This window comes from Lycorma delicatula, chromosome 3 (genome assembly GCF_047948215.1).
Source record: "Lycorma delicatula isolate Av1 chromosome 3, ASM4794821v1, whole genome shotgun sequence".
Classification (NCBI taxonomy): Eukaryota; Metazoa; Arthropoda; class Insecta; order Hemiptera; family Fulgoridae; genus Lycorma; species Lycorma delicatula.
The window spans coordinates 106,903,825-107,127,395 of record NC_134457.1 but is presented as its reverse complement, the minus strand read 5'-3'; the positions used below and the strand labels follow the sequence as shown (position 1 = coordinate 107,127,395).

At 29.3% G+C, this 223,571-nt stretch overlaps 2 protein-coding genes across 7 annotated transcripts; one reads left to right on the top strand and one right to left on the bottom strand.

Moving 5' to 3' along the window:
- Positions 1–23,515: 23,515 nt before the first annotated feature.
- On the bottom strand, positions 23,516–145,990 carry LOC142321868 (major facilitator superfamily domain-containing protein 12-like). 6 transcript variants are annotated; one of them, XR_012755724.1, is made up of 11 exons: positions 113,261–113,424; positions 71,141–71,287; positions 66,883–67,008; positions 60,506–60,713; positions 59,886–60,003; positions 55,139–55,492; positions 38,406–38,517; positions 37,024–37,174; positions 35,206–35,318; positions 27,673–27,910; positions 23,516–23,754 (listed from the first exon to the last, which is right to left on the bottom strand). XR_012755724.1 is itself a non-coding variant. In XM_075360330.1 (10 exons), exons 2-10 carry the CDS (start codon positions 71,271–71,273, stop codon positions 27,735–27,737), a joined length of 1,491 nt encoding a protein of 496 aa, XP_075216445.1. In that variant the 5' UTR covers positions 71,274–71,287; positions 145,779–145,990; the 3' UTR covers positions 23,516–27,734. The 6 variants fall into 6 exon arrangements, 5 of the variants coding, with proteins under 5 accessions (XP_075216445.1, XP_075216444.1, XP_075216443.1 ...); XM_075360330.1 differs by lacking the exon at positions 113,261–113,424 and adding an exon at positions 145,779–145,990 and having other exon boundaries at positions 23,516–27,910; XM_075360329.1 differs by lacking the exon at positions 113,261–113,424 and adding an exon at positions 128,010–128,176 and having other exon boundaries at positions 23,516–27,910.
- A 360-nt stretch (positions 145,991–146,350) lies between these two features.
- On the top strand, positions 146,351–197,032 carry LOC142321867 (alpha/beta hydrolase domain-containing protein 17B). The gene is made up of 3 exons (XM_075360327.1): positions 146,351–147,162; positions 187,127–187,259; positions 192,442–197,032. The coding sequence occupies exons 1-3, from the start codon at positions 146,507–146,509 to the stop codon at positions 192,523–192,525; spliced, it is 873 nt and encodes a 290-aa protein (XP_075216442.1). The 5' UTR covers positions 146,351–146,506; the 3' UTR covers positions 192,526–197,032.
- The last annotated feature ends 26,539 nt before the right edge of the window (positions 197,033–223,571 follow it).

Below are 223,571 nucleotides of genomic sequence, written 5' to 3'. Positions count from 1 at the left end.
AGAAGAAGAAAAAATAGGTATAAAATAATTGTGCTATTGAAATTTAATATTATACTTATCTCTGATAAGTTGAAGTAGCATATTAGTGTGACTAATCAATAGTTTGATAAATTTTACAAGATACTTAAATTGGTATTTATTATTATGTTAAATCATTGAATAAGTGTTTTGTTTTTATTTTCATTTATATCAGTTTCAAAACATCAACATAACGTACAACATCCATCAGATTCGTCTCTGTGAAACAAAGATTTTGAGCAGTTAATGGAAAAGGTATATTTTGAACCCTGATTCTGGGCTATGTCAATTCTTATATTAAATATTGCACCATCTCAAAAAAAAAAAGTAATTGTACTTATAACAGGTTACTTCACACTATAAATTAGTAACGCCCAATCTCAGACCTACACCCCCCAAAAAAAGGAACGATAACTGGATTACAAGAATCATTTCTGGTTTTTAGACAAGAGTTCTATTTCAGCATAGAACAACAGGCCAAACCAATTAATAGTCACTATAATAAATTAAGACATTGACTGGTCACAAAATCACTAAATTGCTTGAGTAGGCAGAAGCAATCTGTTAAAATATTAGTTTCTCCCAATAACCAAATTTCTCTAACGCATTTTCTATTTTTATTGGTGACTAAAGTATTTTAAAATTATTTTTTGTTGTAATTCTCTTGAGAAATTAGCTTCAGAAGGACAACCATAGTAAAATAATCTGTATAATCTAATTGCACTCATTTAAAATTGTAATAACCGGTCACAAATAGGCAATGTATTTTTCCGTATAAATTCTGTGCACAAATTTTTATTTATGTGTGGATCTGTATAAATGATTTTGGCATATATTTATGACATCATATCCAATCTTGATGAGCCAAAAAATAGCATTGCTCTTATTAAGAACAAATGATTTTCAAACTAAAAAATATTGTAGTTTAAAAACAAAACTTTCAACTACTTTCCCTTTTTGGATTTGAATATACAATGCGTGTTTTTAAAGTAAGATAATTTTAAAATAAAAGTAAAAAATATGAACACATTTACTTGCACATAAAAATTATATCTATTTACTGCTCTTCTACATACAACTCTACACATTTTACATAATTTCACTGGCTCCTTCATTTCCTCTTCAAGAAATTCTGCCACCAGTGACTTAAACCATGCAGTAATACCATTTTTATCTTCAAAATTGTGGTACAAGCCATTATTTAAGGTGAAGAAAAAGAAAATAATCGCTAGGAGTCAGGGCTATATGGTTGATGAATGAAATTTTTCCAGTCTCGTCACTGTCTCAATTGCCATATGTGTCCAAGCATTGTCATGAAAAAACAAAATCTTGCTAAAATTTTGTTTTTTCATGACAATGCTCGTTTGTTTATTTATAGCTTTTCTAAGAATTTTCAACATTTCATAATACGTATTGGCCTTCACAGTAGTTCTGTGATGACTAAGTTTGACAAACAAGACAACCTTTTTTTTTCTCCAAGGGTAGTCTTTAGGATTTGATGTCCATAGGCCCTAGCCTCAGCAGTTTTTCCACTTACTACACACAGAGCTGCTGAACCTTTTACACCATACACATACACTACAAAAATTACAACATATACCCTTACACAGCAACACAACATCATACACTACTTACACTTAACATTCGATGATGATGTGACACCTTACAAAATGCAACCATAACCCAAGGTGGAAACTATTATGTTGATGGGTGGATGGCTCTATGTACTGAGTCTTGAGTGATGGCACCTGGGTGAATCCAGTTGTATTAAGATAGCTCTAGTATGCACACGCTCTGCTGTAGTGGTCATTCAATTACGATACTCATGGGAACCGTATGAAAGTCCCAAACAATAATCCTTCGGTGCCTAACAATGTTATAACAAGAAAATGGTTACCACAACAATCAGTTTTAGATAGCATAAGCATATATCTGCTTTTACAACATTTTTCATTAGTCCTAGCTTGATATTTGTGAGGGGATAAAAATATTTTTTGGGTTCTACTAAAGGCTCGTGAAAAATATTTTTCCCATTCGGATTTAAGTTGTCTCGTTTCTTCCACTCTTTGGTAACATAATGTTTATCCCTAGCTTGGCTGTCCGATTCGCAAAGAAAACACTGTAGTATAGTTTACCTGCACGCCTAACAAAATAGCTATAACTTTCAAATCACCATATATGTTCCAGCTATGTTTTTTATAATTTATTTTTTCAAGAACATCTTTCATCACACTGTATGTCTCTTTCAAATTAATAAATACCATAAGCGATTGGTATCAAAGGATATTTGTTACAATTGTGTAGTAGAACCACTTTTAAACTATACATGAACGAATCTATAAAAAACACCATTCCTCATGTTTATGAACTTGTCCTAGGTGCAACATAAAGTCATCATTATTTGTGCAATAAACCAAATTATTTTCATTAATAAAGAACTGAGAAAGTTCTTTTTGTCGGCGTTGAAAGCCTGAAATTTTTGTATTTTTTAAAAGTAAATTCCAGTCATGCAGTTTGATTCTAATAGTTAGGCTTGATTTTTAAAAAAATTGAAATCCCTAACCAAGTCATTTAATTTATCTTGTGATATAAGATGTGGCTTATTGGAAGAAATCAAAATCATTATTGTCTTCTTTTGTACTGCCCGATTCTTTATCGCTGCTTTCAAAACATACATTCACAAGTGGCTCAGGAACTGGAATAATTTCACTCTGAGGTACAGGCCTGATTGCAGATTGTAATGAAGGATATTTTAGAGTATGTTTAGATTTTTTAGAAATTCCAGGCACAATTTTTAAACAAAAGTAGCAATCAGTTACATGATCCTTTGGTTCATGTCAAACCATAGGTATACCAAATGGCAAAGCCTTCCATGTACCTTTCAGCTATCCTCTTAAACAATTAGTGCATACTATATAAGGAGCCCATGTCGTATCCTGATCACCAATTTTACACTGAAAATACAAATGATATGCTTTTTTAATTAAAGGTGTAATGTTTTTCTATTTAATTTTACAGTAAACTCACCACATACATAACAAAATGCATCCACATCATTTACACAATTTTAAGGCATGACACTGCACTGTTAACAAACTTAAGAAAGCAATAAAACTGAACAAAATTAATTCATTCCTAAATCCATTGCTTAATACAAACAACACAACAGTGCTTTCAGCTACATATTTTGACCAGCACAGAGGTGATTAATCTTGTCCATGACGGCTCACTTTTCAGTATTAGATATGATGTCATAATATGTGATTCTTATATGATTTAATTATTTATCTAATATTGATTATTTATGGCTTGAAAATTATGTTAGCAAAGTTAAACAATAAAAAATGAGCTAACAAAATACAATATAGGAGCTTTAAATGCTAACTATATGTTGAAAAATGAAAAAAAATCCTTTAATTAAATTTACAATTTTAAAAAAAATTATAGGTAATATAAAGATTCTGAACTCATATCAGTTTTCAATATCAAAAAACAGATTAAAATCATGTATCACATGTTAGGAAAAAAAATTATGTTTATCAGTGTTATTGGATGATAGTTCATTGTGTTTTTTTTTTCAGTAGAAATAATTGTTGTTGTAGACTCTTCTCATATTTTGTATACTAATAGGAATAGGTGAGACAAAAACAGAAATACAGTATGTTGCTACATATTTCATTTCTTAATAAAATAATGATCAATATAAATTTTTGAGAAAATGAATTTTCTTTGCTAACGCTTCAAATAATAAAAAAAAACTGCCAATTGTATGTATCATTGTAAAAAGTGCTGTCCAATATATCCAAAAAATTAATAAACAAGGTTGGTAGGTTAGAAAATTTAAAGAGGGAAATAGATTGAATGTAGTTGGAGTAGGAATTAGCGAGGTTTGGTGGGAAGAGGAAAACACCTTTTGGTCAGGTGATTTTAGAGTGATTAACTCAGTGTCAAATAAAGGGCAGGCAGTTGTAGGTTTTGTAATGAACAAGTAGTTAGGGAAGAGAGTAGAGGTTTTCAAAAAACTTAGCAATAGAATCATTGTAAAAGGATAAAATCAAAACCTATATCAACAATGATTGTTAACTTCTATATGCCTAGTACTCATGATGATGATGAGGTAGAGTGTGTATATGAAGAAATTGATGAAACAATTAAACACATAAAAGGAGATGAAAATTTAATAGTAGTTGGAGATTGGAATGCAAGCATTGGAAAAGGCAAGGACGGAAATATTGTGGGGGAATACGATCTGGGCAAAAGGAATGAAAGAGGGGAACAACTTGCTGAGTTTTACAGGAAGTATAATTTAGTAATTGCTAGTACCCAGTTTAAAATTCATAATAGAAGAATACATACATGGGCAAAGCCTGGTAATACTGCGGTTATCAGATAGATTATATCATGGTTAAACAAAGATTTAGAAATCAACTTGACGATTGCATGTTCAGGAGCAGACATTGATAGCAACCATAATTTAGAGATGATGAAATGTAGATTGGGGTTTAAAAACCAAAAGAAAAGGTATGAGAAGAATCGGTGGAATTTAGAAATTCTTAAGGAAGAGGAGGTAAAGAAGAATTTTGAGGATGATATCGCAAGAGGTCTGAGTAAAACTGATATGGTAGAAAATATAGAAGAAGAATGGGAGAATGTTAAAAAGGAAATTCTTAAATCAGCAGAAGTGAGCTTAAGCGTAACAAAGAGAACTGATAGAAAACCTTGGTTATCAGAGGATATATTGCAGTTGATGGATGAACATGAAAAGTATAAGAATGCTGGTGATGAAGAACATATTTAACTTTATAAAATTTGCTTTTGAACACTTCAGAATTGAAATTAAAAAAAGTTTTATTTTTGTAACAATATACAATTACAATTTTTTTATGTAAATACCAATTTTAAGTAATGTTATAAGAAACTAAATACAAATAATGAAAAATCTATAACATTATCAGAAATTGTCCGTAACCAACGTGGCATTGCATGGTATGATTTTAAAAACTTGTTGAAATAAGAATTTTAATATTTGAAATAATGAACTGAATACAGATAATTGCACCGAATTGTTCATATTACTTTTTGTGTTTTGCTAGTAATTAAGAAATAACTTTCTTGTATTTATATAAATCATCATAATAAGTTTTGCCATTCCAGTGGTTAATTAATTACTACTGAATCTCCAAGAAGGAATGTTACACACATGATAAATAATAATAATAATTTTAATTTCACAGAATAAACAGATTACAAGTGAAAATAAAATTATTTACAGTTAAAAAATTCTTAATACATAAGCTTAGTAGACATACAACCAAACAATATAAAATAGAAGTAAAATAATAAAAGTAAACAATTATCACATAATCTTGTGGAACTAGATACCCCCTATAGTAATAACTCTATTGGAGGTTACTATCCAAATATTTTTGGTGAGTAAAATAATAAACTAATCAATTATTGAATAATTGTGTCAAGTGTTGATTTCAAAATTAATTACACGATACAAGTCTTGCAGTACTAAAATTTCAGCTAGTGACAAGATTGTATATACATGCATACAGATTAAATAACACAGAACCATAAATACAATACAAGAATACAGTGATAAAATTGAAAATTAAATTAATCCTAGATAAAATTTAAAGAAAATAAAGTTAATAAAAAGATGAAACTTTTAGAGTCATCATTCCACCCAGAATCACAGACCAGCCAATTAATAAAACTCTCTACATCTTCAGTCGACAACAACCAATCATAAATTGGTGGTGAAAACCTTTTAGTCTTCTATGGATTTATATTCCCTTGGTAAGTGATTAAATATTTTTAAACCTACGAAAGAACATTTAAATAACTCAATTCTTGTCCTAGGAGGAACTACATTATCTTATCCACATTATCGAGTTGTGGTTAGGGGGTTGCAAAATATTCATATATATATATTTTTTTTTTTACTTTTTGGAGGTTGTGGAGCTAAAAAGGTAGAGAATCATTGGTTTAAAGAGGCAATAATAACTCATTAGCTCATTAGGAACTTCTAAAACGAAAGTAAAGAGCATTTTTTTAGTGACCATGTCAAAGCAAAATTTATTATAAATTATTTTTATTAGAAAGTAAATTATATGAAAAATTTTCTAAACCCACAAATTGGAACAAAGTATTCACTCTACAAATAAAATAAGAGAATACTCCAATAAATTTGAATGTGGTATAAACAGGATACAGCTGGATTCATCAGATGGTAGTTGTGCAAATGATAAGCAGACGTTTGTATTCTAGTATTTATTCCAATAAATATAGATTAATAAACCATTTCTTCTAATTTGTATTTAATAATACATTATACACATCACATTCGAAGTGCATAGATTACTACTTCATGGATAAAAAAGAAACTGTGCAGGCATTTGGCTGGATAGATCAAGGGAAACCATGGTAAAACTTTGATAAAAAAATTAACAAAAATATAATAATAATAATAATAAGAGTAAATATTAATTAATAATTCTGTTGATAATAAATACAAAATTTGCTTGTTGCATTAATTAGTTCCTTTTTTGAGCTTAGTGAACACAAAACAAAAAATAAATCTTTGACATCATAGAAGGTGATAAAATGAATTTAAATAAAAGAAAATAAAAGTCTAAAAAGTTAAAAAAAGTCACCACTGTTATGATGTTACCTATCTTAAAAGTGGTCTGGAAACCCCTTAATATGTAGTCAAATAGTTTATTTAGTCTGCATGATGTCACTTTGCATATGTTGCATTTGTCAAATTTAGTGCAATTTTAAATTCCATTCTGTTCCATCATATTTGCAATTACAATAACATGCTATATGTTAAGTTTCCTGTTATGGTTAATATTTTGTTCATTAGTTTTGAACCTGTAATAGGTGATTTACAAAGTTTTATCCTGATGTTAATTATACTGGATTTTAAACAAGAAACTTGGGCATCCCACTATGTTTGCTACCCATGGGTTTAAGGACTTAGATGGTGTTCAAAGGGTGAACTAGAAGCGTTAAGATTTCGAGTTCCAATGGTATGGCAGGAGTCATGAAATCACACCAATGATTGTTACTTCTGTTCGATTGGTGTTCACAGCTTTAATTTGAAGAATAAAAAAAGAATCATCTAACCAAATTTTCCATTTGCTTTACACCCGGTTCCTTATGGTCTACATGTACCAGTGCCAATTCCACCAGAAAATTAACCTGAAATAGATGGTTCCATAAGTGATGATAACATTGAGGAGTACAAACCTGGAGATAGCTGCGCACAAAGAGCTTTATTCACAGTCTGAACTAAACGATTTAGTTTGAGACTTACATCTGATCAAAGAAAATTCAGAATTGCTTGGTTTGATGCATAAAGAGAAGAACCTGCTAGCAGTCAGCACCTCGTTTTCCTGGTTCATGTACAGAAAAAAGGATTTTCTGCCATATTTTTTGGAAGAAGGAGAATTAGTCTTCTGCACTGATGTAGTGGACTCTTAATTGATTTAACATTCCATACAAAAGTACTGATTGGAGAGTGTTCATAGATTCATCCAAAAGAAGCTTCAAAGTTATCTTTCCTCACAATGAGAATACATGTCTGTCAATACCAGTCGGACATTCTGTCCATTTAAAGGAGGATTACAATGATTTGGAATTCATTCTCAATGAAATTAAATGATTATGTGTGTGTTAAGGATCATGTGCGGCAATCTCAAAATAATATCGATGCTCTTACAAGAGCAAGGAGGATACTCAAAGTTTCCTTGTTTTATGTGTGAATGGAGTAGCAAAGACAGAGAAAATTGTTGGATAAGGAAAGATTGATGAAATAGAGCTTTATTAGAACCTGGAACCAAAAATGTGCTCTGAAAAGTTCTCATATACCTGAATAAAGTTCTTCTTCCATCTCTGCATATCAAGCTAAGTTGGATGAAGCAATTTATCAAAGCCTTACCAAAAGAAGGTAAATGTTTTAAATATGTCTGTGACAAATTTCCAGTTTTATCAACCGCCAAACTAAAAGAGGGTGTGTTTACTTGTCCTGACACAGAAAACTTCTTAAAGGTGGTAATTTTGAGAAACAAATGAAAGTTACAGAAAAAAGCCTGTGGAGTCTTTAAAGACATAGTAATCAAGACTCTGGGCAATAAGAAGGATCTGAACTTCAAATCAATAATTGAAAACTTGCTGTAGAAGAACAAAAATTTAGGATGTTCCATGAGCTTGAAGTTTCACTTCCTAAATTCACTTGTGGACTAGGACTACTTTCCTAAAAAGCTGGGTGTCATTAGTGAAGCGATGGTGAGAGATTTCATCAGAACATGAAAGAAATTGAAAGAAGGTATCAAGGAAAATGTATTTCTACGATGATGGCAGACTATTGCTGGATGTTATATGGAGATGAACCCTATAGAGAACATAGAAGGAAAAGTGCAAAGCAAAAGTGTAAGCCACCCAAATAAACTTCGACACATGGAATAAAACTGTAAGTATTTTACATACTTCGTCATTAAGGGTGGGTGAACAAACAGGAGGAGTAGTTTATACTTCATCATTAACAGTAGGTGAAGAGGGAGGAATATTTTCCAAAGGCATGACTTACCTCATAAAAATGAATTAAATAAAAAAATACAAAAAAATTAATTTAAAATGCACTATAATAGAAATTAGGCTTATTTTGTGGCAATTTTCATTACAAATAAAGGGGTCAGTGCCTATCCTGTCAATCTCTTCAACCACTCAACTGTTCTACTATAAGAATGCATAGTATAAGCCATAAAAGTGAATATATTACATTAATTTATTATAAAAAAAGGTTTTATATCTATTTTTGCATCACATTTTCACAATTTTTCAACTTTTTACAAATCTTGAAATTCATGATTTGCAAAAAAGCCCGACGTAATGGAAAAAAAGGAAGGTTATTTTCAGATTCAGCACTAGACAATATATAAGAATCAATTATCAAAAACTAAAAAACACAACTCATCGGCTTGTGTAATAAGAATCCAAAAATAATAATAATTACAATAAAATTACTACATTTATTTTGCAGACATTTACTTTTATCTTAAATTTTATTTTTCTTATTTTCCTTTGGTGTTTAGTGAAGTCTTCTCTTTTTATTACCCAGATGTAGTCACTCTTCTTAGATTCATCCTATCTGCCTTGATAACCTTATTCTATCTGCAATATATCTTGATGGAAACTTTCTTCTTGTTCATAGCTGATGTCACCCAAGTTTAAAGGGAAAAAATCTAAACGAGAATAAAAAAATCAATTTTCAATGATATTCTGCAGCCTAAATTTTTGTGGTTGACTAGGAGTTCATTTATAGGCCACTCATGGTTTTCAGCTGTTTTGTTTCCAAGAAAACCAGTAATGACATCTTTGAATAACTTTCATGCTGCTAGTTCATGATTCAGTTTGCTGTCAAATATATTTTCAAAAATTAATTTTTCTATTTGTGGTCCAATGAATATTCCATCTTTTAATTTGGGTTCACTTAATTGTGAAAAAACCTCAGCTAAATATTTAAAGCAGCCTTTATCTTTATCTAATGCTTTTACAACATTCTTCATTAGGCCTAGTATTACATACAGAAGTGGTAAACTAATATGATCTGCTTCAATAACAGGAGGAATATTGATAACATTTTCCTTTTCTGAGGTAAACTGATTTCTTTTTGGATGGTGGTTCGGTCAAGTGACACTCAAGTCCCAAAGATGAAACCTTACTCCATTAGTAAAAAGGTCCTATGAACTTTATTTTGGGTGTAAAGTCAGGGGACCACACAAGAGCCTGGGCCCCACATATCTGTTGTTATTGTGTTCTAGGCTGCTCACTGCAGGGAAAAATGGCACCCGCTATATGCCATTTCCTATCCCCATGATTTGGAGGGAACCCAAAGATCACTCTTCTGACTGTTATTTCTGTTTAACAAACATTAAAGGGATTACTTCAAAATCAAAACTTACAGTGGTGTACCCTAACTTGCAATCTGCAATGAGATCAGTTCCAAACTATAAAGAATCTACCAAAGCTTGTAGAACATGTGACATTAGATGAAGAGAGCTCAGAGTCTGACGGAAGTAAGGAGGAAAAAAAAATTCTGGTGATACAACTTTTGAAGAAAGCAGTTCATCTGAGCCTCATTTAATGAGATCGTTTAAAATTTTCTTATTTTAAACGATCTCATACAAGATTTAAAGTTATCCATAAAACAGTCTGAAATGCTTGCTTCCTGGTTAAAAGGATGGAATCTTTTTCAAAAGAATAACAAAGATATGTACTTATTGAACTCGTCATTCTGAATTTAGACTATTTTTCTGAGGAAAATGGCTTAGTGTTTTGTAATGACATTTCTTCTCTTATGAAGACACTTTGTAATGAACACAACCCAACAGAATGGCACTAGTTTATTGATTCCTCTAACAGTTTAGAAGTTGTGCTTCTGCATAATGGCAATAAATTCCCATAAGTACCTATGGCTCACTCTGCTAGTATGAAAGAAACACATGAAAATTTTAAATTTGTATTGAAAAACTCCAATATGAAGTGTATGATTGGAATATTTGTGGTGATTTGAAGCTAATTGCACTTATTCTTGGTCTGTAGTTTGGTTACACAAAGTACTGTTGTTTTTTTGTGTGAATGGGATAGTAGTAACAGAAAAAACCATTTCATTAGAAAAAAATTATCTAAACGACAATCATTCATTCCTGAACAGAAAAATGTGAAACATGACCCATTGTGTAATCCTAAAAATGTGTATCTACCTATTTTACATATCAAAATAGGCTTAATGAAGAATTCATCAAGGCCATGGACAATACTCCTGTTCTCATGTACTTAAAACAGAAAAGTTTACTAAAACTAGTGATGCAAAAGTTAACCCACCGGATTGGTCTAGTGGTTAACGCGTCTTCCCAAGTCAGCTGATTTGGAAGTCGAGAGTTACAGCGTTCAAGTCCTAGTAAAGCCAGTTATTTTTACACGGATTTGAATACTAGATCGTGGATACCGGTGTTCTTTGGTGGTTAGGTTTCAATTAACCACACATCTCAGGAATGGTCGAACTGAGAAAGTACAAGACTACACTTCATTTACATTCATACATATCATCCTCATTCATCCTCTGAAGAATTATCTAAACGGTAGTTACCGGAGGCTAAACAGGAAAAAGAAAGAAAAGAAAAGAAAGTGATGCAAAAGTTAAAGAAGGAATATTTGGTGGTCCACAAATATGATCACTAATGCAAGATGAAAAGTTTGAGAAACTATTGAATCCACTGGAGAAAACAGCTTGGCATGCATTCAAAAATGTTACTCAGAGTTTTATGGGAAATTGAAAGGCGGAAAATTAGTGTGATATTGTCAACGATTTTATAACATACAAATTTGGGTTGTAATATGCCCTTAAAAATACACTTCCTGCATTTGCACCTAGATTTCTTCCTGGAAAATTTTGGCACAGTGAGCAACAAGCACAGGGAACAGTTTCATCAGGAGATTTCAGCTATGGAAAAGAGGTATCAAAACAAATGGAATCCTAAGATCTGGATGATTATTGTTGGATCATCAAGAGGGTTGCTCCACGGGCGAAATATAGCAGAAAATTGTCATTTCTTACTTTCTAGGCGAGTTTAATATTTGAATATTGTGTAGTTAAGAATGCAGAAAGTATTAAAATGCTTGAAATTATAAATAACTGTTTTTGAAACATTTTAATTTAGAAAATGATGATGATATTAATACATTTGAAGAGTTATACGGAGGAAATGAATTAGAAAATGGTGTTATAGAGGAAGAAGAGGAAGTTGAGGAGGATGAAATGGGAGAAACAATACTGAGATCTGAATTTAAGAGAGCATTAAAAGATTTAAATGGCAGAAAGGCTCCTGGAATAGACGGAATACCTGTAGAATTACTGCGCAGTGCAGGTGAGGAAGCGATTGATAGATTATACAAACTGGTGTGTAATATTTATGAAAAAGGGGAATTTCCGTCAGACTTCAAAAAAAGTGTTATAGTCATGATACCAAAGAAAGCAGGGGCAGATAAATGTGAAGAATACAGAACAATTAGTTTAACTAGTCATGCATCAAAAATCTTAACTAGAATTCTATACAGAAGAATTGAGAGGAGAGTGGAAGAAGTGTTAGGAGAAGACCAATTTGGTTTCAGGAAAAGTATAGGGACAAGGGAAGCAATTTTAGGCCTCAGATTAATAGTAGAAGGAAGATTAAAGAAAAACAAACCAAAATACTTGGCGTTTATAGACCTAGAAAAGGCATTCGATAACGTAGACTGGAATAAAATGCTCAGCATTTTAAAAAAATTAGGGTTCAAATACAGAGATAGAAGAACAATTGCTAACATGTACAGGAACCAAACAGCAACAGTAACAATTGAAGAACATAAGAAAGAAGCCATAATAAGAAAGGGAGTCCGACAAGGATGTTCCCTGTCTCCGTTACTTTTTAATCTTTACATGGAACTAGCAGTTAATGATGTTAAAGAACAATTTAGATTCGGAGTAACAGTACAAGGTGAAAAGATAAAGATGCTACGATTTGCTGATGATATAGTAATTCTAGCCGAGAGTAAAAAGGATTTAGAAGAAACAATGAATGGCATAGATGAAGTCCTACGCAAGAATTATCGCATGAAAATAAACAAGAACAAAACAAAAGTAATGAAATGTAGTAGAAATAACAAAGATGGACCACTGAATGTGAAAATAGGAGGAGAAAAGATTATGGAGGTAGAAGAATTTTGTTATTTGGGAAGTAGAATTACTAAAAGAATTACTAAAGAAGCAGGAGCGATATAAAATGCCGAATAGCACAAGCTAAACGAGCCTTCAGTAAGAAATATAATTTGTTTACATCAAAAATTAATTTAAATGTCAGGAAAAGATTTTTGAAAGTGTATGTTTGGAGTGTCGCTTTATATGGTAGTGAAACTTGGACAATCGGAGTATCTGAGAAGAAAAGATTAGAAGCTTTTGAAATGTGGTGCTATAGGAGAATGTTAAAAATCAGATGGGTGGATAAAGTGACAAACGAAGAGGTATTGCGGCAAATAGATGAAGAAAGATGCATTTGGAAAAATATAGTTAAAAGAAGAGACAGACTTATAGGCCACATACTAAGGCATCCTGGAATAGTCGCTTTAATATTGGAAGGACAGGTAGAAGGAAAAAATTGTGTAGGCAGGCCACGTTTGGAATATGTAAAACAAATTGTTAGGGATGTAGGATGTAGAGGGTATACTGAAATGAAACGACTAGCACTAGATAGGGAATCTTGGAGAGCTGCATCAAACCAGTCAAATGACTGAAGACAAAAAAAAAAAAAAAATTAATACATTTACAAAGTAAATGAAAAAAAGAAAGCTCAGTGAAAGGAGAAATGAAGAAAAGCTTAATGAAAAACTAAAAGTTATAAAATGCATTTTAAATTTAACATTGCTTTTGTAGGGAACACTTCTTTAAATGTTTAGTATGGACTCAAAAAATTAAATTCCTTAAAATATGAATTAAGATTTTTCCAAGAATATATTTTTTTAAATAAAATGGAAGCTCAGTATCTAATATGGCATTTTTATATGTTGAGAACATATCATATTCATATATTATATAATTATTTTTATTTCTTTACAATTTTAACATTTTAAGTACATTAAATATGTTTAAAATAAAATTTTGAACCGATTTAATTCAGTACTAGTTTTCAATAGGACCAGTGTTAGTCAGCTAGTGAAAGTCAGTAGGAACTATATATGTGTTATATATCATTACTAAGTGGTTGTAGGTGACCCAACATGAGACTGCTCAAAATGACATAGCAATTCTCAAGAGTAAAAAGACTTATGCCTTGTTTACCAGGGGAAGTGAAGTGTGAAGAAGTGGTTTCCTATTGCTTTCTTCACTAAACTGAACGCCCTGTGGAACTAATAATTTGAAAATCCTGTTTAGTTTTTTAAGTATTGTATACAGTAAACCAGTGTTCCTCCTTGTAACACCTTGAACGAGGAAGCACAGGGTCACAAGAGCTTATAAGTCATCCTATTTCTTTAATAATAATAAGGTAATCAACATAACTAGGAATAAAATAACACAACAATTTTCATCAATTTTAATTTAATGAAAAAAAAAAAAAATGAATAACAAAATAAATGGATATGTTTACTAGTGTTTGAAACTTAACAAAATATCACACAAATAATAAATAAAATTTATAAATTAAAACAATATAAACTTTCATATAAAACTATTACATTTAACAAAAAAATGAAAGTAAACAAGCTTTCAAATTTTAACCAATATCATGTAATACTATGAGTTATCTTCCTCTTTTTAAGAAAAAAATAACAAAATTGTAAGGGGCTGTTGACAAATAACACCTTTAAGGCAATTCTTTTTTCAACATAACAAGCTCTATGTTACACAGTGATATATCAACTCCTTTATCTAATGATAAGTAATATTATAACTTTACCCTGTTCTAATAAATGTAAAAATGTCCTTCCTTAAAGTATACTTAAGTCCTGAAGTTACATAACAAACCAGTAACAAGGGTGGTACATTATTTCTGAATGACCTTTGATTAATTAGTAATTAAAATAATGGGATGATTAATCCACTGATACAATGATATGAATTTATATGAGTAACCAAAAAAAAAGTTTAATCTTTTATTGCTTTTCCACTTATTATAATCAATTATTTACTATTACAATCAATTATCAGTCTTAAATTTGATGGTTCATTAAATAAACTATACATGACATGTTTAATACAAGTTTAATATCAGTATAAAGTATTCCTTAAAATAATTAAATATTTGACAACTCACTTTCAAAATAATGGAATTTTTTCTTCCATGGGACCTTTTACAGCACTAATGCACAAGATTTTTTTCAGTTAATTAAATAGCTGTTGTGGGGGTGAGTTGGTGTGTCCTCATTCATGTACCTGGATAGCAAGGTGTGAACTGAATGCCAACATATGCTGTGACTTAGCCCATCAAGAACAATGCAGCAACCGAAGTCACCAATGCAGCAACTCACACCATGCGACAACTTCGACCTAATGAAAGGGCATGAAGACAATCCTTTTGTTTTTCTTTGGATGCACTAATGAAGGAACTCCATGGATCTAGAGAATATTCTGCCGATACATACTATCCCTCCATGGTCCTGGACCAGAGCTAACACCAACGCTGAGCTTTCAGACCAACTAACAAAGCAAGAGAACACTGAGTTATTAAGACAAAGCTCTATAGAAATGATAAAATAAAAATTTATAAATTTTCTTCACATCTACACCAATGGTTCATTTAGGGCTGATAATTGTTTCTCAGGGTCCAGGGTCTACATTCCAGACCTAAATATGCAATATCTGGTCCCTTTTTTGTCTTCATCTAGTCTTGAAACTGAATTAATGGCTATACTTGTGGTGCTGCAGATATGCTGTGATCTGCCTCAGGATGACATGCATTTTGGCTGACTTGAAGAAATCCCTATACACAATCTCTAACTATAAGCCTTCATCTTTTTTCTGCTATATTAAGGAAATACATGACCTGCTTTACAAAACAATCAAAAACATAAGCTTCCATTGGATTCCAGGACACTGTGATGTAGCAGGCACTGAAGTGGCAGATAAATTGGCTGTGATTGCATCAAGCTTGGAACCTAAGCCAGAGAAAATGGAAATAATGACAATAAGTCTGAATGAAGGCAAAGGAATCTTCAAAAAACTTTGGGTGGAAATCCTCCTTTAAGGGCAGAACACTCTATAACATACAGAAAGAACCAAATGATCTAATGGTTTACAAAGGAATGACAAGAAAAGTGCAAACATTTACAGCCAGAATCAGAACAGCCATATAGTATGCAACAATATTTATACATGTTTCATCTGACTGAATTTCCAATATGTGGAAGATGTGGTGATGCTGTGGAAACAATCAAACATATAATCTTCAAATGCAGTTATAGCAAGGATAACCAAGTGAAGCGAGATCTAATTGAATGTCTGAAGGCCTTGGATCAAACTGCAACATGGACTGACATTATTTTAAAGTGCAACAGAAATTCTTTCACAATTTTCTGATATTTATTATACGGGCTCTTTAAAGTATATAAATAATACTCTAAAATATATTAACTAGAATTTTTTTTTTGGGCAAAAACACTTTTGCGTTATCATTGTCTGGATTAAAATAATAACAAGAGACTTGTTCTAAGATATTAAAATATTAGCAAAATATGGTTAAAACTATGATGAAAACAAAGATAATAATACAAATAAAATTGAAACAGAATTTTTATTAGAATTTTTGTTGCTTATATAATATCACACTTATGGGGCTCCAAAACAATTTTTATTTATGGTTGAATATTTTTAATTTTTGAAAGAAATTTCATCAGATAAACAATAGTTTTTAATAGACTACAGTTCACATCAATTTAGGGTGAAAGGCAACTTAATCCCACTTTTTTCTAACTTTCACTCTAAATCAAGGTTTTTCAGACTTCTAAAGATTAGAGTAAAAGTTACCTCACACTTTTTTTTTTTTTGTTTAACCTACAAGACCACTGTTAGGTATTAGTTCAGAAGATGAGATGAATGATTTGTAGCATGTGTGAAAATGCCATGCCTGACTGGGATTTTATCCCGTGACCTCCGGATGAAAGTCCGAGATGCTATCACTCACATCACGAAGGCTGGCAACTTAGCTCAGACTTAGGTAAAGTTTTCCTACTTTATGATAAAATGAAGTTCTAGCCACCGGGTTGGTCTAAACTCGTCATCGCAAATCAGCTGATTTCGAAGTCAAGAGTTCAAATCACAGTAAAGGCAGTTACTTTTATATGGATTTGAATACTTGATCATTGATATCAGTGTTCTTTGGGGGTTGGGTTTCAATTAAACACACATATCATGAATGATTGACCTGAGAATGTACAAAACTACAGTTCATTTACGTCATACGTATCATATAAGTACAAAAATCAACAGACTATACATTCTTATTACCATAACTTATATAAATTGGTGAAAACATTCATCTATCAAATTCAAGAGAGTTAAATACTGTTTTATTAAAAATAATAATAATACATTACATAAAATAATAATAATCTATTACTACTTTTTATTACTATCTATATAATTACTTTAAATGGTAACAGAATGAATAAAAATTAAATTCAATACTAATATTAACATAAATTGAAAAATATTTTTAAATTAAATCTAATACTAAAATATAACATTTACAATAAGTAAATATTTTAAATAGAAGTTAATAATTCTTGTATACAGGATATATTGTTTTGTATATCACATTATTATTATTATTATAAATATAAAAGTTTTTAAAAAATCTTAAAAAATATACATCTTCCTCTTTCCAACACACACACATACACACATGCAATATACCTAAAATAAACAAAAAAAACTATTAAGAAAAAACATCACAACAATGCCACGGATAATAGTAACAGATATTAGAAGTATGAATCACTTTTAAATATGTGCTGTAAAATTCCATTATTACAGAAACATTAATAACCTAAAAATTTACTGTAAAATCATATAATTGACTATATCAATTTTATGTTTGAGAACCTAACTGACACAATTTTGCAATAGCCATCTTACTGAGATTTCTTTCAAAGTTTTCCCAAAACTGATACTATAAATGAATTTATATTTAATTTATTAAATATTTATTTACAATAAATGAAATAAATTTTATTTAAACTATATTAATGGAATTCGCCACAAGACTTAGAAGGCGACTGTACAGGGGACATATAACCTTCTTGACTGAGTACTTTTTTCTAAATGTTATTCCATCATTAAATTTGGTATAACCTTATTTATGCTTTAAAATAACCGACCTTTAAATACTTCCTTAATTAAAGTAAATAGTGGATAGTACTTCCTTTAAAGCCAGTAGAGAGTGAGTTACAAGGATTATTAAATGAAATAATGTTTTACTAAGATGATGAATATTTTATTGGCAAAGACTATTAAGAGGTAACAGGGAAAAAAATTATTTCTTTTAAGCATTTCATAATTGAAATTTGACAAGATAAGTTTTATAATTCATTGCAAATTATCAAAGTTGATTGAACATTTGTTTTGTGACATGAAATATAACAATAGAAAAAGTCTTTCGTCTAGTGTAGTAACCTGCAAGCATGAAGTTAAATAAAACAGTAGCACTGCTTGCTGTAATTTTTTCTACTGAAAGAATAATTTGATAATATATAATTTTTAAAAGAAAAACGATACTAAATCAAATTTCTATTAAATACATAATTATTATTGAAAAAAATGATCTGGTGGTGAATACAATCATGATATGGAAGTCATGACTACATAAGAATTGTCTTGAAGAACTGATACATCTTCTATCTCTTCTTGTCTCAACAGTTTCCATTGATATCTAATGAAAAATGTCAAAGATTCTTTAATGAATTCATGTTCTCCAGCATATCTAAGATTTCAAGTCATTTTATTCTAAAACCTAGAGATGAAATTAATTCTGTTATGGAATAAAAATATGCTCAATAAGTTTGTTACAAGCAAAATATTAAAACATAAGATAAAATACCTTTGTGATCACATCTTGATTATACTTTTATAAATGTGGTGATAATGACACTTTGTTCCAATAAAAAGATAAATTTAATGGCAAAATTGGAATTACTTTAAAGCACGATGAAACACATTCAAATAATAGTAATCTAAAATGTGGAAAAACGTAATGAATTTTATTCAAAAAGGTTGAGAGAGGAACTAAAATTAACTATGTATTACTCTGTACTTTCTACTTCTGAAAATACTTATACTGATCAACTTACACCATATGAAATATTCTTGTCCAAGAATTAATTACTTTAACCAATTAAAGTGATAGATGGAGAAAATTTGTCATGAAATCTCTTTTTCCTACGCTATTTAATGTAAAATATTAGTGTGGAGTAATATTTGTGATGTCAATCACGTCTACTAATTGTACAGTCTATAAACAAAATCAAGCTAAACAAGTTACTTTTCAAGTGCCTATGCCATACTTAATTTTTTAAATTTAGCAGGCTAGCAAATGTAAATTTTTTTCACCTTTATGTGACAAAACTTGTCACGTTTCTAAGAGAATTGAGAATTTTTATCACCTTTATTATGATGGATGGTTGTTTAAAAAACTTCAAGTGCAAAAAAAACAACTCAGTGAATATGTGTCACAGGTTTGAATCCTTGTTAGGCATGGCATTTTCATACACGCTACATATTATTCATCACAAAAAAAAAATATAATGATAGTTCAATATTTGGTATAACTTAGTTAATAAGAAAATAGACAATCAAACCTTTTTTTTTAATAAGTGATAAAAGAAAATCCGGAAACAGGCATAAAAAAACTGTTTAAAATAAATTACTTTTTCTGATGACATGTTAATGTTCATATATATAATATTGTTAACAGATGACTTATGTCATTTAAAAAATGAAGGAGGAGTGTAAATTAAGATTATAGAACTAATAAAAGCTGACTTCTTTAAAGAAAGTCTGTAACAACATGTTATACAATTAGTTGGTATTATTTGAAAATATTAATGTAATCAGTTATGTAAAAATCTGCTGCAGTTTTAGATGTTTTAACAGCTGCTTACAAGGTTAAGAAGTCAGATTCAAACTTACTTAAGTATGAAGTTGTATTCTCAGTGTTTCAGCTGTGGGTGGTGCTGTAATTGGGACAGTATACTTCTTACATAGTAGAACATGGCAGAAGATTTTACCCAGTTATGGAATTATCTTGGTTGATGAGGATGTGCTATTTATGTTGTATTAAGATTTTAATAGCTGAATTTCAGTCTGCCTGATGTAATAATTTATAATGACTGAGAGTTAAATTTAATTCAACATACAAGAGATTCATTAGTGAATAGAAGAGTTTATATAGTTTTTGAATTGTGTGATATATTTGATATCACACTTTTGAATGATAGATCAAAGCAAATAAAAAAGAGTTTTTTTTCTAAGTCTTAATAACTATGATTTTCAACTACTTTGCTAGAACAAATAAAGGATTTTAAAATCATTCCAGCAATTTTTTTTTACATAATATACCAATTAATGTAGTGATGGTAAGGAATGAAAGGAGACATCGTAATTATCAGATTTAAAAGCCTCATTTTTTTGTTTAGCCTCCAGAACCACTGTCAGGATTACTTCAGAGGATGAATGAGGATGATATGTATAGTGTAAATGAAGTGCACTCTTGTATAGTCTCAGGTCAATCATTTCCGAGATGTCTAGTTAATTGAAAGCCAACCACCAAAGAACACCGGTATCCATGATCTAGTATTCAAATCCGTATAAAAGTAACTACCTTTGCTAGGATTGGAACCTTAGAACTCTCGACTTCGAAATAAGCAGATTTGTGAAGACGTGTGCAACACTAGACCAACCCAGTGGGTAGATTTTAAGCCTATACTGAAATTAATGGTATAGGATTAGATGAGAGGGTACATACAAAAATGTTTTAGATACTATAAGATTTTGCATTGTCAGTAAATGTTGATTGAAATTAATTCTGAACAAGATCTGTGAAGTAGTGAGAAATGGGTATTAAACAGGGGGGATTAGTAGTTACCATTCTGGATTACCAAGTTACATGGGAGAAAAATGGCTTGATTGGAACATGAATAAAATGAGTAGAGGAAGTTTCATACATTTTCAGTTGTCAGAAAGATAAAAAAGAACAAGCTAGAAAAGTTAGACTGAAATGAATAAAGAGTACACCAGTATAAAAAATCTTTAATTTTTTGATAAGTTAAAAAAGAATTCAAAATATGGGAGGTAACAATTTCTGAAATATAAATTATATTTGAAAAAAATACAAATATCTATCAGATTTTCTATGAAAAAACTGGATTAGGCATATCAGTATAATACTTAGTACAAATATATTGCGGTACATCCATAGTGTAGAATATTTCTTATAACAGTTTGGACTTAACAATAGAGGGGGACTGAGTGATCATAATGCGAAAACATTTTTTCCCAGGAAACCCTCACCAAAAAAAAAAAAAATATAGAGGGGGAAAGAATACAGCAGTTCTCTGTAAAGCCAAAGCAAAGAACTGGAAATAGATGGTGTACCCACTGATTTTATTAAGATAGTACCTACAGATTTTATAAAATTTTATTTGTTAATTCATTATCACTTTAGAAATAACACATTTACTTTTAAACTTCTCTAAAGATATTATTTCTTCAGTTCATAAAAAAATGGTAGATTTTACATAAATATTATAAAAGGGTTTCATTTAATAAGATGGTCACAAAAATATTTGTCAATATATTACTAGGAACATTAGAAAGTTGGATAATGAAAATAGTATGATTCATATTAGGTTTAGAAAGGGTTACTCAACAACACATAATGCATTTAATTTGGATAATGCTAATAAAGTCAAAATTATATGGCAGTAGTAAAAAAAATCGACTGTATGTTTGTTGATTTTAAGGCCATTTTGACAGAATAATGAAAATATATTACTTTATAAACATTATAATATAGGAGTGATATTCAGATTTGTCCTCCAGTTTTGGAATAATGAAAAAATTGAACTGGTAAATAACTATGCGTTTCTGGGAATAACCATCACATCTTGTTACATCATTTGGAGCACATACAACGGAACCAATGCCATTTCCTAAATTTAGATTGAATAATATGTAAAATAAAGCAGTAATAAAAAATGAAATATTGATTAAAGCTAAACAGAATGTTTAATGTAGAAATGAGAACTGCTAAGGGGATCAGTATAAGATGAATATAAAGATTTGATTTTTTTTTTAATTTCTGAAGATTTTTTTTTTTTATTAAGAATCTTGGTTACAAGATTTATTAATTGTAATTTTCAGACAGGTGAACACTATTGCAATGCGTGCTCTTGCTACATTATAAAATGGATAGGAATTTTGTTTAAATATTATTGAAGCTCAGTGATCAAATTTTATGGAATTAATGCTATAATTTTTTTTTCAATTTTCTTTTTTTCAAGAAGTGGAAAATCAAATGAAGAATTAAACAAGCACAAAAACCAAGGTTATGATATTTAATTTCATTTTAGGACATGTCAAAAGATTAGAATGTAATAATGTTGTAATACATTAAGTTTCAGAAATAAGTAAAAAAAAGAATAAAAAATAAAAATATATTTAAAAAGAATAAGTCATTCTGAACATATAAAAAAATAGGTTTTTACTGATGTTTTTTTAATCTCAAAATAAGATAGTCAAAAAAATAATATTAAAGATCACAGTGACAGACACAGATTCAAAAAGGCAGAAATGTTAATGAAGAAATCTCTAAATTATTATTATCATCAATGAAAATTTTAGATGATAAATCCCCTCAATTACTATTCAATAAATTATCACGACTTACACTTAAAAAAAAACCAAGAAAATAAAAAACTCCATTTACTAAACCTCCATAAATTAATAATAATTTACAAGATAAGACTCCTTAACTTTAATGACCACTTTCTTTCTTTCTTTCAAACAAATCACTGATGGAAGCTACAAAAATTAAAACAAAAAAGAATTAAAAAATATTTGTAAGTAAATATTATTCTATTAAATATTATTTAAGAAGTATGATTGTAAAAATATGAAAAACTGGTAGACTTAGATTGGTGATGTAAATGTAATTTGTTCAAAAATAATTTGTTGATGTAATTGTCATTTGTCCAAAAATATTTGAATATATTAATATCTAATTTTGTTTTCCTTTGTTTTTCTCAAAACATACGCTTAATTAAAAGGTCATACTAACTAATGAAAAAATATTAATTTAATATTTCTTCCCTATTATAATGATATACATTGAACCATGTTTTTTAAAATAACACAGTTGGACAAATAAATTATTTGTTAACAGTAAAAATCTGAATTTTTCATTTGTTAAAACTATTTCTCAATAGTATGAAGAATCTTTATTCTTCAGTGTAATACAAACTATTTTTTTTTTTATTTCATGAAATTTAACTTCAATGAAACTTATAAGCTTGATTTTTCTTACATTTCATATTCAACTTGTTAAAAACAAATTTTACACTAAGATTTAAGACTTAGCAAACTGAAATGCACATAAACTAACTTTATAAGTAAATATATGTACTAATCTGAATAAAAATGTGTATATAATGTTAAATGCCAAATATAAAAAAATATAAAATGATAGTTACTATTTTTTCATTTACATTTTATTGTTTTTTATTTTAATTATAACAATAAATAAGTTCAGCAGTTTTCACAGCATTTAATACAAAAATTAAATGGTATCATTAATCAGTTGTAACATAATCATTTGTAAGAGGTTGGTTTCTGAATAAATATTTTTACAGGGTAGAGGAGTTTCTGAATAATGATAGGTTTTAAATAATGAATATTGACAGATTCTAAATAAGTATATATATTTAAAAAAATACATAACTTTCGCAAGTTTAAAAAAACGTTTTCTAGATTAATGTGGGTGATGTTATAATTGTTTTCTTTTCATTAAATGTTATATTATAATATGAAAAACTGATGATACATAAAAACATATTCCAACAGTTTTATATTATATACAAAAAATAAACACAACAAACGGTCAACAAAATTTGGTCAGCAGTTTATTCTGATTTGAGTTATTCCTAAATAAAAAAAACAAAAAAAAAACAATAATAACATATGATTGTACTTTCCAGCATAAAAAGTTATTTACTAATATTGTAAACAATGAGTACTGTTACAATTTTATCATATTAAGAATCTACTTTCCATAAAAAATAAATATAATGAATATAAAATGTAATGCTTATTACAAGTGATGATATATGTGTTTCATATAAATATAAATTACAATATATTACACATTTTTTTTTTTTAATAATATAGTTTAAATGACTTTCTAATGTGTATAAAAATTTATTTCTAACACTACTGTTTCAATGAAAGTTAAAAAAATATGTTTCAATTAATACTCTTTATTTTATAAACACACTCTTTTTAGTTTCTACCGATAGATTAAATAATTTGAGCATACTTACACATTTCTTTTTTATCTATTTATTTCCTTATGCTCTAAACCATATATTAAATTTTCAATAACAGTTTAGGATGATGATACTTAAGGAAAATACATTAATAAATATGTAAACAACTTATAAAAGAATAAAACAAATACGGCACAAAAAATAAATTCTTAATTATATATTTTATCTTACATCTATATATATAATAAATTCTTTTAATTTTAACAATAAATCACAGTTTTAATTAGAGTATCTTTAGTACAACAAAAATTCTGATTAGATAACAATAAAAAAAATAAATAGAGGTTGATATAACTAGTTTAAAAAAAAAAATGTATCATTATAATTTATGTCTAACATAACTCAGGATTGCAACATTTTAGAAAAAAACATAATGTAAAGAATGACTTGCATGTTTAAGTATTTATTAGTCAATAGATAACTGCAGATAGTCTTTATATTTAAAATTTACTTTAAGCATCGGCAAAATAATCGAGATGGATCAAATTTTTATTAAGGATAGTACAATAATGCGTAAATAATTAACATAAACCTGAATGTTTATCAATTCATAAATTTGGATTTATAATATACATTTGTATCAATGAATAACCGCAAAAGGGGAAATGAAAATTTTCTGGGACAGTTCCAACCATTTCTAACCACCTGCACCATATCTATTCTACAACCTTACAATAATCATCTTTCTTCCTAAAACATATTTTTCCTTATTGTTAAGCTATGTGTGCTGGTAAGAGATATATCTTATGGACTGTAATCAAAATTATTCTAAAATAGTAAGAGAAAGGTAGTATATTATGATTTTTCTGATTGGAAGTCGGACTAGATCTGCCCTGGTCATAAGAAACACTTTAGGGAAGGCTGATGATCTACTTACTTCAGCAAGTACAGATTGATGCCAATTACCACTATTGTTCTTCTGATTTAATTTTTTTTTTTTTATTGATAAATGAATTTTGTAGCAAGCGGAGAAAGCTTGAACGGGATGTGAATCAGAATCTTCTGGAAGAAATAAAGAGAAATCTATATAGTTTCCAGCAAATTGTAAGAATTTAATATTTTTTTCAAAGTTTAAAGAAATTTGTTTATATGGGAATAGTAAGGAAACTGTAAGAGAGTGGAACAGCAACATCAAAGCAAAATACCAAGATGTGTTATCTACCACACAGTTCAAGTTCTAATACTGTTGTAATATCTGCAAATTCTTTTAATACTTTTCATTCTCTGTTCATTTGAATTATTCTTATATTTGTTTTTAATGACATAATTTAATGCAAATTATATAATGTAGCTTTCCTTCCTAATTTTCAGTTATGCTTTAGCACCGTCCTTTATAACTTGTTTTATGTATTTTTTGCTCTTTCAGTATGATATCTACAAAACAGTTTCATATTTAGTTCACTTTTGAAAATTTAAAACATCTTTGGATTTTACAGTTAAAAGTAATTTTATTACCAAGAAACCACTAATAATATGTTCTAAACATACATAAATGCAATAAGAGTCTTAACAAATACAGATAATGCCTTCATAAAGATGAACAAAACCAAGTATGTACATTAGGCACATCCAAAATATGCAACACATTCAAAACACAGAAAAAGGCTAAGTCAATGAATAAAATATTAAATCTGAAAAAATTGCATATTTTTTTAATCATTTAAAAATACATATAAATTCATATTTCAATAATGCTCATCTTTAAATAAAAGACTGAAATGTAGATAAATATATCTATAAAAATAAAACAACACTTATGATAATGAGAATACTTGCAATATGGCCTATAGGCACAAAAAATGTTGATAATGTGATTTATCTAATATAAATTAAAAAAAAAAAAATGATTCTTCAATTGAATTCCTTCGACTCATGCAAAAACTCAATACTGAGTTAGAAAGGAATGTGTAAATAAAAATTTACTATTTACAAATTACTAAGAAGACTTGCTATAAGTTAAGTAATATCTTAATTTTTAAAGTAATTTTATTTCACAAAATTACAATATCACAAAGTAAACAATTTTTGAAGTAAGAAATGTAGGTCAGTTGACATGGTTAAAAAAATATGCAGATGATTATTACTGTTAAAAGTGAAAATTATTTTATTTTAGATGCTTTATTGTTTGATTCAAATATTTTGAAAATATGTAAGTTATTTACTACTTGATAATTACTTTTATAAAAAATTACATTCTGCTGCTAGAATGCTAGACTGTTCAATATATTATATATATGTTTTAGTAAATTTGATTAATCTGGTAATTATATATAATTACTGGTAAATTTAATTAATCGGTCATAACATATAGTTTGTATATGTAATGTTAATTAGTTGAGGTTAGTGAGCATAGGTTATATTTGGTTAGGTTATGCTGGTATACATACAATTCATCAGTAAACAGAATCATCATAATCTTACAAAATAACCTTCGCTCGCTTACCTCGACTAATTAACATCAATGCTTTAATTATTTAAATAACCAACTCAGTAATTACTGCTTATAGTCAAATTGTTATTTTAATATTAAAATGACCGATATATTTAATAAATTGCTTTATATTTATTAAATTCTCCAACATTGGAACATTGGAAGTGATTAATCAAATTAACTAGTAGTTATGCATAATCACTGGATTAATCAAATTTACCATCACACACACACACACACATACACACACAATATAATATTCTTTCAGCCTCTGCAGTACAGAATTAAGAAAAACACTTTAACCTGTAATCTTTTACTACATCAAAGCACTTTTGGGCCTAAGCCCAACCTCAGTGATATTATTTATAATTTCTTAAACTGTTTACATTTACATAATAAATTATTAGTTTTTACATTTTGTAAAAATTGTTAGTTTAAAATAAATGATTTTTAAAAACATTAAAATAGATTTAGAACAAATATTTTTTCAGTCACGAATGAAAAATTGAAAAAAAATGGACTAAAAAAAATGTTTAACCGAAATAAATAAAATATATATATATATATACTTTAAATGCAAGAGATATACTCACTTACTACCAACTAACAGTCATTGAGACAATTGTTTAGGGATTTTTAATAAAAGAAATATTATCATAGAACTGTATGGAAATGAGAATATAGATTAAATTTTGAATGGTTCTAGAAATAGTTCCAAAACACATTTGATACTGTACTTATGTTTATCTTTCTGATTACTACAATGAGAAATAACTGCTTGTTTAGTTCATGCTAAAATAATTTATAATACAATGGACTGAGAAGGATTCAGTTCTTTTAAGAAAATATGTTTTCGGCAAGATGTTTAAACTATTGACTTCAATTCTTTGAGTTAATCAACTGTAAGTATAATAATTTCTTGGAGAGATCAGTTAATAGATAGATATGTTTCAAAAATACAAATAACAATACAAGTTTTTCCCACTAGCTGAGTAATTAGAGCAAATCTAGTGTTTTTGTTGTACTAAACTTAAACTATAACATGTATAAATAAATAAATAAATTAATTTAAATTAATTTATTACTCTTAATGAATGATAATTTTATATCATATGTCAATGCTCATGACTTAATATTCAATCGTAGTTCATATGTCACTATGGACACCATTACTGTCAACTGCAGGTACAGGAGAGACTTCAACAGTAACTGAAGAAGATGGATCACTCTTTTTCAGATCTTCTGAAGTAATAGCAGATGTATCTGGTATAGCATCTGGTTCATTTGTAAAGCCTTCATTTTCATTAGCTACATAATCACCATCTATAAAAAAAATTAATAAACAAATAATTTTGTTAATTAGGAAAGCTTAACCAGATAGATATTATTCTATATGGACAGATGAGGAATATCATAAAAAACTAGTGCTACAGCATAAAAGGTAAACAAATATTGCAAACTGTAAAAATATGTGCCTGGTACTGGGCAAGTAAGCTTCATTTCCTTATAAATTATTGATTGATACTGGCTCAATGACTGACGGAATAATTTATTTTAGATTAAATGAATTTGATTAGTGGATTCTCTTATAACTGCTCTATGATTTATTATTAAATACCAATAAATAAAGTTTCAGTCTATTTAAATTTCTCAAATCAAATTATTTGAATACTACATAAATAAATATAAATTAAATTCTTATACGATGCAGATTATTTTGATTGTATTTCATGAAACAAAAAAAAAAATAAAGAGGAAGTGATTAAAACATGATTTTAACCATAGCTTATTTTATGAATTTCTTTGAAGGATTTCATAAAACGTTATTTTAATAACAGTTGATGTGCATTACAATATGACAAAGCATTTTTTTCATTTTGATTACATTCCATGGGAATTGAATGTATACTGTTTGCTGATATGTTACTATTTGTTTTTATGACAGGGCTATTAAATTTGCATTATTTGTTTTAAATTACAATAAACAATATATAATACTGTATATATTGTTTGCCAAAACTCGAACAGCTGTTCGAAACGACCTCCCTCCTCATATCTCCGACGCCATAGCCGAGAAACGACGACTGAGGAGGAAATATCGAATCACCCTGTCCCCCGCTGATAAGCTGGCCTTTTATAATCAAACGGACAGGGTGAAACAGCTGCTGACAAGCCATCAAGAGGATTCGTGGAACGAATACCTCGCCTCGATCTCCGACGACATGTCCTCGGTGTTCAGGTTGAACAGGAGACTACGAGAAGGGAAGAAGCCTCGCCAACCGGTTGTGGGGCAGTGAGGTTTTCTTGCATATTCGGAGGCGGAGAGGGCCGAGGTTTTCGCCGACGCCTTGGAGGAACAATTTACTCTAAACCCCTCCCGCCCCGAACGACGAGCACACAACCGAGGTGGAGTCCTTTCTTGTAGATTATTTCTCACAGGTGGAGGACGCCCCTCTAGAGATTGACCAAGTCACTGAGGCGGAAGTTTCCGCAGCCATTAAGGCCACAAGCCACGACAAGGCTCCGGGTGTCGACGGGATCAGCGCCCGTGCATTCCGGAACATACCGGCCTCCGTGATTACAACAATTTCGGTGATATTCACGTCCATTTTGTACGTTGGATATTTCCCGAATTGTTGGAAAACAGCCAAAGTCGTATGTTTACACAAACCGGGGAAAAGTTTACTTTTCCCACGGAATTATAGGCCAATCTCCCTGTTACCGGTATTGTCTAAGTTGTTCGAGAGAATTTTCCTCGAAAAACTGAGGCGATATATGGAGGGAGAAGTGCGGCCGGAGCAATTTGGGTTCAGGGAGGGTCACTCAACGACCCTCCAACTGGTAAAAATAATAGATGACCTTGTCGGAGGCCTGAACAGGAAAGCGGTGACTGCAGCCGTTTTTCTGGATGTGGCCAAGGCCTTTGACAAAGTTTGGCATAGCGGGCTACTCTATAAATTAGCGCACTCGGCGATCCCGCACCGCTATGTCAGACTGATGCGGTCATATCTGCTAGACCGACGTTTTGTCGTGCGCGTAGGGGAAACAATTTCCTCTACCAGAGAAATAGCCGCTGGGGTTCCCCAAGGAGCGGTGCTTTCCCCGTTCCTGTACACTTTGTACGTGAACGATATGCCGCTGTCGGAAGGGGTCAAAACGGCCCTTTATGCAGACGACACGGCATATTTCTACGAATCCGCAAATGTGGATTACGCGGTCCGGAGGCTCCAAAGGCAACTGGACTTAGTGGAACCGTGGCTCGATATGTGGAGAATCAGGGTCAACGGTGAAAAATCGGTGGCCGTGATGTTCACATGCAAGACACGCAAACCGGCCAGGCAGCTGGAAATCTCAGGGGAGAAAATCCCTTTTGAGAAAACGGTTAAGTACCTGGGGGTGGTCTTGGACAGGCGGCTTACCTTCGGCGAACATGTAAATTATGCGACCCGGAGGGCTAAGGCCGCCAGAGCCTCGCTATACCCAGTGCTGAACAGTGCCAGTCCGTACCCACTGGCAACTAAGTTACTCATTTTTCGGCTGTACGTGCTGCCGATTCTGACATACGCTTACCCGGCATGGGGGGCATTGTTGAGCTCCTCGCTTCAAAAGAAGATCGAAGTCGTCCAAAACATTGCGTTGCGGACGATATTTGGAGCTCCGTGGTTCGTCAGGAACGCCACTCTCCGATCCGATGCGAGATTGCAATCCGTGTCCGAGGTGGGGGTGGCGCAGACAGTTCGGGAGAGCGGCTGTGTCCGAACACAGTCATCTTCGGGACATCTGCCGAGAGGACCCAACCCCGACAGGTGTAAGGAAGCGGTCTCACGCCGTCCTGGACGAACCACCGTGATGGTGCGGTGCGGGAGCCGAGAATCGACGGACCAGGCTTGGGGGCCTCCATATCGCGTGAGCCACAAACGGAATAGCGCGTCAGTGGCATTTCCGGGGTCGCGAGTGAATGGTTTTCGCGAGTTATACGGTCTCAAGACATCAAAATACGGTAAGTCGTGGTTAAAACAAAAACACGGTCCTCACTTTGTTTTTTTTTTCTTTTTCCTGCGTGTGTTTTGTTTCTCTTGTTTCAGAAACGTGGGTGTGGAACGACTCGTCGTGCCGTCTTGGGAAACGGCCTTTTTTCCTTAATCCTGCCATTCTAAAATAGAATAAAAGTCAAAAATTTTTATTTATTTTTTTATTTTTTATTTTTTCGTGTGTGTGTTCTGTTTCTTTTGTTGTAGATACCAACAGCCACCACAATAAACAAATTATTTCTTCACTGCGGCCACGCGGTCCCCCCAACCACTTCCCGGACACACGTGTGTCTGGAGATTAATAATTATGTGCAGTAAATAATTTCTGTTTACTTCTTATAAGAAAATCGCCGCCCCAAAACCGCGATCGCGAATAGGTATCACCATTTTGTAAGTTCCCTATTACCTTTCCTTTCAAGAACGAAGAAAGAGGGAACGAGCTCAGCAGCCATCAGCCCAGCAGCCACTGACAGCATGGAAGAAGGAAGAAACCTGCACTTTCCCCCGATCAGCCCTTCGGGGCCTCGGGAATTTTAAGGTTAACGATATGTAACTTCGGTTACTACCAATTCTCGGAAAGTGCAGGCCAAAGAAGAATGAAGAGGTCATCGGAAGAAGAAGAGGGAGAAGAAGAAGATGAAGAAGAAGGAAGACCTTCTACTCGCCCCAACATCACGGACTGGAGTCCGGAACAGAGCCCAGCAGAGATGCGTCCTGGAAGGCAGCCATAACAGAAGTGGATGAAGAACTTCTACACAACCTCTCCTTTAAAACTTACAAGTTAAATAAAATAAACCAGCAATTGCGACTCCTCCGGAGTAGGGGTCGCATTGCTCCCTCCTGATAGTTAGTGCCCCATTGTGGCGTATTCCTGCTAGCCTATGAAGCGTTAGCACCGAAAGGACTTCCGAAAGGAAGTGGACGGTCTGAAGGGGAATTACGTCGGGAGGACAGGCTTCATAAGCCTAGCCTTCCGCGGTTGGCCCATAAAATGGGTTCGATAACGCTGGTTTAACAACGGATTGGAATGCAATTAAATCCGTCTTTAAAATATTAAATAATAAACAAAACTTGAAAAATTAGACCCGCCACTTAAAATAAACCTTTTAAAAACACGCCCGATTAGAATCATCCAGCTGCAAGGGACTCTGTCCAGGTTCTGCGATTTGTAGGGAGAAATAAACTCCTGCCAAATTTGCATTCCATTCCATATATTGTTTCCTATTGTTGTTTTTATTTTAGTTTACGTCTATACTGTTTCTTTATGAAGCATGATCATGCCATTGTCACTGTGGAACAGATATTGAAAGGATCACACAATATTGATAAAAGGGAACTGTTTAGCTAAAAGATAAATAGCTGTAAGGGTAATTTAGCTGTAGATAAAAGTACTTAAGTGAATGGTAGTGTAAAATAATCATATAAATTATAATGAACAACTTTATTTTGTTGGTTTTTTTATTAACCCAGTTAATGGCAATGATATCACCTATAATTGGCAATAACTTTTATGTGCCTTTCTTTCTACAGAGGATGAGATGAATGTTTTGTAGCATGTATAAAAAATGCCATGCCTGACCGGGATTCAAACCCAGGACCTCCGGGTGAAAGGCCGAGATGCTACCACTCACTCCACAGAGGCCGGCTTTACATTATAACCTGGATCAGTTCAAGCTAAAGATAAAATTTCAATTTTTAATTCAATATATTTAAGTTTTATAATTGTAATTATATAAATAAAACAGATATTCTATCCAGTTTACACTTAATTAATAACTATTTTACACTAACACTAATTTTATTACACATAAATTGTAACTTACGTTGTTTTACTTACATTTAAAAAACATTAGCTAGGATTAGAAAATGTTAGGGATATTATAATTAAGTGGTTCAGACTCAAGAGTGACCTAATTTTTCTAGTTAGTACTGATTATATTTTCCTTTCATTATTTTATACAGTATTGTCATACTTCACTAAAAAACATTAAATCATATATCAAATATGCAAAACTACCTAAAATAAACTAACTGCATTAAAATACGCAACAAAAGTGAGTCACAGGAGGTAAACATGAGTGCAAAATGGTGATCTGTTAGAGATTTTCAAAAACATGTGAAAAGGATTTTTTTTTACAACCAAAGTATTATGAGTAATCTGAAAGGAAGATTAGGACATGTAGTATATTATAGAAATAAGCACTGGTATTCAACATGAATATTAAGATAAAAATAAGCTGTTGAATCTCGTCTTGCAACTAATGTTAGAACTGCAATTTCACCACCAATATAACACATTTATTAATACCAGAGCTATGTTGTTTACCATTACTAGGATTAAGTAGTTATCACAATTCCGGTTATATTAGTAAAATAAAAGGACAACAATCTTTTTTCAAACGGCACACAAACCTACAGGACAGACCAAACATACAAGGTTTGGTACAGTCTGCACCAGCATACATATTAATATAACAGGTACAATGATGTTATATTAAAAAACAGGTAAAATGATATCTGATACAGCAATAAAAGTTTATTGGTTAATATGATTTTTAAAATGTTGAAAAATAAATTTGGTAAACATTAAAAAACAAAAAAAAAAAAATAGAATAATGAAACAAAAGAAACATTTATTGTGTTTTTCTGATTAAGTATAAACACTAATAGGTGCATGGTGAAGTAAACACTAATGTAGATTAGGTAAAGCTGATAAGTAAATCTCTGATGCTTGCAAATTAATTTATCTATAAATATATGAAAAGAGCTAAACTCACATAAATTAGTGGAATTTCAGAATAGTTAAATGAGAAAGCAAATTAAGAAGAAATATGTCTGCATTTCATGCCATACTTGTAGAAAGGAAGAGTAGGAATGGACATTGAATTACACAATTAAGGCCAGGAAAGCTCTCATGTAGATTAATTAAAAGTGTGAAATCAAATTAGGAGTGCAATCAACAGCATGTAAGAGTGGATCATTTTTTTTATTGTACTAGAACAATCCAATGTATGTCATTCGTAAAATATTGGCTAGCTAATAGTTGAAAACAAACGAACATTGTAGTTGTTTAGTGGTAAAAAAGAGCATAGAATCAACAAAAAAATGAATAGTCATAATGTAGAAACAGTCAGAAGAGAAAAAATGTCACAACTCGTACAAGTACAATTTTGATCTTGGAGGGGGAATAACCACCATTCTTTCTCAAAAAATTTGGTTGTAACATAGCAGTAATGTAATACTATTACACATGCAACTAATCCCCTATTACTCTACTGTACCAGACAACCTCTGTAAACAGTTCTTAGTCTAGCTGGTGTGACTAAAACTAATATAATAAAAGACAGCTTTATTTTTATTATTAATCACGGCTGTTGGTATTGATATAAATTAATTATATAATAATTTCCACTTACCAACAATTTTTTATTATTATGTCTGAGCGCTTTCGGATATTAATCTATCATCGAGAACATTTATATGTTATGCATCATAATCATTTCCTTCATAAATTAGTATATTAAATGAATTTAAAATTTTAAAAACAATAACTATAAATACAACAATTGATCATCAAAATGTAAAAATAATGTCAATGTCTGTCATATCAGTATGAAGTTCTCAATTGTTGTGTTTATTAATAAGAAGCAGCATATTAGTATAACCAAATTAATACTCAAAATTATTTTTTAATATTTGTTTAAATAATACATCATTATCAAATTTAGTTTGTTCATTTATCAAATTTTTATTATTTAAATATATATAATATTTTTCTATAATATTTGTTTTATGAAGGTTATTGAAATATTCAAGGATATTAATAAAATTACCTGGGTTTTAATTCTGATTATTTTCTAAAATATGTCTAGCAAAATTGGATCATACTTTATTTTCCTTATTTATACAATTAATGTGTTCATTAATTCTGATCGCAAAAGATCGGCTTGTCATCCCAATATACTCCAAATCGCAATTTGTGCATTTTAAACTTTATACTCCCTGTTTATCTAAACTAAATTTATTGTTATGTTTTATTATTCTAGTAGGATCTCTGTTATTTATATAGTTAATTATTTTATTATTTGTTGTATAATGCAGTTTTTAATTCAAAAGATTAAATATTTATAGAATGTTTTGTAATTTATATTGTATTCAGTTTTAGTATATTTGTATCCATTATTATTATTTGTTAGTTTTATATTATCTTTTATATAATTTTTTTAAAAATTTTAATACATAATTTAAATCTATTAGGTTTTCATTGGATCCATTAGTTATAGCTATATGTTTAATATTATTTAAAAGAAAGTTGTTTAAATATTTAATATAAAGACAGCTTTACAGAAATATAGTTCCTATAAATCAGGAGAAAATCAGCACATATGGTGTTTGAAGAAGTTTACTACTTGATCAAAAGACAAATCTTTGACAAATTTCTGGATATCAAGCGAAGAACTTACCATTTTTTAAAATGAATATTTTTATAAACAACAGATTAATTTAAAGATATTATATTAAAGATAATTTAAAGATAATACTGCTGCCCACAATTTATGTAAAGTAAAATTTAAAAAATGTACATACGTGTTTTAACACTTTTTCTGAAAGTCAAAATTCCAATTAATGCAATAATAGCTGATCCTCCACATACAAATGCTAAAGAATCTCGATAATGTGTCCGGCAATGTACACAAGCCCTGATGAAAACAAAATTTAATTAATATTTTTACTACATACTTCTGCTAGTAATCATCTATATAAATCTAAGCAATCTTATGATATCTAATATCTCAGTAGTCAAAAAAATCAAAATCAAAACACTACCGGATAAAATTTATAATTCAAATTGAAACAACCAGTGGCAGCTCGCATATAGGCACTGTGGAACTGCAGCACCCCCTATTTCCAATTGGTATTATCAATAATGTTTAATATAATGAGTCCTTTTTTCTTTAATAATTTCTTTATACTTGTACAATATATAATCCTTAAGCTTAATCTTAGTAGCTATCCCCCAGTCTATGAAAAAGATATAAAAATCTTAGCATGGAACTGTGCGCTTCACGGTTCCAGCGGTGTGGTGTTTGGCTGTTGTGTGCATGTGCACATAGGAAACTGTATGCGAGGCTTAGAGGAAGAGAGAGCACTGTCGTTCCTGCAATGCTGACCATGGCGTGCTGTTGGAAGTTAGTATTTTTTACTCCATGCGAGTATGGAACGTTTCTTGTTTGTTCCCTTTTCTAGTTTAGTTGGTGGAAGGAATATGAAAGTGGTTTAGTTGTTCTTTCAGTAGTGATCAGAAGATGGTGGAAAGCATGGGGTCTTTTACTGCCAAATCTGTCCAAAAACATGTTGAAAAGGCAAAACAGAAGGTAACTACTAAAAACAAAGCTTGACTTTTGGGTGCCACGTGATCTGACTCATAAAAATTTACTCAATCGAATTTCTATCTGTGAATCTCTACTGAAACATAACAAAATCGAGCCATTTCTGAAGCAGTTGATCATGAGTGATAAAAAGAGGGTAACCTATGACAATAATGTGTGAAAGAGATTGTGGTTGAAGCAAGGAGAAGCTCCACAGTCCGTGGCAAAGCCCACACTGACGCCCAGGAAGGTTATGCTGTGCATTTGGTGAGGTTGGAAGAGCTTCATCATTGTGAGCTGCTGCCACCATGCAGATCAACAGACTTAAACCTGTACTGTCGACAATTGTGCAATTGCACCAAGAAATTTAAAAGAAATGGCATGAGCTGGTCAACAGAAAGGGTGCATATACCACACTGACAACACCAGACCGCATACATCTTTAATGATGTCAGAAATTGAGAGAACTTGACTGGGAGGTTTTAATGCATCCACTATATAGCGTGGAACTGGCAATGTCACCTTATCATTTGTTTTGGTCTCTGCAGAACTCCCTGAATTAATTAATTAGTTAAGTTAATTTCAAAAGAGGCCTGTGAAAACTACGAGTTTCAATGTTTTGATCAAAAACCACAGAAGTTCTACAGCGACAGGATTATTATTACCATTTAAAAAATGGTGAAAATGTGGTCTCATAATGTTATTTTCCAATAACAATAAATGCATCCTCAATCTTGGCCTCCAACGGCTTGCACTCTTTTTTGCTCCTGCAAATTTCCCATAGTACTTTGCTCCTGCAAAGTACTATGGGGAAATGGTTGTGTATTTGTATATTTATAAAATCACCAAACATAATTAAGTATTAAATATTTACATCTGATGTATTAAATTAATATTAATCCAATCTCTCCCTTTATTTGAAATATGATCACAAATCTTAATATTATAAAATTATTGTTTATAACTAAAACTCAGCATCTAATTTAAATGAGCTATGTAACTAATAAATGTGAACATATCTAACTGTAATACTTACCACGCTTGAATTACCATTATAGCTGTACCATTAGATAATTTGTCTAGAAAACTCATTATACCATATATAAATGCACCATTATCACAGTCTTGGCCTATGTGGTCAGCTGTAACACTAAGGCTGGTAACAAGCATAACAGATCCACCACAACCTGAAATCATAAGTACATATGCTTGCAACTGTTTTTATAATTATCATAATAAAATGATGATAATAAAAATAATACCCACAAAGTAAAAAAAGTTAAAAAAGAAATTTATGCTTAAAAATAATTTTTTACTATAAAAAAAGCCAGAAGTCATAGAATGTTGCAACCATAATAGAAAATTTCAAAATAATCAGAATCGCCAAGAAGAGTTTAATATTGGATATTACCTACTGATTCTTCAGTAAAATCCACCACTTTGTGAGGGTAAAATATAACTGGTATTATGTTGTTAAATAAAAATTTTCCTATACTAATTAAATTTTCCTATACTCTGGAGTCTTATTTGAACAGCCAAATTAAAATTCTCCTTCAGAGAGAATAAATTTAATATTTTTAATTTTATATTCTGCATACTGTATACAAATTTCTTATGGCTGAAAACTTTCTTACAATGTGACTATTTTTTATAAAAAATATTAATCCAAATGTTAGAAAAACCCTCTCTTGCATCAGAAAAATAAATTAAAATCCATATTTATTAATTCTGTTATCCTTCATGATTTGCATTATTAAAGCACATTCTTGCTATGTATGGTTTTGAACTATTTGCTGCTTATCTATATTTTGGATAAACTTAAAAAAATATTATAGATTTTGTTTAGAAATCAAAAAAATATTCTAAGTGCAGATTTGACTAGCATTTGCATGATATCCTTGTTAAAAAAATTTTGTCTACTAGAAAAAGTAAAGTTTAATTATCACATAACACGAAAGAAAACCAGTTTACTTTCTCTTTAACTAATGAAGTTGTTTAATAATCTTTTTAGCTGACAGTCGAATGTTATAATATCCTGAACTGTTGAAATGGCATTTCCCATGGTACATGTGATTAATAAATTCATGATCATATATTCTCTGATTTCACAAAATATTTTTTAAACAAATTAATATAAAAGATTTTATACAAATAATAAAATGGATACTTTTTTATGAGAATATTGAACACAATGAGGAGTTATTTTTGTGCAGTCTTTTCAGTTTTACATCTTTGCTTTTTTTAAACATCTTTTATAACAGCAACAAGAGTCATCCAAAATTGACAGAAATTATACCAAATTATTCATTAAAATGTAATGAATGTTAATAAATACAAAATTAAATTTTTTAGAGTAAATAGAAATACTAAAAAAATATGTAAATCTAGTTAACTTATTGAATAAAGTAACATTCTCACCAAAAAGTGCAGCAACTACATTCACTAAATAATCTTCATATAATTCACCCTTTCCCACATATACCCAAACTGTAGCAATAATTCCTATTAATGCACCAATAACAAAAGCGATCTGAAAATGTATATATATATACATATATAAGCACACAGTAAACAAAAACTACTTTTCAATATTATAAAAACATTCATATGTACAAGTTAATTGAATTCTAATTTCAGGAAAATCCATAAATTATTTTTTATGACATTAAATGGATTTTTTTAACAAAAATTCTTCTCTCCTTCATGTCGTCTATTTCCAACTCTGTGGTCAACTGAAATTATGCATATAATTGTAATAATGCTTTTAAAAGATATTGTTCATTGTAAAAAAATATTAATTGTAACATTACAAAGATTCTTAATTATACTTAAACACTAATTTTTTTAATATAATCTATATGTAAAGTTATAGAATGATGAAATAATTGTAGTACAAAAATTAGGTTACTTTTTAATAGTTTTTACCATAATTACTGGTTTTAAAGTTTACTATTCAAATACTTAAGTTAGTATTAATAATTTAACTACTCTTGCTTAAATATCTATTTAGTGCAGTTTGAACAAGGTTATTATTTTTATTATGAAGTCAATCATTGCTGTCAACTAAACTCTTATGATTTTCTTCCTCTTAATTTTAGTTAACTGCAATGTAATTATGTGCTTTCTTCGAATTTGATGATATCATTGGAATTTCTAATTCATTATTATTATTATTATTATTATTATTATTATTATTATTATTATTATTATTATTATTATTATTATTATTATTATTATTATTATTATTATTATTATTATTATTATTATTATTATTATTATTATTATTATTATTATTATTATTATTATTATTATTATTATTATTATTATTATTATTATTATTATTATTATTATTATTATTATTATTATTATTATTATTATTATTATTATTATTATTATTATTATTATTATTATTATTATTATTATTATTATTATTATTATTATTATTATTATTATTATTATTATTATTATTATTATTATTATTATTATTATTATTATTATTATTATTATTATTATTATTATTATTATTATTATTATTATTATTATTATTATTATTATTATTATTATTATTATTATTATTATTATTATTATTATTATTATTATTATTATTATTATTATTATTATTATTATTATTATTATTATTATTATTATTATTATTATTATTATTATTATTATTATTATTATTATTATTATTATTATTATTATTATTATTATTATTATTATTATTATTATTATTATTATTATTATTATTATTATTATTATTATTATTATTATTATTATTATTATTATTATTATTATTATTATTATTATTATTATTATTATTATTATTATTATTATTATTATTATTATTATTATTATTATTATTATTATTATTATTATTATTATTATTATTATTATTATTATTATTATTATTATTATTATTATTATTATTATTATTATTATTATTATTATTATTATTATTATTATTATTATTATTATTATTATTATTATTATTATTATTATTATTATTATTATTATTATTATTATTATTATTATTATTATTATTATTATTATTATTATTATTATTATTATTATTATTATTATTATTATTATTATTATTATTATTATTATTATTATTATTATTATTATTATTATTATTATTATTATTATTATTATTATTATTATTATTATTATTATTATTATTATTATTATTATTATTATTATTATTATTATTATTATTATTATTATTATTATTATTATTATTATTATTATTATTATTATTATTATTATTATTATTATTATTATTATTATTATTATTATTATTATTATTATTATTATTATTATTATTATTATTATTATTATTATTATTATTATTATTATTATTATTATTATTATTATTATTATTATTATTATTATTATTATTATTATTATTATTATTATTATTATTATTATTATTATTATTATTATTATTATTATTATTATTATTATTATTATTATTATTATTATTATTATTATTATTATTATTATTATTATTATTATTATTATTATTATTATTATTATTATTTTTTTTTTTTTTTACGGGCATCGACTGCTAAGGTCATTAGCCCTCGTCACATTCTTTAAAAGAAATTTTTATCTCCATCAGGATCGTCATATGTAAGGGTGTAAAGGGCCCTTACATTTTATTTAAAAACACAAACTTCACAGTAAACATTAAAACATGAAAGACAAGGACAATCACAAACACTTACGGGGTGTAAAGGGCCCCAATATTAAAATTTGAGATAGGTTCTCAAAAGACCATGAACTTAAAAATATAATTAATCTTCTCAATACCATATCTTTCCTCTTTCTTCTATATGTATATATATATATAACTACCACTTAGAGTATCTTTTTCCACAGCTTTAAACTTCCATTTTACAGACTTTTAAGAAGTCCACTGGCGTGTAAAAATGCAACTATATTTTCTTCATTTCCATTATCCAGATCAGCACTAATATTATTTGTAAAACAGAACCTCTTTCTGAGGTCCTCATATATGGTACACTCTTCTATTAGATGCTTGGTTGTCAGTGTTTTATTGCAAACACCGCACATTGGTCTCACTTCGCCGGTTAACAAATATAAATTTGTTAATCGCGTGTGACCGATTCTAAGTCTGGTCACCGCTACTTGTTCACGGCGAGTCAATTTAAAGTCGCTTTTCCATTTATAAGGAGAAGTTTTAACTGAGTTTAATTTTGTATTTAAACTCCTCCATTCAGCGTTCCACTTGTTTCTTACTATATTTGTTAGACGGTTTTTAATATCTGCCACTCTTACAGGAAATGCATCCAAATCATCGCAGACTGTTGCCTTTCTGGCAGCTTCGTCTGCGATTTCATTACCTGTAATACCAGCATGCCCCGGAGTCCATACAAATACGCATCGCTGTCCTCGTTGTTTTAGAACGTATAAAATGGACAGGATGTTTGCAATTAGGACATCCTTAATGTTCTTGTTCCGAATTGCGACAAGTGCACTTAATGAGTCGGAACATATTAGCACTCTCTCTTCGCAATAGTGTTCAGTGTAGCGAAGAGCTTGCTGAATTGCAGTGAGCTCTGCCGTGTAGACACTGGCCACATCTGGCAGTCTCCAAGAGTGGGCTTCTTCATTTACATATATCGAGCATCCAACACCATGTTCGGTTTTAGAACCGTCAGTGTAAATTCTTATATGTTCTTCGTAACTACTGACGGTTGCTAAAAATTCCTGCTGGATGATCACTGCTGGTTTCTTTTTTATTTCTCCTTGAGAGAGATCCAAACTTGTATTTACCGCTGGCAAGAGCCATGGCGGTATTTCTCTAGTAGAAATTGCTAGTGTCTCTGGTATAGCAATTTCATATTTCCTTCTTAATTCGTGGTACCTAATTCCGGCTGGTCTGGAATAGGTAGCACGACGTTCGTATAATGCAGCCATGGGATGATTCATAAACAATTTATTATTTATATGGGCAGGGAAAGCCCATATATTTGCTGCATATCTTAACAAGAGGATCTCTCTTCTATAATGTAGTGGCATTATTCCGGCTTCAGACATCAGACTAGCCGCCGGACTCGTGCGGAAAGCACCTGTTGCGTATCTTATTCCGCTATTATGAACTACGTCTAACTTTCTTAAGTGCGACTTTCTAGCGGATGAATATACGATACATCCGTAGTCTAGTTTAGATTGAACCAATGCTTTATACAGTCTCAATAATGTCTCTTTTCCTGAGCCCCAATTTAGGTTCGATAAACATTTTATAATGTTTAGGGCTCTTTTGCATCTATCACTCAAGTCCTGTATATGTAATCCCCATGTGAGGGATTTATCCAATACTAGTCCTAAATACCTTACGCTGTCTTTATATTGTATTGTCAGAGCAGGACTTTGATGAGGAATTCTCTTCCTACAAAAGTGTACACAGCACGTTTTTTCTGGTGAGAATTGGAATCCTGTATTCCTTGCAACTTCATTTAGAGCATTGATCGCTCGTTGCAATTTGTACCTCACTATAGCAGTCTTGTTGCTGGCATATACGATTGCCAGATCATCAACATAGACGCTTTTGCTGATTTCTACTGGAATGGCTAATATCAATTTATTAATGGCAATGGTAAACAAGGTACCGCTCAACGGCGAACCTTGCGGTATGCCATTTTCCAAGATTCTTTCACATGAATATTCGTTGTTGACGCGTACTTGGAAGGTACGGTCATTCATGTAGTTGCTGAGCAGTATAGGCAAATTGCCACGAATGCCCCATTCATGTAACTGGAGCATTATACCATGACGCCAGGTCATATCGAAAGCCTTCTGAAGATCAAAGAAGACTCCGACACAATGTTTCCTTGTAATAAAGCTGTTATATATAATGTCCTCTAAGCTGATCATTTGATCAGTGGTAGAATGGTATTGTCGAAAACCTGCTTGATACGATGATATCAGGTTTTCTTTTTCCAAAACCCAGACGAGTCGATTATTAATCATTTTTTCCAATATTTTCCCCATAGCACACGTCAAAGAAATAGGACGGTAGCTATTGGGGTCTGTTAAATTTTTATTTTTCTTTGGTACTGGAACAACATGAGCTTTTTTCCACTGCTGCGGGTACGTTCCATCCCGCCATATTTTATTATAAAGTTCTAATAGTCTACACTTTGCAGTGGTATTCAGCTGCCTGATCATATTATAGTGGATTTCATCCGGACCAGCAGCTGTGTTACCTGATTTTTCCAACGCCTTCGCGAATTCTTCCATTTTAAATGGTACATTATATGAGTAATTATACTCAGTTCCAAAATTTAGTAGACCTTCGTGTTCTTCTTTTTTGGTTCGAAAACCTTCCTCGTAGTTGGCCGTTTTGCTGGCCTTTTCGAAATGATTGGATAACAGCTCTGCAATTTCATATGGAGTATCTTTTATTTCATCTTCATCTTGAAGGCTAGTTATGGGAGTAAAATCATTACGCCCACAAATCGCCTTCACTTTCCTCCAAACATCTGATGCAGTAGTAGTTTTGTCAATGGATGACACGTATTGCTGCCAGGATCGTTTTTTCGAATCTATCATAACACGTTTTGCATACGCCCTGTATTTCTTAAAGGCAACAAGATTTTCTATACTAGGACGCTTCTTAAAGGCATTATACGCCCTTTTCTTTCTTTTTATAGCTTCACTTATTTCATCGTTCCACCATGGAACGGGTTTCTTTGTAAGTTTCCCAGATGTTTTGGGAATATATCTCGATGCCGACTCGATTATTGCATTTGTTATGGCGTCGACATCGTCTCCGATAACTCCGGTTGTTTCTGGGAGCATCGTTCTAGCTGTGAAGCTCGTCCAGTCTGCCTTTTCAAATAACCATCTTTTAGGGATGGGATATATTGCTCTAGTAACATCAGTTACAATTTGCACCGGGAAATGATCGCTTCCATGCAGATCGTCTATAACATGGAAGCTGTACCTCGGTGCTATCGATCCGCTTATGAGTGCAAGATCTATACAGGACGTCGATCCATCTCTGGCATTGAAAAAGGTTCCTGATCCGTCATTTAAAATAATAAGATCAGAATTCATCAGGAACCCTTCCAGTTCTCTTCCACGGGGATCTACTCGATCCGATCCCCAGAGAGAATTATGAGCGTTAAAATCACCCACCAGTAAAACAGGTGGGGGAAGCTCGGAAATTAATCTTTCTATGTCATCCTTATTCCAATCGTAATTCGGTAAGTATATGCTGCACACAGTGATCTTAAGCGGTCGCTTCATTCTAACGGCGACCGCTTGTAGGTTGGTGTTTAGAACAACCGCTTCGGTGGTAGCTCTAGTCGATGTTAATATAGCTACTCCACCTCTAACTCTTACATTTGGCGGTTGATCTCGCCGAAATATATGGAATCCTTTTAATTTAAAATTTTCATTTCGGCGGAAATGCGTTTCTTGCAGACATATACAAATCGGGTCTACGTCATGTACCAAGCGTTGGAGCTCATGGATGTTTGAAAAACATCCATTGATGTTCCATTGTACAATCGACTCGCTAATTTTTAATTTTTAATTAAATTATTGCCTGGGTTTTCCTTTCGGCCATCCCTTTTTCCTTTTCTTCTCCATCCTGCGAACAGCATCGTGTTCGCGGAGAAGGTCGTCGCCTGTAAGGCTTCCGGTCTCCGTATCGGAGACCACCGAAGCCGCCGACGACGACGGGCATGGATCAGCGCCGGTTTCAGGCGCCGATTGAGAGGCGACAACCTGCCCGCTCCCCAACACGGGGGTCGCACCGGTCACCGCCTGTGGGAGGGGGGACACTCGCCCCCCCTGTGTGATTTTTTGTGGCCTCTGAGGCTTAGAGGCCACTTCAGTTACAGGAGGCTTGGGAGCCTCCATAACAGACTCTGTAGGTATCGCCTTTTTCTTTTCATCGAGGATCTCGCTGAGACGGACTTGACATTCAGGTTTATTGTCCGTTTTCTTTTCTGGAGGAGCAACTTTCACTTTTATCGACTTATCTTCAGCAGGCTGTATCACTATCTTTGGCTTAACAAGTTCTTTATTGCCAAGAGGTTTCATCTTGTTTTCGATGATCCTCTCAATCATGTTAGCCAAAGTGGGAGCAAGTTTATTTATAATTTGTACCTCATCTACAGCAATCGGAGCAGGAGCAGGAACAGTAGCCGCAGCCTGAGCATAAGATGTTGCTGCTCTAGGCTTACGGGCGTTAACTATTTTTTTTGCATCGAAGTAGCTGACTTTTTGCAGGGTTTTTACTTCCTGCACAGCTACCTCATCTTTGTAGACAGGACAATTCCTTGATCTACAAGAATGCGCTCCTTTGCAGTTTATGCATGTAGGAGGCTCTTTACATGGCTCTCCCTCATGCACCTCTTCACCGCACACGCATATTTGCGGTCTTTCGCATCTAAGAGCGGTGTGGCCAAAGCGTTGGCACTTGAAGCACCTCATCGGCTGTGGGACAAATGCCCGCACATCCAAACGGTGAATCCCCGCTCTTATCTTTTCTGGCAAAGTAGGCCGGTTGAAAGTAAGGACATGAGAAGCCGAGGGTAAGACCTCACCGTTCCTTCTCATGTTTAACCGACGGCACTCTATTACTCCTTGTGCTGCCAGCTCCTCTACAATCTCTTGCTCCGAACAGTTTAAAAGATCCCGACAGACCACAACACCCCTTGAGGTGTTGAGCGTGCCGTGGGGATCAACGCGTACCGCTAGCTCTCCAATTTTCTTCAGCCCTAAAATCTTCTGAGACTGTATATCATTAACAGTCTCTACATGAAGTCCCGTAAAAGTTTTCCGTATTTCCTTTACAGGGCCTCCAGCACATTTGTTTATCTCTCGAGCGATGAGAAAAGGACTCACCCTCGAGAAATTTCCATCCTCCTTTGTAATGACCAAATATTTAGGTTTCGGTACATTACTACTTTTAAAAAAAGCCTTCTGTAAGCTTTTTCTAGCCTCAATCTCTATCTTCTTACTCTCCGTACTCTTCCTCCGTTTTGCCTCAGGCGAAACGGCTGGTTCTAAACGAGGGTGTTTACGTGCACCCTCTGCCACGTTGGTTTGTTCAGGAAAATTCATGAACAAAAAATCCCTTCTGTAGTAAGGCTAGCCGCCGGGGTACACCCCCACTCCAGGGCTACCAACCCTGGAGGTCCGTTCCGGTACTCCGGTGGAACCGGCATATGTCCTGGCAGAGAGCGGATGCGCAGTCTCTGCACTGACTCCAGGCCCCTACACACCGAAGCTTTCAGGGCTCCCATGCTCCGAACATGGGCACCTTAACTACATGCTTGCCATCGCAGGGGGCATGTGGACGACGAAAGGTCTCCGTTACACCTGCAAATAACTTTGACCGTGGCCGCCACATCGCCAGCTCTAAAGGCGGTATAAATCCATTTCCGTAATCGTTAAAAATGTCATATCTGCAGGTGGCCGTAAAGTCCAGTCCTGTAATTCGGCCTATGGATGTAAATCGACCGAAGAAAGTATATCCGAGAAACAACACTCGGAACCCCGTTAGCCAGCTATATGTAATGTACTTGAGTACAGCTGTTACCGCCCTGGACGTGGAACGTAGATGTTGTGTTCCGGACGTGGGGAATATCTACCTCAGGGCATTATTATTATTATTATTATTATTATTATTATTATTATTATTATTATTATTATTATTATTATTATTATTATTATTATTATTATTATTATTATTATTATTATTATTATTATTATTATTATTATTATTATTATTATTATTATTATTATTATTATTATTATTATTATTATTATTATTATTATTATTATTATTATTATTATTATTATTATTATTATTATTATTATTATTATTATTATTATTATTATTATTATTATTATTATTATTATTATTATTATTATTATTATTATTATTATTATTATTATTATTATTATTATTATTATTATTATTATTATTATTATTATTATTATTATTATTATTATTATTATTATTATTATTATTATTATTATTATTATTATTATTATTAATTATTATTATTATTTATTATTATTATTATTATTATTATTATTATTATTATTATTATTATTATTATTATTATTATTATTATTATTATTATTATTATTATTATTATTATTATTATTATTATTATTATTATTATTATTATTATTATTATTATTATTATTATTATTATTATTATTATTATTATTATTATTATTATTATTATTATTATTATTATTATTATTATTATTATTATTATTATTATTATTATTATTATTATTATTATTATTATTATTATTATTATTATTATTATTATTATTATTATTATTATTATTATTATTATTATTATTATTATTATTATTATTATTATTATTATTATTATTATTATTATTATTATTATTATTATTATTATTATTATTATTATTATTATTATTATTATTATTATTATTATTATTATTATTATTATTATTATTATTATTATTATTATTATTATTATTATTATTATTATTATTATTATTATTATTATTATTATTATTATTATTATTATTATTATTATTATTATTATTATTATTATTATTATTATTATTATTATTATTATTATTATTATTATTATTATTATTATTATTATTATTATTATTATTATTATTATTATTATTATTATTATTATTATTATTATTATTATTATTATTATTATTATTATTATTATTATTATTATTATTATTATTATTATTATTATTATTATTATTATTATTATTATTATTATTATTATTATTATTATTATTATTATTATTATTATTATTATTATTATTATTATTATTATTATTATTATTATTATTATTATTATTATTATTATTATTATTATTATTATTATTATTATTATTATTATTATTATTATTATTATTATTATTATTATTATTATTATTATTATTATTATTATTATTATTATTATTATTATTATTATTATTATTATTATTATTATTATTATTATTATTATTATTATTATTATTATTATTATTATTATTATTATTATTATTATTATTATTATTATTATTATTATTATTATTATTATTATTATTATTATTATTATTATTATTATTATTATTATTATTATTATTATTATTATTATTATTATTATTATTATTATTATTATTATTATTATTATTATTATTATTATTATTATTATTATTATTATTATTATTATTATTATTATTATTATTATTATTATTATTATTATTATTATTATTATTATTATTATTATTATTATTATTATTATTATTATTATTATTATTATTATTATTATTATTATTATTATTATTATTATTATTATTATTATTATTATTATTATTATTATTATTATTATTATTATTATTATTATTATTATTATTATTATTATTATTATTATTATTATTATTATTATTATTATTATTATTATTATTATTATTATTATTATTATTATTATTATTATTATTATTATTATTATTATTATTATTATTATTATTATTATTATTATTATTATTATTATTATTATTATTATTATTATTATTATTATTATTATTATTATTATTATTATTATTATTATTATTATTATTATTATTATTATTATTATTATTATTATTATTATTATTATTATTATTATTATTATTATTATTATTATTATTATTATTATTATTATTATTATTATTATTATTATTATTATTATTATTATTATTATTATTATTATTATTATTATTATTATTATTATTATTATTATTATTATTATTATTATTATTATTATTATTATTATTATTATTATTATTATTTATTATTATTATTATTATTATTATTATTATTATTATTATTATTATTATTATTATTATTATTATTATTATTATTATTATTATTATTATTATTATTATTATTATTATTATTATTATTATTATTATTATTATTATTATTATTATTATTATTATTATTATTATTATTATTATTATTATTATTATTATTATTATTATTATTATTATTATTATTATTATTATTATTATTATTATTATTATTATTATTATTATTATTATTATTATTATTATTATTATTATTATTATTATTATTATTATTATTATTATTATTATTATTATTATTATTATTATTATTATTATTATTATTATTATTATTATTATTATTATTATTATTATTATTATTATTATTATTATTATTATTATTATTATTATTATTATTATTATTATTATTATTATTATTATTATTATTATTATTATTATTATTATTATTATTATTATTATTATTATTATTATTATTATTATTATTATTATTATTATTATTATTATTATTATTATTATTATTATTATTATTATTATTATTATTATTATTATTATTATTATTATTATTATTATTATTATTATTATTATTATTATTATTATTATTATTATTATTATTATTATTATTATTATTATTATTATTATTATTATTATTATTATTATTATTATTATTATTATTATTATTATTATTATTATTATTATTATTATTATTATTATTATTATTATTATTATTATTATTATTATTATTATTATTATTATTATTATTATTATTATTATTATTATTATTATTATTATTATTATTATTATTATTATTATTATTATTATTATTATTATTATTATTATTATTATTATTATTATTATTATTATTATTATTATTATTATTATTATTATTATTATTATTATTATTATTATTATTATTATTATTATTATTATTATTATTATTATTATTATTATTATTATTATTATTATTATTATTATTATTATTATTATTATTATTATTATTATTATTATTATTATTATTATTATTATTATTATTATTTTTTTTTTTTTTTTTTTTTTGAGGTTTTTAGGGGCATCGACTACTTTGGTCATTAGCCCCATCCCACTTCAAAAAAAAATAAAAAAAAGGTTCTTTAATTCATATTTCCATGAAGAAAATAAGTGAGCAAAATTTCAATCTTCTAATTTAAAATCCACAAATTACCGCCTAGGCTTTCCTTTCGGCCAACCTTTTTTACACCGCTTTTCCATCCTGCGAACGGCCTCAACTTCCGACGACAGAGTGTCTGAGGCTTCGGACATGGCTTCGTCTTCTCTTTCTGACGCCAATGACGTTCGCCGGCTTACATCAGGTGATGAAAGCTTCAATGGTGCTGTGAGCATCGTTGCAATTGAGTCTAAACTTGCAACCGATGCACTTTCGGCGGCTGATGAACTCAATTCGATATCTAAGGCTGTGCTTGGGCCGGCTGATACAGATGCTCTCGCCACAGTTGTTCTCTGAGCTTTTGGGGCCTCTGTAGGTACGGTTTTAATATCGTCTGTGTCTGGTGCTTTTTCGATAGTTACTTGCACCTCCATTTTGGTTGACGCAGACTTTTCCTGTACTCTTTTCACAGTATCCTTAGCTATATGACTCGTCGTCGGGGTGATCTTTAGATCTTTGTCGAATAAATCAAGATTTTTCTTCATTACGTCTATTGCTGGAGTTATAATCGAGGATTTTGCCGGTTTTTTAAACTGCGCTGGTGCGGGTCTTCTGTCGGCGACGTCAGTCCGGGATTGAGCCTTCTCATGTTTACTTTGTTGTATCTGTTGAGTAGACTCGATCTTGGAATCAATGATTCTTTCTATTATTGTCGCGAGACTTGGCGCCATCGTATTAAGCAACTGCTCCACGTTGATTTTAGGTGTGGGGGGAGCAGCAGCTGCTTCTGCGTATGAAGTCGATGGTCTAGGGGTACGTAGGTTTACAATCTTCTTCGCTTCAGGGTAGCTGACTTTTTGAAGCGTTTTAACCTCCTGAATGGCTGTTTCTGATTTGTATACTGGGCAGTTCCTGGATCGACAGTTATGGTGCCCTTTACAATTAATGCAGACTGGAGGGTCTTTACATGGATCACCCTCATGTATCTTCGATCCGCATATACAAATTTCCTGCGCTTCACATCTAGCGGCAGTGTGTCCGAAACGTTGACATCTAAAACATCTCATCGGCTGCGGAATAAATGCCCGTACATCAAGCCGATGGATGCCAGCTCGTACCTTTTCAGGAAGACTTGGCCTATTGAATGTCAATACATGAGAGGCCGAAGGAAGAATCTCACCGTTTCGTCTCATAGAAAGTCTGCGACAATGTGTCACTCCCTGGCTAGACATTTCCTGCACTATTTCTTCTTCAGTACAGTTAAGAAGATCACGGCAAACAACAACTCCTCTAGATGAATTAAGTGTACTATGCGGTTGGACAGTAACCGCAAATTCACCGATCTTCTTCAACGCCTGGACTTTCTGACTTTGCATGTCGTTTATAGTTTCGACATGTAATCCGTTAAACGTCTTACGGATATCCTTGACAGGACCACCAGCACAATTTGTAATCTCTCTAGCAATTAAGAATGGACTTACCTTTTGGAAGTTACCATTCTCTTTTGTAATGACCAAAAATCTTGGTTTGGGAACATTATTACCAAACAAAGCTTTTCTCAAATCTTTACTGATTTTATCAGCATCTTTTCTAATTCTATCACTCTCCTTACTTTTTTTCCGCTTCGCTTGTGGCGAATCGGCGGTTTCTAAACGAGGGTGTTTACGTGCACCCTCTGCCACGTGAGTTTGTTCAGGAAAATTCATGAACATTGATCCCTACTGTAGCAAGGCTAGCCGCCGGGGTACACCCCCACTCCAGGGCTACTAACCTTGGAGGTCCTGTCCGGTACTCCGGTGGAACCGGCATATGTCCTGGCAGAGAGCGGATGCGCAGTCTCTGCACTGACTCCAGGCTCCTACTCACCGAAGCTTTCAGAGCTCCCATGCACCGACATACATGGGCACCATTGCTACATGCTTGCCATCGCAGGGGGCATGTGGACAACGGAAGGGTCTCCGTTACACCTGCAATAACATTGACCCTGGCCGCCACATCGCCAGCTCTAAGAATGGTATGAATCCATATCCAAAATCATAAGTTACTCCATTTCCTGCAGGTAGCCAAAAATCCAGTCCGAGGAATTTACTCGGAACCCCGTTAGCCAGCTATATGTGATGTACAAAGGTACAGCTGTTGCCGCCCTGGACGTGGAACATAGATGTTGTGTTCCGGACGTGGGGATTATCTACCTCAGGGCATTATTATTATTATTATTATTATTATTATTATTATTATTATTATTATTATTATTATTATTATTATTATTATTATTATTATTATTATTATTATTATTATTATTATTATTATTATTATTATCATCATCACCATCTTTATTCAGAATAATGTTATTTTATTCAATATTGAAGTGAATGACTGAATATATGCCTCTAATATACTGATGTTAATAAAAAAATCTTAAGAAAGACTTATATAGCATTACTTAAACAAAAGAGTTATCCTCTCCTATGAACAAAATTTAATGGAGGGGATAGCTGTTTAACATTCTTATGATTGAAAACTTTCACAACCAAATTTTTATTAAATTAAAAATTCAATTATTTTACTAGACATTGCGTCTTCTACTGTGTTCAGCAAAAGCAGTTTCAGCATCATTACTGATGAATTTTAACTAACTAATAATTCCTGTGAATTAAATACATTTTTTAAATTCTTATTTCTAATAAACTAATTTTATGACAGTTTTCCAAGAAAAGCTGAGATATCCGATTCCTCTAGTCTTCTAGATATATAATGAGCCAAATGCTCATTTATTGTAGTTTCAGTCTTTCTTTTAGTTTGTCATATGTATTGGTAAATTGTTAATGTCCATACAAATCAATTTATAATCACCCACCTTTTCTACAAATTAGTTTTATCTTTACCATTTTGAAGGTCAAATGCCAGTAAGAAATCTATAAGTAGAGTTAGAGTTATCATTTTTAAATATACAAGGGATATCTCTAAAGTAAAGACCACTGGCAAATTTCTCTCCTTAAGGTTGGTGAACTGTGTCATTCACGGCTACGCTAGTAATGTACACACTGCATTGTCTGTAAGTTGTCGCGTTGTAGTTAGTATCTTTGATTATGTGTGATTTATTACATTATAAAATATACAGGAAAATTGATGTTGCTGCTGACTGTGAAATACATGGAGTCATATGTTTTTTAAACTATCACAACATTAAGCCGGTTGACATTGATAGGCAGTTGGTTGCTGTGTAGGGTGATAATGTAATGAATGAAAGAAACGTCCGAAAATGGTGTGAAAGTTTTAGAAATAACAGTACACGATGAAGAACATTCGGGAAAGCCCTCGGTAATCACTGAGGACTTTTTGAAACGCGTCGATGATGAAATCGGTAAGGATCGTCGCTCAACGATTTCTGACCTGGCCCTTCTTTTTCCTGATGTTTCAAGAGCTGTTATCGGTCGCATTTTACATGACCATTTTGGCTTCAGAAAGATTTGTGCATGTTGGGTGCCGCACGTCATAACGGAACGTCACAAAAAAATCCGAACGGGTTCTGCTTTGGAATTTTTGATGCGCTACACTGAAAAAGGCGATGAGTTCCTTAATTCAATTATTACCGGCGATGAAACATGGATATCGTATTACACGATAGAGAGAAAACGGCAGTTAAGTGAATGGCGTCATCCTCAATCACCAACCAGATCAACAGAAGGTACCATAGTCATTTGGACGTAAACTGATGGCCACAGTCTTTTCGGATCGGTTTGGCATACTGCTGATCGATTTCATGCCATGTGGAACAACTATAAATGCAGAAGCCTATTACGAAACTCTAGTTACGGCGCGCCTTTCAAAATTGGCGATGTGGGCGGCTGACCGAGGGCGTCGTCCTGTTGCACGATAACGCACGTCCCCATGTTGCGGGTCCGACACGTGATTTACTGAGAACATTTGGATGGGAAATTTACGATCACCCACCATATAGTCCAGGCTTTGCTCCTTCTGATTACCATTTGTTTGGGAAATTGAAAGAATTATTGAGCGGTAAGCAATTCGCGGGTGACGATGAACTTAAAACTGCCGTTAATCAGTGGCTAAATGGAGTGGCGGCAGAAGAATACGACGAGGGTATATTGAAGTTGGTGTGTCGCTATGTTAAATGTCTTAATTCATGTGGCGATTATATAGAAAATAGTATAAGGTATGTAGTTTAAGAGAAATAGAAAATATTTAAGTTTTTTCAATGAAACGGTCTTTACTTAAGAGATAATCTTTCTTAGAGTACAATAATAAGAATAATAATCCTTCGTGACTAAAAGTAACATGTAAAAATAAATTTAGTTTTTGAGTGACAGTAAAGAAAAATATTAATTAAACTTGTTACTTCGTGTTTTCTTAATTTTACTTGATATCTTGATGGAAGAAGAATTCAATTTTAAACATGCTTCAATGAAGCTAGTACCATAAAAAAAATATAGTTTGTCATTAAAATGTAACTTTTAGGCGGTTTGATTATGTTTGATATCGGCCTAAAATTATACGAAAAAGAAATGATTCAAGAATTATTTGGATAAAAAGTTACCTGTGGCATCGATGTGATCTTTGAAGCATGAAAAACTAGTAATACGCTAGTAATGTACACACTGCATTGTCTGTAAGTTGTCGCGTTATAGTATCTTTGATTACGTGTGATTTATTATATTATAAAATGTACAGGAAAATTGATGTTGCTGCTGACTGTGAAATACATGGAGTCATATGTTTTTTAAACTATCAAAACATTAAGCCGGCTGAAATTGATAGGCAGTTGGTTGCTGTGTATGGTGATAATGTAATGAATGAAAGAAACATCCGAAAATGGTGTGAAAGGTTCAGAAATAACAGAATTAATGTGCATGATGAAGAATGTTTGGGGAGGCCCTTGATAATCATACTTTGAATTTTTTTTCAAAAATTCAAAATATTTTTGTTAAATTAAACAAATTAAGTTATTTTTTATTATTTTGGGAAGTTGAAAAGGTATACAGGAATGAAAAGGAGAGAAATTATGATGGATATAAAGAAATGAGGAAGAATAAAGAAGGTTAAGAAAAACATAAGTTTATAAGAACAAAGACTGAAAGGGTAAGAATAGAAGAATAGTTGATGGTAAAAAAATGTAGAGAGAAATAAAAATAGTAGCTGAAATATTATAAATAATAATTACCTTTCTGCCAAGATATTTATTAAGAGGTTTAATAATTAAAGATGTCACAAAGCTGCTAACAAATACAGTCAATGGAACTATAGCAATAGTTTCAGCTTTTAATTGAAGATAAAACTGAAGATATAATGGTATCAAAACTTGCGACATGTTTACAAATAATCTAGTAGTCATATAAACCAGTGCTACTTTATACAAATGGAGATTTTTAAATAAATCACCAGCTTTTGTTTTTTCGATCTTTTCAGGAGCATCTTCCCCAGTCATGAGTGCATCTCCTCTGTTATTTTCAGGAACACCCAAGTGATAAAATAGTGATGTCAATGTACCAATTAATATTACTCCAATCATTACATACTGGAAATTAATGAAAAAAAGAAGACAATTAGACAATAAATCAATTACAAAAAAATATTTATACTACACAGCCTACCAACCTGACTGGCAATTTATCTCCACTGATAATAACAATTCACTCTATGATCATTTGATATTGTAATATTCTTTGTATAACACACACAGCTTTATACTGTATAAGGCCAAGTGGCCACTGTAACGATCTGACAGCAATACGGATAAGATACATTAATGATATGGTTTATTTAGAAGTTGAATGAAGGTTAGCATATGAGTCAGTACCCACCATGTTACAATGTGAAAGACGACCAACAATTTTATCTATATCATGTTCCATTTTATGTTGGTTTTCTCTAGTGAGTTGTTTGTATGATTACTGAATATAACCACCTTTCATTATATTGTTTTGGTAACTATAAATAATTATATATAAATTCAATAATTTGAATTATTAATAATTACTGTGGACTTAGTTATAAGGAACTTTGCCTAAAAAAATAAAAGATGATTCAAAATGTAAAAATAAATTTGCATCTTTAGTAGAAAAGAATTGTTGTTAAGATTACATATATTCTGATTATAGGAAAAGAAATCTGCAGGATAATGTATGGAAAGAAATTTAAGAGTCTAAGCACAATACTAAACCCACCCTCTCATTCATATCCCTCAAATACCAAAGCACCCATTAACACTATTTTCTGATATATATTTGATTGTATTCATTTCAGTAAATTCTGTAGTCTGTGATGTACAAATATATAAGCTAATCATACATATGGAGTAAAAATGACTGTATTAATCTTTATATCTTTCTAGCAGAAAGAAAATAAAAATGTATTACTGTCTTCTCTAGACAAGCAGTATGCTTCATAGCATTATAAAAATATAAAATTCCAAGTAAAAGGATTATAATGCATTAAAAAAATGAATTTACTGACGATTAAAATAAAACATTTTGTTACATATCACTTAGCAATTTTACACAAATTAAATTATTTTATGCTGTTATCAACATATTGCTTCTTTCCTACTTAATTTTTAATCTGTTTTGCACTTAAAAATTTCATTATAGCAACAATTCATAACTATACAGTATATAAGAAGTATACACATGCAATTAAAAAATTGAAAGAGAAAATTATCTCCCATATATCTGTATTATTTAAAAAAAATACAATTACATTTTTTTACAGCCAAATTTACATTCATTTATTGCTAATAACGAAGTTTTCTTTTTTTAACAGCTAATATGTATTACTGCTGATAACTTCATAAAAATTAAAAATATTACTTTGGTAAAGTTTTACTTTAGTCAATAAATCTAAAACAATTTATTATAGAATTGCTAATATATTTATTATAATTAATCTCAGTTGGAATATTATTTCTTTTACATTATGTTGAATTAAAATTTTGCTCTTACTGCAAACTCAACTGCTTTTAGTGGTGATTGTGCCAAGAATATTTATAATGGTGATTGTTAAGGTATTATCTTTCATTCCTCTAGTACGACTATTCGTTTACCATCTAACTAAAATATGATTTTTCAGTCCAAAACAACTGAAAATATCTCAATTTTTGTGTTTGACATAAATGAAATATGTAAATTTTTTAAAAACAAATTCAGTTAGTGGTAGACCATTTATATGATTCTTCCATAATACAAACAAATTTTTGTTTTTTCTTTCTACAAACAGTTCCTTAATTATCAATTCCCTGTTTCATCAGTGCCAAAAACTAATTTAATAAATCAATAATTAAATGATTTAATGTGACATTTCTTTACATTTTACATGACCACATGTTTAGCTAACATTCTGGTGGACATCATGTCATGGTATATGTCTCGGGGAGAATTAAGAATCTACTCATTACTCAAGAGGTGCGAAGAGTGAAATGTGCAGTCACACATTAAATTTAAGCTCAATCATACTATCAGACAAAGGAAAAATAACAATCTGTTCACTGTTTGCGTAAGTTATTTATGCACTGTCAGTAATGTAAAGTAAATGAAAACCTATCGGCATAAAAAAAACTGCACATTTTACTGATTGCACCTCTGAAGTAATGGGTAGATTCTTATCTTTTTTGTCATGAATTTTAATTCAGCATATTACTAACATTGTACATCTTCAATTATCTACTTTATGTACATCAATAATACTACTCTGCCGACATCCATCACAGAATGATAGCTTCTTTTACCTTTCATCCAGAGATTCTGTGTCAAAATTCTGAACAGGCTTGGGATTTTTATAAGTTAAAAAAAATTCATCACTCAACCAAAAAAATTACACCTATTTTAAGTGTGCATCAGCATGTAACTGCGACTTTTAATAAATAAATTAATCTTTTTCCAGCCACTTTTTACAGTTATATCAATACTTTCTTCTACTACCAAACTGGCTGTTCTTGGGTTTCTTGACTTATTACTACACGACTAGTTGGGTGACACTGTACTCACCTTTGTATTACTTTAGAAATGGGTAATATCACCTACTTAGGCAACATCTATCTGATGCAGGATTAATCTCACATTCAGCAATATCATCACTAATCTCATTTTAAACTGTCAATTATATTTCTCTGATCAGAGCACTAAATTTTTTTTAAATGAAAATTTGTATAATTGTACAGCATTAAAACTACAGTTATTACAAAATTTCAACTGTTTCATGAGATGTCCTTGATATATGCCATAAAATAATGTGATAAGATAGCATTGATTACAATTAATTTACATATTTCCTTTTAGGTTCTACATGTAATTGTATATTAAAATATAAAGTTATTATCTAGCTTTTATTAACCAGTTTAGAGAGTACATGTTCTTTTTGCATATCACTTGCACTTTTATTTTAATCTACTTTTTTTTATCTCAAATTTCTTCCAGTAAAGTTTTTATTAACAATTTTATATATTCTATTTTAACACAAATATATCCCTATTGAAAATAAATCTTTCTAAATTACAGAAATAGTAAGTTAATTCATTATTTAATCTTAAATGCAAGCTAACTGGTCAATTTCACTTACTTTTTTATGATAAAAATGAGAAATGATAAAACAGTATATTTATTCTTTCCAATCACATCAAATTATTCAGAAAAACCTCTTTTAAGGAGGTTTAACAACAAGTGTACAGAAGAAAATTTAAAAACACGAAAAAAATAATATACTAACATTGTTTTTAAAAAAATTTTAATTAAAAAATCAGTATAGAAATATAAATACAATGAAGTTGTTACCATAATATATATATATACATTAATATATATATATATTATTATTATTATTATTATTATTATTATTATTACCATGATAATATATTTATTAATTAATCATATAAATGATAAACCTAGTATGAAGAGGCCAGTTAATTATTACTGCTACATGTAATGAATGGGTGCTTTAAAAAGAAATCATTTTGTAATAATTTTCTTTAGAATCCTCTTTCAAAAACAAGAATGCATTATTTCCCATTACATACTTATTCAAAAAGTCTTGTTACAGGGTCTTATTCAAAAGTCTTGTATTAAATTATTTAAAAACTGATAACTTTTACAAATTTTACTTTGACTGAATGTGTTATTTACTGCGTTTTCTTCTTAGTTACCTGTTGAATACTTTTGCAGAGATTCTTTGCTTCTTCTGAACAGTTTTTTTTTGTAAATGACAAATTAATGTAAAATATAGTAGATTTTTTAACTATGTAAACAGTTTTCTAACTCAGTAAAGTTATAAAATGAATTACACTGTTGCTATTATCTACTGTTAGGTAATGAATCTATTATTTTCATACTATGTATTATTCAAATATACTTTTAAATGTAAATTATACATTTTGAATAATCTAAATTAATTTATTATTTTCATAAAGTATCACATTCAAAGTTTATTTGTTTATTATATTTTTTCATAACTGAATTTTATATATATTTTTTTGAGAATTTAGATTTGTTACTACTGATTTCTAAAATTGACATGCTTTCTAGATTTGAAAATAATATATGTTTAATTTCTCTGATATAATCAGCATAATTAGATTTTTCTTTATTATACTTTTATGCTTGTAAATGTTCCTTATGGTGATTTTTTAAAATTTCTACTTGTCGTTTGTACAAATAATTTTTTTTACAATTTTGCTCTTCATATTCTATTTTATAAATAGATGCTTTATTATAAATATTGTAATTAAATTTATTGTTATTAATTTATTCTTTTTTTTTTAATTTATAAGAACTAGCTTTAAAATTATTTTATAGGCACTTTAATAAGGAATTTTAATTATGATCTGGATTGAACAAAATTAATACCATACCTATTACAGAATAAATTCTGCTTTTGTTTAATAAATAATTATGTTAATGTAAAGTAGCTATTAATAAAAATACCTGAAATGATTGCCTGTCATGGGGTCCTATCTTGTCTTCTTCTTTTTTATTGTTTACATGTAAAGCTACCCATGTAACAATATAAACAACCATACTTGATATAACTGTAAAACTATACCTGAAATAAAAAGAAACAAATACTCTAAATTAAAACAGACAAACTATTTCTTTATATCTACTATAATTTGTGGTTAAATTTTATTACAAAGTTTTAAAACAGTAATAAAGAGCTGTCTTCCATTCCAACTCCACAACTACAAAGTTTACACTTTAAAAAACTTAAGAAATGTAATCATACAGCCAATAATGATTGTTAATAGAATGAAACCTGTTAAGTTTATCCCTTCCATAAGCTGAAAAGATTGAGTTTTTTTATTATCAACTAATAAAGATAAGTAACTGATGAAAAAATAATCAGCCTAAGAGGGTAATAATACAAAGGACCTATGATATATGAGTGTTGATTTAGTGACTAGAACAGCTGAGATAATTTAAAAAAAAAGAAATGCATTTTACATCACAACTTGGTTTTGAAACCTTTGTTGTACCGGCAATAAAATCTTACTATTCCTAGAGGAAAAAAATACACAATATTACATTACACTAACAGCTCGTTTTACCTATAAGCTAATAAAGATGTGCGTTCATGTTCATCAGGAGTTAATTCAGGAACAACAGAGAGATTCGATATTTGGACAGCAGCCCATCCAAACTGGAAAAGGCAAATGAATGTGCCATAATAGAGGATCTTTGCCCATGTATCACTATATTCACATCCAAAACATTGTGAGAAGATAAATGGAAAGCTAGCAAGTACACAAATAGTACCTGAAACAAGAAAAGAAACAATTAAAATTTAGATAATAATACTAAATAGTTTGAATATTAATAAAACAAAATATATACGCTTATCAGCAAAAGGAATCAGTTAACTTAATGTCTATCTTAAATTATCCAAACGTAACCTCACTGACAGGTAACTGATCATCATGAGCTAATTATAGAGTACATTCTACATTTGTAAAACTATAGTCAAATATCTCAAATGGGGAGTCTGCCTTTAAAATTCCTATGTAAAAAACTACAATATTTATCTTGGAGATTTTTTTTTATATTAACAGAATATTATGTTGTTATAATTTAAAAATGGTATATTTTACTTTAGTTCAATATTTAATTTAACAAGGAATAGGAGTTTGGAGATGGAGTGCTTTTGATTCTTATATGAAAATCCAAAAATTCTGATCCAAAAATTAATTTTAAAACTCTTTTTAAATGAACCTAGAATGCAATTCAGCTCTTTGCTAATCAATGAACTTTGTGGTAATTATAAGATTGGACTTATAGATCAGATGTTTATTCAAGTTTAACTATTATCAGAAGACAATTAATTTTTATTAATAAGACTGATTAATGCTGTTCCACCTTATCTTGTATGTAGTGTTATCTATTAGAAATAGGTTGAACGTGAAATTATAAACTGGAAACTAGATGAATATCTTTTTTTTTAGATTTAACAGTTCTGGTCAGGTTTTTCTTTTTTTATCTTTTCTTTTGCATCTGGTTCATTTTTTAAGTCTTTAAATTTAGGTTTCAATGATTTTATATTTTAAGTGGTGCATATCGGAGATGATGATGTGAATGAAGGTTGATTGATTAAACTGATAACGTGGTATTACTGTCTTTCAAATTTTATGATAGTGATGTTAAACAGATGTAATATTATAATGCAGGTAATTATGTAATATAAGTAAATGAATTTAGCGATGATTGCCAACAAACAAGATTATCTTACTTTGGGTTTCAGTTCATTTATATCTTGTACAATATAAATTTTGATTTATAACTGTTTGTATTTCTATATTTTCTGTAAAAAAAAATCCTACTATGAAATAAAGCTATGTATTTTATATAACAAATAAATAAATAAGATGAGAAATTATATTAAACTTTATACTTTTTGAAAAATTATAAAAATATTCTGTAAACAATGTATTCTATCATTGATTTAAATCAAAATCCCAATATTTTCTCAGCTGTAGAAAAAATATGGTATGCAACTCTTTATCATGGCCATTAATGCACTCTTGTATCAATGGCTGTCATTAAAGGCTTGTTGCATAATGTACTATTTTTGTCTAAATTAAATATAAATATTAACAAGAAGGTTGACTCTCATGTAACTGTTTTTCAAATCATTAGCACGTGATAAGATTGATGGCCTAAGAATCAGTCTACCTATTTTCTGTGATGGATCATGGCTGCAGATTAAAATAACTGTAGCTACTCATGATCAAACTGTACTGTTTTGACTTGCTACAGTGTATCTGGGATGGTTATATAATATGTGTTTAAAAACATTCATACAGCATATTTAAATACAACATTAACTTATTATTATTAACTTTGCAATTATTATTGCAGATTATTATTTCATAAATACTGCAATATTTAATCAAAATTATAAATTATTCTACATAAAGCAGTGCTTAAATTACTGTAGAGTTCATTCCTACTAAACAGTTTATCATTATTTTAAGCAAAATTATCATATCTATAGACATTAATTCATCATCATTTGTCATAATTCTAACAGTTGTCTGCTACAAGTCATTCCTAAAAATGGCACAACCATTCTCAATACTAATAATCATCCCAAACCATGCCAAGTAGGGAAAGTGAAAAGTTAAATAGTTTTCAATGCTTTCTTTACTGGAACAAACATACTTTTTAAATCAGTAAATAATTGAAAAGTAGATAACATCCAGTCTTAGATGCAACGATGCCTTCATTCTATTTACCACAGACTATGCAGTGAACACCATCGCTTTCAGAGAAAGCAACCCTGACTAGTGTTACTTATCATACCCAGTGCTTTCTGAGTGTTATAGCCATAACAATGATTGGCACAGACAGTGTTAAGGAACAAAACTTTATGCTCCTTCATGAAACATTAAATACAGTGCCTCAACTTGAAAAGACAAAATATTATCTTTATTAGATTTTGATTTAAATAATGAATGATTGCTGTATGAAAATCAAGTCATTGTAAAGCACATCCTTCTGAGTGATTTTAAATGTAAATTAAATGCTACAGGTTTACATACTAAATCAAGAAATCAATCACATAAATTTAATTTAAAGCAAAGTTCATAGCTACTTCTATATTTTTTGTTCCATCCAGGTAGTCATGTACAATTGATTACAGTTACTTTTCTTAAATAAAGTAATATAATATGAAAGAATTCTTTCACACACTTAGTGAAGCACCAATATTTTTGAAGTACAAATGAGAAATCTGTATGTGTCTCCAAACAGGAATCACATGGTTACTAGATGCTGCCGGCATAGCGGCTGAACTTGTCTACTGAATCTCCTCATTCAGAAGAGGGAGATGTACAGGTGAGCAGTAAGGCAGATGTGGAGGCTTACTGCTTGTCCACAGATGAGTTCCCGATAAAGCCCATCAGGGCTAGGAATGGGGGGGGGGGTGTGATGACCAGAATTGTCACAAGGTGGGTGTCTTCCCCTACGGAGGTTGAGATGTCCACAGATGAGTTAGGAATGGACGGGGTGGTGTGGCAACCAGATATGTAAAAAGGTGGGTGTTCTTCTCCCTCGGGGGATAATTGAGATGTCCCAGATGAGTCCGAGTCATTGCGGAGTCTCCTGAGGTAACGAAACTCGAGGTCAAGGTTGACTCGAAGTGAAAGCGTAGGGCCCAGGTAATTGTCTATGACATTGACCGGCGGCTATCTGATGTGAAAGTTCTATCTCTTGTTTGGGAACAGAACTCTGAAATGGATGAGGCTGAATTCAAGAAAGAATGTAGGCTACTCTTCAAGACTGTAAGCATGATGACCATCATCATGGTGTTTTTGAACTTGGTGCTGGCCTCTTTAAGAAGTTTGTGTCTGAGGGTAGATTATATGTTGATCTAACGTCCTGTCGTGTCAACGAGTATGTTGACGTGCAAAGGTGCTTCAAGTGCTGTCGTTTTGGCCACAGGGCCAAATTCTGTAAGTATGCGTTGGTCTGTGTGCTTTGTGGCAAGGAAGGTCACAAGCATGACGACTGTCTGCAGAAAGCTGAGGCTCCATCCTACGTAAACTGTAAAAGGTTGCACAAAGAGTGCAGAAATTCGGTCAACCCTACGGACTGTGGCTGTTACTTATGTGCGATAGAATTGTATTTCTATTCCTTGGGTAGTTAGTATCCTTCTTTGAAGCTTGATGTTTGTATGTAGTGTTAGGTCAATAGGTGTTGTGAGTCTCGGGGTTGCTTTTCGCAGCACCCATCAAAAGTTGGGTGATCTACCAGGTCATGCGGTTCCTAAGTTTTCTTCGTAATGTATTGTGATCCATCTGCTCTTTGATGCAGAAGGCTCTTGATTTTAGGTTTTATGTGATTGCCAAATCGCTTCTTTGGCAAAAAGTTAGCTGATGAACTTGTGGGCCCTTCTTATGGACTTTTGACTCTGTTCGCAGGGTCATCATTGTTCTGTAACACTGTTTCAGAACCAAGTGTATATGTGCGCCAGAAAATTTAAGACCAGGTGAGAAAGTGTAGAAAACGAAAGTCATGATCCACTCCCAAGGTCAAGTCTCACAACTGACGTTCGAGAGCTTGTCGAAGGTGATCGCCACTTCATTGTTGAAGAAATCGCATCAGAAGTGGATATCAATCCACTTTTGATGAGATCATTTTGGCTTTAGAAAAATTAGTGCTCGATGGGTTCTGAGGTTGTTGACCAAAGTTGACCATTGCTAAATTCATTTACTTATATTACATAATTACCTGCATTATAATATTACATCTGTTTAACATCACTATCATAAAATTTGAAAGACAGTAATACCACGTTATCAGTTTAATCAATCAACCTTCATTCACATCATCATCTCCGATATGCACCACTTAAAATATAAAATCATTGAAACCTAAATTTAAAGACATCATAAAAAATGAACCTGATCCATAATAAAAGATAAAAAAGAAAAACCTGACCAGAACTGTTTCCTGCAGGAAAACGAAGACAGGGCCAGCAATGGAGGCAACGAAGTGACACAAGGCACATGGGATGCTGCGAAAATACCATAGGTGGGCCTCAGCATCCCATATTTTTGTAGAGGGGAAGGGGTTTTAGTGGGTAGGTCTGCAAGGAAGAATTCCACATTACGATGGGGTTTGAGACCACATGGTACCCATAAAAGGTTTCCTCCTCCTCAAAAAACCTTGCTTTGATGTACAGAACTGATTTCGTGAACCAGACATTGAATGTCCATTGATAACAAAAACCCATCATCCTCCATCACCTCCAGTGATTCCTTTCCTCTTCTAATCACTATCCAAAAATAGTTTATCAAGGTTCAATACTGACACCTCCAGACTCTTACCAAGCAATTCATTCAAGTTTGACATTCACAATTGAAGTCCCCTCGAATTAAAATCGGAAGGTCTTCGTATACAGGAGAAGCCTTCTGGATAACATCCATTAAAGTTTCAATATATGTCATACATTTTTGTCAGTCTCCAGTATAACATTTTCAGTATTAACTTATTGTTGTATTAAATTTACATATTTATTAAATTACCATCCTTATAAAAAACAACTACTGCAAATGTTTTTATTAATCAAGATCGTTTAACAGCACTAAAAGATTATCCCCATTACTGAATCATTAACAATAGTTTCAAAAGTTTGGATAAAGAAGGTAACCTTGATATGACCATGTTTCAGTGAAATATAAAAACTTGAAAATTCAGTATTAATGTTCTTAAATAACATATGCTGTTAGCATATATTTGTTAAAACAACATTTTCTGGTAGAAATATCCCTTTTGAAAATATTTGTTGTAATTAATATAAAGCAGAAGTTTCATAAATTATAATTTATCACTAATTTGTAAGAATTCAGCTATAATCATAGGACTTGGGTTATTCTTTCATCTTTTCTTTTAAAACTATAAATGTTTAAAAATTCATTAAACTTAAATTTACAATGTTAGCTTTTCTAGAAAAAGGTTTCAATAAAACTTCACTTTGCAAAAAAGAATTAAAAATTTTAATGCTATTATAAATAGATTCCTGATTAAGCTGATTAATTTATATCTTTGAGTAATCTCCAGTTTTAAAATAATATTTTTATTTTCAATTTTATATATTTTTTACTATTTCTGATAATATCATTTTGAAATTCCTTAACAGATTCTTTTATACTATTTTATAATATTGTTTTCCTCCTTCAATAATTTAATACCAAATGTAACAATTTCCAATTTATTTAAAACATTACACTATCTCTATTTAAATGATCCAACTTAGCTAGCTGCAGGCAATTTCAAACTTGTTTTCTTAATGATTTATACAATTCCTTCCTTATTATTACTCCATAACTACATTTGCTTCCTTCTTTTTTCCTTCTCTACTTTTAATTCCTTCACTTTCAGTTTATTTACATAAACCACACCACTCTTATTAAAAGATACTGCAGCACAAGAATAGCTTCTAGCTACTATAAAACTTAAGGTTGTACAAATGAACAAGAGTACTTTCCTTCTCCACGTCTTGAGATCAACTCCTACTAGACTCAGCAATTCTTGGACTGAGTTTTTTCGAAATGAACTTCTAACAGCAATACAGTTTTTAAATTACCTCAACATTTTTTCTGATACTGATTACTTTACCAATAATTAGTTATTTTTTGTTGCGTTAGCTACGTACATTAATTTTCTACAGAAATTAAGGTATTTTAACTCTAATTCCCAAAAGAATCAATGAAATTTGATTTTTATGTACAACAATGATAAAATTATAATAAAAATATCAGCTACAAGTAGAGACTACAGGCTACTAAGAGAGTTTCTTGAACAATACTCAATTTTGGTTGTTTACAACATAATGCATAATTACAAACAAAAAAAAAAGATAAAACTGAAAATTACAAATGTAATACAATAAAAAATTAGAAGGATTAAAATATTTAATGACAACTACCTAAAAGATGCCAACTTTTTCTTCTTCCATAACCACAACAACAAAAGACACTACCTCTATCAGAACAAAACCCAACAAAAGGTGTCGATAGTGCATCAGCAACTTGACCAAGTAACATTAATGCACCTAAAACAAAAAAATAATAGTACAATAAAAATAAAGAAAGTAAGGAAATTTAACAAATTAATTGAAGTATATAAATAAAATAAATACAAGAAGATAATGAATACATCTTTTCATACTTCATAACTGTTTTTTTTTCATTCTTTAATGGAATTTAGTCTAATCTTTTTTCAAGCCATTGTTTATTAATTTGTCAGCTCATAACTTCAGAAAAAATGAACTGTTCAATCTAAAATTTTTGTAGGTTCAAAAAGCTCTTGGACAGCTGTAAGACTCAAATTTGTACGCATAAATATGTTTTGGTATAAGTTATAGGGTTCCTGTCATGTCACTGGTATTTAAAATTAAATTAATCCATATGGGTATGTCCATTACTTGTAAGATACACATCTAATATTTTTTTTTCCCATTTCCAATAACTAAAAATTAAAGACAGATGTAAAAAGTATTCTAAATAATTTTTTTCATGACAAAAATTTAAAAAAATTTGTTTCTGTAAATAAAGAATTACTTGATTAAAGAATTAATGAGTGTTTATTTTTTAGTTCAATCTCATTTTAATTGTTCAATAAACATATCATTTAAAATGAAACCAAACTTTTGAAATAGCATGCAAGTGTATTGATATTTAAATCTTAATAGTAATGTTACATAGTGGGATTCTTTAGAAATAATATTTTGTTTGCTGGATCACTCTGTTGTTTCATTCCCAGTCTGCAAACATTTAAGAGAGGGTGTTTTGTGCTTGCAATAATTAATATAAAGAAAATGAAAATTGTTTTAAGAATACCTGTGTGACATTATGTACTAAATTGAGCAGGACAATTATAGAAATAATGAGAATGTTACAAGAAGCTTGTAAAGAAGAAGAGTATATGAGCTGTGTATAGGGTTACAATTAGTATCAACATTTAAAGTCAGATACATGCTTAAGTTGTTCAAATGTAAAGCAATGTTGATTGTCTTTTTTGAATGGAATGGTCTTGTTCATTATGATGATCCTTTACAGTCTTAACATCAACAAAAATCTTTACTTGGAAGCAATTGGGCAATGTATGGAGGTCATGAGAAAGATGGGGGCTGAAGCATGATCAAACAGAACACTGATGCTGAACCACGACACGCTCCTGTGCATTTGGTGTTCTTTATTAAAAAAATTTCTATTATGCAGGTTTCTAGTTTCATTCTGTTTCTTAAGATGAAGCCATCATAGAAGGATCATCCAAATGATAGAAGTGATTAAAAAAAAATTTGCAATAAGAACTGCAGACTTCAAAATTGAAAAACAAAAAATCTGATGTAAAGCAATTTATTTGTAAAAGAAGTAAATAAAATAATTCTGGAAAAATTTTATGTATTTTTTGGCAAATCTCTTATACTGGATTTAAAAATAGTTCTATAAAACAATGTAAATAGTTACTTAAGTAATGTACTTACTAACAACTATTAAACAATAAATCATTCATATATCAAACTATAATGTATTTACTTATTAAAAATAAATTACATAAATTGTTCACTATTAATTTATTACTGAATTTGTGTTCAAAAATTTCAAGATCTTTCCCAATTTATTAAAAAAAATTCATAGAATAGAGGAAACAAAATGTGACAAAATTATTTTTATAGACTGTTTTTTGGATTTAAGATTTGAGTATTGTATTAAAAATAAAAACTCTGCTTATATCCATTGTCAATGACATAAACTGATTGCTTATTAAATTAAATTATCCAAACAGCTTTTAAACTCACAGGCACCTCAGCCTAAAAGGCATTTGTGCATGCCTGTCTGGGATTTATTTTTGATCAGTTTTATCTTCTTAATAAAATGCACACCTGGTTTATCAAATCCTGTGCCTGGAGAAAGGGAATCCCAAACATAAAATCTCTTTTGTTTAGAGTACCTAAAATTGTGAAAATGAATACAGTAACCTTTTTGTACAATCACATACTAGGTATTGTCAAAGAAAGCTCACATTATGTTAACACCCTTTTAGGTTGAAAAATCAGCTCTCGCAATACTTTCAATCTCAGCGTGTCTAGATGCCCATCTGTTTAGTCAGTTGAGGGATTTCTAAACCAGTAAAGATAGAGACTTGAGTTAATAACTGAAAATGCTGCCTGCCTGTTCAAGAGTATAAAAAACACATCTAACAAAATTTCATGTTAAGATTCCTATCTAGATAAGAGACAAGGGCACATATATATATATATATATATATATATATATATATATATATATATTGTATTTGTACTTATCAGCAACTTGTCCTAACTGATGGGTTAATTCATCAACACCCAGCAAAAACTACAGAAGATAAATTGATGAAAAATACAAGTTCTTACAGTGTAAGTGCAAAGTAAGAAAGGATTTTTTGAAATTTTGAGTTTAAAAGGTTAAAATGTAGTAACAATGAAATTTACTATTTTATTTATTTCTTGGTAACAAATGAAGATATCAACTTGATTTTTGGTGTGTGCTATTCACATCTTCATGTGAATAGCTAAAAACTAATTTCTAAATTATTTGAAATTCCGACTTTAAAGGGTAAAAATGGATTTTTTAATTTTTTTTGGAAACTAGGCTATTTTTTAATCTCTAGGTAACAAATGATGACACCAACTTGATTCTTGGTGAGAGTAATTTTCATGTGAATATCTAAAAACCAATTTATAGATTTTTCTAAATTCAACCTTGAAAGGGATGAAGAAAGGTAAAAACCTTTTTTGAACAATGATAGCAAATTTTCCCCATTACTGACTACTACTAAATGAGCTATTCAATCAATCTGGACTTGGTAATACTCTTCAGATAAATATCTAAAGCCCGTTTTTGGGTTGTTTTTTTTAATTTCAATTTTTTTAAGGTTTTTGATGGTGTATGGTATAGTGACTCAACCAACACAGCCACTGTTATAGTATGTGTGATGCAATTGTTTGCAACTGCCTCCAGTTACTTGACTAAAAAAACATAAAATAAAACAAAATTAAAAAAAAGGAGAAACAAAGTACAGGCCACCTTCTACTGCTATTTGTCGTGTAACACTAAAAACCGGGAAAAATATAATTTTTAACCATATGAAGGATGGCTAAACAGCTACAAGTAATATTTTTAAGATGGAGGGGCAAACTATTTTAAAAAACCAGCATTCTTCAGATCACTTAGTTTCAGGTCCTGTACTGACCAAACTGTTAGTCTGAAGAAATTACAATACACTGATGGTTTTTTTATAAATTGAACAAGCTTTAATTATTTATCATTATTATTCTCATAAGCATGAGTTTAATGAACACACGAGGGTCCAGGGGGGAGTACCCCCCTGACAAGATGGGAAGGGTGAGTGAAGCCAGCCCTGACCTGTGAAATATTCCCTGACTGCGATGGGTAATACAAGTAACCATATAGTGTGGGTGAAGCTGTGATGGGGGATGCTAGAACTCGTATATGAAATAAATAATTCTGCTATTAAAAAAAATATTGTCGTGAAACTGCGATGGGGGAATGCTGGTATATTTCTCACAATTCATCTGTTTCCCTTATACTTTGACTCCTTCTTCCCTGTTTTGATTTTGAGGGTGCAAGTCTGAAACTATTAATCTTTTATACTGGGGATACCAAACCTGGTATTTCATGAAAGAGTCCCTGAATTATTGATCATACATGGTAGGGGTAATCTAGGATTCTGTTAGTTACATAAGTGTTTTTTATTACAACTGTTACACAGTAGCGACTGATTTTGTTATATATTGAAAATTGTTACAGTAAAAGTTCAGTTGACAAAGCACAGATCCTAGAAGTAAAGGTTCTGGGTTCAATTAACAGTTGATACTTGAGGGTGTTTCATCAGTCAGTAATAATCTCTTACTCATGCACAAGTAAAGACTTATGCAGGAATCAACTATTAGAAAAAAAGACAATTTAGAAACATAACTTACTGAATTATTAAGTAAATGTACAGCTGAGTTTACTGTCCTCAGGTTAGGACCAAATAAAATGGGGAGATACCTGAGCTATTTATTTTAAGAAAAGTGTGCATTGTATACTGTATACTTTTGCCTTTTATTTCATTTCAAACATGTCCAAATTTTCCCGAAATAACATAAATCTCAAAAATAATACAAATATGTTACGCACCTGATACTTTGCTACTTAATCCAAGAACAAGATTAAGAAAAAGTAATAAATATGAAAACCACATGGAAGCACATAGGTCATTAAGTACATGGCCGACACTATAGGCCAACTGAGTTGAAAGGGGGAGAACCATTCTACCCCCTTTCTCTGAAATCAAACACAAATCATAATTACAATTAGAAAATAAATAATATTATTACAAAACTAAACAAGCTGTAAGAACAGTAACCATAAAAACAAGAATTATAAGACACTTAGAATATAAGAAAATTTGATTTGGTCAGCACATTTCATTTTTCCCTAAAAGTACATTTTATCAAAAGCAAGATTTTTTATAATTTTAATATTACAGTTTCTGATATCAAATAACTAAATATTTAAAAATAAAAAATAGCCAATTAAAACAATGGCTGATCTTTTAAGTTATTTTTCCTATGAATAAGTCCAAACTTCAGAAAATAAAATAAAATCATAAAAGTTTTTTGACAGTTGCTTTTGTACCAATGTTATCATTAAGGGTTTTCAGTTGAAAACAACTGAAATAGCTATTAAAAATTCACTACAATCCAAAAAGATAACTCTACAAATAAGCCATTGATCAAGCAAAATATCCAATGATATCTAAGGAAAATTAGTTCTTCAATAAACTATTTTAAAGTTCTTCTAACAGTACTGTTAGGTAAACTAAATTTATGAACTCTACAAATAAATTAAATAAATTTTCTGATCCTTCCACCATTACTTGTACTAACTTATTCGGACATACAGACATACTCACATTTTATGAACTGGTCAAACTTCAACTATATACATATACATTGTTTCAAAAATGTATGTCACACAAACTAACACAAAAAGCTTTTGCAATCTAATTAGTTTTCCCTAAGAAAAAAATACTGAAAAATTTCCATAATATAGATTTTTATTAAATTGTATGTTACCGCATTTTGAAAAGATAATAGTTTATATGCATATTTAAATTTATCTTTAACATAAAACACATTTATTAAAAAATAAATTATAAAATTGTGAATTCAAAAACTTAATTTTATGTACTGTTTAAATTAATTCTGATTTAACACAAATTTTGTGTAAGAAACATTATGTATTGCAATACATTAGAACTTCAATTAACTATGGTAATAATTAGTTGCAGCTTTTTTTGTATTTTTTTTTCTTTATTATGAACATTCTTCTTAATGAACTTGTTTAGTATTAGACATTAGCAATTATTTGGTAATTACAACTCTGGTTACAGCTAACTAGAATTAAGAGTTGTTTGACCTTGAAAATTACTACCTAAAATTCTTCAAACACGATATTTACTGACAAATTGGACCTTGATTTCCCATGATTTTTCTTTTGATATATGAAACTCAGAGCTATTACTCTCTGGATGTCTCATCACATTTTTCCTCTTAACAATTGAAACTGCCTCTGAGCTAGTATTCAGCTCACTGTTAACCTCATCTCTTCAATAATTCTTAAACAATCATCAAATTACGCACTTTTCAAAGATCTGAGTATTACGGAATTTATTACGTACTCAATATTTTGTTATGAGTGTATATAATACTTCATAAAACAGATATCTTTTATATGCATAATATTTATTTCATAATTTAACATGCAAGTTGATGAATGAATATATAAGTAAGACAATATAATTAATACACAAATAATATCAAAATGAAGTTTTATACAGTACCAAACAAATTTATCTAGTACTATAAATTTATCTTTTTTGCACTGACTAAATAGAAATAATTGGTGAAATAAATTTAAATAAACTGTTTATTAAAAATATTTCTGCCAATACAAAACAAAAAGAACCTGAAAATGTATAAACTCTGTAGAATGAAAAATTTGGTTATTTTCTAAAGAAGGCTGATAAAAAAGTTGTAATATTTTCCTGGCCTTGGTTATTTATTTTTATAAAAATAATGATACATATCTAAGATTTTTTTTGGGGTGTGGGTAATTTATGATGAAGTTTTATTGTAAAATTATCAATGTATGTTTAAATAAACCAAAAAAAAAATTTATATTCATAAAATCATATTTCTAAATTTTGATCAGCTCCTTCACCCCGAATATTTCCTCCGTGTTTTTTTTTATCACTTGCACTACTACTATGCCTAGAAAGACATAAAAAGGATTTGGTTAAAAAAAAAATGCAATAAATAAAAACAATAACTTTTTGATTTTTGGGAAGGGGGAATTTTGGGACAGATTCGTTTAAAAAATGATAAGATATGCATGCATACATGCATGTACTGAGCTTAATATAAAATGGGGTTTGAAAAGTTTTGAGAAAAATTGACCCCAAAAACTATCTATAACCCCTGGAGATATTAACTCCAAAATTTTACCCGCAAATTTTCTCATGTACATGATCTCTGTTCAAAATATTATCAAAATTGGTTACTCCAGTCAAACGTTATTAAGCTTCAAACAGCAACACACGAACATACATAAGTGCAAACATTACCGCCAACTTTTTTTTGTTGTCTTTTTGGGTTCCTGGGTCATGAAATGTAGAAAAATGCAAAAAACACACCCATTTTTTGACTAACTACCATACTTTCCTTCTTGCAGTATAGCTCTAGAACTAACATTCCAGGTAAAAACACAATGAGATGTAAAGATATTAGTAAAAATGAGTGATTGGAGATAGAATCAAGTGCATCAAACTTTTTAAATATATGATGCCAAAAAAACTGTTACAATTGTTTAAGAAGTGGATAACCATGAATATTTTAATACATGAAATGAAAAAAAGTCATAATGAAGGAGTTAATATTTGCAACAAAGAAATGAAAATTCTTTCTCTGATTATCATCTGAATCGGGCCATTTGATAATTTAATAATTGACACAATTTAAATACCATAATCCTAATTTTTTGTTGTATTCACAAACTGTACTAAAATACAATTACCTTAAAAAGTAAACACTGTTGAAATATATATTTATATATGCAGTTTATCTTTAATATGGGTGTAGGATGGTATACCATCTATATATTTTAATTAAATAATAAATGATTTATTATTAATTACTGATCAGAATAAAATTCTCAATTAATCAAAGTTTCTAGCATCTGAGCCAACAGCAACCCCAATTATCTAAAAAAATCTATCTCTTCTAGCATTTATTAAAAATGAGAGATGAAAAATTATAACTTGACATTTTATAATTAAAATTCTTTTTTAAACAGACTTAAACACAAACTTTTTACTTTTATTATTTTCTAAAATTGTAAACCTGATTTATTAATGCCAATCTATGGAAATTTATAATGGAAATTATAGATTTATAATTTATTATTAAATTTTAAATTTATTTATTTATAATGGAAATTTATTTGTGCAATTTTATTTTTTTTAAATAAAGTATTTTAAAAATTTATACATACACGCTATGGATTTAGTTTTAAATAATATTTATCACAACCATATTAAAAAAAAAAACAAAACAAAAAATTTAAAAAACTGCCATTAAAATAATTATATAACAATTGTTGCTGTTTATGAACTGCACTTAGATGTATACATACACAAAATTAAAATGTTCTAATTTATATATACATAATATATATCAAATCTGAATGTATGAGTAATCTTTATTCATACAAAAACAGTTATTCACTTATATTCTCCCACCACATACTACTTCAACATGACACATGGAATATGATTACTAATAACACTGTTTATTCATCTGTGGTTTCCTCTGAAACTATGTATCAATACTGATAATTCTGAAAATGCAATATTTTCTATATTTTGTTTTAAGAAATAAGTTTCCATCAGCAGTTTCTGAAATACTATCAGAGAGGTGGTTGAGAACTACTCTGAAAAATGCATGTTCGAATTAAATATTATAATCAAGTAAATGTTTATTACAAAAAAAACCCAAAAAAAAACAAATGAAGAAGAGGAGAGTTATATTAAATGGGTTATATATCAATTTGTAAATAAAAATCTAAAACTAATCTCATAAATTTTCAATCTGTAGATTCTTATTTATGTGTAAATGGTTTTTACAATTTTTTTTATTTCTGAATTTAAGTGAATTTTTGAAATAATGAACTTAATTTATTTAACTAACTGGGTTGACTGAAATAATTTTTTAGTAGTAAGGATATAGATCAAAATTGGGAATGATAATTTCTGATGGATGACACACTCTTTATACATTACAACTGAATTAAACAATATATAAGGCATATGCAATTTTTATAAACAGGTTTTTCCTTCTTTGGAAAAATTTATTACAGTAAGCTTGACAATTTGTGCTTTTGCAACTTTATATCTGAAAAAAAGTTTTTTCACATTTATCAATTTGAGATGAAGTTGAAAAAGCTGCAACAAAATCACTGATTAAAAGTCTTCTTTTTTTTTCCAAGGCCACTGAGGATGGACCACTGGTCCAGCAGTCATACATTGTGCATCCTCAGTGGTTACCTGGCCTCTAACCTCCCAGGACCCTACAGGATCCAGTAGGCTGGGACTCACCCAGTAGGCTGGGACTTGGTCTTTTCTTTGTGCTATGCCTCAAACCAGTTTCGCTCCAAGGAGGGGATCTAGTCAGGTCTCCGGTCTTTTTAATCTTTCCCAACTCAACGGGTCCCCGGTCAATCATCAAGAGTGGCCCTCCTCAGCAAATCGCCCTCTCATTAGCAGGGCTGCCCTTGTATTTCTCTACCTCCAGTATCTGTCCCCATCCCATTCCCTAGCATTTCCCTCATTGATTTGTATTATTCTGGTTACCATAGAGGCTACGTTACCCCATTCATGTTTTCCTTCTAGCAAGTACTGCAGCGTGTTTTCTGGATGCAATTGACTTATCCCAAATGAGTGACTAATCTTGTTCCATCTATTTCATCTCTATATTCAGTGTTCTAGGGAATCAATTCCATTTCAGTATCGGCAGTCTGGGGTTATCCACCTACCAAAACGATGGAGGAAACCCCAAACTCACCATGTCCAGTTAACAGTTGTGTGAGATGGAAGCCCACCTCTCCGTACCCCCTGTTTATCCACATGCTGACTTGAGGAATTATCCTTCTGGTCCAGCCTCCAGTATCAAATGTTTCTCACTGTGCCTGCCACTCTTCAAGCATCTGTCTTTTAGCTTCACTTCTAGGTATCCCGACAGGGGGCAATTCTCGTTATGACTTCTACTGTGTTTTTTGATACCATCTTATATGCAGACACTATTCGTATCGCACCTTATCTCTGCAGAGCAGATACATTATTTAGGTTCTTATTATCAAAGGCCTCGGCCCACACCAGGATTGCGTATAAAATAATTGTAATTGCAACTGACAAAATCAGTCTCTTTTTTGATGAACATGGCCCCCTGTGTCTGGTCATGAGCCTGCTCAACTTACCAATCATAGCCTTAGCTTGGTGCATTACTCTGTTCAAGTGCAAAAGTCTACTGAGGTATTTCTAATCTGACAGGCTTAGCTAATAAATGTAATATGAATTCTCCAGTGATCAAAGCTTGACACATTTAGTTGTGAAACTACAACTAAATGTGGTAGCACTCTGATATCAGTGGTAATGATAGATTTTTCAAATTATCATGGCTTTTTACACACTACAAAAATTGTTATTCATCTCATTCTCTGACATAATACCTAATTATGGTCCCGGAGGTTATAAAAAAAAAAAAAATTATCTTGGTGGAGAAAGTGTGAAACATTTAAAACATTAACACACTGGGAATCAATGTCCTCCAGTATTTCAGTCAAGGGTATTTTAAATAACTTTAGAGGAAACCCCTTGAGGATTAAATGTGGAAAGAGAAATAGGATAATCAGAATCAAGGTCTTCCCTTCAGGATGTCAGAATGTACTTATAACATAGTTCTAGAAAAGTTTTTTAAAATTCTTTAATAATTATTATTTAAAAATTCATTGACAGAGTAATACTGTATCTGTAAAAGAAAATGTTTTCTGTGTATTACATAAATAGATGGGGGAATGTTTTAAATGGTTTGGTAATTTAATGAAAATGGAATGGAACATTAGCATAATAAAACCTTGTCTTGTAAGCCGGAGTATTGTGCTGAATTATATGAAATCAGTTCCATTATCTGGTTTCATAAAGGTGGATATTTAAAGAATAAATGAATATTTTATTTCTTTTTTAGCAAAGATAGTACATTCATAAATACAATTTTAAACAACAATTAGTAAACATATTTACTTTTCTAAATATTGATCTAAACTTAGGGCATCAAACAATCATCTGACAGCCAATTTTTGTACCTTGAAAACTTGTTCTGACTGAGGGAGTCTAAAGAGATGATATACTTTAGAAGACAATACATATAAGCAAAATAAATGTTTAATAATGATGACAAGTTTACTGTTTTATTAAGACGAATCAAAGCAAAACAATACGATTTCATTTGTTACAACTAAATAAAAATGTGGCTTTCTGTTTTCATATAACAATACTTCAATTTATAAACAAACAGTTCTAAAAAGATATATAATAACAAAATTACAAATTAGCAAAAATTTCATAACAATCGGTTGTAATAATATATTGCTATTTAGTTACATCTTTTAAACTTCTTCATATAAAAAAGTTTTTTTTTCAGAAATAAAACAAAATTTTTAATTAATTACAGGGGTATTATATTCTTAAAAATAAATAAAAACAATTAAAACTTTTTAAAAACTGTTTCTTTTATGTGTGTTGCTTTAAAAAAAGAATTACCTTTACTTATATTTTACAAGACAGACCATTAAAAAATACAATAAAGAAAAATATCTGTTAAATGAAATGATTTATCATAACATAAATGACACTTAACGGAGAAAATCTGCTAGTCTCTTTATATATACGACTTAAGAAAATTGTTAAGATATAATATATGGAATACATTAATCAATCATACTGTATTAAAAATTAATATTTGTACGATAAATGACACACCAAACGCAGATAATATAAATTATCTGCCTCATTCACTAACACAAATTCCAATCCACAAGGAAGGATTGAAATGCAAAAATTATTGAGACTTTTTTTACAAAAGTTTGTTGAGAAATTTACAAACTTGGAATACAAACGACTAATCTGAGAGGAATAGTACCCATAGAGACTGTTTGGACAAGCAGAAAAATGTCTCTTGGAGAAAAATTGCTGGATGAACCAAGAGCGCTGACCCTTAGGGACTTATTAATTGTATTTTTCAATGAATAATTACGTAATATTTTACAGAGAAAGGATTACAATGCAAGATCATTTATGTTGCATTTTTACATTATAACTATAGCTTCACTATAGCTGCTATGTAGATGGGAAAGAAGTATGATGATTAGTCAAAACCTGGTTTTGATGTTTGATTTTATCTGGTTTTCACCGAATCTTGACGAATTGACCCCTAAGGACCCCAGAAAACCGAAAAATGGCATCAAAATTTCCACGACTAAATGAGCGTAGTTATGAATGCATGTTGGTGTGGAAATCGCCTTGACCGATTTTCACCAAACTTGGCTAAAATATTTCTGTAGTAGGGGCATTGATGCTATTACATTTTCAATTAAAAAGGTCAGGGGATGGGGGATACAGTTGGGAAAAACGAAATCGTCTCCATATTTTGCATAATTACGGTTATATATATTTTTTTGATGATTTTGTGAATATTAATAAAGTAAACATTTGTAAAAAAATTGCTAAATATCACCCTCATCCCTAAAAATGGTTTTAATTTTGAAGAATTATAGAAGGCAGTACACGGGGTGATTTCCGTTGCTCTTTTTTAACATTTTTGTGAACAATTATAAAAAGAACAACATCTTTTGTGTAAAAGTTTTTTCGCTAAATTGCACCCACATCCCAAAAAATAGTAATAATTTTGAAACGTTGTAGAAGGCAGTTAAACCGGTCTTTTTCGTTGCAGTTTCTTCTATTAGCATTTCGTTGGATCCACAAATTTGTTCCCCATCAAAGTGGGATCTTAACCCAGCTAACCCTTCCCCCTTATACAACCCACATCACACTTAGCGGCTGGACTATTGCGTAGTCGTCTGCTATGTTATGACGTCGCAGGTGAGAGGTAAAATTAAATAAATTAATAATATTTAAAGTGTAAAAATTTATTTAAAGTGGCCGCTAGTACCGGCCACACCCGTGTGAATGAAATACGGTACGTGCGCACGTTTTAGGTAGGATCATTGCATTAAATAAACAAAAACCATTTTATTTAAATAAAATTATAAATATTTTAAATTAAGTTGTGTGTGTAAGCCATGCTTCAGAACAAAGCCGCGTGACGGGAATGTCCTATAACTGTGTTGTCAGCTTTTTGATTATATAACAATTAACGGCGCAACTTTCATAATATTTACATATAATAAGAAGATGGCCTGCTGAACAAAATTGAGACGGTTTTTTGTCGTGTGTGACAGGAAACTAACCAAAAAAAAAAGAAGATTTAACGACTTCCACAGGGCGGAGTTCTAAAAGCCTTTTTAAAATATATAGTAAAATATAACAGATACAAATTCAGGCACATAGTACAACTCAGGTACTTGGGGCAAAAACTATTGAAATGAATTTCGTTTCTCGAAACCGGCAGGAAAATTCACAAATTTGGGGATATGGCATCTGCGAGAAACTAAGTCCCCGAAAAGATAAGTTTAATTCGTCGAAGAAAGCAACGGAACGAAAACGGTCAAAGACCGTATTTTCATTAAAAGAGGAAAACCAGAAAAAATGGTAGAAATCAGTTTACGGGGTCAAAGTAAAACCAAGAGTAACGCATGCTACAAAATTAGGGGCAAAATGGTTGTAATAGCCTAACTTTTTTTTTGGTGGGTGCAGCCCTCAAATCTAGTAAAAAGAATGTGGCTTGTAGACGCAAAACCTTTGCGGTCCGTTTACCGGTCAACGATTAGAAATGAAAGATAGAAATAGAAAGCACCAACCTTAACTACTATAGGAGGAGAGATCAGCGCAAAAATCAAATTGGAATGCAAGAATATTCTTGCATATATATATATATATATTTCTTATGAAGTAGAATTTGTATATTCTTGCATATATATATATATATAGAAGGGCTTGCAGTGAAAACGTGATAAGAACCTGAAACTGAGAGTATGACCTCTTCGAAAAGCTAGTAGTTTCCCATAGAATTTTTGCGACATACAAGGGCTGCGATCGAAAACTGCAAGAATTTTTCACGATTGACATTTTCAAAACTCATTACTAAATCTTGCTGCATCTATCCAGAGGAAGCCTAGAACAGCCCAGAATAGTCAATACGAGAGGTCAGACCCTTATAATTCTTTAATTATAATAGGGGGAAGTCTTGGAGTACAAATATGATGAAAACTTTCTTGTCAGGCATGAAGAAAAAAATTCACGAATTTGAAATCTAACTAGGAACAGTTCGGGTAATCAAAAAAAAAAAAAAAATGTCAGAATGCCAGTAAATTAAATACATACAAATTCTGACGCTTAAGTAAGCTCGCAGCGAAAAATAATTCAAATTAAGGGAACGAGCTTTTCATAGGACATATTTATAATATAGCATGTGTTGACAAAATATAATGAAGTGACGAAAATTCTAAAAAATTCTACGCAGGAAGACATGCAAAAAAGGCCGTCTAGGAAATACGCCAATTTTAAAAATCAATAGTAACAAATTTAAATCCTTAACCTTACAAAAATTACACGTTAAAAAATTTCAATGAAAATGTAATTACAATGTAATGGAAAAATTTGAATACGATGAATGGATTTGAGAAATAATAAATTTAATATAAGCTATAAAATAATTTAAAATCTACAATTAAAAATGGTACCAAACAATAAATTAATTTTATCTACACTAATAGGTTCAATAAAATTACTTTCATTTCAACGATTGAGGTAGTAAACTAATACACAATCTAAAAATATATAAATTAGAGATTTCGCTTACCAACCAATGTAATTAATTATTATGTTCTAGCGCTTTTGGAAGTTATTTTTCCATCTTCAGGAACATCTGATAACCTTTTATATAAGTATTCACATATTTATTTGATGTAGATTAAAATTAAAATAAAATAAAATTACCATAAATATATAATCGATCGTGAAGTTATAAAATAAGTCATACGTTTGTACGTCTAGTCGATAAAATCGTCTCAATTGTTATCAACAATCAACAATCTAGACGATTTTACGGACTAGTCGTACAAATATATGAATTATTTTATAACTTGAAGATCGATTGTTATATTTATGGAAATTTTATTTTATTTTAATTTTAATCTACATCAAATTAATACGTGAATACTTATATAAAAGGTTATCAGATGTTCCTGAAGTAGAAAAAATAACTTCTGAAAGAGCTAGAACATAATATTTAATCACATTGGTTGATAAGCGGAATTTATAATTTATATATTATATATACCAACAGGCCATGCTAAATAAAATCATTACACAATCACTACAATTTAAAAAATTCAATTATGTTTTTAATTACTTGTTTATGAAAAAAATACTTCTAAGGAGTGTTGTCTGCTAAAGTACTACAATGTAAAAAAAATAAAAAATAAAAAACAACACGAGAACAAAAAAACTGTTAATTGATTTTAATAAATTCTATTGTATTCTATTGCTACGATGAAATTCGTTAAATTACATTTATTTATTAATTTTATAATATTGCTTCGTATATCTTTAATTTCTTTACCATAAATTTGTACTTACGGCATTTGTTTATTGTAATAGAATTTTTCACAATTCATCATTGTTTGCATATTGATTTATTTTTTTCGAATCATTTAATAGTTCTTTTAATTTCTTTTATAAATATTGCAACACGCGAAGATATTGAGGGTTTAAATTTTAACACATTAATAAATAGAACAATTTATTTGTAACCGATAGTAATTTTAAAAGTAAAAATAAAAGAGCACTTAATGAACGATTTTTCAGTAAAAAAACATTTAAGTTAAAAGAAAATAAAACTTTCAGAGATTAAGTACAGATCGAATAGTTCAAGCACAATTAACACGACGATGCCACTGCGAGCACTGAAATGCGAATGTGTATCATAATTATTAACAGAATATTGACAATAAAACAATGTCAATAACGGTCGGTTGACATAAGCAGTCAATAGAAACTACGATAAGCCCGCAAACAAAAACAATCAATTCATATGTACAAAAACGAGGAATCTTTCATCAGCGCTGAAACTAGATCACATCCGAAAATTATTATTACCTGTAACGATGTAGGAAATTTATAACACCGGAATTTTTACTATAATTAAAATCTCACGAATCTCACTACTACATAAATCATAAATAAAAGGAAAGTATAAATAAATAACCTATTAGTACATCGAGTAAATGTAATATTGTCTATAATGACAATACGTCGATAATTGTGGATGGCAATATCGATTTCTTCAGACAATTATGTAACTTATTAAACTTAATGTCATTGTCTATAAAATAACAATTTCAATTACTATTATAATATACCTAAAAAAAAATTAGTTTAATAATAAAATTAAAAGAAATGACCATTTCATAAATTTACAATTGAAAATTTGTTATTCATCTTAATTAATCTAACAACTTCTAACAGTAAGTTGTGAATAACAAAAACAGCTCACACAAAATTACTAAAAAAAACTATTTCCAATTTTTCAAGTTCTACAGGCATATAGTACAGACGAAGGTGCACTATAGCATAACGGTGATGCTAGTTAGAATAAACTGAAAGACAAACATAAAAAACATTATATTTTTAAAACAGTACCTAATAATAATAAATAAATAAATAAAGGTAATATGATACTTAATAAAAACTGTAATTAATTTTAAATAATCAGATAAGCGGTAAACAATTTATTAATTTCTAATTTGGCTCAGAACTCGAAAGTCAAATTTAAAATAGAATCTAAAAAAATATATGTTTTTGGACAATTTAAAAAAAAAAATTAGGTTTTATTTAATTATTTATTTCTTAAATTATTTTACAACTATATTTCTATTTAAAATATGAGTACGCTTACAAAAACGTCACACGTATGAAAAAAATCTGCTCGCAAGAAATTTGCGTTTTGATAAGAATAAGAAAAAGACGTAAAGAGACTGCAAACAAATAAGGTTCTTTGGAGTATGATAACAGATATTGTTTTACTCTAAGGTTTTCAATTAATTGTCTGGAAAATCCGGGCGAAAATGCTACAAATATCAGGATTAATTTCGACTATACATAATACTAAGCAAGGATGGCGACAAAAAATATTCTCAAATTGTCTGCGTAGATAACATACTTCTTTTTAAAAAAAACTATCTTCCACTTAAGTTCCCTGAAAAAAAGATATAATGTGACATCGAGATAAACTTCCTCTTCAAAATAAATAAAAACCCATTGATAGCGGTCTCTTTATGGAAATTAAGACTTGAACATGCATTAAAAAAAAAACCTAATGACACATTTGTAGGACGCAACTACTCACAACTTCACGTGACGCGGCTTTTTTTTCTAATGCACGGCTTACACACACGACTTAATTTAAAATATTTATAATTTTATCTATATATAATATTTTTTATTTAACTCAATGATTATAACTAAAGCGCGCGCGCATACCATATTTCATTTGCGCTTATGGTGACAGGGGGTACTATTAACGCAGAATACCCACTTAGCCACTAGTTTGGAGCATTTTTTGGGGTGGAAGTGCGATTTTGAAAAAACCTTTTTTTGCAAATATTACTTTTTAATTGTTAAAAAATGTGCCTAGAAAAAATAAGACCTTAATTAGGCGAAATCTCGAGATACTGAGGGTGACCAAGCTCTACAGCCTTACCCCTTGATCTTGAAAAGTTGAAAATTTAATGGCATCAATGCCCCATATACAGAAATAATCTGACACAGTTTGGTCAAAATCGGTTCAGTAGTTTTGGAAATATAAGGTGTGAGACACCGACGAACACAACACACACACACACACACACACACACACACACACACACACACACACACACACACACACACACACACACGTACGTACGTACATACGAACATCCGGAAAATCTCCATTCGTTTTTTGGGTTCCTTAAATGTCAAAATAAAGATCCAGTGGAAATCACATATGCTCAAATTGGACCGATTACAATACTTTCCCGTCTACAGCTTTAGCGCTAGACGGAAAAGTAAAATTACGGGTGAAATTAAGAACTTGCTCATTCTATTACTGAAGTTGGTTACAGATAATTAAATTACACCAATATTTATAAAACATCAAAAATAAGAAAGTAATGATAAAATGGCCATCTATTTATCAGTATTAAATACTGAAAGTTATATAAAATAAAACTTCAATGATAATTTCAGATAAATTACAATTTTTGGGCAATATGTAATCAGAAATATATAATCCACATGAATAAAAATTTTTAATTTTACATCCAGTTTGCATCAGGCCAAGCTTGAGAAAGTTTTATTCATAAGTCAAAAACTTGATATTTAAAAGATAAAAATAGACAAAAATATAAAAAAGATAAAAATAGACAAACTATCTGAGATAGTTTGTAAAATATTTAGTTAGATAATTTATAATAATTATACGTTGATTTCATATATGCAACATATATCAGATACGGCATGGACCCCCCCCCCCCCTTCCATATTCAGAAGGTTCTACAGATGTCTTAGTTTTAATAACAGTTATTTACTCGTATTTATGTGTTTTATAACCTTCACTCAAAACCAAATATGAAATTCCTAAACTAAACATTCAAGAAATCATAAGAATAAGCTTCTAAAGTAAAAATTTTAACAAAACAAATATAAAACAACCTTTAAGATGAGACCCATTATATGAAGTTTCAACCATTCGGATAACAAATTCAAAATTATTTTCAATCTTGTTATAAAGGTACATAACAAAACCATAATTTATTTTATCTCATCCCTTACCTGCATTGAAAAGATAGTTTTTCCTACTCTCTGTTTTATTGCTAAGGGGCACCAAAAAAAAAATGTTGAAAATACACAAATAACCAATTAAGTGGCAAAAAGAGCACATTCATTGTGATTTCAGGTGAGTTTTAATTATATAAAATATATCTTCTGCTATAGTTCGCGATTGAGATGTACATGCAACTTTTTTCATACATCTGAGATTTTTTAAAAGTAGAAAATTAACTAAATTGAGTATTTTTTATTCTCATTAATTAGAATATTTTTGCAACTGTTTATAACATTTTAAAATTTCATTGCTATAATAAAAGTATTCTCCTTCGTACAAAGTTATGGTGAAAGGAGTAAATCCATCAGCTCAGTAAATCTATCAGTTGTCTACGACTCGCATTTTCCTTTTCAAAAAATGTTTCAAATTACTTTATATTATACTTTTGTAGGAATTTTCTATATAGCAAAATGGTTTTCCAAAATTTCTGTGACACATTTAACTGTATCCTCTTAAGTTTCACAGTCCTTATGGACATCTAATTTTTGATATCAGTAGAAAAACTGCAAGCTTTTGTTTCAGTCTGCCCTGTCAAAGGATAAAATTTTTATTTTTGGTACATTAACAAGATCTAAAATAAAAATATATATATAAAAAACTATGCTATGGAGAGATCCAAAAGTCACGCACATCAAAATTAAAGTGTCTATAAATAGTAGTATAGTTAAAAAAGTTCTATCGGCTACTGCAAGATAGCATCATCGGTATTAGCAACTACAAACCTAGACGCCATTGTGATACGTATTAATCACACGACAATTGCAGTAGTGCTTTGTTTACTGCTTGTTAAACGTGTTGTTTTCCCAAGAGCAATGAGTTTTCATAGTTGAACGTTATTTTTCAAATCGATCTTACGCAAGTGTTGAAGAATAAATTTCGTGGGAAATATCCGGATGTCGTAGTGCCTAACAATTCGACCATAACGAGATTAATCGTACATTTTAAAAAATGTGGATCAGTTGCAGACAAGAAGAGAACCGGGGGACCGGCAATTTTGTCTGATATTAAACCGGCTGAGGTTAAGAATTTGATGCAGTATTCGCCTTCAAAAAGCTTGAGGAGACTATCAGCAAGCACACTTTCAGATTTTATATGAAAGTGCTCAGAGAGCGATGAAGCAATTACACTTTCGTGATATCATGTTACAGCGTTCAGGAATTGAAGAGGATAAAGAAAAGCGCGTAGTGTACTCTACATTGTTTTGGTCATTTGTTGACAACCATGGAATTGCAGAGCTTGACCGTGTTTTCTTCACTGATGAGGCTTGGTTTCAGCTTAGTGGCTATGTGAACAGTCAAAACATTAAAATTTGGTCAACTGAAAATACACATGTGTTATATGAAAACCCCTTACACTCTCAGAAAATGGGAGTGTAGTGTGTTCATATCCCGTCGTCAAATAGTAGGCGACCCCATTTTCTTTGAAACTACAGTGAAAAATGTTGAGTACCAAGACATCATTGCACAGTTTATTGCGCTTCTTGAAGATGATCACTAAGTAATTGTTGGTTGCAGCAGGGCAGTGCCACAAGTCACACGTCTAATGAACCATACATTTCTTGCCCGAGTTTTTTGCGTATCACCTCGAAACAGTTATGGTCCCCACGTACACCTAATTTGACATCCCTAGATTTCTTTCTGTGGGATTATCTTAAAGGAAAGGTTTATAAAAACAGTCCACACTCACTGGAGAAACTAAAGATGTACATAACGAACATTAAAAACATCAGTACATGCTCCACAAAGTAGCTTCAAACATGGTAAAAAGAGTTCGTACATACATTACTAAACGGGGCAGCCATTTTGAACATATGTTGTGAAAATAAATAAATCTTTAAATATTATTACTTAATATCTTATTTTTTTATTACTTTGATGTGTGTGACTTTTGGATCGCTCTGTATTTCTGAGGTTCTCTGAGCTATTTACAAAAATTGCTAATTGTCCTCAAAAGCTAACATAATTAAATAACACTTCTCTCCTGTTCTTATAAAATGAAACCCCCTCTTCTTAAAAAAATTCTCCATGTCTGAAGTATAAAAAATAATATTAGAGGCATAGAAATAGCTATTATTATTATCATTATTTCACATTAAGAATAATTTATTCATTTATTGCTTTGAAAAGGTTTTGACAGATAAGTAAAGATCAATTGAAACGTGTACTTTTGTAATAAGGATTTTTGATAACTCTAACATACAGATTGCTTTTTATTGACTAATTTAAGTAAGACTTTTTTTTTAGACAGCAACAATGTACTAACATTAATTTTTGATAAAAGTGAAGCTTTCATAAACAATAATTCAAAAGACATACCATGCAGCAATTGTACAGTGGGAGTAGAATTCAAATGAGTGCATAACAGAAAACTAAAAAAAAGATTTACTGTCTGTCTGCTGTTCTAAACTTCTCTATCTGTAATAACTGAAACCTGGCACCACACATCTCTCTAAACAGTAACTTGCTGTGTTGTATGCAATTTAATATTTTAAGGTAGGTCGTAGAACAAATGGTGAATAAACTGGCTTTCTGCTTAGTGTCATTCACAGTGTACGTTTTCTACTACAACAGCTCCAATCCATAAATATATGCTTTTTGGGTCATCTGATATATGAAATATAACTAAAATTTTAACATAAAAAATTTAACTTTACTTTTTTACAACCTCTTAGGAATATCCACTATCTTAAATTAATTCATAGAAAAACTTGTTCCCTCTCACAACAGAAATTTGTTATTAAGGCAAATTAAAAAATATATTCATAAAAACTTCTATAGTAATCATACATCTGATGAAGATGTATCTTTAAACATCTGATGAAGGCTTCACACCCCACTACGCTAAAAATGTATTTTTTCTTTTTTTGTATTTTCTTAACAATAAAAATCTATTAGTTTTTCTTTCTATCAGAAATACTAAAAGCACATATACTGTATGTATACATGTATACATAAATCAATGTCTCAAAATGCAGATACTTAACCACAATTGACCTATACTCAATCAGCACGTCCAATAAAATCATTATTAATTACTAAAATACTCTCATTAACTCCATTTTAAAACTGGAATATTGCCAACTAATAGGTTAAAATACGACTTTTATTTCTATTCCTAAAAATTTCAAAGCTATAAAATAATGTGATTTTTTCTAAGTATATTTAAGTTTAATTTATCCGTCCACTGAAGGGACTTCTAGTTCAAAGCTGAATGTATACAAAACTAAAGACAGCATTTAGTTAAATTTTGGAATGGCCTGGGAATTTATTAAGGCATATAAAAACAATAATATAATAATGGTGTTATAAAAAAAAAGTATAAATAAATGTAAATATATATACATTATTTTAATTAACATACTGTCTGGTGCGTTGCGTCTAACAAAGATCTATTATGAACTATGTAAAACAGAAAAAGGTAGGTTGGTTAACAATTTATATAATAAGCTTTTTGACTCTCTGAATTAATTTCAAGCAATAATGCTAATTCATTATAAAATTTTACAACTAACAATGAATTTATGAATTTGAAAAGTTTATTAATATTGATAAGTTTATATTAAGCTTCCTATTCTGTTGTATTCATACATAATTTTTGTTTATATATGTCGCAAAAGTATCTAGTGAGAATGTAAAAAGGTTCCTTCATAAATATATAGTCCCAGAGGATAGAATAAACTGAAACCAGTTGTGAGATAAATAGCTAAAAGTAAAGTAAAAATAAAAGTATCAAGTAAGCTAAAAGTAAACAATCTGCTAAACAATTAATTATTGCTATGTACACATTTAAGTAAAAATGTTATCTTTTTTAACATAAAAGTACATGTGTCTTATTAAATTTAAAAACATGTTAAAAACTAATTTTTGAAACTAGCATAATTACCAATTATAAACATACTAAACAAATTTTAACTATTATTAAAAATAATATAAACTATTGGGTTATATGCCTTAATAAAAAAAGTGTGTGTGAATATATAAATGTGTGTGTATATTTATATGAGTAGTTGAAAGAAGTAGCCACTGGATGTAATATTTATTTTTATGTAAGTCATTCACAAAAAAGTAAACTAAAACTTATTACAAGGCTAACAAAAGATTAATGCTTATTTTTATAAAATTTAAAAATACACAACTAAACATCCCATACCATTCTTAGTAGCTGCCATGTTTGAAATATCAATATTTAACAGTAAAAAACTATAAAAGGAAAAAACTGCAATACTGTAATGTAGTAAAAGTAGCATTTATAAAAAACACTATAAAATATTATCCATCCTTATTTACCTACAACACTTTTACGCATACAATGAACACAAACTAAATAAAATTTACCATTTATAATTAAATCAAATATTTTTATGTTTGCACATACATGCATTTTTCCCATTTAATCACCCAATGTGGTAGTACAATACTTTTTATAAACATTCTACATTAGTTGTAAAATGTTTCAATAAACATAATGCATGTATGCTATAACATTACGAAATGCAGACCAATAACAAACAACTTATTAATCATTATTAGAACAATATCATAATATTTAATTACGTTGGTTACACAATACATTTTTAATAATAAATAAAACAATGAAACAAAATATCTTAAATTTTTGTGGTATTATTTAAATGTAAAATTAGACAAAATACTCACAAATAATGAATGCTTAACACATTATTTTAAGCCATTTCTGTAAATACATGCAAACGCACATGCACACAAACACAGATATAATAATCAGTTCAATCCTTCCTTATTTAATGATTATTTTTATGTTTTGTTTCTAATCTATTAGATTAACAACTAATTACAAAACAATTAACGTGTACATAAAAAGTACTAATACAAAGGTTAGTTAAAACCTTGTTATCATTAACAGTTATTCAAAGCTTACATTAAACTTGTGAGATGTAGCTCTCAGAGTTATCAAACAGTGTGGAGACGACATCTCATCCATCCAGAAATATTCAAAACATTAATATACTGTATAAATGAATGTTTTTAACATAAATGTATGATTCAGATAAAAGTGTACAACACAAAAATACTTTAATTGTTAACAGGCTTACAAGAACTGGATCCTGCATATTATAAACAGTGTTTTATAATCATAAAATATTATAATAATACTTAATGTCGCTGCCTTTTACTTTAATAAATTTTACATAATTAAAATTCTGAGGGCTTTTAAGTCGTAATGTTTACTGTCAGTATACAATATTTCAGAACATGAAAGCACAAATTATCATGAGACAGTGTGCATGTTGTAGTTACAGTTGCATTGGGATCTTGTAATTAAAAATTAAATTCTTTACAGATAATAGTGTTAGTGGTAAATAAATTCTCCAAAAAATTCAACTGGTTCATTAAACATTTCTTTTAATAAATGTGGAATATTTCCTCTGTTATCAAATTTCTTCTTTTGTTTTTACAGTAACATAGAACTAGTTATTAAGTCTGATTATCATAACTGCATTTACTATATTAAAAATTATAAACAATGATTTTATTGTCTGTGATTCATGTAGCATTCAATTACAAATTGAAGTGATTTCCTAACATTTTATGAGTAATAACAATAACAGTAACATTCTTAACACCACCAATGAAAAACTGCTTGACTCAGAAAAGATATCTGGTAATTATTTCTATACACTTAGAAAATGATTCAGTTTATTTAAAATATTTCAACAAATAACAAATTTAATGTCATTTACTAGCCAAAAGGTTATTCCATTTTAACAATTTGACATGGTATAAATAAAAAAATTGCTACAAGGCCTTTAAAAAAAACATGTAATAAAAGAATATAGGTGTCTAATCCTATTCGTATTTTTTGATGTATGAGATTTCAATTTAGTAACCACAGCAGTTCCCTATAACACAGTGATTGTTTTTTTTTTACCTGTTATTGTATTTTTACATTGATGAAAATCTGAAAATTTCTTTAAAGTCATGACTGAAATTTTTTACAACGTAAAGTAATATAAATTTTAAATAACATTACTTAATGCAAAGTGATAAAATGAAGTGGGACCGAGTTAAAAAACAATACCAAAAAGAACAAACAAATATAATAGGCTTGTTAACACAATCAGATTCATAAATAATTAAACAGAATACATAACAAGATTAACATTAAGAGTAGCAAAGTAATACACCAAGACAATATCTGTTAATTAATATTTATTCATCTGTTTGAATATTTATTAAGAAGAAATGTTAAATGATAACAAAATTTCATGTTATTTTAATATATATATATATATATATATATATATATATATATATATATATATATGTATATAATATAATAATTATGTAATTAATTAATCGAAATGAGAATTGTAAATTAATAACCAAAATCATTAATTTATACTCTTTTTTATGGTTCAGCTTTCATGTTATCAAGCTGGAAAGCCTTATTTTTTTTAATAACACTCTACTTTGTCGCATTCCACTGAAAAAACATATTTAAAAATATTGATACTGATTAATATTAATTCAGTATTTTTGTTTTTACTTATACATATTCATATTGAAAGGCTGGTACTAAATTATAGTAAAAATCCTTTTTTTATTATCAGAGATGAATTCTGTAGCATGTGAAAAATGTCTAGCCTAACATGGATTTGAATCTAAAACTTATAGGATGAAAATCAGAGACACCATCATTCCATCACAAAGATTGCTGATTGGTTTGATATTAAAAACAACGAATAGAAAATATAACTGAGAACAATCAGATTTATAGATGCAGATTAAAAGATAACAACAACCTCCTAAGGTTTTGTAGAAACTCAACATCTGAACAGTTACAGACTTAAAATGTATAGATTTTTACTATACACATAAGAATAAAAAAGTTTTACATTAGTTGATAAATTCCTTCTTAAGTATATATAATATTTTTTTGCTTGATGATGTTGCCACATAAGCTTAAAGCTTGTGCATGGGATATGGAAATGGAATTTTGTAGCATATGAAAAATGCCATACCTGAGTGAGATTTGAACCTGGGACCTCTGAGTGTAAGGCCGAGACGCTACCACACATGCCACAGAGGCCGGTGTGAGTGGTAATGCAAATTTAGAATTTGCATTTAAAAAGGCAAATTTAAATGATCCTGACACACAAAGCAATCTGAGGGAATGGAAGAAATTTTCATAACTACCAAAGTTGTACAAAGATTCAGACCACATAAAATGTAAAAAGGAAGAGACAAGACTGCAAGTACATATATTAAGAAAGAGCGCTTCAGTAAAATAAAATTATTTTTGGTCAAGGTAAAAATGAAAAAACCTGCAGAACAAGCTCCAATGGATCTTCAAACTGAGAATGGTATTGACAAAATTTTGGAATGGAGCCACAGTTAAAAAGTTCAACATCAAAGTAATGAGATAACAAAGTTGGGTTTAATAAGCCAACTAAGTAAGCCAGAAGGAGAATTCATCATTTAAAAAAAAAAAAATTATTAATAGAACTGATAAAAAATATGTCAAATTAAGTTATAATTAAAACTGTTTAACAGAATCTGCAAAAACTATAATGTCATCATGGGAACATAATATAACTTATAAGAATTATTTACTATTAAAAACAATTCATTGACATTGCATACCTTCCTTTTATCAGAAATTTAATAATCTTAATTAATTTGAATACGTGAAAATATTTTACAGAAAAGTAACTTTTTTTATGAAAATCAAACATTTCTTCCATTTTTAGTCATGTAAGTGTACATAATATATATATATATATATAAAAAAAAAAAAAAAAAAAAATAAAAAAAAATGGTAACTGAACAATGAAAATCAACAAAAATGTTGTTAATTTTAATTGATCTTAAAGAATTTCCAAATCCACAGCACAATCAAGGGAGGCAGCAATAGTTTTAGAACAAGGAACAGGAAAGATATTTTAATACCTAAAAAAAAAGTCAGATAGCTTTTTCAAACTAGATATCGTTTTCATTTATTTGGGTTTTATATGATTGCAGTAAAATAGAAATTAATGAAGATACCATAATATTGAAATTATCAGTATTTTTGACCCCTTTAAGAAACCTTTTTATTTTCTTTTTCCTGTTTAGCCTACAAGAATTACCATTCAGAGGATGAATGAGGATGAAATGTATGAGTATAAATGAAGTGTGGTCTTGTACAGCCTCAGTTCAACCATTCCTAAGATGTGTGGTTAATTGAAACCCAACCACCAAAGAACACTGGTATCCACTATCTAGTATTCAAATCCGTGTAAAAATAACTGGCTTTACTAGGACTTGAACGCTGTATTTCTCGACTTTCCAAATCAGCTGATTTGGGAAGATATGTTCACCACTAGAACAACCCAGTGGGTTCCTTTAAGAAACCTAATTTTAATGTTCTTTACTCTTTATGCAATGGCCTAATGCGTATATTAAAGTAACAGCCACCATTCTGAATTTTTGTTACAAGCAAGTTATTTTATAGTACCTATAATGATAGAAATTTATAAAAAAATCAATTTCCTTTAACTTCTACTTTTTTAATTTCAAACACTTTTTTATTACATAAGAATAAAATATTTTCATTACTCTTAATGGAATGATATTTTTTTTATACTTCGGTCTGTAATAAATAACTACAAATAAAAACAATAAGTGTTTACAGGTCATTTGTTAATAATCTTGATTATTTTAAATCAAATTTGGGTAAGTTTTGTCAAATAAAATGCTACAGAGTTTACTAATAAAACTAATATAGGTAAACTAAAAGTAACTTTGATATTGGTATTTTAATAATTTATATGCAACCGTTTTGGAACCTGGAAAATGTAAAAATGCAAAATTTACTTAACCTTCAAAAATTTCCAATTAAATATGTACACCAAATTTTTGTAGAATATTTAATTTCATTCTTGAGATATGAATTTCATATTCATATATTTTACAGGACTTCTGTTTTGTTTGTAATAAATAATATAATACTGTTTCTGAATAAAAAAAAAAAAAAAAATGAGCAATTTTACATGAAAAAAGACAATATGTGCAATTTTACAACCTCAGTTATACAAAATTACAAATAATTTTTAATACTGAGAATGAAAAAATATGTCAAGTCTAAATGAGAAATTGAATACAAAACTCATTGTTGACATGTCTTATTTGCCGACTGAACAAAAACTTGACAGACAGTAACGAATTATCAATTAATCAGAATATACAATAAATCAATTCAGAACTGGAATAATCTAATTTTCAGTTCAATAAATAACACTGTTCAATTTATAGATTTCTATGCTATTACAGTTCTGCTGCTGCTGCTGCAGGGTAGTCATAAGGAGAAAGTAAAGTGATTGGCCAAAATTTTGGTTATCAGGGTTTTTGCAAATGTCAATGTTTCAAGACCTCCTCAGTCCACTCCTGCTGAATGGTTTAACATAACTTCTTTGAAAACGGCTCAAAACATTTCTTTATATGGAACAGTGACGAGATTAAATTTTCGGCAAAATTAAAAAGGGTGAGGAGCAGTTTTTGGTATTTCTAATTTTTTACTTTTTGTATAGTGATCGAGGAAAACTGAGACCTTTAATATGATGAAAGTACTTATTAAGTTACTTAAAATTTCAGTTTTATTTAATTCAATTGGATTTGGAGATGGGGGAATACTCAAGATTATTTCCAAATAGTTTTTTTTCATATGACAAAATCTGTTAACCAAAAACGCTGAAATTCAGCAAATATATTGTCTATGATTTTCGAACCCATTGGACAAGGAGCATTTTAGTTATTTTTTGTTTTTTTAGTAAACTGTAACTTTTTTATTTTTACATCAAGTATAAATACATATGATAGAAAAAACTAACTATTGAACCAAGTGATTATTTTATATATTGAGTCACTAAAATAATGAAATGGAAGAGTAACAGGAAATATATAAACGCCAATGTCATTTACATTAAAAATGTGTCAGAATTTTAACAAATATTTACAATTAATAATTGGTAAAAAAATTAAATATAAAAACAAAAACACATAAAAGAATAATTATTACTAAAATAGAGATAATGGATATTAGAAAAATGCAGTAATATTTTTTATCAGGAGACTAAAATGCCAAAAAAAAATGTTACAAATTTAGGACATTAAATAATATAATTGACATAGTTAGATAAAACTGAACTACATAAATTTCTTATGAAATAAAAAAGTATCATTCTAGACAATAAATACATTATTGTTTCTTTTATCTAATTTAAATGTTTAATTCTATTATTTTTAATACTGCAATCCATTTAATGCAAGATAAAATGCACAAAAAAATCAATATTATTCCATAAATTTTCCTCACTACTTTGAAAAGTTTTTTATTTTTGTAAATCAAGCAATTTCATATGTACAAATAATTTTCTATTTTTATGTAACATTGTATTGTTATTTACCATCTCAGCACTCCATGTAAGAAAACTAGCAGAATAGGTTTAAAATGGAGTGAAAGCAATTCTATATAGAAAAAAATGAAACAGATATTGAAAATAAACTGAATAAAACGATCTCAAGTTTTATTTTTATGATTAATTCATCACATAAGCTGGAAGCTTGTGTGAGCAACTTAATGTGAACGCATTCCTTGTAATTTGGTCTACTTACATAATATTCTTTGAGAGTGTCATGTTCGAACATGCATATGATAAGTTTGAACATGTTGTGCTCTCAGCAGTATAAAAGAGACATAAGGGATTGCAGAATGTCAGTTTAGTTTCAAATGCAAAGCATGTGTTTGGTGGCTTTATTTAAGTTTTTAAAAGTGTAGTTTCATTGAAAATAATAATAATTACGTTTAACTTTTTAGGGTGCGGTCAAACGGTGCTCCTATTTTCTTTTCAATTAGATTCTTATGCAAAATGGATAAATTTGTGAAAAAATGTATTGAGCCATCTACATACAGTGAATCACTTGGAAAAAATACAAGATTGTACAATGACATTCTGATCCCCTAGGGGAAGAAACCCTCCAACCACCTCCTCTGTATATAGCCCTGATGGGATTTACCAGAGGTCATCTTTTAACCACGGCATATGACATCTCTAAGTCGCCTTGGTCCAGGATGCCACCGATGTGAATGACACAAGCGATATTCCCATTGGTGTAACTATATTTAGAAATAACAAAACACATCTCTAGTGTCAAGCAAGAGTGAAAACTATAGTTGTCAAAGGAACTGAATCAGTTATTTAAATTATGGTTTTACCTCAATGAATGGAAAGTCACAACGCGTTGCTTGCTTTCAAGTCCTCTCTGATAAAAGCATGAAGCCATCAAGATTAATTTGACACTTGAAAACTAAACATTGGAATCATAAAAGCAAACCCTTGGAATTTTTCAAAAGAAATTACATACTTTGAGAAATCAACAAGCTTCTATTTGTAAATCGTCATACTGATAAAAATACTCTTGAAGCATCTCATCTCGCAGCAATAAGGGTAGATATGTCCAAACCCCATACAATCACAGAAACCCTCATATTGCCTACTGCAATTGATATGGAATGGAATGGAATGCAAAGTTGGCGGGAGTTTATTTCTCCCTACAAATCGCAGAACCTGGACAGAGTCCCTTGCTGCTGGATGATTCTAATCGGGCGTGTTTTTAAAAGGTTTATTTTAAATGGCGGGTCTAATTTTTCAAGTTTTGTTTATTATTTAGTATTTTAAGGACGGATTTAATTGCATTCCAATCCGTTGTTAAACCAGCGTTATCGAACCCATTTTATGGGCCGACCGCGGAAGGCTAGGCTTATGAAACCTGTCCTCCCGACGTAATTCCCCTTCAGACCGTCCACTGAAGTCCTTTTGGTGCTAACGCTTCATAGGCTAGCAGGAATACGCCACAACGGGGCACTAACTATCAGGAGGGAGCAATGCGACCCCTACTCCCGAGGAGTCGCAATTGCTGGTTTATTTTAATTAGCTTGTAAGTTTTAAAGGAGAGATTGTGTAGAAGTTCTTCATCCACTTCTGTTATGGCTGCCTTTCAGTCTAATTGATATGGCCAGTTATATGTTTTAATAAGCATATAAGAAGCAAAAAAATTGAAAAAAAAATTCCGCTTTCTAACGATACAGTATCAAGGTCAATCGATTATATGGCTGCCGATGTTCGCGATTAGATATTTCATCAAGTGAGTTCAAGTGAATTTTTTAACATTCAATTTGATGAATCAACAGATTTGCAAAACATTTCTCAGTTCTTACATTTTGTGGGATAGGAGCAGTTCAATCAAAGGAGCAGTACAATCAATATCTGGTCATAAAACAGGACAATGTCTTTTGATTTTTTTATGAAGCTACTAAAAACTATAACTTCAGACGGGACAAAATGTATTGCAGTATATAATGGTGATGCAAAGGCGATAACAGGAAAGAACAGTGGATTTCTGAAAAAAAAATTAAAAGAACGTCTTATTCCAAGAGTGGAATAAGCACTATTTTTCAGCACTGCTTCCTTCACAGATATACTCTTACCACAAAAAAAAAATATGCCGGAATATCTTAAACAAATTCTTTGTAAAGCTGCAAAGGTTAATTTTATTAGAAGACGACCATTACAGAGTAGGCTGTTTGCTAAACTATGCCATGAAACGGATGAAAAGAAAAAATCCCTTCTTTTCCACACGGAAGGTTACCGCGGGGGAAAGTGTTAACCCGGTTATTGGAATTGCGAGATAAATTAATAATATTTTTCCAGTATAAACACGCCATTCTCAATGTTTTTACAGAATGAGTATATGTTGTTGTTTGCTTACTTAGCTGATTTATTTTCCCATTTAAACGACTTGAATGTGAATTCACAAGGATGTGATAAAAAGATTTTAGTAATGACTGACAAAGTTCATGCTTTCATTAAGAAGCTTGATATCTAGACTATTCGCCTTCAAAGCAAAAATTTTGGTATTTTTCCACTCACTTCCGATTATATTGAGAAAAATTTGGATGAAGAAAACAATATTATTCACCACCAAAGTTTGGATACCATGAAGATGAATTTGCGTAAGCTAAAAATTTTGTCGACGGAGTATTTGCCGGAAGATAAAAATGATTTCTCGAAGATATGGGTACTGAATCCATTTGGTGAATACGTTGTTGCAGCTGCTAAGTTATCAGTTGAGATTCCGACCAGCTCATCGAATGGCTGCCGATAAAACGTTATAACTGCAATTCACATCTAAAGATTTTGATACGTTTTTGCTTACTCGTCTTAGTGAATTTGGAAATTTGGTGAATGGTCTTTTTTATACAACCAATGTCTTTCTTTGCCTAATTGAATTTAAAAAAAAACCTGCAATTGAAACTAAAAATTAATACATTCAAAATTCTTTAAATTTTGATTTATTGAAATCACCAAGCAAGGGGTTAATAGATTGTTAAATTTCTAGAAGTCAACGTTTAAAGAATTTAATAAATATATTTTTTCATAGATTCTATGAAATCAGTTTTAAATCTTTTAAAAAGTTTATAACATTTAAAGAGATTCTTAGTAAACTCAGCAGGCAGTTCAATAGTTTTAATTAGTATTTACTGAATAGAATTTGTGAAACAATGGTTTTGGTAAATTTATTAATAACTGAACAAAAAAATTTTTTTTTGATCAACAAAGAACTGCAGAAGTTTAATATCACGTAATTTTATAATAATATTGTATTTTTTATGTTATCATAGAGGAAGGAAAAGACAAATAACAAAACCTCAGATGCAAGTACACTAAAAAAATTCTGTAAGAAAATTAATGAATAGTAGAAAGTAAAACAACTAAATGTTTAAAAGATTTATATGCATAGTGCAATCCTTTTGACATAACAAGTTCACTTAATAATGATAATATTTAATTTAAAATTCTAACTTTAGTATAAACTGAACCAAAATGTTTTTAAAAAATCTTCTTCAAAACGTTTTCAATCGAGAAAGCAGTAAATGACCTGATGTAAAACATAAAGAATTACTTGGTATTATTATAAAATTAATAAATCAAAACAAAAATATTGATTTTTATCATTATATTCTTGTGTAGAAGCAGAACATTTTCATAAGGATTCTGAGATTTGCATCTAATTTGACAATACCAAAGAGCCCATTAATACTTGTTTCCGTTATGTACAAGAATGTGATGCGAACACCACATAACTTCCTTGTACGCCTATTAAATTGCATATACATTTTTTTTTTTTTTAATTAAAGGTACATATAATTTTATTTCATTAATAACTTCTTATATATATATATATATATATATATATATATATATATATATATATATATATTAATAACTTCTTATATATATATATATATATATATATATATATATATTTATTATTATTATTATTATTAAATTATTATTTATTGTAAAATTCTGTTTACAATCAGAGGTTAATAATTATTAACCTCTGATTGGAAATTAAAAAGTTAAAAAAAAGAAAGGGAGATGAAGTTTGATTTGAACCGATGGGGCTTCCCCTCGTAAGATCCAAATATTTAATTAATTAGAATTTTATTTGGCTGTAACTCTGGAACTAATGAAAATAAACACCACTTACGAAATATCGATGAAAAGCTCTCAGTGAGAGCTTATTAGTGCAGTTTGGAATTTGGACACTTTTGGTACAGTCGAATGTAATAAAAATGGGATGTGCACAACTAGATGTTACAACAGTCCTAAGTCCAATATTTTAGCATCCTACAGCTAATCGTTTTTGAATTAGGTGACATACATAATACGTACGTACAAACGTCACGCTGAACTAGTCAAACCGGATTCAAGGATGGTCAAAATGGATATTTCCGTTGAAATCTGAAAACCGAAATTTTCGCGATCACAATACTTCCTTTACTTCGTACAAGGAAGTAAAAATTAAATGAGTTAGTCAAAAACAAAAAAAAAGAATATTACATTTGTTAAAGGTGGGGAATAAATTAAAAACAAATTCTAAAATATATTCATTCATAGGTTAAGATTTAATTCGATTTCCTTTAATATAACATCCCGTCTAATAAAAGGTAATCAAGAACGTAAAAAATTTCAATACGTTTTTCTTTGTTTAAGGTCCGGGGTTTATAATTTTGAAAATTGTAGACATTTTTTGATAGGCCTATATAATATGATATACAAAATACAAAAAAAAAAAAAATAAAAAAATATATATAAAAACCGAAGGGAGATAGAACCAAAAAAATACATATACTCGAATTTATAATTCAATTTTAAGAGCTGGGGACTGATTATTTTGAAAAAAAGGTTTTTTGTTCTATTTATACAATTTAGGTATAAAATCTGCCAAAGAAAACGTTTTTCTAAAGTGCCTCTGAAGAAAATCGAAATTGGTTTTTTCGCGACATCCCCAACCCCATAAAAGAATTTTGAAAAAAATTTACATGATCAATACCCAACATTTAGAATTTATTGAGCCAAAATTTGGAGAAAATCGATTCGGTCAATCTGAGGTATAAGGCCAAAAGCGTGCGACACAAATTCCTACATAAGTACGCATATACATCCTTACATAAATATTCTTTTTTTGTATAGATGGACCCTAAAACGTAAGATTTTAAAAACCAGTTACCTTATTTTTGATAGATCATCATACTTTTCCTTTCAATATAGCTATTCTAGCTACATTCGTAGGGAAAGCAATACATAGGCAAGAGAGTAAGTCAAAAAGTAAAGCGAAATTTAAAAAAATCGTTTACTTTTATTTCTGCTTAAAAAAAATTATGCTTACTTTTCAATATAATCCTCTCTCCTTCTACGTACTTTTAGTCTATTTTTCAACAAGCATTTTATTTCCTTTTGGAGCCAAATCAAGATTGTACGACCGATAATCCAGCAGTTCAAAACTGAAATCTTGAAGGCAAAAATTTATTACGGGTGTAGGAGGACAACTGTTACCATAAAACAAAATCAAACCTTTTAAAAGTTTACACACCTTTCGGACTTGTTTTTTGCCTTCAGTGATAGCAGAGACACAATAGTTTTCACTTTTCATGGTTTCACCTTTAGGCCTGAAGTAAATAAAAACTGATCTTACATACCGCAGAATATTGTCATAATTAACTTTCATGCTGATGGCCTAACTTTCAGATGTTCATCGTACGTAAAAATTCTAGTATTTTTAACCGATCAGTCCATTCAAGGATCTTTGTTCCACTCAAACAATTCTTAATATCGTTAAAACTAATTTACCAATCCCTTCTGGTTTCATATCACTGCATTGTTTAAAACACTGTAATAATTTTCCTTAGTGCAATCGGATAAAGGAGCACTCATCTTAAATTAATTTTTAAACACAACCATAAACAGCTAAAAACGAAACGATACTTCAAATCAGCAGATTCTAAATTATAATTTTCAATTAATATTAAAGAATCAGATGATTCATCAAATCTTATGTGGACACCATATAACTTCCTTGTACGCCTATAAATTACATATACACATTTTTAAAAGTATATTAAATTTTATTTCACTGTTTAAATCTTTAGAGAATAAATAACCTTAACTTATATTTCTATTTTCTATCAGGCTTTTTAAAATCAAAACATTTAAAACTACTTTTGCAACCACAATCAGAACAGTTGAAAATTAATTTTTTTGTTAATTTTGATATTTTTTGAAAACATAATTTACCTTCATTATTATGAAATCACTTGTTTTGGTTGTTACTTGTGGTACAATTAAATTAAATTTAGAAGAACTGATTATGATAGGTTACTGGTTCCTGAACCGTTTTTAAAAAAATTAGCTCGCATGAATAATAATATTAGCCAAGCATCAACACACAATTAGTGTTGTAGGTTAATAGAACACGTAATAGATTTGTACAGACTTATAATTATTAGTCACACACAAAAATGCTTCTTAAAAATGTAGCTTAATGTTCAATTAACTTTTTTCAATTTTTTTATTGTTATTATTAAATATTTTTTATTGCAAACCTTTTTTTACTATCACGGATTAATAATTATTAAATCAATATATTTAAACTAAAAAAACAAAAGAGATGAAGTCTGATTCGAACCGATGTGCCTTCCCTTTAAGACCCAAATATTTCATTAATTAAAATTTTAATTTCGATTGCCACCAAAAGGGAGGTGTACAACTACATGTTACAGCAGTGCTAAATCTAAAATTTCAACATCCAACGACTAGTCGTTTTTGAGTTATGCGAGATACATACGTACGTACGTACAGACGTCACGCCGAAAAACTAGTGAAAATGGTTTCTGGAATGGTTAAAATGGATATTTCCATTGAAATATGAAAACCTAAATGTTTCGCGATCACAATACTTCTTTTACTTCATACAAGGAAATAAAAAAAAGGTTAAAAGATAATAAAAAAGGAGATGAAATCTGAAGACCGAAATTTTTGCGATTACAATAAAGGACACAACTGAAATTTGCAATAATAATCAGTCTGCAGTTTTTTGCTATACATTTATCATATCATATTGTGGAAGTTTACAGCTTGGATAGTAAATGGCAGCCAACATGATGAGTTCATCGGAAAGAGGGGTTTAGAAACCTAACAACAGATTCAAATTCCCTACTTTGCAACGATGTAATATGCTCAGAATTGCAACAATACTATGTAACTAATAGATAAAAGTTCTTATGTAAGTAATCCATCACTATAAATGACTGTTCCAATATTTATGTCGCCTTTGGAATCTTAATAAATCTAAGGTTCGTCGGCCTCCGTAGCGCAATTGGTAAGGTCTTGGGCCTTTCATACGTAGGTCCCAGGTTTGAATCCCAGTCAGGCATGGCATTTTCACACACGCTACAAATCATTCGTCTCTCCTCTGAAGCAATACCTAACGGTGGGCCCGGAGGTTAAAAAAAATAAATAAATAAATCTAAGGTTATGGTAAGGCTAACTGCCAATAAGAAAAAAGTTACTTCCACACTAAAATGCAATACACTGGTAAATTAAACAGTCAACACTAAAACTAATTAAATCAATGTTTGTAACAAAATTTATCTGATAACAATAATAGACACTTTTATTAATAGAAACTAATTTTCAGCTTTTTTCAATTAACATTTATGGAATAAAAATTATGAAAGCACATCATGAAACATATTTAATAAATAAGAAAAAACCGTTTCATTACAGTAATCTCAGACTATAAAGGTAAAAAATGTTTGCCAAAAAATCCTTTTTTCAAAATTCAAAACAAGACAAATTACCAATCGATAAATTCCATAACATATCTGCTATTATATATGTACTTCCAGCAATATTTTATTATGTCTTAATAGATTATAGAAGTGACTTTTTCATGAAAACTTAGGTATCAATACTTTTAATTAAAAAGAAATCCAAGTGTCATGTTTTTATACCCAAACCTCCATCAGCCCCCTCTGAAATGGAAAAGAACTATCAATATTTAAAAAAAGCAGCAACTTTAAAATTTAGCAACCAAATTTAAGGACCTGCACAAAAATACCAGCAAAATAAATATCAACAAAATTTCATTATCCAAATCCCTAAAGGTAACCAAAGGTACTCTAAAATTAATAAATAGTTTTCAAATTTGGGAATTCAAGAGGAGTTAGTGTAAAAAAAACATAAACTGCTTAAATCTTTAGACAATAAATAACCTTAACTTGCATTTCTATTTTCTATCAGGCTTTTTTAAATCAAAACATTTAAAACTACTTTTGCAACCACAATCAGAACAGTTGAAAATTTATCTTTTTGTTAATTTTGATATTTTTTGAAAACATAATTTACCTTCATTATTATGAAATCACTTGTTTTGGTTGTTACTAGTGGTACAATAAAATTCAACTTAGAAGAACTGATTATGATAGGTTGCTGGTTCCTGTAGCGTTTTTAAAAAATTAGCTCGCATGAATAATAATATTAGCCAGGTATCAACACACAATTAGTGTTGTAGGTTAATAGAATACATAATAAATATTTGTACAGACTTATAATTATTAGTCACACATAAAAATCTTTCTTAAAAATGTAGCTTTATGTTCAATAATCAATATTTTATAGTAACAAATCCCATACAAAAATCATAATTTTTTTCAGATAAACTGGATGAAAAATAAAGCAAAGTTAATTAACAAGCAAAGTCACACACCTTTTATTTTAATACAAGGGTATAACTTATAATATAAGGTATATAAGTAATATATACCCATTTTTATTATTAATACAATATATATAGTTCTATCAGAGTGATTTAAATACTTGTTTAAAATTAAGCAGTATCAATCTCATATACATAACACACTACTCAGTAAGAGATGAATACAGAAATTGGGGAATGCAGTTTTGAATGTAAATAAAACTGATATTTGAGAAACCCATCAATCAAAAGTTATATGCATAATTTTCTGGAAAAGTATATGAATTAATATAAAAAGTGATTTTAAAAATACCCTAGACAAAATTGCTGTTCTCAGTTTGGTACATTTTTTATAGTGTTTGATTTATTTTAAGTACTCAATAACTAAAATATCAATACCATAGAATCCTTATATCTCTTACAGTCTGATTATTCCATAATACCTAAACATCTCAGGGACTAGCATCCTAGAAGACTGAAAGATGTGAAGCAGTTCAATTGAATTAAGGTATTTTTTTTTTTTAATTATGACAATCTCAAAGCCTTTGCATGGGAATATGATGTGTAAATTTTATAACTATAAAAAATATCAAGCTTGATCAGATTTTTAATACTAGACTTTTGGAATGAAACACTGAGATGCTACCACTGTGCTATGGAAGTTGGAGGTTTAATAAACTGATTCCTGTAGATCAATGAAATTAAATAACATTTAGCACAGTTTTCAAGGGTAGTGTATGTATTATAAGACCGAAAAATTAAGATAACCATGTTAGTTAATATCAAATAAAAATATAAAAAAATGTATTAATCTAATGTCAAGATGTCAAGTTTTGTGGTTAAGTTCTTGCCTTTCTGTAATAAAGGTGTTTCAAGTCACTATCATACCTAGGCAGTTGTATTACAATATTATCATTGAATATTCCCTTTACATTATTATTTTTTTCTAATTAATAATACAAAGTGGACAGGCAGTGTTAGGTAAAACAGCTACATAGTCACTGACAATACAAGGACAAGAAATACACATGCTAGTATGCCCATTCTAAAGGATTCCTTAATGTCATGTGAAAATTACAGTCAACAAAATATCCATATATAATATGTATAGAAATACATAAATTTAAACAAGCACATTAATGGAAAAATCTTTTTATCAATCATAAAAAATTGACATTTTTAAATCTAGTTCCGTAGAAACCATAAAATACACAAAATAGTACAGAATTATTATTTGAAATTCTTACTTATATTTTTAAATCATACTTTTCATGCACACAAATTGAAATAAAATGTTTTGTTGCAAATTGTTACGTATATTTTGTTGCCCACCATGTCCTGATTCAATAGTAGCTAAGTTTGCATTTCACCCCCCACCATGCACATATGAGTTAGAACCAACAGAAGAAACTGATATGAATCCAAGAAAATATAAAATAAAAATAATGAATCAACCTGACATTTGCACATGCAATTCAGAACAACCTGAGGCAGAATACATAGTCAAAGTTTTCACAACTATTGATTGTTTTTATACAGAAACACGTTACAGAAATAAAATATTGTGTATGTACATTAAGGCATCTGATAATGCACAGTATAATATATTATTTTCACATGCAAATGGTTGTGATCTGGGACAAGTAGCTAGATTTTTACAATATCTTGCTAAATTTTTAAATTGTAACATTTTTGCATATGATTATTCTGGTTATGGTTTAAGTACTGGCTTGCCGAGTGAAAGTAACGTGTATGCTGATATAGAAGCTGCATGGAATTTATTAAAATCAAAATATGATGCAACAGAAAATAATACAATACTATTCGGTTGGAGTATAGGAAATGCACCTACGATACATCTTGCATCTAAGTACAATTTTAAAGCGGTGATCATTCAATCTGGATTTACATCTGGAAGAGATATATTCTGTCCAAGTGGAGAACGACGATGGTGTTGTAATCCATTCAATAGGTAAGAGAATTATTAATTCTTATTTAGTTAATAATCTGACTTTATGAGATATTTTCTGTACCTTGAACTGCTAAAATTAGATCATCCAAAAAGAAAACTTTCTAAAGTAGAACTTAAAAGATTGTTTAACTGAAGTATGAATAACACAGAATATTTAAGTTACTTAGTAGTTCAAGTAACTTTCACATTTCCTCCTCTTTTAATCCCTTTACACATTTAATAAATAAATTACAATGACGTTTAAACCAGTTTAAACTTATGATTAAAACATGAAATGGCTCCCTCCATGTTAACTCATCTGTCATTTTGTTTACTACTAGACATTAAATTTTATTTTATTAATATAAATTATATTCTTTTACTTGTTACAAAGGAAATCCCAATTTAATGGTACTATAAGGTTATAATCATACAAAAGTCACTGTTTCACATAAGGTATATAAATTACATGTTAGCATTCTTTAATTTAAGCCACAAGAAGATTTAGTTTTTATCTCGCTATGTTTTCTTTTACATTAAATACATGATTTTGCCTTGCAACAATAATTTTACCAGTAGGCTGACCGAATGATTAATGTTCAAAATTATACAATAATTAATAAGAAATTAAGAATTCAATAATGCTATTAATAATTTTAAGTTAAATAATGAAAAAATGATTTAATGATGTAAAAAATAACTAAGCGGTAAACAGTTTATATAATGAAAATTATTGAGTATTTGTAAAATATTTTCTTCTGATTATAATATTTTATTAACTATTGTCAATACAATATTATAAAAAAATATAATTTTAATTAAGAAACTTATTTCGCTTTGGTCAATTATTTATTTTAGAGAATATTTAAAATTGAGAATCTAATATAAGACCTTGATTTTGAGATGTGATATAATCAAATTGAGTCAATGAAAGTAATCAAATTGGATGAATACAAAAATGCCAAAATTTGATAAATTGATCAGTCAACATAAAAAAAAAATAAAAAGTAGAAATAACACAAAAAATTTCAGTAAAAATGTTCAGAAGTATACCATTGATACAACAGATAAGTATCAAGAGTTAAAAGTATAAAGATTTATTGATAATGAAAAAATTTGTAACGGAAAAGAAGTAAGTTTTAATATATATTCTCCAGTTGAATCATTAACACATAATTCTTAAAAAAATAACTAAGAGGATGGATTTAATAAGGAAAAAAATAATCATATGAAGTTTGTGAAAAAAAACCTCAAAATTCTACTCTTTCAAGCAGTTGATCAGAGGTATTATTAAGGACAAAAACACTTCAATAAATTAATTAATCAGTATAAAAGGAATCTTTTTTAAACAGTAGCTCCACACAGTTTAACAAATGGAGGTATACCTGCTTCCATTTTGCTGGGGTAATACTGCTGATGTACATTCTGATATTCTCCATCTTACTACTGATTGCATGTGGATTTTTTTGGTAGACTCGTCCTTTCAACATTTCCATACATACTTGTCATATCTTGACAACTCTGGTGACGACTGTTATGGTCACCTTGTGGTTGCAGCAGCCATAAGCCTCTACTTACTGTTCACCCAGCATTAAACAGACCATAAACACAAGCATCAAGTGACCTCTCACATGTGTGTGAAAGCTCATCCATTCCTGTAGGAAAAGCAGTACTCATGTTCATCTTTCAAATGGTCTATGTTGACTGTAGTGTCAAAAAATATTGGACCAATAACATGTGTGCCAAATAGAGCACACCACACACATCTATCTCCTTGTCAAATACAGGTACCATGTATATTAGGTGTGGATTTATGATAAATGAAACCATGCCTCATCTGACATGATAAACATAAACTGGCCCAAACAACCACCTGCAACCTTATTCAATTACAAAAAGTTACATGTTTTCCTTTGTGCTTGACAAGTTCCTTCAACTGTTGAATAACTTTGTTGCGATGTGGTTTCAACTTCAACTCTTCAGAATGCATCTGTAAGTTGTTCCACTCATCCTGACCTGTTGCAATAGATTTCTAGTAGATTTCTGAGGACTAGTAGATTTCTGAGAAGCATCATTTTGGAATGCATGCCTGAAGTTTAGGTGTGCAGAATGCGCCTGTTCTTTGGTACATTTACAACAGATCCCATTTGATGCCATGTCTTCACTAATTGCTGAATGCTGCGTTTAGATGGGATGGGATAATTAGGAAATGCTTTACAGAATAACTCCTGTGTTTCCTTTAAAGAACCGGTTCTTATGTACGATTCTACAATATTCACTCGCTCTGGAATCGAATACATTGCTGATATATACACAATACAACACACCTCATCTTCTCGATCTAAGCAGACAACTGATGGTCGGGGCAGGAAGAGAGGGGAGGGATGGATAATTACATGACTCACAGGAGGAGAGTTCTTACGTAAGAATATACATCTCCTTCCTTTGTTCCAATTTACCATGCCAGTGTCCTGTGCACCATCTTATGATGTTAATATTCTATTCATTATACCATATTCTGGTGGGACTACTTTTTTGTGGCCCACTTATATGGCTCGTTGAGCTGGTCTAGTAGTAAACTCATTGCAAATCACTTGTTTAACAGCTGTTTTTATTCAAAGTTGAAAGTCGAAACAAGTCCAGGAGTTTCAAATCCTAGTAAAAATTGGTTACTTTTGTATGGATTTGAATACTAAACAATGGATACCAATGTACTTTGCTGGTTGGGGTTCAATAAACCCACACCACAGGAATGGTTGGCCTGAGTCTGTACAAGAATTCACCTCATTTACATGTCATACTGAGCCATGGACGGTTGCTTATTGTTCAGTTTAACAGATAAGCAGTTTAACAGACAGTATAGTTTAACAGATTGCAATGTAAAAATTAGGGAAAAAATCAATACCAATAAATAATTAAAAGAGATTCTTTGTGATACCATACATAAATTAATACTGCAAATAGGAGGATTGTAAATGTTATTTTGAATGTAAGGGGCAGCCTAAAAAATTTTATTTTAGATAATTGAAATAATTGTTAATAAAGTTATCTTCATAAATCTAATTTGAAGGTAAATTTTAAATATTTTATATGTGTGTGCGCATGCGCTAACAAAAAGATAAACAAATAATTATTATGAAGGTTATATATTAAAAGTATAAAGTATGTGTTTTTAGGATTAATACACTTTTTTTAATGTAAAAGCTTTATCACTAATAATTATAATTTATATATATTATATACATTTTAATCAATAAATCACTCATTTTATTTTTATGCAATACCTTTCAATCACAATTACTTTGCAACACTTAACTAAAAAATAAAAATAATAAAAAAAAATATATATAAAGCATTTATCAATTATTTAATTAATAATGAAATATATTTGACATATTTTATAATTCTGAGAAAAATTGTGTAATTAACAAAATTAAATTAAACATGCTTGAAAAATGCTCTGAAAACAAAACAAAAACAATTTTGATTTAAATTTTTGATATTTAGTTTTCATAAATCAATACCACATTAAAAACAACTACTAATATGTCCAAATTTATTGTCGGACTTTAAAAAACTCAAAATTTGATAAAAACATTTTCCAATCATATATTAATGCATCATTTTTTGAAAATTCTTTTATTTAAGCTATTTGGAAAAATTTACAAATGGTCACCAGAAAGATTTCAACAAAATAAAAATTACCAAAATTTGTCTATATGGTAGAGTAAGGCTTGAAACATGATAAACCCCAGATAAGATTGAGAAACTCCTTTTATTCAATTGTCATTAAAACAATTTAACTCAAGATGTAAATAAACAAACTGAATGGTTTATAACCCAGAATTTTTAAATCAGACACATCAAAGCCCCAAAGTTCTCACTAGTTTGGTGATGCAACTAATAACATGGAGATCACACATATTTCTTCAGACATATGAGTACAACCCAAAGCTTCTGGCAGCAATGTATAAAGACTATTTAAAATTAAATTAATAATAAAAGTATCACATTACAACTTACTTCAAAATAAAAACTAAAAAATTTAATTACATAAGCTTAAAAAATTTCAGGGTTAAACTTAATGAAAATAATGTAATACTACCTATCCTGGTCTTCGTCAAGTTGCTAAATTACTCTGATGGATAGATACTTTATCTCTACCAAACCTTTTTTTGTTATCCTCTTTCCCGAAATTGATTCATAGGTGTAGGTCAAAAGGCTGCTACATCCTTCATCCTGTTTACTACTGTAATTATATTTTACTTTTAAATTCTAAATTTGGTTTAGTTTGTCAAAAACATAACTATGTATAATTTTCATTGATAATTATCATGGACAACAAAAATCATTTTTTTAGCAAAAATATATTTTTATTACAGTTAAAACTTATAGGCCACATACTAAGGCATCCTGGAATAGTCGCTTTATTTTTGGAAGGACAGGTAGAAGGGAAAAATTGTGTAGGCAGGCCACGTTTGGAATATGTAAAACAAATTGTTAGGGATGTAGGATGTAGAGGGTATACTGAAATGAAACGACTAGCACTAGATAGGGAATCTTGGAGAGCTGCATCAAACCAGTCAAATGACTGAAGACAAAAAAAAAAAAAAACAGTTAAAACTTTAAAATTCAAAATAAAATATGAGATTGATATATTTTTTCTGGAGATCTCATTATTATACAATTCAAATTTTTTGAAAATTCATAACTTCTAGAGATAAGTTTTCTTTAAATTGATGCTATAAAAACAACCAAGAAAAAGTAATCTTTATAATTCTTTATTTTCATATTTTTAAGAAATTCAATAGTACACTTTAAAAAAACAATATATGTTATTCTTGGTTATTGCTTAATGAGTGTCCTATTGTCCTTTAATGAGTGTGGAGAGTAATTTCCAATCCTAACATTAATAATTACTAAAAATGAAAAAAATAAAAAAATAAGGATAAGTTAAGTTTTGTTTAAAATCAATTATTTTATGTTGAAGAGCAGATAATAAATTACATTAGTGCTGTGTAGAAGAATGCTAATACTTGTAAGAGGGGAAAGAAGTTGGTATATATCAAATATATCATTTGACAGGAAAATGTGATCTTGAGTTGATTTACAGGCAGTTTCCTTGGCCAATACAAATATGCACTGGCTCTTCAAGCCTACGAAACTTTAGGCATAGATAATCTAGTGTGGTAAGACCTACACTCACCAAACCAATATCAGGGAGATTAAGGATAAGGAAAAGAGATGAGTGGTCAGGAAGGAATCTACTTACCAGGATTATCAGGATAGTTGTTTACCATCTTGGCCAGAACCCCATGGGATTAAGTGAAGCGGCTGTTTCAGACTTAAAACGGCAAAATAATTAAAACAAAAAAAAAAAATAAAAAATACAATTAACTATAGTGTTAATTGTAAAAGGTGGTTTAGAGGTGTAAGTTACTTTTCAGCTACCTGGTATATAAAACATTCATGGTTTTGGAAAATTTGATGTCTTCAAAATAATTTTTTAGAAATGATTTATACCTAATGTTAGATCGTCAACCACCAATGGATTATGACACTCATGAATATACAGTTAAGTTACTGGGCTGTGATATATGCAACAAATTTTTTTTTACTTACCAACTCAAAATATATAAAAAGATCAAATTTTAAAATTAGAATTTTGGAATATAAGTATTCTATGTACATTTATTAATTTTGTTTTTAATATTAACTGTAAAATGAATACGATTTTTTTTAAAAAACCATTACATTTATATTACTTTCCATCTATAGTTTTATTTTTTGTGTTTTAAATGGTTTGTCACACTCCATATGAAAAAATAATTTTTAATTTCTGTTACTCATATTACAAAAAGACTAATTCAAATCATATCTTTTTAAGTTATGCAATTCAAAGTCTGTATCTGCATTTTTAAGATGTGAGCCATATTTTTTAACATAATAAATAATTATAATTTAATTCTGTTAGTTTGCTATAGTAAGTAAATTAATGTTTAGTGTCATTATTTTAGTATAGGTCAATCAGTCTGCTACGTAATACATCTAATTTTACTATCAGTAATGTTAGATCATCTACACCCACCATTGGATTATGACACCACGTGGATGGAAATTTAAGTTGTTGGGCTCTGCTATATGCAACAACATAAATATTTTTTTTACTTAAACTATGCAAACAGATAAAATTTGAATTTTGAGATACATGGTCCATTTGGCAAAGAATATGACTCTCAGAGAATATTCTTCCCTTTTTATGAAATTGCTTAAAAATTATTCTTAAAAATCTTTAAATTTCATTTTTTTAAGTCAGTAAAAGTAAGTCTTGGATAAGCTGTTGCTAGTTATTTTTAAACTGTGCTGACATAAAAAAAAACTATAAAATTAAAAAATATTAGAAGTAAAAAATATATATATCGTATATGTCTTTTTAAGTTAGTAGTAGTTGGCAAAAAAGTTAGTAAAGTTAGTAGTTATTATTTTATGTTAGTAGTAGGCAAATAGAAAATTACACAAATTAATGTAAAAAAAATAGTTTGTTTTAAAAACATATATATATAAAATATGCCTGATTAAAGATCGTTACCTTTTTTTAAAGCAGTCATACTAAATATAAAATGTAAAGAAATATAATTTTCAGAAAAAACAACAAAAATTTAAGAAAAATAAAGTAATTTTATGTAACAAGTACTGCACATTAATTTTCAAAACAGAATTCACTGCTTATGTTACGGTACAGGAAAATTAAATGTAAATTAGTTAAGTATAAGTAACTTGATAAATATTCAAACCTAATTATGTGATAAAACTTTGTTTTTATAATTGATTATAATATCAGCAATAACAAAAATAATTATAATCAAAAAGAAAATAATACAAAACAATAACTGATTTTTTTTTACTTTTCCAAAACAAGAAATTCAAAATAAAAGATTCAATCAATGTTCATAAATAAAGCGGAAAATTAATATAAATCTGCTATTCACAAAAAAGAATAAATAATTAGTTACATACTTAAAAAACTTACCGGCAATGTCAAATTTCTTAGCTGTCATTTCTTATAGTTTATGATTATAAAATATTGAAGTAATTTCAGATGTGATTTGTCAATTTAAAAATAGAATAAAACAGAACAGAATTCAATAAAACACAGTTTATTTTCTTTACAAAGAAAAACCATAAATTAAAAAATCTACACTTCAACTATTCTTCTGAAAATAGAATTCTTAATTGGTTTTTATTATAAAATAATAGATATATAAAAAAAAATGTTATTAAAATATATAGTTTAAGAGGGGGAACAAAATTGACAATTTTATCAGGAGATAAGTAATAAGTATTATTAAAAAAAAAATAAAAATAAATTAAAACAACAGAATTCAATAAAAGGTATTTTATAATCTTATTTATTTCCTTTACAAAGAAAACCATACATTAAAAAAAATGAATACCAGACTAGTCATCTGAAGTAGTTCTTAATGAGTTCTTATTGTTGTAAAAGAATAGAATTTATTAAAAAATAAATAGTCTGCCCAATAACAGAATCTATAGTTTAAGAGGGAAGAATAAAATTTCACAATTTTAAGAGAAAAGTAATAAGTATTAAACTTAACTGACTAATGTGTTCACTAACACAAAGATGCAGGCACTGATTGTATGTATGCGCTAATGTTAATATATATATATATATATATATATAAACAGTAGTGTGTAAATTAATATGAACACAGGGAATTGTTTGCTTATTTCTATGTTGTGGGGCTACACTGCTTGACCATACCCATTCTTTAAGTTGTCTGTGAAATGTGAGGTTATTTTTCTTTGGTTATTTAGCAATTTTCATGTTATAAATGGTGTTTTGTGAAAGTTTATTTCATTTTTGATTAAAAAATCAATTTTCATATATTTTGTTCTGTATTTCTTGAATATATAATAACGGACATAACTCCAATAAAGTGTTTGAAAATTGTTTCTCTTTCTGAGCATACTTGTATGACACAACAAATAGCTTTTGAATGAAGTGTTGGAGTAGGGACAGTGAATGAGAATTAGCAGCTATTGGAATAAATTTACATGTGAAAACTGTTAGACGTTGACTTCTGGCAGCTGAATGGAAAGTTTGTCAGCCAGCTAAAAAGTAGCTTTTAACACCAGCAATGTGCAAAAAAAAAGCTCTTATGAGGCAAAGCAAAAGTTAAGTGAATCAAAAAAGACTGCAAAATGTTATGTTTTCAAGTCACATTTTTATGTTCAGCGGTAAAGGGTTTCTTAGGTTAGAAAAGCATCAGATGAAAATACATCACAGGTACTTAATCAACAATCAGTTAAACCATCCCTAGAACAAACTGTTTTGGGTTTGTTTCACATTTTAAGGTCCTTCCTTGTTCATTACTTCCAGTAGAAGGTATATTGAAAAGTGATGTTTATATCAAAATTCTGAAGGAAAAGGTAGTGACACAAAAAATGAAAATGCTCTTGTGGCCAGTTAATTCCCCAGACTTAAAATCCAAAAGAAAAATTTTGGGCAATAGTCAAAAAACGACCCTCAAAAATGAATTGAACCACAAAAATTGACCTCATTAAAGCAATATCGATATGGTTTCATGATGTAGAAATAAAAAAAATTGTGTAAAATGAGGGACACTTAAGTTCTAAATATTCACAAATTATGTAGGTATGAGATTTTTCAAAATAAAGTAACTTTTTATTAAATAACATCTGTATTCAGATTAATCTGCATGCTACTGTGTATATATATATATATATATATATATATTAAGATATAAAAAGTACATAAAAAGATATAAATATAAAAAATATATATATTTATATAAAAAATGATATATTTTAATATAAATTTTATTTATTAAGAGATAAAAATATATTAATATATATATATATATATATATATATATATAGTGATCAACTGAAGATGGCCACTATTGGGATCTCTGAAACTATAAGTTTAAGAGAAACTTTAAATATGGTACCTAGATTTTCCCTACATTAAAAATACAGTTTTTTTGAATCTTCACATTTTTTTCAATATGCCAACCAACTTCATTATTTAAAATGGAAACCTCAGATTTTTATTGCATTTTTGGGTACAAATATTAATTGGGTAGACTATATAAATTTTGGAATCTGATGTAAAGTAACTAACCTTGCACCTCTCTAAATAAAGGTTAAAAAATTGTACTTGTTAAAATGATGTAAGATTATTGACATCCATTTTGCTTTACATTCAGGAACAGATAGCTTACTCTACAATAACTTGTGTACAAAGTTGTGAGTAAGTAATGTATTAAAAATGTATCTTAATACATTTTTTTAAAAGGTCAGATTAGATGAGGTGGTAAATCTGAAAGGTAATAAACAAGAGGTACTAAAATGCTTTTCTAATTTTGGCTATTTCCCCTATCACCTTGAGATTAATTTATTTTTTTAAAAAAGAGGAAGGGATAATTTACCCTCATCTTTAAAAATCAACAATTTTTTATATATTTTCTAACTTATTATATTATTTTTATTTAACTAAATTATTATCAAGGTGGAAATAATTTTAAAGATTAGAACAGGGAAAGAATTTATAATTTAAAAAAATATATTTTTGTATAAATGTATCACTCAAACTACTATTCAGTTAAATTTTAAACTCTGCAATTTTCTGGAAGTTTTATAACATCGTAACTAACTTTCTATGGTAAAGTGTGTTATTTAAATTACTAGATACAACTGATGCTTGTTTTGGCTGATGTGATACAACAAAGTGACATGAATTCTATTGTATTGGATTTATAGACAAAAGGGTGATGAAAATTTCATTTGAAAAATAGTTTAATGTCGATATTATTTTCATCCACATGGAAACTGGAGGAAAAACTTTAATAAGATATAGGTGTAGACATGAAATCAACAACATCATCTAGGGTCTAACCAAAAATAAATGATTTTTTATGCTATATGTTCTTTAGGACTAAAGTTTTTAACTATGGTCCTTTCTTTTGCTGAGATAACTGCAATTGAAAATAATTATTGCTAACATACTTTTATATTATCTACAGCTCCAAATTAAATAACAATAAGAATAGAAAATTGATTTTTTTATAAAAACTGCACTTCCATCTTGAGAAAATTTCATATCTCAATCAGATCATCATAACCTGGATTCGGCATAAAGAACAAAATCTGCTGCCACCATTGCCAGATAATATTGAATTAAATATGTAGGGTTTGATTATTTTATTTATTTTTCTTACTTCACATGGAGATAGTTTATAATGAAAGAAAGGATTTTCATTTTGTATTTTTCTGCAAGTCTAGACAAACTGGAAGCAGTATACAACAGAGGCAGTTATAATCACATATGACGGCATAGTTTAGATTATTTTATATGAAATCACTTACAGATGAGTCATTGTCACATTATTAGGAGTTTATCTAAACATTTTTAAATATCTCAATATATGACTTCTAGTTTCTTAAATGTTATGTAACTATTTACAAGTATACTATTTACTGAAGCATTATTATTGTTGCAATTTTTGAGATATTCTATTTTTTTATCTTCATATGAAGATAGAAAGAAATAATTACCTCGAATCTAAACTTCAATTACTTGATATTTAAATTAGATATTCCACCTTCAAATATGTAAATTTTCTTCTTGTCAATCTCATAAAAGAAATGATACATTTTTACTAATGCTATCCATATTTTGTTCAAATACTATCAAAATTAAATTTTATTTTCAAATTTAATATAATTTTTATAATTATTTAATTTTTTATTAATATGTATGCAGTAAGTTAGTTATTCAAAACATAAAAAAATAAAATTAAAAATAAATATATTTCACAAAAAAAAATGAATCTAAAAACTAAAACAAACTTGAAATAAATAATAATACGTGAAAAATGTGTAGAAAAACAAAAATATGATTTAGTTTGAAGGATTCCCACATGAACTCTTTAAACCAGAATTACTTTATGTATTTTAATAAACTAGTAAATAGAGACATTAAAAGAACAAGTAAAATAAAAATAATAACTACTAACCCAATAATACTAGTACATTTAGATACTTGCTTTACTATGAGTTGGAATTATTGAGTTTTATTATGGCTATTAATTCAATTACAGTTTTTAGCAATGGCTCTTTCAGTCTCAGATCAATTAGCTCTGAAACAAAGGTGCTACGTGAAACCCCAACGGTTGACATAGAAAGTATTAGCACTTTTAACTGGCTATGAAAGTGGTCTTATTGATGACAAAACCTTTATTAATGTCACTGAGAAACTTATAAAGAAAAAGAAGAAATACAAATTGACTTCCATTTAATGTGCTATTTTCAACAAAATTAAATTAAGAAAATATTAAAATATACTATAACATCTTTTTTGGTTAGAATTTCATAAAAAGTAGATAGATGAATTTACAATATAGATACAGGTGTTATAATAGTCTCTAATTATTTCTTTAGATACCCATTCCATATTTTGATAAAGTATTCAAAAAATAAAAAACAACAATTTTTCTATAAAGTTTTTTTGTTCCATTTTTACATTATAATATACATATGTTTATGTTAGCATCTAACTTAAATATTAATATAGATGTAATTGTGAAATTAAAATGAAAACTATCCACTGACTTGCAGAACTATCTTTTTTTTGGAGGAAATCAGGAATTATAACCAGTAACTGAAGCACTAAACTAAAATAAATGGTTCTATTTCAACTTGATAAAAGAAACAAAATGATTAAAAAAAAATTGTAACAACGGACAAATAAATGTTTAAAAAAAGCATTCATGAATACATTTTTTTATCTTCGGTTATTTGACTGGTTTGATGCAGCTCTCCAAGATTCCCCTTCTAGTGCAAGTTGTTTCATTTCAGTACTTACCCTACAGCCTACATCCCTAACAACTTGTTTTACATATTCCAAACGTTGCCTGGCTGCACAATTTTTCCCATCTACCTGCCCCTCCAACATCAAAAGCGATTATTCCAGGATGCCTTAATATGTGGCCTATAAGTCTGTCTCTTCTTTTAACTATACTTTTACAAATGCTTCTTTCTTCAAAATTTGCTGCAACAGCTCTTCATTTGTCACTTTATCCACCCATCTGATTTTTAACATTCTCCTGCAGCGCCACATTTCAAAAGCTTCTAATCTTTTCTTCTCAGGTACTCCGACAGTCCAAGTTTTACTTCCATATAAAGCTACGCTCCAAACATATACTTTCAAAAATGTTTTCCTGACGTTTAAATTAATTTTTGATGTAAGCAAATTATATTTCTGTCTGAAAGCTCATTTTGCTTGTGCTATTCGGCATTTTATATCGCTCCTGCTTCATCCATCTTTAGTAATTCTACTTCCTAAATAACAGAATTCTTCTACCTCCATAATCTTTTCTCTTCCTATTTTTATACTCAGTGGTTCATCTGCATTATTTCTCAAAAATACATATATTTTCAGACATATGTATTTTAGATCACAAAACACCAAAGCAGTCTAGTTGTTTCATTCAGTATACCCCCTACTTCTCTAACAATTTGTTTTACATATTCCAAATGTTGCCTGCCTGCACAATTTTTCCCATCTACCTGTCCCTCCAATATTAAAGTACCCATTCCAGGATGCCTCAATATGTGGCTTACCAAAAATACAAAAAAAGAAAGAAAACTTTATGTAAATACTATAAGAAAGATTAATTAATATAAGGAAAAAAGGAATAAAACAGATAAATCAAATGAAATCTATAAACAAAAGTTAAAAAAAATAAAGTTAAATAATAAACAAAATTCATCCTAAAAATATTTAAAGTAAACTTATCAAATACAAACCCCAATCAACTTAAAAATCCAAATAACAACCAGAAATAAAATACTCAACTTAAATCCACTAGTTTATATCTAACTTTTGGAATTTGTTTTTTGGAACTAATTCCAAATAATCATTTTTAAAATACTTTAAAAAACCATGTAGAATTATAAAAAGAAAAAATATAAAACCAAAAAAAAAAATCAAAGGAACAACCTTAAATTCAAAAGGCAAAATAAAAAAAATTATTATCTTCAAATAATCAAAAAATAAAAGAACCACAAAAAAAAATAGAATAACTTATTTATCAATAGATGGCTACTCAAAATAAGAATTAATTTAACTGATGACATTGAAATACTTCAGACTTATGAATTTGCATCACTTGATCATGCAACTTAATTTCAAACCATAATAAACCATTTAAAGAAAGAATCTTAAGGGGCCGGCCAACACATGATTTTCTCCTTACAGGAATTTACCTATTTATTAATATATGAAAAAAGTATAAAATAGAAAACAAAATAGTAAAAAACTAAGGACTAACAACAAAATAAACAATAAAAATACATTTATGTAATAAATCACACAAATTATATTATACAAAACAGCAATGATGTTAATAAAAATTTCATTCAGATTGTTTTATTAAGCCTTATAATATCAAAATTGAAATAAACGCTTTTTAAAATTAACTTGTAACTAATTAATGTATATCCTGATTCCAATGCATAAAATAAACACTTTATTTTAATCTATGCATAATAATTCATTATACAGGCCACATAAGAAAAGGGTAGGTATGTAACTCCAATGATAAAAAAGAACTTGACTCAGTATTCACCTGAGTGGATTAAGGGAAACCATGATAAAACCTTGTTCAGAGCAACGATCACAAAATATGTATATATATATGGAGTAATATTAAAATAATTGTGAAGATACTAAATAAATACCTCAAAAATGAACAATCCAAAAGATGTTAATAAAATAAGCACTTATTCATTTATTCAAAGAGATGCAGAAAACTGAGGGTTTTAATTTTTTAATGACTATTATTTAAAAATTTAGTGACATTAATACTGTCATCTAATTTTACTTGAAATAAACTGGTAGAATCTTTAAGATGGGTTGATAATTTATTAAAAATGATGGAAGCAAAATAAGGCTCTTTGTTATATGATGAATTGCAATTAATTATAGTAAAACAGTTAGTTCTTTTGTTTGGTAGAGGTGGATGTTATTATGTTTATGAAAAAGAATAAGAGTCTTTAAAGGTTTTATTTTAGAAAATTGCATTTTGTACATATAAACAAATTTATAAATTAAATGTTTTAATTTACCAAACATTGTTCTACATGATTCAGATTTATGGATGCCAAATAATGATCTGATTCTTATAATCACTTAAGTTTATTATAACTTGAAAATTCATTCTGAATTTTAGAGAGAACTCCAAGAGATATGGCAATTCAATTTAAAAACACTTTTTCATAATAATGCACTGGTTTTTTTTTAATGCTAAAATATTACTGTGTCTGGTGGCATAACTGTAATCATTACTGATCTTATTGGTACTGATGTGAAATTTGTTACATATGAAAAATTGAGATTTAATTTTTATATAAGAAAATACACGTAAACAGAGTTGAAGATCATCATTTAAGTTTCCTAATATGGATAATTGAAGGGTTTTTTGAAACCAATTCAAACTATTTTTTCAATCATAAATCTTTCAAAAGAACTTCAAATTTCTACTCCATAACACATGAATAAGCAAAAAAAGTAAAATAAATACAATTCATTTCTTATGTACATAAATTAAATGCATAGTCAAATTAAAAATACCCATATATATATATATATATATATATATATAAAGAGCCAAAATATCTAGTGGAACTGGAAAACAGTGAAACCTGATCAGTGAGTGCAGTTTTGTACTGTTGAATAGTTTGATTATTCAAAATAAATTGACACGTTTAATTTTATATCATTAACAACAATGTAATATTTATATTATATTACAGTCTTAAGGTAAATAGGTACTGAATTTAAATAATTTATATGAATCAGAACAAGCAGAAGCCCTATTCTAATGACTGTGGGACAGTATACTGGAATAGTGAAACTTCTCTTTTGCAAGAGCTTGATCTACACAGAAATAATAGTCATTTACAGTAGCAGTTTAATGGGGCATTAACAGTATAAGTAATAATAATATTAATAGTATGATAATAGTAATAGTAGCTATTTGAATAGTCATGAAAATATGAAGTTAAATAGGGGACTATACTTTTACTAATCATTTCCTTCCCTTCTGCTTCACATTTTATACTGTTCCTTTTTAAAACTTTTAATACCTAATTACCAAACCTGAAGTAAATCAATCCTGGTGACAATAAGCAATTAAAAAACCATGTACTTCATCAAATGTAAGCACCAATTTAACAAATACCATTCAGAATGAAAGAGAATTTGCTGTTATTGAAATATAACTCAAAATTGCAAAAATAAAAAAAACATAAGTACCTTGCTTTAAAAGAAGATGAGATAAAATTTGATTAAAGAGATGTTCATATGACTTTTTAATAAAAAAAAGAAATTATAATTTCTTTAAATTCTTGATAGTTTTCCTAGCAGTTTCCATAATCAGAGATAAAGTACAGATAAAAAAAATTATTACTTGTCTGGCAAACCGATTTTCACATATAGTTCTAAATAGCCATATAATGTAAAGAAAGATAAAATGTTAATACCAACTGACAATTTATTCAATTAGTTTAAATTTCATTTTAAATTCATCAGTTATAATACAACTATGCTCTGTAAATAAATGCCTAACACGAAAACAAACTCTTCACCAGAATTATAACAATGTTACCTTATTTGCAAAAATCTATGTAAAATTTATTTCAAATTTCATAAAAAAAATCTGGCTTAAATTTATAAAATTGATGCTGTGCACTTTAAATAAGATTTATTATCTCTCGAGTAAGCAGCAGGCTAACATGAAGAATACTTTTTTCAGTAATCACTATACAAAAGGGAAGAAATTATTTATAGAAAAAATTTTTCAAAAAAGTGGAATCACATCAATTACTTTAGTCGACCTTTTAAATAGAAATTATAAAAAAAATCTGATGTGGACACCACACGACTACCTTGTAAGCCTATTAAATTACATATACACATTTTTTGCTGCACTTCATTTAAACTTATTTCATTTGAAAGTGAGATATGATACTCCAATTCTTTAATAAAGTGAACAGTTACAATTGCTAAAATATTAGTTTTTATTAACATTCTTTTTTAATTAAAATGGCCCTAAAAATTTCCTTAGCATTTTATATTAGTTTATATATTTTTTGTTACATGTCGCTCAAGTAGATATGTGGTGTAAGTTAGAACATGTCGAATTCGTAACCATGCACACATCGGTTCAAATCCGACTTCATATACAAATATATTTTTAACTTTTTTTTTTAATTTAAATATATTGATTTATTAATAATTAACCTCTGATTGTAACATTTTCTGAATTAAAACGAAGTCATAAAATTTTATTTCACTAACATTTTGTATTATTATTAAATTATTATTTACTGTTACCTCCTCTATGAATCATGAGACCTTGCCGTTGGTGAGGGGGCTTGAGTGCTCAGGGATACAGAGTAGCTGGACCGAAGGTGCAACCATATCGGAGAGGTATCTGTTGAGAGCCAGACTAAGGAATGATTCCTGAAAGAGGGCAGCAGCTCTTTCAGTAGTTGTTAGGGGCGTGAGTCAGGACGACTTAAACGGCCGTATCAACATCACTCAGTCCTCTGAGTACTGCGCAGCTGAAAGCAATGGAAAACTACAGCTGCTTTTTTTCAAGAAAATGTGGCTCTCTGCATTTTCACATAGCAATAATGGAGGCGCCTTCCTTGGTAAAATATTCCGGAGGTAAAATAGTCCCCCGTTCGGATCTCCGGGTGGGGACTACTAAGGAAGGGGTCACCAGAAAATTAAAAAATAACATTCTACGAGTCGGAGCGTGGAATGTTAGAAGCTTGAAAAAGGTTGGTAGGCTAGAAAATTTAAAAAGGGAAATGGGTAGGACAAATGTGGATATAGTAGGAATTAGTGAGGTTCGGTGGGAAGAGGAAGGCGACTTTTGGTCAGGTGATTTTAGAGTAATTAACTCAGCGTCAAATAATGGGCAGGCAGGAGTAGGTTTCGTGATGAACAAGAAGATAGGGAGGAGAGTGGAGTATTTCAAAACGCATAGCGATAGAATCATTGTAATAAGGATAAAATCAAAACCTAAACCGACAACGATTGTTAACGTCTATATGCCTACAAGCGCCCATGATGATGATGAGGTAGAGTGTGTATACGAAGAGATTGATGAAGCAATTAAACACGTAAAAGGAGATGAAAATTTAATAATAGTTGGAGATTGGAATGCAAGCATTGGAAAAGGCAAGGAAGGAAATATAGTGGGTGAATACGGGCTGGGCAAAAGGAATGAAAGAGGGGACCGACTTATAGAATTTTGCACGAAGTATAATTTAGTAATTGCCAACACCCAATTTAAAAATCATAATAGAAGAATATACACTTGGAAAAAGCCAGGCGATACTGGAAGATATCAGATAGATTATATCATGGTTAAGCAAAGATTTAGAAATCAACTCGTTGACTGCAAAACTTACCCTGGAGCAGACATTGATAGCGACCATAATTTGGTGATAATGAAATGTAGATTGGGGTTTAAAAACCTGAAGAAAAGGTGTCAGATGAATCGGTGGAATTTAGAGAAGCTTGAGGAAGAGGAGGTAAAGAAGATTTTTGAGGAGGACATCGCAAGAGGTCTGAGTAAAAAAGATAAGGTAGAAAATGTAAAAGAAGAATGGGAGAATGTTAAAAAGGAAATTCTTAAATCAGCAGAAGCAAACTTAGGCGGAATAAAGAGAACCGGTAGAAAACCTTGGGTTTCAGACGATATATTGCAGCTGATGGATGAACGTAGAAAATATAAGAATGCTAGTGATGAAGAAAGTAAAAGGAACCATCGGAAACTAAGTAATGCTATAAACAGGAAGTGCAAACTGGTGAAAGAAGAGTGGATTAAAGAAAAGTGTTCAGAAGTGGAAAGAGAAATGAACATTGGTAAAATAGACGGAGCATACAGGAAAGTTAAGGAAAATTTTGGGGTACATAAATTAAAATCTAATAATGTGTTAAACAAAGATGGTACACCAATATATAATACGAAAGGTAAAGTCGATAGATGGGTGGAATATATTGAAGAGTTATACGGAGGAAATGATTTAGAAAATGGTGTTATAGAGGAAGAAGAGGAAGTTGAGGAGGATGAAATGGGAGAAACAATACTGAGATCTGAATTTAAGAGAGCATTAAAAGATTTAAATGGCAGAAAGGCTCCTGGAATAGACGGAATACCTGTAGAATTACTGCGCAGTGCAGGTGAGGAAGCGATTGATAGATTATACAAACTGGTGTGTAATATTTATGAAAATGGGGAATTTCCATCAGACTTCAAAAAAAGTGTTATAGTTATGATACCAAAGAAAGCAGGGGCAGATAAATGTGAAGAATACAGAACAATTAGTTTAACTAGTCATGCATCAAAAATCTTAACTAGAATTTTATACAGAAGAATTGAGAGGAGAGTGGAAGAAGTGTTAGGAGAAGACCAATTTGGTTTCAGGAAAAGTATAGGGACAAGGGAAGCAATTTTAGGCCTCAGATTAATAGTAGAAGGTAGATTAAAGAAAAACAAACCAACATACTTGGCGTTTATAGACCTAGAAAAGGCTTTCGATAACGTAGACTGGAATAAAATGTTCAGCATTTTAAAAAAATTAGGGTTCAAATACAGAGATAGAAGAACAATTGCTAACATGTACAGGAACCAAACAGCAACAATAACAATTGAAGAACATAAGAAAGAAGCCCTAATAAGAAAGGGAGTCCGACAAGGATGTTCCCTATCTCCGTTACTTTTTAATCTTTACATGGAACTAGCAGTTAATGATGTTAAAGAACAATTTAGATTCGGAGTAACAGTACAAGGTGAAAAGATAAAGATGCTACGATTTGCTGATGATATAGTAATTCTAGCCGAGAGTAAAAAGGATTTAGAAGAAACAATGAACGGCATAGATGAAGTCCTACGCAAGAACTATCGCATGAAAATAAACAAGAACAAAACAAAAGTAATGAAATGTAGTAGAAATAACAAAGATGGACCGCTGAATGTGAAAATAGGAGGGGAAAAGATTATGGAGGTAGAAGAATTTTGTTATTTGGGAAGTAAAATTACTAAAGATGGACGAAGTAGGAGCGATATAAAATGCCGAATAGCACAAGCTAAACGAGCCTTCAGTAAGAAATATAATTTGTTTACATCAAAAATTAATTTAAATGTCAGGAAAAGATTTTTGAAAGTGTATGTTTGGAGTGTCGCTTTATATGGAAGTGAAACTTGGACAATCGGAGTATCTGAGAAGAAAAGATTAGAAGCTTTTGAAATGTGGTGCTATAGGAGAATGTTAAAAATCAGATGGGTGGATAAAGTGACAAATGAAGAGGTATTGCGGCAAATAGATGAAGAAAGAAGCATTTGGAAAAATATAGTTAAAAGAAGAGACAGACTTATAGGCCACATACTAAGGCATCCTGGAATAGTCGCTTTAATATTGGAAGGACAGGTAGAAGGGAAAAATTGTGTAGGCAGGCCACGTTTGGAGTATGTAAAACAAATTGTTGGGGATGTAGGATGTAGAGGGTATACTGAAATGAAACGACTAGCACTAGATAGGGAATCTTGGAGAGCTGCATCAAACCAGTCAAATGACTGAAGACAAAAAAAAAAAAAAAAATTTACTGTTAATTTTTTTAATAATCTGTTAATAATTATTAATAAATCAATATATTTAAATTAAAAAAAAGTTAAAAAAATATATGTATATGAAGTCAGATTAAAACCAATGTGCCTTTCTCTTGTAAGATCCAAATATTTCATTAATTAAATTTATTTGGCTGTAACTCTGGAACCAATGAAAATAAGTACCAGTTGTGTTATAGTGCTGAAAACCTTTCAACAAGGGGTTACTACTACAGTTAAGAAAAAGTCCAAAATCCAAATGTTTCAAAATTGAAACACTGCTTTATTTTGAGGTCTAACTGTATAATATTTTTGCCCAGTCGATTGCAATCAAAAGGGGAGATGCACAACTAGATGTTTCAACAGTCCTAAATACAAAATTTCAACATTCTATGGCTAATTGTTTTTGAGTTATGTGAGATACATACGTACAGATGTCATGTCGAAACTAGTCAAAATGGATTTCTCCATTGAAATGTGAAAACCAAGATTTTTCGCGATTACAATACTTCCTTTACTTGGTACAAGGAAGTAAAAAACTGAGGTTATTTTTCCTGAAGATCAAAAAAAGAAAGAAATCATAAATAAGTTCCTACAAAAAAATATTAAAATTGCTTCAGACATTGAGAAAGAATAAGCAGATATAAATCTATTTAAAAACAGTTTGCAAGGAACAGTATATAATTATATAGATGACTGTCTGATTTGCATATCTTAGAAGTTTCCAGATATCTAGTGCAGCTTTCTTGATACAGGCCATGGTATGTAGCAGTGTCCATTGTTCATTTAATGAACGTATTTGTAGCATTATTGGATTATTGTTATTAAAATTTAACAGAGACTGGTGAGGAACAAGTACATGTTACTAAATATGGGTACTTCTGTGGAATAAAGTTATACAGATAGAAGTAAGGGATTTTAAAACGATATCTCCACTGGGATTTTAAAAAGGGTATAAAACATCCATTTCTCTAATAATTCAATTAATAAAATGATTATGAAACAAGAAAAAAATAAAAACTAGAAAATATTTCAGATAAGTAATTAATAATGTTCTTAATAAAGGAATATAAGTAATTAATTGCTTTGTATAATATGTTCCATTCTTTCTTATGGTTTTGATCTATATAAAGCAACCGAGATATAAGCAACACTAATTAGATTTGCTTTCTCATTGGTAATGATAATTACAAAACCAATTCCTGTGGTGAACAGATTAATGCCATTTGTAAGAGTGAGTACTGGCACCATTTTTCTGGGTTTGGGATGTTTATATGCCACAGTATAATTTGTTTGTTTTTAAAGAAAGTGAAAAGCAAACTAATTCATTTCTAAAGAAAATAGCAATCGAAACAGCTTACCAAGTTAAACAGTTTATCTATTTCAGTCACACATCTCCTAGAGAATACTGCTACTTCTATACACTACTTAGTATTTTCACACTAACAATATTTACATAACAAAAAAATGAAGCAGAATGCAAGAAATAATACAGTCTGGTATGCAAGTGATACACATGTTCATGAAAATACTGTGCTACAATAATTTTCAAAACACTTGTGTTATAGGAAAACAAAAGTCTACTACTGGGAACAAGTAATTATCTTATCTAAAGTATCTTATCTAACTATTATCTTATCTAAAGTAATTAAAGTAATTATCTTATTTTTAAAAAAGGGGACAGGACTCAAAAAGATTTCCTAAATGTAAACCCAGATTACAGGAAAATATTATTTTGAAACTGGTAATTACTAATAAAAATCACCCCAGATATTTTCAAGAAAAATTTGTTTTCTTTCTTTTTAGGAAACTTTAGCTCTGACAACCCAAACATTTGAGATGTTTAAAAACTCATCTATATCATCATCACAATAATTTTTTAATATATATATACTTCCTATACTAGCAGTTAAAAATAAGGACGTATTCACACATAATTACACTTCACCTTTGGTAATAATAATAACATTACCCTAGATTTTGTTCAAATCAGTTTTTCTAATTTTTAGCTTAAAAAATATTATTAAAATTACTTATCAATCTGATACTTACATATAATTCTGAATATGTAAGAGCAGTAAAAACTTCTAATGTCTATGCGCTGAGGCCAACGAAAGAGAAGAAAAGAATGATTAAAAGAAACAAAAGAGGTAGCTTTAAATCACTAACACATACTAAATCACTGCAAGATGCAACAACCAAGCAAGATTACTGTTTATATCAAGTTGTATATACATTTAAGAATATATAAATGAGTTTACTTAATTAAAAAATTAAAAGAAAGTTACGCAACATATAAAAAAAAAAACACAAATGTGTAAGGTCAAAATAATTATTTGATAGTGACAGTGACTTTGGAAAAAGTTATTAAAATATATTTTAACGATATTTATTAATCACGTGCTGGTTAATACTTATACATACAGAAATCCTTTTTTAATGATAAAATTATCATCTAATATATATAAATGGGTGTTATAATAAATGAATAAAATTATTACTAAACAGTTCTATTGTATATGTGTGTATATATATATATATACATGTTTACTTAATTAATCTTATAAAAAAAATCATTATCTTCTTTTTAGTTACAATAATTAATTGAACATTAAATGCTGGTATTGGTTATTGCTCTTTATTAACTTTAATCTGATTTAAAATAACAGCAATCATTAGGTACTAAAAACAAATTACATGGAAAGTGAACTGTACTATGATAACACTTAAAGGAATCCTGAAACATCAGAATTTAATTCAAACATTACAATACTTTTAAATGTTAAAATTAACAACCATTTTATAAAAAAATTCAAATAATTGATATTTGTACCAGATTCTATGTTAAGTAAAAATATTTCAACACAAAAAATCAGAAATAAGGAAGCCTTGAACCATGACCAGGTTAAGTACACAAATATCCATAATTAAATATGCAGTGTTAAATCCCCAAAGTAGTTTTAAATATATATTATATATAAGTAGTTTTTAAATTAAAAATTACCTCACTTTGAGATGGAGTTTCTTTAAACTCAGTTTTCAATATTTTCTTTTACATTATATACTTAATAGAAATTAAAATAACAAAACTTTTTTAATGAAGTTTTTTAATACAATTTTGAATTATAAAATTAAAAGAATTTTTTAATATAACCTTGGATGAGGTAGATTACTGAGAATGTTAATTTTACAAAAAGATTCTTATTATATGAATAAAGGGAGCAAGCAAAATAGATAACATGCATTCTACAAAAATGTATATAAAAGGAAAATATTATATAGAATATGTTTTATAAATAATTTTTAAAAAAGTCAATATTATATCCAATAACAAAAACTGAATTTACAAATAATGTGTGAAATAAAATAAAAATTAAAGAGAGGCCTAATCATAAAAAAAAATTATAATATCTTACAAACATTAATTTAGTAAGTCTATTTTGAGAATAAATCCATAATTTTATAAAAATGCTGGCAGTACAGTACATTCCACCTCAAAAACCATCACTAAAGGTAACCTTTCCATCAATACAATCTGATGAGGGAAAACTAGATTTTATAGGCCAAGGCTGACCATCTGTGGCTTCTAACTATCAACTGATGTTGAGTTACTGAATGTCAGATTTATGAAACTATGTAAAGTATTTGATTTTATTTTAGGAAAGGACCAAGACGGTATTTTAAAGATTACTTAAGCTAAGATAAAGATGATGTGTGTAAAAAAAATTTTACACTCATATAAAACTAGAAATGTTAACGATTTCAAATATGAATTAATCAACACTTTAATTGAGCCCCAAACAACTGGAATTGTAAAAGTATAAGTAAAATTTGCATTCAAATCTAATAAAAAGTAACTGTACTATGGATTCTTCAACAGTTCAATCACATATATAGATTTTAATGGCACTATATGGCAATAAGAAGTTAATTCTATTAATATGACCTTATTATGATTCCAAAAGAAATACTGAATGTCAGATTTATGAAACTATGTAAAGTATTTGATTTTATTTTAGGAAAGGACCAAGACGGTATTTTAAAGATTACTTAAGCTAAGATAAAGATGATGTGTGTAAAACAAATTTTACACTCATATAAAACTAGAAATGTTAACGATTTCAAATATGAATTAATCAACACTTTAATTGAGCCCCAAACAACTGGAATTGTAAAAGTATAAGTAAAATTTGCATTCAAATCTAATAAAAAGTAACTGTACTATGGATTCTTCAACAGTTCAATCACATATATAGATTTTAATGGCACTATATGGCAATAAGAAGTTAATTCTATTAATATGACCTTATTATGATTCCAAAAGAAAGTTTAACACATTCAATGTGAATTTCAGTTTTAAATTCAATGCAAACTACCATTTACATTAGCAGGATAATAAAATATTTACAACATGTCTTGTCTTATCTTGAGACCTTCTTTTTTCAATGAGATAAAGGATTCTTAGTTTAACTCTTAATAAAAATCTACTATTAAAAAAGTTCAACTTATCCAAATAGAAATACAGAAATGTTTTAATTCATCAAAATATGAGAGTAGATTATTGAAAAGAGCAATTTTTGTTATTTTATACTGTGAATTTTATTTATTCAATTTTTTAAACTTTCACAACCTATGAAAAATATCTCTATACTTCTTTAATTATTTTAATAATTCTTAAAATTACCATGGTTAACCAATGCTATATAATACAATATAGAAGATAAAAAATATACAATATAAAATATTATGTGTATATAATATACAAGATAAAAAAACATCATCAATAGTTGCATACACTGAAAGAGAAGTAAATAATTATTACCTAGAATCCCTTTCTCCCACACATTTTTAACCTCCATTTGATAGAACAAATGAAAATGTTAAAGTCTTTAACATAGAAACTTTAGTGAAATTGTCAACACTGTGGTACAACACACCTTCATATTATAAAAAGCATGAAAAGATGGAGGTGCTGTTCAACTGCTGCAAGATACTAATCTATTAATTGACAGAAGTCAGAATGAACTCCCCCTTATAAAGAAATTTTATACAGGTTTTTATGAAGGAAAGAATACTTTGGTAGTAATAAAATTTATAACGTGAAACCTTAAGAAGTCACAGTCCAAATGGGCTGTACCACTAAGGGGTAAAAAACCCCCTCATTTATGTCATAGTGTTAAATTAACCAAAATCTCATCATACCACTAGTTTTTCTATTCCATCACTATATAAATATGCCACAAGTTTAGTCAGTTAATCCATGATAGTTTCTTTTGACCTTATCATATAACTTTCTAATGGCAATCTAAAAATTCATTAAATAAGAAAATGAATGAAAATCACTGGGGGGCCAGGTAGAGCTGAAAGATAGGTGCTCAAATACTTTCCATCTAAGTTTTTGAAGCAACAATTGAGTTATTACAGAAAAATGCTGGCAAGCGTTATTGTGAAATAAAACAACAATGTTTTATTTTAACAAGCTACTTTGTTTTGTACTGCATAGCAGAGCCAGTGAACTGTAATTCAGTAAGGCTATTAATTTATTATTTTATTTAAAATGCAGGTAGAAGCGCTTTTCAGGTCCCAAAAAATATTCACTATTGCTTTCTATGTGTTCATACTTCTTTGATTTTCTTTAGTTTTGAAGGGGTTTATAAAAAAAAAAAACACATGGAAATCCATTTGTTGGCATTTATGTCTGTAGTTTTATGAGAAAACCATGTTTCATCACTGGTAACAATAAGTTTAAAAAGCTCATTGTTATGTTGCTCAAAACTGATCGTGGAATATCAACATTGATATCCTACTCATTTATTTCTTGTCTACTTCGGATAGCAGTAGAGAAATCCATCTGTTATATATCTTTTGTTTCAAATATTCATCAACAATTTTGTATTTGAGAAAATTTACACTACATGTGTTGAAGTACACTATATGTGTTATGTATACATTACATAACCTTTAAATTTCTGCATCTTTTTTCAGTAACAATACAATCATCTAGAATGATCTTCATCTGAACATTAATTCACTGATCATGAAGCATTATTTTTTCAGAGATTACAGTGATGAGGTCATCTTTATCATCAGACACTTTCCTTATTTCACAATAATTATTATGGGACAAATTTTTCTTGCAACTAAATGCTAGGACACAATCTGTATTAATTATTTGGTAGAATCTTATTTATTACATAATTTAAATTCTCACGAAAACTATCATTTGCATCATTTTATCTATTTCTTAAATTTTTATCCATCTAGAACACCAGTGACCTTTTTAGTGCAGATAAAAAGGACACTGGAGCTGGAAAATTATAAGTAAAATCTACAGATGAAAAGTTTTGTTAAAAAATGAAAATACTTTTGATTTTTAATAAATTTTATTTACAATTAATAGTTTGCAATCTAATACGTTATTTTCACATTAATTTTAGTTACGTAATTTCATTTGACAATACCAATTAGGAACAAAAAACAGAATTATAAAAAGAGGATATACTTTATATCAAAGAAAACTAAATAATACATTTCTTCATCACACTATATAAACAATGCATTCCTTCATACAGCATTTTCAGAAAATTTAAGTTCTTACTAAAAGTCTAAGTATCTTCTGTTTACTACATATGAAATGCCAAAAATATGCCATAAAAAACACAAAAACTCTTAGAAAGATGCACTTACTTAAAATGCTGTAAGAAGGAATGCATTAATTAAAACGTGTGATGAAGAAATGTATTATTTAGCTTCTTTCAATTTAGCTTTCAAAATAATGTCAACTGTGAACCAGAATCCAATTAAATTACATTTTATCATAATGACTAGAAATAATCATCAGCAATGTAATCATCTTGAATAAATAAATTCAAATAAATACCCAAACACACTCACACACATATCAAAATTGACCCTTAGACATATTTAATTCATGAATAATTAATTAGTACAACACAGTCTAAATTAATACAGCACTATTATTGCCTCATTTCTTTTAACAGTAACGGTATAATTTAAAACCAACAAAATTGATAAACTTCAGATAATTTTCTGATCTTTGACTTCTTATTAATACTTATAATTGTAGTAAGAATACTAATTTGTAACTACAAATTCATTAGCTAAATTAAGCCAATTATATCTATTAATGTAATTATATTGACTTAATTGAATAAAGTAAATAAACTTCTATTTTAAAAAAAATCTTTTAAACAATCTTAATTGCTAACAGTAACTTGAATAATACAATACTGTATGGTTATGTCTTATATGATTATCTACCTTTTCAATCATGTTTTAGTGCGTGCCTTTAAAGGCATTCTACACAAATTTTCAATGAACTAATTACATGTACTACTTTTTAAATATATATTATAAAAACACTTAAAAGATCCTCCTCCTACAATATTACTTACAGTTCAGTTCTATACTAAATAAATTAATAAGATATTCCACAAGTAAGGAACACTATTTTGGGAGAAGATTCTAGAATTTTTATTAACAAGCTCCTGAAAATTTTTGTTTCAAGTTATGGCTACAAAAAAACTTCACCTGATTTTCCTAAGTGTATAATGTAATGTAGAATTAAAATGTTTTGGATATTAATAAAGGTAAAAAATTAGTTTATTTGTGTGTTATTTGATCTAAAAATTATTTTGAATAAAGATTCCTACAACTCAATAGAATATTTTTTTTGAAAAAAAATCATGCTAAAACTTAAAATTCAAAATTAAAATTTTTAGGTTTGGCATAAAATAAAACCTACATTAAATTGCCAAAAAAGTAAAACTTTTAATCATATTTGTAGAGAATTTAATCCTGAGAAAACTCATGTAATTAAAGTAATAAAAAGCAAATTTAATCTGAGAAATTTTATTTTAATTAAAAGAAAAATATGGCAGAAAGTTTTGCAATTCTAAATAATACTCAAACAAAAAATTCAGATTATCAATATTCAAGCTAGTAAAGAATTAACTAAACCTTTAGGTTAAAAATGTTGGAAGTACAATTTTGGAAACCATTTTTTAAACATTTTCAAGCTAAATAAAATAACTTAATTTTTTAACTGTAATTAATGTTTACAAAATTTAGGTACTGCTTATTATTATCTATGGACCAAAAATCAGGGTGAAATTTCTTAGCAACCATAATTCAAAAAGTATTTCTGGGATTTATTTTTATAAAACATTTTTCTTATTTTTAGCTCTAGTATAATCACCTGAAACAGAATTCATTTCCAGGTAGAATATTTGTATATTATATGGCTTCCAATTATTACCTTTGTCATTACCTTTAATATCTTCAGCTTCCAATTATTATTGACATAATGCAAAGGATATATATCATTCTGACATATACTTGTACATATAATTTTAAATGAGCCAACTTCTAACACTAGAATTTATTTTTTACTTTACAAAATGTAAAAATTTGTTACAAAGTTTTATTTGTTAATTGCAATTAAACAAAGTTATTTTAAACCAAATTCAAAAAAATTAAGTGTCTTGATTTTAATTTTTATATAATTGTATATATAAACAACACAACAGAAAAAGAGCCATTCATTATTTTAAATGGTTACTAAATTCAGTGAACAAGTTTTCTTTTTGTAAAATATAATATATTGGGGGTTTTCAAATAGTGGAAAATTTATGTCTTAAATTTAAAATTAAAACATATTTAACAAAAAGACAATTGTTTTTTATGTAAAAATAAAATTTGTATTAATGAAAGTTAGTATTATATTTTTTAAATAAAATTTAGACACCATTATTTTAGTATTTTTGCTTAATCTATTACCAGCTTAGAAAAACCAAGGTTAGAATAAAAATGTGTAAAAGCAAGAATGCAGAGATGGGTACTTGAAAATGCAGTAAAGAATATACAACCAATAGAAAGCAGAATGTAAAGCCCTGATCTGCGCAGAGTCTTAAATATGAGAGACTGCATTGTCAGTTTTAAAGCAGTTGGGAAATCGGACCAAAGTGTCTGATGCTATTAGCAGCTGTTAGTCCGTACTCTGTATCTGATTTAGGTTTAGATTCAGGCAGTGCTTTCATGAAAGGTTCTATTTTCAAACCAGTGAATGAGGCATCTGTTCTGGTCAACTGTCAAAGTTGTAGTCTGCATATTGACACCACCATCTGACCAAATCTCAGTCTAGATGCTGCAAAAAACTGGTCCTGAGTTGGTTCCTCTAAAAGGAGCTGCCATGTCTCATGAGCCAATTGGAGTTGAGCGAGTTTGCTGTGGTAGGGTTAGCTGTCCCTCAAGATCCAAAGAGGATCCTGGAACAGGTCTGCTAAAAACAAAAATTTCTTGCTGTACACAGAGAACCAATTGCTGCAAGGATACTTATTTCAACTGTTTCTCAGACAAGTATGCTGAACATATGCCAGTAGTTAATTTACAGCAAGAAAACATGTTGAACAATAATTCTTGTTCTGTGAGTAGTAAGCAGAAGGATAACCCACAGTTGGGAGAAGGTGATTGAACCTTACTCAATATGTAGACATTATTTTACTGTTGCAATCAAGGCTTAGTGCTGGCATGATGATTATATATGGTTTGTCGTTAACATTCTGCAATATAACTGGTCAGAGAAAACCATCAAGGGTATGATCCACCAGGCAGACGGCAGAACCTTCCAAAATTTCCAATTATCAGCAGTACAAAGTTCATACAGGAGAACAATGAATTTTTAATTACACAAGTCTGCAAAATTTGGGTTGTGGAATGTTTTTTAACTTTTTATTTTGACTCATATGTATTTTTTAAAACTGAATCCGAAAAACCTTCATTTTTTCCATCATGTCAGAATTTTTGAAATTGCAAATTTCAAAATTTGTAAAAAGTTGAATGATTGAGAATGTGATAACATAAAATAGCCATAAAAGTTTTATTTTTTTACAATAAATTAATATAATATATTAACTTTTTGGGTTATACTATGCATTCTTATAGCTAAAAAATTGAGTTGTCTGAAGAGAATGCAGGGGGGAGGTTTGGGTTGAAAATAACAAGATGGTGGGAGAGTTTGGGCGACAGGTTGTGACAATACTTAATAAGATGTAACATGTTTATTGGCAGCTATCTGTGCCACTAGTTGTGACAAGACTTAACATGTTTATTAGCAGCTATCTGTGCCACTCATGCACCATATAACTACTATCAGTGCTGTTTCAACCATCAGCATGCATAAATAGTTTTTTTCCATCTTCTGTGATCAAATGTGTTTTTATCGGTGGAAAATATATTTTAGGCAATAAAGCAAACTTTCCTTTTTCAAAATGGCTTTAAGAGGCTGCAAATATTCTGCAGATTCGTTATGTTACATTTGTGATAAGTCAATGGTGGAAAGGTAACAAAGAAATATAACAAGTTTCATTCGACAAGTGTACCTCACATATTTCGGAGTGAAAATAGGAGATCAAGACAAAATTTGGGCACCCCACTACGTTTGCTACACATGTGTTGAAGGACTTAGATGGTGGTCAAGGGATGAAGCAAGAAGTGTTCAAATAGTGTGGCGAGAACCACTAAAATCACACCAATTATTGTTACTTTTGTTCAAATGGTGTTCACGGTTTCAATTTGAAGAATAAAGAATCATTTGTCCAAATATGCCATCTGCTTTACACCTGGTTCTTCATGGTCCAGACGTACCAGTGCTAATTCCACCAGAATATTTACCTGAAATATACAGTTCCACAGGTGATTTAATTTAAATGAAGATAACATCGAGGTATGAACCTGGAGATAGCTGTGCACCAGAGTTTTATTCACTGTCTGAACTAAATGATTTCGTTCGAGACTTACATCTGACCAAAGAAAATTCATAATTGCTTGGTTCAAGGCTTAAAGAAAACCTGCTAGCAGCTGGCACCTCATTTTCCTGGTTCAGATACACAGAAAAGAATTTTCTTCTATCTTTTTCAGAAGAAGGTCTTTTGTACTGATGTATGTGGACTTTTGACTTGATTTAACACTGCATATGAAAGAACCGATTGGAGACTGTTCATAGATTCATTCAAAAGAAGCATCAAAGTTGTCCTTCTTCACAATGGGAATACGTATCTGTCAATATCCATAGGATATTGTCTATTTAAAATAGGGTTACACAATAATTTAGAATACGTTCTCTATAAAATTAAATATGACAATCATAAATGAATTACGTGTGGTGATGTCAAAATAATATTGATGCTCCTAGGACAGCAAGGAGGATACATAAAGTTCCCTTATTTTTTGTGTGAATGGGATAGTAGAGACAGAGAAAATCATTGGATAAGAAAAGATTGGCCAAAAAGAGCTTCATTAGAACCTGGAACCAAAAATGTTCTCCGAAAAGCTCTCATAGATCCAAATAATGTTATCCTTCCACCTCAGCATATCAAGTTAGACTTGATAAAGCAATTCTTCAACGCCTTACCAAAAGAAAGTAAATGTTTTAAATACATCTATGACAAATTTCCGGTCTTATCAACCGCCAAACTAAAAGATCCTGACATTAGAAAACTTTTCAAAGATGGTAATTTTGAGAAACAAATGGAAATTGCAAAAAAAGAAGCCTGGGGAGCCTTTAAAGACGTAGTAACCAAGTTTCTGAGCAATAAGAAGGATCCAAACTTCAAATAAATCATTGAGAACATACTGCAGAAGTACAAAAATTTAGGTTGTTCTATGTAATTGAAGGTTCATTTCCTAAATTCACATGTGGATTATTTTCTTAAAAATCTGGGTGCCGTTAGCAACCCAGATGAATGAGAGATTTCGTCAGGACTTGAAAGAAATGGAAAGATGGTACTACGATGATGGCAGACTATTGCTGCATGTTACACAGAGATGAAACCTACAGAGAACATAGAAGGAAAAGCATGAAGCACAGTATAAGCCTCCAAAGAAACATTGACACATGGAATAAAATTGTAAGTATTTTACATACTTCGACATTAAGGGTGGGTGAAGAGGGAGAGTAGTTTCCAAAGGCATGACATACCTCATAAAGATTAATCAAATAAATAAAAATTAATTAATTAAAAAATTTACTATAATAGAAATTAGGCTTATTTTGTAGCAAGTTTCATTAGAAATTAAGGGGTCAATGAACCTCCCTACACTCATCTTCAGACCACTCAACTGTTTAGCTATAAGAATGCATAGTATAAGCCAAAAAAGTGAATATATTATATTAATTTATTATTAAAAAAAACATTTTATATCTATTTTATTTTATAACATTTTGTAATTTTTTAGTTTTTTACAAATTTTGAAATTTGCGATTTGTGAAGAATCCTGACATGATGGAAAACAATGAATGTTATTTTCGGATTCAGCGCTAAAAAATACGTAATAATCAATTATCAAAAACTATAAAACACAACCATCACAGGCTTGTGCTACATATTAAGAATATTTAATACAGTCTGATCTTCCAGCAGGCTCATTCCAACCAATCTAAGAAATATCAATTACAATGCATTTTAGGGAACTTATTTCCAATAAGAAAATGTATTTTACAATGTGAAAACACATAGTTGAACTAGGTTCAAATATCAATCTACACAAAACACCAGACACTTGTTTTGTCAGGTGGCAGGGCAATCAATAAATGTCAGGATATTGATTTAGGTAAATAGAAATGTAGATTTCAGCAATATTATGAGTGTATTTCAATTCTGCTTTCAGCTCTAGTGATTTGTCCTTCCCTTACCTTCAATCATACATCCAATATCTTTACCTTTGTCCAATATATGTACACAGTATATTATTTAATAACTTTATAATTCTAACATTTACAACAAATGATAAAACATTTGTTTCCTTTATTTGTTTTTTCTTTATTTAATTCAATGATTCTAACTAAAGTGCGTGCGTATACTGAATTTCATTCGTGTGGGTGTGGCGGTACTAGCAGCCTCTTTAAATACCTTTTTACACTTTAAATGTTATTCATTTAAATTTAATTCTACTACTCACCTCTGATGTCACAACATAGGAAACTACAGCAGCTGTACATCAGTGCTACATTAGCGCTCCTTGTGGTGAGAGGGGGTTTTAATGATGTACACTATACCCACTTAGCCACTAGTTTATTTAGAGTATTTTTTGAGGTGGAGGTGCAATTTTGCAAAAAATTTGTTTTTGGAAATATAACTATTTTTTAATTGCTAACAAATATGCCTAAAAAAAATAAAACCTTAATTAGGTGAAATCTTGAGATACTGAAGGTAACCTTACTCTACACCCTCACGCCCTTGAACTTTTAAGTTGAAAATTTAATGACATCAATGCCCCATATATAGAAGTAATCTGGTCAAATTTGGCCAAAATGCAGTCGAGTAGTTTTGGATGTAAAGTGTGAAACACCTAACACATGAACGTACATGTGAACATTTCTATTTGGTTTGCGTTTTTTTTTGGGTTTCTTAGGTGTCAAAATGTAAAGAGCCAGTGAAAACCAAAGATGCCCAAATTGGATCAATTATAATACTCTGCCTTCTAAAGCTGCAGCTCTGCAATAGAGCTAAGCAGTAAAGTCAAAATTAATGAATTCAAGTTACAATAATTAATTATAGCTTTTTTAATTAAATCTCTTTCTGAATAATAATATGTTGATTAGTCCCAATAAACCCTTTAACATTAATTGCTCCTAGCAGAGGAACAGTACGATTTACCTAAACCTTTTTCAAAGTACATTTCAGTAATAAAATACATGTTTACAGGAAAGTGATGTAATATATAAACATAGCAAAAATACTGGATAAGTGCTTAACAATCCTTTGCAACATTTTCAAATAGTTAATTTTGTACTTGCATTACATTATTATTTATTTTTCAGTACAATAACATTCATTATCATGCAATAAATATGACTTGTATTTTAATCATATTTTCTAATTTTTATTACAAATTTATTCATCTTACTTTATTAAAACAGAAGTTTTATTTTTACAGAATGAGTTGTTTTAGGAATAAAATAGAGACAAGAGTAAAGAGGGGTAACTAAAAAAAAAATCAATTAGTTTTAGTTTATTAGTGTTTTTCACATGGCTTCTTGTTAAATGCTACGTAAATACTAATTTATGCAGCATCTTTTATTTATTTTACTTATTTAGATTTCACTTATTAATAAAAGTTTAACATAATTCAAAAAATTCCAGTTTTAAACAATTTGTTAAAAAATAAATTTATAACACTGAACTTTTAAGTAGCTAACTATTAAATAGCTTAAAACAAAAGTCAGAAATAAATGACATAATTGTAATACAATGCAAAGCTCATCTCACATGACATTACAAACATGACAGCGTTGACCTGACAGTGTTAAACTTGCCCTTTGCTGAATTTCACAAATATTACTTTTATATAATAATGAAGTTGTTTGAGCCACATTATAAATATACACACAAAAGATGATTGAAAAGGAAAAAAATAATCTCCAAGTGCATTTTTGCAAGAGTAACCTTTTTTTTTTTTTTAAGGAAACTAATGATATATTTTTATGTTACTAATATATTATTGTACTTTCCTTATTTATGTCAATATAAGAATATAATTAATTCATAATAATTACAAGAATGCAGAACATTTTTGTGCCCAAAATAATGCAAATGATTATTATTAGAATAATATTATTCTTCATAATAACACACGTTTTGGAACAGAGCAATTATTTAAAAAAAAAAAAACAATTATTTTTTTATATCAACTGTTTGACTTAATTTCATAACTAACACTTCCATACCACACATTTTTATTGCTCTAATTAATGTATTTGTTGCTAAATTCTAAATCTTTTATATGATTAATGTATTCTTATCTTTGTCTCTTGTTAAAGTTTCCATCCCCAATACTTTTAAATATTTCAAACAAAGTAACCTTGAGTGTCCAAATACATGAATCCACCGAACTCTACACTTTTATTAATCTGAACAAGCCCAGTTTCCCATAGTTATCATACATATCTCACAGAAGCTTGAAAACAATAGGAAACTATGTTACTACTGATTTTTACTATATTATTTCAAGGTGGCAATTTAAAGAGTAACTGATTTATTTTTGTTTTGAATTAAGAGATAAAACTAATCAGGTTAAACTCATCACAAATCAGCTGATTTTGAAGTCGAGAGTTCTAAGGTTCAAATCCTACTAAAGGCAGTTACTTTTATACGGATTTGAATACTACATTGTGGATACCGTTGTTCTTTGGGGGTTGGGTTTCAATCACATCTTAGAAATGGTTGACCTGAGACTGTACAAGATTACACTTCATTTACATTCATATATATCATTCTCATTCATGCTCTTAAATAATACCTTATGGTGGTTCCAGAGGCTAAAAAGAAAAAAGAGAATTAATTGGTAAAAGATTATCTAGTCAGAAATTAGCTTAGTTTTATATAATAATGAAGTTGTATGAATAGAGCCACATTATAAATATACACACAAAATATCATTGAAAAGGAAAAAACTATTCCCAAGGGCATTTTTGCAAGAATAACCTTTTTTAAGGAAACTAATGATATATTTTTACGGTAATAATATATTATGGTATTTTCCTGATTTAGGTTAACATAAGAATATAATTAATTCATATTATTCAACTTATATATTAGGTTTACATGTATGTTTATAAGTATAAATATGATTTTCTTCTTTTTTGAGTTTGTGTTTTTTATACATAATTCTTATGGGGGTTTTATAAGTATTACGAATTAAATGATTATTCTAAAGTTGTTAAAATTTATTAATAAATTTAAATGTAACCAATTTGTTTTGCATACTGACAAACAGTTTTTTAAACACTATTCATGAAAACTAAACATTTTTTAAACATAAAACCAACACTTAAATCATTTTTACAAATCTTATTTTCTAATGCGAGATTTTTTTTTAAGACCAATTTCTTTTAAATAGTTCTTAAGGACTTCCATAAATTAAATTTAAATCTATTTCCAACACTAATTAAATTAACCTATTTAATATTAATTAACTTAATCTATCGTTTATATTAATTTTTATGTTTAGCAATTAAAATATTAAATTGATTTTATCTTTCAATTTAACTTTATCTGTAATTATTTATAACTATTCACATTTGAATATGACAAATTGTTAGATTCAAGTTATATAGAAATTGATACAGTCCTTCTGGGAAACAAATGACTACTCAAACTAAAGAACAAAACATATCACTCCTGTCATTGTAGGGGTAGATAGCTGACAAAATATCTGGCAAGTTTTGACTGTTTAGAAATTTCATAATAAAAGTCATTCTAAGGGCATAATACTAACAATTACTTTACTGACAATAACTGTGAATTAAAGTACCTGAATATTGTATGAAAATTAAGTGCTAGACATGGTTAAACAAAAATTCAAAATTAATGTTAAAATCTGTTGTAATAAATATTATTTTTTATAAACTGGTGAACAGAAGAAAAAACGTTATGCAAGCTGAATTACGGTTTAACATTAATTCTATTTCTAGTATAGAGAGAAACTCAATAATTTTTGCTTCAGAATGATTCAGTAAAAATCAGTGAAAATGTGGAGTTTTCTACTGGTTTTAATGGGCTAAACATATCTTTTTGAAATGTTTTCTCAAACCATTTTTTCCCCTTCTTTTTGAGTAAATTTATCTTGATATGGAAGTGAAAAGTATATAGAAAGAGCTTATAGATTCCAATAAAAGATACAATAAAACTATATATATATATATATATTTATATAGTCATCATAAATCATTTTGATTTCAGAAAAATAATAAATAGAAAATAGGCAATTTTAGTCATTATAATAATATTGTGAAGGAAAGATAGAAGAAAAACAAAGTTATTATATTTTAGTGGTAAATCTTTAGAATTTATTTGATAATGTGGAATAGAAATCTGAATTATACGTTTAAGATTTTTAAGAAAAATCAGTCTAAAATATGGGTTAATGAAAATGATTTACAATCACTTTAAGTAGCAGAAGAAAGCTGTGATGATACAAGAGAAATACAGGATATTAATAAATATAAGTTTCATTTTGAAATAGAAATATATTATTTAATCAAATATCTTTTCTGTTGCGGCAGAATGTTACAAATGGTAGAAAAAATGTTTAAGGAAGATAATGAAAGCAGATTTATCCTAGCAATGAGAATGTTCTTATAGAAGTGAAATTTATTGGTGCCAGAAAATCTTTTTTTTTTTTAGAGAATAAATTTAAAAAAAATTTATACAGATGATTCTGTTTTGTGGTGGTAAAAATAGGAAAGCCAGAGTTGTTGAAGAGTAGTTATTATAATATAATAATTGAAATAGATAGTAAGACAAATTCTAAAGTGAACTGGTTTTAAGACTGAATTTTATATTTGAAGCTTTACAGGAACAATTAAAAAAATTATTTCAACATTAAAGAGTTAACATTCATGAAAGAGTTCAACATTTACTCAAATGACAGATTCAGGAAAAATACAAAAATGAAATGAAGAACATTAAACAGTTTAAAAAATTGTAATCACAAAAATAATAATAAAAGTAGCTCAATATACATTAAGGGTATATTATACATAAGGAGTTGATTTACAATTAACTGTATTCCTAACAAACTAATTGATAAGTCCTGATGGAATACTTGATAACTCTTGGTAAGTATCATCTGAAAAATATAAGTATATGAAGTAAGGATGTTATACTGTCAACAGCTTTATTAATTTTTAATAGACTGGTTACTACAGAGTGATTCAAAGAAACGGGAAATTAAAAAAATTAAATAACGTTAATGAAAATTTTTTTTTAGAAAATGAATTTTATTTCATGTAATTGTACAAATGTTGCCATTTTAGGATACATACATTTTAGTTTATTTTTTAAAGATGACATCTTGCAGGTGACCTCCTCTTCTATGTAAATACTCGAACGAAGAGACTTCGTCTCTTCGTTAAATTAAATTGTTCATGGTTTAACGTAACATCTAAACTGGAATTTCCGCAATTGCTTCTTGGATCTTTGCCTTCAGTTCTTCCGTTGTAGCAGGTCTACTGTGGAACACTTTGCTTTTATGGTGACCCCACAAAAAGTAATCGCAAGCTGAGAGATCAGGCGATCTGGGGAGCCATCTAATGTCACCATTTCGTGAAATGACATGTCCAAACAATCGGTGTATAGCTGCCATCAATATTCGTGCAGTATGTGACGTTGCTCCGTCTTGTTGAAACCAGGTTATGTTAAGAATTGGTGGAAATCTCTTTTGTTGTTCTACAACAAAGGTTTCAAGCATGGCTACGTAACGAGCCGACGTCACTGTAATCGCAAGACCGTTGTCTTTCTTTCTTTCTGGAAAATTACAGAATTGTGCTCGCAAAACTGCATCGTTCAGTTTCAGTTCCTGGACGATCTGCAACTTGTATGGATGGAATTGCAAGTCCTTCACTAACATTCTTCGAACACTTGAACTATGCAATTGTAAAGATGCTGAGAGACGATGGATTGACCGATGTGGACTTTGTGTGACAGCATCTTGTAAAGCTTGAACATTCTGTGGTGTACGGACAGTTCGCTCGCGGCCTGGAGGTTTCTTTTTCATTGCCGAACCAGTTTCCTCAAAATTAGATATCCATGTTTTAATTGCATGTGCTGATGGAACACGGTCGTGCCGTCCCAGATTAAAATGACGGTGAAATTCTCTACGCGCTCCCTCCACACTGTCATTGTTTTTGTAAAACGCTTTGATAGCAAATGCACGTTGCGCACCACTCCAAGGATGACAACTAAATGGCAGGTTAGGTTAGAGAGGCTGACGCCACTTATCAAGTGGTACCAATCGCCCACGGCTACCAACACAACTTTCAAAAATTTCCCGTTTCTTTGAATCACCCTGTATTAACTGGAAACAATGCTAAATGTGTTTTCACTGCTAGCTGTTGGAATTTATTAGCAGCTAATGATCAACAGCAGTAGGTGGCGGTTAAAATGTATTAAAAATATGATACAATATATAAAATGGAACAATGATATAAAAAAAAAACACTAAACAGAATCACTTTAGTATTAACATAAAGCTATACATATAACTTTTATGTAAGCTAAGTATTAAACAAAAATACCAGTAAAAAATTTGTCTGTTATTAATAACTAATCTATGTTTGGTCAAATAACAATGGTGTTAAAGCTGAAGTAGTTGTTAACTTGCATATATTATTCTGTCTGGCTATGGTACCCCTTTTTATTTGGTTCACTAGGAAATATATTCAATTCTTGTAAAAGCTCAACTTAGAGAGACTGTTTAGGCAATGTTGTGGAAGGAGTTATTTTTTTGTATATCTGTGATTAGTGACTTTTAATATTGAAATGATGAGAATCATAACTATCTTGATAATAATTGCATTGTGAGTGTTCATTATTTACAACAAAAAAAATTGGTTTACCGTAAATAAATAGGTGAACATATATTATGTAGAACGTAGATGGAATATAATGTAATCACGCACAAATATAATTATAAACATAGTAAATATAAACGAAATCAAGTATACATATAAACAGAGGCAATACAAACAAAATACAGACATATTAAAAAACTAATTTAATCCAGACATATAAAAAAAAATTATCTTGGTAAAGACCATTACAAAGATTGGTAGTTTATACCTTGAAAGTTAAAACTAAATAAATAAACTCACATATCAATTATACATATAAACAGAGGAAATACAAACAAAATACAGACATATAAAAAAAACTATCTTGGTAAAGACCCATAAAAGGATTGGTAGTTTATACCTTGATAGTTAAAACTAAATAAATAAATTCATATAATAAATGAACTCACACAATACGTCCTAAAGGAATCACCTAATAAATTCATATGCGAATTTGTTTAACGTGTGGAGATTATTCGCCACGTGTATATATACGAGACTCACTAACATTTCTACCCTGAGCCAACAACTTCAAACACTGACTTATCCCATTCATATTTTTAATCAAACTTTACAAATGTTTAACATCACGATTTCAAAAACAAAACCTAAGCGATTGAGGTTATAGTTACTGTACGAGTAACGTCATTATCAGCTGTTAGATTATTTTGATTTCCTCCTTAATTATCGAAAAAAGAATATACATTTTATTTTACGTATATTCGATAAACAATAGTAGTTGGTAATGGATAATTTTAAGAAAATGTTTCTTCATTCAATAACGTTTCAAAATATATTTTTTTACTTAGCTTGTAAGAATATATTTACTCATAAGATATTTTATTATCATTCTCTTGAAGACTGCTACTATTAATTTTTCATAAATAGTCAAATTTGCTCAGAAAAAATTAATTTTATAAAACATGATATAGTATTTGAAGTTTCTGGCACAACTGATTATAAACAGCAGTGGAATGCATATGTCTGCCGTTGAATGTCGTCGTTGTCAGGCCTCGGGCCTAGTCGTTAATTTAATATTTATTTCCGTTTTATTCAGTTTTGTTTATTTTTTGTCTGTTTTATGTGTTAAACAAGACACAGATTTAATGTGTCTTGTGAACTTTTTGTGTTTAGCCGAATGGTAGCAATGAACGGGTTAAGTTTAAGTGAATTATGTTGCTTGTTTTGTTGCCCACCATGTCCATCAAGAATTGCAGCTAAACTTGCATTCCTCCCACCTGAACCAACCTATAGTTTACAATCTGATGAGTCCGGTTCGAAGTTTCAAATAAGCCTTACCGATAGAGCAGAATGGCATTACTCGGAAAGGGAAAAAGAAAATATAGAAGGATTTTTTGCAAGGACTTCTCGAGGAAACAGAATCGCATGTCTTTTTGTGAGGTGCAGTGCGAACGCGAGATTCACTATATTATTTTCTCACGGTAATGCTGTCGATTTAGGTCAGATGAGTAGTTTTTATTTAGGACTTGGGACTCGAATCAATTGTAATATATTTAGTTATGATTATTCTGGTTATGGGGTTAGTACGGGTAAACCTTCGGAGAAGAATCTTTATGCGGATATTGATGCTGCTTGGCAAACATTAAGGACGCGATATGGCATAAGTCCGGAAAACATTATTCTTTATGGCCAGAGTATTGGAACTGTACCGACCGTAGATTTGGCGTCGAGGTATGAAGTCGGTGCTGTTGTTCTACATTCTCCGCTTATGTCCGGCATGAGAGTGGCCTTTCCAAACACTAAAAGGACGTGGTTCTTTGATGCCTTTCCTAGGTGATTATATATGCTAATTTTATTTTATAATTTTATGTGCCTGTTAAAATGTACATAGTTTTTCTTAAAGTTATTACTGTCTGTAATAAATCCTTGATAACAGCACTGTAATTTGGAATTTCTGATTTTGTTAAATCCATCGTAGTGTTTTCACATGTATATTTGTTTCTGTAGCAGGTAAGCGTACTTATTAGTTTGCTTTAGTTTTTTTTGGCAGATTTGATTTCATTAGAACAATGCCCCTAATTGGCAATCTTATTGTCTGGATAGTTTTTTTTATTCTATGAAGGTTATGATTGTTAAACTATGGTTTTATGTAGATTAGTTATGTATATTTTTGCTGTTTTTGGGGGGAAAGCTGCTCATGTAAACCATTCAACTAACGACACAACCACACCCTAACCATATGTTTGATAATGGTAGATGAATATTATTAATAAAATACCATGATGTGATAATGTTGATGGGGGCAAACTTTCGCTACGTGTTTTGCTAACATCAAGTGATGTTCCTCCTAAGGTAAAATTGTTGTCTTTAGGTTAACTTTAAAAAGAAAAGAGGTATTAACCCTTATTGCACCTTTATTGGCTTGTAAGAACTGTTAAAATTAGTTTTTAGCAATTGATATTTTTTAGCAGTTAAGATTGAAAAACTATCTTTTTATTTGAATCATAGTGTATGTTTTATATAGCAGTTCATAAACATCTAAGCAGTGTTACAGATGTTTTTAATGGTGTTAGACCTTATTTTAAACTTTTTTCTTGATTTTGATATATCATATAACTGTGTTACTATGTGGATGCAGCAGTTTTAACTACATATGTTAATTCTCTTTTTTAAGATAACCATTTGCATTTTTATTTTGCAAAATATTTTGCTTTTTCAGCAATCTTTATAAGATTAGATTAACAAATAACGTTTATTTACAAGATTGGCCTACATGTGATTTTGTATTATGCATGAATTTAAACAATTTTTTTTATTTTGTTAGTTTTAAATTGGCTAATAATAAATTGTAATAGGTATAAAAGAACTAAAATGAAGATTAATTATTTTTATTGTTAGTTAACATTAATTGCATTAATAAAATAAGCAATTTTTTTCAAAAACTGAATTTTTATTTTTGTGCAGTAAAATTTATTTGCTGTTACAGCATTAAATATTGTTGCTCTTATTAAAGACATTTGTTAGAATATGAGTTACATTTTTTCTTTTTGGAAGTTAACATTGGTTTTTATGCAGTACAGTAATTTTTTTATTATTTGACAGATGTCTCTTAACATAATGTATCTTAAGTTATATTATTTAAGGCTTTCTTGTAAAGCAGTTGGTTATTGTGCAGTGGTTTTTTTTTGTGTGGGGGAGGGCGAAAAAAGTTTTCACGTTATCATTTCTCAGAGTGGTATGTTTTGTAGTTTGATATTTTTGTAAATTATTTATTACATTTTTAGATTAATTACTTAATACTTACTACTGTAGCATCTCTTAATGTGTAGATTAAAAAAAAAGTGACTAATGTTTTAAATTTTTATAAAACTATTGTGATAGAGGAAATCAATAAAAACCAGCTAAATAATGTCAATGAAAACGTCAGAAATTTATCAGAAAATGGTTAATGTTACCCTAATTTTTTATTTCTATTTTAAAACGGTAAATAGTTATAATGTTAGTAGAAAAGGAATTAAAGTAGAAAGGGAATTCTGTTTTTTTACTTATGTAGTAGCCCATAGTAGTCGACCATAACCATAATGATCTTATAACTTTGAAAATACATCAAAGTTACGGGATCATTTACATATTAAAAATAGCATCGCTGCTTATAATTGTAGATATAATAAATTAACCAAACTTAACCTATGCTCACTTCACTCGCTAATCTCAACTAATTAACAGTAATGCTTTGATTATTTAAATAATAAATAATTGCCATAATTACTGAATTTATTATTTGAATACTCAAAACATTACTGTGTTAATTAGTCAAGGCTAGCTAGCTAAGCGAGCGTAGGTTAAGTTTGGTTAAATTATATTTATAAAATAAATAAAAATGATTATAGAAATGGTAATATAATCGTTGAGAAATTAATAATGGTTATATTGGGTGATATTAACAATAACCCAAAAGTTTTCAATTTATTAGTTGGCGGACTAAAACATAAGTACCCCAAGGTACTTATGTACCCAAGGATGGTGGTTTTTTTTTCTAAAAACATTTTGTAAAACATAAAGTTTTTATGACCTGGTATTGAAAGTAGCTGTTTATAATCTTTAAACTTGAATTTTTAAGAAAGTTTTCTATTTTTGTATCTGTTTTTTTTTGTTTGTACTAGAAACACTTTTAATAACTAAAAAAATTGCTGTGTTTTTGTTCATATCAATCTGTGATGAAAAAAATTTAAAACTATCAACTTTTTAAATAACAGTGCAAGCCAAATGTATTGCATATTAAACTGGCGTCATGATGTTTTGTTTTGTTTGCCAGCTTTGTTGATTAGTGATGTTTTCACTGGTGTCAACTGATAGTGTAGGCAGTTTTTTTTTTGAGGTAAAATTTTCTTTAAATGTGATTGAAAACTGTTTGCATTGAATTGTGTTGGTTTATTTTTCTATGTTTGTACTCCTCATAACATCATTTATTAAAATGCAATCCCCTTTTTTTAAGTAGATGATATAACAAGTCTATAGTTGATGGATTTGTGATTTGTTATGAAATGGTTATGAAATGTTGAGTGTATGTATTGTTATGGTGGTCTTTTAGGTGTCCATTGTATGTTTGTTGGAAGCTGCATCTTTTTTGACCAACATACATTTTATAATTAGAGTAGAACATTTATATACTCACAGATTATGTTAGTTTGCTGATTGTGTTTTTTATGTTATGATTTTTTCTGAAAATCATATCCAGACTTAAATCTCCTTTCTACTTTCACTGTAGTATATATCTTATTATATGTTTATATGATGTAAATTTTCTTTATCTTATAGGGATTATACTTTTAAAAGCAGGTAATTATGTCAGCTGTGGTGGTTTGAGGCATTTTAAAGGAGAGTGTTGTTGGTTTTCTTTATATTTTGATAGTATTCTGATATTTTGGTCTTATGTTGTTTGTTCTTGATTTTGAGGTTAAGAAAATGAATTTATTTTGATGGCTTCAACTGTAAAAGTTTAATTTGTGATTTACTTTTTTTATGTATGTTAATAATTGTTAACAGTATCTTCTGCTATAAAAAATTGTTTTCTGTGTCAGTTTATCATTTTATGTGCGTGTTGTGGTCAGTGAATTATGTGTATTCTATGTAGTGGAAAAATTTACCATGTAGATATTAGGGAAAAGTTTGTACATTTTTTTTTGTCTTCAGTCATTTGACTGGTTTGATGCAGCTCTACAAGATTCCCTATCTAGTGCTAGTCGTTTCATTTCGGTATACCCCTTACATCCTACATCCATAGGGAGTTACATAGGAGGTCATAATTTAACGTATATTTGTTTTAAAATATATAGTAATTTTAACACTTCACAACAACAAAGAATTAATGTTAATTATGTAGTAGGCAATCTATCGCTGTAGTTAGTTATTAATTAGATAGCCCACTGAAACACCATATTGAAATAAGAAAATAAATAAAATTATAACTATAATCTGACCAAACTTAACCTATGCTCAGTAGTCAAGGTTAGCGACCAAAGCAAGCTTAGGTTAAGTTTGGTTAGATGATAATTTTATTTATTTATTTTTCTTATTTTAATGTAGCGTTTTAGTGGTGCCATCTAAAGAACTAACTACAGCAGTAGTTACTACATTAGTACTGTACTACTAGTCGGTACTACATTAGTACTGAACTAACATTTGCCAACTATCCAAGTTGCAGTTGTACAGCCAGTATCATTAACAATGGGCTTAATACTGTATTACATAAAAGAGTGTCTTAACACTCGTGAACATTATGTCTGCTAAACTAGAATCAGCAGCACCTGTGTAATTGAAGATTATCCATATTTGTTACAGTTTTATTACATGTTTTGAATATTTAGAAAAAAATGATATAGCAACATAATACTTATTTTTATACATGTTGAAAAAAAAATAGTGTGCAATTTTAAAATTTTTTAATTTTTTTCTTCTTTTTTAATGAAAAGTATTTGATCAAGTTAACAAGTAATTTTAGGAATGTTGAATTATTGGGTTATCAATTTTTTTGAATTTAATGTAGTTTTTTTTTCATTTTGAAAGAAAACTTTGTTATCCAGTCAAGTGTTAATGTTTGCAGTATTATTACCTCTTCTGCGCAGTTTGAAATTACACAAACGATGTATAAGTAAATTTTCATTATAGTATTATGTATCAAAACGTTTTAATATTTTTTTAAAACTACTCAATTTTATTAGTACCATGAAATTAATAGTTTTTAAAAACTGTCTAACCTAAAAAAGTGGTTGAAAAATGATCTTAGCTACATCTTAGTCTTGAATGTTTCTTATTAAAATAAATTTTGAAATTTATTTTAATTTTATTTATTTTAAATTTCTTCGACAGATTCCGAAATTAATTTAGTTTATTAATTTTATTACTAAACTAAATTAAATTGTTCATTATTTTATAACTCCATTAGATTCATTAATATCCAGAAATTCTTATTATTTATAAAATTTAGTATGCCAGTGCATCAAATTTTTATTTGATATTATCATTTCATGTTAGGACAGAGTCATATTTAACTGTTTTATTTAATGAATATTTTCTGTAAGTGATGGATTTAATTTTTAAGTTAAACAATTTGTTCTTGTTATTGTTCACTAATCAATCACTCATAACTTAAAAAACAATAAGAAAATTATTTTAAAGTATAAGAATTAACAGGTTGTTTGCTATGTATGATAACTTTTTGAATAAAATAAAAATAAAATAATAAAATCAACTAGTTTATTCAGAACTCTCATGCCAGTAACCAGTGCATATCATCAATAATTGTGAAGTTTTTTTATTAAATTGTGTTTAAAAAAACAATCATTATGTAGTATATTATATGAAACAATTTTTAAAAACAAAATCTAATCACTATTTTTTTACACACAATTGTAATCACATTTTAAAAAACATTCTTGGAGGATCTAAAATGTTTATTTTGTTGCAAGAAAATTAAAATGAGTTGAGACTGTAACCATTATGGAATAATTATAACATTATTGTATAGAATATGACTGAAATTACCATGTCTTGGTTGGTGTTTACCAGAAGCATAATGCTTACTTGGTATTTACTTTTTTGAAAACAAATTGTTTGTAGCAATTCGAGCATGTAACAATCTTTATTTATCATTAAAATATTTTTTACAGTACATCCAAACATTTAGGTGAAGCGAGAAAGAAAATACCCACATCAGTTCTTTTTTTAAATTTTTTAGTAGGAACAGTTTTTCACGCAAAGAAATAAAATTCACATCTACAGATTTTTATAATTATATTTAAAAATTTTAATTTGCTCATAATTTCACTGGTTTTTAAATTGTTTATAATTTTTTAACTCATTTTAAAAAAATAATGAAAAAAATGATTAGGTAGAGTAGCTATGCGTGCGTAAGGACCACAATTGTTGGAGCTAATACATTGGAATAGTTTAACTTATTTTTGCTTGAGTTATGCTATAGTAACTATGAATGTGTAAGGAACACAGTTGGTGGAGCTAATACATAGGAATAACTTATTTTTGCTTATACCTTTGCTCTTTTTTTTTATGGGATAGCTGTTGTTTTTTTTTTGTGGTTTAGTCACTATGTATGTTTTGGAACATGCTTAGAATAATGTGTTTTGATGATAGGTATATCCAATTGTACTTTTTTCATTATAAGATAGTCCTGACATAAATACAGATTTCACATTAACACGGCAATATAGTTTACAATTAGAGAATGTGCAGTAGGTCATCATGTCTGTAGTTCTTTGAGAAAATTTTTTTAATGATTGATTATGTAAAAACAAAATTGTGTGTGTGAGATATCAGGGCTAAGTAAGGAACAATTAAAATTTTGTTTCTAAGTAGTGTTATTAATGGTTCGAGAGAGATGACTTCACAGAGTAAGACGGTTCCATATCGTTCATACTGAATTGAGTAGAATTAATTTTCAGTAGTGTGTGTATTTATTTTTGTCCAGTTTATACAGTTCATAATTATGAAATGATGTAATTTTAAGAAATCAGTATAGAAGAAGTTCCAGTTAATTCGATTGCAGATTAGTTGTGGAATTGCATAATCATGTGATAATACAGGAAAAGAAAAATAAGTGAGAACTAGATAATTGTAGGCATTGTCAGTAGGTTAAATTAAATGATGACAAATCAAAAGGGTCAGAATTGGAATGTGATACAGAAGAAATAGATTCTTTATCAGACAATAAATCAGCATGAGGTCATCCTCTACATTTCATTTATCTTCTACTAAATTTGTTGATATCTGAAGGAATAATTTCGTTATTTTAATAATTTATAATTTGTGTATTTATCACATTTTTGATAGTCATGATTTAATAAATGTAACATTACTTCATTATTGCTGCTGGATATTTAATGGGATGCTATTAAAAATAAATAAGCAATAAAAATTACTGTGTTTTAGATTATGCCCATACATTTTTTTTTAGAGATTACATCTTAGATTGTATTATTCTGATTTGATTCAGTTATGCTCAGATCTAAGACATGTCTGAGGTTACAAATGTTTAATTCTGTCACCAATTTTAGAAATACAGATATATCTAGTTATTACGTGGTGTTGTGTCTTATTTATAAAAGTGGATGTTAATTCAAAATCTTTTTATTTTATGAAATTTTATATGTTTATTAATAAAAATATAATAAAATATAAAAAAAAAAATAATAATATAATAAAAATATCAAACACACATGTGCATCAGACACCACTAAATGAAATTTGATCACCACTACAGTTTGCCACACTGTAGTGGTGATCAAACTGCTGCAAAGGGGAAGTTCGGTTCAACTCCAATGGATGAGCCGCAACTTCCCAATTACATAACTATCTGCATATTAATTAAATTTTTTTCTCACTTTTTGAACGTAATTATAGTTATGTATTTGTGTTGTCATAAATGAATTCATTTAACACATTTTTGATGGTAGAAAGAAGATAATGGTATCTCAAGTTATGTCAGGTGTAATAATTAGAAAATTAATTATAAAAGTTTTCTTTTAAAAAGAGAATCGTATCTCTTGGGTGGGTGAAATCCATTGTTAGCCATTTTCCATTTTTTGTTTTAATACGGGAGTAAGTCAATTATTATCCGCAATGTAGTTAGAAATTTTATTGCAATACAAATAGGAAACTTACATGTACATCATTTTTCAACAAAGTCCCCTTGCATTTCAACGCACTTGGACCATCATAAACAAGCTTCCTGATGCCCTCATAAAAGAAGGTTTTCGGTTGAGCTGCGAGCCAGGAATGCACCGCTTCTTTCATTGTTTTGTCCGAGGTAAATCGACGGCTCCTTAATGCCTCTTTGAGTGGACCAAACAAGTGGTAGTCAGAAGGGGCAAGATCAGGACTATACGGAGGATGAGCCAGTACTTCAAAGTTAAGTTTCTGGAGCGTTTCAACAGTGTGGGTAGCAGTATATGGACAGGCATTGTCGTGCAACAACACAACACCTTTCGACAGCAGTTCTTGGCATTTGCTTCAAATTGCAGGCTTCAGCTTGCAGTAAGCATGTCACTGTAACGTGCACTGTTTATTGTCATACCCCTTTCCTCGTAATGTTCCAGTACTGGGCCTTGTGACTCCCAAAAAACCATAAGCATCAGTTTTCCTGCGGATGGTTGGGTCTTGAACTTTTTTTTTGCAGGGCGTATTTGGATGTTTCCATTCCATACTCTCTCATTTACTCTCCGGCTCATAGTGATGGATCCATGTTTTGTTACCAGTGATGATTCTGTCTAAGAAGATGTCCCTTTCGTTACCATAGCAATGTTTTTGGCAGATGTCCAAGCACGTTTGTTTATGCAACTGTATGAGTTGTTTTGGGACCCATCTTGCACAGACTTTATGAAACCCAAGTCTGTTGTGGATGATTTTGTAGGCAGAACCGTGACTAATCTGCAGATGATGTGCCACTTCAACAATAGTTACTCGTCTGTCTAAGAAAACCAATGTCACGTGCACGCTCAATGTTTTCCTCATTTATGGTGGTAAACGGTCGTCCTGCTCCTTTGTCGTGCGTAACACTTGTGAGACCATTTTTGAATTTTTCAGTCCATTCATAGACACACCGTTGCAGCAACATACTGTTCCCGTACTGTACCAAAAGTCTTCGATGAATTTCGGCCCCTGATACACCTTCCGATCACAAAAACAGATCACTGAACATTGCTCTTCTTTGATGCAAACAGAAAGCGGAGCAGCCATGCTTAACGGCAAGGCAGCGATAATGGAACTAACGTAGCAACATCAAACCTGCACAGACATAACAATTAAACCACGCATGCGTCATCTACAGTACTACCAACATAAGCAAAAATATATCTAAATTGTGGATAATAATTGACTTACCCTTGTATATTTGTGCAACTAACTTTTTTTTGTTTGTTCTGTTTGATCTGTTAAAACTGTGAAATTAGTTTATAATAAATCATTGATTACTTTTTGATTTAGAATATTTTTTAAAACTAAAAGTTTTTGTGTTTGTTTAATGATATAAATTTTTATTTAATTATTTTAATAAATAAAGGCAGATATATTCTACACTGATTTAATCTTATTTTGTATATAAATTAAGTAAATATATTGTTTTTGGTGTAATCAAGATATTCTGCCTTAAATTTAATTTTTTTAATTGTTTGAGTCATAGAAGGAATTATTTTTGCAATGTTTGTTGACAAAAAATTTGTTAAGTACTATTATTTTTGGAGATTTTTAATTCTTGATTTGAGTGTTATTTTCTGTTGGTTCTAGCATTATCACTCTAACATTTATAGTTGACTTGTTTCAGAGAACCTCCATTCTTAAGACTACCTTTAACACTAAGTCTTCCTAAGTTGGGATTGTTAAATAACTAGCGATATTAAGATAATCCCAATTTAGGAAGACTGTTAAAGGTAGTTTTGAGATTGGAGGTACTCCAAAACACGTTAATTACAAATGTTAGAGTGACAGTGCTAGGAAGGGCAGAAAATAACTAAACATCAATTATCATAAGCCTAGCCGAAATATAAAATATCGTGTAAATTTTCAATTTAATTTTAGTACCTGTTAAAAGAAATTTGTGCGCTAGATTTTTTTGGCAAAAGAAATTTGTAGTAACCACTTTAATTGATAAAATAACTGAGGAGTTTTCACTATAAATCTAGGGTGTTAGGTAAGTCCATGCAAAAAATAAAGACAATTTTATGGGAAAAATTTTGTTTTTTTCTCAACACCTCTTCTAAATTCCTTTTAAGGTATACAGTTAAAGTCTAACTACATATTCTTGAAAGTCTGTATAATCCAGAACATCATTGGTCTAATGGTTAGATCAATGATGTAAAGGTTTTTCATTACCAACTTTATGTATAATTTATCTATTTCTTCAAAGTATGCAGCCTACTTTAACTTCATTATTTCACTTAAATATCTTTGCTAAGTCTGGTGAGTAAGAGGAGATGGGGAGGAGAATTTTGTTGCATAATTCAAACAATTTGCTGTCATAATTGCAGAAAAAGAACCATTTTTGTCCAATGTGAACACGTTTTTTTAACTCATCTAGGTGATCCAGTAAAAAGGTGCTTAATGCCTAGTTATGATTTTTACACTTTAGGAAGCCAATGAAGATTATGCCATTTGCATCTCAAAAGACATAGGCCATCACCATCAGCTTTCCTCTTATAGTAGAATGGTTTTCATCTTCTTTGAAGTGAGTTACTGTTTTGCAACCTCTCTTTTGACTGTCCTTGGTTTCAGGTTGATAGTTTTATGAAAAATCAGCTATTATAAAAGGCAAAAAATTCCCTGATTTTGTTGAAACAGCCCTAAATCATACTTAGAATTATTTTTTGATAAATTGTAGCATCCATCTTGCAGACAGTTTTTGCATATGTAAATATTCATGTAAAATATGATGCATCCATTCACATGATATGCCTGTTGTCTTAGCAGTTCATGCACTTTCACTCTTCAGTCCTCTACCACATGATTTTTTTTTAATGTTCTTTGCACTTGTAACACCTTGACAGCCTCAAAAGGCTGTTCAGAATGTTCAGTATATTTTGTGCTTTGTGTTTCCAGTCTAAAAATAACCAAACCACTTTGTAAAATGTTCTAATTGATAGAGCTGATTCACTATATTTTGCTAGCTTGGCTTTAATTTCTTATTTCATTATTTTATTTTATTTATTTTTTTATTTCTTATTTCATTTCAAAAAGGTTTTAATGTCAACAAGGTTCATTTTACAATTTACATTGGTTTCTTTAGTTTATTATCGTTATATTTTATTACAAATTATCTCATAGCAAACTTATCCTGTTAAACTAGAGTTTTATAAATTCACATTATCCTAATCTTTCTGTTTCATGATGCTTAGGATGAAGCTATGATAACTTATACAACATAACTCTTGTTGTAAAATAATGTAAACGGTTTTTTAAAACCTTTTTACTAGCCTCTTTTGCATTTACCCACTTATTTTATTTTGAGATTATACTTACAGTAAGCCGTTCTGAGAATGCTGTTTGTTTAACTCATTGACCAAAGTAATGATAAAGTGTGCATTGCATTCTGAATAGGAGTCAACCATAATGTTTGAGTTGATGAACACAAAACTGTTGATCAGTTACTTGCTGTTTATATCATGGATAAAAACGTTTCAATCTTCAGGAATTATTGGTTAGATGTGTGCTCTTTGGCAGAAAGAGTTTTAAAAGACATTGTGTTCATTGGACTCTTTGCCTCGTCTTATGGTTCCTATGTTGGAAGGTTGTTTATTTCTAACCATCCACCCTTTTCCCTTTTAATCTTGATTTATTTCATTCCACTGATTCTGTGAATTTTGGCAAGGATCTAGGTTGTAGGGTCTTTAAAATTATTGCACCCTTTATATTTATGCGGGTGGTTCTATCTGTGACCTGTTTAAGAGATTGCGATTGTTATTTGGTGGCTGTCTAAAAACAACATTTTGGAATGAAATGAAATGCTTATTAGGTGAAGTCAGGTCTCACAATACAATATAATACAAATAAAAATTAAGAACTAATTAAATAAAATTACATTTTGACTTGAGTTTGAAACTGGGTCTTGAAACATCAGGAATGCTGTATTTGTTAATTTTAATGTTGATACAATATATTCACTCAACAAGGATGTTGTGTTCACATAAATGATTATTAAAAAAAGAAAAGAAAACCAGTTCAAGAGACCCTACTTTCTGTGATGTATTTATAGGTTTATAGGTTCTTGTCTGTTTATTGTCATCAGTATTAAAAATAAGTAGCCTTTCTTAAATTGAGATCTTAGAAGTTGAGTCTAAGGTCGGTTTATTTACCCACTTCTGTATGCAAATCAGTGATCAAGAATTTATCTGTTTAGAATGTTAATGACAGGTTAGTTTCTGTTTCAACAGTTTAGAATAATAATTAGAATGGATTATGTACACGTGGGGGCTTGTGTTTACACAAGACAATGACAGTGTCATAACATTTTTAATACGCAAGTCTTGTTGAGTTGTATGTACACTTTAGTAATATATTGTTTCACGTGATGAAAATACTTGCTTGATTATTACTAATATTGTAGAATATGATCTTTTTACTTGAGCGGTTCTGTTGGAGACTTGCTTTATATTGTTCTTTATTTCTTAATAAATCTCATTAAGATTTTCAAAGCATTTATACATTTTACGTTGTAAGTTCTTTAAACGGCTATTTTATTTCTGTTGTATTGTAATTTACTAATATGTTTTTTCTTCTTTAGAGTTACACTTGTGTGGCTGCCTTTATATAACTTTTATTTTTGGAGATTCAATTACGTGTTAGTTATCAGGAAAGTAACATAAATGTATATTAGGCTGCATTTATGGTATAAAGAAAAAAAGTGTTACTGTTCATGTGTGATGCTGCCTTGCCTTCTACTTTTATTTTTAACTATCAATAAAGCTTGTTTTTCATGAAAAAATGCAATTGGTTCTAAAAAAAAACTGTTGATTTATTAAAATGCAAAATGTTTCAGTAGAAGACATGGATATTATTTTATGTGTTAAGTACCTTTTGGTCTATTATTTTTCATTCTTGTTTTTATGGCTTTTAAGGATTTTTATTTACTTTTTTTTTATGGATTCTTATTTGTATTTTACAGGCAGTGCTAGCTTAGAAATAGAGTTGTACATCATCCATTTATTTATCCTACAGAAATATTATTTTCGGTACAGAGATATTTCATAATAGATATTTTCATGAGAGACTTTTGCATAAGAAATTATCTTTTCCTTTAACCACAACCACAGCCTGCTTCTAAACACAAAAAACAATTCAAATTGTCCTTGAACCAGAACAAGGCAGATTACTTCCTTTTTAGATTACAAAACCATTGCACTTGAAAAACATTTATTAAGGACATTGATTTTATAAGTAGGAGCTGGAAAACATTGGCCATTTCCATTTCAAGGTGTCTTTTTTTTAAGAATGTCTGTAACAAATTTTATGTATTTTATGTTTTGACATAAAAAAATATTTATTGGGTTGGGGAATTAATTGAAAACGTTCCCAATTAAATATCTTCAATGTTAAGGAGTTGCATAGGTTTCCTAAGAAAAATGACACTAGAATTTAGTAAAAAATATAGCCAAGAAAGGGTATGGAACAACATAAAAGTTAATAAATTTTGTAAACATGGTTCTGCTGGTTTATTTTTAATAAAAACATTAAAAGTAATTTTAATGTTTAAGTAACATTAAAAGTTAAAATACGTATACAGTTATGACTGTTTGCATGTTTACAGTATATGTACTGTTATGTATACATCTTTTAACTTTTGACTTAATTATAATATTTTAACTCCTGATGATGATTGAAAAACAAAAGATTTTGAGGGCTTAACACTTATTTGCTAGTTAGTTGGATATATCACTTACTAATTACTTTTAATTATTTTAACGTAAAAGTTTTTAAAATCAGTTCTATGGATCTCTAGAAACAAGCATGTTTTTATAACATTCTTTCTCTTATATAATGTGGTTAAATGTACTTCTCTTACGGATAAATGATTTAATAGTGACCCAAGATATTAGTCTTTGATTGTACCTTTTATTCCAATTCTATTAATTCAACTTTTTTTAGTATAAATATTGTATTCTAGACTTATATTAAAATGATACATAAAAATGTTTAATACTTTTGTACAAATAACAGTAGTGTTCCTCCTCTGAATCTTAAAAAAGGCTGATGTGGACACTGCATGACTTCCTTGTACGCCTATTAAATTACATATACACATTTTTTCCTGCACTTCATTTAAACTTATTTCATTTGAAAATGAGATACGATCCTCCAATTCTTTAATAAAATGAATAGTTACACAATTGCATTGTAGTGGACACCACATAGCATCACATTTTTTGTGGTGTCGGTATCAGCATTTTATATTAGTTTATTTATTAATTTTGTTTCACGTCGCTCAAGTAGTTATGTGGTGTAAGTTAGAACGTGTCGGATCCGTAAGTAACCTTGGACATATCGGTTCGTATCCGACTTCATATACTCATATTTTTTTTAATTTAAATATTTGATGTTTTAATAATTATTAACCTCTAAACATTCTTGAATTAAATGAAAAGTACATAAAATTATATCTTCACTAATAACTTGTGATTTTTTTCATATTTTTAGGTAGATTTCATAAGAAAGCTACGTATTGTAATGGGTACCATGATTCGACTTCCGGAAAATTTCGATATATCTTCGCGTTTCACATCCCCCAGATCCCAGAACCACCGTTAGTTCAAAAGTTTATATAAACATTTATGTATATACATATATAAACACACACAGTTTAACCGCGCTATAACGCGGTTATCGGGGGGATTTAAACGTGACACCCGCGTTATAGAGTAACCACGTTATTTTGAAAGTAAATTCACAAAGGGGATAAATTAAAAAAATAGGCAAAAAACAAGCAATAATGGTTTCATAGAAAAAGCCAGTACGGTATATGTGTACTTAACATAGAAACAAATTAAGTTCGGAAGATACGATAATTTTTCTTTGAATGTAAATTATTTTTTAAAATAAGAAGTTATTGTTTTTTGTTTCGCATTTGTATGTCTCTTCTTTATAATATATGACTTTACACTTTGTAAATGCAATAAATGACGATCATCACGATCACTTTGTTGCTCCATCCATGTTATTACACTATAGAATGAATGCAAAGTTGGCGGGAGTTTATAGATTCTCCCTACAGATCACAGAACCTGGACAGTGTCCCTTGCTGCTGGACGATTCTATCGGGCGTGTTTTTAAAGGTTTATTTTATATGACGGGTCTAATTTTTCAATTTTTGTGTAATTTTATATTTTGGATTTTAAGGACGGATTTAATTGCATTCCAATCTGTTGTTGAACCAGCGTTATCGAACCCATTTTATGGGCCGACCGCGGAAGGCTAGGCTTTTGAAACCTTTCCTCCCGACTTAATTCCCCTTCAGACCGTCCACTGAAGTCCTTTCGGTGCTAACAATTCATAGGCTAGCAGGAATACGCCACAACGGGGCACTAACTGTATGGAGGGAGCAATGCGCCCCCTTCTCCGAAGGAGTTGCAATTGCTGTTTTAATTTAATTTAATTGTAAGTTATAGAAAGGTTAGTAGAAGCTTTTCATCCACTTTTCTTGCCCGGTAAAAATATGAACATTTCCTGTTTCAATGTCTTCTATATTACTCTTGTAATAGAATTTACTTACGATGGTCTGATCGCTGTTACAGGAAATGAGTAATGTGCAGAATATCATAAGAATTTTTCCTATTACTGTGTTAGAATCATTGTTAAGTTTTATTGAATCATATTTTTGGGAATTCCAAGACTTGAAAATTGGTCGTGACTATGTTATATTAGAAGCCTATTGTTGACAACTTTAAAGGATTTATGGTAGGTTTTACACCGATATCGAATGAAGTGTAGGATGTCTAGCATAGAATTATCTGTAAGTGACCTCAATGAGTGGGTTGAAAAAGACAATTAAACACCCGTCGCCCATTACATGACCGACGAAGAAAATGTAAACTCCGTTCTACAACCTAACGATAATTTATCGAGAAAGAAGGGGAAGGTGTTGCAGAGGTCGCTGTTATGGAGAGGTCTACACCCTCAATAAAAGACATTCTGGAAAATATAGTGTAATACGACCCAACATCACGGACAGGAGTCCGGAAAAGAGCCCAGCAGATATGCGTCCTGAAAGGCAGCCATCACAGAAGTGGATGAAAAGCTTCTACTAACCTTTCTATAACTTACAATTAAATTAAATTAAAACAGCAATTGCAACTCCTTCGGAGAAGGGGGCGCATTGCTCCCTCCATACAGTTAGTGCCCCGTTGTGGCGTATTCCTGCTAGCCTATGAATTGTTAGCACCGAAAGGACTTCAGTGGACGGTCTGAAGGGGAATTAAGTCGGGAGGACAGGTTTCAAAAGCCTAGCCTTCCGCGGTCGGCCCATAAAATGGGTTCGATAAAGCTGGTTCAACAACAGATTGGAATGCAATTAAATCCGTCCTTAAAATCCAAAATATAAAATTACACAAAAATTGAAAAATTAGACCCGTCATATAAAATAAACCTTTAAAAACACGCCCGATAGAATCGTCCAGCAGCAAGGGACACTGTCCAGGTTCTGTGATCTGTAGGGAGAATCTATAAACTCCCGCCAACTTTGCATTCATTCTATAGTGTAATAACATGGATGGAGCAACAAAGTGATCGTGATGATCGTCATTTATTGCATTTACAAAGTGTAAAGTCATATATTATAAAGAAGAGACATACAAATGCGAAACAAAAAACAATACGTTCGAGTGTAAGTCAATTATTATCCGCAATGTAGTTATAAATTTTAATGCAATACAAATAGGAAACTTACATGTACATCATTTTTCAACATAGTTCCCTTGCATTTCAACGTACTTGGTCCATCGTTGCACAAGCTTCCTGATGCCCTCATAAAAGAAGGTTTTCGGTTGAGCTGCGAGCCAGGAATGCACCGCTTCTTTCATTGTTTCTTCCGAGGTAAATCGACGGCTCCTTAATGCCTCTTTGAGTGGACCAAACAAGTGGTAGTCAGAAGGGGCAAGATCAGGACTATACGGAGGATGAGCCAGTACTTCAAAGTTAAGTTTCTGGAGCGTTTCAACAGTGTGGGTAGCAGTATATGGACAGGCATTGTTTTGCAACAACACACCTTTTGAGATCAGTTCTTGGCATTTGCTTCAAATTGCAGGCTTCAGCTTGCAGTAAGCATCTCACTGTTTATTGTCATACCCCTTTCCTCATAATGTTCCAGTACTGGGCCTTGTGACTCCCAAAAAACCATAAGCATCAGTTTTCCTGCGTATGGTTGGGTCTTGAACTTTTTTTTGCAGGGCGAATTTGGATGTTTCCATTCCCTATTCTGCCGTTTACTCTCCGGCTCGTGATGATGGATCCATGTTTCGTCATCAGTGATGTCCATTCAGTGTTTAAGATGTCCCGTTCGTTACCATAGCGATTCTAATTTTTTTGGCTGATGTCCAAGCGCATTTGTTTATGAAACTGTGTGAGTTGTTTTGTGACCCATCTTGCACAGACTTTATGAAACCCAAGTCTGTTGTGGATGATTCTGTAGGCAGCACCGTGACTAGTTTGCAGACGATGTGCCACTTCATCAATAGTTATTCGCCTGTCCAAGAAAACCATGTCACGTGCACGCTCAATGATTTCCTCAATTATGGCGGTAAACGGTAGTCCGGCTCCTTCTTTGTGCGTAACACTTGCGCGAACATTTCAATCCATTCTTAGACACTCCGTTGCGGCAACACACTGTTCCCGTACTGTATCGAATGTCTTCGATGAATTTCGGCCCCTGATACACCTTCCGACCACAAAAAAAAAAAGATCACATAACGTTGCTCTTTTTTGGTGCAAACAGAAAGCGGAGCAGCCATGCCTAACGGCAGGGTAGCGGTAATGGAACTAACCTAGCAACATCAAACCTGCACAGATATAACAGCAATTAAACCACGCATGCGTCATTTACGCAACACGACAGTACTACCAACATAAACAAAAATATAACTAAATTGCGGATAATAATTGATTTACCCTCGTGTGTGTAAGAGTGTGTGTGTGTGTGTGTGTTTATATATAATGTATTTACTTTCTTGTGGGCATGATAACTGCCGTAATTTTGCGCCAACCACTTTCAAATTGATAGAAAATATAAACACCCAAAATCTCGGTCGAGTTCGTTAATGGGCAAAATCGGACCATGGGGGTGGAAATGGGGGCCTTTTTCGAAAAAACAAAATATCGCTATGACTTTCTTATTAAGTAAAATATCAAATTAAGTAAAACATCATCCAACAAGGGATGATGTTGAGAAGCTTGCTTCAAAAATACTATCACAAAAACCCATGATGCTTGGGAGTTGGATTGTGAGTAGCTGTGGCTGCATGATGTGTGTGGATGTGGGGAGTGAAGATTAGCCTCTCCTGGAGTCGCTGTTAGTCTGGGCTTGCTTGGGTGGGCAGTGGCGAAGAGATGTGGGGGACATTGGATTCCTGTGTCTTCCTGCTGATTAGCGATTTTTTGAGTGTTACATTTAGATCTACACTGGTGGAGCAGTCTGCAATGGCTGTTTTTATTGCAGTAGGTAAATCAAATAACAGAAGATCCAACTGGCAGCCTGACCTGCCATGCCGGTAGGTGGGGAGGGCCATTTGAGTTAAAGGACATGCTCCTGCGTAGTGCAATACTTTGCTGTTGGTCACGCACAGAGGTGTACAACTAGATGTTACAACAGTCCTAAATTTTAAATTTCAACATTTTATGGCTAATCGCTCTTTATATGTGTGAGATACACGTACGTTCAGACATCATGCCAAAACTACTCAAAATGGATTCAGGAATGGTCAAAATGGACATTTCTGTTGAAATCTGAAAACCAAAATTTTTCCCTATCACAATACTTCCTTTACCTCATACAAGGAAATAAAAAAGTATATACAGGAAGATACTCCAGTGGTTTCTTCCAGAATAACCAGGGCTTAATTTATGTGGGAAGAATGAAGGAAAGATTGATCATCATTTAAGCTCTCTTTTGTTTTTGTTAATAAACAATAGTTTATTTAATACGTTATAAAAAAAAATTACTAAAAATGGATTATATGTTAGTATAATACTTATTATTTATAAGTTATCCCAAATAAATCTCAAATTTGATAAAAGTACAGAAAAGGTAAAGGTAATGAAAAAAATTGTATATGCTGAAAATTAACAATTTAAATTTTATCTTGAGATAAAAAATTTTAGAATAAAATAATCATAAGATGTCTGCTATTGTAAAATGGGCTCTTTGTTTTATTATTATACTTGTGTTTTAGTCTATTGGTGTCTATTAACAGTAATTAACTGTTTTATTTTTATTAAATAAATTAACATCCTAATATATAGCTATTTGAAAGAAATTCATTTTGTTTAAAGGGTGTGTAGGATAATAAAACTGTTTTTGAAACATTACTTTTAAGTGTTTGTTAATAACATTTTAATAGAAATTTGTTCTATTATTATGGAAAAGATATCTTTTGAAATAATTGTTCTGTATGTTTTACCTGTCTTTATAAAAAAATAAATAAATAAAATAAATTGACCTGTTTTTATATCAAGATTAAATATACACTACTAAATAAATTCCTTTTGAGATAGTGCTAGGAGTTTAGGGAAACTTTTGGAGATTGTGTGAAATAAAGATAATTGTATATTTTTTTAATTGGTAGTTTGGGTAAGTTCCAGGCATCAGATCTAATATTTTGAATGCAACATCATTTGTTAAAAAATAAAATTAATATTAAATCATAAATCAACTTTATCTTTGGTACTTTAACTGTATGTATTCAATTTCTTTTTTGATTCCTTTAACAATTTTTTGTTTTTGTTATAGACACGAGAATCCATTTTTTTGTAATATGATAAAAAAATTTCTGTTATTTTAAATGATCTGTTCTTTGCTGTTTCACATAGATAATGCTGGTTAACCATTGTATCTACTTTTGTTTTTACATCTTAAATTTATCATGCTTGTTTTATATTCAAATAACCTTTTTTTAATGGCACATTTAAAATACGGCCATTCTGTAATTGGGGTTGTGTTTTATAAACTAGTGTGACAGATATTTCTGAAAGTGTATGTATCAAGTTGATTTAAAACATTAAATTATGAATTCAGTTTTAACATTTAATCGTAATATTCACTCCCATGTTTCAAAGGAAATCTTAAATAGATAATTTTCACCCAAAAATCTTAAAAAATCGTATTGGATTGATTTAAGAAAAATACTGTCGTTTTTTAAGGTAGCCCTATAACTGCATTAGACTTTGCTTTTTATTAGTTTTATTATGTGTTAAAATTTTTTCATTTTCAGTATTCTACTTTAAGAGATGGTGATAAAAATTGTTGTTGAATTTTAAACTTTTTTCTTTTCACTTTAAATGAAAAGATAAGGTTGTCCGATATAACAGTTATATAAGGCATATTTTAATGTTCAATTGTAAAATTAATCTTGAAAATGTAGTGAAAATGAGCGATGTTACCATTCAGTAATTTCGTTATATCTCTGTTCATGCTGTTTTTAACTGAAATATAATTTAAAGAAAGTAAATTTATTTTAAAAGAAGTGATAATGATGTTTTAATTGGTGGCAAAAAAGAAGAAAATATTTAAGTTCCCCAGAGCCAGTTTGATAGAAAATTTCTGGGAAATAACAATCAACTTCTGATTAATTTGGATGGTAGTATACAAAGTAAAACTTCCTGTAAATTTTTTTTCAAGTTAATTGTTATAATACTTGTTGTATTGTGCAAAAAAGAGCTCTGTGTCCTTGTAAAGACAAGGACGTGAAGAGTTCTTAACCAAAATATTATTGTGACTTGCAAACAGAGAATAAAATAGTCACAAAAATGAGTGAAAGAATAGGAAAATGTCTCCAACCAATGTTGGAGACATCAAAAATAAAATAGCATTTTTATCGTATTGTTGATATAGAATAAGAATATTCTATTATGTGCATTTAGAAAATCTGAACATATCTAGTGTCATCTAAAGTATTTTGCCATAGAGTAGTGTGTAAGGGTAGGGAAGCCACATAGTAGACAGTACATAAGTGATCTGTTCGAAGGTTATTTTTATACAGTCGCTTATACTATTTATTTAAGTACAGAATAACATGTACTTTGTCTATATTTGTGAATGTATAGAAGTTTTATGTGACTTTGCAAGTACAGTCTTAAATTTCCCCGAATTGTTTAGAAAATTTCACAAATATAAATATTAAAAAAATATATACAACTTAAATAATGTATTATTACAAAAAGAAAAAAAAAGAAGAAAAATTATTATTTTAAAATGTATTAATTAGTTATAATAATGTATTTAAATTAGCAAATTAATAGTCAATGTACTGGCAAAAAAATATTTCCTGGATAGTAGAATGATAGATGTAGGGATAATAGATATTTAATTACATGGATAAACTTCCTATTTTATAAAGAATCTTTGAAGTAAAGTAGAACAGTCTGATATTAGACAGAATTAATTTTACTGTTAATATCTAACAGACACTTAAAAATTTTGTATTATTAAAAATAATGGGATACTACCCATGCAATTAGCAATGTTATGTTTACCAGAGAAGCACAATGCAATAATTTTATCCACATTTAAATTCAGTAAATTGTTATCTATCTAGCAAATGATTGTTTGAACTGCTTAACAGAGTAGAATTTTTTAACCCTTTTAAACAATTTAAAACATGTTAATTATCTTTCTTATGATATGATGTAGTATATCTATGCTTTTACACTTGTTTATGTCATCATTTTACATGTAGGTTAATGCTTGAATTAAACAATTAGATTTTTACTTTCCCATCTAGCGCCATAGCAGAACTATAGCTTTAGAATGAAAAGTATTGTAATTGGTCCAATTTGGGTTTACGCAGTTTTCACCGGATCTTTATGTTTTGACACCTCAGGAACTAAAAAAACCAGATGGAAATTTTCCAGATGTTCAGATATTAGTGTATGTTTGGTGTCGTCCTGTAAATCACCTTATATCAACAGAACTATTTGACTGATTTTGGCCAACTTTGTTAGATTACTATTATGTATGGGACATTGATGCTGTTAAATTTTCAACTTAGAAGGTCAAGGGGATGAGGCTGCAGAGCAAGGTCACCCTCAGTATTTTGAGATTTTGTGTAATTAAGATTTGATTTTTTTTAGGGACATTTGTTAAATATTAATAAAAAAATATTGCAAAATTGCACTCCCACCCCAAAAATTCTCCAAATAAACTAGTGGCTAAGTGGGCATAGTGTGTCATTAGTAGAGGAGTACCTCCTTTCACCACAAGGAGCGCTAGTGTAGCACTGGCGTGTACACCTGCTGTAGTCTGCTATGTTTTAACGTCACAGATTAGTAGTAGAATTAAATAAATTATTAATACTTAAAAAAATACGGTATGTGTGTGCAATTTAGTTAGAATCATTGAATTAAATACACAAAAAATATTATATTTTAATAAAATGATAAATATTTTAAATTAAGTTGTGTGCAAGTTGTGCGTCAGAAACAAGCCATGTGATAGAAAAGTCCTTACAACTATATTGTCAGCTTGTTTTAACCAAATCTCTTTTAATTTATAAATTTGTCATTTAACTTCTTTGTAATTAACAGTTAAGTGTTCTAAGTACAGTCTATGGCAGCAGTAAGATGTTTGTTTGGAGATCGCAAAATTTCAAGGTCTGCCAACATTGCTTGGCCGCTCTGATCTCCAGACCTTTCAGTCTGTTACTTTCTTCTATGGAGACATTGAAGAGTGTTGTGTACTAGACTAGACCATGAATTCTTGCTAAGCTTAAGACACAAATTGAAGAGAAAATTGTCTACATCCTGGTTGTTGGCACACTTTGTATACAGTGTGTATGCAAAGTGGACAGCACTTAAGTGAAGTAATTTGTAAAATGTAATGTATATTGAAATTTCCATTTTTATGGAACATATATTCAACATAAAATAAAGGGTAGTAAGTAACTTTACTTCCTTTTTTCTAATTATTTAAAATTTTCCTGTTTTCTGTACTTTTTTCATTCAGTTTTAACATTTGCGAATGAATCTTGGCCTATTTTACAGCTGTTTCAGTTTATTTTATTTAATATCTTTTCGCTATTTTGTTTCTAATTATTACTGAACAACCCTGATATGTGACCATTTTGGTCTGAATTTTATTTATTTTTTCTTTAATAACTAAAATAAAGATTTTTTTTCTTAATTTGCATTTCTATATATATAATTATCATAAAATTATTGCCTACTGAATATTAAACATGAATTTCTGTTTTGTTAAAATTTTTATTAATGTTAATCATGACTCAAATTAGTCAAAGTTCAATTGATATTTAATTGATTTGTTAACCAATATTCAATTCTCTGTTTTGTCTTTGACTAATGTTACAAGTATATTTCAATTTGCTTTTGTTAAGTTTGTATTAAAATTTTTTAAAATTGTTTATAGTGAGAATAAGAACTGTATTATAATTTTACAGTAAACATCAGTTGCCAGTTTTGATAACAAGTAGTTCAACTAAGTGATTAATTAAAAATTCATTCAGAAACTGAAAAATTTGATTTAATTCAAAAATTTTATTGTCTAAAATAAATATGGTGTTAATAATGTTATTTATGTAAATAAATATATTTTTAAAATATTAGTTACTTTTGTTTGACAGTATTAATTATTTTTGTAAATGTGTGTTCTGTATAAATGGGTAAATTTACTGTGTTAATTTATTCATTGCGTGTGTGTGTCTGTGTGTGCGCAGACGTGGGGGGGGGGTGCGAATGCATGTGTGGGTGTGTGTGTTATTTATAATTTATTTTTATGAATTGTAATTGTTTTATTAATCTATCTCTATAGGAATAATTAGTTATATTGCAATGGTTAATGGGAAAAATTGAAATTTGATGTAGTTTGCAAATTTATCATTATAAAAAAACTTTAATTTTTCTATAATAACAGAAAAAGTTTTAGAATTTTTTCTCGTAAGTTTATTTTGTATGTATTTATGTATGTATTTAACCATTTGTGGTTCAAAATGAATAAAAGGATTCTCTAGCTATTCTCCTGACCATTTATAGTGAATAATGATGTATATTTATTTTCATTATGGTTTATTTTTCCTAAAGTAAAGTATAATTTATTATTGTGCATGAGGTAAAGAAATTATTTTCTGCCATCTAACAGTCTGTTTCAGACTGTAGTAATATATATATATATATATATATATATATATATATATATATATATATATATATACATGCATATGAGATTAAATATAGTATTTTAAAATAGATTTCAGTTATGTAAAAAGAGTATGCAGGTCTATTGATTTCCAGTAGTACTTAAATATGAAATATAAATAAATATTTCTTTGTAGTAATCCATTATTTTGTGGTATTAGTATATTATATAATTCAGTTGGGATACTGGATTCTAATTTATTAGCCCATTAGCATATTATTTTTTACATTCACTTGTTCCAGATCCCTATATTCCAATTAAACTGTCTAAAAAAAAACGTATTTCTGTATTTTTTTTATTTAAATTCATTAATATATTGATATTAAAAAAAAATATTATAAAACAAAATCATACAACATTTTTACACTTTTTCCTACTTCAAAATATAAACAACAGTCATTATTAATATATGATGTCGAATTACGTAAGTACCCCTTATCCAATTGTCAATGATTATTTTATACTTCATGTAAATACTGACATGTTTAATTTTCTTAAACTTACTATTTTATACATCTAAATCACAACATCCTGATTGCCATAGGGGAAGACTCCCGAGGGGATTGTCACCTTGTGATTATCCCTGTCGCCACACCACCCCCTATGTTCCTAGTCCCTATGGACTTTACCAGAGATTGTCTTTTAGACCCTCTAAAGCTGTTAACATAACAAGATCATCACTTTGGCCTCTGTCAGGATAGGATGCCTCTGATGCAAATCCCTTGGTAGACATTTCCATCAGTGTATTTACACAACTTAAGCCTTCATATGGCTTCTTCCAATCGTGACCACCTACCATAACTTACAACCCTTAACTATCAAATTAACCAATTTGCGGAAGCACGATGCCCACGCCTTCCTGTAACACTGAAGGTTTCACAAAAAAATATCTTCATATATTTAACTTCAGTTAGACTATACACTTGGATCATTACCTGATTGAGTCTTTAAACACCAAAAATACTATCCTCATAACCAACAAAACAAGTGTTGATTGCAACAATAATGGGAAGCTGATGAGGTTAATAAGTAGCTGAATATTGTAGTGTAAATTATTTATTCAGCGGTCTGCAAAAGCTATTGTCATTGTTTGATAAGTGGCTGGATGTGTGTGGTGGTATTGTAAAATAATGGAGATACATCTTGTTTTAAGTTAATTTGGAAATAGCATTGTATTTTATGAAAAATTAGGTCCAGCTTCTTTACTTGATAGGCACTAAAGTCATTGGATTTATTTGTTGGACAGAAAACATATAATAGGACCACAGACAGCCCCCTCACCCAGTAGGTCACACACAGCACTGGCTCTACATTCCCAGTATCCTGAATGTGAATCAGGATACTGGGATGTTTAAAAACTGGATGGATTACTAAGAAATGATAATTTATATTGAGAGAAGCTACTGTACATACTGTACTACTGGTTCAGACTTCATGAAAGATCGCCTTCAACCATCGCTGGAATTTGGATGACATGTAGAAAGTTTCTGGCTGAATCATGTTCAGTCATCCCCTCAAGAGGTTTTTACCTCTAAGCTTCTCCTTTTCTAAATTCGAATAATTTGAAACCTAATTTGTGTAGTTATTAAATCAATATTAATATTGTTTGATAAAAAACAAATTTGATATTGGGCTACTCTTTGGATTGGTTTGTTCACTTAGAAAAAAATCTACTTGACCATTTTTATTTTAATATTAATAAAAAATTATTTTTATCTGTTGCATCTTGCTTCATGCTTTCTACAGTTATTTTTAGTTTTTAATACATTGTCTAAAAAGTAATTGTTAGTTAATTTTAAATATTTTTAATCGAATTTGTATTTTAAAAATTAAAGTTTCTTAAAATCTTATGTCTTATAATTAAAGTATCTCTGTGCTAAGTAAGGGATAAAAAAGATTTCCACCTTAAAGAAAAACTTCAAATTTGCTCAATACAACAATGGTTGCATGTGAAAAAAGTTTCACATGTTTAGCATACAACAAGCCCCCATCTTCTTACAATTCCAGCAACATTTTTCTCATCCCTTGCTGTAGGGGTTGGTGATATCAAAAATTGTTACAGAAAACCTTTAGGTAATGTTTAGAGGACTAATGACCACAATAACTGATTTGATACTGTGCCTATTAAGGGAGGTATAATTTTTTTTGTCTTTGCAACCCCATTTTTTCCACTCCCAGGGCCAGTGGTTGGTGATATAAAACAACTTTACTTAGATAAGTTTTAGGTCCTTATCCAAAGAATAGTAAGAACTTGAAAGGAATTTGATATTTTACTTAATAAGAAAGCTATGCGATATTTTGTTTTTTTCAAAAAAGAGAGCCCCCATTTCCACTCCTATGGTCTGCTTTTGCCCATTAATGAACTTGACCGAGATTTTGGGTCATTGTATTTTATGTATCAATTTGAAAGTGATTGGCGCAAAATTACAGCAGTTATCATGTCCACAAGTGAAATGTATATTTAGATTAAAAATATATATATATATATATATATATATATATATATATACATACTTTTGAACTGATGGTGGTTTTGTAGTCTGGGGGATGTGAAACATGAAGATATGTCAAACTTTTCTGGAAGTTGAATCATGCTATCCATTACAATAGGTAGCTTTCTTATGAAATCTACCTAAAAAAGTCTTTCTTTGACATACATACTGCCATCATGGTTTACCTTTAACTATGAGAGATTTTACACATTAATTTTTTCTTTTAAAAAGGGTTAAAAAATGAATTATAAAAAAGTTATCTTACCTTGCTGTGTGTAGTACAGTAGTGTCATTTCACTATTATAGTATAATTATCTTACTAAGAATGAAAAAATAATATTTAGGATGTTGAGTAATTATATAAACAAAGTAAAACCAGTTTTTATGCTTACTGTTTGTTAGCATAAAATTTAGCAGAACCATAAAACGTAGTAAATTTCATAGTTTCAGGAATGTAAATAAATGAACAAAGACATTGCATAATTTTATAATTAAATGGCATTGAAAGTGCATAACATACTATTGGCTGTGAAAAGTTAATACAGTGGGATTATTTAATTAAATTAGTTCATCTCTATTTCTTCTTATGTATTTTTTTTTTTGCTAGTATTGTATAGTATTGTACCCTTGCATGTGGCTTTTATGTATACTTGCATGCGAGGAGGAAGAGAATAATTTTTTTATCCTCTTTATTGTTAATTGAGTTATGTTTTGTTATTTGGTGTTACACCAATTATTTATAAAGTGTTCATTGCTTATCATATTTGTAGATACATTCTATGAGATGTGATAGTGATTCCTGTTTTTTTAAATTATTTTACTTTCTCCATATACAATTATTGATTGATATTTAGTATGTGTGGGTGTAGCTGTTGAACACACACACACACACACACACAAATATGCAGAAAATGTGCCTTATTAAGTCCAAAAATAACATTTTTAACTAATATTTTGTCTAAATTTGATTGCCTGTAAAGAAAAACCACAAGATTGATTAATTAATTAATGTGAGGTTGATCTGATTTTGTTGCAAACAAAGCTCTGATGAGTAATTAGGAGCAGCACAAAATTTTTTGTGCAGAATATCTAACCTGTACACATACACCACTTTATTATATTTTACACCAATTTGTAATACTGAAATGTTCAATATATTTGAAGTCATTATATTTATCATACAACACCAGAAGAAAGGAGGGGGATGTATTTGATTGATATATCTTTATTTGCTATACCCCTGCAATTTTAGAGTGACTACTGATTTTCTTGAAAAGACTGTTGAATAATTTGTTAATTGCATGATTGATTTGAGTTTGTATGTTGACTTGAAAGCAAACAAATTATCATGTGATTGAATTCACTTTCTTTAAGTAAAAGAACAAAATAAGCTGATACTTAACAAATGGGATATCAGATAAAAGTGTAAAATTAACTTTTTTTTTTTTTTAATGACAAATAAATTTATACAAACTAGCTGGTCAGATTCACTTCGCTTGCTGGACCATCTAGTCAGGGGCCTCTGTCCTCTGGCAGTAAATCTTTGCCATCCCCGCAACACATTCCCTATGTTTCTGAATGAAACTTATGAGCCCCACAAAATGAATAAATACAATTCGTTTCATCTACTGACAACTCTAATACATTTGAATAAACTATAATTGATTGTTTTGTAACCCTTCGTCGATCAAGTGATGCTTTTTCATGCTATAATACGGACATGGATCTTGATGTTTCATTGAATCGGGTATGGTGTCTTACAATTCTTTGCTGGTTACAATTTTTTTTTAAAAAGTGGCAGAAATATTTTAAATTTTAAAGAAAAAAAAATCATAAAAATTTATTGAAAAAAAATCAATTGAAAATTCAAATTAAAATTAAAATAATAAAATTTTCAATTCTGTAAAAAATAAACTTAAAAAAATTCAACTTGTAAAATACCACCAAAATTTTCATTTCAATGATTATTTGATTTTGAATGTTGATGAAATTCAAACAGCTATCACAATCACAGTAAAATTACCAAACACAATTAAAGTTTAACACCATAAAGGAGGACTAAACATAAATTATTTTCATGATGTATAACATGGTTTTGATTGTTTTTAGATTATATAGTTATTTGTTTTCGATTTTAATATATTTAAAAAGTGTTAACACATTTTACTGATATTATGTGATTTATTTTTTTGATTATAAATGATCACAAAATATTCTTTCACAAAATATTTTAAGGTTTTATAAGCATTTTGCCGTGATGAACTTATTGTAGTGATTTTTTTAACTACAGCTCCAGTTATCGATCCATAACTTATGGAACCTAAAGTGCATCTCAATAGACATTTAAAAAAAAATCTGTACCCAATAGTGCTTGTGCAGTAAATTTTTGCCGTTTACGGCCTTAATATTGCGTGTAGAAAGGTTATAAAAACTTCAAAAGTTCCTAAAAATCAAAATTTATCATTGTCCTGAATTTCATTTAAAAGTTTAAAAAAAAAAACAAATTTTAAAATCTTTGATAACCGATAACTTTAAATAATGATCAACAACATATGTTTTTTATTTGGCGTATTGATAATAATTAAAAAATGAATCTTTTGGCTATTTCAAAAAAAGTTATGTAGCCGGATTTGTGCAATAGAAATGTGCAGTTTACTGCCGCTTGAGCAGTCGCATCAAAAATAGAAAAACATAAAAACCACCCCTCCTCTATGAATAATGAGACCTTGCCGTTGGTGAGGGGGCTTGAGTGCTCAGGGATACAGAGTAGCTGGACCGAAGGTGCAACCGTATCGGAGAGGTATCTGTTTGAGAGCCAGACTAAGGAATGATTCCTGAAAGAGGGCAGCAGCTCTTTCAGTAGTTGTTAGGGGCGTGAGTCAGGACGACTTAAACGGCCGTATCAACATCACTCAGTCCTCTGAGTACTGCGCAGCTGAAAGCAATGGAAAACTACAGCTGCTTTTTTTTCCAAGAAAATGTGGCTCTCTGCATTTTCACATAGCAATAATGGAGGCGCCTTCCTTGGTAAAATATTCCGGAGGTAAAATAGTCCCCCGTTCGGATCTCCGGGTGGGGACTACTAAGGAAGGGGTCACCAGAAAATTAAAAAATAACATTCTACGAGTCGGAGCGTGGAATGTTAGAAGCTTGAAAAAGGTTGGTAGGCTAGAAAATTTAAAAAGGGAAATGGGTAGGACAAATGTGGATATAGTAGGAATTAGTGAGGTTCGGTGGGAAGAGGAAGGCGACTTTTGGTCAGGTGATTTTAGAGTAATTAACTCAGCGTCAAATAATGGGCAGGCAGGAGTAGGTTTCGTGATGAACAAGAAGATAGGGAGGAGAGTGGAGTATTTCAAAACGCATAGCGATAGAATCATTGTAATAAGGATAAAATCAAAACCTAAACAGACAGCGATTGTTAACGTCTATATGCCTACAAGCGCCCATGATGATGATGAGGTAGAGTGTGTATACGAAGAGATTGATGAAGCAATTAAACACGTAAAAGGAGATGAAAATTTAATAATAGTTGGAGATTGGAATGCAAGCATTGGAAAAGGCAAGGAAGGAAATATAGTGGGTGAATACGGGCTGGGCAAAAGGAATGAAAGAGGGGACCGACTTATAGAATTTTGCACGAAGTATAATTTAGTAATTGCCAACACCCAATTTAAAAATCATAATAGAAGAATATACACTTGGAAAAAGCCAGGCGATACTGGAAGGTATCAGATAGATTATATCATGGTTAAGCAAAGATTTAGAAATCAACTCGTTGACTGCAAAACTTACCCTGGAGCAGACATTGATAGCGACCATAATTTGGTGATAATGAAATGTAGATTGGGGTTTAAAAACCTGAAGAAAAGATGTCAGATGAATCGGTGGAATTTAGAGAAGCTTGAGGAAGAGGAGGTAAAGAAGATTTTTGAGGAGGACATCGCAAGAGGTCTGAGTAAAAAAGATAAGGTAGAAAATGTAGAAGAAGAATGGGAGAATGTTAAAAAGGAAATTCTTAAATCAGCAGAAGCAAACTTAGGCGGAATAAAGAGAACCGGTAGAAAACCTTGGGTTTCAGACGATATATTGCAGCTGATGGATGAACGTAGAAAATATAAGAATGCTAGTGATGAAGAAAGTAAAAGGAACTATCGGAAATTAAGAAATGCTATAAACAGGAAGTGCAAACTGTTGAAAGAAGAGTGGATTAAAGAAAAGTGTTCAGAAGTGGAAAGAGAAATGAACATTGGTAAAATAGACGGAGCATACAGGAAAGTTAAGGAAAATTTTGGGGTACATAAATTAAAATCTAATAATGTGTTAAACAAAGATGGTACATCAATATATAATACGAAAGGTAAAGTCGATAGATGGGTGGAATATATTGAAGAGTTATACGGAGGAAATGAATTAGAAAATGGTGTTATAGAGGAAGAAGAGGAAGTTGAGGAGGATGAAATGGGAGAAACAATACTGAGATCTGAATTTAAGAGAGCATTAAAAGATTTAAATGGCAGAAAGGCTCCTGGAATAGACGGAATACCTGTAGAATTACTGCGCAGTGCAGGTGAGGAAGCGATTGATAGATTATACAAACTGGTGTGTAATATTTATGAAAATGGGGAATTTCCATCAGACTTCAAAAAAAGTGTTATAGTTATGATACCAAAGAAAGCAGGGGCAGATAAATGTGAAGAATACAGAACAATTAGTTTAATTAGTCATGCATCAAAAATCTTAACTAGAATTTTATACAGAAGGATTGAGAGGAGAGTGGAAGAAGTGTTAGGAGAAGACCAATTTGGTTTCAGGAAAAGTATAGGGACAAGGGAAGCAATTTTAGGCCTCAGATTAATAGTAGAAGGAAGATTAAAGAAAAACAAACCAACATACTTGGCGTTTATAGACCTAGAAAAGGCTTTCGATAACGTAGACTGGAATAAAATGTTCAGCATTTTAAAAAAATTAGGGTTCAAATACAGAGATAGAAGAACAATTGCTAACATGTACAGGAACCAAACAGCAACAATAACAATTGAAGAACATAAGAAAGAAGCCCTAATAAGAAAGGGAGTCCGACAAGGATGTTCCCTATCTCCGTTACTTTTTAATCTTTACATGGAACTAGCAGTTAATGATGTTAAAGAACAATTTAGATTCGGAGTAACAGTACAAGGTGAAAAGATAAAGATGCTACGATTTGCTGATGATATAGTAATTCTAGCCGAGAGTAAAAAGGATTTAGAAGAAACAATGAACGGCATAGATGAAGTCCTACGCAAGAACTATCGCATGAAAATAAACAAGAACAAAACAAAAGTAATGAAATGTAGTAGAAATAACAAAGATGGACCGCTGAATGTGAAAATAGGAGGAGAAAAGATTATGGAGGTAGAAGAATTTTGTTATTTGGGAAGTAAAATTACTAAAGATGGACGAAGCAGGAGCGATATAAAATGCCGAATAGCACAAGCTAAACTAGCCTTCAGTAAGAAATATAATTTGTTTACATCAAAAATTAATTTAAATGTCAGGAAAAGATTTTTGAAAGTGTATGTTTGGAGTGTCGCTTTATATGGAAGTGAAACTTGGACAATCGGAGTATCTGAGAAGAAAAGATTAGAAGCTTTTGAAATGTGGTGCTATAGGAGAATGTTAAAAATCAGATGGGTGGATAAAGTGACAAATGAAGATGTATTGCGGCAAATAGATGAAGAAAGAAGCATTTGGAAAAATATAGTTAAAAGAAGAGACAGACTTATAGGCCACATACTAAGGCATCCTGGAATAGTCGCTTTAATATTGGAAGGACAGGTAGAAGGGAAAAATTGTGTAGGCAGGCCACGTTTGGAGTATGTAAAACAAATTGTTGGGGATGTAGGATGTAGAGGGTATACTGAAATGAAACGACTAGCACTAGATAGGGAATCTTGGAGAGCTGCATCAAACCAGTCAAATGACTGAAGACAAAAAAAAAAAAAAAAAACCACCATTAGATGAAACTTTTTGCTGAATTAAATTTTTTTGTATTTCTATAGGATCCTTACTCTTGCATTTCAAAGATTCAACTCCTTTTTTATGTATACAGAAGAGAAGATATAAGATATATTAATATACATAACGGGAAAACCAGATGATCGAGAGTATATATATTTTGTATGCAAACATTAGCCCTTGTACTGCTGCAAATTCGCTGTTTGAATTTTGAAATTGGTCCAACCTTTCTGGAGATATAACTGAATTTCGGAGTAAGAGAATGACCGGATAACTGGACAACTGGATCATTGAGAGTATATCTTTTATATGCAAACGTTAGCCCTTGAATTGCTAGCAAATACGCTGTTTAAATTTTTAAAATTGGTCATACTGTTTTGAAGATACAAGTAAATTTCGGAAAAATAACAAATAACCGAATGATCCAGCATACATCTTTTGTATGCAAAAGTTAGCATTCAACGTGGTAAAAAATAAGCTGTTTGAATTGTTAAAATTGGTCATACCGTCTCATAGATATAACTCAATTTTGGAATATGAAAATGACCACATAACGGACAACCGGATAATCGATACTATAAAAGAAATAAATAAACACCACCCTTGCAATAAATATAAACTTTTTTCCGAATTAGAATTTTCTTTGTTTACCTAGGGGTCCTTAATCTTGCATTTCAAAGAGTCAACTCCTTTATTATGTATATAAAGGTGTCCCATAAAGAACGCAACTTTTGAAATTCCTACCATTTCTGTTCTGGTAAGTTGGCAGCACTGAACGTTACATGATTTTTAATCTGTTGTCTTTGTGGTTAGTAGTCATGGAGCACCGAATAGCATATGATCATCATCTGTTTTCTGTACTGGTAGGATTGGAGCACTTCATGATGGAACAGCGTGTTGTCATAGTGAAAACTATTACAAATGTGGTGAATGTTGTGTAGTAACTATTCACAAATTCTTTGGAATGTTTGATCAACTTAATGCACCGAATAAGTTGATTGTGATGAGACTGATTGCTGAATTTCAGAAAACTGGTTTGGATGTGAACATTAAATCTTTGGGGTGTCCTCATGTTAGTCATCCTGTGGAAAACATCACCATCATGAGTGGTAATGTTGCTGTAAGTCTGGTGAAATCTATTCGCTGAAATTCACAACTATTGAATATTTCCAGAACCAGCATGCAATGAATTCTGAAAGAAGATGTACACCTTTGGGCTTATAAAATCCAACTGACGCAAAAACTGAAGCCAAACGATCACGAAAAGTGCCAAGAATTTGCCAATTGGGTGCTTGCGAAACAAAGAAGTGGACAACAATTTCATCAAGAAAGTAATGTTCAGTGATGAGGTGCACTTTCTGTTTGAACGGCTTTGTGAACAAACAGAATTGCAGGATTTGGGTCTCAGAAAACCCTCAACTAATTATGGAGTGACTGTGTGGTGTAGCATTTGCGGTGAATGTGTAATTTGACCGTACTTCTTCAAAGATGGTGCCGGAAACACTAATGTGTTTCCGGCACTGTTAATACAGTGAACGGTGAATGCTACTGCAATATGTTAAGAGAGTTTTTGTGGTCTGAACTGGATTGTGTGAATACTGAAGTATAATTTCAACAAGACTGCACAACCTGTCATATATCATTATAACAATGAACTTGTTATGAGAGAGGTTCTTTGGCCTCAGTGACGTGAATTGGTCATCCAGATCTTGTGATTTAACACCATGTGATTTCTTTTTGTGGGAGTGTTTGAAATCTCATGTGTATGCCAACAAACCATGATCATTCTAGAACTCAATGCCGAAATTCAGCGTGTAAGATCAGAACTATAGGTGCAAGTACACCGAAAAGTTAAATCACAGGTAGCATACACTGTAAAAATATGTATTATACAAATTACTTAATTTCATCAATAAATTTATACGTTATGCACTGAAAAGTTGTGTTCTTTATGGGATACCCGTTAGATAACTTTTTAAAATCAAATATATCAGTTTGCAGTCGATGCTTTCAGTTGCTTTTGAGGCCCATAACTCTATCAGGCAGAACAGTGATGCTGTCAGGGCAAGAACCAATTAGCATATTTTGTCAAAATGTTAAGACAATGTTATTTTATATACGTTAATCATAACAACTTGCAGTGAGGAACACAAAGAAATTTTGAACTTATTTAACATTCATAAACAAATTCACAAAAACAATGAGAACTTTCAAAATATCCAAAAATCCAACAATGGTGGATATGCTCTTTAATACTTCAAAACACTAAACCTCACATAAAATACCTGCTTTGAGAAATATGATCCACAATTATTCAATAAACCTTTTTTGTGTATTTGTTATGAAGGATCTTTAGAAGAATTCAAAACTAAAATAATTTATTGACTCATTCCTACTCAAAATAAATTAAAAGAGAAGCTGATTATGCATGTCATTAGCATACGTAAACAAAAGACTTAGGGGAAATAGTTCGAAACAGTTATAGTAAAGCTGGCATGAAATAAGACAGTCAAATTAATAAGCTGGTTCTACAAGTCATCAGAGATTAACAGCACCGTGAGTGCATAGTTTCTTTGATAGCTAGTAGTTTGTTATTGGATTTTGTAGCTGGTATAAAAAGAAATCCTCTTAATGTAGTCTCTACTTTTCAACCAGAAGCTCTGTCTGAATTTGAATCGCAGCCAGGCTTGGGATTTTTCATACTTTTCAAAAATCATCTCTCACCATTAGTTTTGTCTACAATTGGGATAATACCTTTTAATTACTTGAATGAATAAATATTGTAAATTTTTTACTAAGGAAAATTCATAGAGCCATTTGCGGGAATTATATATTTTATTATAAAATCTTTAATTACGTTGAGATCAGATAGGCTAAATTTTATCTTGTAAATTAATATTTTTTTTGTAATGATGTTGTCTTTGTGCTTGACTTAATATGCGTGAATTACTTTTTGGTAGAAATACATCAAAAAGTAATTAGCTACTGGGAATTTATTAAAATTCAGACGAAATTATAGTAGAGAAAGGAATTTAATAAGTTTGTCATTTTTAGTCGCATTACCACTGAAAATAGATTCCATGTACTTGTTTGAAACTCTTGTCACAGTACTTAAAATGTGCATTCAAGAATATGATCCATGGGTATTCAAGAAGTTATCCAAGAGACATATTGGAACATTATCTGACTGCATTAGGAGCATCCATATTGTCTTAATCTGGTGTTCCCAAATTAAATGGCAAAGGACACCTTCACCACTTTCTTGCTGTGATATTTAACTTACGTAACTCTTGAAAACGATGCAGATATTCTTGACAACTGTCTGCCACTTATTTTACAAGTTGCTTTGCAAGTATTTTACAAAGGAAGTTTAAATAGAGTGGGTAAGATGAACTACAAAAGTTGGATGAATGTAAGCTTCCTTAGCGTCATCATCAAGTCTCCTTTTGCTTGTAATTTTTATACAATTAGGAACTGAGCAGAAATGTAACATGTGTAATGTGGTTACATAGTGGCGGAGGTAGATTTGTGAATGTCTCCAATTGTTGAACGTGTAGTGAAATCAGATGGTGTGTGAGCACTTAACTGAATCATAGCACATAAGAATATGGTAGAATCCATCCAAAATGTGATGAAGGACTGTAGATATATTATAAATTTTAATAGTAAATGCAGTGCAGTGGTAGAAGTATGTGTACTGCAATAACTAATAGTTTCTCATATTCCTCCATTCAGGCCTTTGGGGGTTTTAAATCTGGTTTATTTTATCAGTTGTGTTTGTGGATGTACATAACTGAAGAAAACCTTCAGTTAATGTTAACAGTTACTTAATTTTTTTGTAACATTAGGCATTATTACTACTACCATCTCTACCAAGAAGTTGCTTATAATTGAAATGATTTATTCAGAATAGTAGGCTATGAAATGATGAAGTGAAGTCTGCATAAGAATGCATAAGTTAAAAGGCATGTGCATTCATGGTACCTCTAAAACTAAAATATATTTTCAGCTATATTTCTAAACTCATGTGAGATTGATAAAGAGATGTTCAAATGATAGGTTCAACCTAATGCAATTCCTAAAAATTTTTAATTTTAGAGAACTGGAAAAAGATTACCATTAAACAAATTAAAATTGAATTATAAATTTAAAAAAATTTAACCATCTCAAAAATAAACTATATTTTTAATATAATCAGACTTTAAAAAAAATATGTAGGTTTTAAAATTTTCATCTTTCTTTATATGATTTCTTGTATATATTTTTACTTGATTGTTTTACTTAATAAATGGCTTAATTTTTGCTTTTTCTTAACAAATTTTCTAGGTGTTTATTGTGCATGACTGATTTATTTTATAATAAATTTTATCTTAACTTATTCCTCTACAGTAAAATAGCTGAAGGTTATTGTGAAGGCCATTCATATCTTATTTTCAGTCAATCAATATTTTAATGTTTATTCATTGAAGCATTGTGTGTGGGTATTATTATTCAGACTTATCTTATAATAGGATTTTTTTATTGGTGTTTATTAGTTATTTACATTTACCTTTTATGAAGTATTAAACTAATTGGATAAATAGTTAATTGCATGAACATATTTGTGTGTAGGTACACATGCCCTAAACATTTATCCACATGTGCATGAATAAAATCATATAATTGTTCTATTTCATGTAGTTTCTTTATTATATTATTTTAGAATTGTTACATTTTTTTGTGAATTTACATGTACTTATTTTACATGTATTTCATTTATACCTCTGAATTGCATGGGATCTGTTGCTAATTAGAATCTAACAAAATTGAGGGGCAATTTGGGATAAATTACATAACTGAAGTCGAACTGGCTTTATACTTTGTACTGGCACCTACAAGGAAACAATTGCTTACTGTGTTTTATTCAATCACATACTTCATATAATAAATTGTTCTAATGAGCTCACAATGGCAGTAATGTGAAAGTGACATTGGGATTCACCTGATTCAATGGTTTTCTATAAATGTTTAATCCCAGAAACAATTTAGAGACTAGGTATTATTAGTGTGTCTTGAAATGATTTAAGAGTTTGAACTTGAGTTCTCATATTATCATTCTCTATTATAATGGTTTTTCTATTAAATAATGGAGATATTTTAACAGTAACATTACTGAAATATATATGCGTACCTTTATGTGTCTTTTTTTGTATATTTTTTTAGATCTGTAGTTCAATTATAATGTGTTGATTTTGTACAGATAGACAATATATGCATTAAGTAAATTGACTATGAATAAATCATAGTTTAAAATTGTGAGTAATATATAATATATTTAATATGTATCAGTTGTTAATTTGTGTATGTATTTTCTGTTACTATTAAAAAAAAATATTTAAACTGATGTGTTGTATTGTGATAACATTTATTTCTATCTAATGCGGTCACATAATGTGTAATAATATTGTTTATTAATATTATTAGATATTTTTGTTATTTTCATTACAGTATTTATTGATTATCTTACGAGATATGATAATTACAGATAGATACACATCTACTCTAATCAGATAGTCAAATGCTTTATAAAACACATTTAATAATTCTTTGCTGTTGAATGATTAATAAATTTCATTCATGAAATTATTTACTTTTTACTTATTACTGTTAATATTTAGGCTTTTATAATTTTGTGTTAACCTGTTCTTGTTTGGGTTATAAATTTTTAATATTGTTTTTTATAATATTGTAAATCTAATTTTCATAAACTTTGGTTGGTAATTTTAAGCTTCTATTATTTATAAAGTATGTTTGAATAAAATTTAAACAAAAATGTTTTTGTATCAAGAGCAGAAACTTCAATTAAAGTTCAAAAAAAAATAGTTGCATTTTTATAATAAAATGGAAAAATTATTTTAAAAATCAAGATTTGGAATAGCAAGCCAGTTCTCATCAAAATTTCCTGAAAAGTTTTAAAATAATATTTTTTATTAATGTAAATTAAAAAAATAACTATATACAAAATGAAAAAAAAATATTGAAATGTAAAATGTATTGAATTAGGATTAAGAAAAGTGTCTTGGGTAGATTTCAGTTAAGGTTGATAGCTGTTTTTGAAAAAAAATTGATATAAAAAATAACTAGTAGAAATTATTAAAATGATTGAAATATTTTACCTGTGCAGCAAATAATATATATATGTATAAAATAGATTATTGGGGAATATGATATATTTTTGTTTTATAGTGTAAACTGTTATTTTACATTTATTTTCTCATTCGTATTATTTTTCTAGCTATGTTTCTTCACAGTATCTGCAATATAGTTTCATTATTGAAATATATGAACTGAGATGTTTTAACATCTAGCCGTTTTAACTTTTATTCTGTAGTCAATATTTATTATATAATTTATTTTTTATCCAAGGGGCATGGAGTAACCAATGCTTTTCCATGTAGAAAGTCAATAGATTGAGAGGCCCCTTGCTCATACTAGCTGTTAGTTTCAGTTACTAGGTGTGACTTTTTGCTGCTGTTGTTAATCTCAGATATAACTTAGTTGTTTGTGCACTTCCTTTCACAAACAAAGAAAATTAATTATATAACAAGGCTGTATAATTATTATCAAATATGGAAATTACTGCATAATATGCAGTTCATGTACACACCCTTGAATGCTTTAATAATCGTAATCTATATTTATTAATTATTAGTTAATTTATTAACCAGACAAAAAATTACATGTAAATGTTCAATCTAGTTGTTGTGTACACATCTTACAAGTGAGACTCTCAAGACATTTAGAAAGATTTGAAGTTTTTTTAAATCTTGAATGCTAATCGGCCGTTATTTTAATATAACTAATGCAGCTGAAAGATGTAATAATAATAATTTGTATGTTAAGTCAGCATAATTCAATAAAGTAGAAGTTAATTAAATATTGCTAATTTTCCCCTATTCATTATTTGGTGTGATATTGAAATTTTACAGTATTTATTGGCATATAGAATACACTTAAGTCATTCAAAGATTTTGTGTTAAGTGTTTGTGTTTTGAGGATTACCTGATACGCATTACCCATAAGGCTTACCATGCAGTCATATAGGATCTGTCTCCCACCAGATAACACCATGGAGGTTTTACAGATACCATCTTCATTGTGGATCTAGCCGGTTCCAACTTATATTTTCTGAATCCAAAGTGGTAGAAAAGAGCAGGTTGTAAATTGTAATCTATCTTTGAGAAATTGCAGCAGAGATAAATAATTCCAAACCATAGGGAAATTTTTAAGGTCATCAAGTATGTTTGTTTCAAAAGGACACAACCCTAAGATTAAGAAAGTAGAAGTCATACATATGAGGTGTGTGAGAAAAGTAAAGAGACTGACTTTTTATAGTTTAGGGGGATTGAGGAACCATAGGAATGCGTTTTTTGTCGCAAATTCCCTGATGAACATGACCGTGTGACACGGGACATTGTCATAATGAAGCATCCACTTGTCTGCAGTGTGGATGCAGACAAGTGGATGACTAGTGTTATGACTAGTGTTATACCAGCATTTGTGTTAACAACTATGTTGTTTCCCAAGGACATGTGTTTATTATTGAGACTTATTGCGTGTTTAAATCTTATGAATGAGTGAAAGTTGTGTTTTGGATAAAATTTCCCAATTCTTCAGTTCCTAATAAGTCAACAATATCGCGTTTGATTAATTCTAACCATGACCAGGATTTGAATCTAGATCATTACAGATGTTACTTTTTTCATTGTTAATATCTGTGTAACAAAATAAAACAATAATACTAAACTTAAAATAGGGGTCAAAAGTAAAAAACCTTGAACTTAAAATATGTGTATCTTATATATAAGTAGACTAAACTATTAGTAATTAACTAATTTGTTTTGTGTGAATTTTACAGTATTGATAAAGTGCCGAAAGTCACCTCACCTGTGCTAGTTATACATGGTACTGAAGATGAAGTTATTGATTTCACACATGGACTTGCTATTTACGAACGTTGTCCTAGAGCTGTTGAACCATTATGGGTTGAGGTAAGCTGAATGAATATCCTATAACCATTTAATTGTTTTATTAATTTGTTATTTATCATTTGTTTATTCTGTTCTTTTCTAAATTTACCTCTAAATATAGAGAAAGAATTAAAAAAATAAATTATATGTTTTTTTAGGAAAATCCTTTCATACTACTTACTAACCAATGCCCACTCTTGGCTGTTTAGCCATTTTGTGATGCACAGACCAATATATGGCTTCTGTGTAAACAGGGCCTTCACCATCCCTCTGCGAGTGGTCCAGAGCTTTTCATGTCCCCAGATGGTCTGTATCCATAGTTATCCATGGCTGCAGAGTTGGCATGCTGGAGAGGTCAGAACCCGTATCCGATATAGGTGTGAGGCCAGATAGTCATGTCCGGTTTTTAATTTAAATGCAGCAACACTGACTGGTCGAGGGAGGCTATAGCTTATAGGGCCATGTGTGACAAGGTTCTCCCACTTCTTGCCTGCCTGCTCTTTGCGGTTTTCTCCAATCCATTTATTGACTGCAGAATTTATTTGAACTTTGGCTTAGTCAAGAGAAGGGGTACTGTATGGCAGAGAGGTTGTCCAGTTTTGCCAATTTGTCAACCATTTCATTACCTATACTTTAACATGGCTGGAAACCTATTGGAATTTCAACTGCCAGCCTTGACATCCCAGTTTGTTTGTCTTCCTGCACTCCAAAGTTCGTTTGATCAGTTATAGTGTTTCATGAAAAGTTTCAGATGGCTGCTTTTGAATCTACAAAAAAAACTGTCTTCTATGTGGAAAGGATTTCAAGTTGGATGGCAGCTGCTTGAATTGCGGCAATCTCTGTCATATTGTTTTGTGGAGCACCGACTGCAAAATGCCCCTGGAAGTGGCGGCAGTAGTGGCAGTAGTATGCAGCTCCTGTTTTTCCTGATCCCAGTATTGATGATTCGTCCGTATAAATGTGTAACCATTCCTGTTCTGGATAATTTTCATGAATGGTTTGGAGTATTGCCTCTTTTAATTCCACATCATAAGAGGCGTGTTTTGGCAGCATGATATTTTAAGTCATATTTGGCTTGCTGCAGCCAGTCGAAAGAATTTTGGTAGGTTTTAAGTGGTGTTACATCCACAAGTGTCAGCCGTACTTCTCATATAGGTTTTTATATGCAGTGAGTGGTGCAATTTGGATTTTGAGCCTGCTTGTTGCTTGCTGGCAGCTGTCCCACTGTTGTTTATACACTCTTCTTGAACGTTCCCAGAAGTGCAGTGCATTTCTTTCATGGTGGACATGAAGAGGCTCCATTTGTATCTGACCCTCTGTAGCTGCCATCGTGGTGGATTGAGCAGCAGTGGTGGATTGAACAAGGTTCATCTTATATGCAGTTGTGGAGTCAGCAGTGACTGTCAGCTCACTTTTGTATACTAGGACTGGTCTAATGTATGCCTCATACACTCATTAACACCTGGTAGCTCCCCATTTTGCAGGAGTGAGTCTTTTCAGTAGATGAATCCTTTTTACTGTCCTTCCCATGCATTGTTTGACATGTGGTTTCCAGGTGAGTCGTTGGTCCTGGGTAGCTCCCAAGTATTTAAAAACGTTGCTTTCTTCCCTTGTATGACAGACTTATTGCCGGTACTTTAGTGAAAAGCATGGACAGTTGGAATATAGTTTTTGAGGTATTAACAGCCATAGTGTTGTGTGTGCCCAGATTTTAAGATTCAGTAATGCCTTTTTGAGGCATTTTTCCAATGCATTTACATTACTACTAGTAGCCCAGATGAGATCATCTGCATACAGGTTTCAACTCCTTGTACTTCTCTGATAGCATCTAAGATGTTATTGATCATAATGTTATATATTGTACAACTCAGAATGGCACCCTGTGCCAGGCCTTCCTTATGAAGGCGGAATTTGGAAGTACTGTGGTTGTGGCACCCTCGGATTAATCTTTGGCAAAGAAAAGACTTTATCCATTTGAATAAGCGTCTAGAGACATTGCACGTGGCCAGCTTGTGAATGAGCATGCGTTGCCAGATGCAACTGAAAACATACCGAAGCTAATCATGGTTGACATATGAAAAAATCGGTAACACTTCACAGTTTTTGGCTTGTACAACCCTTCAGGAAATTGTCCTTCCTATAAACCCCTGGAAAGAAACATTCAACCAAATACCATTCTTGTTGGAGACTTCAACAGCTCTTCTCCAAGTTGGGGTTATTCAAGACTGATGCCATCTTGTAGGTGCCATGAAAAGATGATTGATATTAACCTTTTGGTTGTTGTGGATACACCACCTACCTTCCTGTCATATTCAGGATAACTATCACAGCCTGATTTGGTTGTTATTCCCCATGCTTGTCTGAAAAGACCAAGGTTCTCTTGCTTAACGATGCTAGTGAGTGTGTTTATAGGAAGGACAATTTCCTGGAGGGTTTTACAAGCCAAAAACTGTGAAGTGTTGCTGATTTTTCCATATGTCAACCATGATTAGCTTCAGTGTGTCATTTTCCTCCATCTTGTGCATAATACTGCATTTCACAATCAGGCTGCTCCATACTTCCACAAAGATTTCTGATGCTGTTTTGCGGGATCTTTTAAGTGTAGTTACAACATAACTATTAGTCTGGTAATATTCCGGTTTGTCTGTAGCAACCCCTGCTTCAGCAATACACATCAATGTCTGCCTTGGAGACGTTTTGTTTGGATTGTAAAAATGTACTGTCATTCAGGCCTCCTGCATTCCAATAAATAATGCAGAGGCTATTGTCAGAGCTCTGAGAAGAGCTGATTTGGTCGAGGTACGGAGCCATCTTAATTTAGTCAGCTAGTTTTAAGGCAGACCTGTTGTTGATTGTTCAGATTATGCAGGAGGCACCACAAGCAGGGAATCAGCTTCATCCCTCCTGGAAAATCCATTTATAAGTTTGTCATTTTATTTTTTTGTGAGCAGTTTTTTTTAAATATTTAATTGACTGCTGAAGTGCAATGCAAATTGGAATATAACAAAAGAACAAAATGTTACTCAAAGCGATAGTGGTTGCCATCTTGTAGTTTCATTCCCCCAGTACTAAAATTCCAAAACTTGTTGATGACCCACACCTTCTCATTTTCTGTCAACATTTCTAAAACAGTGTGCTGTGATATGGAATATTTAGCAGTGGAAAAAGTAAACATTAGTGACATTCATGATCATGTAAAAGCTATTTATGTGAGTAGGTGGGCAGTAAAATTTTTCTATCAGAGGAAATTAAAATGAATATTGAGGATGAATCTCTAAATGGTTAACCGGTTTCTGTCACTGATGAAAAGTACCAAAGGAGGTGGATAAATTTATTCATGACTATCACAACTTAATGCCACCCGTATAACCATAACAGAACAGGTAGAACATATTATTGCACTATTAGACGACCTTAAAATGTATTCACGATGGCTGCCACACAAACTCTCAGAAGAGAACAAAAAATAACGAAAGGAATGTTTGTGAACAGTTCTGAAACTTTTTGTGGTAAGAGAGATGACTTTCTTTTCAGTATTGCGATAGGAGATGAAATTAGGGTGCATTATTATGACTAGGAAGAAAAATGGCAGAGGATGGATTACTGACACCTATAGTCACCACAATAAAAAAAATCAAAACACAATCCTTTCCTAAAACATTTCTTAACAGTGTTCTGGGATTCCAAACACATTTACATAAGTACTACCTGAAAGCTGGGTTGGCATTTTAGTCTATGTGATACATAGTGACATTAAAACACCTTAAGAGATGTGTGTGCATGTGTGCACGCGCGTTCAACAATCCATGCAGCTGATTATTCTGCAACAAGATAATGCTTGGCCATAGGCATGATGTGCAATCTTTGAGGCTCTTTGGAAGTTGAAATTTGAACTTATTCCACACCCTCCATCTTATCAAATTTGGTGCTCTGCAATATTCACTTCTTTTTGTTTTTAAAAAGCATATTAAGTTTAAAATTTTATTAGGCATGATAAACCAGACATTCACTTTTGGACTGTTGTGTACAAATTCCATCAATTCGTGTGGATTTTCTGAGCTCCATACTTGAAAATTATGGTGATTCATGATTTCATGTTTTGCTTCATCAAAAAATTAAATGCCCTGCAGGTGCTTTTCATCAGCAGAATTGAAGACTAACATGGTTAATACAAATTGAATTCTTTGTCGCTTACCATTAGGTCTAATTTTACAGAGTATTTGCAGTTTATAAGCACAAAATTTTAATTGCTTGTGAACAACATAGACAGTGCTTTTAGAAATGTTTAGTTGATGACACTACAAACTGAATATTTTGGACTTCCTTGGAATGACAGTAGAATTCTTTCTGTATTTTTGGGATTTCTTTTAGGCCTACCTGATGAGTTTTCTTTTAAAATACTTCTAGTTTTCAAAAACTATTCATACCATTTATCTATGCTTCTGTCACTAGGAGACTTTCTACAGTAGACTTATGTATCATTTCTTTGTATGACAGCCACCAGCTTTGTTTCTGCAAATCAGTAGACAGTGTGCTTCCTCTTGTGATGACGCTATGATATTAAATCCTGGGCTCATAACAGCTTGACTGTGCCAACAGTCTCTGCTACCTGATGGAGATTGTGCAAATTAAAAGTAAATCGTTGCTTCACGATTACACATAAAACACTATTAAGTGTTGTAAAATAAAAGCTGTGTTTGTTATCGAAACTTTGGAGTTATTTTATGGACACCTGGTGTTATGCATATGTAAACATATGGTTCATATATGAATCATAAAGTTGGCATATATGAATAGAGATTTGGACTGCAGTATGAAACTACAATTCAGTAACAGGTATTAATCACACATCTCAGGTATGGTCAAACTGAGAATGTACAATACACTTCATTCACACTCATACATATCATCCTCATTCATCCTCTGAAGTATTATCTAAACGGTAGTTACCGGAGGCTAAACAGGAAAAGAAAGAAAGTAACAGGTATTGAAGTGATTTATAACAGTTTTATGATTTATAATTCAGTGTAAGTATGAGTATATATTACTCATGGTTTTTTTAAATGTTAGTTCAATATTTTTATTGTTAGATGGTTGATGGATGATTTTATATTTTGGTAAAATTTTGAAAAGCTAAATTACATTGATTTAGTAGATATTTTGAATTTTGATCATTTTTTAATTATTATTATTATTGTTATAGGGAGCTGGACATAATGACGTCGAGTTATATGGTCAGTATCTTGAAAGGCTAAAACAATTTGTATCTGTCGAATTGGTCAACTGACAGTTAATGACGGGCTGTGAAGACTCCCTGAATCCTACATCCACTATCAGTTCTGCCACTACGAGCTCAGTTACAGAAAAACTTCTCTAGCATACCAGCACTGTGTATTCTATTATTATTGCTCTACCCGTGTAATATAATTATAAATATATAAATAATATAAAAAGAAACAACTAAACCGATGTAAAAAAATATATATATATAATGTATATGTACATTTATTAAGATTATAATTATTATTGTTTATAATCATTTTTGATCCCCATATATATTTTTGTATAATGGTATTTTATTATTGTTATGATAGTATAATTATACATTTTTTTTGTTAAAAAAAGGACATTATGGTGCGATGACAATTTTATGATTAGAGATTATATACTTTTTTTTGTTACTTCTGCCATTGAAATACATTTCACATATGTGTTTGAAAAAAGTGTGATACAGTATAATTATTCAATGGTGATTATTATGATTATGAATTCGACTGAATGAATACAATATAAACATTTATAATTAGAATTTTCACTGGTTTCTTATGTTATTCTATTTGTTATAATGTGTATATATTTTAATGGTGTTTTTTGTTTTTGGGGAAAACTTAAAATGAGAGTTGTAAAGATTTTAGAATAATTTAAGTGTTTAATCTACTTTCCTTGATATTTAATTTTTTTTTATGTTAGTGAATTCATAATACTTTTTTTTAAAATTTTTTGGTACTTAGCTATAATTTTAAATTTTTAGCTAAATTATAATTTAAACATTTCTTAGTATGTTTACTATTTGTAAGTTTTGGTGTTTTTTCAAACCAGCTTTTGAATAATATTGATAATAGTTTATGAGCAACCTTTACAAGCCCAAAGATCAGATCAATGTATTATTAATGAATCATTGAAGTTTTATTTTACTGGCCTAAACCCTTGATAAGCCTACTGGTATTTTCCTGTTTTATTTGGAACATATTTTTTGTTATAGTTAATATTTTTCTATTTGCTGTACTGCTAATAAACATTCTTTTGTTAAGAATTTTTTTTGAGACCATTTACTGATGTAATAAATTACAGAAAAAGTGTACCTGTAATTCAAGTTACTTCATAACTAATCTGACTAGGAATTTTGAAGTTAAAAGTGAAAACAGCAATTTTGAAATGTAATAGATGCAGGCAGTAGTAAGAGGAAACATCTAGTATGAATGGGTATATCAATTAATATGAAATTAACAGATTTTTAAAATTAAAATCAAAGGTCATATAGAACTATTATTATTTTGTACATCTCATTATTAACATGTTATTTATGCATCTGATACATTTTAAACATTTATTCAAAATGCATTGTACTCATAACATCAGTGAGCTAAGAGGAATATAATATATATATAATGTATCACCTGTTAGTTTAATGTGACAACAAAACAAAATCTGTAATATCTTTGTTATATTAATCATATCAAATTATGGCATGTGTCTTTATTTAAGTTTGTCATCAACTTTTTATTAATTTATTAACCTATATTAAACTGCTAATAGAATTATTCTGCTTTATTGTATTTTATAATAATCATACACTGCAGTATAGGTTTGTATGTTTAAATTATATATTATTCATTAGTTAAAACTTTAGATCAAGACGTCATTTAATGGCATAAATCATTTTTAGTGTTTCTCAACTCAGAACATTTTTTCCTATTTAATTTGGTTGTATCTAAATATTTTCTTTTATTACTATTTATATAAGTTTCTCAGTTTGACTTGAAATAATTTTTTATATGCTTCTGTAATGTTTTTGTTATTGAGATGTGTTACTCTTTAAATCAATTATATGAAATTATCATATTTTCTGTTAGTTGTCTGATTGTTTTTCGTTTTTATCAGTAGGTAGTACTATTAAATTTTTATAATAAGAATTTTTTTAATTCTTTTATTTTGGTAGCATGAAAACTTTTGTTTAAATTTTAATTGTACAACTATTTATTGGCATTTCATTAATCATAAAATTAGTGAAATAACTGGAATTAACCTGATCAGAAATTGCTTGAATGAAACAAAGTGAGAATGGAAGGGGAAACATTCTTCTTGTTGATAATATTGTTAAAAAAAACAGTTGACAGATTATTACAATATATGTTATATATAGTAAGATTTTGTGATTTATATTATTTTGATTAATTATGTTTTTCCTTTACTGTTTAAGGTAGTAAATCCCAGTTGATAAATCTTGAAAAATATTAACTTTTCTTGGTGCTAATGCAATGAATGACTTTAAGTGAATTCAAGATTAATGGTTTGGGTTTGGATAATAATGAATTCCCTAATGATTGCTAAAGCTGCCTCTTTTTTGTGCTTGTAATTTTTTTTCTTTATGTTAAATAAATTGTTTAACAAGTGTAACATGTTACTATTTACCATTGCATGGTGAAAACAAAACAAGAACATCAAAACTATGTTATCAGACTTGTTAGTCTGAAACATAGGATGTAATTAAATAACTGTTTTCAAGAGTATGTGATTTGTGTACTGTGATGTTTTTTATTACCAGTTAGATGACTCATATGCCTTCTTCATCTATGTTTTAACAGTGAAATTTATGTTGTGGAGAAATCTGTAAGTTTTATTCCAAATTGTTGTTATTCTTTAATAAACGTCATTTTCCAATTGAACTAAGCAAACACCCTTAACAGTGATATTCTGAATTCTTTACTTTTATTTTTAGTTTTGTCTTTTGGTTTCTTTGTAATGTTAATAAAGTTTTGTAATAATGTAATCTTTTGACTATGCATTCTATATTCTATAGGCTTACAAGTATTAACACTCTGGTAGATATGTGTGAAATACTAATGAGAGTAGTAACACCTATCTATACATTTTATAAATAATCTTAATTACAAAACTAAATTATTTTTTGTACTGAATTGTTGGTTATTTGTTTCTTTTTTATTTGTTTCCAATTAAAAAGTTTATTTGCAAAATATAACAAATATAGCTCATCAATTTATATTTCCTTGATAAAGTTCAAAAACTTTAAAACAATATAAGTAAACTGTTTCACTTGAATCGAGAACAGCACTGTTGTGTTAAAAAATGCAAAAAGAAAAAATATATTGTAATGCGTATATTATGTGACCTTCGTAATTTGTGTAATATGTATACCGATTTAGCCATATATACACAAGCGGATAAGATAAACTATGAATAATAAAATAAGATAAATGATAAACTGTGAGTACAGTAATTGTAGTAAAATATAAACATTAATCAGGAAAATGCAGTCATGCAGACAGTATTTGTATATGACCCTGTTTATATCAGTGTATTCACATGCCTTGATATGAATGTAGGTGTCACAAATATACTTGACGAAGGGGAATATATTTGAGTATAATGAACAGCAAGTATAACTACCATTTGGGTGAGTATGTCACCCATGTGTCCCTTCACATTTTTCAATAGTCAGTGCGGGTGACATATGACACCCAGGTGTAGATTCCTAAATAAAAACTTATAAAAAATGAATACTATATGTCCAAATCACCTGTAATTTTATGTATATTCTCTCTAAAGTTCAACTGAGCATTACATGAAATTTTTTCTTAATTCATTGATTTTTTTCAGTAATAAATCTACAGAAACGATGTAGTGGGTGACATATATCACTGTGACACTATTGGAGTGTTAATAACCAGAACTGTTCTTTATATATGGTGCAGTGAAAAAATGAAGCTTCCAATTATATTTGGGAATTGAATATAATTTCTTCTTCTTTTCATTCATAATTTTTTAAATAAAATTATTAATTTTACTATTACTTCATAGATGGCATATGTTTTATCGTGTAATCTGTTGTTAGACAGATCTATATCTATTGTTAGATATCTATTATTCAAGCTGTAGTCACAACAAACTGCAGCTTGAATAATAGCTGTCTGTTATTCAGTATGTTATTACTTTACCGTTGAGTTCATACAAACCAAAGTCAGCGTTTGGTCTTACCAACCAGCCACCTCCACTCCCTTCTGTCTCTTGCCAGATCCATTTTGGTATCCAGTCATTGCAGGTCATTTTACACATGATCGCTCCATCACAGCTTTGGATAGCCTGGTTGACTTGTACCTTGTGGTTTTCCTCTCCAAACTTTGACAATTACCCTCATTCCTGCAAATGACATGCCCCAATAGCATTTTTTTGTGCGAGAGGATAGCAATCTGGAAGACATTGTATAGCCAATGTATTTCACAATGGCACCAACATATTTAAAATCATCTACCGTTCTAAAGTGGTATTCCCCAGTTTGGACTTCTGCTGAAGTGAATTGCTTTTGTTTTATTCTCATTTACCATTAATCCCATTTTGACTGCTTTTTTTTAAGCATACAGCTACTTATAGCTCTTCTAAGCTTTCAAAAGCTAGGATTTTAATTTGGATTATAATTCTTATTCCTTTTTCTGACTAGGGCTTCTTCTAGGGCTGTGTTCAATAATATGGGCGACAGGCCATCTCCTAGAAAAGGCAGTTACTTTTATACGGATTTGAATACGGTTGTGGATACCGGTGTTCTTTGGTAGTTGGGTCTCAATTAACCACACATCTCAGAAATGGTCAACCTGACTGTACAAGACTACACTTCACTTATATTCATATATATATTCATCCTCATTGTAATACCATTCATCCTCTGATATAATACCTGATGGTTATTCCTGGAGGTTAAACAGCAAAAAAAAACAGTATTGATATAGTGCTTAAACAACCTTCTTCCATTTTGACGTTGCTTTTTGAGCCTTATATGGTTGTTATATTCACCAGGTTTACAGGTGGTTTAATTATCTGCCCTGTTACTCTTCTACCTGCACTATCATAGCCTTTTTGGAAGTCTATAAAAATGGCATTGAACCTCTTTCATACTTCCAGTATTTAGATTAGCTTATTTTAGTAGAAATATCTGTTCCACAATAATCCTTTCATAATCCTGTTAAATGGTCATCTATTATGCACTATAGATGTAGCTTAATATGACCTTGTAGCATCTTAGGTAAGATTTGTATGTGATGTTAAGTAGGGAGGTTCCCTGAGTGTTCCATTTTATTTTTTTTTGTAAATAGGTACTAATACTACTTGTGACTTTTCATCTTTCATAGGTAGCTTTTCACTCTTGCAATATCATGCATATAACTCATGGATTTGTGTTTGATTCCACTTTCCTCCCTCTTTGATACATTTTGTGGTTATTCCATCACCTCCTGGCGCTTTACTATACTTCATTTTTGTAATCATTCTTCACTTCAGAGAGTGTTGGTGGGACTATCCAGTGGTGAATTTAGCTTTGAGAGACCCCAGGTGCAATTCAATTTTGAGGCCCCCTCTAAGTATTTTCACTACCCCTACTGCTCTTTACAGTGTGCATTCTACGTGCACATTTTTTAGTCTGGTTGGCACTATGCCAGTGGTCTAAAAAAGTGAGACATAAGGAATTAACATTGAAAATTAACCAGTATAAAATTACAACTGCCTGGCTGAATTTGAAAGGTTGCTGATGATCAGATTGTATTAATTATGAGAATTGGAACTTATTGGTACAAGAATTATTAAGTTTAAATAGGTAGTGTTAAAATCAATAAAAATCAAGTAATCCATGGATATAAAAATAATGGATATAAAGTAGTGGATAAAATATAAAAAATAATGAATATAAAATCTACTGATTTTTATTTCAAAAATCCTAGTAATCTATGAATAATAAAAATTTATTTGTAAGTTATTATAATAGATTTCACTATTTGGTAAATAATAGAAGACATTTTGAACATTTTTATAATTAATTACATTCCAAGTATTAGATTTCATCTTTTGGGTTTTCTGGGAATGCGCCGATTGATAAAGTGAATAAAGAAATCTGATTTTTTCTTTTGTAAATTGTTATTATGTCTTGAATATTAAAAAAGAATATTTGTACCTTTTTTATACCTACTTTATGAAATACAAATCGTATTAAAATTTAAAAATTAATTTTTATATTCGTGGATTACTAGAGTTTTTGTTTTTAACACTTTTACTTATTGAAACTTAATAATTCTTATACCAATAACTTTCAATTTTCATTAATTAATGCAACCTGAACATCAGCAAACCTTTAAATATAGCCAGGCAGTTGTAATTTTATATTGGTTAATTGGTATAGGGTTCTTTAATAAAAAATACATCAATAAGTATAAATTATAATAACTGTTTATTAAACATTAAAAATATTTTGGAATATAATACCAACAACAGATTTTTTTCTGAATATTAAAAACAAACTAAATCGGAACATAATCATTCTGAATATATTGATTTAGCTTTAGCAAATTTATCAATTAGACTTTCATAGTCCAATAACTATATAGTTTTCTATAAACATCATAGACAAGTGACTTAAATGGAGTTGAGAAAAGGAATTTCTTAAATATTAGTTAATTATTTTAAGAAGTGAAAAAGAACATTTCACCTCTTGCATTGCAGGTAGGAATTGTCAAAAATATTTTCAGAATAGTCTCTACATTAGGAAATGTAGATTGTAAACCTCCAATTAATAATTTATACATTTCAACAGGATTGGTGACATTTTCTTTTTTTATGAATTCAATAAGATGGACAAGTTAATCTTTAAAATTTTTAATATCAATATCATTTTGATACTTTGTGCATATGTTTTCCACACAATCATTAAATTGGACATCAGGCATTTTACAAATAAAAAATTATCCAAAATCCTTTAGAACTTTACCATAAATGGCGCTTCTTCATGATAATTCTAAAATTAGTACGTCACAAATAATGTTATAACAAAGTTTTATTTTACATTAAATGTGTTTCATTTAACGATGTTTCTTCAGCTGCAATTTTTCTTTTTTTATCCTCGCCTCTCGGTAATTGCGGTTTTCCATCAATAAGTTAGCAACGTTTTCAATATTGTCAAATGTTGTTCCTGACAGTCATAAAATTGGAAAGCAATTTTAGCAGATTTGTTCCTAACAATAAATTGTACTAGGTGTTTTGGCAATGATTTGCTTGTACTATTTATTCTTTATAATAATTTATCACCTAAAGTAGATAACAATGTTGTTTCATAATTATTGAAATATTATGCCAATTTTTTCACCTTCGATTTGCATATAGGTTTTTCACTATCGGACGTACTAATTTGGATTAGCACTAATTTATTGCGGATTAGCCGCATTATTGTAGGTTTGCCCCCTACAGTTTTTTATATCAATCGATAAACCTCTTAAAAATTCTTGAATGCATGCATGTGCATGATTTATTCATGTAGTAGTTTGTGATCTGTACATCATGGTCTATGGAACAGTTGGTGCATGGTTCAGAATATGACCGCTAGGGTTGCCACATGCAAAACATGTCATAGCTGGTGTTATTCATTTGTCAATTTAATTTAGGGAATGCTGCTAAATTATTATTCTTTTTCTTCTTTGATCATTCAAAATACAACCTATCTGATTATTCACAGATCCACCAGGAGAGATCCTTTTGACTTTGTGTATGTTCTTCCAAGAAAAAGCAGTGCTTTTTTTAACCACATGCATTTGCCAAACTCATAAGTGTCAGGCCATTTTTTCTAGTTGTATCTTGTAAACTTTCACTGTCTGTAATCTCCTTCTACCTCCCCCCTTCCTATTTTCACATTTGCATTACCCATTACTATTTTGGTTCATACTTCACTAATTTATTTAGTATATCCTCAATTGTTTCATGAAGCTTATCTTTCTTTTCTCATCTCCATCCTCTGTTATGCATAAAAGCATATTATCGAAATATGCTTGAATCTTTGTTTAACCCTAATACTCGCACAATCTGATAGGTCTTGACCTACAATAGATTTTAGAAGTCTCTTCACTACAACAAAGCCTACTTCCCTTGTTATACTCACTAGACTTGTTTCTGCTAAAGTAGATTGTACTTAGTATTAATTTTCTCACAGTATGGCCACACCCTCTGGAGAACCAGAATGTCCATATCTTATTTGTTTAATTCTTCTGATAAAATATTGCAATTTCCTGGTATTGCTAATGTATGTGTATTCCAACTGCCAAATTTCAAGTTTTCAATCTGGTATTTTCAATTATTCCATTTCTTCTGTCCAATATTCTAGGCTTTTTGTTGTCATTCTGTAACAAGCTCTTTTTTCTGATGTGGATTGTTAGTCCAGCGCTCAACTTCCAACCTGCAGGGGCAGTTTTGAGTTGTCCGAGTTTAGCCTGCTTTATCATTACCAAGCATACCAAAGAAGCCTTTCCTGCCCACTACTGTGGGGATGTATCAACCCAACTCCTTCACTTCCACACCACTGGAACAGGCAGTGTTGTCTATTTTTTACTTGGTAGAGGTGATTGTACCTGGTTTTAACCATCCACAGGACTTTGTATGATATTACATTTTTAAAAGATCAATTAAAGCAGTTGTGTTAATTTTTTGATGAATTTTGATGTCTGTGTTGAGTGTCTTTTTTCTTTCTTTAGTAACTGTTGAAATTTATAATGTATTTTGTTTTTAATTTAATGAATAAATATTTTCAGATTTTACTATTTCAGAGTAACTTTTAAAGGCTTACCCTTCAATTAAAATACATAATGTTTAGTGGGTGTAATATCTGATTGCGCCCTGTTGAGAGATTGAATGAAAGAAATCTTGTCAAAATTTTCTTACTTGCTGATTGTAGACATGATGCTGTTAATTATAAAAGTTTGTTGTTGTGTCAACTGTTGTCTTGATTTTAAATTTAAAATTAAAGGTTACCCTAAGTTTGAAAAGCATTTAAAGAAGCTGACAACACAGTTATAGGACTTTCCCACCACACAGCTTTTTTCTGATGCATGGCTTACACACACACACACACACACACACATACACATACAACTTAATTAAAAATATTTATCATTTTATTTAAATATAATTATTTTGTTTATTTAATTCAGTGATTCTAACTGAAGCACATGTGCATACCTTATTTCATTTGCATGGGTGTGGCAGTACTAGCAGCCACTTTAAATAAATTTTTATACTTTAAATATTATTCATTTATTTAATTCTACTGCTCACTATGATGACACAGCATAGCAGACGACTACAGCAGTGGTCTAAGTGGGATGTAGGATGTGTAAGAGGGGGAGGTGGCTGGGTTAAGACCCCACTTTGATGGGGAACAAATTTATGGATCCAATGAGATGCGAATAGAAAAAAACTGCAACGAAAAAGACCTACTGCACTGCCTTCTACAACGTTTCAAAATTATTACTATTTTTGGAGTGGGGGGTGCAATTTACAAAAAAAATTTAAAAGATGTTTTTTTTATAATTGTTGACAAAAATATTTGCAATGAAAATCACCTCTTGTACTGCCTTTTATAACTCTTCAAAATTAAAACCATTTCCAGGGGTGGGGGTAAAATTTAGCAAAAATCTTTTTTTTTACAAAAGTTGTTAATCAATATTACAAAATTATCAACAAAAAAATATAACCATTATGCAAAATGTGGAAACAAATTCATCTTCCCCTCTTTATCCCCCACTCCTTGACCTTTTGAATTGAAAATTTAATAGAATCAATGTCCCTACTATAGAAATATTATAGTAAAATTTGGTGAAAATCTGCCTAGCAGTTCTGGAGATAAAAGGCGATTTACACGCCAACATACATACGTACACACATTTTGTCGAGGAAATTTAGTTTGTGTTTTTTGGTCAGTTCATCAAGATTCTATGAAAACCGGATATGTCCAATTTTGACTGTTCGCCATACTTTCCCTTCTATTTAGCTATAGCTGCTACATAGATGGGAAAGTAAAATTGGAAGTGTATGTTAGATCTCATATGATTAAACCATTAAATATTCAGTAAGCTAGTATGTATTTTTCTACCTTTCTTTTTATTTAATTGTAGTCTAAAATCTATTTTGCCATCAGCTTCAAAATTTTTGAGAAGCCCTGTTTTTTGAAATTGTTATAGCATGTAAACTTACCTTGCCTATTATCTGATAAAATAGTTACTTAATACTTCCACTTCTATTAATTGGCATTTCATTGCTGAATTATTCCCTAGATAAATTAACACAAGAAATTTTATATAGATTCATATGAATTGATTTTCTTCGATTATAAATAGATTATGAACATCTCTTGAAATAGTAATTCTTAAATGTCGATTGAAATGTGTATATCGTAGTTATACATAAGACGCAAGACACTTTTGAAAATCGCAGTCATTCTCAAAAATTATAACAAGCATCCCCTATTTAACTTTTTTAATACCATGTAATATGTTAAGAAGTGATCTATAAATTTAACTGAAATAAAATGATGTACCTTTTTTAAAAATAGAAATAATAATTTTCTATTAGATCTTTTTCTATGAAAACTTTTTTTTCTAAGAATTGATAATGTTCAGGAAGACTTACTTTCATAAACCATTCCATTCACAATACTAATTTGCTTTTTTTCTGAAATGATAATTAAAATTTTTAGTGTAGATTTCTCAAATCAGTTGTAGATAGTGGTGAAAGTTTTAGAAAAGTTTCTATGTATGTCGGATACAGTAGTGACTGATCTGAAATAATTGTTTTTTTTTTCATTGTGACCAATTTTATATGCTGAGTTTTTAGTGTTTTCACTTCGTCCACTAATAGTATTTGATGTGTATGGAAGAAAGCTGATAGGTGATTTGTAGCTAATGAACTGCCTGTCATAAGAACCTGTTATTAATTTCATGTTAATTGATGCGTAATTACTCTTTTTAATGTAGATTTGTAGGTTTTTTAATACTTATGATAGTTAATGAATCATGAAATCATTCCAGGAATTTTTTCTTAACACTGTTTTTAAAAAAAAATATATGTTTACCATAAATCTTTTAAAATTATATGTTATGTTGTAATAATTTATTTAGAAAAAAATTCTGTTATTTTATCAAGCATTTAGTTATTTCTTATGTATTCATTGATTTTTATTTATATTTAAAATTTAATTTTTTTATGCATGATATTTACAATATAAATCTTTAACTGTGAATTTTATCAAAACATTCTACTATGTTTTGTGATATGAATTAACAAAAAAATAAAAACATTAATAATTTTTACTGAATAATTTGAAAGTCACTGCCTACTTTTCATTACTAACAATTTCAGTTTGCCTTATAAGCTGGGTAAATTTTTATGATGCTGTTAAGAGATGTAAACCATTTTATACATTAAAAATAGGAAAGCACAGTTGAAAGTTAAAAGTTTAATTAAATTTTTTATTAAGAAATATTTATGGAGGTTTATGAAATAACATTTGTGGACAGACCCAAACCTGGATTTGTTTGTTGCTAAAGAAATTTATGAATGTTTGTTTGGATCTTAATTTAAATTCTGAAATCAACATGTTCTCAATTTGAGCATCTTGTCATTTTCACCAGTAAGGTTTTATCATTGTTAATTATTGTTTAGGGTTCGTTCTTCAGTTCAGGCCATGCATTTTAACAATTGAGAGATATTTTAGTTGACTATTTATTTTTTTGTAGACTTTTGTGATTTTTTTGTATTGATTGATATGTTTTGTTTTAATGTTAATTATCATTTTCCTTAAGATCGTCCAAAAAATGTTTTCTTTATAATAACTTCTGATGAACTGAAAAATGATATTTTCTGCCTGTGGCTGAATAAAGCCTATTATTTTTTCTGTTTAATGTTTTCCCAACCCAGCACTTAAACACCATGAAGGAACTGTTGAACATAACTTGGAATTCTATTTCTTATTGTTTTCAAAGATGCCTTTTTATAGGCTTTCTTTATATAGTGATATCATTTTTGTGAGGGTGAGTGCTTTTCCACATCCATGTTGTAATAATTTTTTGCAGCTGGGATCCATGTTTTTAAGGTTTTTCTTTTGTACTGTTTTATATCCTTATTATCCTGTATATTATTTAAAATTTGGCACTTCAACATCATTTGACTGAAAGAAGGAAGTATACAAAATCATTCAACAATTTTGGGGTTTTGCGATGCATTTTTAATACACAATGTGAAAGTCTCATTTTAATTTTACAAGTATTGATTACAATTAATACTTTAATTATAATTAATACAATATTATTGTTTTAATTTTTACATAATGCTAACATTAATATGGGAATAATGGAATAATTTTTATTGAATTTCCACCCATCCAAGTTTATTCCTTATTATTTGTAGTTTCCAGGAATACTTTTTTAAAATATTCCTGAAAAAATACAGTTTAATAAAAAATTGTATTAACTACTGCATGTGTAACCTAATGTAATTTTGTTGTCTTCTAAAAAGTGAACAGTTTGTATTAGGAAATCTTTTTACCACTTGTATTTGTTCAGCTGATATATAATAATTGGCACTTGACTGCTGTCCCCAACTAAGTTGAAGGCTAGGTATTTTATTTATTTGGCGCCTTTTCCTAGCCATTGCTTTTTTTCTATACTTTCAGTAGTTATGTCAAAACAATTTATGTGTTATACTAACAATTGTATGTGCTTCTTTCAGGTTTTACCCCAGCAACTATTTGATAGCTGCATAGTAGCAGTAGTTCTTGGTAGTAATTTTAATATTTTCCATCCTTTTTAGTCCTGAAGAGTCAGTATTGGTTGTTTATTACAGCACACTTTGTAATTTAACAGATACTTTGTAGTGTATGTACAGTCATCTTTATAGCATTGTCGATGGTGTTCAGACATCCCCTTGATTCTGTCACTGACGTCTATTAAATTTTTTTCCAATATTCTATTTTGAGCTTCGTTTAGCATTGTTATGGTTTTTATTCTCTTTTATCATAAAATAATGTTGCTTTTCAATATTAAGTAACATCTGGTTTTATATTTTAGTAATCTTGTTTTTATAGCATTTAAAAGTTTTTGTTGAGGAATTATATTTTAAAGAATTTAATTTTAAGATTTTATCCTTAGATTTAATTGTACCCTTTTCACCCTTTTTTTTTTTACTGGGAGAAATTCTGTTTTTAACAAGATTTTGGTAATAAGGATTTATTTATATAAACTCAAGTATAGTTTAATCTGCCATTTTTATTTGTTTACCTGAGAAACTAAGTTGCCCTTAATGCTTAGCTTTAACATCATTCACTATACCACATATTTTCAGATGATCCTAATTAATGTTATCTAACAGTATTTTTTGTTTCAAAGTAGTTAGGTTAAAATGGAGTTCATAGGAATTGTTATCACCTGTTAGGTAGTATTTGTTTGTTGTTCAATATAAATGAAAGTATGAATACAGGTCAAGATTAGTAGTGTATGAATAATTATTTGTTCAGCTAAGCAGCATGAAGAAAAATGTTTTAGTTGATGAAATACTGTATTGTTATTTTTATATGAATAAGGATATGAAAAAAAAAATTGTTATATTGCTTTATTATTTATTATTATTACTATTATTATTAATTAGAGTTCCACAAAAATTATTTTTAACTTTGAAGCTTAAATAAAATTTTTATTTTTTGTTTTAATGGTGATCTAAATTAATTCTAAGCATAATTCTATAAAAACTAAATTTATTTATTACTCTGAAGCCCTATTTTTCTTTATCGAAGATAGGTTGATAATAATATTATAATGTATATATAATATTTTTTTATAATCAGTTATAATTTATGTGAAATTATAATAATAATTTTTTTTTGTTTACTGTAAACTTAATTTAATAATAGTTTGAAGTACATTGTGTTGACTACAATTTGTTAAAATCATAATCAGCTGATGATTATAATTCATACATTTTGAAAGGAGACTAATAAATTTTATTTATTTTATCGCATTGTAACTTCAAGAGGTGGAGGAACCCCATTTATGAGGGTCTGAGCAGTCTCAGGCTCACTAACAGGTTCTGCAAGATGGTATTAAATGTATGTGTGTTCCTGCGCACTACTGTTTAAACCTCCAGCCCTGGTTACCCACCTTTCCTGGTACAGCTGGTACGCATTACTTCAGGAAAAGGGGATACACACACACATTTAGACGCCACAGTCAACAGACACGGACCTCTCACCCACAAGATACCAAACATCGGACTAAATCTTACCACACACTTAATGACATCCAATCATTACTCAGAAAACATACCTCACACCGCACACTCCACACATCACATCAAAGCCAGTCACATAAACAAACACCTCACAGACAATCAAACACTATAGTATACTTACCTCACGGGTCACCATCGGATGTGGGAGCAGACTGCCCACAACCTCATTCAGGGAATCCCCACATGTATGGGGAACTCTGTACGTAATTTCGTGATTACGTACGTAATTTTATAATCTACATAGTGATATAAATTTTTGTGTTCAATGATTTTTAATGATTATCAGGTCTGTAATGTATATAGACAAATCAGGAATCAGAATAAAATGGGGCTTTATTGTAATTTGCTTAACATTTTTCTTGTGTTGATTACTTTTTGTAAACATTTTTGTTTTTAATTAATTTATGTTTATTTTTAATACTTAAATAGTTTGTTGTTTGGTGCTAATTACAATTTTTCAAACTAAAAGATGGCATTTATTACTTTTTATTTAATCTTTATAGTACTTTTGAATTTTAAAAATTATAATTTAATGTAAAATATTTAAAACTAATTAAAGAAAACCTGTAAAAGCCTAAACTTCTTTTATTTTGTTAAGAATTGGATGTGTTTAACCAGTATATTTTAATATCAATTTGTAGTCTATAAAATCATTAAACAAAACATTGTGATTTGAATGCAGTTACTAAAATCACAGAGTATATTTACTGCTGCTGAAAGCAAATGCTATCAATGTGTAATGTAATGTTATGCACTTTTAAAAATGGAGGTTGTGTTTTCCTTAAAAAAGTTAGTTTGCAGTTATAGTTTTGTTATGTGATTATGCATCATCACATCACCACTTTTGAGGGAACTTAATTCTATGATATATATGTAAAAACATTTGTTTATGAAGTTTTCCACTTGCTTTCATTAGCTTTTGTTTCAAGGTAAAAAATTAACAAAATAAATCATGTACATTGAATGTTACTTATGCTAAAGTTTAGTTATGTGTCCATTAAGACAAATTTAAAAACAATGGTTTTTGCTCATCATTGAATAAAAGAGAATTGATTTGGGTAGTAAAAAAAAAAACACAAAACAAGTTTTTTTATTTGTTATTTTTAAGTATAATCCCTAGCATTTTTTTTTTTTGGAGTAAAATAAATCTTTAGGATATCGGTGATAATGTGTCATCTGTCATACAATGGCTTTTAGTTTTTAATATTTTTTTTTGTATCCTGTGTGAATAATAATACTTCATATTATACATATTTTTAACAAAATATGATCAGACTTTTATAACTTAAACTTTAACAGAATTGAAAAAAGAAAAATGAAATAGTGGCAAAATCATGTTTGTGAATAAAGCGGTTACGGACTTAAGATGCTGAAAAATTGAAGGAAAAGTGCTGAAATAAGTGTTCTTCAAATTATAGTGTATGATAAATAACCTTTTGATGTAAAATTAAACAAGAGACTAATTTTACCTATGCTGCATTTCTATGTTGATATTTGATTAAGTGCCTTGTTTTAAATGCTAACAGTTTGCCATTACCCATTCAGAGGTCAATTACTTCTAGTTTATCAGCTTTAGTGATTTATTAAAACTGTTTGATTAAAAGTGACATCAGCATTTAGCATTTAGCTTATTTTTTTTTTTTAGTGAAAATAAGGAGGCTTGTTATCTCCTTGTTACCTGATGAGCTGTATGCTGTTTTGTATTAGACTTACTAGGCGTTAGACTTATTGTCCTATCATATATAGTACATCTCTATCATTGCATTTCAAAGGTGGCATCCTCAGCATGGACCTAGCATGAACTAACCCAAATTCTGTTAAAGCAGGGACCATTGATGAGGAAAGGTGTTCTTGGTAGGTAAGAAAGAATGATTTGCTCATGGAGGAATGTGAGTACATGACAAAATAACCCTTTTCAGAAAGTAGCTTAGAGTCCCTTCAAATAGCAGCAGGTACTCTTTGCCTGTAATCTTCTTTAGGTTTTGGCTGTTTTTTGTACAAGGTTACAGTTACACATTACCGATTGAGGAAGTTAAATGCTCTGTGATCTAATGGGAGGGAGTTGCCTTTGATGGATTTGACAGAGGCTGTTCTATGTGGTGGCAGCATAGAAAACTCAATAACTATAATGCCTGTCAGCTCTTATTTTATTTATTTTTTTACCTATTAATTTCTAATAAAATTATAACTTAAATAATGGCAACAACTGAAATCATCAAACATCTTAAATTAATAAAAAAACAGTAGTGCTGCAACAAAAGTTGCTCTTCCTCTAAAAATTAAACAATCATGCTATAGTGGTACAGGTTTTTTTTACACAACTTCCTAGCCTACTCCTGGAATTTTGTTGTAAGAATCATGCATTTGAACTGACAGCTTGTATCTTCTGATACAACTTACGTAAAGTCTTGCTTAAAAAAAGTAACCAAAATCACGCTGTTAAATTCTTTGGCCACTAGGCCAGTTATCTTTCTAATTGACTTTTGCAATAAATAGCAGGTGCTGAGGATATCTGATTGTAAAAGATAATGGTATGCCTAAATATTATTTTGAAACTTTGGAATAGATAAGTGAAGGTTTGGTTAGGGTGTACATCAAAGTAATATAGTTTCAGGTTAAAAAGAAATTCTATTGCCACAAGTTTGAGTTATATAAGTTTTACTTAATATTATCTATTTATTAATATTTCTTTTATTTTTTCTTAATAAAAATTACTAGGCATAAATTTATATAGATGTATAATTATCAAAAAATTTGCATTCCTTTCTCTTAAAATGTAAAATGTGGTTGAGAAAAACATTGTATGTATTATTTTATATTATTAAATTAATATAAAATTATTTTTAATTAATCTTTATATCTATCTTTATCTTTTTATTCTTCACACTTTTAAAGTTTCATCCTCTATAATTATTTCACAAAAATTGAATGTAATGATTAACAAAAATTAGGCAAATAATAAACATATCACCCCTGAATAAAACACATCTTTAATCAGTTTTAAATTGCACCATTTGTTATTAAAACAACGGATTAAAGGTATAGTATTTATTAATAAAAAAAATTAATAAAAAGTTTTAAAAGTTGAATTACATTTTTTTTATAAATTAATGTTTGTATGTATAGATGTTATTGTAATTTAAGAATAAGGTAAATAAAATATTGTGGAATCACTGATTCATGGAATTGCATAATACTTTAATTTATTTCGGTAATATAGCTATTTCAATACTTGTTTTATTGTAAATTTAAATTATTTATTAATAAGCATAATTTTTATTTAAATATATATTTTAAAACATAGATTGTTACCAGATGTGTTTTAGTAATATGAATTGATCATTTTTAAATTCCATAAATATAAATCAGTGACTTAAGAATTCTGTTTGAATGCTTTTTACCTGTAGCAGCACATATGAGGGTTCTTGACTAATTTATGTCCATTATTCATAATTCTCTTAGAATAAAAATGAAATTTTAGACCTAAAGACTTTTTATAATTCCAGACGTTTTCTTGATAGAAATACGAATTAGTGATGTCTTCAAAAAAAAAGTAAACCTTTTAATCAGTTTCATATTAGTTGGAATATAAAACTTACGTAAAGTATTAATTTTTTGTAGAAAAAATTGAATGAATGTCATGGATTTCCTTTTAATGTTTCTTGGTTTCAATATCATTTCAAAACTTTTATTTTTTAATAGTATAATAATTTTTATTTTACTCTAAATAATATTTATTAATTGCACACTGAAAGGTTTGGAATCTTGAATTGAAATCTAAACTTTTTGTAATGACAAAATTGTACAATTTAGCTTGGTGTGTCATTAGAAAAGTTTTAAATTTAAAATTAATCTCAAGTCTACTAAATTACAAAAAATATTTTTCAACCATTAATTTATTTTGTATTCTTTTTTTTAAGTACATCTTATTTCTTTATAACCTTTGGTATTCACAATGAGATAAATTTTTACTGAAAAAAGTGTCACCCAGGCAAATATTGTACTTAATTTTTTTAAATTTTGTTTTTTCAGATGACAAAGAAATAGCATAAAAATAAAAAAGCATTAATGTGTAAATTATTGTGATTTTCCCAGTATTGTAACATCTATAATGTTTTGTACATTATAGCTTCCATTATTTGTTATATGTTCACAGATTTCTTTAAATTTTACACTACATTTTTTTTTTTTTTAATTTGTAAACTGTCCTGGTGATATTCTGCATATAATATGTACACGCCTCTGTTGAAACAATTTTTTTATAGTTAATAAAGAAGCAAAAAAATGCATTTATTCATAATTTTTAACGAAAATCATTGTATCATTTGTAACTAAATACATTGTAATATTTGACAGAATCCAAATACTTTGTGTAAAGTTATCCATAAGCTTTTTATAACCAATCACTGGTGTCAATTTTTGAATATTATTCCAGATCAAATGACAGGTAAAAAGCATCTGTTAAAGTTTAAATTCTACGGTTTTAAGAAAAAATTAAGTATTTTTATATGAATGGTTGACTTTTAACAATTTATAAAAGGATATTGCATTTCATATTATTTTTTTGTCAAATAATTTATTATTTAATGTATATTTTTCGTTTGAATTTCTTTTTAATTATGAAATGTCAGTGAAAGATTGCCTATTATTACATTATTAGTATAAAAAGTAGCATAATACTGCCACTGTTATGTATGTTATGTAAGTATGCATAATTAATTTATGTGCTTGTATACTATTAATGATTAATGTTAATCATAATCTAACAATTCTTTCATTGGCTTTTGGTTTTTTTTTTTAAAAAAGGTGATAGTAAAAATTATTTTTCTTAAGTATTTATTTTTATGACATTTCAGTTCATTAAAGCAGGCCATACATGCAAGGTTTTACTCTTTAATAAGTGAAGTATAACAGTTGAACTGAAAAAAATTGTATAACTGAAAAATTCTGTATATGCATGCATGATTATTTTAAAGTCTTCACACTAAACAAAATCTTTTTGTATTGTTTTTATTATTTAGTGAAAATGAATTTTCATTTAACCTTAAACAATTATAATAAGTGTGGAAACCCGTTCTGCATTTATTAATGATCTCATGTCAATAGAATTCATACTTAATGCTAATTATAATTATTATAACAGATTGCAAATTACATTAGCTTGCTAACCTAAGGTAATCATCTGGGTTGTATCTGGTTCATTACCTCATTTCTCGGCTTTAACTACAGGTCTCTATTTGCAGTCTCCAATTTTCAATGCAGTTGGTCTCTTCTTACTTACACCTTTTTTCCTCAGATTATTAAATATTATAATTATTGTAAAAAAAAAATGCCTATGTTAGTATTTCTAATTTGATTGTTCAGTTAAAAACAAATTTACATGTCATCCACACCTACCTTAAATTAAAAATGGTAAAAACCATTCACCAAACTATAATTGGCAGTCTTCTGTTGCAAAGCATTAAAACATAAAAAAGTTGGGTTTCTTATGAAACATTAATTTTAAAAATCTGAAAAACACCATTACAGCCCCCAATTCCTCAAAGATGATTGGTTCTTTAAACATTGTAAGTTGTCCTTGTGGGACCATACCACAATGAATTATTTTGGTATATTACTTGAAAATATGGTACTCATAAGTAAGAAATAATCACAATTTTCGTAGAAAATATATCACGTAACAGTTATTCTTTTGAACCAAAATTGATGGAAACTCATAAGACTATTGGAATCATATGCAGTCACTTCAGGAATTTGTAATTTTAATGTTCTTCACAAAATGAATATTCATAATAAGAATGCTTTCTCCATTTAAACTGTTTTGAATAAAACTATATTTATTGTTCTTAACCACCTAGCAAGTTAAGGTGTGACCTTATATAATTCTTGTTACCTAATAAAGTATGGGTGTAGCATTTATTTGTAAAATAGATCTTTTAGATGTATAAAAGTTTTCTTTATCATTTGAAATGTGGACTCTGCTTTTAATCCATTTTACAGAAATGTGTTCAGGATGGCTGTGTTAAAGTGATGTGAATGATTTAATATCCTGATTTCATCCACTTGTTTACAGTTTTTGTTATAATTTCTTACAAAAAGAAACTTGCTTATAAATGAGGTTCAAAATATTTTTTTTCCATCTTTAATCTGTGTCCATTCATCGTATACTGATAAATACAAATAGTTAACTTCCTACAGTTGCATGCAATGGTATTTAATTTTTTTCATACTGTTGATTTAGTTTGAAGTTTACAGTGATCTTACAAACTTAAAAAAAAACCTGAACTAGTTTATTAGTTTAGTCTGTAAGGAAGACCATAGCCAGCAAAAGGCTCCATTTTATAAACGTGGTTACACTGTATAACAGATTGATGGTTTTACTATTTTAATAAAGTGACCTACAAAATTCTGCGATTACTGCACAATTTAGGTTCATAAGAACCAAGTAAAGAGCATACTGAATTATTGACTAAGTGAAAAATCTCTGTATTTATATCATATAGTAAAACTAGCAGTGTGTGGCTTGTTTTAAGTTTTTGTTGTGCAGATTTTTCTATTACTTTTTTCCAGGGATCTGAAGAAGAGGACGTCATGCACATGCCTGAAATTATTCTGCAGTTTGTAATCTTGTTTTTGTAGAATTGAACAAAAAGAGGTTTGTTTTCTCCATGAATAAGCCCCATGTTTTAAGGGACATTTATTAAAGGAAATTTTTTAAGAATATATGGATTTCTTTGAAAATTTGAATGCCCACATGAGTGAATCTCCTGATTTGAAATTTTCTCCATACAATATTTTCTAAATTACATAATGGTAGATGTGGTCCTTTTTTAATGCTTACTATATCCCTTTCAGGAAAGATAATATGCTATTCAGTAAGCTGATGAACTACAAAACAGCTTCGTTTTTATGACGTCTTCCATTTTTGTGGGCCCTGGATAATGGTTATGGATAGCTCTGCAGATGTTATACAGATTTCTTTTGCATCATTTGGAAAAAATAAAGTACAAATTAACATGTACTGTAACTATATTATAAATAATAGTATTTTATTACTATTATTACATTGTAGCCTACTATAGGAATTATATATTTGTTGTAAAATATTTCAATCAGATTATGTTTTGTAAGATATCTCCAAGTCTGGTTTATTATATATTATGTAATAAAAGCAATAGATTGTAATTATACAGTGAAAATAATTCTGCTAGTATTATATAATAAAATAAATATATAATATTATTATGTAGTTATGTTAATGTATTATGTATACTAAATTTGTATACATGTACGAATTAGTGTATATTATTTCGGGGTGGGTATATAGTATGAATAATAATGCATTATATATGATCACAGTCGATAGTGTGAATATATTAACAAGCAAATGTAATTGCAGTGATCCCTAGTTGTTTAATGATCTTAAAAGAAGAAAAAATTTTTTCTTTGCTCTATTCAATTTTTTTTTTATAAAAATTACAAACTGAATTTATAATTTAACTAAATTCTCTGTTAACATCTGAATTCTGAATCTTTGAATATTATTTTGTTGTCTTAATTTTTTTTAAATAATTCAACATTTTACAGAAAATTCACTTTTGCTATTGTGAATAACTACAGAGTTAAGTTAAAATTTTTGCATTTAATGTAATCTGAGAAAGAATTCATTTAAGTTCATAAATTCAAATTTAGATAAATAAGTTTGTTGTATTTGAGTAAAACTTGTTCCGATGATGAAAATAAAAATGATTATTTCTAGCTGATCACATATAATTATTAGTAGGTGGTATATATTGCATAAATAAAATAAATCAAGGCACTTATATTATCTGGGGCTCACTGCTAAAAATAATTTTCAAATAAAGTTTTAGTGTTCTATGTAATAATAATAATTTTGGAGAGAAAAATAATACTTACTTTTAGTGTCTTGTACACAGAAAAAATGCTAGGACTTCTTTAACAATGTATATTGTATGTATTGTAAGATAATAATGGTTACTAGATTTATGTATGTTATAAAATTCTAATTGATTAAAATAAGTTTTTATTTCATTAAATTTATTTGCTCAGTAAAAATGATCATTTGCTCTCTTAAGATTTAAATATATTTTTTTCTTATTCATTATATTAAAAATTTCCTTGAATGTCGAATTATAGTTTATTTCTTAACATTTATTTTATTATAATTTATAAATATTTTTTAATATTAATGATAATAATTATGTATATCGAGAAGTAATCTGAGTGAATATTGAACCATCAACTACTTGATGTTAGCTGAAACCTGTGTATTTTCTCATTGACAGCCACTATTTGTTTTTATCAAATGGACTTTATTCTTCATAAATTTTTCCTTAATTAAACTTAATCTCACATCTAGGCTATTAGTCAGTTAAAAATGGTTATGTAAATTAAATTTCAATGACTATTTCTCATATGAATCTGTTTTACTAAGTATTTGAAGACTTGATTGATGAAAATTAAAAGTTTACATGAGTTTTTCTCATACTCCCTCCCTTCTCCACAATTTTAATTACATATAATATCAGTCTACTATCAAATAATATTAAATATTTTGCTATTGTATAGTATATTTAATGATTTTATGTGTTTTGAAACAATCTATCCTGCAAGAGATCCAATTGTGATTTTTGGTTAGTGATCTGCTGTTGGCCGTTTTAATATATTTGATGTTGAAATTTTGACAAAAATTACCTTATTAAAAGAAAGTTGGAACACCTTGGCAAACAACAGGAAAGAGTACTATTGAAATTTTTGTATTTCTACCATTATAATTATTTAATCAGTACTTCAAAGAAATAATGTAATATACATAGACCTCTACTATTTTCATATAAAGTGCCATGCGATCAGAATCTTTTATGTATGTAACACTATTTACAGAGAACTAATAATGGTGGCTGTTTAAACTGGGGTTTACTGCGCTTTGTTTATTTTCATGTAGTATTTTTTTATATTTTCTTAAGTTCAAGTATTAACTATTTTGGATAATTTATCATTAAAAGTCAGTATAACTATTAACATTTCTTATATTATTTATGTACTTGAAAAATTGACAAACTCTGAATGGCTGATGACTGTAATAACTGATAGTCGGTGTAATCCATTCTGGTAGTAAATTTTTTTTTTTTAAAGGCTGAGATTTGCATTTTTCTCACCAAGAAGTTGTATATGATTATTTAATCATGTGACTAATTTTTATTTTGCTTTTTCCAAACAAAAAAAGTTTTTTTTCCTAAAAATAAAGCTTACATTATATGGAACTTGGATTATTAAGGCTATTATTTGAATTTTAATCTAAAAGTCACATTTAAACAAAGCATTCCATTGTATGTTCTTTGTGTATGTCTTTCAATGTTTGAATTGTGTTGATTAAAAAAATGAAAAAAGGCTATTTAAAAACAATAGAATTAAAATTTAGATTGTTAAATTTGTTAATAAATAAATTATATTCATTTATTACTGAAAATGTATTCCAAAGTTGTGCGATTACTTTCAGATGTACAATTAAATAGATTGCAATTGTACACGAGTTTACATTGTGAGTAAAGGAAATTGGTAAAACTATTGGGAAATTAAGCTAGTTAAACCTGTTTTGTGTTAAAAATTGTATCATTTTGTTAGTATGTTTTAACAATAATTATTTTTAGTTTATTCAGTTAATGTAGATTTAACCATTATTCTTTTATGAGTTATACTTTCTTTTATCATTAGATATCTATTCCTAAATTTCATCAAATTCTGTTAAGTAAATAGTAGTACCTTTTGAAGAATCTCTAAACCATTATATTTGCTATTGTAACAAAAAATCTTGTAATTGAAGATAAACTAGGGCATTTCCAGTGTGTTTATTGGAAATTTAGTGAGTTTGGTTCAGGTAAATTATTTTATGTTCTAAAGATTAGTAAGTTTCCGGAAAAGACTTTTGTAATGCTGGTATACTTTTCTTGTTCTTGGTGTGTAATATGGGCATATATTCTGAAGATTCGAGCAAAAGTGAATATTTAAACTGAGTTATGATATCTGCCTGTTTGAATTGCTAAACAAACATCCTGTTCTGCTAATTCATCATAATTTTTCTATGTTTTGAGATTTTTTTATTCTCTATGTTGGTAAAGGTTAAATTTGAGTTTCCTTGAGAAGATTTTTTTATAAAGTAATTTTTCCCCCATATTAAAGAATTCATCTGCTCTCCTCAGAAATGTCCTTTGAAGAAATTCATTTGGATCTTGGTTAACTGAATAGACAGAAAAACTAACACACTAACAGATAAAATGTATGTTCCTTGTCTGTGCTTTTTTTTAACTAGTGAAACATGCTCGCATATTAAAATGTTTATCATCCATGTACATACTTTACATAAAGCCTGTAATCTATCATAGTTTTGTGATCAGCGAGTTCTTAAAGATTTCTATTGCAGTGAAACAAAGTTATTTGCTAATCAGCTGTACAAAATTCATTATCATAGTCTGTCTTTCATTTAAACATATTCATTTGAAATTGAGAAAACTAGCAGTATTTTTGTATTATAATATTCATTTAAAATCTTATGGTGTATCAAATTTGAAACAGCTGTAATAAAAAATTCCTTACTTCTCTTATTTATTCTTACATATTGTTTCTTCTTTCAAACAAAACAAGGACTAAAGATCAGTGTTCCATATTCATAGTTATTACTACATGCTGCTAGTGCATTTAAAGAAAAAGGCTATCTAAATTATATACTGGAATAAATTCATCCTTTTATCTTATACAATTTTTATGTGTATAATATAAATATTTCCCAACTGACAGAATAGTTGCGTGAAATTGGGCAAATGAAAATTTTCAAATTTTTTATTGTATTTATTATAAACTACAAACTCCTTTTCATTTTTATACACACTGAATAGGACATTAAAAAAAAAGGTTGTGCAACATGTTGTGTGCAAAAATTTCTCTTTGAAACAGGTAACAAAGTGCTGGATAGTCATGATACTCCTCGTACCTATAACCAAATTAATGTTTTTGATGTCAGAATATTGACAGTTATCATTCTGTACTATTTAAATAATACTGTATTATTTTTTTTGCAATTTTTAAGATTACAGGAAAGTGAGTGAAGAAAAAATGATATCGAAAATACAAAAAAAAATTGGATTGTACATTGGTTGAGGAGAGTTTTTACTTATGGTTTCAGTGGCAGGAAGGTAGGATTTACTTTGTGATAATTCAATTATACGTAGGTATATCAACGTAGGTTGATGAAAATTTTAATAATGAATAAGAATTTTTTTCTATCAACCTACGTTGATTGTAACAGTAGAAGGAAAGTGTAGAAATTGAGGGTTCAAAACTGCAGAAGGTCAACACCTAGTTTGAAAGCAAGTAGATATGTAGAAAATGGTGGGTGAAAAGCTTGGGAAGAACTGATATTCATACGAAGATCTGTACAGTTATAATGGTAATTAATTAAAATAAGCAAAAAATGATGCCATAAAATAAAGAATTATCTTAATTGCCTGTGGCAGATTCAAAACTAATCAGATGCATAGAAATAGTAACTTCAATCAAAAAATATACAGTTTATACATCTGCTATCATTTAAAAACGAAGTTGTAGAATACTTACTTTAAAAACCTGTTCTTATCGCTACCAAAGTATTAAAGAGCAATCTAAATTTCATTACCTTGGCATCAAACCAATCTGAAGAGAAATCATTTTATCCAAACCTAATTATAATTTCTATAGTTGTAAGTTTCAAATAATAATTATTCTAGCTTTTATCTTGGATTCAAGTATGATGTATGATGCCATATTTTAAAATATTAAAAATCGAGACCTTAATGTGAAAGAAAAAACTAAAATTGAATAGTTTACAGAAAAACAAAATATTTATCTACGTATAATTTTATTTGGGTACTAATTATAATAATAAAATGGTAAAATGTAATACATAAAAAGAATAGTGCAACTATCAGCAATATGGGTGAGTATGGAACTTCCAATTAACTCTTAAAATTAAACATGTAAATGATAAAACAATGGGATGTATAAATGAACTTCCACAATTTAGGTAAAATAAATCTTAATCAAAGTTAGCCAGCAGTTCATTAAATAATTGAAAGCAACTATAAGAAAACATTTTAGCAGCATGCAATTCTTCAAGATTCTGCTGAGTAATATCTAAAAAAAAAAAATCAGGAAACACAAGATCCCTTTGCCTATCTTGCATATGTTATTAGCAGTCTTCCCTGATAGTGCTGAAGTTATATTCTCCCATTAGCTGGGAAAATGTTTACCTGTAGAGCCATCAATCACTACTTTTTATGCACAGCCTTTTTTTTATGGGGCTTTCTGGATTACCAGTGTCCTGATTGGTAAGGTTTAACACACAGAATCAGCAAAAGTCTGCAACGCTTATGTTACTGCCCTTGTTTCATTGTCATAAAGCATTGCACTTCATATAAATATTTTTAAAAATTCTGTTTCTTACATCTGTACTTAGCAATAGCAATTTTTTTGCCGTGAAAATTCTGTATAAACAGTGTAGATCTCTTCAATTAATTATGAAATAAAAAAAATTATCTTGATTTTTAGAGAAAGGGTATTTTTGAACTATATACTAGCTGAGCTTCAGGAATCAAATAAAATAATAAACTATACACACTTTTTACTTTTACTTCCATTCTGAGTAAACTATTAAAAAATGTCTACCAGTTTTTTTCTACTTCCTAACAAAGTAGGAGTACCTAATCTGTGTCAGCAATGTTTTGTTGAAGGGTTCAGATTATGATAAAAATGAAAACTTATGTTCGCAGCCAAATTCAGTTTAACATTTTTTCATTAATAAAGCATACTTTAATCATAAAAAGTTAATATAAAAACATCTTTTTACATTTTATAAGTTAATTTTACACACTAAGTTACAATGGTTTATAAAATTACAGAGCTTTTTTAAAACAATATTACAAGGGTAATTTATATACTTTTAATTAAAGGCTGTTCACTCACAATAATCAATGAATAATTTGATAATATAAACCTATTCATTGTCTTCAACTATAACATGAAGTAAAGGATTAAAAATTTTGAAACTATTAACTAGTTATTCATTGTTAATTGCCTTATTTAAAATTTTTTCATGGTATTTGATTACTGGTTTGTGCAAATAAAGTAGCTTAATTTGTTTTACAGAGTATACTTACTCAGCCAAATAAAGCTAAAGAATATGTCAATATGCAGCTTATCTAAGATTGTAACTTAAATTTATTAATTTCAAGAAGAAAAAATATCCTGCAGTAGTGCATGTATAATGAAAAATTACTAACTGAAAAAAAATTATATTCTGAAAAAAATCACACATTTTATTGTTTAATGAATAAAACACAATTGAAATATAATGGTTCATTTGGGTACTGGAAAATTTTAATTTGAGTAAAAAGAGTAAATGAATACATAAAATATTTTTGTATCTAAAGGTACAACAGTTCATTATTTTATGGTTTTTAGTGGAATAATGCATTATTTTCTCTTGTATTTAATGTCTGGAACATATTTCAACTTGTGTAAAATAACATTATGATATTCATTTATAAATATCTCATTAACATTATACTGTAATATATTATACATGTATTTATATATACTGTTATGTAATAATCATTTTTTTAAATTATTTTTAATATATGTAAATATAATGAAATTATACCTTTTCATTATTGGCATTTGCTTCCACTTGTTTTATTAAGATTATGTTATTTTAGTTATTTATATTCAATAATTAATTAATATTATCATGATTTGTTAATGTAAACATCATATTATTTTTATTGTAATATAATTAAACTGTAATAATTATTGTAATGTAAATTATATTATTATTGGATGTTTGTTTGCTGAAGTATATGATGTAAAATTTTCATAATTTTTATAATATAAATAAATAATATAATGAGTTTTAATAATAAATATTTCTTGGGTACTTTGTTTTGTTTATTTGGGTTTTGTTTCCTAGGCTGTAATAATCTCTTTATATATATATATATATATATATATTGACAAATTAATATATATATATATATTAATTTGTCAAAGCACTTGCAGACACTCTTCCTCTTTGATAAATTAAAATTTGTGAGTGTCACCAAGGAAATGCTTTGATATTTAAATGTAAATTTGATTCAGTAAGAAATTACCTGTGTCAATGAAATAAAGTTCATCAGAATGGTAACTAGGAGGCTATATCAAAGAGCTGATAGCATTAGATTATAACTGGTTAAATCACACTTTATACTGTTAACCTTTTGAATGGAAAGCAAATTCTAATCCTCTGCACCCGACACCTGTAGATTGAAGAAAGCATGGAAGAGATGTAGACAAACTAGAAAAGAATAAGTTCCATGTTAATTTTAAAGAAAATGATAGCATTGAGTAAAATGGATGATTAAAACAGAAACAATTGAAATAGCATAAGAAATCTAAGATAGAAAGGTAAATATTAATAGAAAATCATGAGTAGCATGAGAAAAATTAAAAGTAGTGGTTGAACACAGGATATACAAAAATGCTAAAGATGATAGCAGTAACTGCACAGGCTCTTAAGGAATAAAATCAGAAAAACTGTAAAGCAGCAGAGAAAGATTGATTGAAGGACAAGAGAAGAGAAGGAAATAAAGCAGACTGAAAAATTATGAAAAAAATTTCAAAAATGTTATAGATCTGTAAAAGTGGTCTCGATGGAAAACCCAGTAGAAAAGAAAGTACTAACAGGTGGCAAGAATATAAGTAAAACTATGCAGAGGGAAAATTGATCAGATGAAAGACATGGGAAAAAGAAATCTATGATTTCAGGAAATGCTTAATCTTCAGATTGAGCTCTAAAACTAAAATATTTAATGTGGTTGCCAGTTCAGAAATAAGTTAGAACAGAGCCAACGATAAGCAGGTGCATTGTTGCAAAATTAAACAGTTCTGCAGCATTGTCATTAAGTGTTCCAAGCACAAACTATTTCTTAATTATGCTCGTATGATGCATTACGCTTTATAATTGTGATCATTTTCAAATGAAATGCCAATGCAAGTCTTTGTTTATTAATCCAATAACTTTTATGTTAGCAACTTACTGTATTCCACAATTAAGTACTTTGTGAAGTGATGTAAAACTGGAATGTTTTACCTTCCGCTAACAATTTAATTTAATTTTCTCCTTCCGCTAACAGAATTTAATATTAATTTGTATGAAAAGAACAATAAGAATACAAGCAACTTATTGCAAATTGTAGTTTATATCTTTTTTTGTAAACAAACAAATTTCAAGTATAATTATTAATTTCCAAATTATATAGAAAATATGTAAATTTTATGACATAATTGCTGACAATAACCCATTGAAATTACTTATACTAATATCTTTGATTTAGTAAAAGGTTTTTACAAAAAGTGCCACATGAAGCAATTGTGATGACAAATCAAGTTTTTTTTTTCTAAGAAAATAAGATGCGTCAATAAATTAAAAAAAAAATTAAATGAATAAATAAATGATGCATTACACTTTCTAATTGTGTTTATTTTCAACTTATATTCCTCATATACCTGTTATGAAAGTTTACAATGATTAGCAAGTACAATTACTAATAAATTATTAGAAAAATTTGTGACAGAGTACTTACCACCATACTTTGTGGTATAAAATGTGAACCAGAAAACTAGGAAAAACCTTTAAAAAATCAGTGTAACAAACGAATACTGAAAATTAAAATGAAGGTAAAGATTAAATTAATTACAAAACAAATTCTTTTAACTTTATTATTAGTGATGCTGATCTAAGCAGAGTACATCTGAAAGCATTTTTAAAAAAAATCAAAGATAAAGGTATATTTTTAATTTATTTATGAAGTTTTACTGTTGCTACGATGAATTTTTGTAAAATATTTGTTTACATAATAAATTTGTTGAAATGAAAAGATAAACATGATACTGAAAGGAATAGAATCAAATGTCTGATAAAAAGAATTTCATTAAAAAGTAGAAATAAAACTATTTATGTGCACTTATAGTCTTGCACATGAAAGATGTACCTGAACTTAGAGTTCATAAACAATTGAAAAAAAAAAATCAATTTATACTAAACCACAGCTTGTTTCTTTGCAAATTTAATTTATAAAAAACTTATTCAAACAAACAATAGATAACATTTATATTCCCAAGGTTAAAAATAAAGAATGAAGTTATTTAAAAACCAAATTCATTTCAAAACTTTTTTCAATGTTCTCTTCCATTGTAAGTGTGTGACTTGTCCATGGTGATACTGTCACTGCCCAATGATCACTATCAAGAGAAAAATAAATTTTGCTTTTTCCTTGTGTTCTATGCATATGTATTTGGGTGTGCGCTCATATGTATAAGTAAGTGTAACCACTGAAATTTGATTTTAACAGTTTATGTGAATAATAGAAAAATTAAGGCAATAAAATTAAAGTGAATAAGGTGGAGAATTATCTACCAATATTGTTGACGAGTGCTTTCTGTAAAGTGATGGAAAGGATGATTGCAAACTGTCTAAATCGGTTGGTTGAAACATGAAAACTCATTGATAATGCTCAAGTGGGATTCCGCAAGCACAATGGACCATGTAACCAATTTTACACATGTTGGGGATGGATTACACAGGAAAATGTCAACACTGGCAGTACTGGTGCACCTGAAGGCCGCTTATTACACTGTCTGGTGGCCCATGCTCATACATAAACTTACTGGACAGGGAACCTTTGGAAACCTGTTTGGGTGGGTGAAGTCGTTCCTATCCTAAGAGCAGATCTGGGTACAGTATTCCATATGCACAGCAAGATTTTGTATTCAACGGCAAGGACTAGCCCAGGAAGCAGTGTTGAGCTGTTTGCTATTTAATATCATGATAAATGATATCTTTGATGCAGTCATGCAAAAATTGCG

Coding starts and splice junctions, on each gene's coding strand:
- LOC142321868 (XM_075360328.1), bottom strand. CDS start 113,288: ATGACAGCTAAGAAATTTGACATTGCCG. Junction 55,493..59,885: donor ATGACAGGCAATCATTTCAG/GTATTTTTATTA, acceptor ATTAATTTCCAG/TATGTAATGATTGGAGTAAT. Junction 35,319..37,023: donor ATAATGGTAATTCAAGCGTG/GTAAGTATTACA, acceptor TGTTTTCATCAG/GGCTTGTGTACATTGCCGGA.
- LOC142321867 (XM_075360327.1), top strand. CDS start 146,507: ATGGTAGCAATGAACGGGTTAAGTTTAAGTGAATTATGTTGCTTGTTT. Junction 147,163..187,126: donor TTCTTTGATGCCTTTCCTAG/GTGATTATATAT, acceptor TGAATTTTACAG/TATTGATAAAGTGCCGAAAG. Junction 187,260..192,441: donor TTGAACCATTATGGGTTGAG/GTAAGCTGAATG, acceptor TTATTGTTATAG/GGAGCTGGACATAATGACGT.